This window comes from Heterocephalus glaber, unplaced genomic scaffold, assembly GCF_053883595.1.
Source record: "Heterocephalus glaber isolate CG9 unplaced genomic scaffold, H.glaber_assembly_v1.0 deba00000594, whole genome shotgun sequence".
NCBI lineage: Eukaryota > Metazoa > Chordata > Mammalia > Rodentia > Bathyergidae > Heterocephalus > Heterocephalus glaber.
The window spans coordinates 14,736,293-14,975,563 of record NW_028258151.1 but is presented as its reverse complement, the minus strand read 5'-3'; the positions used below and the strand labels follow the sequence as shown (position 1 = coordinate 14,975,563).

At 45.7% G+C, this 239,271-nt stretch overlaps 14 protein-coding genes, 1 long non-coding RNA gene and 3 pseudogenes across 32 annotated transcripts; 9 read left to right on the top strand and 9 right to left on the bottom strand.

The window, feature by feature from the left end:
* Window positions 1-6,125: 6,125 nt before the first annotated feature.
* Window positions 6,126-94,191, bottom strand: LOC101716161 (regulating synaptic membrane exocytosis protein 1-like; annotated as a pseudogene). The gene is made up of 19 exons (XR_015448880.1): window positions 94,145-94,191; window positions 86,353-86,376; window positions 85,500-85,622; window positions 82,131-82,177; window positions 79,956-80,068; window positions 78,224-78,354; window positions 77,637-77,808; window positions 77,346-77,499; window positions 76,187-76,277; window positions 71,916-72,186; window positions 69,446-71,231; window positions 46,430-48,370; window positions 44,897-44,994; window positions 42,414-44,592; window positions 24,020-24,130; window positions 15,639-15,745; window positions 14,407-14,463; window positions 13,320-13,438; window positions 6,126-11,659 (listed from the first exon to the last, which is right to left on the bottom strand). The product of XR_015448880.1 is annotated as a regulating synaptic membrane exocytosis protein 1-like (transcript).
* LOC110350676 (transmembrane protein 50B pseudogene) lies at window positions 16,995-53,004 on the top strand (annotated as a pseudogene). Its single transcript, XR_015448851.1, has 5 exons — window positions 16,995-25,968; window positions 40,398-40,467; window positions 44,478-48,846; window positions 50,881-51,026; window positions 51,191-53,004. The product of XR_015448851.1 is annotated as a transmembrane protein 50B pseudogene (transcript).
* Window positions 94,063-97,078, bottom strand: LOC110350674 (keratin, type I cytoskeletal 18 pseudogene; annotated as a pseudogene).
* A 195-nt stretch (window positions 97,079-97,273) lies between these two features.
* Syvn1 (synoviolin 1) lies at window positions 97,274-104,131 on the top strand. 2 transcript variants are annotated; one of them, XM_004852419.4, is made up of 16 exons: window positions 97,274-97,393; window positions 98,213-98,361; window positions 98,558-98,650; window positions 98,740-98,892; window positions 99,000-99,048; window positions 99,471-99,574; window positions 99,892-100,018; window positions 100,116-100,215; window positions 100,295-100,360; window positions 100,455-100,571; window positions 100,654-100,817; window positions 101,068-101,196; window positions 101,271-101,429; window positions 101,514-101,700; window positions 102,718-102,866; window positions 102,939-104,131. In XM_004852419.4, the coding sequence occupies exons 2-16, from the start codon at window positions 98,230-98,232 to the stop codon at window positions 103,043-103,045; spliced, it is 1,836 nt and encodes a 611-aa protein (XP_004852476.1). In that variant the 5' UTR covers window positions 97,274-97,393; window positions 98,213-98,229; the 3' UTR covers window positions 103,046-104,131. The 2 variants fall into 2 exon arrangements, with proteins under 2 accessions (XP_004852476.1, XP_004852477.1); XM_004852420.4 differs by having other exon boundaries at window positions 97,310-97,596.
* Mrpl49 (mitochondrial ribosomal protein L49) lies at window positions 104,039-107,672 on the bottom strand. The gene is made up of 4 exons (XM_004852418.3): window positions 107,528-107,672; window positions 106,831-106,981; window positions 105,466-105,590; window positions 104,039-105,364 (listed from the first exon to the last, which is right to left on the bottom strand). Exons 1-4 carry the CDS (start codon window positions 107,603-107,605, stop codon window positions 105,218-105,220), a joined length of 501 nt encoding a protein of 166 aa, XP_004852475.1. The 5' UTR covers window positions 107,606-107,672; the 3' UTR covers window positions 104,039-105,217.
* A 43-nt stretch (window positions 107,673-107,715) lies between these two features.
* Fau (FAU ubiquitin like and ribosomal protein S30 fusion) lies at window positions 107,716-109,890 on the top strand. The gene is made up of 5 exons (XM_004852421.4): window positions 107,716-107,872; window positions 108,125-108,207; window positions 108,291-108,435; window positions 109,495-109,550; window positions 109,716-109,890. The coding sequence occupies exons 2-5, from the start codon at window positions 108,133-108,135 to the stop codon at window positions 109,839-109,841; spliced, it is 402 nt and encodes a 133-aa protein (XP_004852478.1). The 5' UTR covers window positions 107,716-107,872; window positions 108,125-108,132; the 3' UTR covers window positions 109,842-109,890.
* Window positions 109,891-113,298: 3,408 nt separating this feature from the next.
* Window positions 113,299-114,640, top strand: Znhit2 (zinc finger HIT-type containing 2). Its single transcript, XM_004852423.4, has one exon. The coding sequence runs from the start codon at window positions 113,346-113,348 to the stop codon at window positions 114,615-114,617; it is 1,272 nt and encodes a 423-aa protein (XP_004852480.1). The 5' UTR covers window positions 113,299-113,345; the 3' UTR covers window positions 114,618-114,640.
* A 147-nt stretch (window positions 114,641-114,787) lies between these two features.
* Window positions 114,788-119,010, bottom strand: Tm7sf2 (transmembrane 7 superfamily member 2). Its single transcript, XM_004852424.4, has 10 exons — window positions 118,798-119,010; window positions 118,320-118,516; window positions 118,174-118,228; window positions 117,643-117,837; window positions 117,460-117,563; window positions 116,101-116,220; window positions 115,846-116,014; window positions 115,552-115,632; window positions 115,344-115,466; window positions 114,788-115,101 (listed from the first exon to the last, which is right to left on the bottom strand). Exons 1-10 carry the CDS (start codon window positions 118,844-118,846, stop codon window positions 114,941-114,943), a joined length of 1,254 nt encoding a protein of 417 aa, XP_004852481.1. The 5' UTR covers window positions 118,847-119,010; the 3' UTR covers window positions 114,788-114,940.
* Window positions 119,011-119,120: 110 nt separating this feature from the next.
* Vps51 (VPS51 subunit of GARP complex) lies at window positions 119,121-135,042 on the bottom strand. Of its 2 annotated transcripts, none has more exons than XM_004852426.4 (10): window positions 134,691-135,042; window positions 134,134-134,263; window positions 122,820-122,966; window positions 122,514-122,733; window positions 121,699-122,416; window positions 121,088-121,303; window positions 120,671-120,889; window positions 120,194-120,315; window positions 120,019-120,106; window positions 119,121-119,494 (listed from the first exon to the last, which is right to left on the bottom strand). In XM_004852426.4, the coding sequence occupies exons 1-10, from the start codon at window positions 134,913-134,915 to the stop codon at window positions 119,234-119,236; spliced, it is 2,346 nt and encodes a 781-aa protein (XP_004852483.1). In that variant the 5' UTR covers window positions 134,916-135,042; the 3' UTR covers window positions 119,121-119,233. The 2 variants fall into 2 exon arrangements, with proteins under 2 accessions (XP_004852483.1, XP_004852484.1); XM_004852427.1 differs by lacking the exon at window positions 134,691-135,042 and adding an exon at window positions 134,535-134,684.
* Window positions 135,043-144,011: 8,969 nt separating this feature from the next.
* Catsperh (catsper channel auxiliary subunit eta) lies at window positions 144,012-144,747 on the top strand. Its single transcript, XM_013074735.3, has 3 exons — window positions 144,012-144,290; window positions 144,388-144,487; window positions 144,594-144,747. Exons 1-3 carry the CDS (start codon window positions 144,162-144,164, stop codon window positions 144,668-144,670), a joined length of 306 nt encoding a protein of 101 aa, XP_012930189.1. The 5' UTR covers window positions 144,012-144,161; the 3' UTR covers window positions 144,671-144,747.
* Window positions 144,724-148,736, bottom strand: Zfpl1 (zinc finger protein like 1). The gene is made up of 8 exons (XM_004852429.4): window positions 148,588-148,736; window positions 148,084-148,192; window positions 147,668-147,779; window positions 146,310-146,503; window positions 146,137-146,209; window positions 145,917-146,063; window positions 145,598-145,715; window positions 144,724-145,157 (listed from the first exon to the last, which is right to left on the bottom strand). The coding sequence occupies exons 2-8, from the start codon at window positions 148,183-148,185 to the stop codon at window positions 144,971-144,973; spliced, it is 933 nt and encodes a 310-aa protein (XP_004852486.1). The 5' UTR covers window positions 148,186-148,192; window positions 148,588-148,736; the 3' UTR covers window positions 144,724-144,970.
* Window positions 148,735-155,220, top strand: Cdca5 (cell division cycle associated 5). Its single transcript, XM_004852430.3, has 6 exons — window positions 148,735-148,940; window positions 149,135-149,226; window positions 149,308-149,373; window positions 149,563-149,598; window positions 152,869-153,297; window positions 153,473-155,220. Exons 1-6 carry the CDS (start codon window positions 148,895-148,897, stop codon window positions 153,551-153,553), a joined length of 750 nt encoding a protein of 249 aa, XP_004852487.1. The 5' UTR covers window positions 148,735-148,894; the 3' UTR covers window positions 153,554-155,220.
* Window positions 155,221-164,680: 9,460 nt separating this feature from the next.
* LOC110350610 (uncharacterized) lies at window positions 164,681-166,262 on the top strand. Of its 2 annotated transcripts, XR_002397284.2 has the most exons (3): window positions 164,681-164,868; window positions 165,765-165,831; window positions 165,926-166,262. It is a non-coding gene; the product is annotated as an uncharacterized LOC110350610 (long non-coding RNA). The 2 variants fall into 2 exon arrangements; XR_015448852.1 differs by lacking the exon at window positions 164,681-164,868 and having other exon boundaries at window positions 165,201-165,831.
* Window positions 166,263-171,202: 4,940 nt separating this feature from the next.
* Naaladl1 (N-acetylated alpha-linked acidic dipeptidase like 1) lies at window positions 171,203-181,663 on the top strand. Of its 6 annotated transcripts, none has more exons than XM_087204982.1 (18): window positions 171,203-171,416; window positions 171,498-171,670; window positions 171,751-171,872; window positions 172,262-172,384; window positions 173,978-174,261; window positions 174,346-174,450; window positions 175,042-175,127; window positions 175,289-175,408; window positions 178,381-178,466; window positions 178,552-178,615; window positions 178,710-178,777; window positions 178,933-179,054; window positions 179,145-179,235; window positions 180,055-180,136; window positions 180,221-180,394; window positions 180,478-180,565; window positions 180,654-180,746; window positions 181,290-181,663. In XM_087204982.1, exons 1-18 carry the CDS (start codon window positions 171,232-171,234, stop codon window positions 181,324-181,326), a joined length of 2,103 nt encoding a protein of 700 aa, XP_087061108.1. In that variant the 5' UTR covers window positions 171,203-171,231; the 3' UTR covers window positions 181,327-181,663. The 6 variants fall into 6 exon arrangements, with proteins under 6 accessions (XP_087061108.1, XP_087061106.1, XP_087061105.1 ...); XM_087204980.1 differs by having other exon boundaries at window positions 171,204-171,416; window positions 178,963-179,054; window positions 181,044-181,663; XM_087204979.1 differs by having other exon boundaries at window positions 171,204-171,416; window positions 181,044-181,663.
* On the bottom strand, window positions 181,650-184,475 carry Sac3d1 (SAC3 domain containing 1). 2 transcript variants are annotated; one of them, XM_021264608.2, is made up of 2 exons: window positions 183,194-184,475; window positions 181,650-182,347 (listed from the first exon to the last, which is right to left on the bottom strand). In XM_021264608.2, the coding sequence occupies exons 1-2, from the start codon at window positions 183,765-183,767 to the stop codon at window positions 181,701-181,703; spliced, it is 1,221 nt and encodes a 406-aa protein (XP_021120267.1). In that variant the 5' UTR covers window positions 183,768-184,475; the 3' UTR covers window positions 181,650-181,700. The 2 variants fall into 2 exon arrangements, with proteins under 2 accessions (XP_021120267.1, XP_004852488.1); XM_004852431.4 differs by having other exon boundaries at window positions 181,650-182,245.
* Window positions 184,476-184,629: 154 nt separating this feature from the next.
* Snx15 (sorting nexin 15) lies at window positions 184,630-193,007 on the bottom strand. Of its 5 annotated transcripts, XM_013074980.3 has the most exons (9): window positions 192,763-192,994; window positions 190,576-190,611; window positions 190,282-190,402; window positions 189,001-189,116; window positions 188,761-188,908; window positions 188,302-188,445; window positions 188,075-188,125; window positions 185,446-185,703; window positions 184,630-185,157 (listed from the first exon to the last, which is right to left on the bottom strand). In XM_013074980.3, exons 1-9 carry the CDS (start codon window positions 192,859-192,861, stop codon window positions 185,051-185,053), a joined length of 1,080 nt encoding a protein of 359 aa, XP_012930434.1. In that variant the 5' UTR covers window positions 192,862-192,994; the 3' UTR covers window positions 184,630-185,050. The 5 variants fall into 5 exon arrangements, with proteins under 5 accessions (XP_012930434.1, XP_021120265.1, XP_004852491.1 ...); XM_021264606.2 differs by lacking the exon at window positions 190,576-190,611 and having other exon boundaries at window positions 192,763-193,007; XM_004852434.4 differs by lacking the exon at window positions 188,075-188,125 and having other exon boundaries at window positions 192,763-192,983.
* A 5,085-nt stretch (window positions 193,008-198,092) lies between these two features.
* Arl2 (ARF like GTPase 2) lies at window positions 198,093-204,591 on the bottom strand. 2 transcript variants are annotated; one of them, XM_021264607.2, is made up of 5 exons: window positions 204,407-204,591; window positions 201,102-201,212; window positions 200,848-201,010; window positions 199,244-199,380; window positions 198,093-198,476 (listed from the first exon to the last, which is right to left on the bottom strand). In XM_021264607.2, exons 1-5 carry the CDS (start codon window positions 204,469-204,471, stop codon window positions 198,119-198,121), a joined length of 834 nt encoding a protein of 277 aa, XP_021120266.2. In that variant the 5' UTR covers window positions 204,472-204,591; the 3' UTR covers window positions 198,093-198,118. The 2 variants fall into 2 exon arrangements, with proteins under 2 accessions (XP_021120266.2, XP_004852496.1); XM_004852439.4 differs by having other exon boundaries at window positions 199,244-199,324.
* Window positions 204,592-215,344: 10,753 nt separating this feature from the next.
* Batf2 (basic leucine zipper ATF-like transcription factor 2) lies at window positions 215,345-224,577 on the top strand. 2 transcript variants are annotated; one of them, XM_004852441.3, is made up of 3 exons: window positions 215,345-215,789; window positions 217,324-217,431; window positions 220,925-224,577. In XM_004852441.3, exons 1-3 carry the CDS (start codon window positions 215,751-215,753, stop codon window positions 221,582-221,584), a joined length of 807 nt encoding a protein of 268 aa, XP_004852498.2. In that variant the 5' UTR covers window positions 215,345-215,750; the 3' UTR covers window positions 221,585-224,577. The 2 variants fall into 2 exon arrangements, with proteins under 2 accessions (XP_004852498.2, XP_004852499.2); XM_004852442.3 differs by having other exon boundaries at window positions 215,582-215,789; window positions 217,327-217,431.
* Window positions 224,578-239,271: the final 14,694 nt, after the last annotated feature.

The following is a 239,271-nucleotide window of genomic DNA, read 5'->3' as shown; positions in this document are numbered from 1 at the left end:
AGCCCATGGTTGGCTCCGCCCGAGGTAGAAACCTCATTGCAGAAGACCATGATGGAGGAAAGTTGCTCACCTTATAGCAGCCAGGAAGCAAAGAGAGAAAGAAAGAATCAGAGAGGAAGGGGCTAGGGACCAGATACAGTTCCCAAGGTCACACATACCCTGTGACTCACTCCCTTCACCTAGGCCCTACCTCCTATTTCCATCACTTCCCAATAAAGTCCAATTATGTGATCTCTCTGTGGATAAAGTTAGAGACCTCACAATCCAGTTACTCCCCAAAAGCCCATCAGCTGGCCTTTGGGGAACATTCTAGATCCAAATTATAACACTAATGAAAAGAAGCCAGTTTGGAAAAGCAACACACTGAATGATTCCAACCCTTTGACATCACATTCTGGAAGAGGCAAAACTTTGACCAGGGGGTCAAAGGGGAAAGAGAAGGATGAATAGGTGGGACACAGGGCATTTGCATGTCTGTGAAACTACTCTGTGACACTGTAATGGGATATACCTGACATCCTCTTGTCCAAACTCATAGACTGGACAACACTAAGAATGAAACTTAATGTTAACTATGGACTTCATTTAATAATATTTTATCAGTATTGTTTCAGTTGTAGTGGATATGTCACACTAAAGCAAGATGTTCATGATAGGAAACATTGTGCCAGAGAGAAGGAATAGAAAGCAAGTCTGTTCTTTCTCAGCAATTTTTCTGCAAATCTAATAGCTGGGCATTCAGGAGGCCGAGGCAGGAGGATTGCCACAAATTCGAGGCCAGCCTAGGCTACATAGTGAGTTCAAGGCAAGCCTAAACTACATAGTGAGACACTATTTCAAAAAACAAACAAAAAATGGTTCTTTTGTTTGTTTGTTTATGGGGGGCAGATTTTCCCTGTGCAGCTCACGGTGGCCTTGAACTTGAGAAGATCCTGCTTCCAGTTCACCACACCCAGGTACAATCTTAAAAAACAAAACAAAACAAAAGAACACTCAAAAAAAACCCACTTAAACTTACACCTATGAGCAGAAAAAGCAAACTCAGACTCACTTTCTCCTCCTGTGCGTTCACAATCCAGATGGGTTCTGAACCCATGTGTGCCAAGATTTCCCCTGCAGCCAGCTGTGCGGTGGACACCAGCTGAGTGTCCCCTCGTCTTCATTCTGTCTGTTGGAGGTAGCATGAGCCCTCAGGTTGAAGACTGTCCCCAAGACTGCCCCTGCCCTCAGTTGCCAATCCTACACTCTGAGAGTGACGTGTGATTCTGACCCACTGGCTACAAATCGGGTTTCCCTAACCCCTACCTTGGGTTAATTTTTTAAAGAAGCTCATGGAACTCAGGGAGACATTTTACCAGGAATTACAAAAGGTACAGATGAAGAGATGCACAGGGCCGGGTGTGGGGCCTGGTGCCGAGAGCATCCACCCCTCTTCAGGACCCTCTATGCATTCAGCTACCCGGAAGCTCTCCAGACCCACTTTTCAAGTGTTTCTGGACACTGTTATGTCAGTATGATTGAAGCGCAGGCAAAAGTGTAAACCGTGATTGGACAAAAAGGGTCTGATCTATTGCTGTGGGGAGACCCAGCCCTGCCTGTCTCCGATACTTCGGTCTCTGTACCCTTCCTCCCTCCTGCATGGGGGGCCGGGCTCTTCTGAAGTGGGTCTTAGCATCTGTTAGATAAGACAGGCTGGGAAATTATGGCCAGCTCCCAGATAGAAAGGCAAGGGAAGATTAGAATATAGGACCTACTTTGGGGAGGAGGAATTCTAGATTCTATGGTCTGCTTTAGGGAGAGAGTTATGAGCCAGAACCACAGATGAAAACCAAACACTACATATCATAATACCACAACTTGGGTATGACCCAACCATTCTACTCCTAAGCTTTACCAAAGAGAAATGAAAGCATTTAAAGACTTGTACATAGCAGTTTACTTTAATTGCAATAGCCCAAAACTAGAAGCAACAAATATTTGATAGGTGAGAGATAAACCAAATATTTTTGGTGTATACCTCCAATGGAATACTATTCAGCAACAAACAGGAGCAACAGATAAATCTCAAAATACTACTGAGTGTAAGCAAGAGAAGACTATATACTCTCAGTTTATATGATGATTCTAGCAGATTCATACTAATCCATTAGCAGAAAGCAGATTAAGTGGTTGGCTGGGGACTGGAGGGTGGGAAAGGATGGGTGAGATGACCAAGGGGCTTGAAGAGACTTTTGGGGTGATGTATGTATTTTCTACCTTTTGATGATAGTAATGGTTTCATGAGTATATATGTATGTCAAAGTGAATATGCATCGTTTATTGTATGTCATTTATACCTCAACAAAGAAGTTAAAAGCAATAAAAGCAGGGGCCGGGAATTTAGCTCAGGGGCTCTGCACCTGCCTCAAAAGTGCAAGGTCCTGAGTTCGATCCCTGGCACCCCCCCCCCAAAAAAAACCCAATAAAAGCAACACTGATCAGATATGGCTCATAGGAGACAGAAAAGGATCAGAGACAACTCTAGACCTTGATCTGGTGTGAGCACATGGGTAGATTAGTGAGAAGGGTGGATCAGATTTTAGGAGGGGTGCACTATGGTTTAAATTTGTCCCCCAAATTTCATGTGTTAGAAACTTAATCACCAAATTCCTGTGTTAATGGTGTTTGGAGGTGGGGCTTTTGGGAGGTGATGGGGTTAGCTGAGGTCATAAGGATGTGCCCCCACAATGACATCAATGACTATGACAGGAAGAGACCTGAGTGCGCACCTGCCGTGTGGCGCCCTCCACCATCCTGTGATGCAAGAAGGGCCTCACTAGTGCCAGCACCGTGCTCTGAAGCCACAGAAATTCTGTACTTCATAAATTATCCAGTCTGGTATTCAGTTATAGTAACAGAAAACAGGTTCTGGTAGCAGTATTTTTGGGGCTCCTCCATCCACCTGGAGATTCCTGGGGGTGCACAACAGGCCTGGGGCTAAGCACAGAGCTCTACTGGGTCACTGGCCATTGCTGCTCTCCAGAAGAAGTAGAAGCCAGGGGACAAACCTTTTGGATACAAAGATGCTGTGAGCCAGGCATGAAGGCACATACCTGTAATCTCAGACCCTCAGGAGGCTGACGCACAACTGCAAGTTGCTTCTTGGCAATTTAGCAAGACTGTGTCTCAAAAGTTTTAAAAAGATTTTAAAGGGCTGGGAGTGTAGCTCAGTGGCAGAGCGCTTGCCTAGCATGTGTGAGCCCCTGAGTTCAGTCCCCAGTGTTGTGAAGACAAACACACAAACAAAAATAATGCTTTGGGCCAGGGATTTAGCTCAGTGGTTCTGCCGCCTGCCTCGCAAGCGCAAGGACTCGAGTTCGATCCCCAGTACCAAAAAACAAAAAAGTTAAAAATAATGCTTTTAAAGATGTCAGTTCTGGGGCCAGGGATTTAGCTCAGTGGTTCCGCTGCCTGCCTCGAAAGCACAAGGTCCCGAGTTCGATCCCTGGTACCAAAACAAAAACAAAATAAAGATGTCAGTTCTCCTTAAATCTATAAATTTATCACAATTAAAAATTATGTGGGGTTTTTTTTCCCCCCTTGCAGGAGAAGTAAGGCACTAGAAAAGCTGACTTAAAGCTCATCAGGAAAACTAAGGCAAAAATAGCCAAGAATAACAAGAAGTAATGAGTGGAGATTCATAAGGTATGAAACATAAACTGAGTGTGGTATCGCATACCTGTAATCCCAGTACTAGGCAGGCTGAGGCAGGAAGATTTGTGTTCAAGGCCAGATGGGACTACATAGCTTAGATCAATGAAAGAGAAACACAGAAATGGATTCAAATGCCTATGGGAATGTAGGAGATGATAAAACCATTTCAAATTTATTGAAAAAAGATGAGTCAATCAAAGAGATTAAATCTTGGCACAGTGGCCTGGGTCTGCTGCCGCAGACCAGCTGCAGTCAATGCAGGGTAGGAAGGGGAGAGGACCCGGGCCGGAGAGTGAGAAAAGAACCTTCACAAGCAATGTTCAGGTTCCCTCTGAGAAGTCTCAGGGTCTGATTTATTTTTATATCTTTAAGCAATAGCTTGGAGGCATTGGGCAGAACATGTTTACATTTTAGGTTGCCTTAGCAATTTCTATTGAAGTAAAGGTTATTTTTTGCTAAACAGGGTATATTTTTTCCAAGCTGATTCATTTCATTGAACATCATGAATACATTTTAAAAATTACAATTGTCCCCTTATTTACCCACACCTAAGCAGAACAGAAGGTAACTTAATCAAAATCTCTATATCAGCGGGGGTACAAGCAAGATTTAATTAATTAAATGTCAAACTTGTGGTCGTCAGCTGGCCCTTGAGAAACTGCACAATGGTTAATATAGTTTGCTATTAGCTCTCTATTTTTCTATACCTCTATTCATCTTACTTAAGTGTTATTTGGGTTCATGGTCCATGAGCAGGAGATGTTTACAGTACTTTGAGAAAAACTGAGTAACTTGCCTCCTTAGTGTATTTATCTGTCTTAACTTTCTTTCTATTTCCCATTTCCCACTGTTTCTTACATCTAAAATCTGTCCTTTCAGTCTCTTTATAAGACCCCTTTAGTAAAAAGAAAGTCATCAATAGAAGAAAGGAGTTATAGTAGCGGGAAAACAGAGGGCGTTTCAGGAGAGGTTTCTTTAGAAGTAGGTGTGGCAATAGAACTAAGAGAAACAGGAATTTGGGACTTTTGAGCCAGATCAGATTTCAATACATCATTGCCAATTTGCCTCATGGAGAATATGTTGTTAGTCACAAACACAATGATTCCTGTGACCAGAGTAACAATTTTAAACATTATGGCATGAAAAAAATAAAACATGAGGGTACGATGTGTTCCACCCTTCTTTTCCCTCAGCTGGAACTTTGTCAAGCAGCATTGGAGGTTGGATGGGCTTTGCCAGTCTGCAGTCCCCAGATACTCAGGAGGCTGAGGCAGGATTACCCCTTGAGCCTAGACATTCAAGGCCAGCCCCATTTCAAAACCACATCTCAAGACGTTAAGAAAAGGGGACAATCTAGGAAAAGTAAAATTGGATTCATAATTTGTATCGTAGAAGAAGAAATTCCAGATGAACTCAAGATTTAAATGTTTAAAAAGGGCTGAGGGGTGTATAGCTCAGTGGTAGAGCATTTGCCAAGTGTGTGCGAGGCCCTGGGTTTTCTCTCTAGCACCACCAAAGAAACAAAGCTTCCAAAATAAACGAATTAATGAACAAGATGTAATCATCTAAGTGAAGAAAGAATGGTTTTTAAACTATGATACAAAACTCAGAAGCCATAAAATTTTATTTTTATGGGCCAGGGATTTAGTTCAGTGGCACCATACCTGCCTCGCAAGTGCAAGGTCCTGAGTTTGATCCTCAGTACCGGAAAAAAAAATTTTTATTTTTATGACACTGTCAATCTATACAGCAAGGTCAGAATGATTAACTGAAGAAAACATTTACAATTTATGTCTTTTATTTTTTGGTGCTGGGGGTTGAATCCAGGACCTCGTGTATGCCACTACTCTACCACTGAGCTACATCCCCAGCCCTGTAATTTATATCTTCAGGGACTCTAATTGGTGTCAGAAGCCACAATCAGTGGAGAAAGGGGCCATTCACAGAAAAGAGAAATGGCTCTTAAATATGAAAAGGTGCTTGAGTTCACTCAAAAGAAAAATACAAATTAAAACTTCCCCAAGAGACCATTTCCCACTTCTCAGTCTGGCAGAGATTTTAAAAATGAAATACTTTTCTGGTTGGTGAGTGTTCTGGAAATTAGGCTTTTCTCGTGCACTGTTGGAGTGGTGGTGAGTAGGTAGAGGGATACTTATCCCAAAAATCATCAAAATGAATTTTGGCTTAGCCCTTGGCTGAGCAATTTTAAGAAACCATTCTACAGATAACTCCTTACATTTTAACATGTGTGTAAAGCCACTCACTGTAGGACTTTAGCCTGCTTTTACACTGAACAACTTAAATGTTCATCAATAAGGGACTATGTTATTGTATATCCATAAAGAGGAATACAATACAGCTGTAAAAAGGGATGTGTGACTAAGAAACCATCTTTAAAATATGTTGATAGGTACACAACAGAATGCATGGACTTCTATCATTTGAGTTTAATTTTAAAAAGGGTAAGAAATAGATGCACATTTGGTGTGGGGTCTTTTCTGATACTTCACATAATGCATTTTCCATTTCAGTTTTCCAGCGTCAAATGAGTATTCAACAAGTCCACTCTAGGCACAGTGGTAGCTCTAAGATAAGAGTTCTGCATGACACATGCACAGTGCTTGGTTCAGTCCACACCTCTGCAAAGAAAAATAAAGTAAAGATTCCATTCCATCATTTTTTTTTTTTTGAAACAGGGTGTTGCTACGTAGTTTATGCTGTCCTTGAACTTGATATGCAGCCCAGGCTGGCCTTGAACTCACGGTGATCCTCCTGCCTCAGCCTCCCAAGTGCTGAGATTACAGGTATATGCCACCATACCCAGCTATACTACTAACTCTTGAAGTTAGCACTGATCCCACAGGGTGACTCTATTCTACATAGCTGCCCCTGCTTCAGATGCCAGCCAAATGGGGCTCCCACCTCTCACCTCTTTAACAGTGCACTAGAAAGAGGGCCAGGGATGTAGCTCAGCAGTGCTGGGCCTGCCTAGCAAGTGCAAGGTCCTGAGATCAGTTCCTGGTACCGGGGGAAAAAAAAAAACTAATTTAAAAAAGCATCTGAAGGCTTGCAGAACCCAGGGCTTTATTTACTAGGGCTGGCACAGCCAGATTGAAGAATTTCAGAGCAAGGATTGGGGTTGGGGTGTACAGAGGTCCCTTCCCAGCAGATCTATGTGTTCAAGACTGTTCAGAGCCAATCTTGGGCCTCCCCCACCCTGACTTCCCACCCTCTAGACAGGTCTTTCTGATGACCGGCCCCTACCCATCACTGTATTAGCATAAACTCTCCATTTGAATAATTCAGAGGCTTCCATGACAAAAGATACTTCTGCCTGGTAGGGTGGCCCACATCTGTAATCCCAATACTCAGGAGTCTGAGGCAGGAGGATCCCAAGAATTTGAAGCCAGTCTGGGCTACATAGTGAGACTCTGTCTCAAAAAAAAAAATCTATCACTCAGAAAATTTCATCAGTTTTAGGAACTATGCATCAAGAACCAGGGACATGGGCCAGGGATTTAGCTCAGTGGTTCCCCCGACTGCCTGGAAAGCTCAAGGTCCCAAGTTTAATCCCTGGTACCAAAAAAAAAAAAAGAACCAGGGACAGGCCTGTGGTAGTGTTGCACTCCTGTAGTCCCAGCACTCAGGAGGCTGAGGCAAGAGGATCGCCATGAGTGCAAGGCCAGCCTGGGCTAGATATCAAGTTCAAGGACAGCCTGAACTGCCTAGTGAGACCCTGACTCATGAAACAAACAAAAAAAGAACCAGGGACAGAGGTCAGATAGCACTGTAACCATGGGACAGTTGCAATCGTGGACATCAATCATAGCAGGTCAGTGAGAGGGTGGGGTGGGCAACCTGTAGAGACTGCAGCCTCAGGACTTAGCAACTATCTTTCGTGTATCAATCAAATGGTGTACAATTCTATCACATTTGATCGTGTATTTAGATTCTTTTTCTGGAAGGACACAGGAAACCATTACTTTCATTGCTCCAGATCAGGGAAGCAGGTGGCTGGGAGCCGAGATAGGAGGGAGACTCTTGGCCCCAAATGTGCATGTGAATATATCTCCCGTTTGAAAATGAAATACTTTTTAGTCCTTGTCTGGCTTCTGTCCTGTCTCCAGGTGTTCTCACCTCTGGCCCTCGGGAGCCACTCAGGACCTGCAGGGCCATCACTGGGCCCCTCCAGCCTCCCCCACCTCCAGGGCCAGCCTTCCCTTCACCCCTCCTCCTCTCTCTCCAAGGCAGCACTTCCCTCTGTTGCACCTTGTGATCTCAGCCCATCCAAGGCAAATCCCACAATTTTGCAAATCCCACAACTCCCACTGTAGTTAATACAGAAGAAGCAACAGAGGCATGGGGAGATTAAACATGCTGGGACTTGGAATTTGAATTTAAACTCTTTGGCTGTAGGGAACAGGGAAAGCGGACATTACTAGAACCTCTGCGATAAGTCCTGGTCTCCTGCAAGCCACAGCAGCACAAGGCAAATTAACTTATTATACAGGAAAGGTAAAAAATGAGACTTTGAGAAGAAGCTGAGCTTTGGGTCTGATCAGTGGTGCTCTGGGCAGCAAAGACGAAAGCCCCCCCCCCCCCACCGCACCTTTTATTCAGTACATCAGGAGAAACAAATGTAACATGACTTGCAGAGAGTTCAGTACATCCTGCGTAAACAAGATGTACTGATCCAAGAACAATGAGGAACTGAGTAGATGAAGATTTTGTTCCTCCCAGGATGTCTTCAGCTGGTGTAATTTTGTCCTGGAGCATCACAGCATCACTGGATCATTGAGGTCTCAGTTGTGACCGGGGGCCAAGATGGAATTATGTCTCAAAATGCCGTAGCTGGCCTGCTGGCAGGAGAACTAGGCCTAATCATTGATTTTCCCCTAAAATTATGTAGCATTGCTCCCGACATATCTCCCTTTCTTTTTGTTTTATGTAAGGGTGTTTTTAGGAAAAGCAAGCACACCCAACAACGGCTTGTCCCTATGTATTGTGAGGATCTATAGTGTGTTTGACTGGCTTAGCTGTCTATAATAAGCATAATTTCTCTTAATTGGGGCTGTAAAAGGATTAAAAGTGTAATAAATTTTTTTTAATGTTGGCTAAAAAACTTAAAACTTTAGTTGAACTCAAATAAATATTATCTTGTTATACTTTTCTACTGGGTGTTTAAGACCAAGTTACGGTGAGACCTATATTAAATAAAATTAACCTCTTGCTATCTAACAAGGTCAATTAAGTCTCTGCAGGCACTGTCTGGGAACCATGCATAGAGCCTCTTAGCTCCTCTGTCAGTGTCAACCATCAGGATATGTCACGGCCTTGCTTGACCATGTTGCTTTCTGCGAAAGCACGGGAGATTTTTTCCTCCAGGTGACATTCCTTTGGCACACTTTTTGTTGGATCTTCACTGTTTTGGTGGTCAGCAACCTCCCTGCTCAGGAGGTTGGGTGACTCACCAAAAATGCAGGATCTTGGTGAAGGTTCCCTCATGTTCTGGATCTTTTTGTTGTAGTTGTTGACCTTGGAGGGCCAGGGCCAAAATATTGGCTGCCTTCTTAGCCCAGATACCTTTTTAGTTCCGGTCTCTAAACTTTGGTTGTTGAACACCGGAAAGAGAAGATCAATAGCATTAGCAACATTAGTGTTGTAAGAGGAGTAGTGAACTCAACTATTATAATTTTACCTGGATATTAAACATTTTGGAATAAAAATACAGTTAAAAGACTGTTATTATTGCCAATCATGGTTGTTCTTGTGGTTGAATCCCTAAGTAGCTATCTTTTTATAGGACGTCATCTAAGGAAAATAAATCAGCCTACAAATGTGCTTATTATCATAGGTGGCTGGAGCGTAAGAGAAAGGCAAATATCTGAATCAAAAGGTTATTACCATAAACAATATGTTGAAAGACCCATGCAATTAGAGGGCATGAATACATTTTGTACACCAGAAAAGGAGCAGTAATAAGTATCACAGTTATATAAAAGCTTATGTTCTTCAATGTAGTTTGGTACCAAAAGCATCTTTCTAATAGCACTCTTTTGTTTATGCCACAGAAATTAATCTTTTGAAAATGACCAATGTAGACATATCACAATAACATTTTTAGAACTTAACCAATATAAACATTTTATAATAACATATTTAGAATTTAAACTTCAACAATAACCAGTGTAATCAATTTATAATAACATATTGAGACAGTATTTATTGTAGTGTGTCTCCCATAAGATTATGAAAATTACTAGGGGGTCCTTTTAGTGAATTAAGACCAGAATAATTATTTTCTGGGCCTAATCAAATGATTTTCCCCTAAAATTATGTAGCATTGCTCCTGTCATTTGGCTCCAAAGACCAAGTCTTAAAAACACTCTAGACTGTCTTTCCATCGATATCCAGGCTATCTTCTCTGGGCTGCCTTCCCTTCTCCATTAATAAGAAATTTAAGTGTGTGTGTGTGTGTGTGTGTGTGTGTGTGCGCGCGTGTGTGCGTGTGTTTGTGTGCATATGTGTGGGCATGCACACGTACATGGTTCTGGGGATGAGATGCAGGGCCTCATTGCTAAGCACATGCTCTACCACTGAGCCACACACTACTCTTTTGAGTTCTATCTTTTTGCGAGAGAGAAAGGAGGAAGCTATATTATAATAATCACTACATTAGCCAGGCATGGTGGTGCATGCCTGTAATCCCAGCATTTGGGAGGCTGAGGTGGGAGGACTGCTGTGAGTTTGAGGCTAGCCTGGGCTACATAGTGAGACCCAGTCTCAAAAAAAAAATTATAATAATCACTACATTATTTTTGCTCCCAGCACAGGGAAGGGACCCAGGCTGATTCCTAAATCGTCCTGGCCTGAAGGCATTTCCAGACTGGCTATAGAGCTGTTTTTCATCTGAGTTTTTTCCAGTAGGTTCTGAGCCTCTTCTAAGGGCTGCATATCCCTCAGCTCTTTCTCTCCCTCCACTGTAGATCTCATCATCCACAAGAGACAGATGTTACAGTGGGGAAACTGAGGCTTAGGGTGACAGCCATTGACCACCAATGGGAAGGGACAGGCAGAGCTGGTACAGAGCTTGTGCCCACAGATCCTAACCCTGAGACCTCCCCCATCCCCATTCCCCCATGACCCTAGATCAAGAAGCCAAGCCAGGACCTAGGCAATGGGTGTCCTGTGGTCACATTTATTAGGGAGTCAAGACAAGAGTGGAAACATGTCACAGGTTGGGGGCAGTGCTGCCAGCCTGAAGCCTACCCAATACAGCCTTGGACCAGGCAAGCAGGCAGGCAGCTCTTCGGTCTGTGGACGTCAGTGCTGAGGACATGGTGGAGGCTTGAGGAAGACGGGGGAAATGGCCAGGCTCACCCATCTAGGAGGCGGCAGAGCTGGACCTCAGGCCCACCTGGCCCTCCTCTCATCCTGTCATCCCCGGCTCCCAACTCAGCCCCCAGCTCCGTCCCCTACTCACTGCAGAGGTTGTAGGTGCCTAGCTCCAGCTGCATCTGGGAGTGGTGGGGGCGACACCGAGGAAGTCTTCACCCCAGAGGTTTCTGACCACTGAGAAGCAATTTTGGCAGTGAGCCTAGCAACACTCAGAGGTCAGGTAAGGGCACTTGGATAACACAATCGTGGCATGACATTAAGTGTGGTGCTGGGACAAGCCAGGATAGACGTGAATAGGGCCAGATGCCAGCCTAGTCTCACCTCACAGCACTGGTGGCTCACGACAGCCCGGAAGCTCCTCTGTGAGCACAGCGCATCCCTCTGGTGCATGAACTGCCCTGCCTGGGAGCACCGATCTTGCCCCAGGGCCCATGGGAAAATTTCACACTTGCGTTCCTCCACATCCTCTGCCATGACCCAACCTCTACCCCACAGCTTCCTCCCCTTACCTTATCCAAAATCTGGAAGCAGGGGTCTTTGAAGAGAAATTCCTGGAGAAAACTGTCCTCTGGGAGAAGAGAAAGCCAGGACTCAGTCATTCCCCATGGATACAAGTGGCATCAAAAGCACCAGAGCCCAGGGCCAGGGATTTAGCTCAGTGGCACTGTGCCTGCCTCGCAAGCACAAGGTCCTGAATTCCATCCCTGATACCTACCCCCCCCCCAAAAAAAGCACTAGAGCTCATGTCACCACTCAACCCACATTCTGACACAAGCTCTCCCATCTGCCAAGCGTGGGTCACCTGAGAGGGGAGGGCAGAGGTCTCCAAGGCCAGGACAGACAGGGCAAGGTCCCACCTTTCACAACTTTTGTGCACTTGGCCCCACAGCCCCTTTGTGTGGCAGCCCCCAAGTAAACTCGCCCAGGAGGTTGAGCCAGGCCTGGAGCTCCTGGTCCTGGAGAGGATAGTGCCACTTGGGCCTCACACTTCACCTGGGTGATAGCCACAGGGACAGTGGCAGAGTCCTAAGCATCACTCATCTTGCAGGGGGCAAGACAGAGCTGAGTGACCTGAGGGGATAGCAGCCTCCCCCTTAGCAACTGTGGCTTGGCCCCACAAGTCAAAGGGGTGCTGAGTCTGTCTGGACCCAAGGTCAGGAAGGTTGAGGGCTGGGTGCAGAGACTGAGGCCCTCAGAACAGGGCTCCCCTGGGATGCCTGAGCAATGGAGAGGCCAGCAACAAAGTGAAGAGCTCCTGGGGCTGACACACCCCACCCCTCCACCAGGCACCCCAGGCCGGCCCAGAGAGTAACACCAGCTGCAGCAACATCACTGAGGATTCCAAGGGCCTAGAGCTGAGCCACAGGCCTGGAGTACAGGGCCTTGGCTCACCCTGTAGGTGTAACCCGGACCCATTCTGCACCAGAAGCAGTGAGGCCTCACAGCCAGGGAAGGTGGCTCCTATTGATGACAAAAGCCAGAGGGTTTAACTGTTCCATTGGCTGCAACTCTCAACACTCCCAGCACAAAACAGAGTTAGAAAGACCACTGAAAGCAAAAAAAGAAGGAAAAAATGGAAACAAGGTTTTTGTATATAGGGAGGAGAGGGGAAGAATGGGATAAAATAAAATTTATTTTAAAAAAAAAGGCCACTGATCCCTATACAGAGGGGAACTGAGGCTCAGAGAAAAGCATGACATCAAATCCAAAAAATTTAGATTTATCCAGGTGTGGTGGTGCACACCTATAATCCCAGCACTCAGGAGGATGAGGCAGGAGGATCACTGAGTTCGAAGCCAGCCTGTGCTACATAGGGAGACCTTGTCTGAAATTGTGGGTTCTTTTTGTTATTTTGGTACTAGGGATTGAACTCTGGACCTTGAGCTTGAGAGGCAGGTGGCAGAACCACTGAGGTAAATCCCTGGCCCATGGAGACCTTGTCTTCAAAACAAAACAAAACAAACAGGAAGTGGAGCCTCAAACATTTCAAGCTGCTTTCTTAAGCCCTCCCTCTTTCTCCTGGAGATGCCAACGCGGACTCAGTACAAGGTGCTCACAAGCGGCTAGGTGCCTACAAGCAGCCCAGCCTCTTCCCTCCAAAAACCTCAGCGTCACTCAGGAGTTACCTTACCTACTGCACACCTCCCAGGGCCAGCCAGCAGCTGTATCTAGCCTTGGGTGGCCCCACCCACAGCTTCTCCACCTCAGAGGCAGGGCTTAGCTCTCACCTCTCACTTCTACCTGGTAATCCAGTCACCACCTACACAGGAGGTTGGGCTCCCAGGGTAAAATCTCTGCCAGTTTCCTCTCCTGTAAGAGTAAACAGTGGATCCCAGGGCCTGGAACCCTGAAAGATAGGCAGGAGGCAAAAGCAGCCCCATGAGGTTAGCCCAGAAATAAAGTCTGGAGGTCTGGGTTTGATGAGTCAATTTCATTTTATTTATTTTTTTGTGGTACTAAGCTGTATCCCCAGCTTTTTTTTTCTTTTGGAGACAGGGTCTCACTTTGTAGCCCAGGCTGGCCTTGAACTCGAAATGATCCTGCCTTGGCCTCTAGAGTGCTGAGATTACAGATGAGCATCACCATGGCCAACTAGGTGAATATATTGGTTTTGGTTTTGATTTTTAGAGACAGGGTCTTGCTATTTAGTTCAGGCTGGCCTGAAACTCACTATGTTGCCCAGGCTGGTCTCGAACTCACAGCAGTGCTCCTGCCTCAGCCTCCTGAGTGCTGGGATTACAGACATGCATAACCACACCTGGCCTAGATGAATAAATTTTAATTCACGATGTGTCTTGCCAGAATGGAGTCTCTGGGTCTCTGTGAATATCTCTGAATTTCTTGGCCTCTCAGGGCCTCTCTGAATCTTTCCATTTTTCTGAGTCCCTCAGAGCTTTTTGGCCTTTCTGCTCTCTGAGTCTCTTTGGCTCTCAGTCGGTGGGTCTCCTCTTCTTTGAGTTCTCGGTGCCCTTGTGTCTTGGAACCCCTGGACCTGCCTGGTACCTCTAAGTTTCAAGGTGTCCCTCTGCCCACCTCCCATGCTCCCTGAGACCCCAGGCAGGGAGAGCCCCTCCCTACTGGATCTCGGCAGTTGCGTTCTTCCTGTCTGTGGCATGTGTGGTTTCCCTTGAGTGTTTGCTGTCTGCCCAGCAAGGAATCACTAAACCCAGCAGGCACCGCAGCCTAAAACCCTGGTGCTCACCAAAGAGGAGGGAATTGAGGCAGCCCGTGTGCTCCTCAGAGCAGCCCCGTGAAGTGGGAAACAACCTTATTTGCAGGGTGTGGTGGCACACACCTGTAATCTCAGCTACTTACAAGGCTGAGGCAGGAGGATATCAAGTTCAAGGCCAATTTTGGGAACTTAGTGAGACTCTGAAACAAAAACAAGTAAATAAATAAATAAATAAATTTTTTTAAAAGTAAAGGAAAAGGATATAGCTCCGTGGTAGAGTGCTTATTTGACATGTGTAAGGCTCTGGGATCAATCCCCAGTACCCTCCCCCCCAAAAGGCAATGCTAAAATAAAACTCAGAGAGGTTAAGCAACTTAGTAGTAGCCACACAGCCAGTAAATGGAGAGCCAGGTTTTCACCTGGCTCCTGGTCTGGGCCCCACAGGTGGCATAAGCTAAGGGAGTCTGGGGCCCAGCAGGCTGGTCCAAGGCAGTTTCTGGACGAAGCCTTGACATGGAGAACGCGTTGAGTAAAGCTGTGTGAACCACCACTCTAGCGTGCTCAGCCTCTCTCTCACCCACCATTAACACAGCTAGAGATGAGCACACAGTGAAGAAGCCTGTGAGTGGCAAGCTGCCTTCCCCCTGGGAGGGTGGGCTGATTGCAGGCCCACTGCTTGCAGAGCCAGTCAGGGAGATCTGTCCCTGTCTAAAAAGAACTTGGAACCAGGCATGGTGGCACATGACTCTAATCCTAGCACTTTGGGAGGCTGAGGCAGGAGGCTTGGAAGTTTGAACCCAGCCTGGGGAATTTAGCAAGAACTTGTCTCAAAATAAAAAAATAAGTGGCTGGGGATTTAGCTCAGTGGCGCAGACACACACACACACACACACACACACACGACTCACAGATGTTGCTTAGCAAGTGTAGAAAACATCTGTGCCCCTTCCTCCAGCGTCCTCCAAAGTTAGCATGTTACATAACCGTAGCACAATTACAACCAGGAAGTTGATGTTGGTACATCCAAACTACAGACCTTATGCTGATTTCGTCAGTTTTTGCATATGCCCTTCTTTGTTTTGCTCTGTTTTTTGGTATCCAGTTCCACAACTTTTGTTATCCCACAGATTCATGTTACCCCCATCTCAATCAGGACACAGAACACTTCATCAAAGAAACTCCCCCATGCTGTCCCTTCATAGCACCTTGTCCTGACCCTGCCCTGTCCCTCACTGATCTATTGTGTCTCTGTAATTTTGTCATTTCAAGAATAAGTGAACCTCAGTATATGACCTCTGAGACTGGCCTTTTCACTCAACACAACACCCTTAAAGTCCATCTAAGTTTTCCCATGTATCAGTGGAACAATACTAGCCTGGCATGGTGGTGCACATCTGCGATCCCAGGACTCCAGGAGACAGAGGCAGGGGGATTCCAAGTTTGAACTCAGCCTGGGCAACTTAGCTAAGACTTGGCAAGACTCTGTCTCAAAATAAAAATAAAAATAAAAAAGGGTTGAGAATGTAGGGCTCAGCCCCCAGTACCACCACCACCACCAAAAAGAAAAAGGTCATTGTTATAGCCATAGAGCCCCTTATATTTCTCTAGTGGCTTATGGTGCTGAACCTCTTTTCCTGTTCTTGTTTTCTGTTGTGGGTTAGTGTTCCCCAAAAGACACGCTGAGATCCTTATCCTGTTACATGTGAAAGTGATGCTATTTGGAAAAGAGTCTTTGCAGAAGTAATCAAGTGAAAATAAGATCCTATTCATCTTAATTAGGGTGGGTCCTGATTCAGTCTGACTGATGTCCTAAGAGGTGAGGAGACCCGGAAATAGACACAGAGAGCCAAGGCAAAGACACCAGAACACGGGCAGACACCCATGTGACAAAGGAGGTGGAAACTGGAGTTACACAACTCATGCCAAGCACAGAGAGAGCATGTGGCCCTGGGTTCTAGACTTCTATCCTCCAAAACTCTGAGAGATAAGTCTCTGTTGTTTTAAGCCACCCACTTTGGGGTCCTCTGCTACGGTGGCCCTAGGCCACTAACACACTCTCCATCCACATAGCTTCTTGGGTGAACCATCTGTTCAAAACTTTTGCTTCTTTGTTCACTGGATTTTTTTTTCTTCCTGTTTTGTTTCAGAGTTCTTTATGTATTCTGAACACAAGTCCTTTGTTGGATATATGATTTGCAAGTATTTCTCCCAAGCTGCAGCTTAGCTTTTTATTCTCTCAACATTATCTTTAAAGAGCAAGGTTTTTTGTGTTTTTGTACTACTATGATTGAACCCAGGGCTTTCTTTCTGAGCTACATCCCCAGCTCATTTATTGATTGATTGATTGATTGAGTTAGGATCTCACTAAGTCACTAAGTTGCCCAAGCTTGGCTTGACTTGAGATCCTCCTGCCTCAGCCTCCCAGAGTGCTGGGATTACAGCCATGATCTACCATGGCTGGTTCAGAGCAAGTTTTTAATCATGATGATGTGGAATTTATCAAATTAAAAAAAAAAAACTATTGTCAGAAATGTTTCAAAGAGGAATTCTCCTATCCCTGGACACATTTTGTTCCTGAGGTAAACAAAAACCAAAAACCTTAGAATAGATAAAAGCCAGAGTGGGGAAAGGGACGCAAAAGCAGGCCAGTGTAGGACAGGAGCCCAGAGGCTTGGGCCTCTCCAGCTGCCCTGGCCTGTGGCCTATGTGAGGCCGGGGCGGGGGGGGGGGGGCGGCAGAGCCCTAGGTGCGCGTGCGCAGAAGGCAGCCAACCGACCGTCCAGGCCTGTTCTGTGAGCTGCTCTCTGAACTATCTGTTCTACTGTTCTAGAGGAATAGAGGCTCTGCGTTCCTCCCAGCCCCAATGACTTCCCCAGCTTCTCACGTGCAGCCCCAGCCATCCCTTTGACATCTCTGCCTGGATTGTACAGGCAGTTCCAACTCATTATCTGCCCCCATGAACTTGCTCCTTGCTCAGTTTTCCCTATCTACTTACCAAAGTTCCTTTTGTTTTTTTCTTTTGGTACCGGGGAGCGAACTCCAGACCTTGTGCTTTTGAGGCAGGCGGTGGAACCACTGAGTTAAATCCCCGGCCCATAAATATTTTTTTGAGACGGGGTCTTGCTCTGTAGTTCAGGCTATCTATCCTTGAGCTCGCTGTGTAGCCCAGGCTGGCCTCAGCCTCCCAAGTGCTGGGATTACAGGCTTGTGCCACCACACCCAGCCAAAAAAAAAAAAAAAAAAAAAAATTCTAAAAAGGAAAAAAGAAACAAGGACTAGAAGTACAATTTACTGGTAGAGCACTTGCTTAGCATGCATAAGGACTTGGGTTCCACCCCCAGGGGAAGAAAAGAGCAACAAAAAACTTGAAGTCATTGTTTTTTAAGTCACCTTAAAAAACCAAAAAACATTAGGGCCTCATGCCTGCTAGGTAAGTGCTTCACCACTGAGCTACACAGACCCAACCCGGACATGGACTTACTTGTTTATTCTTTATTTTTATTTTTTATTTTTTTTTGTACCGGGGATCAAACTCGGGTCTTTGTGCTTGCATAGGAGGCGGTGAAACCACTGAGCTAAATCCCCGGCCCAACTTACTTGTTTATTGCAATGTGGGGATGGAATGCAGGGTCTGCATGCCTGCCCAGCAAGTGCTCACATCCTCAGCCCCTACACTTTCACTGCAGCACAGCAGCCAGACAGGGAAGGGAGAAGACCAGAGCCACATAGCTCAGCCTGATGAGCATGCTGTGCAGTACAGGTCCAGCCGCCTTGTTGTGCAGCCCTCCCCGGCTCTGCCCATCCCCACCGCAGCAAGGTTAATCACTATCCTAGCCTCTGTCATCACAGGTTAGTTTTCCTGTTTTTGAACTTCATGTAAATAGAGTCACATGGTCAGACAGCCTTGGGATGAGATTCGGTTACACTGCTTCATTCTCCCTGCTGGGGGATAATCCCTTCGATGAGTGTTAGGAAGCTCAAAGAGATCTATCTCCCTTGCCAGCAAGGTGGCTCACACTATAATCCCAGCTACTTGGGAGGGTGAGGCAGGAGGACTGCAAGTTCAAGGGCAGCCTGGGCAACAGCAAGACTCTGTCTCAAAATAAGGTAAAATAAAGGGCTGGGGATATAGTTCAGTGATTGAGTGCTTTGCTAGCATGTGTGAGGCCCTGTATTTTAAAAGTCTCCTTGGGCCGGGGGTTTAGCTCAGTGGTTCCACCGCCTGCCTCGAAAGTGCAAGGTCCTGAGTTTGATCCCCGGTACCAAAAAAAAAAGTCTCCTTAATCCGTGCCTTCCTCTCCTCCTCACTGCTTCCTTCCTGAGCCAAGGCCACATCCACTGCCTGGACTATCGTAAGTGACCCCTAAAGAGTCTGCTAGCTTCCTTGCACAATTGGGTCTCTCTAGAGCTGGAGGAATTTGTTTTGCTTTATTTTGAGACAGGTCCTTGCTATGCAGTTCAGGCTGGCCTGGAACTCACTCATAGTGGGCACCACTGTGACCAGCGTGGAGGGCTCTTTTAAAGATAGGTGGTAGTGCATACCTATGATACCAGCACTCAGGAGGCTGAGGCAGAAAGATTTCTGAGAGTTCGAGGCTAGCCTGAACTACAGAGTAAGACCTTGTCTCAAAAAACCAAAAACATTGCTAAATGTATGCACATTGAGGCAATACTCTTAAGTGAAATAAATAGGGCAGACATGTGTAAATACCGAATAGTTTCTGTAGTGTGAGAAACTGAAAGTGTAAATAAGGACTAAAAGGTATAATAGATAATGCGAAATAGGAAGAAAAGGGGCGAAGGGGAAGGGGAAGTGGGAGGGGAAAAAAACCAGAAACAAAACCAAATGAAAATAGCGTTGCATCCAGGAGGGTGTCTCTGGGAAGCGGGCTAGGAGTCCCCCATATTGACCCTCCACCTCTCTTCAGGTCCTTGTCTCCACTCTGGTGAAAAATGAAGTGGGGCTCTTAGCAAGAAATGGGGTAGTCAAGACTAATACAGTGTGAAGCAAAAGTTTATATAAAGTGTGGTGAATGTAGAGGAAGCAGAAGAAAAGCTATTTTAACAGCAGCATGGTACTGCAAGATAGGGGTATCCCACTCGGGATGCCGGGTGAGGATGAGATGTGCCCATACTTACAGAGGCAAACTGTTTTGTTGATTGGTGTGGGGTAAGCCAATCAGGGTTTTAGCCTTTCTTTCTGGGAAGGGGACAAGGTTAGCATACAGTAAATGTAACACTTTCATAAAGGATACAGTAGGGTACATTTTATTCAAGCACATGGTACACGATAAACATGTGATGATCTCTTACAATCATCAGCCACAGAGAAGCATTACAGTTGTCAGCCACAGATGAGCATGTGATGATTTTACAATGTTAGTCATCTGTGCTTTGTTCATGTTCCTCTAATCTGCCCCTACAATAGGTGGCACACACCTGTAGTCCCAGCCTTTTCGATCAAGGCAACAGGATCACAAGTTCAAGTCCTGCTTGCACAATTTAATGAGACCTTGTCTCAGAAATAAAAAGGGCTGGGGTGTAGCTTAGTGGTAGAGCCCCCTGGATTTGATACTAGTACTGAGGGGGAAAGGACTATTAAGCCAGGCACAGTGGTGCAGGTAGCCCCAGTCAATCAGGAAACTGAAGCAGGAGGATCATTTGAGCCTAAGAGTTCTGGGCCAGCCTGAGCAATATAGCAAGATCCCCATCTCTAAAAGAAAAATATATAAAAATTTGTGAATAAAGTACAAACTCTCTACCTGTAGTGTGTACCAGTTTTCAGTCATCTTCATTGTTCACATACATCTTGTGTGATCTTTCCCACTAGGTCAGCCTTGTCCATCCTCAAGCCCCCAGCCCTAATATGTAAGTAAAGCAGGACTTAAAGAAAAACAAGTCCTTCTCAGCCTTTGGGCAATTCCCACTTCATCACCCCTGCCCCCATATCTGTAACTCCTTGTTCTGGTACAGATAAAATTGACAAGTATGTCCTGTAAACAAAGTTTATGACACTCTTCTCATATGATTCATAAGACACTGTCTTCTTTCAAGGCAAAGTTACAAAACTGTCTGCCCTTGTCCTGTTCCAGTACTCACTGGCTACGTCACTAGAAAAACCAGCCCCTTCGACAAAAGGTATAAAAGCAGAAACTTTTCTTTGTTCAGTGCTCTTCCTTTGGACAGGCATCTGTTGAGCTGGTATATACCTTAAACGTGAAAGCCTCCCTAATTCCCATTGGTCTCTCCTGTCTCTTGGAATTCTGCAACATAAGCACATTCCTCGTATTTATTGAGTGAATAAGTACCCGGCACATCTGCTCTTCATCTCTCCAACCACATCTCAGACACTGGCTCCACCCCACCCCCACCCTCACCCCTGCCCCTGCTAGAACAGCTGCTTTCTGGAATTCGGGTGAATGTGGTGAATCTGAGCAGGCGCATTAAGAGCCTAGGGTGTGGCTCTCCCCTTGTTCCTTTCCATCTGCCCCAGCCCCATGTCCTCCTGCAAGAGCAGCCTCTCTAGCCTGGGAGGTGGAATGAAGACAGAGCAGAGGATATGAGCAAGAAGTCAACTCTGGTTCTTGAAAGCCACTGAGACTTGGGGGCTGTTTATTATTGTATCAGAGCTCTACTTACTGCCTTGATAAACTTAGTGGCTTAAAACAACATATATTTAATATCTTGCAGCTCTGCAAGTCAGAAGTCCAAAATGGGTCTCGCTGGCCGTAAAGTATCAGTTGGTCTCCTTTCTTTTAGAGATGCCAGAAGCCATTTCCTATCCTTTTTCTTGTGGAGGCGACCTGACCTTCACTTTGACCTCCCTCCTTCATCCTTACAGAGAACAGCTAAATAGAAGCTTCTGATCGCTGTCTTTGTCCCCTCTGTTCTGCCTCATTTACTTTTAAGAACCTGTGATTACACTGGGCTCACTAATCTCCCAGGATAAGCTCCCCCTTTGAAGATCCTTAATGTAATCACACCTGCAAATTTTCCTGCCAGGTGAGAGCTTATGTTCTCAGGATCCAGGAAGTGGGACATCTTTGGGAAGCCATTATTCTGTCTACAATGTTCACAGCCTAGTTTATACTATGTTAACTAATACACTACTTGTGAAATTTATATTTATGCAAATATACAGAAGCATATTTATGGATATACTATATAAATAATGTGCTATTTATAAAATAGTACATTAGCACTGCATGCCATTTATAAAACAAACAAGAATAAACAGTCCTCGGGGGCCTGAGGTAGGGCTGGAGGATGCCAGCCAGGTTATAGTGTAGCCTCCTCCTGCCTGCCACGCCAGGGGTTGGCATGGGCATCAGAGGAAACCGGGATACAGTATTTAATGAAAAATCCATGTTTAAGGAATAAGAGTGGCAGGCTTCCTAGATAATTTCTGATGGTCAGAATGTGAATGTATTGACTGGAGTGAGAGAAGAAATGCTGTGGCTCCCATGGTAGCAGGCATATTGTTTTTTACAGGTTGGTGGATAATGATTGACACAGCAGTGGGCTATCCTAAGCTGGAACAGTTGAACCATAATTTTCACACCTGTGGTATGTTCTCCACATTGGCTTTCTTCATGATAAATGCTGTGTCCAACATGCAGGTGAGAGGTATCAGCTATGAAAGCGGCTGTCTAGGAAGAACAGGTGGTCCAGTTTGGCTCTTCATTGGTTTCATGCTGATGTTCAGGTCACTTATTGCTTCCATGCGGATTCTTTTGGGGGCATATGTTACCCAGAATACTGATGTTTATCCAGGATTAGCTGTGTTTTTTCAAAATGCTCTTATTTTTTTAGCACTCTGATCTACAAATTTGGAAGAACCGAAGAGCTCTGGACCTGAGATCACTTCTTAAATCACATTTTCCTTTTGTTATTGTGAGACCAGAATGACTCCATTTTGTCCAAAATGGAGCAGTCTCCTTTGTTCTTTCAAATTAATGATTAAATGTGCTTAATCTGGGACAAAAGACATGCTCTGTAACTCAAGATTCCTAAGCTCATTACTCAGCCATCTGTTTGCCCTAGAAACAAGTGTCCTGGGCCCACTATCTATAGGACAATCTGTTAACGTGCTGACTATCCACACAAGGTGGTCATGACCATTAGTCAAGATGTCTGCTGACCATCAGTACGTGACAGTAGACCACTAACCTTTGTCCCCATTTTTCTTGTAAAAACCTATACGTAATCCCCTTCAACCCCCAATGAGCCTAGCCAATCAAAATTCTACACTTCATACTTGCTAAATGTTAACCAATCATATGGCTGCTAATGACTGAAGCTTGCTGTAATCTCAATAAAAACCCTGCTAATTTGGAACTCGGGGCTCTCAATCTAGATCCGCTGTGTCGGTGACAATTGAGAGTCCCTGCTTAAGCTTGAATAAACGACCCTCGTGTGTTTACATCGGAAACGGCCTCCTGGTGGTCTTTGGGACTTCGCAATCTGGGCACAACAGTTATACTCTATGTTTTTTTTTGTACTGGGGATTGAACTCGGGACCTTGAGCTTGTGAGGCAGGCACTGGAACCACTGAGCTAAATCCCCGGCTCTTGTTATACTCTATTTGTAGATAAGCTGTTATCTCTCAATATAATTTATACATTGTCAAATAGAATAGAGTGTACATTTAATGTTTTTGTTTCTTTACATTTTAAAAAATTTGTTAATGATTTTAAGAAAAATGAAAAGAGAGTAATTACCAAAATAGATTTTATAAAAGTGCTGTGCTGAAATTATGGTACATTGAGATATATATGATGTCAGGTTAGGGTTACAGAGCAACACACATTTCCAAATACTAAAAAAGTGGTACTTCTGTATTAAACATGGAGTGTCAATTTTCCCAATGCAGGAGCTCAAATATTTGTAATTAAAAGCAGAGGAGATATTAGCAAAGGTTAAGCTTGATCCACAGTTATTAGGAACATAACCAGTCATGGAAATGATCAGAATTATTTTATGGCAAGAGAAATTAATTGTATTAATCAATAAGATACTATTGAGTACATGAATTGAAAGGAGGAATTTGCTGGGGATTGAACCCAGGACATTGTGCATGATAGGCAAGTACTCTACAACTAAGTTAAATGGCCAGTTTGAACATTTTTTTATTTGGATTAAGGGCTAATGGTTTTGAAAAGGCCATATTATCACAGAACTGTAATACAATCTCTTGGTAAATAACAGATCTAAAGCAACGTTTTTGAATATTTTTAAGTAACTCAGATCAAAACCATGTGGGTTAAATGCACCTATTCTTTTCGTATTACTATGAATATTTTTGTAATAGAAAAAAAATCTCTATGTTTTATGTTGTTGCTTAAAATGTAATAGAGGTCTACATTATCTAACTTTACTACATTCCATTAAAATGCCTTTAATGTAAACATCATCCTTAAATTTTATATCAGAGAAGCATGCTTTAGTTTTCCTATACTTTTGATTTTTCAAATACATCTGTATGCTATATCAATAAAACATTTAAAATATTCAGATAAAAATAGTACATATATAACAAGCTACATTCACTACAGGAATTTTATTTTGGAGGAAAGAGGAAGATATGTAAAAATCACTGTCTGAAACTTTATTGAATGATGCAGGTACTATAAGAGAAGAATACTTTAGGGCTGGAGATATAAGCTGAGAGGCAGAGTGCTTGTTTCTCATTTACAAGACCCTGGGTTCAACACTCAGTACTAAAGAAAAAAGAGACTTTTTTAAAAGTGTACTTACTTTTAGACCCAACAATGCACCAGATTCTTTGGGCATGGTTGTTCTTTTGTTAAGAATAACACGTCCAATTAATCTGTCCCCCTCTTTAGATGGCTGCCACGTTACAGGATGCTATTAAAACATAAAGTTTAAAAAGTAAACAAATTGAAAGGAGAAATGCTCTGGGACCAAGATGTCCATGAATACTGGCACTAAGTCTCTTCTGCCTAGAACTCAGGGTGGGGACAGGAAATGTGTTCCCTCTTTGATTCTTTGGTTGCCTCATTAGCTGACCAGACAATGACAAGAACACCTGAAATTATGTGGCTCAAGAAGATCGGTATAACTTTTTAATATGTTATAGCAACCAAGTAGACATTAGACTGGAATTTCTTAAACTAATAATAAGCAAATTTTCACCAATCATGAAAAATAATTACTTTTAACTATGTTATAGGCATGTATGAAAATATCACATTGAAACTTAACATTTTATAAAATTAATAAGTAGTAAAATATACATTTTTAAAAATAGGCCCCTTTCCTCAAAAATATTAAGGCATAGCTAGGATACATATGCATTTCCTACTGGGTGTGGTGGTCCACACCTGAAATCCCAGTACTGTAGAAGGCAGAGGCAGGAGGATCAGAAGTTCCAGCCCAACCTGAGCAATTTAGCAATTTTGTGAGACCTATCTTAGAAAGAAAAGGAAAGGAAAGGAAAAACGAAAAGGAAAGAGAAAAGAGAGGAAGCATGCTGGGGATGTTGCTCAACAAAAAGACTCAAGTTCAAACCCAAAATGCTATTTATTTAAAGAGCAAGCACACCTTGTAGAGAATGGACCATGCAGGATTATATCCTGATTAAATGACCTGGGATGTATGTATTCCAAACCAATCTAAATGAAAAAGTTTTGTGCAGTAATTTATCTTAACAGCTCACAGATGCAAAGCAATCAAATACAAATGCAAATGAAAGTTTGTTGTGATATGACATGGCTACTAAAACTTCATGCCATACATCAGAAAAAATGAAGAACGATTGAACATTTTATTCTGACCTTTTGCTCTGACAGCACTTTAAAGTATGTCTCCCTCCACTTAATGAATCATGAATGAATACAAGAGACCATTTTCTAAAACCCACAAGAATTTTTGTTACCTAGTGGAATACTATATATTTACACTTCTTACTATATATTTACAGCAAATTCCATAGAAAAAACTATGAGTTTGGTAGGAAAAAAACTATTCAGATAGAAGAAATACTTTACTTGCTTTTATGTGAAATGTTTAGAGATGAAGATACACAGAGCAAAAGAAATATGCCTTAGATTACTCTCTGTTTGCATGTACACACAATGCTAGGGATTGAACCCAGGGCCTTGTGCCTGCTGAGAAAGCACTGTGCCACTCAACTCCACCCACAGCCGTTAGGTTCCCTCCTGATGGCACTACTAGGATGATTCATCACAAGGAGTCCAGAATTCTTATATTAACACAAACATCTTGCTTATAAGAACCTACTTGAGTTATTTAGTGTTACAACTTAAAAATAAAAGCATGTAAGTTTGAAAAAAGACAAAAATGATTAAATTTTCATAGTTTTAAGATAAATTTTCATGTTGAATTTAATATTGTACTAAAAAAAAACCACCTCACGGGCCCAGGGATTTAGCTCAGTGGTGCCGCACCTGCCAGGCAAATCCTGAGTTTGAGTCCTGGTACCAGAAAAGAAAAAAACCCCCCAAAAACCCACCTCACTATCATTTTAGAAACATGTAAAAGAAAACTAGAGATAGAAAACTTTACTGGTGGTGCATTTTCTGAATATTTTTATTCATTTTCCTTACTTTCTCTACTCAGTGAAACACTCACTTCAGCAGAAACTGCAGACCAAATTATGAAAATAATATTTCACATTGCTGTGGATGTGACGGTATGAAATAGATGACAGCAGATGAAAATGAGTGAGTACTCCGGTTTTTGTTGCAGTGTTTGTGTGTGTGTATCCTCTAAACTGGTTGTTCTTATTGCTATTTCAGAAGTTTATCTTTCCCCTTGGAAGTTTATAAAATATATTATGTAGATTTATTAAACATAATATGATACAGAATTTTTCTTTATGAATAAAGCATTTCCAGTCCCACTGTCCCACTATTACTATTTTGTTTTAAATTGTATGCAAATTTAGTGGAACTAATGTGAGACCTAACTAACTCCATTTTAAAGTTTGACTTCATCTTGGAATAAGACAGTAAAGTGGCCTTGTCATAAATTCCACTTCACTGAAGTCAACTATTCCCCTAGTCTCCTTTGTGCCCATAAAATAATGATAAAATGTCCTTGCTGTGGGACAACAGATAAAAAAAAAGACACAGCTCCTAACTCAATCCTCTGTCTGCCCAGAAAACAGACGCTCCCGGGCCCATTATCTATAGAACATTCTGTCAATGTGCTGATTGTTCCTTTTTCCCATAAAATCTACATGTAGCCACCCCTCAATCCCCCCGATGTACACCCCATGCTTGCTAAATATCAACCAATCATGTAACTGCTAAATGGAAAATCCCCAAACCTTGCTGTAGCCACAATAAAAACCCTGCTGATTTGAAATTCAGGGCTCTCAATCCTGATCCGCTGTGTCGGTGACGGTTGAGTGCCCCTGCTCGAGCTTGAATAAACGACCCTCGTGTGTTTACATCGGAATCGGCTCCTTGGTGGTCTTTGGGGACTTCGCGATCTGGGCACAACACTAAGATTCCACTATATCTTTCTAAAAGAATCTAACACATTTTATCATATATAACATATGCTATAGAGATGGCGTATCATTGGCCTTACTCTTGAACTGCTTATATTTTCTCACATTAGCAAAGAAATCTGGAGTGAAAAACTATTGATCATACTGTTTCATATTTAAGTTTGTGTGTGGGGAATATTGGGTAAAATTTTAATAAACAGTTAAGGCTATTCTGCTGTCATCACTATGTGGTAATAGGCATTTTTGCATATTTTGTAAATTTGCTTTCCAAGTGTTGTGCTGAATTGTAACCAAGACTATTGGTTATGCATATTAAAATCTGATGATTTAATAATGCTCCCAAACCCTATATTCTCACAAATGTTTCCAATTTAAAATGATGTACGATCCCATTTAAATAACAGTAAATAAATTTACAAAGCCATAAGCCCCACAACAAAAAAAGAACTGAATAAAGAGAGATACTAACAGATTTCTAGAAGTTACTACATGTATGAAAATGAGTGGAAGCAAAATGGAGAAATCTGTAGCTTAAACCACAGATTCAGAGTGCTTGAATTAAGAAGGGAGCTAATCTCAGCAGAAACCAGAGAGCTCTAGATTGAAAATGGCAGCTACTATGGCAGTATGGGAGAGAGAAGTGGAATTAAGGAGACTGTTTAATGTCTGATCTAGTATTCTCTTCATTTGCAATTCTTCTGTTTTACTTTGGCTCAGAAAGTGCTTTGATAAATATTCACTTTTATTTTCATCAACTACTTACATGGTTAAACACTGTGTATTTTTTCTTTGATCCCTCAGAATTTGTCATGATGTATGATAAGAAGGATTTACATTCATGTTTTTCCTAGCTAACTGTTTCAACATGATTGAGCATACAATTCTTCACAACATGCTTATCGTGCAAGGAAGTTTCATCTCTAGGGTTAAATTGGCTACATCCCCATCTGAGATCCATTGATCTGAACTTTACTCGGGCTTAGCTTGCCTTTCTAAGGCTCAGGGATATCATCTACAGAGTGGAATAGTAATAATTACTATTCCATTGAATTGTTTTGAAGTTAAATGAGATAATCCATCTAAATTGCTTACTATAGTATCTGAAATTTAGTAACTGCTTAATTGGGCACTCATAGTAATTGCTAATTATGCTAATAATTATTTTAATAATCATACGTATGTATTAATAATCATCATACATACATAGTCTTTGAGGGTCTTTCAGCATCTTAGAACGCCAGTAAGGAAATTATATTTTGTTCCATAGAGGTACAAATATATATGTGCACTTACTGAATTACATTTCATTACTCAAAATCTGTATCATTCTAACTTGATTTTACAGATCGTCCAGGGATGTGCCTGCCATAGGCCATGTTTCTGTAAATATCTAACGTTTTTACTATCTGGAATCACTGTACTTCCGGGCACAGAATAGGCATGATTAGTACTGGGTGACCCTGAAGGGAGCGGGCCCTGGAGAACGAATATCTGAGCCGGGACTCTTTCGCTCCTACCCAGCACAGACTCGCACATTCACTTGTGCTGCACTTTCCTCATTTGTAAAACGGAAAATAATAGATGATACCATAGAATCAATGTAAGGATTACATGAGATAATATATGTAACTGTGTTTGATGCAGAGCAAACAATACCAATATTATTAACAATATATAAAATATGATTGCATTCATCTCTTTCCCTTCACTGGGACAAAATTGCAAAACACCCAATTTAAAGGAGAGGCTTACCTTGGCTCACGGCTTCAGAAATGTCAGAGCATGGTTGGCTGGCTCCGAAGCAGAAATGGCATGGCATAAAGGCATAGTGGAGGAGCCAGGACAGGAATGTGCCCCTCCAGGTTACACCCATCATGGCCCACCTCCTCTCACCAGCCTTTACCTCCTAACAGCATGTCCAGCTATGAACTCATCAATGGACAAATCTACTAAAGAGTAGAGTCCTCACGACCCCAAATCCCCGCCTCTGAACACAGATACTTGGGGGGAATATTTTAAATCTAACCCATAATGTTGATGATGTGTCTCCAGACTAAAGGTAAACAAAAGTTGGGGTCTGGGGCAATATAAAGTGCTTTTTTCTGTACATGTTTCTGAACTCAACAAATAATCCTGAGCTCCTGGTATGTGCCAGGTATTTTTCTTAGCAGTGAGGATACAGCTGTGAAAAAAATACACACAAATCCTGCCATGAGTATGTGCCTGTGAAAAAAGACAAGCAAACCCCAAAACAAAATGGTAAAGTTTTGTGGCATGCTTGGTGGAGATAAAGGGCATTCTGTGTGGTGGTGGTGGGGTTCAGTTTAACACCAATTGGTCACAAGAAAACAGTATTTGAGTAAGAATGAGTTATGCAGATATCTGGGGAAAGCACTTCAGGTTACAAAACCAGCCATGAAAATGAACTGGAGGAAGTTCCTGCCAGGTGATTTTAACAAACAACTAGGGCAAGGTGAGTGAAGGGTCAAGCCAGTCATATAGGACAGGGAAAAGGGCAGGAACAAAATGGAGATTTCGTAGGTCTTCATGGGCCACAGCAAAGAACTTTGGCTTTTTTGAAGAGAGAAATGGGAGCCTGTGGAAGGCTTTGAGCAGAGAACTGATCTGGTGAATATTAGGTTTTAATAGGATCCTTCTGGTTGCTGTGGTGAGAATTAAATGGAGGGAATCAATTGTGGGCTCTTTGGGAATTTAATTCTAACATTAGTTTTACTCTCTTTTAGCTCCTTTTGGCCAGACATTCTCCCATCTCTTAGGTTATATTTTGGTGTCATTCTGTTGGTAATGCACCTCTTCATATATGTAACACAGGAATGAACTGCTTTCTATCTAACCGAGCAGCTTTTTTGTTTTAATAGCCCCTGTACATGAGGCAACCCTTAGCCTCTATGTCTTGTCTCCCATTGCCGGGCTATCTTCCATTCATCAAAAATGAGCGTATACCTGAGTCGCGCGGAAGACGCCTAGTCACCCCGCTACAGACAGGCTGGTCCGCCCATGCCCTACCGAGGTCCTGAGTCGCACAGAACACGCCGAATCAGCCCGCCGCAGACAGGCAGGTCTGTGCACGCCCTACCGAGGTACTGAGTCGCGCGGAAAACGAGGAATCACCTCGCTGCAGACAGGCAGGTCGGCCGACACCCTACAGAGGTCCCCATTTGCGCGGAACACACGCCGAATCAGCCCGCGGCAGACAGGCAGGTCTGTGCACGCCTTACCGAGGTCTTGAGTCGTGCGGAAGACGCCGAATCACCCCGCTGCAGACAGGCAGGTCTGCCCACACCCTACCGAGGTCCCCAGTTGCGCGGAACACACACCGAATCAGCCCGCTGCAGACAGGCAGGTTTGTGCACGCCCTACCGAGGTCCTGAGTCGCGCGGAAGACACTGAATCACCCCGCTGCAGACAGGCAGCCACCTGATTCCACACTGCAAAGACGCAGAGAACACCAGACCACCAGACCAGGGTACTGAGTCCCACTGTTACCGGCCCAGAGGTAGGGGCTTCTGAGCCGTCGTCCCACTGCTCCTGGTCCAGAGGAAGGGGCTTCCTGGTCACCATCCTTCCCGCTGCTCCCAGCCCAGAGGAAAGGGCTTTTGGGCCACCTTCTGTCCCACTGCTCCTGGTCCAGAGTAAGGGGTTTCCCGGCCAACATTCCTCCGGCGGCTCTCAGCCCACAGGAAAGGGCTTTTGGGTCACCTTCCCTACCGCTGCTCCTGGGCCCTGTCCCACCTCTCCCAGCTCAGAGGAGGTAATCCGTGCAGGCGCTAACAGCCCCCCCCCCCCGCCCCAGTCGAAATGAGAAAACACGTAAATAAGTCTCAAAACCAGACTTCCAGATCACTTACAGCAATCCCAAAGGGAAATGAGATGGAACACTCTGATACTCAACCACCTGGACCCACTGAACTGGCAACAAAAGGAGATCTGGAAAAAATGAAATCAGAAATAATTTCTCAGATAACAGGAGAAATTGTGCCCCTAGTGCAAGACATGATTAATAAATCTAGAGAGGAGCTCAGGAACATGATGGAATCCCAACATAAGAAACAAATGGAATCCATAAAACAAATGCAAATAGATTTCCAGGACATGAAAATCTCCATTGAAAGTCTACACAGCAGAATGAGCCAATGTGAGGACAGAATTTCAGATAGAGAAGATAAGATTGCAATTAGTGACCAGGAAAAGAAAAATTGCTTCAAAATTATAAGGGAACATGAGAAATCAATCCAGCAGCTGCTAGATGATGCAAAAAAGAATAACATAAGACTGATTGGGCTCAATGAAGAAACAGGAGAGAGTGCAGATGACATAAAAAAATCTCTTCACAGAAATAATGGCAGAAAACTTCCCAAGCAGGGGAAAAGAGCTTGACATACAGATAAGTGAGGCATATAGGACTCCAAATAGCCTTGATAAAAAAAAATCTACACATAGGCATATAATTGTTAAGATTCCAGAAACACAACAGAAGAACAAAGTTCTTCAAGCAGTCACAGGAAAGAAACAAATCACATACAAAGGAAAGCCCATCAGAATCACAGAAGACTTCTCAACACAAACCATCAAGGCAAGAAGAGCTTGGCGTGACATATTCCAAGCCCTAAAAGAAAACAGCCTCCAACCCAGATTGATGTACCCTGCAAAACTATCTTTCAAAATGGATGGAGAAATAAGAGACTTTCATGACAAAGAGCACCTTAGGAACTTCGTGAATACCAAACCAGCACTCCAAAGAATTTTACACAATATCCTAGGAACAGACATTGAGGATCACAACCCCAGGAAGCAAAGCAGAATGAACCCATCTGGCATGACAAGAAATTAAATGTAAAGGGGGAGAACCCAACAAAAAGAAAAAGTCATGGCAATGACAAGTCAATACGTTTCAGTTATAACCATCAACGTGAATGGTCTCAATTCACCAATCAAAAGAAATAGACTGGCAGAATGGGTCAAGAAGCAAAATCCAACAATATGCTGCATACAAGAAACACACTTCATTCAAAAGGAAACTCATAGACTGAAAGTTAAAGGGTGGAAAACAATACTGCATGCGACAGGAACCTGAAAAAAAGCAGGAGTAGCTATCCTCTTGGTAGATTTCAAACCAACACTGATTAAGAGAGACGAAGAAGGACACAACATCCTTGTAAAGGGAAGAATCCAAGAGGAAGAGATGACAATCATAAATATCTATGCACCAAACACTAGTGCACCCAACTATATAAAACAAATACTAACGGACATGAAAAGTCATATATGCACTAATACAATTGTAGTGGGGGACGTCAACACCCCACTGTCACAAATAGATAGATCAACTAGACTAAAAATAAGTAATGAAATACAAGAACTCAATCGAACTCTTGAACAAATGAACTTAACAGATGTTTACAGAGTCTTCCACCCCACAAAATCAGAATACACATTCTTCTCAGCTGCACATGGGTCATTCTCCAAAATAGACCACATACTCACACATAGCACATGTTTAAGTAAGTGCAAAGGAATTGAAGTTATCCCCTGTATATTATCAGACCACAGTGCAATGAAATTGGAGATCCATAGCAAAAGAAACTCAAAAAATTTCATAAGCACATGGAAATTGAACAACACACTTCTGAATAACCAATGAGTCACAGAGGAAATTAAAGAAGAAATCAGACAGTTCCTTCAATTAAATGACAATGACAATACAACATATCGGAATCTATGGGATGCAATGAAAGCAGTCTTACGAGGGAAATTCATAGCAGTGAAAACACATATTAGGAAAACAGAACGAGCCCAATTAAACAACCTGATGCTGAACCTCAAGCTTCTAGAAAAAGAAGAGCAGGACAACCCCAAAGCTCATACAAGGGAGGAAATTATAAAGATCAGAGGAGAAATCAATGCAATGGAGACTAAGAGAACGATACAAAAAATCAATGAAGCCAAGAGTTGGTTCTTCGAAAGAATCAACAAAATTGACAAACCTTTAGCCAACCTTGTCAGAAAAAGGAAAGAAAAGGCCCAAATCCATGCAATTAGGAATGAAAAAGGTGAAATTACAACAGACCCAGCAGAATCCAGATGATCATTAAATCCTACTTCCAGAACCTATATGCCAATAAGATGGACAACACAGAAGAAATGGACAGATTCCTAGATACATATGAATTACCAAAGTTGAACGAAGAAGACCTAAAAATTCTGAACAACCCAATATCAACCAATGAAATTGAAAATGTAATTAAAAAATTATCAACTAAGAAAAGCCCGGGCCCTGATGGCTTCACTGCTGAATTCTACAAGACATTTAGAGAGGAACTGCTGCCACTACTGCTTAAACTCTTCAATGAAATTGAAAGGGAAGCAATACTCCCAAATTCATTCCTGGAAGCAAGCATCACCTTGATCCCCAAAGCAGAGAAAGACTCAACTGAAAAAGAGAACTATAGGCCAATCTCACTAATGAACATAGATGCAAACATCCTTAATAAGATACTGGCAAACAGAATGCAGAAGATCATCAAGAAGATCATACACCCTGATCAAGTGGGATTCATCCCAGGGATGCAGGGATGGTTCAATATACGAAAATCAATTAATGTAAAACACTATATCAATAGAGCCAAGGACAAAAACCATATGATTATCTCCATAGATGCAGAAAAAGCATTTGACAAAATCCAACATGCATTTATGATAAAAACCTTACAAAAAATTGGAATAGATGGTCTCTACCTCAAACTGATAGAAGCCATCTATGAAAAACCAACAGCCAATATCATACTAAATGGTCAAAAACTGAAATCAGGAACAAGACAAGGATGTCTACTATCACCACTCTTGTTCAATATAGTTCTGGAAACATTAGCCATGGCAATTAGACAAGAGAAAGAAATAAAAGGAATAAAGATAGGTAATGAAGAAGTCAAATTGTCATTATTTGCAGATGACATGATACTCTATATAGAAGACCCCAAGAACTCCACCAAAAGTCTTCTAGACTTAATAACGAAATTCAGTCAAGTAGCTGGTTACAAGGTCAACACACAAAAATCAATAGCTTTCCTCTACACGAATGACAGACTCACTGAGAGAGAAATAGGGCAAATAATTCCTTTCACAATAGCATCCAAAAAATTGAAATACCTAGGAATCATCCTAACAAAAGAAATCAAAGACCTCTTCTCTGAAAACTATGGCATTCTGAAAAGAGAGATTGAAGATGATATCAGAATATGGACAGACATCCCCTGCGCCTGGGTAGGAAGGATTAATATAGTGAAAATGGCCATACTTCCAAAACTGCTATATAGATTTAATGCAATTCCGATTGAGATCCCAGAAGCATACTTCATAGACCTCAAGAAAACAATCCAAAAATTCATTTGGAGCAAGAAGAGACCCAGAATAGCAAAAGCAATTCTAGGTAACAGAGACATGGCAGGAGTATCACAATCCCCAACCTGCAACTATACTACAAAGCTACTGTGATAAAAACAGCATGTTACTGGCAAAGAAACAGACTTGAGGACCAGTGGAACAGATTAGAAGATGCAGAAACAATGCCAGACACATTCAGCCATCTCATCTTCGACAAAGGAGCCAAACACCCTCACTGGAGGAAAGATAGCCTCTTTAATAAATGGTGCTGGAAAAATTGGGCTTCAACTTGCCAAAGATTAAAACTAGACCTATATCTCTCACCATGCACTAATCTAAAATCAAAATGGATTAAAGATCTAAATATTAAATTAGAAACTCTGAACCAGTTGGAACAGAGGTTAGGTGGAACCCTTGAAGACATCAGTGTAGGAAAAGATTTTATGAACAAAACCTCAGTTGCCTGTGAACTAGCACAAACAATCAACAAATGGGATCTCTTCTTATTAAAAAGCTTCTGCACAGCAAGAGAAACCACCAGCAGTGTGAAGAGACAACCCACAATGTGGGAAAAAATTTTCACCTGCTCTTCCTCAGACAAAGGTCTACTATCTAGAATATACAAAGAACTTAAAAAGATCAGACCTCCCAAATTTAAAGATCCAATCCAAAAATGGACATCTGAAATGAACAGACATTTCTCAGACAAAGAAGTAGAAATAGCAAATAAATACATGAAAAAATGTTCAACATCACTGGTCATTTGAGAGATGCAAATGAAAACAACGCTGAGATTCCACTTCACTCCAGAAAGAATGGCTGCTATCATGAAATCAACCAATAACAAATGCTGGCGGGGCTGTGGGGAAAGAGGAACCCTGCTCCACTGCTGGTGGAGTGTAGACTGGTGCAAGCACTGTGGAAATCAGTATGGAGATACCTCAAAGAACTAGGACTGGAAGTCCCATTTGACCCCACCATTCCCCTGCTGGGGATCTTCCCCAAAGAATTAAAAGAATCATACCACAGTGATATATGTGCACCCATGTTCATAGCAGCGCAGTTTGTAATAGCTAAAACTTGGAAACAGCCCAAATGCCCATCAACTGGAGACTGGATAAAGAAAATGTGGTTTTGTTTATAAAATAGAGTACTACTCAGCCATAAAAAATGAGAAATTAGAGACATTTATAGCTAAGTGGATGCACATTGAGGCGATACTCTTAAGTGAAATAAATAGGACACACATGTGTAAATACTGAATAGTTTCTCTGGTGTGAGAAACTGAAAGTGTAAATAAGGACTAAATGTATAATAGGTAACGTGAAATAGGAAGAAAAGGGGCAAAGGGGAAGGAAGTGGGAGGGCTAGGGGAAAGGATAGAAGGGAATGGGATTAATATGAGAAAATGGAAAAATAGGAACAAAATCTTTGTAAATAGGGAGGACTGGAGGGGCTGAAGGGAGGGCTGGGCAAGGGTGAAAAATAAGAACCAAGAGAGACTATGTAAAGGTGCAAATTTCCAATGATGAATGTCATATTGTATACCTAAAATGTACCAATTATTAGAATGAATAATCGATAATGTAAAATAGGAAGAAAGGTCCAAAGGGGTAGGGGTAGTGGGAGGGGCAGGGGAAAGGAAAGAAGGGAAAGGAAAAAATGCTGAGAAATGGAAAAAATGGAAATAAAGTCTTTGTAAGTAGGGAAGGGTGGAGGGCATGAAGGGAGGGCTAGGAATGGGGAAAAAATAAGAACCAAGATGCATTATATAAAGGTACAATTCCCAATGAGAAATGTAATTGTGTTGTATACCTACAGTGTACCAATAAAAGAATTTAATACAAAAAAAAAAGAATTGAGGTTGGAAGGGGAAAATATTTTTATAGAAAATCTAGTCAATTTCATTAGACTAATAAAAAAAAGTAAACAAAATTCAAATGGAAAGAAAGCAGACAGTGAACAAGACAGCCTAAAAAAGGAAAGACTAAAAAGGGAGGCAAGAGAGAAAACATGATGGAGCAGCAGTCAGCTGGAAAATACAGCATCTCTGGGACCTGGAATGGAGCTATCTGGAAAACAAAACTTGGTGAAGAGAAAAGCTGAAGTAGATCTCCAGGAATTGGAAGAGAGGTGACAGGCAAAGTAGAAACCACTGAGAAGCTGGAAAAATGGAGCACAATGCAGAGGAAAGGACAAAGCAGTCTGGAAATCTCACTCTAGCTCCTGAAGATGGCGATCTGTCTCCACAGATGCAAGGCAAGCCCCAAGGGTGGACAGCTCCAGGGAGAAGAAACAGACCAAGCCAGCAGTCTGTCCCCAAGAAAAGCCCACAATTATTGTAAACTGCAAAAATAGCATGGCGTTTTACTCCAAAAGTGACTCCTTCTACACAGCACCTTAGAGTTGGAGAATGTTATGGCTTGTATCTAGATGTCCCCTCAAAGCCCCCTGCACTCAGAGGCAGGGTGTTTTGGGGTTAGCTGGAACTAGGGTGTGTGATGCTGAGATTAAGGATGCAATGCTGGGATTAAGGGTTCCCCACCCTGGGTGGTATCACACAAAGGGCAGGTAGCCTCCATGGCTTATTGAATTCTATGATCTCCATAACAGCAACAAAGTCTTTCCACTATGATTCTCCTAAAAACTCAATACAGAAAGAAAGAGAGAGAGAGAGAGAGAGAGAGAGAGAGAGAGAGAGAGAGAGAGAAAGAAAGAGAGGAAGAGTGTGAAGACAATAAAATATTTCCAAAACTCCCACCTACCCCAGAGCTAATCCACAAGCAGGCAGTGTCAGTAGCATGCCTCACCAAGATTCTAAGGAGGTGTGGTTCACAGATGGAAGTAGCTTTGTCCAAAAGGACATCAAATATGGTTCAACATCCATAAATCAATAAATGTAATACACTATATTAACAGAGTCAAGGACAAAAAGCATATGGTCATCTCAATAGATGCAGAAAAGGCATTTGACAAAATCCAACACCCATTCATGATAAAAACGCTACAGAAAATTGGAATAGAAAGTCTTTATCTCAACCTGATTAAGGCTGTCTATGGAAAACCAACAGCCAACATCAGACTAAATGGTCAAAAACTGAAAACTTTCATGCTAAAATCAGGAACAAGACAAGGATGCCCACTATCACCACTCCTGTTCAATATTGTTCTGCAAACATTACCCATAGCAATTAGACAAGAGAAAGAAATAAAAGAAATAAAGATAGGAAAGGAAGAAGTGAAACTGTCATTATTTGCTCATGATATGATACTTTACATAGAAGACCAAAAAAACTCATTCAAAAGCCTTCTAGACCTAATTGACAGATTCAGTAGAGTAGCTGGATACAAGGTCAACACTCAAAAGACAATAGCCTTCTTATATGCAAATAGCAGACCCATTGAGAGAGAAATTCAGGAAATAATTTCTTTTACAATAGCATCTAAAAAAATGAAATATCTAGGAATCAACCTAACAAAGGAAGCAAAAGACCTCTACACTGAAAACTACAGCACTCTGAAGAAGATCATCAAAGAGGATATAAGAAAATGGAAAGATATCCCTTGTTCCTGGTTAGGAAGAATCAATATAGTGAAACTGGCCATAATTCCAAAACTACTATACAGATTTAATGCAATGCCAATTGAAATTCCAACAATATACTTCACAGAACTAGAGAAAACAATCCAAAAATTCATTTGGAAGCAGAAGAAACCTAGAATAGCAAAAGCAATTCTGGGCAACAGAGACATGGCTGAGGGTATCACAATCCCCAACTTGAAACTATACTACAAAGCTACTGTGATAAAAACAGCATGGTACTGGCAAAGAAACAGACCCGAGGATCAGTAGAATAGATTAGAAGATGCAGAAACAACTCCAGACATACTCAGCCACCTCATCTTTGACAAAGGAGCCAACCACCCTCATTGGAGGAAAGATAGCCTGTTCAATAAATGGTGTTGGAAAAACTGGATTTCAACCTGCCAAAGATTAAAACTAGACCCATACCTTTCACTATGCACTGAACTAAGATTGAAGTGGATTAAAGAGCTAAATATCAAGACAGAAACAGTAAACTTGCTGGAAGATAAGTTAGGTAAAACTCTCAATGGCATTAGCATAGGAAAAGAAGGAAAAGACTTTATGAACAAAACTTCAGTAGCATGGGAACTAGCACAAAGAATCAACACCTGGAACTTCATCTTATTAAAAAGCTTCTGCACTGCAAGAGAAACTACCAACAGAGCTAAGAGACAACCTACAATATGGGAAGAAATTTTTAGCAGCTGTACCTCAGACAAAGGTCTACTATCTAGAATATATAAAGAATTGAAAAAAATCAGACCCCCCAAATTCAAAGACCCAATTCAAAAATGAGAGTCTGAAATGAACAGACATTTCTCAAAGAAGTTAAAAACAACAAATAAATATATGAAAAAATGTTCAACATTATTGGTCATTCGAGAGATGCAGTTGAAAACCACACTGAGATTCCACCTCACCCTACAAAGAATGGCTGCTATCAAGAAATCAACAAATAACAAATGCTGGCGGGGGTGTGGAGAGAAAGGAACACTTCTTCATTGTTGGTGGGAGTGCAGACTGGTGCAACCACTGTGGAAATCCGTATGGAGATACCTCAAAGAACTAGGGCTAGAGGTCCCATTTGACCCAACTATTCCCCTACTGGGTATCTTCCCAAAAGAATTAAAAGAATCATACCACAGCAATATATGTGCACCTATGTTTATAGTGGCACAATTTGTAATAGCTAAGGATTGGAAACAGCCCAAGTGCCCATCAACTGGAAACTGGATAAAGAAGATGTATTTTTTTAATAAAATGGAGTACTACTCAGCCATAAAGAACAAGAAACTAGAGTCATTTATAGCTAAATGGATGCACATTGAGGCCATACTTTTAAGTGAAATAAATAGGACACACATGTTTAAATACCAAATAGTTTCTCTAGTGTGAGAAACTGAAAGTGTAAATAAGGATGAAAATGATTAAAACGAATAATTGATAATTTGAAATAGGAAAAGGTCCAAAGGTGTAGGGGTGGCAGGAGGGGAAGGGGAAAGGGAAGAAAGGAAAGGAAAAATTATGAGAAAGAAAAAACAAAACGGAAACAAAATCTATGTAAATAGGGAAGGGTGGTGGGGGTGAAGGGCGCATAGGTAATGGGGAAAAAAATAAGAACTAAGATAACATCATGTTCAGGTACAAACACCTAATGATAAATGTAAACAAATTGTATACCTAAAATGTACCAATTAATATATAAATTTTTTTTTAAAGGGACATCAAATAGCACATTACACAGTTTTTAGTTCACAACAGGTCATTACGGCCAAGTTCCCCCAAAGACTATTCAAAAAGGACATTGATAGGGCTGAGGATTTAGCTCAGTGGCACCACACCTGCCTTGTAAGTGCAAGGTCCTAAATTCAATCTCCAGTACCAAAGGGGTGGGGCATTCTTATTTTAAAAAAGACAAGAAGATATAGATAGATAGATAGACAGATAGACAGACAGACAGACAGGCAAACATTCCAAATATGTCTTTCTGGTGCTACATCTCATGCAGCAATCTGGAAAGATTGAGCTTACTAACTAATAAGCAATCATTTATAAAGCACAAGCAGGAAATTCCATAACTCTTACAGGTGGTCCATCTTCCCAAGCAGATTGCTGTCATTCATTGCAAGAAATCCCAAAGAGACATGTCAAGAGAGGCACCCCTACAACCCCCCAAGACCCTAGCCTTATTCCCATTTCCTGAGGAACGATTCTGTTCCTTCCTCAAGGGATCAATGACAAGCTATAACAATTCTACATGATCACTAGAATTTTCACAGGACTAAGAAGACAACTCTTCCTGAGAACTTCAGAGGACCTGAGGCTCTTCTTTAGAAAGTAAGACTCCAGTGTTGCTCTGGGTGCAGATAAGTAGAGTCACTAATGACCCTAATTCACCACAGCTTAAATGGATGCCTGTACTGAGGCCCTAATTTTTTATTAGATCCATTATCTGGGTAATTATGCTAAGGCTATGGCTCTCAGGCTGCCAACAATTGATCTAACCTGACCTCTTCGCCGTACTTTGTCCACAAGAGGCGTGGAAATCTGATCTGCTCCTCATATTTGGGCATAATAGTAAAGTTATTTTCTTTCTCCCATCAGAGAACTGAATAGTCACTAACTCTTTCCTCATTGTCTTCTGACAGGTTTTTTCCTTCATCCAGCCAATGAGCCACAATACCCCAAGCTGCTCAGAGAGCACATAGTCCCCAGTAGGTAAGGTCTACAGCCCCTTCCAGGTGGAAGAAGCTATAGAAGACAGAGCTCTCCATGCCCTCAGCACCCCGTAAAGAACTTCAAGGACATGTGTCTGTCAGAGGGAAATGAGACAGGAGATTAGAGCACAGCGAATCAGGCTGGGGAAGTAGGGTGGCTGTTAATTACAAAATCCCTAGACGCACCCACAGAAAAGTTCCCAAAGGCCTGCACGGGAACTTCTCCCAAGATCTCCAGCAGGCTTTCCATAGGATAGCCTACATCTGACGTCGGCCTGAGGACTGGGTGATACGAAAAGGACAGACCACACTGAGTTTTTGCCACGGTGTTCTCCTTGCATGTTGGCCACCTTCATGCTGCAAGGTGTTCTTCTTTTCCAGAGGCCAAGTCCTAGAGAGCTGGTGAGGTACTGCGAGCCAGTGACCTCAGCAAGTGGCCTGGGAAGAGTTCACCAGCCCTCCCATCCCATCCCAGCCAGTCAGATCCATCCACACCCAAGGGTGAGACAGGCACGTCCCAGGGGAAGGGGCTTCAGAGCTGGGTTTCAGAAAAAGGCTTAGAGGTCTCAGACTGTGGTCTCTGTCCCTGAAAGAATTAGAGAGGGTCTGGGACAGAAGAGGGAGGGGCCCTAGCAGGCCCAGGTTCTAACAGCACCCAGGACATCGAACACTGTGTTCCTCTCCTGTCCCAGAGACCCTTCCTTCCCCGGGGCAGGCCAGGGACACCTGCTCTCCAGTCACCACTGACAAGTGCTCAGGCACGCAGTTCACTGAGTACCATTTCACTCTGAAGGTTTTGTTTTTTTCAGTAATGGGAAATGAATCCAAGGCCTTCGAATTGAACTACATCCCAAATCCTAGGTTTTTTGTTTGTTTTGTTGTTCTGTTGTTTTTGAGACAAGATCTCTCTTAGCTGCCCAGCTTGGGCTTGAATTTGCAATCCTCCTGCCTCAGCCTCCCAGGGTGCTGGGGTTACAGCCAGACACTACCATGACAGGCTCACTCTGAACATTTTTACTTTATCCCTTTGATGCTTTAGTATATAATACGGTGGGGATGGAAGCTCAATAGCACCAGAAACAATACACAGTGTCACAGAGCCCTATGGACAAGCCCTGCCCGGAGCCGAGCCTGCCCAAGGCACAGCTGAGGTCTAAAAGGCCACTGGGTTGGGGCACTAGCACTGGGGCAGCTCCAGGAATCTGGCAGACTAAGGGGAGGCAGAGAACACATTAGAACTTCTATTATAAAACCTTTAATTCTGTTTCTTTTAAATGTTATTTGTTTGTACAAATGCTCAGGCATTTTTATTAGCTGCACGTTCAAAACATATTGCTGAAAGGAGGGCGCGTTCTACAGTTCGGGAATCCCGAAGGTCTAAAGCCGCAGGTCTGGGAAGGGAAAGCAAGGCCTGAGTAATTCTGGAGCCACAGAAAGGTCTAACCTGGTTTCCTCAGCCTCTGCTGCCCCCTTGCGGCCAGCACGTGGTAGACAGGGCGGGCACTTCCAGAAAGATGGGAGATATAGACAAGAAATCACAGAAACCTGAAGAGCAGCAAAAGAAGTCAGACCCTGAATGCCACACGGTGTGGGATTGCAAGTTTATGAAGTTAAGGAATAGGCCGATGAGCTGTGGTGACCGAAGCCTAGTGTTATAGCTGTTAGTGTTGCATCTCCGGGTCACACATTACCTCCTTGGCAGCTTTCTAGAATTCGTTTTTGTTTTGTTTTGTTTTGTTTTTGAGTCAGGATCTCATTCTATAGCTCAGGCTGGCCTTGAAATCACTGTGAAGCCCAGCCTGGCCTCAAATTAGCAGCAATCTTCCTGCCTCAGCCTCCCAAGTGCTGGAATTATAGGCGTGCACCACCATGCCTGGCTTGGCTTTGTAGAACTCTTTCAGCAGCTTCTGCTCTTCACAGATGTGCCAGGGTCCCCTTGGGTATTACCTGGTCTTGGTTCTCACTGCTGTGCTGCTCTTGGTTCCCTCCTCTGTACTCTGCACAGCTCCCCTCCTGGTGCCTGGGAATGTGAGGGAGACTCCCTATGTAAAAGAGAGGGCCCTGCACATGGGCAGACTCCAGGATTCAGCACACCTTTAGAGGACTGTCACAGTAGTAACAGGGGACAGGGTCAGAGCAGAGCCATTGGCAGTGGCTGCAGAGTGGAGTCCTCTGGGATAGGGCCATCTTTCAAACCTGCTGCAGTCAAGGCTAGCGTCTGCAGAGCGGCTGTAGGGCTCTAGCACAGCCCGTGTCATGGCAAGAGCAAAGGGAACTGGAGGGAAGCAGCTGCTTGATAGACAGCCCCTGCATTTCCACAGAAATGGCCTAGCTGTAGTCACACCCGCTGCTGCTGCTGTCAGAAAGAGTCCAGGAGGGATGATGGCACTGATATGGCTCATTGGTGCTTGAGACTTCAAGGATAACATGGGGGCCACTCCCTCCTGGATCTCTGCCATCTGGTGCCGCTCCTCAAAGGCAGCAGCAGGCCTGGGTTTGGGAATCGATCGTTGTCAGACCTGAGGTGGCCCCACAGGGATGCAGCCTGGAGGGCAGCTGCCAAGGCCACCACAGAGGAGGTGGGAGGACACAGGGGCCACTCCAGGTGGCTAGAAGAGGGCACAATGGCCAGCAGTCAGATCATGTCCCTCTGGCTGTCAGAGGGGAAAGAGAAGGCTCAGGCCTCACTCTCCTTCTTGGATGGAGTCACTGTGGCCACAGCACAGAGCTTGGGGTGGAACTGCCAGGCAGAATCCTGCTTCTCATAGGCTGGGCAGCTTCCTTCCTGCTCTGGGCCACTGGTCCAAGCTGTGAAATACAGGTCATCCAAGTACCAACCTCTTACAGGTCCCACATAGAATGCACAGAAATACTCACTGTCTGCAGTGTTAGCTCACGTTCTGATTCATTTCACAAGAAAACACTCTCCACAGAGGGCAGCGGGACCCAGTCAGCATCTCTGCCCAAACCAGTGTCTTCTCAGATTACTCTACCCACACTGCACCCCAATCCAGCTGCTCCCTGAGAATAGTAAGGGTGAAAATCTCCCCTCCTCTTGGACCACCCTCCCAACACACAACTGCATCCCTGTCTTTGCAAAAGGCCCAAGCCAGACTGGCTCTACTGTTGTCCCCAGTACAAAAGCTATTTCTGCCTCCTATCTTTGTCCACTTGCCTTACTAATAGGTTATAGGATTTAATTCCTATGCACACTAGCTCAGTAAGCACTTATTGACAGCCAGCTGTGTGCATGTGGGACAAAGAAAAGTCACTTGCCATGAGCAACCTCTTGATCCAGTTGGCTGACAAAATACTTGACACCCACAAATTAAGGAAGGAAAGGTTCATTTTGGCTCACGGTTTGCAGAACTTGCAGTCCATAGTTGACTCTCTCCAAGGCAGAACGGCATGGCAGAGAGGCCTGGCAGAGGACAAGAGCTCAAGGCATGACTGACAGGAAACAGAGAAAGGAATCAAGGGAGGAGGAGGGAGGGAGACCCTTCCAGGCCACACCTCCAGGGACCACCTCCTCCAACCGGGCTTCACCTCCCAACATCACATTTGGCTATAAACTCACAGTGGACTCATCCAGTGGTGAGCATCATGACCCATGATCCAATCACCTCCCCAAAGCCCCAGCTATGAGCACATGAGGCTTTGGAGGGATATCTAGATACAAACCATAACAAGGGCCCATGGTGAGTTGGAGAAAATCACACTGCAACATGGACCAGAAATGCAGATTCCCAGATCCCCCAAAGAAGATACATGTAAGGGAGGGCCCAGGTGGAGGAGCTGGAGCAGTGCCTTTGCCCTCGAGGCTCTGCCCCTGGGGAACTGAACTCCCTGAGAACAAAACTGAAAGTGGCTGCTGAGCACCTGCCCTCTGGGAGAGGCCCTCTCCCTCCCCAGCAGGCTCTGACTCTGAGAAGGTGGGGATGGAAGCTCAAAGGCTGAATCCCCGGAAGGGAGGAGAGGAAAATGATGCTGACTGAGGTTTCTGCCTTGCAGTTTCTGGTGGAAAGAGCTGGACACGGTGGTGCACGCCTGTGATCTCAGCACCCAGGAGGCTGAGGCAGGAGGATTGCCACGAGTTTGAGGCCAGCCAGGGCTACATGGAAAAACCCTGTCCAAAAAAAAAAAAAAAAAATTCTGCTGAAAAAGACATGGTCCTGAGAGAAGACACAGTGCTCCCCACTTATGGAAAAATTCTGCTTTTGCTAAGGCCGTTGTGCAGCCACACACACACACAAAACAGGCATGCAGCACGAGGAGAGGACGAGCCACAGACAGAGCTGTAGTGAAAGAGGAAGCTGAGCACTGCCAGGGAGGGAGTGTGGGAGACCATGCATTTCCTCTCCTTCTGACAGTCAGAGACCAAACAGGGACAGGGGACGAACAAAGCCCTTGGCCCTTGCTATGTTACTCACCAGAAGCAAGATCTGTGTTTTCTTCTGAGGCAGTAAGAGACTTATAAACTCCTTTTGCTAAGACACAATGACTTCATCTGCAGACGCCCAATAGATAACTAAAAATGAAACGAAGCCTTACCCTCATGTTTCACCTTTTCTTTTGTCACCTTGGAACTCTGAGTCAGATTCCTTCCTGTTCAGCACACAGAGAGGCTGTTAGTTACCTAGGGAGAGGCTGGCGACTACTGGCAGTCTGAAGTTGGTTAGCCCTAAATTTACCTAACCTATCTCAGCCCCTCTGAGACTGAGGATGCGAAGCTAGGAGATGACAGGGACATCCAGCTACCCAGGAGCGCCCTGAGCCTCCAGTCATTCCCTATGATCCATAGTCCCCTTGACTTCAAGCAGAGCTTCCACAAAACTGAGATTGCGCCGAGCAGAAGCAGGCGCCTCACGGAGACCGTCTGAAACAGAACTTCTCCCGGGGGCCGATTGCAAAACGGAGCTGAGGTCATGATGACCCAGACCTAGCCCGGCTCAGCTGATCAGTAAAAGCGGGCTTTGTCCTTCTGTAACCTGCCGGTCTGATCTTCTCAGTCAGCGTATATCCCCTTCAGCTCCCAGAAGTGAAATCCTAACGCTGGTCTCTTACTTCCCAGCTGTCCCCAATAAATCTCCCTCTATCTCTCAATTATGCTGACATTGCTTTCCTGCAACGAGTCAAGAACCTATCTGGAGCTGCATGGTGGCACACACCTGTAATCCCAGCATTTGGGGGGACCGGGACAGGAGCATCGCAAGTTTGAGGGCAGCCTGGGCAAATGAGTGAATTAGCAATACCCTGACTCAAAGGAAGAAAAAACCAACCACACCACTTGAGATGTATCACAGTGCAAAGGACCTGGGTGCAGTCCTTAGCACTGCAAATCAAACACACAAATGCTTCTGGGCAACGTGAGGTCCCCACCCCCTCTCCGGGGACCGCCCCCCGTGACACTTCCACCACAAATCTCCCCACAGTGCCTCCCATTAGACAAACAAGCGAGAAGCCACCATCGGGGGGCGCCAGTGTGACCCATGCGTGAGGGCCGGTGTCTCGGATAACAAAGCAGAAAAGGAATGGTGGGGAGCGGACAGCCGTAGAAGAAATAGACACTAACCAACACCAAGAAAGGGGGCCGAAGACCAAGTCACTCCGGGGAAGCTAATAGGAGAACCCCATCCTTGCTCCTGTCCACCTCGGACTTCGCCCTGCCCCCGCCCCGGTGAAAACACCAGCGCCAACCCAGTGAGCGTCAGTGAGCTGGTCCGGTGCACACCAGTGAGCGCGGGAGAGCGGCAGCGCGGGCCAGGACCGGAGGAAGGCTGGGCTCTGTCCCCAGAGCAGAGCCCGGGTGTCTGCCGGCCACAAGCCGCAGCCCAGCCTTCCTGCCCCCGCCCCCTAGCCCTGCCCACCTCCGTTCCACCCCTGCCCCTCCCTGGCTGAGCCTCCAGGGAGAGGGGCAGAGCCGCGGGAGCAGGGTAGGAGCCAAGGGACCCACACATGCTTACCTAGGGACCTCGCCCAGGGCAGCCCCCCAAGACCACGGGAGGAACGGCCGCCGGGTCCAAATAGAGGGCTTTGGGTGCTAGTGAGTCAGTAGTTAGTCTAAACCACTTTGTTGAGGCATGATTGGCCGGCTACAGAGACGCCCCGTATTTACTGCACACAACTTGGTCACCTAGGAGATCAGTACACAGCCATGAAACTGTCACCACAGTCTGTGTCGCACATGTCACCGCCTCCAAAACTTTCCTATAATAAAAGTCCTGAGACAGCCTAAGCTTATTATGAAGGCTGGAGGTAGAGGAAAGAGGAAATAGGGAAATTAATCAGTTAAAAGTAAAGCCAACCAGGTGCGGTGGTGCCAAGCTATAATCCCAGCACTTGGGAGGCTGAAGCAGGAGGATCACCACAAGTTCAAGCCCAGCCTGGACTGCATAGTGAGATTGTCTCAAAAAAACAAATAGAAAGAAAGAGAGAGAGAAGGAAGGAAATAAGGAAGGAAGGAAGAAGGAAGGAAGGAGGGAAGGAGGGAAGGAAGGAAGAAGGAAAGAGAGAAAGAAAGAAAAGCTAAGGCCAAAACCAACAAAAGACTATTCCACAGCCTTTCAACACGCACTCCTGAATGTGTGTTGAAACCCTGACTTAAAATCGCTGTAGGTTTAGCCTGAGGCTCCACCCTTCCTGCTTCGGTATGAACTTTGCTATCGCCCCAACTGCTGCAGAGCCATGAGCACTTCTCCTGTCCTGTCCTCTCATCCCGAGACGCCCCACTTCACACTACCCTGCCATCTCCTGATAGCCAGTGCAGCTTCCATGTGAACAATCCTCGCTGCCCTTCCCTAAATTCTCACTGTAACAACGCCCTGGCCCAAAGGCTGTTTTCTAACCGCTGTCCAGCCTTGCTGCTGGTAGTTGCAAAATTTGTCCCAGCACCTGTGCCTTTTCTTGCCAGCACTGAACCCTTTTCTTCAGAGAACCCTGGGCCCCTCAGGAGTTTTAGATGAATGCTTCTCACTCCTTTGGGTGTGTGTGTGTGTGTGTGTGTGTGTGTAGCCTTCACTATGAGATCTACACTGTGGGCCCTTTTTAAGTACACAATGCAGTGTTATTATCTATAGATACTATGCTGTACAGTAGAGGTAAGTATTTTAAAAGAACTTTTCATTTAAAAAATGTGAAAAGGAATAAATACAAGAAGACAGAAATGAAGAACTTTCAAGGTTCACAGCTCTGAGCTCTTGGGACCGCGTCACCCTGAAGGCCAGGGACAGCTGGCCTGGCTCCCCAGCATGAGGCTGCCTGAAATCTAGGACCCTGGGACACTCCCTTCTTTCCCTAGTCTCTGCCTGCAGCAAACTCGTGGACTGGGCTACAATGAGATCCCGGCTTCACCAATAGCAGAAATGTAAACCGGGGCAACAGCACAAACTCACAGGCAGAAGCTTTAATTGGGAAGAAAGAAAATATGGGGATGAACTTCAACTAGAAGGCAGCACTGGAGGGAACACTGAGGCCGGCTTGTGGGCTGCTCTGACAGATCTCGATCTCTGTTCCAGTTCTGCAGCTCCGGAGAGATCCCTATGGCTTCAGGAGCAGACTGCTCTCCTCAGTGTGGCTCCTGCGTAGGTGCAGCAGTGTCAGCCTTGCCAGGCTCTGCCGGAGCCCAGGTGGCACAGGAGATGGGGGTGAAGGCCTCTGAAACCTCCCATGCTGCTGTCTTCAGATGTGAAGGGGATGAAATAGTCTAGGCAGGTTTAGGGCTCACAAACCATAGGGTCTGAGTTTCACACAGACCTGACTGAATGCAGAGCTCAGGCGGGAACTGAACCGAGAGCACAATTGTGATCCCAGCAGTCAGAAGGCTGAGGCAGGACAATCACCGTGAGCTCCGGCCCAGCCTGGGCTAACAGTGAAGAAGAGGCCAGCCTGAAATACATAGTGAGACCCTGTCTCAAAAGAAAAGACAAATATAAAACGAAGGCAGAGATGGCAGCAAGCTTTGACCTGTTTCTAGTTACCCATTAGGCATCTGTAGGGCCAAGGGAACAGTCACTGTGCTTTTTGATGTTTTATTTTGTTCTGATTTTTTACCAAAAGCAGTTTTAAATCCCTGGCTGCCTTTTGAGAAGAAAACAAAAGTCATGTTTTTAATAAGCAATAGGCTAAGGGCTCAGGCATTTGTTTATCCCCTGTCCCTCTGTGGTGATCCTAACAATTTTATTTTCTTGTCTAGTTTGTTCTTTTTTTTTTTTCCATACCAGGGATCAACCTCAGGACCTTGTGCTTTCCAGACAGGTGCGGCACCACTGAGCTACATCCCCAGCCCCATCTAGTTTATTCTTGGAGAGGCCATGGCCAAGGCATCCTGGCTTTAATGATGACCTGGAGGTCCACAGGACTGCTTGGGAGAGGAGGTGGCTAGGTAAGAACATGCTCCGTGCCGTTACTGAGGCTGAGGAGAGCACCACCCTTTGGTCTCTGCCACTCCTGGGTGCTTCCTGTGGCCCTGCTCAGCCCTGCTTCCAGCTCTGCCCAGGCTCCTCCTAGCTGTTCCCACAGCACATTCTCACACCCAGCTCCTGCTCCACCGCCATCCACAGAAATGTGCTCTTGTGGGCAGGAAAGAGCCTGTTTCCCTTTGCACAGCTCTCCCTCCCAGACTTCCCGGCCACTCAGTCCTGCTCGGTACCCCCTGCCCTGCTCACTGCCATCAAGTGTTAGATAAGGAAACCAAGAGGTGCTAGAAACGTCTGCAGCTGGAGTCACCCACAAAACCTGCTGAATGTTTCTCTTGTGTGCCCTTCACCTCTAAAAGACACCTTTACCCCTCACTAAATGCAGGTCGATAGAGGGAGTGGCTCCCAAACTGTGATGGTAGCGTCTTCCCAGAGTGGCCCCCCTGGCCTCAGGCCTCCTCCCATTTGCCTGGCCTTTTGCAAAAGTCCTGTCCTACCTTGGAGCTCCACCCAGTGTATTACCACATGAGCTGTGATCAAAATGTGCAGTGAATATTTCCTTTTTTTTTTTTTTTCCAAAAAGAAATTGCAGGGGATTTAACCCAGTGGTTTTGTCACCTGCTGTGCAGGCTCAAGGACCCGAGTTTGATCCCCGGTACCCCCAAAATAAAAATACTCCCTGGATTCAAACACACTAATTGTGTGAATTTGCTTTGGTGAAGAAATTTGGCTGTGCCCATGCTCATCCTGGCCCGAGGAGTCAGAGAAGGTCTGATGGTTTCCCCATTGCCCACTTCATTCACTCAAGGTGAGAGGCAGGATTTCTGGCATTTCTGGGGTCAGAAGTCTGCCTTGGAGTTGTGCCAATTCACTGCCAAGCAGCGAGCTCCTGGGCTTCCAGTGGGAGTGTACCCATGAACCTTCTATCAGCCACATACCTGTCTTGACAAAACAATGTTGCAGGTTTCCGCATCGCCATCACTTCACCCAAGTGACAGTAGCAGCCAAGGATACAAGCGAGAGGTGGCCCAGAAGGGAGGAGAAATTCGGGGGTCTGGGTTTACATATCCGAAAGGACATCACCCAGAGTAACAGATTCCACCCATACAAAACCCACAGCTGAAGAGGCGGCAGCTCCACTGGGTGTGGGAAGGAGCTACCCCCATGCACAGCACACACTCGCGTCCAGTTTGTAACTGGCAGCAAATGTGACTCTGTTTGACCCAAGACTGAGGAACTGGGCTCCTGAAACCGGGAATCATCTTCACCTCGACGGTGAAGCTTCCAGCCTGCACCTGCTCCTCAGCCTGTGTGTCCTCCCAAGCCTAAGCATCCTGCAGTGGGACGCTCACTGTGCCCCGCAACAATTCCCCTCTATGGTGCCGCTGCAGGTGTGGCGGAGACCCAGATAACAGGTGGTGACTGTGGAGCCTGGAGAAGGGACTCTGCACACAGGCTCCATTGTGCTGCCTCAGTGCTGCTCCAGATGCCCAGCAAGCCCAGCGGGACACCTGGCAAGCTCTCCAAGCTACAAATCCAACCCTTAACAATCCAAAGCTAGAGTGAAATATACCCAGGCTGCTGAAGGCTTGCAAGACCCTTTGCCTGGTACAGGTTCTCTACAGGAGGAACCAACAGATCCCTAAATGCTGAAACAGAAATGAACCTAAAACACATGCCAAGTGGGTCAGGGCTTTAGCTTGGTAGCAACGCACCTGCCTCACAAGTGCAAGGTCCTGAGTTCGATCCCTGGTACTGGGAAAAAAAAAAACATGCCAAGTGAAATAACATTTTGTTTACCAATTCATTAACTGATATGTATTTGGATTGTCTCTACAGCTATTGTGACTGATACTGCTGTGAATGTTCTTATACAAGTATTTATGTAGAGATATGCTTTAATATTTCTTGGATAGATACCTAGAAATGAAATTGCTGAGTCATATGGTAAATCTATGTTGAGCGTTTTAAAGATTTGACAAATTGGTTTCCATTTCCAGGACTAGATGGAGTAGATGCAGTTCTGATTCCTCCTGCTAAATACAGCAACAACCCTGGGTGTTACACTTGAAACAAACATAAAAGACTGAAAGATGGAGAAAAGAAGGCAGACTAAGAATCTCAAGACGTGAAGAACAATATGGTGGTGAGTTTTGGTTTTGCCTCACATATATGAAACTGGGTACTAGAAGAGCCAACAACCAGGAAAATCCAACAGCACAGACAATTTTTTTAATCTCTAGTTAAAGGATCAAAAAAGGGACATCCTGAGAAGATAGAAAACTTTAATACAATCACTGTCTATTACAGGCAAACACCACAAAAAAAATCCCCTCACTTCCGGACAGGAGTGGGAGATCTGCACGTGACAGCTCAAATGATCCCTCACAGCCGAGGTCCCCTCTGCACTGCTGCCATGGCCTCAGGGAAGACCAAGCCGGAAGCCAGGACTTCATCCCTGCCTGGTGGCACCAAGCCCCTCCATCACAGGCTACTAGAGACTAAGAGAGGAGCAACAGCGCTTTATGTCCTTAGAGGCAATGCAAGTCATCAGAGGCCCAGTGGGGAACCTGGACATCCCTCAGTGGGCAGCAGCATCCTCTTTTGTCCAGTGAAGCAATGTCAGAGAATGGTTACTAACATGGATACTACCATATCCAAAATGTCCAGGATACAAGTGAAAATCGCTTGTCATAACAAGAATTACGGAAATCTCAAACTGAATAAGATAAGACAATTAAAAAACCAATACCCTAGATGACCTAGATGATGGAATTATCTGACACATATTTAAGGAGACAAGTATTTTAAGGCAAGTATTAAAAATACTTCAACAAGCAATGAAAAGCTCTCTTGAAACAAAAAAATTAAATTTTAGCAAAGAAAGAAGATATGAAGAATAACTAAATGGAAGCTGGGTGTGGTGGCACACATCTGTAATCCCAATGCCCTGAAGGCTAAGGCAGGAGGACTGCAGGAAGTTTGAGGCCAGCCTTGACTACATAGTGAGTTCAAGGACAGCCTGAACTACATAGTGAGAAAACAAAAGAAACCATTGTCTAACACAAGATCGTGATTATTTACTCTTGGATTTTCTTCTAATAGTTTTATAATTTTAGCTGTTACATTTAGGTCCATGACAAATTTTGAGTTGATTTCTGTGTATGGTGTGAGGTAAGGGTCCAAATGTCTTCTTTAGCAGGTGGAGAGCCAATTGGCCCAGTGCCACTTGTTAGAAAGACTCCTCTGCCTTGAGTTGCTTAGACACCTCTTTGAACATTAATTGACAATAGCAGGCTATGAGCATGGCTAAGAGGTAGAGTGGTTACCTTGAATACCAGCTCCATGGAATAGGAAAAAGAAAAGAGTACATGAAAATTAATTCTTTGGTGTTGACCTTTGTGCCTAACTCATAACTTATGGTTAACTTATGTCAGCTCTATGCTGTCTGACTCCTGTAGCTTTGTAGCAACTTTGAAATCTGGAAGTGTAAGTCCTTCATTGTTCTTCAGGACTGTGCTGGGTATTCTAGGTCCTTAGCATTTACAGATGAATTTTAGGGTCACTTGACAATTTCTGAATAAAAATAAAGGCAGCTGGGATCTTGATAAGAAATTCACTGAATCTCTACATAATTTGGCAAGCATTGCCATCTTGACAAAATTTTTTTTTTGACATTTCTGACTTAAGAAAATAGTATGCAAAAAAAAGAAAGAAAATAGTATGCCTATTTGTTTAAATATTTTAAATTTTCAGCAATGATTTATAGTTATGAGTAAATAAAACTTGCCATCTTTTATTAAATTTATTACAAAGAAATGTATTCTTTTTTGGCATTAACTTTTTTTACTTAGGGAAAATTATCCAACAAACCAGCATCAGGCTAAAACTTATACAACATTGCCTAAGTGCCCATGCATTTAACCTTAATCCTCTAAGTAGGTTTTGCTGCTACTTCACTTAACTGATTGAGAAACTGGCCATGCAGAGGTTAAAAACTTTGCTCAAGCTCTCTTAAGAAATAGTGGAAGAAGGGCTGGGGATTTAGCTCAGTGGTTCTGCTGCCTGCCTCAAAAGCACAAGGACTGGAGTTCGATATCCAGTACCAAAAAAAAAGAAAGAAATAGTGGAAGAATTAAGAGCTTAGATTTAAGCAGAGGCAATTTTCTTAATCCCTATGGTATGAATATGATTCAGTTGGGAAAAGTAGACCAATCAGCTTCTTGGCTGGAATGTTTATTATTTCTTTTCTTTTTTTTTTTTTTTTTGTACCAGGGATCGAACTCCGGACCTTCTGCTTGCGAGGCAGGCAGTGGAACCACTGAGCTAAATCCCTGTCCCTGTTTATTATTTCATAAGTAAGCATCCTGTGTACTTTGAGATAGTTAAAATGGTTGTTTCTGGATTACTGTGATAAACATTTGTCAAAACTATCAATCATCTCAATGGGCATATAGACTTCTTTCCTTTCACCGAAGACTTCCAAAACTAACTGTTCTGTATCAAAAATCTTACAAATGTCACAAGAAAGCTAAGGAATGGTCTACGCAAGAAAAAAGAAAATTTTGCTGGAGAAACTAATGATGTGCTTTCCCCATCACACTTTTGATTCATATTTTTCATAAAGATAACTACTGTCATTTTGCTTTTTAGTGCTCAGTTTGAGGGGGAACGTAAGAGATCAACGGTTTTAGGGAAAAAAACTGCTTTCATAAATATCTCCAGCATAAAACACAGACAACTTTTTCTGATAATAGCGTCAAAGCATGAAGAGAAGAGAAAAGCTAGCATGTGCTCAATTAGACATCAATAATTATGCAACAAATGCTCAGCAGCTACAAACGTTGTTTATGTGCTAGAAAAGGCAACAAATTTCATCCTTAGGACATTTTATCTTGGAACTATCTTGAAGATTCAAAAGGAAAACTCACATACAGAGTCCACAAAAAAATGTATACACAGGGCCGGGGATTTAGCTCAGTGGTTTCGCCGCCTGCTGCGCAAGCGCAAAGACCCGAGTTCGATCCCTGGTACCAAAAAAAAAAAAAAAATTGTACCTGTGCTCGCTTCGGCAGCACATACACTAAAAAATGTATACACACTTCAGCAGTTTGCCATACTAATGAACATCTGGAAGCTAATGGCCACCACTTTGACCATCTCTTGTAATTATAGAGGCCAAAGGTAACTTGTATTAACCTCATGATGTCTCAATAAATTTAGTATTCAAATGTTTATGCAACTTTTTCTTTTTCTTTGTACACATTTATGGTGGACTCTGTATATTCATAATTCCATCAGGGATTCCCCTGTGATTAACATTCTGGACTGGCCTGTCTCGACCTAACCATGACCACATCCCTACTATGAAGACAGCACTGAGAAGCACAGCAGGAGGATGAATCACCTGTGTCTTTGTTTCACAGGCAAATGGAAAAACAGCAATTGCTGTGATTTCCAAATACTCAGATGTCTGTCACTGGCTCATCACAATCAGAAAATTCTAAGTCCTAAGGGTTAAAAAATAAATAAATACTGCAGCTGACCTACTATTTCTCTCTGGTTTCTACACCAAAACTTTTGCATCAGTTATGACATTACTTACCATAGGCTGTGTCCCAAAGAAATATGCAGGCAAACACGTTTGTTAATTTCAACTTAATCTAATAAACTCAAAAATAGATAAAATACTTAAATTCTCCTGACATAAACCTTAGTTTTCACATTCATTAAAGTGTTTTAAAATTACTCAAACATGAGAGTTGTGTTGCATCAGGGGTACACACCGCTGCTTGGCCAGAACAAGTAGCTAACCAGTTTCACAAACTCAGCACCAGTAACAAATTAAAGGAATAAAGTTTAAAATAAAGGAAGATGATTTGTTTGAAAAAGAGGGGGAGGAAAAGATAGACAGCTACCCTGAGGAATAGGGAACACTGGAAAAGTGGGTACCCCTGAGCCCTTGTGCCTGTCTCCTTATTAAGGTTAGAGACTCTTCCCCCCCATGCAGGCACCTGGAATTTGTCACAGTCTGATTGGCTCTCTGGCTGTCTTCGATCCTAACCTGGGCACCTTTGACTACATTCCTTCTGGTCATTTGATTCCTTCCTGCCCTTTCACAGTGGATAAGGTGGGTGGGGCCTTATGAAAGGCAGTGTAGAGTTAGTGATTAAGTAAAGGGGATATGTGTGCATCTAGTGCAGTAATATAGTGACCTAGGGAGAGAATCTGCTTATCTGTATAAATGTACAGGTCTGTGGGCTGGGGCTTTTTTTTTTTGGTGTACATAGTAAGGGTACAAAAATTATTTATTGAGTGAATGACCAGCAATGTAAAGCTTCAAAGTTTATTTAACAATTATGTTATATACTTATTGAAACTTATTTTACACTTATTATAATTTTTGGATATGAAACTTTACTAATTCTTCTAGTCCCATGAATTCTAACCTAAAAATTAGTAGCAGAGGGAATTAATTTTAAATTTGAAATATAGAAATATAAATCTATTAAGAAGTAAATGTTTTAGAAATTAAAGCACAGTAAAATACGTTAAAACTTTTACATACTATAAATTATGTAAAATGTACATTTATTATTTTATAAATATAAAAGGCCATAGCTCATCTTCTTTCCCAACATTTGTAAAATCACATTAAATTTTTCTTAGTGACAGTGTTTAGTTTTTCTATAAATTTGAAATCTTGATCGTGTACAAGTACAGAAAATAAATTATGTAATCTTCACCAAGATCATAATTATTCTGGTATATACACACCTACTTAACAAAGAACCTGCATACTCATGTAACTAGCTTTCACATAACTAGCTATTCTATTATAGAGGAACCACTTCTACTTACTTAATGAATACTACTAATGTTTTTATTGAATTTCTGTTGAGAAAAAGCATTTTAGATAACCAAAACCCTTTTGTGACCAGTCAAGAATAAATATAAAGATAAAAACAATATATAACACAGCATATACCAGGATAATTGAATTTAAATACAAAATGAAAAGAATAATAAGCAATGGAGAGTATATATTGTGGCACTTTTTACAGATCATCATGAAGTGGTTTCAAAGCACTGATGCTGTTTTTAAAAACCTACCTTGTAGACTGACCCCAACACTTGACAATGTTTAGTTTCAAGTCTCAATACACATAAAGCATACCCAAAGAAGAACCATATATCCTACTTTATACCCCTCGTTTTTCATACTGCAATGCCTAAACTGCATCACTGATAAGCTTACATAGTAACAAAACACAACAACTGAGATTAAACCATCAAAAAATACAGTATAACCAAGAGTAGGCACTGTGATAGATGTTAATATACTCTAAAGCACCTGAGAATTTTTATGTATCCACCTGTAAACAAAACCAATACATGAATATGTTTCTAGAAATTCAAAGCACTGAAATAAGTGTGTACTGAACAGGACTCTTTGACAGAATCCCAACTCTAGAATTTCCTATACTGCTTCCCTCTCAGTGAATATTCTGAGGTGCTTTGGAGAGTTGGGTGTGATTGGTGACGGAGTCACGGCGCATCTGGCTCGGGCTCCTGACAGGAAGCATGTCATAACCAACCTTTGTCTTGATTATCCTTCACCAGGTGGCCTCCCGGTTTCTAGAAGCCACTTGTCTGAGAGGAAGTGACTAGTACCTGACATTCTCTGGAGATGCATGCTGGATTTGAATCCTTGGGGCTAGGAGGTCATCTCCTATCTAGGGAGGGGGACCATCTACCCCTGTTTGCCCAGTGAACAAGACAGGAAAAAACAGGACATTTAGTAACTTCTAAAATAAAAGACTATATGGAACAATAGGCCTGGAATAATGCCCCCAGAAGCCAAAGTGTTAATTCTTTGCTCTAAAATTTAATCTTTATCTCACAAGTGTAGAAAGATAAGTCATACTGTAAGGAAATAAAGTTTGTAAACCCACAAGTAGACAGAAAAAAATTATGTGGGAGGATGTTTTTAATCTATTAGGTATTAATCAGTTTGTCTTTTAAAAAGTGCCTGAGGGTATACATATCTATATGAAGACATAAATATTAATATATCTAAATAATGAAGATGCATCCTATAAATCTCACTTACCCTTGAATAAAATAAGTTTAAGAAGCCACCAGAGTTTATCTGCTATCAGGCTTTAAAACTCCTGGGGGTGAGGTGAGGGTGAGAATTGAATGCAAAGCAGGAACACTGTCACATGGGAGAAATAAAAATGCTCCTTGGAGTGGAAATAATAACATGAAGAATCATTTTGGGGAGGGCTACCAGTGAAGTATTAACAAGTTTTCTTATAGGAAATTGCGGGGCCAATTTCTTGTCAGTGAATTAAATTAGAGAATAGAGACACAAGAAATGGCAAGTTAGCATTCTGCTTAAAAAGTTCTGCCAATCTTCATAGGCAAAAGTGTCTCTCAATTGGTTAAATGGGTCAAGTTCTGTTTCAGTACTTGCAACAATACTTTTTTGCAACTAACAGCTGAACAAAGTTTGAAACTTGGTTCATTCTTTCATTAAACTATCTTGAGAAGTTACAAACATCTGGCTGAAAACTGGGGACTGAGCAGGCCAGGCTTAGAAATTTTTATATTTTAGATGTGAACATCTTAGCAAGATAAGCTCAATAAATACTGTCTTTCTTTTTTTTTTTTTTTGTACCAGGGATTGAACTCGGGTCCTTGCACTTGCGCAGCAGGCAGCGAAACCACTGAGCTAAATCCCCGGCAATACTGTCTTTCTTATATGCAACAAGGAGCTTATTTAGGTTAAAAAAATTATAAGTACACAAAGGGTCTAGTCCTAATATTTCAAATTGTAAGTCGTCTTTTTTGCCATGATACCTTGGCTCACTGGATTTATTCAGTCATCTGGACAAAGCAGAATGAGGCTGTCAGTATGGGACAGGCTGTCTCTGCTCAGCAAGTATTAACTTGCGACATCCTTGGAAGCTTTCATCCATCAGGGTTAAAACTTACGATAATTCAGACTGGGCTTTCAGGAAGGCATGAAGCAGGAGAAGGTATTCAATAACAGAACTGGAGCAAAAGACAAGATTATATGGCACGGACTCTTAAATGTATGTTTGTTAAATTACAAACGAGCCATTAATTTTAAATTAATTATTTTAAGTATTTAAATAATTAGTTGATCTAATGTGAAAATTTGAATATGTTTCTTTTCAACTTAATGGCTTTGGTCCATGGATGCAATAAAATATTTCTAAGATAACTGAAATACAGTAACAACTACAGTATTTTCTCCAAAAGTTATACTCAGATAAGTTAAAACTTCTGAAATTATTTGAAAACATAAAAGTAGATTTAATTCTTTTCATGAAGTAATTTTGACAGGATTATTAGTAACCTTGCTTCCTGAGGCTAAATTCCAGTCCTTGTATTTATTCAAACATAGAAATAAAGAAAAAAAATTAAAGAAAAAAGCTATAATTATGAAACATGCAGTGAAAGCTATGAAGGAGAAAGGTGTACATTTAGAAACAAGCAATTGTGAATGCAAACTATTAAAAGGTAACGTTTGAACAAATATTTAGCATTATACATGTACATTTTTACACTCAAGTCCTTCTGAATATGCTGATATGAAGTATCAAATAAGAAATACATTTTTCCTTCATAAAATTAATGAGAGCAGGATCAATTTATACACTATTTTTGACCTAAAATTGATATCACTTAAGCTTTTACATAACATACTAGTGAATATAAAATATACCAGTGTTATTTTTATACTCTTAAAATGTGTGCAACTCTTTCTCCTATTATACAGAAGGAGGATCTTTCTCTCCCTCTTCCCTCTCCCCTCCAGTTACTAAGAAATAGAAAATGTTTCCACCTCAACTTCTATTTTCATATTACAAGGTAACATGTCAGTTTATCAGTTAATCATGAAATTGAACTAAAGTAGTCCTTTCTTGATTTCTTTTTCAAACCAGACTACCTATAAATTACATTAGTTACATTCTTAGTAAACTTTTAGGACTTTAATATCAGGTATTCTAAATGCATTAATATTAGGAACATCTACTTGTTGAATAAATATTTGAAAATACTTAAGTAAATAGTAGAGAATTCTTTAGGCTTTGTGGAAATCTAGTTAAGAAATAATGAGAATCTAAAATATGAAAGTAACAGTGAGGGAACTCACTGATGAGATATAAAAGAAATAGAATTCACAGGTCTCTGTAATCAATTAAGTGACTTATATTGTGGCTTTCCTCTTTAACACTGATAAACCTTAAAGAAAACATTGGTGTTAGATATATAATCAGTATTTGCATATGCACACATCTTTTACTGGTGAATATCTCTCGGCAGTACATGCCTAATAGTTTAATTATCTAAAAGAGAAATTATATGAAAGTCATTCATTCCATAAATATCATGACTCAAAATATTTATGAGGTATTATAAGAAAGCCAAACTAAATGATATAACTGATTATGCATGTATATATTTCGGTGTATTCTCTTTACTCACATTAATCCTTCATAAACATTTCTCTCAATATTGTTTTTAACTGAGTTTCACTTATTTTAACTAATAGTGATGTATATACTTTGAAACAAAATTTATATCATTTATTTCAGGTCAATTTATATTTGACTTTTAGGTAGGAACTTCCTTTCCTGTGGGTCAATGTTTCCATTTGGAAGGGAACTCATTCAAGTAACACTTGCCTTCACTGCACCACAAGCGAGGAGGAGTGGCTCATGTAATAACAGATGAATTTGTGATAAAAAATCAGGCAGAGATGGCTTGGCCCATTCTGGATTTTTCTTTCAAATCGAGCTGTCTAGTAAAAGCAAATACCACAGCACACAAACCTGAAAAGCATCCTTGAGAGGTGAGGCCTGACCTTGTGTTGGAAGAATCTTGTGCTTCAGTGAACTGGTTAATCTGGGGGTTGGTTATTAGCAAGGTTGCAGACCCAAAGCCACAGATTCGAAACTTGTTCACTGTATTTATGGTGACAATTATCTCCCACCTTTCTGGTGACTGGCTCTAGCTCACCATTAGATCCAAATACAGTAGTAGAAAAGAAAGGGTGTTTTTAAGTTTCTCATATCCCAAATTAAACATTTACTAAGTGGTACTGCTGTCATCAGAGATAAAAACACAGATATGATAAAATGTCTACCTTTGGAAGGTTTACAATATACTGCAAGAAACAAACACACTAACTAAAATAAAATCTGTATTAACAGAAGAATATAAAATTACGTGCAACCTAGAAAAGAAAAATAGGATTCTCACTGGCAAAAGACAAAAGGAATGGAGGTGGTAGGGAGAAAGATCTTATAAATAAGTGATAGGGTATTTGACCAGAATTTTTAAAGAATAAGTAGAATTTTTAAGAAGTTTGATTTTTAACAGTGAGGGAACCCACTGATGAGATATAAAAGAATTAGAATTCGTAAGTCTCATAGGCTACAAAGGAATAAAGATATTTTAATTTTAATGGAAAAAAATTTGAGATAGATATAAAGTAATAAAGGCTACTTCTTGAGTTTATAAAAATATTCAACTGGACAGGAGTGACACTGGAACTGAAGAAGGGCAATAATCAAATTGAGGGATCTGTTTTGGAGAAACTGATAGGATTCATTAACTCACTGAATTTGAAGCAGGAGGAGAAGTGTTTTCAGATTATGTGGCTAGTTATGTGTCAAAGCCATCAAACGAGAAAAATGTAGGAAGAGAAAGCCTTTTGCTATAAAGGGATTGAAGAAGAGATCGTGAAATTTAGTTGGACATTTTCACATATTCAACATCTGGCAACAATTTAGAAACTTGGGCCATTTATTTGGGAAAGAAAGTTTGATCTGGCCAATCACAGTGGAGATTTAGCTTCATATGAATTAAAGTGGAACCTATGATAGAAATATAATTTAAAGGTAAATGAACATTCAGGGAACCAATGCAATTCAAGAGGAATTTTATGATACCAATAATATAACAAGAAGTAGAAGTCGGACTGCAGGATTTACTGAAGGTTGGGAAAAAAATAGAGGCAGTAAGTACAGACTGTCCTTTCAATAGCTTTCATTAAGGCTGTGATTGCTATGAAAGGTCATGGGAGAATACAAAACATAGAAGGAAAGTATTCTCCTGTGGCTCTAAAAAATCAGTCAATTATTTGAGCAACAATTTGTTTTAAAATCTGGAAAAAGCCAGCCACGATGGTGCACATCTGTAATCCTAGAAATTAAGGAAGCTCAAGCAGGAGAATCAGCAAGAGTGTGGCAGGAGGCCAGCCTGGGCAATTTAGTGAGACTCTGTTTCAAAATAAAATTTTTAAATAGGACTGGGGATGTAGTTCCACAGTAGAGCACTTGCCTAACCTGTGTGAGGCCCTGGGCCCAAATCCCAGCACCACAAAAGTAAAAAACAGCCTAGAAAAGGGAAAGTTAATACCAGGTCTGTAGATTCCTCCTAATCAGAGAAATAAGGGAATGAGTATTATCGAGAAATTATCATTTATGATAAACTCCTAAATTCTTGAGTTATGAGGCATGACTGAATTGGGTAGGTCACTGCATTATGGTAATCTGTGAATACTTTTTTTTTCTACTTAGGTAGTCAACAGAATATAAAATGAAGCAGGTCTTCACCTGAACCAACTTCTTTCCAAGTAGTGCTGAATCCATGTGATCTAAAACTACTCTGCTAACCTGTGCAGAAATATCTCATAAGGGAGAAGAGGTGGATCTGATGGTTTCCAACTCCTCTGGGAAAAGAATTTCACCCCCTTACCTTCTGAATAGTCAGTAAAGTATGGTGTGGGGTATGGAGTCTTTTTTGACAATGCTACACTCTGGATTAACATAAAACTTAATTTGTCCCAGTAAAAAATTAATGAGCATACTTCAAAAAATGGCACTAAATTGGTATAACAACATAGAAATGTTAATCAAAATAAGTCAGAATCATTAAATCGTATGACTTAATATTTCACAAACCTGTTAAAATAATGTTACTATCCTCAGAATATGAAATTAAATTTTTCTTCAACATTGTATGTCCTATGTACTATATTAGGCATGAATATAATAAACCTTATGGTCAACCAGAGAGAACAAGTGCTGGAAAAGTCTCTACCTTTTCCTTTTCCTACTCTGCATATCTTGCCTGGGGCCTCAGACATATTCTCCAAGGAGAGACAATCACCATTTTTAATACTGCTTCAGAGCTGCCCATAGGTGCACGCATAAAGGGGTATTCGAAGTCTGTCTTCAAAACCAGTTAACATGTACAACTTGCATAATTTACTTGATGAAAATTTATCTTACACTGTTTTCTTCTTGACAACAAAGTGACCTCAATAAATTACAGGTCATCAATAATACCAATCCTCGTTGCCTTGATATTTTTAAGGGAAGTTTTCTTTTAATTCAATATATAGAGTAATCACGTTTTTAATCCAATTTTTATAATTACATTAAAGGTAAGCCCACTCACTTGGACTTTGTGATAACCTGTACAGTAATTATGAGTAGCTTACTTCATAGGTTGGCCTATTTTAAGGTGATTATTTGAGAGATTAAATTCACCAACACAGAGATTTGTAAGTTCCACAGCTTTAATGCCAGGTAAGTTTCACCACAAGGACAGACCTGTGCTGTCCAATGCAGTAGTCTTAAGAATGTGGCTACTCCAAAGTAAAACTTTCTGTGATCATAAAATATACTCAGTACGGTTCACTATGAAAAACCGACATTTAAAAATGATAATATTTTGATATTCTAGATTCAAGTATTAAAACTAATTTCAACTTTTTAACATGGTTACTAGAAAACTTAAAAGTATACATGTGGCTTCATTTTACTTCTGTCACACAGCACTGATCTAGATGATGTTAAAAATGTTAGGGTGGGGCCAGGGATTTAGCTCAGTGGTTCCACTGCGTGCTGTGGGAGCACAAGGTCCCAAGTTCAATACCCGGTACCAAAAAAAAAAAAAAAAAAAATTGTTAGGGTGGCCAGGAATTTAGCTCAGTGGTTCTTCCACCTGCCTTGCAAGCACAAGGACCTGAGTACAATCCCCAGTACCAAAAAAAAAAAAAAATGTTAGGGTGATATTAGAGTAAGAAGATTCACAGATTGAGCAATTCTATACTTGTTTTAGTACTAATGAGAAACATAAATAATAATAATAAATGATAAAAATTGTTCTTGATACTATTCTTGTAATGATTGGGAATTAATAAATATATGATAAAACAGAACAGTAAAACTATTTCAACTATGATTTTAGAAGAGTCCATAATTATTTCAACTAAAATTTCTATGACAAATATAAGAATTCAAATTTAATTTCATTTTTTCTGTTATAAATTTTACAAATACAGAAATACAAAACTAAAGTGTGAATTTTTAGTAGAATCTTATGAAGGCCTTAAAAATAGGTATGGTGCTTGTATCTATTGTACAAGTCCAGAAATAAACATCTCATCTCTAGAAAGATTGCTAAAAAGCAAAAGCTTCATGTAGCCTTTGAAGTGACTTACAGTACTGTAACTATATATTTTTTCTTTGGGATTTGTAAAGAAGTAGTAGGCAAATTCTCCTCTCAATGACTTCAAACCAAAAAAAGATATCAATTATAACCAAGGCTATCAATTAGAATTAAGTTTGCTCAAACAAAAGTACCCTCACCACAGAAAAATTAGGTGCTTAAGATTAGAAGACATAATTAATGAATGCATCTGAATAAAATCAGAATTACTTATTCAAAATCTAACTTAATGCAAACTATAATATATATCAAGGAGTATGTTGAGTAAAAAGTGAATATAGGTGCATAAGAAAAATATTTCATCTAAACAGAATTCCTCTTTTGAGTTTATGGAAGCTTCCCACATTTCTAATAGGAAGATTATCCTTCTCTTTCAGTACCTTCCTAGCCTTGTAACATCATCAGCATACTGAAGGTTCACTGAGTAGTATGAAAATAAAAGGGCTGAATAGCAACACAAGGGAAAAAGCATCAGCCTGAAGCAAATACAAAGTACTTCACACCATTTGCAACAACATTCATAGAAATATGTGTGTGGGGGCGCTTGGACGCATCCACATCCACATATCTCTACAGAGGCATGTGTAATAGGGGTGTATGTAGACAATCAGCCAAGTGAACATGAATGAATAAACCTGGGAGACTCACATGAAACAAAACAAAATGAAAAAAAATTACTAGTACAAATGATAGGAAATTAAGAAAGTCGTTATTTTATACCTTTCTCATTCTGGTGAATACAAACTAGTATCTGGTCTCAAGCAGTTGGTACTAGCACTCCGAGCCCTGTCAAGGGAGGGCTATAGTTCACTAGTGCCAGTGCATTGCATCCATGGTAGAAGAGAAAGAGGAAACAGAAAGGAAGACCATGTTAGAGAGTAAAGCATAAAATAATGTCCTCTTTACACAAAATGCAGAGTCACTGTAATTCAGTTCATAAGGGTGTGAGAGAGCTGAGAGATGGTAGTGCAAAATTTTGTTTAGAAAATGAAACTAAACAAAGATTATGCTTAGATTGCTTTGCATAATTTTTAGAAAAAGGATCTCGGACTGAAATGTGACACTAAATCACACCTACTTATGAAAAAACTGGATACAGGAAGCACTAAAACAAAATGCCTAAAACTTCATTATCAAGAACAGATGCCACACCAAAACAAAATGAAGGACATCAGAGGAGAAATAATTTCACAGCTCGACTCTTTTGGTTCATGACACTAGACAAGGGTGGTGGAAGATGTCACTTCCAGATGGTCTTACCTAACCAACATTTGATCAGTAAATCTTAGTGCTCTTGTGTGAAAGCATTCATGACGAAGGGTAATGTCCTGTCTAGTCACTGATCTGTTCTCTGTATGTGCAGGCAGAAGTGAGCTTTGCAAATGAAAAGTATACACAAATTAAAAAAAATTATCATAATATCAACAAGACAAGAAATAAATGACAAAGAAAACAACTAGAATTCTAACATTTGAGTTAGTAGGTTTCATTTAAGAATTACTGTACAATTAAGTTTTATAATTTAAACAATTTTTAAATATCAGTAATTTAGTGTTTCCCACTGTATAATTTTGAAGGATACTAATGCGTTATAAGAATGTAAGTGTTCTATTTTTATTAGGGGAAGGGATTAGAGATTAGTCTCTAACTAAATTTTACTACCACGGCTCTTAACTGTAAATATTCCAGTGAGAGCCATTCTGCAATAAAGGCATCTTGGGTGGTAATGATTTATAGTACTGAAAAAGATGTCTTGAATGTGGCAACACAAACATACAGGAAACAGAAAAATATATAGGAGGCAAATTTTATTCAGATATTAAGAAAGTAGGAGTTCTATAAAGCTAGGTTGATGGACCCTTGGATTTTTATTTTTTCAGAAAACTATAATTATCTGAATGCAACATTAGAATAAAATATTGAATCATATATATCTGACGTCATAATAAATGCTCAAAATTATAATACAATTGCATTAAATAGAAAAATATCTGCTGACTGAATTCTATGATTTATTATTAACCAATATTTAAATTTACTATTTAACACCTTATTTAATATTATGCTTCTTTTATGGAGGTAAACAACTCATTGCTAAAAGTACAAACCAAATGCTTTACATAATTTGAGAATTAAATATGACTAAAGGAAGCTAATGCTCTAAAAAAAAGCAAAGAGCTAATCAGCATTACAAGAAAACAAGTGGTCATGAACCTGGAGTGCTGTAAAGAAAGAAAAGAGCAAAAGGTTCCAAGAGCCAATTGGCAAGGAGCAAGTTCTTTCTGTTTGTCAGCTTCTGGATTCACATCCAACCACGGGTAAAACTTACCACTGTAAACTGGATGAGACGGGCATTACATGGAAACCAGAATGTGAATTCTGAATTGTCATAAGATGGCAGAAACAAGGCAACTTTGTCTGAATTGCTTTAAAATCTATCAGGGCTTCTGGACTGCCCACGTCATCAGGGGCAAACTGGATGTAGACAATCAGTTAATTCTTTTATAATTGCATAATGTCTACAAAGGTAATTGCTGATTATAAAAGCCCATCTCCATTTTAGTTTACATTACAGTACAATGAAGGAAAGGAATAGATATTTCTCAAGAATATACTGAATATCAACCTGCCTGCTTAATCATAGGTATGATAATGGTCAAATCAAGGGAAATCTTTTAAAGCTTTAGATGTAAAGTATTCTAGAGTAGCTATTTCAAGCACTAATTGAGGAAAAATTTTATTGAAACTAAGGATTCAAACTGCTTTACAGTCTTAAACCTCTAGTCTTGGGCAACTGTCATGAGTGAAGGCTTGCTATAAGACATTTCTAAGCAATTGCTGCAAAAGTGATTTTTCCAGAACATTCCAACATAGGTTAATAAGTACATAAGTACAAACATCTTGGGTTTGCCACTGAAAAATTCAAGTCAAGACCCTCATCTTAGTTCTGCATCTATAAAATGAGGAAATAACTTTTACTTAACAGGGGTACTATGGGGATTAAATGAAATAATACACAGAAAAATGTATCCAGGGCATTTTCTATACACCACTTCCTGAGATATGTTTTAGACAGTATTCTATGGTAAATAATTCAAGGGTAATGCATTAACAATGAGTGGGATATCTTTGGTACATGACTTTAATATGCTACACACCATAAATACCCAGAGAGGGACTGAATTTACAGAGTTTCAAAAATTTACTTGAGTCACAAACTCTTTTATTGGTGGACTATTACAAAGAGGACCAATTGTTATAGTCTTTAAAAAACTAGTTAACTGGAAAATTTAAGTAAATATGATTTGGAACCCTTGCTATTATTTATCAAATTAAACTCTTTAAAAAAACCTTTCTTACCATTTTCTCATCTGTAAAATGAGATAATATTCCCATCATACAATTACTGTCAGGAACTTGAGATAAAGGATATTAAATCCTTTACACTGTGTTTGGTACTTAATAAATGAAATTTTCCTCATGTTTATTGGAGGGTGGTAAATCCTCAGATTTTATGTTTAAAAGAATATGATATGATACTTTTTTTGAAAGCTCTAAGATTTCATTCATAAAAGGTTATATTAATAATAAATTACTATACTATACACTGGTACCTCAGTTCATGAACTGAATTTGTTCCATGATTTTTGAAAAGATGGCCACATTTGTATTTGTGAAGAAAGATGGCTGTGGTCATGTTTTTCATCCGATGTAGTTTGCAAACAAAAACAAAATTTGGTCAAACGCTTTTGTTTGCAAAACAAGTTGTCACAAGCAAAGGCATTTGTAAACTGAGGTACCACTGTATATGAAATCAAACTACATTACTGATATTCTAAAACTCCGTGGGTTATTTATGTGCACATATTTTAGTATATATTTTATTAAAACACAGGTTAAATCCTTTTATTAAAACATGGGTACAAACACAGCAGAGGTTACATATATACAGAGAGAAACACAATACAGTTAAACTCATGTTTTCTGTATCTTCTTAGTTTTAGCATTATGCACTTCAGAATGAAAGGGGAGTTTTTGAAAATTCAAAAATTAAATGATAGTTGATACAATTATAGTTGTAATAAAAATACAATTAGCAGTTGTTTAGGAATCAATTAAGTGAAACACTTATTGCTACTATAAAAATGTCAGGAAAGAAGGGGAATGAGAAGACATAAGTGACACATGTTTTTGGACCTACACAATTTGTTTAGTTCTAGTTCTACATCCTTCTTTGCAACAGTGTCAGTTACAGGGCTTGATCTGTTCAGCTGAAGATTCACCTGTTTTTATATTGTATGTATATAAATATGACTGTTATCTTAAATTAGGACATATAAATTCAACAAACCATTTCTACTAAACAGATAAAATATATGGAGTTCAGAATTATTAGCAAAGCATCAATCTTAAGAATCAGACTGTAGGAAATGATGCAATTATTAGTATATCATCCTGATAGTTCACCTATATAAGTTCAGGATAAGGATAAGAAAGAAAATATCTTGAGTTAAGTGTATTTAGACCACTGCTGTGAGTATTATGGACACACACTGGGTGTCAGACATAGACCAGGTACCTTAATAAATAGACAGAATTTGTGAATGTCTGGGTTTTTTTCTTTTCACAGACCAAGTATGTTGATAAATATTAAGAGTGAATTTTTCTGTTTTTTTTTCTCCCCCCAGGTGTAGCCACATCAAGAAAAATAAGAGAAAATGCCTAGAATTAGCAACTCTTCAGATTTTAAAACTATTTGTGTAGAAGAACAGCTAGTCATAGCCTGGATCGCTTAATATTATCATGAATTTGAGGTGATTTTTATATGTATGGTTTTATATTTCTTCCTCAGTTGTCAAGCGGAATTAGATTTTCCTCACTTTTTCCTGTGGCACTCCAAATAAAGGCAGTAGTTATCAGTAGGATAATCACAGACATATAAATAGTTGAAACAATTCTTACTAGTCCTGTCATGTTTTCATTCCTTTTTTTTTTTTTTTGGTACCGGAGATCGAACTCGGATCCTTGTACTTGTGAGGCAGGCAGCAAAACCACTGAGCTAAATCCCCGGCCCTAGTCCTGTCATGTTTTAATGATTGAACAGAAGCACATATTCCACGGAGAAAACTTTCCTTCTCTTTCCTCTTATTTTTTACCAGCAAAAATATTTTAAAGATTTTGTTTGTGTGTTGGTTTGCTTCACTGACTACTTCCTTGTCACCTATTAGCTTCATTCAAAATGACAATAAATATTAACATACTGTAATTTACTAGTAATCTGTAAGAAGTTTTTCTTTGGATATGAAATTCAAGACATAATGAGACTAATACAAAGCAGTAAGGTTTATGCTCCAATATAAAGGCAGCTGTTATATATGATTTCTCCTAAGCCCTCAGGAGGTGTCTTATTGCTATGTGCCTTTATAGGAAAGCTGGCAGTGTAACATTTCTGGGCTGGAAGGAGTCAAGGAGTTAACAGGTCAAACATCCACACTCTATCAAAAACAAAGCTAAAGTTCAATCATTAAAAATGAGCTAATAAAGATTTTAATAAAAGCAAACAGAAGATAAACAAAGATTCCAAAAGGAAATAAAAAAGGCTAACACAGAAAAGTGCCGTGAAAACAGTAACACTGCCATGCACAGAAGGGCAGAACTCTCGTGACTAGACAGGTATGCATGTGCACAGGGCGGGCAAGGTGCCCACAGTGAACACCTAGAATTTTGTTTGCAAAAACTGGTTCTTCAGTTTTATGAAAACAGTTCCAGACAGGCTCAACAGTCTGGATTTCTGAATATCCAGGTGGCAAAGCAGCCTGCTTGGATTAGGATTTAAACATATTTGGGAACTTTATCATAGCGTTCATGTAAAACAAAGTAATTTTCAAGTGCTTGGGAAATTTATTTTACCTTTTTGCACTAATACCACTAAAGGAGAGACAGAGAATAGTAGGATGGAAAAAGAGTCATCACACACAGTCACCATCACCAAATCCCTGTATTTACCTGGTAGTATGCAGGCATTCTGCACTTTGTCCTTGTTTTGCTCTGGGCAGCATAAGAAGCTCACTGCACAGACAGGATGGGTGGTGAGTGAGACAGATAAATCATGAGGCATCAAATGACATGGGTTATGCCAATGGCGTGCCAATGAGAACATGAAAGGGAAGAAACCAGATTGTCTGCACTAGCATCTTTGCTTGAGAGGTTAAACAAAAATAAACATGACAGTATTTTAAAAATTTAAATAATAAAGTACAAACATTATGGTTGAAGACCTAGTTGTTGCTAACTTGCTACTGTACTTCAAAATGATTTCATAGAATATAAAAACAAAAATAGACCTTTCCCAAAACAAGATACAGAAATACATTTCCAAGTATAGACATCTGAGTATTTAAAACGTAAATCTGGCCTTTCTGATACTAATGGGAACCCTAGAAGTGTTATTTTTTTAGCAATGGAAAACATGTCAGTTTTCTTGGCTTTTACAGACACTGAAAATGCAATATCACATTGTGTTTTTTCTCAACCAATAAGAAACACATTTGATCAGAATTTTTATTTTAAATCTGATATTTTTTTCTGTATCCAAATTATTTTCACTGTATTGACTCCCTTGGTCAAGTAGTCCTTTGTTCTCCCTCCTCACTTGAATTGATGGAGGCCCAGATGAATGCTAATAAACTGTCCCTGGGTCAGCTTAGCTCAAGCTGAATGGTCCAGAATCCTACTCTTCCAAACAGTGCCCTGGCCCGGCACCCACTGGGACTCCCTTCTCGAAGGTCATGGCACCATTTCCCATAACAGGGTGGCATGCAGGGAAGTCAGAAGCTCACTTAGGCCTTGCGCCCTTGACGCCCTGCCAAAAATCATTCAGCACCATCATCGGTGCCAGACTGCTCGCTGAAAGGTCTCCATTCCAAAAAGCCAGAAGAGAATCTTAAAGAAGGTGGGTATTATAAAACTTTGAATCAGACCCTGATTAGATGAGTAACACAGACAGTGTACATGAATACTTGAAAAAGAAAATCTGTAGGCATGTAGTATATTAGACTAATAATAGAGATTTATAGTAACTGTTTCCATGAAATATAAACTAGCAAATAAGTGCAGAACTAAGCTTAAGTACATATCCATATAAACAAAATCCATGTTAGTATACTGTGCTTTACAAACATTTATAAAAAGTATATATAAAAAAGATATTAACAAAAACATTATTGAAGTTCTCACTGGAAATTTGCAATATTAACTACCTTTCAGATGACCTACAGCCAAATTTTTTAAGTTACATATAACATAATTTTTATAATTACAAAAGTAGCATACCAAACAATGTGGGCTATAAAAGATGAATGTTTGAAAATTGCACATATAGGCTTACTTTTACTATTGAAGTCAGCATCTAAGTCAACAACATGCTGTACCTTTACAACTGACTACACAAAGTGTGACTTAGCAAAAAAAAATATGCGTATAATAACGTTGGCCAAATATTTCCTAGAGTTGCATTTCTGCGGAATATTTAATAATTGTTTCTGAGAGAAGTTCGATTTTGAGTGATAAATTAGTTTTATTTATGTACTATGCCACAATATTTGTATATATTAAAAAAGAATAAAGAAAAATGTCCTAATGTTGGTATCATAATTTGGACAAGTACCTGTCTTGTTCTGCTAGATACTGACTATCCACGTCTCTGGGTCTGTGCTCAGCTGGACTTTGGGAGGCATCATGGTGTCTGGTTGGAGAGCGTGATCTTCTTGTTGGATGAATTTCATCTAAGCTCCTAAAATGATTGCAAAAATTCCTGTGTCAAAATGTTTCATCCTCCCTAAAGAGGTAGACAGACCAAGGAGAAGGAATTGAAAGTAGTTGGGAAACACATGATGTGGCTTAAAAAGTGCTGTGATCACACCAAAACTATTTTAATCAGCGAGGAAAGAGTGTTTATTCCCTGTGTGTTGCCTGTTCTGCCTTTCTCCAAGCTTCTCTTGCATCCCTGATGCAAGGACCATGATTTTCATCTGCATGGACCCGAAGAAGCTTATTTCAGGGTGAGATGCAAAAGAGCAATATCATACATGTTTTATTTAAAATGCTTCTAGAAGACAAAAATAAAGCCCTTAAATTTATATCCTGCCCCTTTATCTCACCCTTTTTGCCACTTTACTCCATAATTTTGATTCATTACTCTTCAATTTATCCTATTTGAGAAAGAAAACTTGCACATACAATGCAGTTACTCAAAAGCTATGCTGGGGACACAGATTTATACCACTCTCTGGGGAACTTATTAAGATTAAAAGATAGGGATTATAGGGTAAAGAATAAAACGTTTTGCCTACAAATAATTCTGCAAAAAACACTTGATGGAGCAAAGATTATTTCATTTCAGGAAGGCCTGTAGCAGTTTCCATTGCATTACACTAGAAAGCAGTGTAGAGGAAGCAGAGCCCATCTCGAAGCCCACCTCTGCAATGGCACATTTGGTAAACGTGAACGCGGCCGGCCCTGATCGCCACCGCGATGAGGAGAGACTGAGCGATGAGGAGAGACCGTGATGAGGAGAGCGGTGATGTGTTGTTCTTTGCTATTCCGGCACAGTTAATGTGGTGGATTTACTTTCTCTAGCGCTAGACGTATAATTCACTGGCCAGAGAATACACACAAAAGTGTCAGTCTTCTTCTACAGTCCAAACATTAATGTGGAGAAATGACAGTACAGGAAATGCTGCCATCACCTAGTAAAATCAAATGCCATGCTGTCAGCATTACTGGACTTATCTTTAAAAATAGTAAACATAAATACACAGGATGTAACATGCACATGCATAAGAACACGTTACAGTTTAGCTCAAAGCTACCATGGAGAGACTGAGCGTACACAGGACAAGTGATGCCCCACACATCATGCCGAACTGAAATACCATTTTAATGTAAAGAATTAAATGACTTTGGGAATGTAAATCAAGCACTCCATGGGGATCAATAGTTAATACAGAAGTCTATGCTTAGAAACTCAATGCCTCTTTGGAATTAAATATGTTCTTTATATGAATTTTTCCATCTAAAGGATAAACTATTTTAGTTTAATTAACAATGGTTAGCTAATTAGAAAATAAAAATATCACATCAATTTTAAGCAAATAAAAATACTATATCAATTTTAATCAACAAAAAAGAAATGCAGATATTGACGGTTACCAAGACTAGTGGTGAATTTTGGAAATCACAGATAATACTGTAATTATCAAATGTAACCATTATATGAGTGGAGAAAATTATGACAATAATGCAGAGAAAATCAACCACACAAAAACATCAAATCTACTCTGGACATCTAAAACTATTTTATAATTTAGTTAGTTATTACCACAATTAAACTCACACACTTAATATAATTGCAATATATAAATAAATTCTAAAGGCCATTTTTCCCTTAAAGAAAAAAAATTGTATCATCTCTGATTTGGTTAAAATAATAATCTCAAATCCACAATAATAGTTGAGTTTGACCTTTTTTCACAAGGGTCATTGCTCTCGATTAGAACAAGGAAAAGTTAGAAAAATGTGTGAAAGGAAACAAAATTTTATACTTACAACTATATAAAATATAAACAAACCATGAAATATTAATCTAACCAAGCAACTCAAAATATGTTTTTCATTTTATATATCATAATTGCCAAATTATCTTTAAAATATGTCATGAAATATCATTTCTAAAGGCAGACTAATTCCCCAACAGTTTATTGGTTATAATTGTATTATCTTCTAAGTGTAAAGTATGAAGCCTTTAAACATTTCATAAAGTGCAATCTGACTGTATTAACATTGAAGTAGCTCAACTATTTTATCACTATAAAAAGATCAGTACTATGTCAAAAACTGTTAACTATAAATGAAAAAATTCATAACTGTATATACATTAAATTTAGTCTCTTTTCAAACAATATTAAGCTTTTAGTTTGAGTTTTGCATAGAAAAAGGTTTTGTTCAGATATATAAATTGTAATATTAAGGTGAGAAAAAGTCAAATTAAGTATATTTCATAACTCATTATTTTAAATTGACTATTTTTATAGATAATTAATCCAATGTTTGGATTAAACATTTTAAGCTACTATTTGATATCAATTAGACAATAATTATGAAATGCTAATATTGTATTTGGAGCATTATACATTTTATGATTTCAATGAACTTGAAGAAATATAGATTGTATAATTTATTATTATGAAGTTTTAAAGAATTTTAGCATCCTCCTGGTGTTAACAGTACATGATTATTTTTTCTTGGATTTTTGGTCTTTATATGGAAATTAATGCCTCTTCTATCCCATTATCAAGAAAGGACTTTAGGGAAATAAATATTATCCTAAAACATTTTATCTACTAAAAACCTTTTCTTTGAATTCACTAGGAATTTCTGAATTTACACAGTATACTCAAGGCAACATACACTATTTTGGTAACTGAAAATTATTTATGAATGTCACTTATATGCTATAATTTTCAAATATTTAACATCTGACTTTATACTAATGAATTTGATTTCTTATTATGTCTAATTTATTACTGACAAGATATAGTCTACCTTCAGAAATGTGAGTGGGAGGAAACTGGTATTTAACATTTATCTTCATGTTTTAACTAGGTTAGAATTACAAGCTAGAAGTGTTTCCCATTTTCTGAATTTGTAGTAATGCTTCAAAATGCTGAGGTTGTCAGATGCCTCACGTTAAATGAGAACATTTTGTGTATGGTTTTTATTATTCTTTAGCAGCTAAAATTATTTATTTTAAATACAAATACAGCCAAAATTATAAAAATTAGTAACATGTCTCTGCAGAGGTCTCCACTGTGTTCTGTTATGTGGTAAAAGGCAGTAGTCACACGGAGCAGGTGCTGAGAAAGCCAGGTTATTACAAAGCTTAAGGTCTGGCTGAAGTATGAAATTCTGAACTAAGCTTCGAAGCGTCCTCAAGTCATACACACCAGGACCTTCACTGAGTGATTTCACACACATGGAATCAGCATCCCCATCTAGATCAATTTGCTTTCTGTACTGGATGCTAGAAACATAGGGGGCAAATCTGTAACCAATCTCTAAACGTATAGGCAGATCCATTGTGTTTATGAACTTACTTCATTTTAACCTCCTCCCACTTTACAAATGCCTCTTTCTTTCCTCTTTAAGATATATTATATGTTACTGTGTAACTTGCTATATTGTATCTGCCACCTATATCTTTAGAAGCTACCATATATTCAAACAGTGGATCAACGAAGAGCATCTGAAAATATAAATTAATTGCATAATTGCCCCTATTAATTCATAAACATCTGATTAATTGCCAAGAGTTTGTTATGTTTGATGACTTTCCTACCAGAAATAATCCGACTCCTGCTTGACTATGACAATAGATTTAAATGTACAATCATTTTTACCCTTTCAGTTTCATAAAGCAACAATTATTATATTTTGTGTGACAGTTTCTGTCAAGAATATGCATGATTATGGCGGTCCTTTAAGAAATAAGAAGCAAATAGAAAATGTTATCCACTATTACTCAAAACATTAATTAGTACTCTGATATCAGAGTAGTATCCAGGGATGGAGACAGGCATGGCACTAGGTCTACTGTGTAAAAATATTTGCTACTTACAGACATGATCACAAACCAAATTTTCTCTGAATTAGAGAGAAAATGAAGCCTGAGTTTTGAGAATTCTTTGGTTTTATGCTACGTTTAATGAAGTTGTAGTAAACTCAGACACTAGTGGGGAATCTATCAATTTTACCAACCTCATGCTCTCCACTGAAGGCCCTCAATCCTCATTTGAGAAATGACAGAATTAAGGGATATAAGTCAATACTGTTTGATTGAACTGCCTGTAATAATTTGTATGTTCCAGAATGTCTCTTTACTTTATCCTTACTTGAATATTTACTTTTATTAGTATGTCAAGAAAATGGTGTAGGGTCAGTGTCAGGAAAGTAAGCCATTACTGCATGATTCTGCACATGTTGCTGACAAAAGTCAGATAAGGAGGGCCGGGGATTTAGCTCAGTGGTTCCACTGCCTGCCTCGCAAGTGCGAGGACCCGAGTTTAATCCCCAGTACCAAAAAAACCCCACAAAAGTCAGATAGGGAATATAAATTTGAAACTACAGAGTCACAAAATATTACTAATTTATACAATAACAACTGAGATTTTGACTCCAAATGAATATTAAAACTTTCTAAAGCATTTTTTTTTTACTTTAAAACACACAGTCTAAGAATGATCACTGGTGAAAACATCACAAAAGCATTGAAAGTTATAGCCATGCCACATGTAATTTTAAACCCTTGCAGGCACCTTTCTAAATATACTTTGTGGAACGCTACATTATTTTCAGAAATTAAAGTAGGAAAAATCATAGAAGTACAACATGAAACACAAGAAAATAGAATTTATGTAATAAAATTAACCATATCCTTTCAATTATGCTGAGAGCACTGTGAAATATATGACTTGTTCTGCCTAACTAGTCGTGCTTCTAAGAAAGAAACTGACTAAATTAAATAAATTGAGATGCTAATTAACAGAAATGAGTCCCTTTTAAAGTGTCTTAACAAGCTAAAGTCCAAGTCATCATAAGATAGTATAATAATGGTTTTTCCATCCTACAGATCTCCAGCTCAGCCTGGAGAAGCAGCCAGAAGGTGGACAGAGGACAAGCAAAGCAGCAGACCTGCTCTTCGCCAACACACCTGGGGGGACTACTCCAATGCCATCATCGACCTGGTAATCCGAGATGTCACTATCACTGATCCGCTGAGACCCTGCACAAGAGTAAAGCAATCAGATACCGCTGGTCTGATCGGTTTATGACACGTAAAGGACATGGTCGATTTGTTCTTAAGAAGCTAATTATACTGCTACTTTTGAATAAGAATAATAACACCAAGCCAATCTTTAAAAAAAAGTGTTTCTTCTCTAAGGATAATATTTTCTTATAATTTCCTCCTTATACCATTACACTGAGAATGTATGAGAGCAAAGGGGCTTTTAAGAATAATGTTTTGACATTTCCAATTATTTTTAAATGAAAATTCTGCTCTAAAAGTCTATAGCACAGTGAACCCACTGTCTTCCACACACCAGAGTGCCTGCCTCTGCAGGTCAGGAAGGGTGGGCTGAGGCCTCTGCTGGCTACAGCTCTTGAGCTCCAACTACTGAAAGGGCAATGGGGCCCTTTAGAAAATATTTGTGGTTAGCTCCCAAAATGAGCCCATACATTGCATTCAACATTCATCGTGAGGAAATGATCAACCAGGGAAATACTAACATGAAATCTTCAATTATATGGAAAAAACCTGGCCCCAGATCACCAAAATTAGGCTTTTACATTCCATTTGTTCATCACAGATTTACCCATAACTCACAGATCAATGAATGTCTACAGAAAAAAGTTGTTCTGGATCATCCGGTGATTAACAAGAATTTTACTTTGTTTTCAAAAATGTATTTCTTATAAAAAAATGATATAAAAATAACCATGAACTCTAAAATTATTTAGAACTTACATGCAACAACCCAGCAGTAATGACAAAAATTATTCCAACAAACTCATCAACAACTCAATGAGCCTTGAATAAGAACTGTAATTCAGAGCCTTTTTAGTTTTCAGCTCTGAAATTAGTCTTCTATGCTACATATATTATTTTATTGTGAAATACAGAAAAGTTTTGCTGTGTTTCTTAACATAAACACTTTTTCAATAATTTTTTTCTCTAATAAAATATCTCAAAAAACATTTTGAATGCTAATGCCTAATGATCCTAAGGCTAATGATCTAATGATCATTACAGCATAATGACTTTCTGGTAACTGAAAAGGTTTCAACCTACTTTGGAGCTTTTTGCTAGAGCTTTCTCCATGAATGTGTCACCGTGGCATGAAAGGTGATGGATGAGGCAGAGGTAGTGAAGATTAATCATGTGTCTGAAGTTTATACCAATGGGGCTCATCATCCAAAAGTGCTGTCTCCAACTCTATGAGGATCTGAAAGAGTGGTTTTCAAATTAAATCAAGCACCTTTAATAAAACACAGTGCAAAAGTAATCACTATTAATGTGTATCTCAAAAGAAAAAAAAAACCTCATGAAACGTTTGGCTTGAATTGTTACAAGATACATCACCTCTCCAAGAAATTCACTCTCTTCTTCTTGCACTCTTGGTTGATCCCATACAGTTATTTCTAACATTCGATCTCTAAAATCTCTATGATGTACATGCAAATAGACAAAAGTTTGATTCCATTTTGGTTCTAGTACTTTCTTTACTGTCTTGGTTCTCCTTTTACTCTTATCACTGAAAAATAAAAATGTTTTATAAATGAATAAGCAAAAACAAGAATATACTGCCATCTACTGTATTCACATGTAATACTACCACTGGAATTTTTACCATTTTTAATTTATAAATTAAAAATCCAAAAAGATGGAGGAGTTTAATCCTATTCCAATTTCTATTACCAAGTGAGCAGTAATTATGAAGGATGGACAGACAAAGCTACATTCTAAATGCTGTGCTGCTATGAGAACTAATGTATGTATAAAAAAATGGACATACTTAAAATTGGAAGATTATTTTCAAATAAACAAAAGGCTTGACAGATTTTTTTTCCCTCAGAGAATTATTACATTTAGAAAGTATACCTTGAGAGAGGAAATTCTACTCTGTCCATTAGTACAGATTTTAGCAAAATTTTTAAAAAACTGACTACCTTCTGTCTGGGAGAAAATACATTTTTACATAGGGATTCCTGGGGCATCCATCTACTCTACAGGGTAGATCTGTTGCTTGCAGGACATTTACAATCAGCTGGTGTCCCACTTTATCATACCACAGCTTCACCTAAGAGTGATGCAGAAAGGAATCATTATTTACAAAGTCCTGGTATTATAATCATTAGATAAAATAGTATGAAAATTATATTTCAAATTACAATATTATGGAATTGCAGATATTACTTCTAAAAAGAATACAAACTTGAAAGAATAATCACTTAAAATTAACCTTTCTCTTTAATCATTTTAATTTTGACAAACAATTGGCCTTATGCTATAAAAATGAAACTAATAAATAAAACACTCAGGGAAGAAGGGAACATTGAAATCATTGTCCTTTTTAAATAGTAAACACAAAAGTTTGGTGATTGCAAGTGTCTTGATTATAGGGTGGCTAAATACATTTTCTAGTGCCAAGGTAGTTGAAGTAAGTTTCTATAATAAGATACAATAAGTAGGAAGAGATCAGGAAACATATTTACTGCAGGTTTACTGTATACCAGCCTGGTAAGTGCCTGGAATTTTTCTCATCTAAGTTTTATGATTAACCTATTACAGGTTAATTTTCATAAGAAGAAGAAACAAAGGAGGGCTCAATACATATGATACCTTCAAACTACATATAGGCCAAATACTATTCCCACTAACAAATATGTCATTATAAACTAAAGAAAAATGAGGAAATAGCACACTGACATACTGTTGTCAAAGTCCTCAGAATTACATTAGCAGTCAGAGCAGTAGTTGTTCAATTAAACTAAAAATGACAAGTTAACAAAGTTAACTTGAATTTTTTCTCTTTTAATCTAGAAATTACTTTTGATTTTATAGCTGAATAAGAAATATAACTATACATGATTAATTGGTATAGGTTAGAACATTTTTAAGAGTCACAATGACAAAATAAATTACTTTATATGAGATGTTTTTACAGTAAGGCAAAAATTAAGCATCTGAGTATATGAATCCACTTCTTTGGTTCTCTTTAACACCAGAGACATGTTTTTTATAGAACAAAAATGGGTATGCATCTTCTCTAAAATACCAGTGAAGAGTATGAGAGAATGACACTGATCAGACGAGATGCCAGAGCAGATAAAGTAAACACTAGGGGCCACGTCAATGTTTTTCTATATTGAAAGTCAAACAGCAACAGAGAAACTTTATTCTTTGTAGAGTAATTTAAAGCAAGGTTTTCTTTGAGTCATTAATATCAATGATGTATTTTCTGCCTTAATCTTCACAGATGTGCCACTTCCTAAGAGTTAACCAGATTCTTTATCCCACCTGTCCTCAAATCTCAGGGGAAACAGTCGCTTCTGAATAGTGCTTCCAGCATTCTCACTTCCCCAAATATTTTAGGAAGTCAAAAAGATTATTTCAAGTATCTCAGGCTCCAGGCTCATTAAGCAGCTAAGTACATTGAATATGGATTTTTAAGACAAATATGTATAAACAATTATTCACCTTAGAAACATTTATGCAGCATATCAAAAATAATACCAAAAATAACAGATTTTTTTACTTATGTTACCATTTATCAATTCAAGGCACACTGTGGACATTCAGTAAATAATTCCATGGGGAGGCTTCCAGGAAAGCCAAACATTTTTCAAAGACATGCCAAAAACCGTGCAAAATGACCGGCATGTACAAGTAACTACATACAGCAAGTTGCCCTGGTAAGACTTGTGGGGCATCTTTCAGAGCTCCGGGACTTGTTGGGGAAATAACAGAAATGGAAGGCCTTTCCATCTTCTGAGATTCAAAGGAACTGGAACCTAAAATGAGAAGAAATAACTTAAAGTAATACTTGTATATGTGATAAATAAATATTTTAATAAATCTTTCAATGCACTTGTTATCTGTATCCCACTATAATTAACCCATCTGATAATGGAACCTATTTTAACAGAGCAGCTGTAAAAAGTTCTTGTGTCTTCTTTGGTTAACCCAGTATTTTAAATGATGTAACAAGATGTCACATTTATTTGTTTCAACTTGGAAGCATTGGTCTTCAATATTTGGGAGGATGGGGCCATCTCCTGCATAGGCCCTTGCATATATTCACCTACAGGCAAAGCCTTCATGCCTTAGGATAAGGAACGTAGTGCCTGTTATGTTAAATGTAGGGGCAAATGGGTCATTTACTAACCTTCCTGAGATATTAAAATAAATACATATTAATTATAATTTATGAGCTACATCTAACTTTTTATTTCATCATTGCTTTAAAATTAGATTTATCATCTCTTACTTTATCTTTAAATGACTCTCTTAAAACCCCTGAGAATGCTATTTCTTAATTCACTACAAGCAACTTGCATCACCTTCCCATGGAACAGGCTGTCTCTCCTCTTAGTCACTTAGGTTCTTCACATTACATGGTCCCCAACACACACGGAAGTTAGACCTTGAACACACAGGCACTCCAAACTGAGCAAGAACTCCACTGAGAACTGTTACTTATAAACTCTGCCTGGGGATGTGCCACCCGCAAACTTTTTCCTATCCTGATAAGCTAAGTCACATGCCATCATTCGGTGCCCTCCAAAGGAGACTTTTAACTAAAAGAAACAGTCTTAGGGCTGGGGATTTAGCTCAGTGGTTTTGCCACCTGCTATGCAAGCACAAGGACCCAAGTTCAATCCCCGGTACCAAAAAAATAAATAAATAAAAGAAACAGTCTTGTGAAATTCCTTGTTACTGGGACGCTTTTTATCAGATAGGTTTACAATAATCCTCAGATCAAGGACACACTGCTTCTAATGAAGTTTATTTCTAATGTTATAATAATCAGCTGACCTGAAAAATCTTAACAATACTATAAATTATACAGCTAACTTCATTTCTCTCTTTGTATTGTTCACCAAAAAGCTCAAAGTCCAACCTGGGCCCAGCCTCAGCAGGGATGAGAACACGGTGGTATCTATGCCTTTCACATGATGACTCAGCCTCTGGTGCCTCGCTTATCCCATCATAAATTGTCTCCCTTCTAATAATTTTCACTTGTGTTCTCCTAAATCATCATGTGTTTTATTTTAATAAAAGGGGGATTCTGTAATAATACCTGAGAATCAAACCCAAGTATTAATAATAACCCATCACAAAGGAAGCATTTGGCTCACTTCTATATTACCAAAATAAATTTCATGGTTTGTCTATATTTTATTGCACACAAAATCATCTTATCTCATCCTGAGTTACTTAATTCCCATGTAGTTAATTCTTTGACTCCTCTAGCTTCACAGTCTCTTGCCCTTGTGTTCAGTGAACTTTATCTCTACCATACCCAGGGCTTCTGTTATCATACCCAACACTATTATTAGGTAGTTTTGGAATTATTTGTTAAAGCATCTATTTGCTGCACAGCTCATTAAGACTGAGCTGCTTACTAACCAGACTGAAAAAAAAAAAAACAGTTGCACAATAAATTATTCTATACAGCTCTTGCAGACATAGTGCCCGAGCTCAGAGAGGGTCCTGAGTAGGAGGCACAATTGTACTGCGGGAAAGATTTTTGTACAGTCACAAATAAATAAATAAACAAACAGTAAAAAGAAGAAAAATCTCAGGGTAAAGTAGAAGTTCTCTGGGTTTCCAGTGATTGCCATGGCTGGCATCTTTTGGTATGAGTAAAGATATCCTTAGTATAGAAATGCCAATTTATCTATATTGCATAAATAATTACTCTTCAATTTAGTTCAATATGTTTTGTAACAATAAAGAAATCTTTTTTTGGGGGGGTACCAGGGATCAAACTCAGGACTTTGTGATTTTGAGGCAGGCGCAACACCACTAAGCTAAATCCTCGGCCTTACAATAAAGAAATCTTATACTCACTGGACTCCAATGGAGGATGAGAACTCTCAGGAATCCGGGGAATGTCACTAAAAGAAACAGGGTATGGTGAAAATCCCATTAGGGTAAACTACCCCACTTGGAAGAAGCCCTGCTCATTTTATTTCAGTGATGTAAAAAATCCTTTTGAATCTTTACAGATGTAGAAATGGACAAGAGTTGCTATTTAGGTAACTGCTAATGTCCATGAATGTCAAACACCACACAAGAAAATACATTTTTATATATTTGAGAGCAAAACATTTTAACATGACAACAATCAGACTAATATTGTGGATAAAATCACCACAATATTTCTACTACCAAAACAGCACGTTTTGGAAATAAAAAATGTTAAAGGTAATATTTTACTTCAATTTTAGAAAATCAAAATCACACAAATTTTACAAATCAGTAGTATGTTTTACAAACACATCTGAAAGAGTTTACTGAATGAAAGGAATGAAAACAACTTGATAATAAAATGAGTATCATGGGCAAAGTTAATAAAATGAAAAGGATGGATTGCTTTAGAAATTAAATATGGTTCAAGCTTGCAACAAAAAAGCAAAATAAATTTATATATGTGGATATATAATACATATGCACATATATACTCTTTATAGAGATTCATGTCTCTACACTGAAGTTAGCTAAATATATGGCTATTCACTATACGGTTAGAAAGTGACTTGGGAGAACACCCATCCCTGTCAAACTCACAAATTACCCCAAAGAAATGTTTATGATAACCTTGGCTTAACCCATTTTCCGCTGTGACCTTAAGAATCTGGACGACCTTGTTTGGGTATTATACTACATAAAACTACTTTAACTCGCCTTTTCCAAACATATTTTAATATCAATTTAAAGAGCTTATCGATACCCAGGTATTAACATGACATATTAAAGCAGACTGGATTTACTTAGTAGTTACAGAATTATCAGTATATATTTAAGAATGTTTAATCACTTACCTTATTACCTAACTTCAATTTGATTTTCTTTACATTTTGGGGAAAATGAAAAGAAAAAAATTTTCTCTGATTGTTTTCCTGATGTCTCATTTTCACTCTTTTGTGCAAACTAACTTTTATGACAATCTAAAACTCATAGCTTTTTACAAAATGCAATAATCTTGATCCCTATTTTATAAAATATATTTTACTATATATTTTCATATATGAAAACATATAAACAATTTATATGTCATTTATCTAAACTGATAGCTAAGAGATAGCTAATTTATAATAGCTAAGGCACAAGAAACCACCTGTTTATCCCATGCTCATTACTTCTAAATTCACCTAGGCAAATAAAAGTTAATTGTAAAAAAATAATGAAATATCAATTTTTAGATGAGTTTTTTGAAAATCTGCCTCACAGTCAATTAGGAAAATTATAATATGAAAAAGCAAGGTACGGTATAGGCTTTGTATTGCATGAGTCACTGAAAGAAGGATGGTAAGTTTAAAAATGTGAAATGATTTTTGAATCAAAATTTATTTAATGTTAATTGCTTCAGTAATAATTTCATGCAAATGAATTTTCATGCAAATTTCGTGAAATTATTACTGAAGCAATTAACATTAAATAAATTTTCCCTTGATGTTTAAACAAACTGTCTCAGTTCTACTCTCAGTTATATGGCAATTTTAATAACAATTGTAAACATAAAGGTCAAGGATATTATCATTTGTTGGGCTGACAAAAATGATCAATACCTCCAAAAGCAAGATGTCTTATACACTGTGATGTCTCATAGACAATGTACATGTGAATTATATTAGGAATGATTCTTGAAATCGTTTTGCCAATGTTACAAAGAAATATTTTCTCTCTGCTTTAAATTAATTGCACTTGAAGAACAAAAACTACATAAATATAAGTATTTTTTAAATCACTGAAATTAATCTAGTAATATATTAACTGGTAAGTTGATGCCAGCTTTCATTTTCATTCAAATATAGCCTTTGTATTTCACATTCCTTTAATTGCATAATCCTATGATAATTTGGGGTGTGGCACTGTAGATGACTGAATTACTTTTGAAGTAATTTTCATACAAAGTTAAACAATGTTATTCCAGTCTCCTTTCATTGTCTGTTGGTTTCCTAAGTCAACATAAATTGAATCAATGAAATATTAGCTGATTACTTTGAAACCCCTATATGTATCTGAAAATATTTGGCAATGTGCACAGTACTTGATTATAAATTTTATTTTTTGTATTTTTGATTCATTTTCCAATTTACTTGCCTCTTTTCCAGTCTCATATGTACCTCAGCACTAGAACATATGTCATGTAAAATTAACATAAATTATAATGTTATTTTTTAAATCTAGAGAGAAATGTACAGGATTTGCACATGTCCTTCATGTTTACTTGTAATAATCACCACTTAAGAATGTTTATAATCTTGCCCTTATTTTTAGAGTTTATATATTAATATTATTCTTTGGTAATTGTTATACATTTTCATTCTTTTGAAATTGGGATAATTGTATTTTCTTTTATGTTTTTCACTGACATTCATTTGGACAAAAAATATTAAGGTTAGCAATTTTTTGACATAAAAAAATCTTAAATAATGGCTCTATGATATCTTGGAGAATAGGAAAAAGAAGAGTTATTTCCAAGAATACATTCAAACATTAAGCCAACTATAAAGAAGTGCTTCAAAATGCCATCTAAAGATTGTAAAATGGCAAAGTATTTATTTTGGAATTTGTGGGTTTGCTAGAAAAAGCTAACTACAAGGGAAAATTCTATACACAGATACAGACAATATTCCATTGGCTATAAATAAATTATGCCAAAAATCGAGGTTTTAAAAACGTATCCGTTATTACGACCAATTTAAATATCAAAATATTTAATACTTCTTACTTGATTTTAAATAAAAGCTGGAGCTATTCATTAAGACATAAAAATTATCCTTTGTAGAATAATTAAAAGTCTATATAGACATGAAATCATTAACATTTTAAATAATATGAAATGACAAGTTTTCTAGAGATTCCCTTAAAGGAAACACTACTCATTAAATTAGAAATATGAAAAATAAATATTTCTGCCACTAAAAGAAAAGTTTGTATTTCACTTGTGAAAAATAGATATACTTTTCTTTTATAGATATACTTTTTGATATTACAACTGTTAAGTTGTGGAGCTTCTAAAATGTAGTAAAGAAAATTCAGAATTCAATTTTTAAAAAAAATAAATCTAAAAAATTTAAAATGTATGCCCATCATTGATTTTTAAAAACTATCCATGTTAACATGTATTATATGAATGTATAAACTTCTTTTTAAAACTCTGCTGATACATGTAATTTACTAAACTTAAGAAGTAAGTTTTTTTAGCCTTACCCAATAGGCCTTGAAACAATAATTTCAACTTGAGGTTCTGATTTTGGTTCTAAAATAATGTTGTAAACTTCTTCATTTGTAGCTCCTGGCAGGGGTTTACCATTCCATTCCAGAACTTCATCCCTTTGAATTTTTAAAAAAAGGGTATTTTTTACCTTAAATAATTTGTTTATTTTTCTTATTTTTTCTCTTTTTTAACAAAGAAATGCGAAACATATACAAATGGTTTAATCTTCTCGGCTCTGCTCTCAAAAGATTGGTAGTCATATAATGTCAGCTAAATGGTTATTCTACACACTTCTATTCTTTTAGTATTTTTTCTCCAAAAATACTACTGGTCACTGGAAACAGTACAATATAAAACTGCCTTTATCCTTTGAGGTATACCAGAAAAAGATATAAAAATAATCTCATGCCACGGGATGGAATTAGCACAGCCTAGTTGGAAACACTGAAAAATAATAATTAGCAGCATGCCTTCCATATCATAAATGTAGGCAGCTCTATATGCAAAAGATTCTTTATTAAACTGTGCAAAGTCCTGTTTTATTTTTGGTAAAATCAGCAATTAATGTTTGCTAGCATGAACTTTCAATTACAAATCATGCTTCACTGTGTTCACCTGACACATAACGGAATAAAAATGCATGAAAGGATCTGAATTCACACCCATAGGGTGACACAGGTAGCTATGGCAAAGTTACAAAGCAAGCAGATGTAAAACTGTTGCATGGCAGTTAATCCAGTTCCAGATGTTCAAAACATTTACAGTCTACACAGAATATATAGTGAGTATTAAAATATAAGTAGAAAACACGTAAAATAATGCAAACCACAACATAATACCACTTACTTTGTTAAATAGTCCAAGATTAATCTAGGAGCGTAGTATGATGATGCTGCATTTAAAAATATAAGCTAACAAGAAATAGTTATTTTAACTAGAACTTTAACTATAGATCATTTGGAAAGTAAGATTTATTTTCATAAATACTTGGAGCAGTTCTCAATTCTTTTTTGTTTTTTCCTTTGGTACCGGGGATCAAACTCGGGTCCTTGTGCTTTCGCAGCAGGTGGCGAAACCGCTGAGCTAAATCCCCAGCCCAGCAGTTCTCAATTCTGAATGTTAGGCTCAGCTGAAATATTCCAGACTCAGTACACATTGAGATGTCTTAATTTTTGATGCTCATGTTTATTTTCTTGTTCTTAGTATCTGAAACAGTTTTGGAGCTAAGTAAACATGTATTGAAATAATGGTCCAATATCATTATAGATTTCAAAGTTAGCATTTTAACATAAAAACACAAAACTAAGACTTTTAAACATATAATCTTTTAGTTTTGGCGAAGTCTTCATAAAATATTTTTTAAAATGCTGTACTAGAAATGTTTTAAAGTAATTATCATTTTTATCTAAGTGGTTCTTTACTCAAAAGTAAAAAGTAAATATCATAAAGTACATGTGCTGCTTCGGTTTGGTAAACAGTATGGTTATCAGTAATATACAAATGACTTTAATTTGCCCTAAGCGGTTAATTAGAACAGCTTTTCAAATAGGCAATGAATATACTTCACTGGTTTAAAAAAAAAGGAAAAGAAAAAAATACAAATTTACAATATATTAGGAGTGTGTTTAATTTTTTTATCAAGAAAAATAAAATTTACATCATCTCAGTCCACATATATAACATTAATATGTATATATTTATGTATGTGTAAGTACATATATATATATATATACCAGAAAATGTTTTATGAAATAGTACTTACCCTGATATTTCTACTCTATTATGCTCTATTTAAATTTTTAAAATAATCAATACCAGCAATTAAATTGATTTTACTACCCATCAAGAAGTTGTAACCAACACTTTGCAAAAGTAGTGCAGTGTAAAATTCTCTTTACAGACAGCAACCTGAAAGTATAACTTTTAAGTCAAATCAAATTAATGCATGTGTTATCTATTTGGAGCTCAACTACGCCTAAATCACAGGTGGTTTCTTTAGCACTATTTATTTATTTGTTTGTAGATAACGTCTCCAGGCAGAGATGTAGACCAAGGTGGTACACAGACCAAAAGGCATGCTCTCTGTATTTATATTAATGGTGTAGAAATAATATGGAACAACTTTAATAAAAAATCTTATATGGAATGACAGGGGTTCATTTGAGGAACAGAAATAGAGCCAGGTCATGCAAGGGAATCAGTAATTATTGTTCCAGGTGGGACAGCCAGAAACATTTTTTTTAATCCTGACAATTTTAGATGAGATTTTAAGGACGGAAAAGGCTTCCATAGGCAGAGCACAAGAAAAATCAGATAAACAAGAGGCACTGACCATGTCTCATATGTGGGAAACACCTTACCTACAGGTAGTAGCCTACAGAGGTAGAGAGCTGAGGTGTTACGGAACAAAGCCGCAGAGCTTTGTCTTGAACAAAAGCTGACCAGGAGATCCAGAATTATCTTAATGAGTGTGGGGGTAATAACTGTGTATTTTAGATAGTTCAATCAAGCAGTAATAGAGTGCATGGAGTTGGAAGGGAGAGGGATTACAGAAAGATAGGACAAGATACAGGGAAGAGTGCAAATGCTGAATAAAGGTCACACTGACAAAAAAATAGGTCTGTGGTTTTTTAATAGGCCAATGGTCTTTATATGCAAATAAAAAGAAAACTAGTTTCTCCATGTAACATTTCAAAGAGACTACACGATCATTTGTATAAAAAACACAAAGATAAAATGAAAAGCCATTATATTTATAACTTGATCTGCAAATTCAAGTTTCTGTAGCTAAAGTTATCTGACATCTGCAAATTAAGGATCCTCAGACTTTTCTGAGGTTTATTATTGAGTCATTAGATGAAGAATCAATTTAATGACATAGTCACCCCTGATTGAGTACTTTGTTACCAAATTAGCTAGTTTCTGGCAAGAAACAACAGAGTACCATGCCTTTGCACATCTTTAAAGCTATGTAGTAAATGGAGAAATACCATGGTTATGGTACATTTTCTATAAAATAGCTGTATAGAAGGTGTCTATCAAAGAAAAAACCTGAAATGATTTTGAACTATATCCTAATAATCAGTAAATACCTTTATAGAAAATCTCTATCAAAGAAAAGAAGTTGAAATTTTGAACTATATCCTAGTAATCAGTAAGATCAAAGTATGATACATGCAAACATAAATATGCAGCAAGAAAACCCACTATTCTGTATAATTAATATTAAAGAGTGGTAGAATATCTTTCTAAAGTTGGAGAATTATAATCTTAAGGTTCATAAATTTAAAATATAGGCTGGAAATGTTTTCTATGTGTTATAGATTCTTAATATTCAATTCTACAGTTCAGCCAACTCTGCTTTCTTTGTAAGTGCATAGCAAAAGCATAAGTAAACACTTTAACCAGGAATTAATAATAAGCTCTGAAGTGAAGTCAAATGCGAGAAGTATATTAATATGATTTTAAGACAAATGAAAAGAGAACAATTTACCAAAAATAGATTTTACAAAGTGCTGGTGCTGAAATTATGGTACATTTGGATAAATAAGTAATTGTATGATTACATAAATTTTCAAACACTAAAATGATACATCTGTATGAGTACAATATATATTACACTTAAATCAACAAATATTTTATTATGTAATCTATATAGAAAATGTAATTATAATTATGCTTTATGAAAATACCTGCTCCTAAATAAGAATTACTGGGATGAATGTAAAAAGGTTTACTATAGCTTAAAATTAAAGATTTAAATAGTTTCATGGAACATATTTTTCACACGGCTAAATTGTTTTAGATTTGAAGTCTTGTAGCATTATGAAACCACCTACACAAATAATAATCCTTCAGTATTGTGCATCTATGTGTACAAATAAAAAATATTCCTACTCTTACTCTATTCAAATTGCCACTTATGTATAGCTGTCTATTGCTGTAATCAGTAATTATTTGTACTTGGAAGAAAACTTTATTCCCACATTAAAATTAATTAGCAACTTAATTGACATAAAAAACTAACTCCAAGTTGAAACCCACCTGCTCATGCCTAGAGAACACATTGTTTAAATGTTTAAAAAAAAGAAACTGTACCTGCTCTGAGGTGTCCAACCACATCTGCCAGGCTGCCCTTCTTTACTTTGGTGATGAAAGCACCAAGGCATCCTAGATCAGTCATTTTTCCTCCAACGACCTAGACAATTGCAAATTTATAAGTTCCCAAGACTTATAAACAAATATCAATGTATTAGTTTTAGCAGGTAACCCTACATTCTCTCATGGTGTATTTACAATCAAGGGTGGCGGCATTAATGAAGTACATTTTTCATTACACACTGGCAGAACAGTATTGGGAGGAAAACATTTTGTTGTACTGAGATGACCGTGCATCCTAAGGAAATTGTGCTCTGATGGTTACATTGGCCTAATGAAAAAGGTCACTGCAAAAATGTACACACTTACAAGACACGCGCCATGTCTCTTCCACTTACTGTCAAACATCAAGTGTTTGACACTGTTTCCATTAGAGTTCATTTTTTTGAATCTTCTAAATTCATGCCTCCCGTTTGAATTGTTACTTCAACATGCAGATAATGCCCCACTGCCATATCAGATTTTGATCTCTTTGATATAGTTATGGTATAATGCACTGGGTCTATGACCATAAAGACTAGAAACTTAAAGCACGAAAAGACTACTTTAGGGAAGCAATTGAACACAGTGCAAAGTATAACACCTTCTCTGCAAATGACCACCTAAATATACATCTGTATCCATCTGAGTCTCAGAAGTCTGAGTTGTACTACTAAATAGTTAACACTTTCACCTCACTTTTCCACTATATCTATGTGTTATGGGTTATTAATACTCCATTCCACAGCTTAACCAACTCTGTTTTCTTTATAATTGCATGGCAAATGCTTAAGTAAACACTCTACCCATACAGTAATACTAAGTTCTGAAGTAAGTTCTGAAATAGGCTTATGAAATTTCTGTCCTTTTTTCATTGACTAGATTGTTAATATGTACATAATATAAGACTGTATGGATTGGATGATGAGTAAAAGGTTTTTATTCCTAAGATGTAAAGCTCGATCTGTCCCCTGAGCCAGGGTTGTGCCACCATGTCATTTTAGAGCTAAATGTCGTCTGTGTCTCCGATTTCTAAAGGTGTACAAAAAAATGTATCTCTGTATACCTGGAATAAGTGATAAGCCATTTAAAAAGGCATTTCTGCAAGTTGTAATTTATTTTGGCTTAAAATGAGATTTTTTTAAAGGAAAAAGTTTGTTCTTCTGTATTAAAGAAGTGAACTTTCGTATGAAGATTTCATTTGCAGATTTTAAAAATATCCACAAGACTAGTTTGAAACCTTCTTTTAAATAGATTTCTTCTGCTATGACTTTATTTGAGAAGGGATAATACATGATCAAATAATCTCAGTTTTTATGGTTAATCTAAAAAGACTGTAGGGCCAGGGATTTAGCTCAGTGGTTCCAGCAACTGTCTCACAAGCACAAGGTCCCGAGTTCAGTCCCCGGTACCAAAAAAACCACACACACACACACACACACACACACACACACACACACACACACACACACACAAAGACTGTAAAGCTGCTCTTCTTTTTTCTAGAAGCTTGAGATTCAACATTAGGTTGTTTATTTGAACCCATTCCATTTTTCTGATATGGGAATTCAACACTATAAATTTCCCTCATAGGACTGCTTTCATTGTGTCCCATAAGTTCTGGTATATTGTATTGGCATTATTATTTAATTGTAGAATCTGTCTAATTTCTTCTTTAATTTCATCTGCAACCCATTGGTGTTCAGGAGGATATTATTTAATTTTGATGTGTTTATGAAGTCCTTGTGGTTTCTTTTGCCATTGATTTCCAATTTCATTGCACTATGGTCTGATAATATGCATGAGATAATTCAGTTCATTTCCATTTACTATAAGCATGTTCTATGAGCTAGTGTGTGGTCTATTCTGGAGAATGTCCCATGTGTGGCTGGGAAGAATTGTGTATTCTGATGTTGTGGGGTGGGAACACTCTGTAGACATCTACTAAGTCCATTTGTTCAAAAGTTTGGTTCAGTTCTAATATTTCACCGTTTTTTGTCTAGTTGATCTATTTGTGACAGTGGAATATTGAAATCCCCCATTACAACTGTGTTAGTTGCTTATTTGATTTTTCATGTCCATTAATATTTGCTTTATAAGGGATTTAACTCAGTGGTTCTGCCACCTGCCTCACAAGCCCAAGGTCCCAAGTTCCATCCCTGGTACCAAAAAAAATGCTTTATATAGTTGCACATTCTGCTATTTGGTGCATATATATTTATGATTGTTATCTCTTCTTCTTGGATTGTTCCCTTTACAAGGACGTAGTGACCTTCTTTATCTCTCTTAATCAGTCTTGGCTTGAAATCCACTTTATCTGCAAATAGAAGAGTTACTCCTGCTTTTTTCTGGTTTCCTGTTGCATGGAATATTGACTTTCAGTCTATGAATTTCTTTTTGAATTAAATGTGTTTCTTGTATGCAGCATATTATTAGATCTAGGTTTTTTGTTTTTTTGTTCTTTGGCACCAAGTGATTGGCTGGTAGCCATTATGGAGAGGGGCCAATTGAGGTCAAAACTCAGAACACCTAAGGCAGACTTCTAGTGGTTTCTGGTATCTCAGTGTGGGTGCCAAGTTCAAGTCATCAAGAGGTGAGGGAGCAGAGTTCCAGCCAGCAGGAGGCACATGGACTGTTACAGACTCAAAAAACTGTTTCAGCCTCATAGCCAGAAACCAGCCTGAACTTCAATGGAACTAAAGGGACAGGCTGGCTGGGACTATCCACTACCCCACCATAAAGCTACAGCTGGCTTGATGGGATTAATCAATTTGGCTCTGGACTCTGTCTACCCATGTTGTCTACCAGTGACAGCAGAGACACTCCTTGAATTGGATTTTTTTTCTCTTTTTCCTTTTTCTTCTTCTTTTCTGGTTCTTTTTTCTTGATTGTTTGAACATGGTTTCTGGGGGGGGGGTTTGTTCTCATTGTTGTTCTGTTTTGTTCTTGATTTTGTTTTTTCCTTTCTCTTTCCCTCCTGTCTTCCTTATTTTTCTTTACATGGCTGACATCAGGCTTGATACATTGTTCTGGAACTGACTTTTTTAGCTTAAAAAGACATCTTCTACATACATCAGGATATATAGATATATCTCATTCTTTTTACTTAAAGTCATATTTCTGACCAGAAAAATACAAACTTACATACCCACTACTCATCTTAGGAAATAAAACATAAATCCAGCTTAATCCCTCAAGGTAGCTCTCTGACCACCTCCTCAGGCCACTGCTCAGATCCTGTATTGGTGCCTGTTGATGCTTTTACTGAAGTATCTGTTCCTGTACACAAAACAGAGCAATGCCATCATCGTGTTCTACATATTCTTCTGCAACTTATTTTGGACAGCATTATGTTGTTTTTGGTTTTGGGGGGGGTTTTGTTTGGTACCGGGGATTGAACTCGGGTCCTTGCACTTGTGCAGCAGGAGGCGAAACCACTGAGCTAAATCCCCGGCCCCAGCATTATGTTTTTGAGATTTCTCCACATTGAATCTCTTTGTTCAGGATTCCATTGCACGATCAGATTACAACCTATTGGTGCCTTCTAAGAATGCACATGTAGGGGCTTCCGGTTTCCCTTCACTTCCAAACAGTGCTGCAGTAAATAATTCTGTGTGTGTCTCTTCTCTACACCTGGGAGGTGTCTCTGAGAGTGTCATTGTTAAATTGAAGTGCGTGCACACATTCGGCTTTGAATAAAATTCTAATGTTAGCACATTCTATTTCTTGTATTCATACTTTTTAACTACTTAAAATTGTTTATTAAGGATTTTGTAATTGGACATATACCTTGAGTTGTATTAAGTATTGGATTCTGAATTACCATACATTTGACAGCTTGGCCAGGGGAAAATTGTCAGTCTTGAGATGCAGGAGGAGCCCAGTTTTTCTGTCTCCAGAGCCTCTTGTGTCTCCAGCTAACATAAATTTCTGCTAGTGTAGCTACAGATCTGTCTGACTTAAATGATAACACTATATGCATGTAAGTGCACGTTTGATCTATGAGAACCAAGGCTATGTTATTTCAGATGCAAGAGAAAAGTAATTTAAAAATTTGAAGATCAAGATTAATGCCCTAATCGCATTTCAGGACTAATATTTGAAATTACATAGACATAAGCAAGTTCCTGAGTTTTTAAGGAAAGTGGTAGAGTACTAATTTAGGCCCTAGAGGATGGGACAATTTTAACTGGGCCTTTCAGCGATAACCAGAGCTGGATCTCAGGATGAGGAAAGTGTGCTCCAGGTGGACCACAGAGCATGTGACAAGCAAAGCCTTGTGCAAAGATCAAGCATGTTCAGGAAAGAGAGAGGAATCCATCCACTCAGGGACAAGCTGTGTGATATGACAGAGATGGAAAATGATACTATGAAGAGAGGCGATCACAAATGACAAAACTGGAAAATGACAAAACTGGAAAAGTTTTACTCAATGTTTATTCAATGTTGTCAAATCACTTTATTTCACCCTGCCTTTTTTTCGAGCCTTGCGCCTGAGCACCTGGTGGAATCCCGGCCCAGGTCGAGGGTGCCATTCCCCAGCTCCATGGCCACCGGCCCCCGGACTCCTCATTGTCCAGCACGACCTGGAGCCTATCCATGAGCTCGGCCTTTGAGCTCCTTTTTCAGCTCTGACACCTTCATCCCTCTTACATTAATAGGCAAGGAACTCATGGTGAGGGCCCCGATTCACTGCTGGATGCTGGCTCAACCTCTGCTCCCCTCCATCGGGCCTAGGGGCAGCTGCAGCTCAAAATGGGTGCATGCTACTGAGTGGACCCGCTTGATGTCAAAGGACACCATTTTCTTTCACGGAGTTCTAGAGGGAGACTCGGAGACTCACCTGGAGCGAGCTCGCTCGCAACGTCCTCTCCTTGTTTTGTTTAGGGCATCATCCAGACTGAAGTCCGTCCCCCCCCAATCTTTCAGCAGGCGATGGTAGATGGCAATCTCCAGCTTGACCTTGCTGTTCAGCAGGGTCTCCTACTCAAGTGCCTGACTATCTTCTCTCCATCCTGGTCTGCCAGCTCCAATTTCAGATGCAGCGCACCTGGTGGAGCTGTCCCATCTGGATGTCATAATAGGTTGCCACTTCCCTCAGGCTGTTCTCCAAGCTGACTTTCAGATTTCTCATGGAACCCAGCTCAGCCTCCAGGGGCTGGACCATCATCTCAGCTCTGTGCCCATCTTCTTTCTGTGGTTTTTCTTTTTGGTACCGGGGATCAAACTCTGGACCTCGTGCTTTCAAGGCAGGCGACGGAACCACTGAGCTAAATCTCTGGCCCTTATGCCCATCTTCTTTGCAGCTCCAACTTCAGAAGACTTTGAGCTGACAGCCATGCTGCTCTCCTCAATCTTCTGAGGCCAGCACTTGTCCAGCTCCCTTAGGTTCTTCTGAGCCAGCTCGTCATAGTGGTCACAGATGTCCACCATGACCTTGCTGAGGTCCTGACATGTGGGCATCAATTGCCACGGTCAACCATAGCTGGCCATCTGGGCTGGGAGGCCTCTGACTTCCTCCTTGTGGTTCTTTGTTAAGGAGCAGCTCCTCCTTAAATGCCTCACTTTCTATTTCTAGCTGCAGTCAAATGATATTGGTGTCACCTTGCAGACCTCCTCATTCTCCATAGATGGTGCATGGCCAACTCCATCTCATACTTGACTATAAAGTTGTCAACAGCAAGACAAGTATTGTCAGGCTGTAGAGTGATGCAGGCATCTGTCCACAGAATTTGTAAAGATCTGAGCCCTCATCTCCTCAACAGTCTTTGCTGTGGGGCCCCTTCTCCAGATGTTCCCAGATTCTGCCCTTTGGTCTCTAGTTAGCAGTCTCCAGGCTCCTCATTCTGTCCACGAGGGAGGCCAGGTGGTTGCTCAGGTCTTGCATGGTCTCCTTCTCACTTTGAATGTCACCCATTCATGGCAACTCCCAGACCACAGCCACCGTGGAAGCTGGTGGAGTGGGATATGGAGATCCAGGAGTCCCGGACCCTGGTGCCTGCACAGACACCAGGCATGCTTCTGGCCAGCTCGATTGGATTGCTGGGCAGTCTGACCAAGCCAGTGGCAAAGCTCATGCTGTCCAGGACTCAGGTTCAGGCTACCAGTAGTTACTTTTGATACTGATGGAACCAGGCTCACATATGCTAGGCAAGCACTCCACCACGAAGCTACATCCCCAACCCTTTTTAAAAATTATTATCATTTTGTTATTATTATATAATACTTATAATTATTATTTTTCCCTTTATTTAGTCAGGTTCTTGCTGAATTGTCCAGGCCACCACCAGATTTTCAGTCCTCCTACCTCAGCCTCGTTACAGTTGTGCACCACCACAGCCGGCTGATAGTCATCATCGTAAAGTGTACACTAAAATGGTGGCACACGCGTGTAATCCCAGCATTCTGGAAGGCTGAGGCAAGAGGGTCTCAAATTTGAGCCCTGCCTGGGCAGCTTAGTTGAGATAGCCTTATAGCAGAGCCAACTCAGTAACTGGTTATAACCCGAACCTGTAAGGTCAATAAGTGGAGAGAATGATGGCTGAGACCAACAGAATGGGGGTTGAGCAGGTCTTGATTAGCCTCTGAACCAGTTCTCCCACGTTTAAAATGGGATAGCACCACCTAGCTGATAAATTTTGATGTTGATGGTTAAATAAGACGAGGAAGGAAATCGCAAGGCACAAACGGAAGTGAATTAGCTCCACTCTGTTAATGAGAAGGCTGCAACACAGGAAGCCTAGGACCAGTGGGGCCGTGGCTGCGGTGCAGGACAGAACAGGGCAAGACCAGCAAAACCGTAGAACAGAGAGAGGGGTGCGGGTATGCGGCGTTGAATCAGTCTCTGCACAAAACGCGAGACTGGCAGGAATCAAAAGCTATTCTTTCCCCGCAGCCACTGGCACACCTGACTCCTCCTTCCTTTATTAGCACGGCAAACATTCCCCCAGGCTGGTTAGAGATCACCTGCCCAAGAACTGTGCTTTCCTTACTCAGCCAGCTAGAGCAGTACAAGTTCTAGGCAACGCTGCCCGCCGCCTCTAGCTACCACTCACCTGCTTTCCTCTTTCTATAGGCCACTAAATTTCCTTTCTTTCTTTAATTGGTCCGCGTAATTTTATCACAACCAATCAGTGGCAGCCACGGGATTCAATTCGCTCCCACATTACTTAGGGACTAGTGATGGGGGAGACAAATTTCTGTTTTCTGCCTCTGGTTTTCCCAGAGGGCCCCTTATGTGTCACATTGTTGTGAATGTTCCTGAAAAGATGCATTAGGCCATTTTATATTCCTCTGTCCTACCGTAAAGCCTGTCCTTTGCACAGTACCCCCTCCAAATGGCACGGCCCACAGAACGTTCCACCTTCCAGCGGCTTTGAGAGCCGGAGTCCGGGTTGGGTAGAGTCCAGGCAGGGGTAGAGACCATACCATCTGTACTAATAAGTAGAGGTTTCCAACCCTCGTCTGTCACCCTATTTCGTTCCGACCGCCATTTGTATCTCTTGCTCTGTCCTTCTCCGAGGACAAGAATCCAAAGCCCGCAGTAAAACTACTGTTGGTGGCACGAGATAGGGCAAGGGGCACGAAAGAAGACAGGACTCATTTGGTACAGTCCACGCCGCGCCCCGCGCCGCCGGAAGTGAGGTGTCTTAGCCTCGAACTTCCGGTTTGCAGGGGGTGGGGAGTGTTGTTAACCAGAGCGGCTGCGGCAGTCTCGGGGATTGAGTGGGTTTGCGGTGCTGGGCTCCTGGTGAGTGAGAGCAGGCCAGGCTAGGGTTGAGGTCGGGGTCCTGCCTGGGACCTTCCCCTTGCGGTCACCGGGATCTGCGCGCCCCTTCGGTCCTGCCGCCTGCTTTCGGCCTGTCAGCTGGCGGTAGATCTCAGGCTCCGGCCCGGCCACTCTCCCAGAAGCTGGGCCCCACCTGCGACGATCCCAGCTCCTGGCGCTCACAGGTGCGCGGCCGCGAGGGCGACCTGGGTGCCTTTCCACCCCGCCGCGACTGCGCCCTGCTGGCCGGCCGTTTCTCCGGAGCCCCAAGTTGACACTTCCCGTGGTGTGGGGGCGCGGGGGTTCCAAGCTGACGTTCTGCGCCTGCCCGCCGAGCGCGCGTCCACGCTGACAGTCCTGGCACAGCTGTCACCCAGCGCTGCGCCCCTCCGCCCTTTGGCTGCTGTCAGCCCTGGCCGTTCGTTCCCGCTCTGGAGCTGATTTTGTTTTGCTTCCCACCCTAGCACCTTCACTCTGGAGTCAGCAGTGGCAGTCACTCCCCATCTCCTCCAGCACTGCTGCTTTCCTTCATGGTCTCCTTAGAGGAGACCACTTGGCAGGCAGTGTGGAAAGAGCCCTAGATTCGAAACAGAACTGTTCCAGGCCTTGCATCAGTTTGACCCCTTAACCTCTTTGGGGCTGTTTCTTACTTGTGAAAGGGGGAAACATATGCTATTCTTGATCTGATGATTGTGAACTGAGCTTCTTTCTCTTCTCTCGCACTGATACTGTGCCAGGCACCGTGCTAGCTTTGCACAGGATAAGCATCCCATATGATGTCTTCTTCCCCTCCCCACCTAGGTCTCCAGGCCAGGGCAATGTTCCGCACCGCAGTGATGATGGCGGCCAGCCTGGCATTGACTGGGGCTGTGGTGGCACACGCCTACTACCTCAAACACCAGTTCTACCCCACGGTGGTGTACCTGACCAAGTCCAGCCCTAGCATGGCAGTGAGTTCAGGGCTCAGGGAGGGAGCTCCTTGGGACAGGGGTGGGGCTACAAGTCAGGTAAGTGGGTGAGAAGTAGCTACTAGCTGCCCAACTTTGAATAAATTGTGATGAGGACTTGGGGAGGTTCCTGAATGATAAGGGCCAGGCAGAACAAAGAAGAAGGTGACCTCAAACTAGAGCTTTTCCTCACTGCTAGGTCCTGTACATCCAGGCCTTCGTCCTTGTCTTCCTCTTGGGCAAGGTGATGGGCAAGGTGTTCTTTGGGCAGCTGAGGGCAGCGGAGATGGAGGTAAGATTCTGGTGATCCCCAAGGTGAGGGACAGGGCACTGGGCAAGCAGAATGTCTTGGTTCTACATCCTGCCTTGCTCAACCTCCAGCACCTTCTGGAGCGTTCCTGGTATGCCGTCACTGAGACGTGTCTGGCCTTCACCGTTTTTCGGGATGACTTCAGTCCCCGCTTTGTTGCGCTCTTCACTCTCCTCCTCTTCCTCAAGTGTTTCCACTGGCTGGCTGAGGACCGTGTGGACTTTGTGAGTCGGGAGTGGCTGGTGGGCAGGCTTGTGGAGCAGTGAGGGCTGGGTTGGGGATGTGGGGTGACCCAGCTTTCCTGATGGGGCCCCTCTCTACTCTGCCTCAGATGGAACGAAGCCCTAATATCTCCTGGCTCTTTCACTGCCGCATTGTCTGTGAGTGAGACCCAGGGCGGGTAGGGGAGTTGCTGGAGGGAGGAGAGGCGCCATGAAGGAGTGGAACGTGAAAAGTCACTAACCATGGACCCATACCCGAGAGCACAAGCTGCCCCTGAGCCCACAGCTGTACAGGAAACATAATTTAGGAAGTTAATTTGCATTGTCTCTGCCCTGTTCCACTCCAGAGCTTCTCAACTGTCTAGGCCCTCAGTTTTCTGGCTCCTCACCTGGAGCCTGGGCCACCCCACCCCCACCCCAAACTAGGGTTCCCAGAGGGCCAAGTCAGTGGAGTGTGCCCACTGGAGTAGATGGCTGGGGCCATGGTCATCGTGGGCTTGAGGAGGGGCTGTTTTCAAGCAGAAAGTCACTGTCAGTCTGTGGGCTAACCCCATCCTCCCCCTATTCGGGGGTCCCCACAGCCCTCATGTTCCTCCTGGGTATCCTGGACTTCCTCTTCGTCAGCCACGCCTATCACAGCATCCTGACCCGTGGGGCCTCTGTGCAGCTGGTGTTTGGCTTTGAGGTAAAACTGGCTTGGGAGGTTGAGAGGACAAGCCTGAGGTGGCACTGCATGTGCCTTGAATAACCAGCAAACCCTTACTAGCACCTGCGGTGTGGCCACCCCTAAACTAGCCACCAGGGAGCAGCAGTTAGTCAGACCTGACCCCTTCACACACTTGGAGGGGATTGCTAGAGGTCTCAAAGAGCCTGGGGTGGAGCAGCCCCCACCTGGGGCTTAGGGAAAGCTTCTTGGAGGCTGATGCCAGAGCTGGCCTGGGCACAGCAGTGTGGCTGGAAGGGGAGCTGATGTTCATATCTCCTGGTGCCCTCTCCCCCTAGTACGCCATTCTGATGACTATGGTGCTTACCATCTTCATCAAGTATGTGCTGCACTCTGTGGACCTCCAGAACGAGAATCCCTGGGACAATAAGGCCGTGTACATGCTCTACACGGAGCTGTTCACAGGTGAGAGGAGCCTGGGACTCTCCTGACCGGACCAGTCTCCCCTACTCTGCCTGCCAGACCCTGTAACCAGATACTCTCTGCCATCTCTTATCCCAAGGCTTCATCAAGGTTCTGCTTTACATGGCCTTTATGACCATCATGATCAAGGTTCACACTTTCCCGCTCTTTGCCATCCGGCCCATGTACCTGGCCATGAGGTGAGCCCAGCCCTGTCCTTTCCCTCTCCTGACCTGATCCCTCCCCTCTTCTTCCTGCATTCACTAACTGTCTTTTCAGGCAGTTCAAGAAAGCTGTGACAGATGCCATCATGTCACGACGAGCCATCCGCAACATGAACACACTGTAAGTGGCCTTGTTGTGGCTGCTGTCCCAAACTCTGTCCTAGGTCCCCTTGTTTCCAGCTCTGCTCTGGACACGTGCTCTGCCACTCTAACAGGTATCCAGATGCCACCCCTGAGGAACTCCAGGCAATGGACAATGTCTGCATCATCTGCCGAGAAGAGATGGTGACTGGTGCCAAGAGACTGCCCTGCAACCACATCTTTCATACCAGGTAGCTGGGGCCCTGGGAGCCTGCACATCCAGACCCAAGCCCCCCGCAGAGGTGCTGACCACTGCCTGGTCTTGTCCCCCAGCTGCTTGCGCTCCTGGTTCCAGAGGCAGCAGACCTGCCCTACTTGCCGCATGGATGTCCTGCGGGCATCACTGCCAGCCCAGTCACCACCACCCCCTGAGCCTGCGGATCAGGGGCCACCCCCTGCCCCTCATCCCCCACCACTCTTGCCTCAGCCCCCTAACTGTGAGTGTCCCTCCTCTTGGCCATCCACCACAGTTGGGTACTCCCTGGGCTAGGTGTGGGAGATAGTGGGGGATCCGAGTCACGGCTGGGTCTGGGCCAAGGAGGGGTGAAAAGATGAGAAATTGCTGGGACTGGTGCTAAGCTCAGGGGCTGTGAGAGCAGAGGACAAGTGCCCAGCAGCCGAGCCCCTGGCTAGGTGTGGACTCTGTTTCAGTTTAGCCCTCTACTCACCACCCTGTTCTCTCTCCAGTCCCCCAGGGCCTCCTGCCTCCTTTTCCTCCAGGCATGTTCCCCCTGTGGCCCCCCATGGGCCCATTCCCTCCTGTCCCACCTCCTCCAAGCTCAGGAGAGGCCTCGGCCCCTCCGTCCACCAGTGCAGGTGAGCTTTTGGGTAATGAGGCAGGGGGCTGCGGTGGGCCCTGCGCCACTCTGACCTCTTGTTCTGCTCTTCAGCGGCCCTTTCTCGGCCTAGTGGAACAGCCACAACTATAGCTGCCGGCAGCAGTGCCTCTGGCCCAGTGCCTGGCTCTGCCCCTGCCCCAGAGGCTGGCCCTGCCCCAGGCTTCCCCTTCCCTCCTCCCTGGATGGGCATGCCCCTGCCTCCACCCTTTGGTAAGTTGGGCCACTCTGGAGGATGGCTAGGGGCGTGTGGCCAGCTCAGGCAGCCCAGACTAAGCCTCCACCACCACCCCTCAGCCTTCCCCCCTATGCCTGTGCCCCCTGCGGGCTTTGCTGGGCTGACCCCAGAGGAGCTTCGGGCTCTGGAAGGCCATGAGCGACAGCACCTGGAGGCCCGGCTGCAGAGCCTGCGCAACATCCACACGCTGCTGGACGCCGCCATGCTGCAGATCAACCAGTACCTCACTGTGCTAGCCTCCTTGGGGTGCGTCTGCATGGAGGAATGTGGGTGGGTGGAGCTGCTGAGGGCCCCACAGTTGTTCTTGGCATTCATCTCCCCTGCCACTCTGTGACTTCTGCTGACACTCGGGCCACCTACCTGTAGGCATATCTAGAGTTTCAGGGAGCTCTCACTTCCAGTACCTTTATCCTTCCTCTCCAGAAAGCCTACCTGAGGCTAGCAGGAGTGTTTATGAACAAGCTTATCTTCAATCTTATTTTTTTGTTTTTCTGAACTCAAATTATAAGGTGTGTGGCTCAGAGTTAGAGGGCATGCATGAAAGCCCTGGTTTTAGCCAGTCATGGTGGCACAAGCCTATAATCCCAGCACTTGAGAGTTGAGAGGCTGAGGCAGGAGGATTCCTGCAAGTTCAGGCCAGCCTGAACTACATAATGAGATGCTGTCTCAAAAAAAAAAAAAAAAAAAAAAAAGCAAGCCCTGGTTTCAATCTCCAACATCACCAGAGTAAACTCAAGTTCTTTCTAGTTTTCACTGCCTCAGCTCATCACCAAACACCCTTGTGACACTGAAAATTGCTCCTGAGCCAAGGAGCAGATAGAGGAGTTCAAGTGCTAGCCCCACTGCTACCTGCTTTGTGACTTCCTTTACCTTGTGGGAATATAGTCATTCTAAATCCTACTCTCAAGTGACATGTACAAAGTGCCTGGCCCCTATCTGGTGTGGACAGAGACTGGTGTCCAAGGCTTGAGCCTTCTGTGCCTTTCTCTGGATACCCTGTAAGGCCTGATATCCACAGTGGAGACTGCTGGATGATAGCAGAAGGGTCAGCAGTTCCTGCGCCTACAAGTGACTTAACAGTTCATGGGACAGAATCACTTGGCCCTTGAGGTGTCACCCTATCTACATGTTTTTGCCTACTGGTGACTGCAGCCACATGGGGCATACTCTCCTAGACTGTCCCACAAGGGTCACCAAGGGCAGGAGAATATGCTCAACCCAAGATGCCAAGGACAGGCCAGACTTTGTCCCTTCTCTTCCCAGGCCCCCCCGGCCTGCCACTTCAGTCAGCCCCACAGAAGAGACTGCTTCCACAGCAGTTGCTGCTGCCTCCATCAGCACCCCCAGCTCTGAGGCCACCACACCATCCCCAGAAGCCTCCTCACCAGCCCAGGAAACTGAAAAGCCTCCAGGTGGATGTGATCAGCCTTGGGGGGTGGGGCAGGGGCTTCCCAGGGTTCCACTTCTGACCTCTCCGTCCCCAGCTCCTGAGTCTGTGGGCACCGAGGAGCTACCTGAAGATGGAGAGCCAGATGCTGCAGAGCTCCGCCGGCGCCGGCTGCAAAAGCTCGAGTCCCCTGTTGCCCACTGACACTGCCCCAGCCCTGCCCTGCTCTCCTGAGCAGCCCTTGCTGGAACACATCCTGCCACCAAGTGCCAGCTCCCTCTGTCTGACCAGGGAGTCGTAACCACAGCTCTGAGGAAGAGGAAGTGGCATTCCTGAGGCCAGGTGGAAAAAAGGGCGTTTCCAGTTGGCCCCACTCCCATGGGGATGCTGGTCAGTTCCAGCTGTCCTCTCCACCTCTGTAGCACTCTGCTGTGCTAGGGCCCGGCCAGGACTATGAAGGCAGAAGGTTCAGCCTCTAAGACCCTCTTCTTCCCCACCCTTTCTGGGGGAAGGGCAGCTCCTCTGAGCCCTACTGTGTGTGAGGGGGTCATGCTGCAGTGCCGAACAGTATTAGCTCCCATTCCCAAGTGTGGATCCCGGAAGGGCTGGAGGCAGGCCAAGAACTTGCTGCTGGCTTTCCTGCCAAGACTGGTACCAATTTCCTCTTCATACCTCCATCTTCCCAGAAGCCCCTTGTGGTGGTAGCTGTGTCCCCATGCCCTCTGGCATTTCCACATCTTACTGGCAACCACACAACTCAGGGAAAGGAGTGCCTGGGGGTGGGGGCAGGCAGGCAGCACTGAGGGACCCTGCCCCACCCCTCCCCCAGGCCCTTCCCCCTGCAGCTTCTCAGGTGAGGCTGAGCCACCTCACCCAGCAGCCACTGCCCAGCCACAACAGGGCTGAGGGCTGATGTGCTGCTCCTCAACCACTGCAACCCAGAATCCAAGAAGGCCACTGTTGAGCCTGCAGGACTTTTCTTGAGTCAGGATTGGAGCTACTTCCTCACCGAGTGGCTTTTGGCTTAAATCAGTCTTTTGAATCTGAATGCTTGACCCCAGAAAGGAGAAGCAGGGGTGCTGGCTCCTAGTTTTTCTAGTTTAGAACAGGCTCTGAGACAGAAAGGGAACATGGGAGCTGAGGCCTGCCTGCCCCTGTCTTTCTTCCCCTCAGTTTTGTGTTACAAGAGTTGCTGGAGACAGTTTCAGATGATTATTTAATTTGTAAATATTGTACAAATTTTAATAGCTTAAATTGTATATACAGCCAAATAAAAACTTGCATTAACAATTGGTGGGCTTGTGTCATAGGGTCAGGGTCCAGCTCCTCTTCCTGGTAGAGGCGGTAGATTTGAGGATGGCCTGGAACCTCCAGGAATGAGGACACTGTTGATTATTAAACAACTAGGAAGACATACCCATTTGACACTCCAAGAAACACACTGAGAAACAGCCTCAGAGAGGCTTAATACCCGTCTTGGGTCAGATCAACTAGGGCTACCAGGATCTAAACACTGCCTTAGCCAGTCTGACAGTCACGTGAGGCCTTTGGCCCATGTGACTCCAGGGGTGGACAAGTGTGAGGGCTACTTGGCTGAGGTTGGTATGGGATGGCAGGGCTAAGAGGCCTGCATCTTCCTGCCAGCAGACCCCTGTCCAGCCTGGACTCCAGGCCAGGACATTGGGAAGGCCCAGCCCAAGGGCTTCGAGGAGTGCTTGGGCACTTCCTTGTGGCCAGGCCACCCACAGCTAACTGCTTAACTCCTTGAACTAGAAACGCATCCAATCAGCCCCAGTCTGGAATGGCACAGAGATCTGAGAGAGGCCTCCCTGTCCATGAGGCTGCCACCACAGCACTCTGCCCCAGTGCCCAGCAATGCACTTGGCGCTTAGCCCCATGCCTGAGTCATCTGTGTTTTACAGTCTCCATCAAGCCAGGTCTGGCCTAGAGCAAGGTCTCACGAGTGTTCCCAGCAGTGAGCAGGAATGGGCCTGCCCTGTGAACCCTCCCCTCAGCCAGACTGGGCTATCCTTCTACCAGATGATATCCCCTAGATTTGAATAGTTAAACCCAAGGAGCCCATCAAACCAGGCCACAGTGACGGGAAGAACAGCAGTTAATGCCCCTTACTATCTTGGCCGTTCCTGGTGAGTCTCCCATACTGGACAGCTCTGCCAGTAGACACATGCATAGGGACCCATTTCCCTTTTACACAAGCAAGATTTGACCCCCAAACCTGTTAGCTCTTACTTTCTGCCCTGCCCAAATCTTCAACTCCATCCAGTCTTTGTATCCTTCCCAGGGGCTCCAGAGCCCACTTCCTTCTCCCAAAGTTCCCTGGGCTCCAGTCTGTCCATGCAGGCTGCTCAGCAGGCCTCAGAAGCCCTTCTCAAGGAGCCAGGCTTTGAGTTCCTCATCAAAGTAGCCCTTGATCCGCAAGGTACCTGTCACCTCATTAACCTGGGTGACAGGTGTCTTCCCCAGCAGTGGGCTCAAAAACTCTTCCACGTCCTTCTGCAGGGCCTGAGGAAGGATGACAGATCAGGCCAGTCAGTGTTTTTGGAGGACTATGATCTCCCCCAACATATACACACACACATACACACACACACACACACACTTACCCAGATGTCTCCCTCCACTTTCCGGATCACAGTCATCTGGCGGTTGCCATGTGTTATGTCTTTGTAGACAGGGATGTTGTGCATTCGGGAGCGCCGCACATAGTAGGGCAGATCGGGTAGGGGGTCTGTAATGGAGAGACAGTGACAAGTCAACTCCTAAGTCTCATCCTACCTCAGCCAAGGCCCTTTCACAAAACCTGAAGAGGATTACTGCATCCAGTTGTACCAAGACACCTCCAGAACTCAGGTTGGGGCATCTCCTCTTCCCTTCAGTCTAGTCGGACCAAATTGTTCAGCCTGGTATCCTACATAGCGCTTGGTACCTACTTCCAAATTCATTCCTGGAAGCAAGTGTTACTTTGATTCCAAAACCAGAAAAAGACCCAACCAAAAGAGAGAACTACAGGCCAATCTCCCTAATGAACACAGATGCAAAAATCCTCAACAAGATACTGGCAAACAGAATACAGAGGGTCATCAAGAAGATTACACACCCTGACCAAGTCAGATTTATCCCAGGGAAGCAAGGATGGTTCAACATCCGTAAATCAATAAATGTAATACACCATATAAACAGAGTCAAGGACAAAAACCATATGATCATCTCAATAGATGCAGAAAAACCATGTGACAAAATCCAACACCCATTCGTGATAAAAAAAAAACCCTACAGAAAATTGAAATAGGTCTTTATCTCAATCTGGTTAAGGCTATCTATGAAAAACCGACAGCCAACATCATACTAAATGGTCAAAAACTGAAAACTTTCACACTAAAATCAGGGCTTGGTACCAATTATCAGGTACTCAAGACGTCAGAGCTGTGCCTTCCTGGATCTCTGGGTCCTCCTCTGTAGCCAATTATTGCCCTTTTCCACTGGCCTAGGGAGGATGAGATCAATATCTGGAACAAAGGGATAGGACTTTACAAACACTGAACACCTACCATATGTTGGGCTCTGTACTGTTTTAATTTTTTTTTTTTTGGTACCAGGGATGGAACTTGGGACCTTGCGCTTTCGAGGCAGGCGGCAGAACCACTGAGCTAAATCCCCGGGCTGTACTGTTTTATTTCCACTTTACTGAAACTGAGGCTGGAAGAAGGTAAGTGACTAACTCAAAATCACAACAACAGCGAACAGCACAGCCAATTTCAAACTCTGAATTACCTGACTCCCAAACTGTGTTCTCAATTATGGCGCAGTCTGGTGAGGGGCGGTCCATGCACTTGGGTCTTCTCTTTATTCTTTATTTTTTGGGATATGGGAAGCCCCATGCCAACACTGAACCCACTGGGTAAGCTGACCGACCACTGGAGAGGGGAATGCTCCCTGCAGCTTTTCAACCATCCCCATTCCCAGCTCACCTCTGGGAGGCTGCCAGCCACTTGGAGTGGGATAATGTTCATGCTTTGGTGGCTTTGGGATCGTGGTGGGGGGTAACAGACGCTCCACAAACTGGAACTCATCTGTGGACTCCACAAAACTGCGGTAATCAGGAGGCCCCTGCGTCTGGCTCTGAGACAAAACAAATCAACCATCTCTCCACTGACTCACACAACACAGAATAAACTTAGCAGAGAAAGGAAACACTTCAGGCAGAGAAAATGGCATAAATAAAAGACTACGGGTGGAAGAGCAGTAGACTTCTTTTTCAGTAAGCAGAGTGCAGGTGGCACTGGAAAGACGTTCAAGCACTCTGAACAGTATGCGTGTCTCAGAATTTCTATAGGACTCAAATCACCAATTTTAACCAGTCATAATTCCCCACTCTGACTCATACTTTGGGATCCAGGCAGTGAAAGTCGATGTGCAGCTCCTGTCATTCCTGACTAACCTAGGCTTTCCTGCAGCCACATTCCACCCTTCACATCCCTAACACCGCCAAGTACACTCCAGAGTCTGCCACCTTTCTTCCCATTCAACCTATCTACCCTCCAAACAAGTGCCACCGATTAGAAACACTAAAGCCCCATGTAGAAATGCAGGTTTCAGGGTTACAATGACTAACACGAGCCTCCACACACCCTCCTCTGCCCTCAGCGACAAGCTCAGCACGCTCACCAGCTGTCGTAGCCCGCAGCCCCACCGGATGCCAGTTCTCCAGCACCGGAGACAAGCACGTAACACTGACACAGCCATCTTGGACTGCCCCCACACGGGAATTCTGCGCGCGCAGCCGGCTCGATCCCGCCCACTCCTGCGCGCACCGCCCCAAACCAAAGGACGCCTGCGCAAAGCGTGCAAAGGCGGGGTTAGGGCGGAGGTGGGCGGTAGAAATAAAAGAAACCAGCATGGTCGCTCAGTAGTGACGTGACACGCAGTAGGCGGTGACGACGTGCGCGCCCTGGCTCCTTCCTCTTTCTCGACTCCATCTTCGCGGTAGTGGTGGCTGGGTCAGCGGTTCAGGTAAGACTTGTAAGACGGCTGGATTTAGCGTTCTGACCGCCTGGTCAGAGGCTACGGAAGTAGCACAGCTGCTCTATGGCCCTCGCTGCTGTTCCTAGCCGAATCGTCTAGCAGGCTCTGCCTTTCCCACGTGAGACACCGCGTCTGGCTCCGTCCCTGCGAGATCGTCTGTGGGCCGCTTCTCCCATTCCCAGACGCCCTTTCTCAGAGAGCGTTTTTGTCCTTTTCTTAAAGCCGGTCTCCTTTTCCTAGTTGTCATCATGCAGCTCTTTGTTCGCGCCCAGGACCTACACACCATCGAAGTGACCGGCCATGAGACGGTCGCCCAGATCAAGGTAAGGCTGTATTGGCCTCTCCGTGTTCTGTCCTCTTAACATTCTCCACTGAGACGCTTACAAGACTCCCCCACCCCCCATAGGCTCAAGTGGCCTCACTGGAAGGCATCGCACCGGAAGATCAAGTCGTGCTCCTGGCAGGCAAGCCGCTGGAAGATGATGCCACCCTTGGCCAGTGTGGTGTGGAAGCCTTGGGCACTCTGGAAGTAGCTGGCCGAATGCTTGGAGGTGAGTGGAGAAGTGTTTTTTTTAAATGCTCTTACCTAATGGGTGTGTGGTACAAGCTGTGGCAGCTCGGTCCTTTTTTTTTTTTTTTTTTTTTTTTTTTTTTTATACTTTTGGTTTTGCTTATTCAAGATGGGATCTCACTCTGTGGTCAGGGCTGGCCTCAAATTGGAAGTGATCCTCCTGCCTGAGCCTCCTGAGAGCTGGGATTACTGGCGTGTATCGACACACCCAACCCAGTTCAGTTATTTCTGAGATAATACACTTAACTGCCTTCTGGGGATCCTCAATGCAGGATGATTCTTTTTACCTCCCTCAGAACGAACTCTGGAGAGTTTGTGTGAACTGAGCAGAAGTGATTTTGTTTTTTCTTTTGGTCTTACCAGGTGGTTCTAGTTTTGCCACTAAAATCAGCTCAGACCAGATCCCCAAGGCACTTTTCAGTTTTGTTAAAAGTGAGAGTGTAGGGGCACCTACTTGTAATCCCATCAGCCTGGGAGGCTGAATCAGAAAGATCACACGATTTGAGCCCAACCCAGGCAATTTAATGATTTAGACCCTGCCTCAAAATTCTAAAAAGGGCCAGGAATCTAGCTCAGTAAAAGGCCCTGGGTTCAGTCCCCAGGATACAGCCCATCTTCCCCCAAAGTCGGGATTTGGAAAATTCTGAGGTAAAATGTAGTTAGAGGTCGAATTTCTGTATCTTTGTTGTTTCATTCGTTGTTGGGCTCCACATATCTTAGAAATTCAGTTGAAACTGGATATGGTGGCAAACACCTGGTGATCGAAGCTACCAGGGAGGCTGGAGCAGGAGAATGTATATTTGAGCCCAGCCTGGCAACTTAGTGAAACTTTGTTTTAAAATAAAAAGAGCTAGGGGTGTGCCTGCCTGGTAGAGTGCTTGTCTTACACGTTCATTTTCCACACTGGAAAATTTTTTTTTATTTTTGGGGGGAGGCTTTATTTTCTTTTGTATTGAAAAAAAATTTAGGTTGAGAGGGAGGTTGTTCTGGAAGATGCCTCTTGTTTCTTACCTGCTGCTATTCTATTTTCCCACTATAGGTAAAGTCCATGGTTCCCTAGCTCGAGCTGGAAAAGTGAGAGGTCAGACGCCCAAGGTGAGTGAGAAAGTTGGTGTTTGGACCTTGTTCTCTCCTATCGTAGTTAAGCCAAGACCTTTGATTTTGGTCTGCCCTTTTGCTTCATGGAGAGGAGGTCAAGGGAAGGATGCCAGGCATGGGAGAGGTCAGCCAAAGTGATCAGCCCTCCCTTTTTTTTCCTAGGTGGCCAAACAGGAGAAGAAGAAGAAGAAGACAGGCCGGGCCAAACGCCGAATGCAGTACAACCGGCGCTTTGTCAACGTCGTGCCCACCTTTGGCAAGAAGAAGGGACCCAATGCCAACTCTTAAATCCTATGTAATCCTGGCTTTCTCTAATAAAGCCACTTTGCCCAGGCGGCTTATTGTTTCCTCTTCATTTGCAGGGCCTTGGGGAGAGGTGTGGGTTCCAGGGCTGGTGGTGTGTTCCCTAAATCAGGGAAGCCTGGGGAGAGTGTTAAAATTTAGGGGAAGCTCTCCTCTGAGAATCATTGTGGATACCAGTGCTTAAGAGGTGGAGTTTGGGATATTCCCCATCCTGTACAGCTTGGTAATTACTCCCAAGTCCTTCCTCAGCTTCTAAGAGTGAACAGCAGGAATTATTGGCTGGGGAGTTTGTTACGGAGTCAGTGTGGAAGGGAAGGAAGTGGTTTGGATAGATGCACCAAGGAACACTAGTCTGACCCTTCGCTGGACAGTGAACCAGCTATGGCCTGAAGTCCAGCACACAAGGAACCTGGTATGCCTCAGTCTGGACATCTGTTGCTTGACTACTGAGTGTCTGACCATGTACCTCTGACTGCTTGGCCAGCCTTGATAACCTAATCACACTTAGGATAAATTTTTCTAGGATAGGATAAGTTTTTCAATATTCCAAAAGAGAGGCTACTCCAAGGCTGGTTCAAGGTTTACTCCTAACAACTGAATCTTCCTTCATGTATGGACCTGTTTTTAAACCTCGTGGTTCTTCAAAGTCAGTGTACCATGGAGCTCTGGACTTGGACTGCTGAGTTTGAATCTTTTTCTCTTCTTCTTTCTCCATTTCCTGGCTGGCTAGGAGTTGTAGTGAGGATAAATGAAAAGATCTGGTTTTGTTTTTTTGAGACAGAATCTTGCCATGCACTTCAAGCAGGTCTTGAACTCAAAGCATTCAGTCCTACCTCAGCTTCCCAAGTGCTGGGATTACAGGCATGTGCCACCACGCCTAGCTAGAGATGTAAAATGAAGTATAAGTGTTGGCTATTTTTGTGTCTGTAGTCTTTGAACATGTGTCTTTGAGACAGAGTCTTGCTGTGTAATACAGGCTGGCCCTGAACTCATGATCCACCTGCCTCAGCCTCCCAAATGCTGGGCCTACAGGTGTGTGCCACCACATCTGGCTAATCTCTGTAGCCTTAGAAATGGTTCTAGCAGTTTGAATTTTCTTTAAATTTTAAACTGAGGCAGGAGGATCAAGAGTTCAAGGCCAGCCTAGGCTACACAATGAAACCCAGTCTCAAAACCAGAAATAGTCGTTGTGGTGCTGGGAAAAATTCTAGGCAAGAGAATTGAGCAAAGACAGGAGCAAAAGTGATGTGACTTAGAAGAGCTCATGTTGCATAGGCAAAAGGATTACCTTGAGTTAAAGGCTAAACTGAATTACAGAGCAAGACTGTCTCAACTAAAAAGGAAATTTCTTTTATGCACCTTTTTTTTCTTTTGGTATAGGGATCAAACTCATGGCCTTGTGCTTGCAAGGCAGGGCCAGTGCCACTGATGTACATCCCTGGCCCTCTTACACTTTTTTTTTTTTGGAGGTAAGTGTATAGCTTTATTATGCTGGTGGGCCGATCAGGGATTTCACAAAGCGATCAACCTTTTATACACCTTTTGATTCTAGTCCTATCATTTTGGCAGGGGGTTGGGGGGATACGGGGGTGTGAAACAGGGTCTTGCCATATAGTTCATGAGTTCATGCTGGCCTTAAACTGACTATATCACCCAAGTAGGCTTCAACTCAAGGCGACCCTCCTGCCTCAGCCTCTCCAGTGTTGGGATCATAGTCATTCACCACCATACCAGGCAACAAACTTTTATAACACCCATCCTCCAAATAACTCACTAATCCTAACCACCACCCTTTAACAGGTCCCACCTTTTTTTTTTTTTTTTTTGACGGTCTCACTAAGTGACCCACGCTGGGCTCAAACTTGGTTCATCCTCATTCCTCCAGCTTCCCAGAGTACTGGAATTACATGGGGGGCATTGTGCCCTGCTTAAAGGTCCTCCCTTAATATTTCAGTAGGGATTAAATTTTAACATTGGTGAAACATTAAAATTATTGCAGGTATTGAGTCTAAGTGCAATAGAGTCATCAGAAGGATTTAAGCCTGATATGATGTGATCTGACCTGTAATCTAAATTGTCTCGTGTGGGGTTTTTTTTGGCAGGGGGCAGGTTTGCAGTCCTGTTATCAAACCCAGGGGCGCTCTACCACTGAGTTGTATTCCCAGCCCCTTTTTAATTTTGAGACTAGGTCTTGCTCATTTTCCAGCCCCTACCTCAGTTCTGGGGATGAAGTCAGGGCCTCCGGGAGTCTAGGTAAGTTCTGTCCCACTGAGCTACATACACCCTGCCATCTCAATTCTCTGGTTGATTTTTATGGTCCACTGGCAAATGTGTTAGGAAACCAGTTAAGGGATTGTCACCCAGATGAGGGGGCAGGTAGCTTACCATTAGCTGGGATACAAAGGGCTTCAAGTCCATCCAAATCTTGGTGGTGAAATAAATGACCTATGTCAAGATTAATGCAAAGTATTTCAGAGTCAGAATTGACAGAATATGGGATTGAATATGAGATGAGGACCAAAGAACTAGGGCTAGCTGGGCGCAGTGGCACACACTTGTAATCCCAACATTGAGGAGGCTGAGGCAGGAGAAACAAGTTTCAGGACAGCCTGGACAACTTACTGAGATTCCATCTCAAAATGTTAAAAAGAGGGGCTGGGGATTTGGTTAAGTGGCACCAAACCTTTTTGCAAGTACAAGGTCCTAATTTTGATCCCTGGTACCGGAAAAAAAAAATTTTTTAAGGGGTGGAAGGGATGAGGATTGGGATATAACTCTGGTAGCCCATGGGTTCAATCCCCAGTACTCCAAAACAGACGCTGGGTCTTACCGGGGCAATGTCACGTGGTGTGTGGCACAGTTGTTTGTGGTTCATCTCCACACAATACTAAGCCAGGATAGATCCCCTCCCTCTCATTCTCATTGTATTTTTGGTCCTTAATATGGAGTGTACATTTGACAGAGGTAAATAAGCGATGGTGATATTTAATGAGAAGCTACTTTGAAAGAAGAGGCCTGTGTGGAGGAGAAAACTAAGCGAGAGCTCAGTCATTTGTTAAACATGGCTTCTGTTGAAGGGGCAATGACCCCAACACCCTAGATGAGATAGTCTGGGTGTCCTCATCTTCACCGTCCTTCTGCCCCTCTAACCCCCTCCCCCCGTTATGTCCTCTAATTAGAATTGCTGCTCCTCCAGTGCAGGGACGAGTTTCATCTCCTATAGGCCTGGCACAATTAGTGGCCCAGAGTAGGTGTTTAGCAAAGGTTGATGTCTGTTGCAGCTCTTTACAGTGCTAGAAAGGCTTTATTTTTAGGTAATCTGGGGCCAAAGTTGGGGCAGCCGCTAGGGGCCGAGCTGGGACCGACAAAGCGCGACTTTGTGCGTTTTCCCCATCTGGCTGTGTCACCCAGGTGGGCGGGGTTTGTGCGGGCTCCTCGCTGGCGTGATGGGCGTCCGAGTCGGGGCGGAAATGGCCGAGAAGCCTCGGCATGTTCGTACCCCTAACGCTCGGTCCGCCCGGCAAAGAGGCGGAAGGAAGCGAAGCCGCACCGGAAGTGGCTACGCTACGGCCCCTGTGGATTCGCCGCTGCCGCGCGGCGCCAATAACCATGGAACCAGCTGGGCCTTGCGGTTTCTGCCCGGCTGGAGAGGCCCAGCCGGCGCGGTACACCTGCCCTCGCTGCAATGTGCCCTACTGCTCGCTGCGCTGCTACCGGACGCATGGCACCTGCGCCGAAGCCTTCTACCGGGACCAGGTGCTGGGAGAGCTCCGCGGCCGCAGTGCCTCTCCCAGCCGCCTGGCGGGCGCCCTGCGCCGGCTGCGCCAGCAACGCGAAACAGAGAACGTGCCTGGGGAGACGAGCCTCAGTCCTGGCCCCGGGCCTGGCGCCCTTTCAGGACTCTGGGAACGGCTGACGCCTGTCGAGAAAGCGGCCTTCGAACGACTACTGAGACAAGGCGAGGCGGGGCGGCTGCTGCCCCCGTGGCGGCCATGGTGGTGGGGCCGCAGAACCCGACCATGGCTTCTGGAGGAGCTGGATGGCAGCTCGGGCGGGGATCCCGCGGAGCCGATTCCCGGAGACCTGAACTGCGCGCCGGCCGTGCCCACCCGCATCCCCACGCTGGCCAGCCTGAGTCGCAGCCCAACCTCGCCCCTCGTGCGCTTCCAGCTTCCCAACGTGCTGTTCGCCTACGCGCACACTCTGGCCCTCTATCACGGGGGAGACGACGCGCTGCTCTCCGACTTCTGTGCCACGCTGCTCGGCGTCTCCGGAGCCCTGGGCACCCAGCAAATCTTCGCCTCTGCGGAGGAAGCCCTGCAGGCTGCAGCCCACGTACTGGAAGCAGGCGAGCATCCTCCCGGGCCTCTGGGTACACGGGGTGCGATGCAGGAGTCCGCCCGAATTTTATGGGGTGAGGGTCCGGCCAACCGGAAAGGGTACACGCTGGCAGCACTGGGGCACCTCGCACAGAGCCTAGGCCGGGCCCGGAAACAGGCCTTGGTTAGGAATGAGCGAGATCGCCTCTACCGGGCCCGGAAGAAGTGCCAGTTCCTACTGGCCTGGACCAACGAAAATGAGGACGCTCTCATGCCCCTGGGCCTAGACTGCACCTTGGCCTACCGAGCCCATGCTATGGCAGCCGAGGAGGTGGCAGCCCTCACTGAGGAGCTGGAGCGGCTTTGGGGAGGCCCCATGCCACCTGCCCCAAAGACTCTCATTGAGGAGCTTCCTGGCCGAACTGGGGACCCTTCTCATTAATAAAGCTGTGACTGGTCTGCCCACTTGTTGGCAGTGCCTGTATCTGAGTGACAACTGTCGTCCACCACAACCCAGACTCTTGGGACCCACATACTTCCTCTCAACTTCTCCCTTCTCAGAGCTGACCCAGCTGGTCATAAACACAGTGGCCCCAGAATGGGAGAGAAGTGTACTGTGGGTTCTGGACATTTATGCAAAGGGGGACAGTGCTCCCAACACCTCTTCTGTGAGCTTGGTCCAGCTCTGGGCTGGTTGGGGTGCAGGCTCATAAGTCCCTGTGTATCCTGGCTTCTTGGCTTCTGGTGCGTAGGCCACAGGACTGTTCAGTAGATGTAGGGTATGATACGGTAAGGCACACGCTGGCAGTACTCCTGCCAGGCCCGGCCGTACTTCTGTAGGCACTGCCGCTCATCTCGAGCCTCCCGGTGCACCAGCAACGCGAGGAAGTAGAGAAAGTAGAAGTAGGGGAGCAAGTGGGACAACCCTGAAAAAAATGGGGCTCTGAGACCACCCAGCCAGGTCACAGGTTCCCACCCCTAGCGGCTCACAAGGTGTCAGATCAGCCGTGAAGTGAAAGGATCAGGTCCCTAGTGAGGCATCCAGTACGCACTGGCTCTGAGCCTGGCCAGCCACATGCCAAGTCCCTCCCTAGGCACTGCCAGGCCCACCCAGGCTGGGCATCCTGTGATCATGGGACCCCTGCCCATCCCTATCCATGCCACTCACCACAGGGCAAGGACCAGGCCAGAGCCATGACAAGGTCCCCAAGGTAGTTGGGATGGCGGACCATACCCCACCACCCAGACACCAGCAGCCTCTTTCCCGTGGCTGTAGGGATGGTCTCGAGGCCTAGGGGAAAAAAGTAGTAGGGTAGGAAACTCCCGAAAGCCCTGCTCCCCTACCTCACCGGTGGTCCCCAAGAGAGACAGCTCACCAGCCACGCTGGGGTCAGAAGGATTCTTCCGGAAAGTGTTTTTCTGGGAATTGGCCCCACGAAAAATGTAGTAACCAACGGCTGGGGGAAAGCATGAGCGGGGGTCAGGGTTGAGGGTCATAGCCATCTGCCTGACCCTCACCATCCACCACCCTGTCTGCAGCCCAGCAGCCCCGGCCCCCAGCTTTAAAGAAGCATATGAGCTTAGCACCTGCCCACTGGATGCTGACTAGGACGTGAGTGAATGAAAGGGGAAGAAATGACAGGCCCAGCTTGCTGCCCTTCCTGACTGACCATTGATGAGGCAAATGACCAAGGCGGTGGGCGGCCCCAGGGGCTGTGGGTGGTGGAGCAGGAATTGAGCCTGCAGGCTGTAGGTGAAGGGTACCCAGACTAGGTCGCCAAATGCCAGCATGAAGCCAAACCCATCATGGGTGATGTCCATGGTGGTGAGGACAGCCTCCTGCAGGGACAGGACCCAGACCCTGGCTTAGTCCTGACGAGGTCCTCAGAGTCCCTCCCTGCCTCCCTTGCCCAGTCCAGCCTCACCTCATGCCAGAGGGCATCGCCCACATACAGCAGCTGGAAGCCATTTACCAGCCACATGGCCAGGGAGGGGCTCCCCCGCAGCTCCGCCTCCTGCATAAGAAGGGCCAGGTTGATGAGGACCTGGGGGTGAGGAGGGAAACAGGGCCATTATCTCCACAGAAGTGGCAAGACCTGGGTGGGGCAGTGCCTGCCTCTCATCTACAGCTGTTGCTGTCAGTCACTCTCCAGCCCCTTGTTGAAAGGACCCAGGCCCTGTACCCAGGGATGCAGACTGCAGTTCCAGCTCTTGATTAAAACTGGTTTTGAATCTGAGCTTTGCCACTTTCAAAAAGGCTGCTCACTTTCTTTACCACTCTGGGGAAAATGGACATACTAATCATGGACCTGCCTCATGATGGTTGGCTTTTATGTTTGTTTTCATTTTTTGAGACAGGGTGTCCAGGCTGGGTTTGAACTCACTGTGTAGTCCAGGCTGGCCTGGAACTTGTAATCCTGCCTCAGCCTCCTGAGTGCTGGGATTACAGGGGTGTGTCACCACCCCTGGCTTCATGGTGGTGTTTCTGAAGACTCCAACATAACGTGTGTGAAAGTAGGACCCAGCCTAAACTAAGAACATTTAGCACTGGGCTAGGTGCTGTTATTAAGGTTCTAATTCTCATGATAATCTTGGAAGAAAGCTTTAATTCTACCCCATTTCATGAATGAGGAAATAGCTGAGAGACTGACATGGCTGTGAGCAGGTCAGAATCCAGATCCATGATGAAGCCAGGTGACCAACATACCTGTAATCCCAACTATTTTGGAGGCTGAGGCAGGAGGATCACAAGTTTGAGCCCAACCTGGGCAACTTAGTGACGTAATGAAACTGTCTCAAAAAAAATTTTTTTTAAAGGGCAGAAGATGGCCGGGGATTTAGCTCAGTGGTTTTGCTGCCTGCTGTACAAGCGCAAGGATCCAAGTTCGATCCCTGGTACCAAAAAAAAAAAAGGGCAGAGGATATAGGTAGCTCAGTGTGAAGACCCTAAATTCAATTCCCAGTACCCCCCACTCCCAAGAAAAGATTAATGGTGGGCACTTGGCAGCCCTACTTCAAAGAGATTATTTCCAAAGTTACACGAGGAACTTGGCCCAAGTGCCTTTGGTAACCCTGCTCACCACCCAGCATGGGTGATAATAACCAAAGAACACAGCTGGAGTGTTGTCAACCAGAATGAAGGCTTTATGGGGCAGAGACTTTTCCCCCTTTGGTCTCCCAGTACTACAGCAATGTCAGGGGCATGGGGTGGATGAACACACTTGACGAACAAAGGCATCCTGCCCCTCTCTGGCCCCAGGTCAGCCCACTCAAGCCCAGCATACCCAGCCAATGAGGCCAGGCCTCAGCTCGCAGAAATATTTGAAGTCAAAGGAACAAATTCGAGGGTTCAGCTCCCGTCCCATGAAGAAGTCGTAAATGGTGTTGCCTGGAGAGTAGGGAAGAATGAAGTTGCAGGGGGCCAGCCCCATCTACCTCCATCTCCACCCCACTGAGACCCTTCTCACCTGAGTTTCCCCCAGGTGCCAGGCCCGAGGGAGGGGCCATCTGGGCCTTCATATAGAGAAGGAAGCTGAAGATGAAGGTGGTGAGGGTGGTCGTGAACGCCAAGGGCAGCAGCATGTCCGAGAGCATCCCCAGGGGAAGTCCCACAGACAGCCCCAGCCCCACCAATAGGGCTGTCAGCACCAGGGCCTGGAAGCCTGAACAGCAGCAGCACAGTGAGTCCTGGGGCTGTAGGTCTCCCTCCCAACCCCTCAAGAACACAAGACACACAAGCACCAACACACAGAGCTCAAAGCTCAAGGACGTCCCAAACCTCGCCCTAGGCCACTAGGCAGCCACCTAGGCCTTCAGAGGGCCACTCCTGCCACTCCATTGGTGTTCAGAGCAGCAGTAAATGAGGTAAGGGGGTGGGGACAAAGAAGAGACCCCGGAGCTTGGGACTGGGGCTAACCTCTACGACCTCGCCCCTCGCGCTAGATGTGAACCCCACTGCCACCCGCACAATTCCAGCCAAGGGCTGGTTCCCCAAGCACCGTTAATAGGATAGCGCAGGCGACTCTTGTCCTTCAACTCCAGCCCCTCCGTCACCTACAAGTGCAAAGGGGGATCTGAGAAGGGTCGGGCGCCTCCTCTCCCGCAGGGCGCCCTCCTCCCTCTCGCCTTGGAGCGGAGCCCACACCTTGCGCGCCGGCAGCAGATAGAGCGCTGCCTGTAGGCCGAGCCAGGTGAGCAACAGCAGCAGCGCTGGAGGGCTCCACAGCGCTGAGAGCCCGGGCAGGTGCGGGGGTGGACCCAGGAGGCGAGCTGGGCCGGAGCGGGCCACCAGGAGCAGGTGGATCGTGGTGGCGGGCAACAGCAGCATGAGCGCCGCGGCGCCTGTGGAGGGATCGAGGCATTTACTGCGCCCCCAGCCGTCCCCGATTCCGGCGTCCCACTGTCGTCCGCCTCGGTTTCCCTTGGGAACCCCCGCGCTGCCCTCGGTCTCGCACCGCCCAGCGAACCCCTCCCAGCTGCCCCCTGCGGACACTGTCCCCAGCACACCCCAAGCCCACAGCCTTCCGTCCTCAGATCCTGCGCCGTCCGCGAATCCAGCTCATCCCCTCCAGCTCGCCTTAGCTCGGCCTCCGCCCCCAAGTACACCCTCTCTGCTCCATTACCCAGGGGCCCCCCGAATTCCAGTGGGGCCTGGGGACCCTGAGAGGCCATGGTCTCCGCTCCGCCGGGGGACGGGGGCTCACAAAGTCGGTCGAGGAAACATGACCCCACACATGCCCAAGAAAGTGGGCTGGTGAATCAAGATCTGGCCATACGACACCGACACCTGTTCTGACACAGGGCTGGACAGTGTCGCTCTTGTTCCCGTGGCCACACCCCCTACCCACCCTGGGCCCAGCGCGCCAGCCAATCAGCAGCCGAGGCGGGCCCTGCGCAGCCGCCAATGTGACCCCAATCTCGAGGCCCCACCCCCCCGAGCGAAAGGTTGAAAGAGGCCACACACATTTTATTAGGTGGGTTCTAACACCGACCTGCGGGGAGGGGCCGCCAGGGGATTCCGGGCTGGGGGAACAGGGCACTGCGGGACATCCACTGGACCTAGCCGCGCTCGCAGATGACCTCGACGACACTGGGCTCCATGGGCACTGGGTCTGGACAGCGCAGGGCTGCCGAGGCCACCACTTCGTCCAGCAGCAGGTGCACAAGCTCCTCGTCGGCCACAAAGCGCCACAAGTAGAGCTGCAGGAAGTGGCAGTCCACCTGCACCTGCTGTAGCCCGAAACGCCCAAAAGTGCGCAGCCGAACGCACTCCAGCAAGGTCTTCAGGCTGATCTTAATGATGCCAGTCAGCACCGATACCTGCAGGCGGGAACACAGGGATGTGGCTGGTAACTGCTGTGGGGAGGGGGAACGCCCAGCTTCTGAATAAAGGCAAGGAGCCATAAGAAGGGGGCAGATGGGATAAGGCTGAAAGACCTGGGGCTCAGGCAAGGGGAAGGGATACAATGTTAGCACCACCGTCTGGAATGGGGTGGGGGGCGGGTACAACCCAACAATCACAGGGTGAGACAGGGGCCAGCATTAGCATGGGGTAGCGGGGTATGTTACTGAGAAACCCAATCCCTGAGGGTGGGCTAGGGTGGAGCAGAAGCCAAGGTGTCAAGAGCAATCTCTCCGGAAACCCCAGGACTACTGTGGGGACAAGGACGACAGAGAGCATCTAGGTCAGCTCCCAGGCTGGGGCCATGAAGACTACCTAGACACATCCCTAGAGACCCCGGGGAAGGTATCAGGTGCGTCCTAGGGCTTCCTCGGCTGGTGGGGCACTGCTCCAGGCAACCTTCCCTGGCCCCCTGAAGCCTGGGTCACGTGGAACTTCAGACCTTGTTGAACTCCACGGGGCTGAACACATCAATGCGTTCAGAGAACAGCTTCTGGATATTGCTCAAAAGGTTGGTGTCCATGGGGGCACTGGAGGGAGGAGACAAAGAATCAGAGACCACCCTGCGCACTTGTTCTCTCTTGTCTGTTTCCCTGGGGCTGCCCTACCAGCCAGACCTGGGTGTGTAGCTGGGTGCATAGCGGCCCTGCTGCCGAGAACTACTGTACACCGAGAAGGTCCTCTTGCTGGAGTCGCTGCTTTGGGCCTTGCGAACACCCTCTTCGTACAGGAGCCCCACCTGGTGGTGAAAGGACACACTGCATGGAGGCCAAGCATGGGACTCCAGTTAGGTCCAGGAGAGGATTCAGTTAACTACAGTATTTGTTGTAAGAATCACAGGGTAATTGGTCACCATTTATAGAATCAGTGGAGTGGGACAAAGGCCGGCCACAAAAGTCTGGGACCCAATCTTCAGCACCAGACCTGCCCTGACTTCATGACTCTATAGGTGAAAGAGGGGATACCATAATCCAGGATGAAGAGGAACAAGGCCATGGATACAGGCACTGCCTGGCCCCTTTGTCTCGTCCTCAGAAGGCTGACCCTCAGAACTCCCGCCCATGTCAGTGCTCTGCCAGCAGCCCAGGCAGCACCTGCACATCGATTGCTGTGGTGTCCTCCACCACCCGCTTCATGACAGCGCGCACATTGCGGGGCTCAAGGGTACTGAGCCAGTCCCGTGTCTCCACGCTCTTTCGCAGCATCTGCGATATGACCAGGCCCTGCACTTTCACGTAGTGGGTCAGCAGCCGCCGTGCAGTCTCCCTGGCCTCTGCACACAGTGTACTCACAGGTGTCACCGGAGACTGGTCCTAAGCCAAGAAGGCAAAGGACAGAGACAGTGGATATGGGGCAGGTCATTGGCAGCTGTCACCCAAGCTGGACAGACTGGGCAACGTGGAGGTTGGGTGGGCACAGATAGCCAGTCTGGGGTTGGCCACAAGGGACCATCCAGCCTCCTGTGTTCCCAGCACCATCCCCTGCTACCCTGCTACAAGCCAGCTGTTCACCTGCACCAGAAACTGCTCATCAGTGAGGGTGAGGATATAGGAGATGGTGGCGGTCTCATAATCCAGGCAGAGGCGAGAGAGGAGCAGAAGGAGGGCAGGTGGTGTGGCACCCCCCTTCTCCCCTGCGCTGTCACAGAAGCTCTGGGCTGTCTGGCACATTGAACGGATGAAGCCCACAATGAGGCCCTCGCGGACTCCTTGGCTGCAGAACTCACCCTGTGAGGAGGGAGGGCCCAGATATACAGGTGGCCCTCTCTTCTAGGCAGGGGCCCCTCCTTACCCTCTGCCCCGGCCCTGTTCCATGGGAAAGCTTCATCCTACATTCCAAGTACCAAGGGCAACTTCCCTGATTGGCCCAGGCATAGGCTTGGGGGGTTGGCAGCCCTGGGGACCCTGCCACTTGCCTACTTTCAGCCAGTTGCAGGTGGCTGTAGCCCTCCCCCCAACCCTCCCAATTGTGCCTCTTGAGAACCTGAATCCATATCCAGAGTCCCTGGGGCCAGGACTCTGAATGCTATTAGCTCCTGCCCAGTTTCCCAACCACCAGTAAGGGTACTGGTACTGGGCTAACTAGCAGGATCAATAACCCTGAGCCCAAGGGCAGACTGTACCCGGAAGTAGGGTTTGTTGGAGAAGGACACCTCCTTGGCAGTGAAGAGATGAACAGCAGCCAGAGAGGCCTTGATGTGGCTCTGGATGGAGCTGGCCACACTGGCCAGCAACTCGGCCAGGCTGGGCCCCTCCTTCCCAGCCAGGCGAGGGGCAGCAAGCGCCTGGCGCACATCAGTCAGACAGCCCAGGAAAGCCGTCTGCAGGCCCTGCAGGTGGTAACCCAGGCGCTCCCGGGCCACTCGCTCCACAATCTCCGTAGCTGACTCGGTGAGCCCAGCAGCAGCCAGCAGGGGCCCAGGTGCTCGCAAGCGCCGGTGGAAACGATCCAGTGCCCGTACGAGTAGCGAGTTGTCACCACCACCCTGTTCCTGTGCCAGCCGCCGTTCCACCAGCTCAAAGTAGCAGCCGCCCAGCTCCTGGGCAAAGGCTGCCAGCTTCTCTCCACCCCTGGGGCCCTGGGCTTCGAACAGCTCTTGGTAGGCTGCTGCCACCTGGCAGAGACCACCCACAAAGCCACTGCCACCTCGGTCAGTAAACTCCAACACATCAGGAGCGGGGGGAGAGGGCCCCAGCTCCTTCTCCAGGGCGCTGAGCTCCTCCTCCAGCCGACCCCTGGCGTGCACCAGGAACTCCTCGCACAGCTCCTCCGCAGGTTCGCCCAGTGCCAGCAGCAGCTCTACACATTCAGCCTGCTCGGGGGCTCCAGAGCCACCCTCCCTGTGGGATCAGAGGAAAGGAAAGGAAGGGAAAGTGTGTGGTAGGGCAACAGCTCCTGATGGCCTGGGAGCCTGGAGTGGGCGCTAAAGAGCCATACCTGAAGCGCTGCCGCAGCTGCTGGGCAAGGCGGGCTGTGATGACCTGGCAGTCATCCTGGATGGCGCGGAAGGAGGGCAGGTGCTGGTACTGCTGTAGCACAGCCCGCGCTCGGCCCTGGTAGCGCACCGCTTGCCCGTAGGCACCCAGCTCCACACACTTGGTGAGGCGCGAGGGCAGCTCGAAGAGGAACTGCAGCTTCCGCAACAGAGCGTGCACCCCTGCCGGACCAGGATGGGACCAGAGGGGTGTCAGCCTACAGCCCGGGCCACTGCCTCTTGAAGGACCCGCCTGGGAAGGTGCCCACCTGCCAACTTTGTGATGCGCTCATGGTGGTCTTGCAGCGTGGCACTAATGCGTGCACTGAAGTCGGTAATCACAGCCATGTTGGTCGCCAGCCGGTCCATCTCGTCCTCCATCTTCCGGAAATCATTCTTCATCTTCCGGATGGTGTCTGGGAGAGAAAGGGCCTGGAAGTGATGGGGGGGCAGTGCCGCCAAGCGTGAGCTGTGGCACCAACACCCACGACTCCCGTGAAAAGGCTGTGAGGGGGTTGGTTGCAGCACACTGGGGGAGGGGTCACTCCGTCAGTGCAGAAGGCTTTTGCACACACATCTCCTGCCGTGTCCCTGCGCTGGGGTTCAAGGGAGGGGTCAGGGAAGGGAATCCAAGGGCTCTCTGCCCTCAGAGGACATCTAGATCTCAAGGAGGACCCAACACGGCACTGACTGCAATGGGTTTGCTTTTCTTTAATTGTGCCATTAGAAGAAGCTCTGCAAAAGCTGGGGCCTGTCTGCCCATTCTCAGGGGCACCCTCCTCACCAGCACAGGACAGGTAATACATATTGACCTTGGTTGTTTTTTGTTTTGTTTTTTTGGTACTGGGGATCGAACTCGGGCCCTTGGGCTTGCGAGGCAGGCGCCGGAACCACTGAGCTAAATCCCCGGCCTGTTTTGTCTTTTGAGATGGTCTAGCTAGTTCAGGCTGGCCTCGAAGTCATGGTGATCCTCCTGCCTAAACCTCCACAGTGCTGGGATTATACTATGTGCCACACCTGGCTCATATTCACCTTTATCTTCTAGACTCCCCCCAACTCTTTCACTAACCTCTGCAATATCATCTGTCTGCTCTGAAGGGGCCTTACCATTTTGTCCTGACAGAAACCTCCCTAAAGAGGCCTTTTGTTCTTTTAGACCCAAGGTGGCATAGGGCCTGGCTCCTTAAAGCTTCCAGTGATGGCAAACCTTTTACAGAGGAGTGTCCAAACTGCAGCCCAAAACCCACTTATTTATTGCAAAGTGCCAACACTGAAATTAAACCTGAATGTTGGGAGCAATGCTACATAATTCTAGGGAAAAATCATTTGAGTAGGCCTAGTTCTCCTGCCTACAGCCCAGCTAGGACATTCCAGACATAACTGCATTTTGGCCTCTGGTCACAACTGAGACCTCAGTGATCCCCTGATGCTGCAATCTCCAGGACAAGACCACACCTGTGGGAGAAGCCAGGGAGGAACCAAATCTTCATCTGCATAGTTCCTTGTTGTTCTTAGATTTCCACTGCCCCCCAGCCTTTTGTTACACCTTGTTTATCCCAATGTGAAGTACTGAACTCTATATTTCACTTGTTACATTTGTTTCCCTATGTACTGAATAAAAGGTGCTACAAACTAGAAGGTTTTTGTCTTTGCTGCCCAGAGCAAGCACTGATCAGACCCAAAGCTCAGCTTCTTCTCAGTCTCATTTTTCTACCTTTCCTGTAATTCGCCGTGTGCTGCCGTGGCTCGCAGGAGACCACGACTCACTGCACAGGTTCTGGTAACGTCCCCTTTCCCTGTTCCCTATACCTGAATACTGGGGTTTTAGTTTAGAAAAAAACAACTCATACATTAACATCTTTTGTCTTAAAAGAAAAATAAGTAACACCATAGGTTCACCACTACTGTTCTAGATCCTTTTTATCTCAGCTCTCTAAATTTTTTTTTTTTTTTTTTGCACTGGGCATCAAACTCAGGACCTTGTTCTTGCCAGGCAGGCACAGCACCTTGAGCTACACCCCTGATCTCTTTAAAACCCTACTTCTTAGCTGGGCATGGTGGTGCATGCCTGTAATCCTGTCACTCTGGGAGACTGAGGCAGGTGGATCTCAGGTTCAGGCTCAGTGTGGACAACTTAGTGATTTAGCAAGACTCTGTCTCATAATAAAAAATAAAAAAGGCCTGGGAATTAGCTGAGTGTGAAGGCCCCAGATTCAATCCCCAGTACCACCAAAATACAACAAAAAAGCCACTTCTTTGAAGACCTCTCATCACACTACTCCTTCTTACTGCCACTTCTACCATCCCCTTGTTACCAGTTCCTGATCACTGTCTCCCCTTTTCCCCCCCTTCTGTCACCTCCTTATGAACATCAACAATATGGAAGAGTCTTTAGACACTCCTGATTGTTCGGTGACCTCTTCAGTTCCGCTGTTCTTGCCTCTACTTTATCTGGTCCACCTCTCTCACCATCACCAGAAACTCCCCTTCCAACATCTCAGCTTACAGCCCCCCAACCTTCTGTGATCCTGTCACTCACCTGTCTACCTACCTTAAACCTTTTGGTTTCTCTAGGAACCCTGGACACAGTGACCCAGAACCTGGTCGCTACTGAGTGCTCCGTCAGCGCTATCCTGCTCGAGCCTCTCCTGTAAACCCTTACACCAGAACAACGGAAGATGAATCACCCCAACTACTCTCCCCTTAAATGTCACAACACCAAGTCCCAAGTGGCACTTGGCACTGTCAAGCCATCCTCCCAAGCCCTCTGGTGGGTCTGTTTTCCCATTTCCCAAAGTAACTTCTTCTGAGCATGGAGATGCCTGCCAGTAATGCCAGTGCTCTGGGAGGCTGAGACGGGAGAATTACAAGTTTGAGCCCAATCTGGGCAATTTAGAGAGATTTTGTCTCAAAATTTAATAATAATAATAATAAAACTTAAATAAGAACTGGGGATATAGCTCAGTGCAAAGGCCTTGGGTTCAATCCCCAGAACTACATTAATTTTTTTTTACTTTGTCTTCGCCTGTGGAAGGAACAGCAAAGGGATTCTCCTGGTACAACCTTTTAGGTCTTTCCAGTTCAGACACAGGTAAATGTACTATTACATAACTGAACTCAGTGTCTATGTCAGAGGTTGGCAGACTACAGCCTGCAGGCCAAACCTTGCTCAAAATGTTTTGTTATTGTTTCTTACTTGCAGTCAATCCCTATTCCCTCTCTCCCAGTACTTGGCAACCATTAATCCATTTTCTGTCTCCATAGAGTTGCCTATTCTACACATTTAATATAAGTGCAATCATATAATGTGGCTTTTGTGTCTGGCTTCTTTCATGTAACAAGTATTCAAAGTTCCACTCTGTTGTAGCATGTATCGGTATGCCATACCTTTTTGTGGCTGAATAATATCCCATTGTGTAGATATATAATACCATATTTGGTTAACCTTCATTTAGTCCAGGGATGGCAAACCTTTTAGAACTTTCAGTGATACAAACAGCCCACTGTAGCACACATGCCATAGATTCGCCACCACTGATCTAGTCAATAGTCATTTGGATTGCTGCCACTTTTTGCCCATTTTGAAAAATGCTGCTAAAAATATTGTGTATGTTTTTGTTTGAGAATGTTTTCAATTTTCTTTGGTATACTCCTAGGAGTAGACCTGCTTGGACCCATGATAACTGTTTAGTTTTCTGAGGAATGGCTCAGAATGGGTGCACCATTTTGCATTCCCACTGGTAATTTAGGAGGATCTCATATCCTCCACATCCTCACCAACTGTTATGGTTTGTATTTAGATGCTCCCTTGAACCCTCAGGCACTCACAGATGGGGATTTTGAGAGATGACTAGATCAGGGGGGTGTGATACTAATCCACTGATGAGCTTGTAGCTAAATGTGATTTGGGAGGTGAAGCCTCATTGGAGGGAGGTGGGTCACTGGGGGTGTGGCCTGGAAGACTCTCCCTCCTTTTTCCCTTGATCTCTCTCTCCTTCCTGCTGCCATGCCCCTCTGCCATGCTTCCCTGCCTTGAAACCCCTACAAACTGAGCCAAAATGAACTTTTCCTCCTTTAATTTGTGGGTGTCAGATATTGTGTCTCAGGAACAAGAAAATATCTAAGATACTTTCACTTGTTATATTACATTTTTTGGAATACAGCAGAATACAGCAGCCCTAATGTGTGTGCAGTGGCATCTCATTTTCATTTAGATTTACATTTGCCTAATCAATAATGAGGATGCATATCTTTACATGATTTTGTCATTTGCATATTTTCTTTGTGGAAATATTAATAAGATCTTTTGCCTTTTTTTTTTTTTTGGTAGTACTGAGTATTGAACCCAAGGCCTTCACACTGAACTACATCCCTAGGCTGTTTCTTACTTTGAGATGGGGGTCTCACTCAGTCATTAAATTGCCCAGGTTCGGCTCAAGCTTGTCATCCTCCTGCTGTAGTCTCCCAGCATGCTGGGCTCACAGGCATGTGCCACCACACATGGCTTTTTGCCCACTTTTTTTTGGTACCAGGGATGGAACTCTGAACCTTGTGCTTTCGAGGCAGGCGCCGGAACCACTGAGCTAAATCCCTGGCCACTGCCCACTTTTAATAGGTTGTCTTTTTAGCCCTGAGTTACAAAAGTTCTTTGCAGATTCTGGACACTAGACCCTTATTAGGTACATCATTTGCAAATATTTTTATGTTTCTGTGAGCTGTCCTCTTATTTTCTCAATAGTCCTCTGAAGCACAAGATTTTAATTTTCACAAGTCCAGTTTAGCCATTTTTTCTCCTTTGGTTAATTGTGCTTTTGTCATATCTAAGAAACTGCTGCATAATCCAAGCTCATAGATTTATAACTACTTTTTCCCCTAAGAGCCTTATAGTTTGAGTTCTTATGTTTGTTGAGGTATATGGTCCACTTTGAGTTAATTTTTATATATGATGTTAGGTAGGGATCCAACCTCATTCTTTTGTACATGGACATCCAGTTGTCTCAACAGCACTTGTTGAAATAACTATTCTGCCCATTTAATGATCTTGGTCTCCTTTTAAAAGTCATTTGACCACAGACATATGGGTTTGTTTCAAGACTCTCAATTCTATTTAGTTGATCCATATGTCTATACTGTACCAGTATTACACCATCTTAATTATTTGAGATTTGTAGTAAGTTTTGAAACTGGGACATAGGAGTCTTTCAACATTGTTCTTTTGCAAGATTGGACTATTCTGGGCCTCTTGCATTTCCTTATAAATTTTTATGATCAGCTTATCAATTTCTACCCAAAAAGCTATTGGAATTTTAATAGGGATTACATTGAATCTGTAGATCACATAGTGACTTCAAGGCCAGTCTGAACTGCATAGCAAGACCCTGTCTCAAAAAAAACCCCATGGTTTTCAACAATGTTTTATAGTTTTCAGTATACAAGTTTCTTACTTCTTTTTTTTTTTTTTTTTTTCTTTGGTACCGGGGATCGAACTGGGGTCCTTGTGCTTGAGAGGCAGGCAGCAGAACCACTGAGCTAAATCCCTGGCCCACTCAAGTCTTTTACTTCTTATCTCCCACTTATCGAAGAGAAATATGTTTCATGAACCCTAGTGACCACCTGAAACTGCAAAAACAAATAAACTGTCTGTGTATACTTTTTTATTTTCTTGGTTTTCGTTTTGTTTTGGTTTTTGGTGGTGGTGCTGGGAATTGAACCCACAGCCTTAGGCTCGGCAAGCACCTTACCACTAAGCTAAACCCCATATATATATATACATATATGTGTATATATATATATATATATGTGTGTGTGTGTGTGTGTATATATATATACACATATATATATGTGTGTGTGTGTATATATATATATATACACACACATACACATATATACTTTTTCATATTCACCTACTAGTTAGCTTTTTTGGGGGGTGGGGGGAACAGTCTCACTATGTAGTTCAGGCTGGGCTTGAACCTGTAGCAATCCTCCTGCCTTAGCCTCCCATGTGCTGACATTATAGGAGTGCACTACCATGCCTGGCTACCTATTAGTTACCTTTACGCGTACATTTCTTCATATAGATTTGAGTTTCTGTCTCATAGCTTTACCTTTCAGCTAAAGGACTCTTCAGTATTACTTTGAACAGATCTGATAGAGGTTTTTTTCCTTAGGAATGTCTTAATTTCTCCTTTTTGGGGTGGGGGTGTTGTTTGAGACAAGGTCTGGTTATGTAGCACAAGATGGCCCTGAACTCAGTGATCCCCCGACTCAGCCTCTCAACTGCTGAGATTAAGGTGTGCACCACCATGCCCTGCCAATCATTTTCAATTGGTTTTTTAAAAAATGTATCCTCTTTGATATTCCCTCCTTTTTTGGCAAAGCATCATTTTCATACCTCTATTTTTTGTTTTGTTTTTGGTACTGGGGATTGAACCCAGTAGCTCACAGTGAGCTACTTCCCCAGCCCTTTTTTATATTCTTTTGGGACAGGGTCTCACTAAGGCATTAAATTGGGCTTGACCTTGTGATCTTCCTGCCTCAGCCTCCCAAAATGCTGGGATTACAGGCACGAGCCACCATGCTTGGTTAACACATTTTGAAAATATAATATGGCAGCTCTGGAAATTGGATCTTCCCCCCTCCTCAGGTTTATCATTATTGCTGCCTATTGTAGTTGCTATTGTCTGTTTAGTGGTTTTTCTGAATTACTAAAACAGAACTAATTAATTTCTGAACAAATTCTATAAAGTTTGTGCTTTTTGTTGTGTGTCACTACTGATGTCTTTACTTGATTAACTTAGTGATCAGATAATGATTGGAGAGATTTCCTTAATAGCTTGGAACAAATAAAGCTAATAGTCTTTGCTGAGGGGCTGTGTATGTGTGTCCTCAGGCACCATAAATACTCAGTCAGGCAGTTTACAACTGCAGCCTTGGCCTTCACTTTTGCTTGTGCAGAGCCTCAGGATGACCCAGAGGGCATCCTCAGGTCTTGCCTCAGCACACACAGCCCTACAAATGTGTGTGGTCTTCCAGATTCCCAGGATTATGTCAGAGCTTTTCTTGTTCTTTCTTTCTTTTTTTTTTTTGGTACTGGGGATCGAACTTGGGACCTTGCGCTTGCAAGGCAGGCGCCGGAACCACTGAGCTAAATCCCCGGCCCCATATCAGAGCTTTTCAAAGTCCCTATGGACACCTCATTTGTTAGTTTGTCCTCTTGGGGTTTTTGTTAGTCCATCCTCTGCCGCAGCTATTATCCATCAACCCAGACAGGAGGACACTTGCCTGGTACTATTTTGACCAGAACCCTGGGGTGAGAGGTTTTTAGCAACAGGCAACCTCCAAGTAAGATCAAATAAAGACAAGCCTGTGGAGTAAGTCTTTCAGGAAACCACTAGACACACCAAACAGTGGTGATTCCTTGGGCATGAGGTTTTGAAAGAGCTCCATCTCTTTTCAGTTCCATCCAATACCAGAAATATGGGATGTTATTTTCAAGGCTAGAGCTGAAAGAGCTGGAGAGCAAGAAGCAGGGCTAAATCAAGTTTTTTGTTTTTGTTTTTGAGACAGGGTCTCACTATGTAGTTCAGGCTGGCCTTGAACTCACTATGGAACTCATTATGGAGCCTGGCTGGCCTCGAACTCACGATGATCCTCCTGCCTCAGCCTCCCAAGAGTCCTGGGACTACAGGCATGCACACCTCACCTGGCTAAAGCCAGTTAAAATACCACAGCATTCGCTATTCTTACTAGGGTTCAGTCATTTTTCTTGCTGGCTAGATTACAGTGAACCCTGGTTAATTTCCACAGTTCTGAAGATGTTATTTCTGACTATTTGGGCCACTTTTCTCATGCTTTTTTTTTTTCCTTTTTCTTTTGGTACCAGGGGTCGAACTTAGGACCTTGCGCTTACAAAGCAGGCAAAGTCCACCGAGCTAAATCCCTGGCCCCTCTCATGCTTTTATGGAAGAAAGAGACAGCAAATGTGTTTCACCCATTATTTTTGCTGAGGTTGCTCCAGAATCTCACCACCTATTTATGCCAAGGAGGTCTTCCTGAGATACAGCCAAGCTCATTCATTTGCACAGTGTCTGTGGATGCTTTCAGGCTACAATGGCAGAGCTGAGTAGCTGCAACAGACACCAGATGGCCCAGAAAGGTATTTATTATGGTCCTTTTCAGGAAAAGTTTACCAACCAACCCCTGGTCTGTGATCAGGTTCCACTCCCTTCCTGGCCAACATTCCTGCTCTCTTCACACTAGAGAGCTTTCCCGGGGCCTGTGCACATGCTGTTTCCTCAGTTTGGGTCATTCTGCTGGGTCATTGTGCCACCATGACCAGCCAGAAAAAACCTTTCCTACCACCCTTTCTAAAATAATCCCTACTAGCTATTCTGCAAGATATCATTTTATTTTCTCAGGAGTGCTTCTCAAGGGAAATAACCTTAGCTTTCTTATGATCCATCTCTTTCTCTAGAACATATGTACAATATGAGACAGCTCAAAATTACCTTGTCTGCTGCTATATCCTCCAAGTAGTCCTTAACATGGAACCTAGGGCTCGTTCTCTTCATGCAAAGCTCCTCTGGTGGTCACTACTGCCCCCAAATGTTTTCCGGTTTGCCCATCACAACCATGCTGATGCCCACTCCCAGAATCTCCGGCCTGGACTACTGCAACAGCCTCGTTCCTGCCACCTCCCCCAGTGTGGCTTCAGGGATCTATTCAGAACACAAATCTCCTCACATGTCTCATTTCTCTAAAACATTTGGCTCAGCACTCTAGGGATAATAGAAAACCCCTAACATGTCCCGGGAGGTCTCTGGTTAAACTCCACTGCACCTGCACACGTGCTCCTCCTCCTGCCATAGTAGAGGAGCTCCTGACCCTTTGCAAAGGCCATGCCCTGCATGTGCACACTGCTCCAACTCCCCTCACTTTTGTCTCACCAAAGGCCACACTCCCTCCTCAGTATCTTGCCCACGTTCATCAACTCTGTTTCTTGGAAAGTTTTCTTCATTTAGCTTTGAAGAAACCTATGCTCCTGGATGTGCCCAAACCTCCCCGAATGTCTGCTGCCCTTGTGTGATCTTGTTTTCATGACTTCCAACACTCATTTCAAAATGTATTTGCTCTCCACAGCCCCTCCCTAGGTCATCTCTCATCTTGTTCCACATACCCTGAACTCCAGCCTCTCTTCTGAACTCCAGATTCTTTGTCTAACAGGTGTCTCAACCTGACAAGCCCCAACATGGAACTCCTGAATTTTGCTGCCCATCCCAACTTGCTCCTTCCCAGTGTTTTCCTTCAAAATAAGCAATATTGGGCCAGGGATGTAGCTCAGCAGCGCAGCACCTGCCTGGCAAGCGCAGGCCCTTGAGTTCCATTGTCGGTAGCTCCCACCACCAAAGAAGCAGCCTTACTGGGCATGATGGTGCACACCTATAATCCAAGAACTCGGGAGGCTGAGACAGGAGGGTCACTTTGAGTTTGGGGCAAGGCTGGACTACCTAGTGAGTTCCAAACTAGCCAAAACTATATAGTGAGACCCTGTCTTAAAAAAACAAAATATAAATATTTAAAAAATAAAGAGAGGGACGGGGATTTAGCTCAGTGGTTTTGCCACCTGCTGTGCAAGCGCAAGGACCCGAGTTCAATCCCCAGTACCAAAAATAAAATAAAATTTAAAAAATAGATAAGTAATAAGTCATGAATAAGTGGCTCATGCTACTCAGGAGGCTGAGGCAGGAAGATCATAAGTCCAAGCCTGCCGGACAACTTAGTAAAACCCTGTCTCAAAATAGAAAGGGCTAGCTGGGCATGGTGGCACATGCCTGTAATCCCGGCACACGGGAGGCTGAGACAGGAGGGTTGCTGGGAGTTTGAGGCCAGCCTGGGCTACGTACTAAGTTCAAGGCCAGCCTGAACGGGGGGCATAGTGAGACCCTGTCTAAAAACAAAACAAAACAAAAATAGATAAAAGGGATAGGGTGTGAAGTTTTTGCCTAGCATGAAGTCTGGGCTCAGTCCCCAGTACAGATGAGGGGAGGATTCAGCTCACCCCATCCCTCTAGTTTTTTTGTTTGTTTACTTTTTGTTATTTTGAGACAGAGTTTCACTATGTACATAGTTCAGGTTGACCTTGAACTCACTATGCAGTCAGGCTGGCCTCAAACTCACTGCAATCCTCCTGTATCAGCCTCCCAAATGCTGGGGTTACAGGTGTGTACCACTGTGCCCTGCCACCCCATTCTTCTGTTCATTCATTCTTCTGTTCAGTAAAAAGCAGATTCTCACCACCACTTACAGGACTTTCCTTACCCAATCCCCACTAACCCTCTGCCCTGTACCATCCTGCATGCCCTGGATTCCATGCTGCACTGGAACACATCAGGCTTGCTCTTCCAGCCTCTGCCTCTCCTGCCTCAGCCCTTCCTCTCCACACTGGCTCTGTCTCCCAAGGCCTTGCTCAAATGTCACACCTCAGAGAACTTTCCCATACTACCCTCACTAAAGCTGGACCACACATGCCATCAGTCTCTTCCTCTGTCTTTCTTGCAGCACTACTACCTTTATTGATATATTTATTTATTGTCTCTCCAACTAGAATGTGGCCTCTAAAAGGCAGGAACTTTTATTTTTGTTCTCAGTTTTTTGAGACAAGGTCTCACTATGTAGCTCAGGCTGGCCTTGAATTCACTATGTAATCCAAGCTGGCCTGAACTTGTGGTGATGTTCCTGCCTTGGTCTCCTGATGCTGTAATTACAGGCATGTGCCACCACCACACCCAGCCCTGTGTGACTTTTAGTAACCTTCCTTCTCTGAACCTCAGTGGCCTCAACTATAAAACTAGAACAGGAACTTTGGTGGGTCCACTGCTATATCCCCAATGTACAAAACAACAATTCATAAAACAAAACAAAAACAAAACCACAATTCATAGTCTTTAATATTCCTAACACTCATTTTGTAATTTTCTCCCTTCATAGGAAAAAATTCTAAAAACCAAACCATCCCTATTAAGCAAGAGCTAAGGGTCAAAACATGCATATTCCAACAAATGTGAAAATGTAGTATTTGTGAAACTTCTATGAGAAATTTTTCAGCCCATTAAATTATTATGTCCTGTCATTTGCTGGCATTAGCAAGCAGACCAGTGCCTACTCACTTGCTTCAAACCTGATAAAAGAACGGTGAGTGTGCTATATCCAGCACTGTGACACTAAGAGAGGGCCACACATGAGGACGTAATCCCAGTCCGTGCTCACGGAACATTCTATGGACCGAAGTCAGGCCCTTGGAGCCTGCTTCCTGGGCTGAGTACATACTGGTCAAATTCTTACACAAACTCATCTCATTTTATCCTTACTCCCCCTTGGTTCCCAAACCAAGCCCTAGGAGCAGATATTATCTCCATACTGGTCTGACCACAAAAGCCAGAGGGAGAGAGGTGACAGTGCATTGATGTCAGGGCAGGACTGGAATCTGGCTCACCTCCCTCTAAATCCCTGCTGGCTTTCCCAAAACTGGCAGGGAGAAATTAAGACTGTGGCGGGGGCGGGGGGGGGGGGGACAGCGCGGATCACCTGTGGCTGAAATGAACTTGTTGTAGTTTTCATAGACCAGGGTCTGCATGTCGCTGTCTAGAGCCCGGATCTGCCGCACCATGTCCGTCTCGCTGTCCATGAGCTGGGGCAGGGGGCACTCCCTTCGCAGCTAGAGAAGTAGGGCGGTTAGTGCTCAGAGTTAGTGCTCGCTTAGGATCGCTGTTCCCTAGCCTGGTCCCCGACTGGCAGGATTTCGGGTGCAAGAAAACCCTGATCCTACTGCTTTCACGAACCTCAGATATGGACCGTACAAGTGCCATACTTCAGTGGTTACTACCCAGCCCCGCCCCGTCAGAGCTTGGGCCTCACCCCTACCCAGGACAGTAGGAAACTTCAGCAGCCAGACCTCAGACCCCACGCCAACTTGGGTCAGTCCAAACCTGCCCACGCGCCCTTAGGCTGAAGCTCTGCCCCTGCAGCCTGGCCAAGAGCCCTTATCCTATGAAGCCCCGCTCCCTTGCCCCCTTCAACGAAGTCGGAGGCACGATCTGCGGGTCCAATACGTTGGGGCCCTGGACGTTCCCCTCCACACACACCTTGTCCAGATACACTTCCGGGTCGAAGTGCGCCCCATTGAGATCAGTCGGGTCCAGAGGGTCCGGCCCGGAGGGGCGCCCCCCAGCCTCCCCCTCCGAGAGACCGTAGTAAAGCTTCAGCATCCCGTGCGCCTTCCGCCGACGTTCCGGGGCATCAGCCTCGGGCCCTTCGGGGGAGTCGCCAGGTCCAAATGCTGGACCAGGCCGGGCGGCTTCCGCCGCCATCGCTCCTACTGCAGCCCGTGGACTGGAGGCTGGGAAGGGGATGGGGAGGAGGCACTTCCGCGATCCATAAAGTTGTTGTTGAAACGAGGCAGTCCTTCGGGTGAAGCGTCCCTTTACAGCTCTGGGTCCTTCGAGACTAGAGTTCCCCCGCAACTGTCTTTCCCGAGTAAAGAGGTTCCGAGAGAGTCCTGGGTTCCACCTGTGCCCTAATGGCAACCTTTTTTATTTTTTTGGAAACGGTTGCGCGTCGTGATTCCTCAACCTTGCATTCCCGCAAGCAAGAGGTCCCCGGCATAAGTGGTGGCGAACCTGTATCATTGAAAGCTCAAAAGGTTCGCCATTGCCGAGTGGGGAACATACTAAATAGGCTATGAGCATTAAATGCAGTACCATAGACCACACAATGCCTTTAGTGCAGTGTTTCTCAAGGCCTGGTTTTTTGGTATCCCTCAGAATTGCCTCCAGAAGTACCTGTGGCTGGTGATGCATGTCTGAAATCCCAGGACTTCGAGAGGCTGAGGCTGGAGGATTGAAAGTTCAAAGCAAACCTTAGCAATTTAACAAGGCCCTGTCTTAAAATATGGGCTGGAGAAGAAGGAGAGGGAGGAGCTAGGGGTGCAGCTCAGTGCCCTGGGTTCAATCCTCAATTGGGGGGAGTGCTCTGGGGTCCCATAGACCTAGTTTGTTTTTTATTTTGGTTTGTTTTGTTTTTCACAGTGTCTCACTGTAGTTCGGACTGGCCTTGAACTCAGTGTGTAGCTCAGGCTGGCCTCGAACTGGCAGTGATCCTCCTGCCTCAGCCTCACAACCTGTAATCTGCTAGGATTACAGGTTTGTGCCACTACACCTGGCTACCTAGCTTCTTTTTAAAGTCCCAAGAATTTCTAGTGCACACTTCCATTTAAGAACTCCTCTTGGGGTTAGAAGACAAACCCGGCAGATACCAAGTGACTGATGGGTTGTGGTGAGTGAGGAGTTGAATGAGGGATTGAGGATAATTCCCAGATTTCTGCCTTGGACAAAGGTGCAGCCATTCATGTGGGAATCATGTTTATTTTACCATTGTTAAGATCACATGACCCTTTTTTTTTTTGGTATCAAACTTGGGTCCTTGCGCTTGCTAGACAGGCAGTGTAACCACTGAACTAAATCCCCAGGCCCTATTTTACCATTGTTTATTTAAATCAGAGTCGTGACCCTGTAGTATATTAGCTTTCCACCCTGTAAACTATGCACAGAAACTATGTATTCACCCCTAGATGCTCTAACCGTTTGACTTGTCAGAGTGTCATTTCTTTCCCTCTGCCAATGTAACATCAAAAGTCTCTTTCAAGTACAAACATGTATATTTTTATTCTGACCTGCTGAGCATTAACATTAATCTTTACATATTTAACTAATTTCACCTGAAGGACAGGCATTGGACCCTGTCAGAAACATTACACCAGTCTTCAGACAATACCTGGCTGTCCTTAATGATATGGAAACAAAATAAAACAAAGACAAAGCAGAGACTACCAGTCTCAAAGCTTGACAGAGACTGATGGTCTCAAGTCTTGCCCCTCCTGCTAAACCCATGAAAGTCACTGTGCCAGAAAGATAAACTACTGAAACAACACCTGCCTACACCTCCCTATGTCTGAGAGATAAACTGTTAAAGCATCATCTGCCTGTACCTCCCTAGCTCTGTGCTAAATTCTGCTTCTGTAAAATTCTGCTTGCTTCCCCACCCTGCCTGAAGAGCAATATAAAAATGAAAAAAAGGGCCAGGGATTTAGCTCAGTGGTGCTGCCGCCTGCCTTGCAAGTGCAAGGTCCTGAGTTCGATCCCTGCCCGGTAACAAAAAAATTAAAACAAAAACAAAAAATAAAAATAAACACAAACTTAGAATCGGGGCTCAGACTCTGGAAGGTGACTTCCACTGGGCTTGATAGCGAATAAACCTGCTTTTCCTTTCAGTACTCTGAGTGCAGCTCTCTTCCTTGGTCTGCCTGCCCTCCAAGTGCCATAGCATTAGCACTGAGCTGGATTACAATAGAATCACCATGACCTATGAGAGCACTTCTAGGATGATGGTTCCAGACCCCGCCTCCCCAGAACAGAACATTTCACCCTGACAGTTTGGTCCTCCTTTGGATTCACCTTGCTGCTCTCTTGCAGTCTATCAATAAACTCAAATTTTTCTATATTCCTTGGCTATTGGTAAATTCCTTTTTGACTGTCACCATTGGCCTTTCATGTATCATGCCTCACATGACAATTCACAAAGGCATTCCCTCAAGAAAGGGAATACCTGGCATTCAGATTGGGACACACTGAGTTAGAATGGAGGAAAAGGAAAAAAAGAGACCTTGTTTATCATGTGGTCCACCATGCCCAACTTCCTGTTTATTTGTTCATCTGTTTTGGTATATCTCAGGCTGAGCTCACACTTGTGATCCTCCTGCCTCAGCCTCCCAGTGTTGGGACTACAGGCATATGCCACCATGCCAAGCTTACAGTTCTTCATATTTTTTAAATTTTTAGGTCATTAGTACATGTGAATAGTATATAATTTTTACTGCCCTTGTGTGAAATTGGTACATGAACATAACACATCTTAATTCCTTTTGTCATCCGTTTTCCCTTCCCTGTCTCTCCCCTCCACCATCTTTTGACCCCTTTCCCTTTATTTTGTACGTTTGCAGTACATAATGTTCACATTGTTTGTGTGGAGTTGCTATGTGCACATACCACGTTCTAATTCCTTTTCATCCCTTATACCTTCCCTGCCTACCCCATCTCTCCATCTCTCAATTCCTTTCTCCTCTGAGAAAGATCTATCTCCCTACTTCCTATTATCTATCTTTTATTTTGTTCTTTGTTTATACTTTGGCCTTCTCATATAAGAGGAACCATGCAATATTTAAGCTTGTGTGTCTGATTTCACTTAACACGATGGTCTCAAGGTGCTTCCATTTTCCTACACATGACTCCTTTATCTTTATGGCATAGTAGTGCTCATTGTGCATAAATACATTTTCTTTATCCATTCATGTTTGCCTTGTCACCAGTTCAGACTGAGGAGGTTCATTTGAGATTCAGACACCCCAAAGGAATGATGCAGAGCTGTGGACTGGATTGGGCATCTTTATTCTTCAGCCACACACACTCATGTTGTGTCGGGAGCAATTCTCTGTAGATCACTATGGACAGGGGTAACTCAACTCTTCCCGAGGATGAGGCAGGGCCCTGGGGGAGGAGAACAGGCTACAAGAGGGCGTGGTGGAGCAAGGTCTGGCCCAGAAGAGGACTATCTTCCTCCCCGCCCATTCGCCAGAAAACCAAGCATGATGTCCTGCAGATCTTAGCTACTCTCCTGGCTCTGGTTACAGACAAGCCCCTTTGACCTCTAACACTATAAATAAACGTGTGGCCATTTGCTTGGTGGTCTTTTCTTCCCATCAGGAGTTAAGAGCCCCACCTGGCCCCACCCATACTTTATTAAATCTCTTTCTGTCTTTCTTAATCTCTCACCCTTGTTTCTCACTCGGTGAACCCTTCAGCCACACAGGTCACAGGTCGTGGCAATGTGGCAGGCAGGCCAGCTATGTATGGGGGTCTGCAGAATAGGGGCTATCCACCAGTAAGGACATTGATTAAATTATTTACACCAGCCAGTAATGTTCTTGGTTGTTCTGTATCAACTATTTCCACTGACACTGGGAAGTGTACCTGCACTGGAATCTGGCTGTCTCAAACTTTTCTCCCCCAGAAACCACAACCCCCAGCCTGAACCATAGTGCAGTCATCTTGGGCTTCATTTTTCCTACACTGTTGATGAACATATGGGCTTCTTGCAAGATTCAAGTATTGGCTGGGTGTGGTAGCACACGCTTGTAATCCTAGCATTTAAGAGGCTGAGGCAGGAGGATTGATGTGAATTGGAGGCCAGCCTGGGCTACATAATGAGTTCAAGGCTAGCCTGAACCACAAAGCCAGACCTTGTCTCAAAAAAAACCCCCAAGGGGCCGGGGATTTAGCTCAGTGGTTTCGCCACCTGCTGCTCAGGCACAAGGACCCAAGTTCAATCCCCAGTACCAAAAAAACCCCCCAAAACCCCCCAAGATTCAGCTATTAGGAATTGTGTTACTATAAACATGGGTTTGCATGTATCATGTGATATGGTGTCTTCAACTCTTCTAGGAAGATACCTAGAAGGGGAATACCTGGGTCAAATGGAATTTCTAGTTTTAGTTTTTTGAGGAATCTCTATTATATATTTAAATGATTGAAAAAATAACATTCTATGATTCTTGAAAAGTATGTAAAATTTATATTTCAATGTCCGTAAGTAAAACTTATCAGAACACAGCCATAACTATTTGTTTACATAATTTCATTTGAACTACAACAGCAGACTCCAGTAGTTGCCATGGAGACATCATGGCAAACAAAAACCTAAAGCTCTCTAGCTGGCATTTGACAGAAAAAGTTTGCTGACCTATGACTCAATGGGATGTTCAGAGACTTTATTTATTATTTATTAGTTTTTGGTACCGGGGATCGAACTCGGGAACTTGTGCTTTCAAGGCAGGTGGTAGAACCACTGAGCTAAATCCCTGGCTATTTATCATTTTTTTTTTATTTATTATTTTTTAAACAGGGTCTCATTATATAGTTCAGGCTGGCCTTGAACTCACAGTGATCCTCCTGCCTCAGCCTCCTAAGTGCTGGGATTACAGGCATATGCCACTGTGCCTGGCCAGACACTGTTTTTTAAAAATATAAGGCTAGGGTTATAGCTCAGTGTCAGAGAGCTTGACTAGTATGCACAAGGCCATGGGTTCAATCCCCAGCACCACACACACACACACACACACACACACACACACACACACACACAAAATACACATGGTTTGTAATCTCAGTACTTGGGAGCTGAGGCAAGAGGATGGAAAGTTCAAGGTCTCCCTGGGAAATATAGCAAGATCCCGGCTCAGTAAGGAAAAGAAAGAGAGAGAGAAAGAAAAGATTTAGGTATATCCTAGCACTGCCAAAAAAAGTTTTAGATGAGATCTACTCCAGGTGCACCTCCCCAGTATTGGTGTAAACTTTTGTAAAAAGCTGCAGAGTATTAAGAAAAATTATCCAAGCCAGTAGTGGTGACATGTACCTGTATCCCAGAACTTGGGAGGCTGAGGCAAGAGGACTGCCATGAGTTCAAGAACAGCCTAAGCTATATAGTGAGTTCAAAACCAATCTGAACTACATAGCAAGACCCTGTCTCCAAAAAAAAAAAAAAGTTATGCAAAAACTGAAAGACCAAGAATACAGCTCATGCTTGCTTGCCTTCAAATTTCTTTCTTTCTTTTTTTTTTTTGGTACCGGGGATCGAACTTGGGTCTTTGTGCTTGCAAGGCAGGCAGCAGAACCACTGAGCTAAATCCCTGGCTCTTTCTTTCTTTTTTTTTAGGTAGTGCTTTCAATGTCATACTGGGATGCTATCTCACAAGTCCAAGGATTACTTACCCAAGGGATACATAGTTCTTTGATATTGGTATTTTCTATTAATGGTTCAAATTCTGAAATTACAAATAGATATTTCTTAGTAGAAATTAAAAAACCATTTATATCCAGTAGAAAAAGTAATATTAAAGGCTATAATTTTTATTGTACTGCAGGAAATTAACTAGTTCTTTTTTTTTTTTTTCCAGTACTAGGTATTGAACTCAGGACCTTGTGCTTGCAAGGCAGGCACTGTGCCACTGAGCTGAATCCCCGTCTGGTTTTTGGTTTTGTTTTTTTTTTTTTGAAACAAGGTTTTACTATATAGCCCAGGCTGGCCTCAAATTCTTAGCAATCCTCCTACCTCAGCCTTCCCAGCGCTAAGATTACAGGTGTATGCCATCACTGGGCAAATCAACTACATAGTTTTGTATCTAATCCAGTAATCAAGTGCTAATATTCCTCTTTGAATGTCTATCCATATCCATGTTCTCAAGGTGCTTTATTACCTTATTGAGGGGGCAACTCTTCCTGGTGAGTTAATAAATCTTAGTTAATGTTTGTTCTATGTTTAGACAATTTTTTTTTATTTTTGTAGCACTGGGGGATCCAACATCCCCAGTCCTTCATTTTTTTATTTTGAAACAAGTTTTTACTAAATTGCAAAGTTGCCCAAGCTGGGTTTGAATTTGTGATCTCCTTGCCTTGGCCTCTAAATGCTGGGATTATAGGCATGTGCTGCCATGTCTGGCTACAAATCTTTTACTTATAAGAACATATCTATGTATTGCTTGGATTTTTTGTAATGGCATTGAGCTATAACATATGTGTGTGTGTGTGTGTGTGTGTGTGTGTGTGTGTGTGGCAATGGGGCTTGAATCCAGGACCTTCACATAGAACTATATCCTTAGCCTTTTTAAAAATTTTAACACAGGGACTTGCTAAATCCCAAAATTTCCCAGGTTGGACTGAAACTTGCAATCCTCTTGCCTCAGCTTCCCAGTGTGCTGGGATTACAGGCACATGACCCAACGCCTGGCTAAGAATTTCAATGTACAGGACCAGGTGTGGTGGCAGGTGCTTGTAATCCCAGCATTTGGAAGGCTAAGGCAGGAGGATCGCTATGAGTTTGTGGGTAGCCTGGGCTACATAGTGTGGGAAACTGCGGCCCTGTCTTTTCCAACAAAAGATATAAACAGGAGTGCCTCTATCTTAAACTTTATTTAACCCGGAGCTGCCTTCCTCCACTCCTTGCACTAGGGTTGCAGGTGTTACAAGACACTTCTGCTGTTTGGACTCCAGGAATACCTTGTGCCAATCAATGACTTTCAGTTTCCTATTCCCCCAAAGCCCCTTAACATGCTGCCCAGCAACCCTTCAGGCCCCACCCCCTCAGACACCTGAACTAGACAATGGGGATAGATTGTGAACCTTCAAACCACCCAATAGGGAGGTCAGCTACCCCCCAACCCGGGGCGGGGGGGAGGGTTAGGATATATAAGGAGCCTGCTGCTGCAGCTGGTGTGCCTGCTACCTCATTGCTGGGGTGTGCTCACACCCTTCTGCAGAAGTAAACTTGCCTTGTCAAGATTTTTAGGTGTCATGTGTAAATACCAAATAGTTTCTCTAGTGTGAGAAACTGAAAGTGTAAATAAGGATTAAAATGATTAAAATGAATAATTGATAATATGAAATAGGAAAAGGTCCAAAGGTGTAGTGGTGGTGGGAGCGGAAGGGGAAAAGGAAGAAGGGAAAGGAAAAAATTATGAGAAAAGAAAAAGAAAAGGAAATGAAATCTATGTAAATAGTGAAGGGTGGAGGGGGTGAAGGGCTCACAGGTAATGGGGGAAAAAATAAGAACCAAGATACATCATGTACAGGTACAAGCACCCAATGATAAATGTAAACGTATTGTATACCTAAAATGTACCAATAAAAGAATTAAAAAAAAAAAAAAGATTTCTAGGTGTCTATTATTTCTGCACCAACAAACTGACTCTAGGGCTTATTGCCCACAATAGTTGAGTAGTTAGACCCTTTCTCAAAGAACTTCAATCTGTAACAGCTTACTTGGATTCAAATGAAAATTCAGATAGAATTATTTGAATGATAGGACCATGGCTGGTTTCTGGGGCACCACCTTTTTCATAGTAGCTTTTCCTTACTATAATGAAATACCTGAAGCAAGCTATTTTATAAAGAAAGGAGGTTTTTTGCTGTTGTTTTTGATGGTGGAAGTCTCAGGTTCTAGCAAGGGCCTTCCATGACTGCCTCATGTCACATGTGTAGCTTGCCCTGTGTGGTCTCATTTTCACAAAGCCACCAGGACTCAGTCAAGGGACCTCTACCCCAATGACCTAATTACTTCTCAAGCCTCACCTCTAAATTCCACAGCCAGATTAAATTCCACTCCCTTAATAACATTAACATAGAGTTGGGGATTTAACTACTGCCTGAGTTTAGGGGGACAAATCATGTATTCACACTACAGTGTACCTCAGCAGTAAAGGACTGAGCATGCTTCAGCCCCTGGGGACTATTCCTAGCACCACAAAAAACCAAAACAACACAGCAATGTGGCAAGTACGGAGTCTAAGACACTATGCAGACTGATGGTGGACTGGGGCAGCAAGTAAAGATGGCGGGCACAGGATCGAATCCACTACTTGGAGGAGTGAGTCTAGAGCCTAATTCCAGGGCCAGGCAGCAATGGGGGTGGCAGGCTTGGGCATTGAGTCCTTCCCTCCCTCCTACTTCAATCCTTGGGAGCTTGCCTGTCCCTCCACACCATTACTGACTGTTTTTCTGGCTAATTTGGTTGACAGCATTTGCAATCTCATTTCTTATGAGTATGAACAGTATGAGAGTTTAGTTTCAGAATAGACTCAGTATGAGAGGCCAGGGATTTAGCTCTGGTTTCGCCACCTGCTACGCAAGTGCAAGGTCCCGAGTTCCATCTCTGGTACCAAAACAAAACAAAAGAATAGACTCAGTATGGCTCACTGACCATGAAAGATTGAATAAAAAAATTCCCTTCTTAGACTCAAAACAGGACTGACACCACCAGCCCTAGCCTTCTCAGGGGTCTCCTGGAGGGAGGGAGGTGATTCGTGTAAAGTATCTGCGCATCTGAAGATGGAGGGGGGAAAGCTCGTGAGCACTGGTCCTCAGTTGCTCTCTGAGCTGCAACTGGGGAGGGCACCGGGAAGGTCCCAGGGCGACTACAGAAAATGTATCATCCTTTACTTTAGTTCTACCCCAGTGGCAGTGGAGCCAACTTGGAACCTGGGGTCCAGCCCAGGCCTCCCCTCACCAGGGAAGCCTCCCAGCTGCACATGTGAGTGCTCATCTCTTGTCAACCCAAGACCTGCTTCAGGCCTAGGATATGCCCCTTAACTCTTCTGAGCCCCAGATCTCCATCAGTGAATGTGCCCACACTATCTCTGTGGGACTGTGGGATGCAGAATGACACTGTCCCTTCACCAACACCCACAGCCCCACTGCTCTGCACCTTCCGTCTAGCCCCCATCAAAACACTTGTCTTTGCTGGAATTACCCTGGGTTCTAGAACCTCACCCCTCCTGTCCTCTTAGCTTTGGAATCCCACTGTTGTGCCAGACAGGGCACTGTGGAACCAGGGGGTTCTGCTGCTGCTCTGGCCAGTGTCCCACTTGCTCCAGCTCTCGGGTCTGAAGAGGCCTCTCTGCGCTCAGGATTCGGTGGCAGGACCGTGTGGCTGTGCTCTTCTTCCCGCAAGGCATGATGCTCACCGTGGCTGCACTCCTGCTCTTCTTCATACACCTGGGCATCTTTGCCAGCGACCTGTACCACTTCTACATCACCCACTACTATGACAGAATGAGCTTCTACTACACACCTATCCTGATGGTAGGGGCTGAGATGGCTGGGAGGCTGCCTGAGGGGCTGGGGAAAGCCTGGCTGGTGGGTGGGGGTGGGGCTGCTCTCCCACTGCATGGGCCTACAGTTCTCCCAGGTGATGAGCATCTGCTGGGCTGCCATGGGGTCCGTCTACGCTGAGATGGCAGATAACAAATATTTCCAGTGTTTTGCCCTAATCATCTTGAGTGAGTAGGGAGAGGCATGCTCAGAGGGTGGGGAGGGGGGAGCTTAGGGCTCTGAGATGTGCAGGAGGGGCAAGGTGTTGGGCTAATGGCTCTCTCCTCTGCACAGTACTCAATGGAGTCATGTTCTTCAACCGCTTGTCTCTGGAGTTCCTGACCATTGAGCACCGGCAGGAAAGCCACTGAGGCCTGGGGATGGGGCCAAGGCTGAGAAGGGATAAGGAAAAGGCTGCTTTGGGTGTTTTAATAAAGTCTGTCATTTATTTGCCTCTGTCAGCTCCTTCAAGGGGTTGGGGTGGGAGGAAGGAGATTCAAGGAGAAGCAAATTAAGACAAATGCTTGACCTACAGGTCTCCAGGGCCAGCTTGCAGCTGCCCTGGTGGCCTTGCCTTTGGGCCCAGGATCTTAGTGTCTTAGGCTTGAGCCTCCAGGCCTCCTCCCCTTCTCTCCTTGGGGTCCTGGGGTGGCCCAGCCACAAACCAAGGCTCATGAGGGGCCCACACGGATGTGAGGGTTCATGAGTGGGTCTAGATTGGGATCACTGTCAGCTGCGGCCCGGCCCAGGCGAGACATGAGGGCAAGGAGGGCCAGGAAACCCAGTAGCCCCAAGAGCAGCAGCAGCCCTGCCCGCTGCAGTAGGGTCAGTGGCCTCTTCCGAGACCCAGCTCGACTCCTGGGGGGATGAAGAGAAAGTCAGGTCAGGCCCTGAGCCCATGGCTCAAAGAGGAGCCCTAGTCACCATCCTTGAGCCTCAGTTTCCTCATCTGTGCCACAGAGATGACCACTCCACCACAGAGATGACCACTCCACCACAGAGGGTTACTGTGCAGCTTAAAGCAGCTGAGGTGTGTGACTATGTTCTGAAAACTGCAACGTGTCAGGCCTGGGGGACAAAAAATAGGAAGAGGCCTTAAAGAGCCCAAGGCCAAAGCTCCTACGGGATACAAGGACACAGCCCCAGAAGCGGGGACATGGCAAGGCTTCTACTGCCCAGCAGAGGCTGTTCTGCATAGCCCTTGCACTAGATACTGCCAGGGCCTGGTATAAGTCCCTTTGGCTGAGGATCCTCTCCTCCCCTTCCTGGCACCCTGCCTCCCACCTGACCCCACGTACCTGAGCAACTGGGCCAGCCAGCCCAGGGCGGGCCGGCGGCGATACTTGTCATCGTCATAATCTCCATGGAGGCCTGGTGCCCGGTCTTCGTCCCGTGTATCATACACCTTCCTCGGGGCTGCAGGGGTGGAGCCAAGAGCATCAATAGGCTCAGGGAACCTGCTCGGTGTGTGTCAGAGGCAAGGGTCTCTCCTGTCTTCCCCAGACTGTCAGAGCATTTTGGAATTGTGGGGAGTGAGGAAAGGTCACTCCAGGTGGGGCTCTAAATCCCAGCTACCCTTTTTTATCCTTCTAGAGTCCAGATAATTCCCTGGCTCACCGTGAGTTGAGGCCTCAGAACTGCCCATGTGGATGACTGTGTGCTGGTCAGGTGGGCTGGGAGATGAAGAAGGCCGGGGGGCCTGGCTGTAGAAAACCGTGGGAGCAGAAGCACTTTCTGCCTTCTCCTGTTCAGGGGGGCCGGTGGCTGTGGACAGAGAAGTGCTGTCAGCAGGGCAGGGAGAGAAGGGGCCAGATAACAGGTAGAGGCCAACGCTTACCATTAAAGCTGGACCAGTCAGAGAAACTGGAGGAATTGAGGGGCTCAGGCTCTGGGCTCATTGCCTCATCGATCTGGAGGAAGGAGTCTGGGTTACCAGCCTGCCCAGCCACTCACCTGACTCAGGTGAGGCCCAGGGCAAACAGACAGACAGACAGACAGAGGGACTCTCACCAGAGGGAGGCCCAGTCCTGCCCGGGCCCAGTTGACGGTGGCCAGCTTCTCTCTCAGTGCAGAGGCCACAGGGCCAGCCAGGTTGGTTGGGGGGAAGATGGGACCGTTGCAGCTGGGACACTGATAGCCAGCAGGCGCAGTGTTTCGGGGGAGCTGGGCAGCACGTTCATTGAGGCAGGCCCAATGGAAGAGATCTTAGGGCCCATGAAATAGGGAAGGAAAGACATGAGGAAGAAGTCTCTTTGAGCTCCTAGCCCAGCAATGGGCCCCAGGGTACTGCAGGGACGAAAGGGCATATTCATAGATGACCAGGGCCTCTCTTTCTCCACCTCACCTCAGGTGTATTTCATCAACATTCCCTGCTATTTCAGGCTTCTTGGATACCACCATCTGACTAACTCAAAGCAGATATTACCAAGTTGTCAGCCCACAAGGGGGTGGATGGGAAAAAAAATGCCACCTACCCTTTCAGGGAGTCCTCTTTGGGACTGCACTCATCATAATCCTTGAGCAAATGGCTAATCAAGAATAGCTTCAGCAAAGGTTTCTAGATATACACATAGGCACATGTTTGCATACATCCATAGCCACAAATGTGTATGTGCTTATAATGGCACACAAACATGAGTGCCATTCCCTGTATCTACTTTACCTTTCATACATACACATCTAAAACTCACATTTGCTAGTGCTCAAGCACCCTCACCCATCCATGTGTTTTCCTTGTATGTCTAAAACATACCTGTGTTCACTTCATCCATATTTCTGCACCCACAATGATCATGTAAAGACACAATGTGCATTGAATTCATGCAAATATATACACACTCTCACATGGATGAATGAATACATGGAGCTGCCTATTTTCACCAGCTCCTTCAAAAACTGAAGCTGAGACTTTTACAGTGGATTCAGGTCACAGTCATGACACATGTGACTGCTGACTCTCCGTAGCTAATTTCAATGTGGGAAACACTTCCTCTCTGTTTCATCTTGCAGTCAATAATGTATCCCAAATATCTGACAGCATCATGCTGGTGCAGCTATCTACTGCCCACAGCCACAACCACAGCTACAACCATCCTCAGAAGCTTGACTGGCTCTTGCTCAACTCTGCAAGACTGGGAGGGCAGGAAGTAAGATCTTTACCTTTTAGGAAAGACAGTGAGGCCTAGAAAAGGAAAATGACTTGCTTGAGTTTATGTAATGGGGAAGCAACCTGACAGAACTAGAACCTGCAGCACTGGCCTCCCTGGCTTGGGGAACTCACTGTCCTGCTGTTTGAGGAGGGCCTGGAAATCAATCACCAAGCTGGGCCCTGGGGCTGCCATGATCATTCCAGGGTGCCCATCCCTCACCATAGCAGACGAGGCGGGTTGTCTCCCGGCTGGCCAGGGGTGTGTTGCACAGGCGGCAGTTGGGGTTGTAGTCACTATCTTGTAGCCACTGCAGGTAGGACTGTACGATGCACTGAAGTGGGAGAGAGAAGTCACAACCAGGGCTAGGACTCCACCACCTACCCCTTCAAGGTCCAATTGTCTCTTTTCTCTCATCACAGAGGAAACTCATCCTTTCGTGTAATCAATAAATATTTATTGAACACTTACTGTGGATTAGACTATTTTAGGGGCTGGAAATGCAGCAGTGAACAAAATGTCCAAGCCCTTGCCCTTGTGGAGCTAACATTCTAGCGTGGGGTCCCTCAGGGATTTGGCAGTGACAATATTGTCTGTCTATGAAGTACCCTGCTCAGCTGCCGCCCCGAATGTCCCACCTTGGCGTGATTGGCTACCAGGCAGTGCTCACAGACGTTGACTCGGTGTTCGAAGCAAAACAGGTTGGTCACCTTCCTCTTGGGGCACTTGCAAAGTCCCATGACAAACCTTGGCGAAAGGAACGGAGTTGACAAGAAGCCAGGTTCTGGTGGACATCACTTCTCCTCAGCCCGGTTAGTCTCCATTCCTAACTCCTCCAGAGACTATTCATGCGCGCCCCAATCCCAAATTCTTGCCCACTTCCCGAGTTGCGGTCGGGCCACGCCCCCTGAATAAATCCCGCCTCTGAAGACCCCTTATTCCTCCTGAATCCCACCCCCTCTCTACCAACAACTAGGAGAATACCACTGACCCCGCCCCCAGGACCAGTCCTCAGCCCCACCCCCTCCTGGCCCCGCCTCCTCCCGTACAGATTCCTACTATCAGTGTTACTGTTCGGCCGGGGCACCGGTCCCGAACAGCTCAAGCAGTGGTTCGGGGAGCAGGACAGGTATTACGCTCACCAGCTGCTGCTCTGTCTGCTTCAACCCAAGCCGCCCCGATTATCCTCCGCTGCCACGTCTCTTCCGGGTGCGGCGCGCGCTGATGACGCCACCACGCCCCGGGCCACGCCCCTACTTCAAATCTGTAGATTTGAAGGCGGGTGAAAAGCCGAGGATTCCGGGCGTAGCAGCTCTCCCGCTTTGCGTCACTTCCGCTTCCTCTCTGCCAGGGCGGGTAATTCGAACGTTTTCAGAGTGGCCGGCGGTCCTCGCGGTTGGCGCGGACCCGCTGCTGTGGCGGTGGAGGAGGTCGAGACCGAAACTGGATATGTCTAGGAGGCGAACGCGGTCCGGAGGGGCCGCTCGGCGGTCGGGTAAGCGGAGGATGCGTGGGACAGATGGGCCCGAGCCGTTTGGGGAAGTCGAGCCCATCCCCTACCGAAGGAGGCTTATCCTCCCCAACGCATCCCTAAAGGGCTTGTTTGAGAATCTTCTCTGGCTCTCTCTAGGGCCTGTCTCTAGTAGGACCTAGAGTCTTTCTACACCTTGGAACTTTTTCTCCTTCCAGAGCCCAGGGCCCCATCTCCTGAGTCCCTGCGGAGGTCCCAGCGAAAATCAGGCTCTGTTCTCCCGAGCGTTCTTCCTGAAATCTGCCAGAAGGTGAGCCCAGAGTTTCTTAGTTATTGCCCGAGAGGCCCCTGAACTAATGTAGAGGTCATCCTCGTTACTCCTGCCTTTCAGACACCTCCTGCGGCTCCAGTCAGAAAGCCCATCGTCTTGAAGAAGATTGTGGCTCAGGCGGTAGAGGTGAGGGCTAAGAGGGGATTATGGGGCCGGGGATTTAGCTCAGTGGTGCCGCCTCCTGCCTTGCAAGCGCAAGGTCCCGAGTTCGATCCCCGGTACCGGAAAAAAAAAAAAAAAAAAAAAAGAGGAGATAATGGGTGGAAGGTCAAGAGTAGGGGCTGGCTATTTGATCAGTTGGTGTTGTCCCCACAGGTCCCAGCTGTCCACTCTCCTCGCAGGAGCCCTAGGGTGAGTTCATTTCCATTTGCTTAGTTGGGTGGAATGCAGGTCACTCTAGACTTGGGAGAGGACATACTGGTTGCTCACATCTATGCAAGGAACTCTTTTAAAAACAATATGCCTTTGAAAACTCCCACATGATTGGCAGTCTTTTGGGAGAGAGGTTGAGACAGAATCTCACTTTGTAGTTCAGGCTGGCTTTGAACTTACTATATATCCCAGGCTGGCCTCAAACTCTCTGTGATCCTCCTGCCTCAGCCTGCCAAGTTCTGGGATTACAGGTGTGGGCCACCACGCCCAGCAATGCTATCTTGATCACTCCTTGCAAACTTAATTCATTTTCAGCTTTTATTTTAATTTTTCTTAAATTTTTCGTTTTTAGCTCCTCATACTCTGTACCTTATATGTTTCTACTATTTTCCTTAAAAAGCTGAGCTGTATCCTAATCACTGTCCTTTTTCCAAGCTATTTTGTCTTCGGTTTTTTGCTTGTTTGTTTTTTTAAGGTACTGAAAATTGTACCAGGACCTTCTCATTGAGCTGCATCTTCATCCTTTATTTTGAGGCAGGGCCTTGCTAAGTGGCCCAAGCTGATTTTGAATTTGTGATCTTCCTGCCTCAGCCTCCAGAGTGCTGGGATTACAGGCATATTCCACCACACCCAGCTGTCCTCAGTTGTTACTTATGGTTGTTATGATTTATATGTGTGGTGGTATTTTTATAGTTTTAGCAGAACTTCTTATCAAGGATAGTTCATTCATAGAAAATCTGAAGGCTTAAAGAATGAGAAGTGCTGCCTTTTAAAAGCTCCTTAGCTGGGGATTTAGCTCAGTGGTTTCACCCCCTGCTGCGCAAGCACAAGGACCCGAGTTCGCTCCCCGGTACCAAAAAAATAAATAAATAAAAGCTCCATAACAAATGTGGAGAAAGACAAATGACCTAGGATTGCTAAGGGCTACAGAGAGGAAATGCTAGGTGCCATGATAGTACCTAACCCAGACTATGTGGCTTGGGATATTTCACAAGAGACATTTAAACCAAGTCTTTTAAAACAAGAAGGGGTTCTGGGCAAAGGAAGCTATGCTCCATTTCACATTTGTCTGTGTAATTCTCTTAGGCCTTATCAACATCTGATGGGTTATGTGCTCACATGTTTGATGTCTTTCCTGGAGTGAATGTAACTATCTTTCAAGCAGAGACTTCTGTTGACTGATAGATTATTTGTTTATTTTGGAACAAGATTTCACTGTGTAGTTCAAGCTGCCCTTGAATTCACTATGTAGCCCAGGCTGACCCTGCAGCCTTAGCCTCCTGACTGCTAGGATCATAGGTGTGTGCTACCACGTCCAGCTTGACTGATAGATTTTTGAGACCTGGATAAAGTTGCCAGACCCTATGTGACTGCTTGGCCTTAAAGGATGAGGAAGAAGGAGTCAAGGATGTTCCTTTCTGTTGAGCATCCCTTTTATTGAACTTATGAGGCAGATTCCCCAGAGCTTGTGGCCAGGGAATGCCTCTTGATAAATTTACTTCCTGGTATTAGGCTACAGTTGATTTGTTCTGTTTTCATTCTTGCCTTGGCCTCCAGAAAGCTCAATGCCAAGTTTCACGTACATCAATTTAGTACTTATTGAGCACTCCCAATGTCAAGCCAGCCACATGATGTCAGGAAGCTCCTGTTCTATCTGGGATGACTGAGTCAACCAGTGCACAAGCCAACATTGACAGTGATGTTGCTCTACAGGAAATAAAAGATCATTGTGACAGAATAACTACCAGACATGAGAGAGGCTGTCCTGGAGCCCATGGTAGGGGGCAGCCTCCCTGAGGAAGCCTGTGAGCTGAGAGTTTTACAGGAAGCTCTGCATGCGTGTGTCAGGTTAAGTCTTTCCTGTCCCCAGCCTTGCTGTGGCTCGCTGGTCTCAGAGCAAAATCTTGAGCCTGGCCTCCAGAGCCACCTATTCCTCCCATCCCACCCCCATTACCTTTCAAACCTTGTCTTCATTTCCTTTATGACCTCCTTGTTCCTTGACCCTGACTGGTACACTTTAGCCTCAAGGGTTTTGCACCTTCTGTTTCTGCTACTTAGAACACTTCCTTCTGGTGTCCACACAACCCACTCCCTCACCAGCTTCTAGTTTTAGCTCACTTGTCAGTTTCTAAGTAAGGCCTACAGTTCCAGCCACCTCAGTACTTGATCCTCTTCTGTTTGTTTCTGTAGCACTTAATACCTGTGTCTTCCTGGGCCAGGGATTTAGCTCAGTGGCACTGCACTTGCCTGGCAAGCAGAAGGTCCTGAGTTTGATCCCCATTACCAAAAAACCCCGAAAGAAACAGACAAAAAACCAAAAAACAATCCATGGTCTTCCTTATTATCTGTTTTCCTCTCATTTCTTTCTGTACTCCCACTGCCTAGGGCCAGGGATTTAGATCAGTGGTTCCGCCTCCTGCCTTGCAGGCGCAAGGTCCTAAGTTCTATCTCCGGTACCCAAAAAACCCACTGCTTGGTACAGTGTTGGCACAGGATAAATGGCCAGTGATCTTACTGACTGAATGGACTTTTTTGGGAAAAGTCTTAAGCAGCTATGTGGCAAATGGACCATAGAATGTGAGGCTAGAAGCAGGCAGAACATTTAGATTTCTGAGCTGGTCTAGATGGGACATGGGGGCTTGTGTTTGGAGAGGTGGCTGGATTACAGGCACACTTGGAAACAGGGACAGCACTAGCAGATATGGCTAGTCTTCTGGTGTCACAAGAGTGGACTCCTCAGAAGCAGTGATGAGCAGTTTTCTTTTAAAAGTGTTTCTCCAGCTGGGCTTAGTAGTACCCACCTGTAGTGCCAGCTACTTAGGCTGAAGCAGGAGGATCACAAGTTCAAGGCTAGCCTGGTCAACTTAGCAAGACCCTGTCTCAAAATAAAAAGGGCCGCGGGTGGGGAGGTGGATTTACTACAGTGGTGCCGCGCCTGCCTTACAAGTGCAAGGTCCTGAGTTCGATCCCCAGTACCAAAAAAAAAAAAGGCTGGGGATTTTGCTCAATACAAGCCCTGGGTTCAATCCCTAGTACCACAAAAAAGGTATGTGGGGGTGCAGCTCATTGGTAGAGTGCTTGCCTAGCATGTATGAGTCCCTGTGTTTGATCCCCAGTACTGCAATAAATACGTAAATAAAAATTGTTCTGTGGAGCATTTTTTTCCACCCTGAGTCTCCTGAGGCCTTTTTGGAAGTAAGGAGTCCAGCTATGTAACAGGAAGGTGTTCGCTCCACTGTCTTTATGCAGATTGCTTTTTTCTTGGGGAAAGAAAACAACCCTCCTCTCCAGGAGCCAAGGAAAGAGGACCTCTTCAAGACATGTAGTGTCCCTGCCACCCCCGCTACTACTCCTGTGCTGAACCCCCTGAATGTCCAGTCCAACTCCAAGGAAGGGGAGTTGGATGCCAGATACGTGGAAATGTCTAAGAAAGTCAGGCGCTCCTATAGCCGGCTGGATACCCTTGGATGTGCCTCCACCTCCACCCCTGGCCTCCGGTCCTGCTTTGGCTTTGAGGACCCCGAAGATTTGTCTGGTGTCTCACCTGTGGTGCATTCAAAGTTAACCGAGGTCTCCAAGGTCCCTGCAAAGCCCTGGTCCCCAGACACGAATCTCCCAGGAATCTCTCCCCTAGTTATGAAAGAGAAGCGAAAGAAGAAAAAGGTGCCAGAGATACTGGTGAGTGAGAGAGAGGGCAGAGTCTTTCCTGCTGTCATGCTGTGTGCTTGGGAGATGTGCAGGCCCAGGGCTTAGCTCTGGCTCTCGGGGGAAGGCAGCACCTGCAGGGTGTGGGTGACAGGTCCAGCCAGCGTGGGCCCCTTTCCACTCATCTGGCCCCATTTCTCTTCCCCAGAAGTCGGAGCTGGATGAGTGGGCCGCAGCCATGAATGCTGAGTTTGAAGCTGCTGAGCAGTTTGATCTCCTGGTTGAATGAGATGAAGTGAGGCTGCACCTGGCCAGACCTTCCCCTCTCCTTGTACATAGTACTCTCAATGAAGACATTTGGGGTCCCCCTGCTGGTCTCTATCCCTGCAGGTGTTGTTGCTGCAAATGAGGCCTGTCTACCCTTCAGGGCTTAGGCAGCCCCGGTGGCAGTGTGGGTTCCAGAAAATGGGGCCCTCCTGGCCCCTCACTCATCCCCTTCTTCCTATCTTCCCAAAGTATCAGGTTGAAAGGCCACTGCTGCTCTGGTTGGGAACCATGGCTGCTCTGAAGCAGCCCCAAGAGAAATAGGCCCTGTGAAATCTACCTGGCCTCGGGCTGTCCCTCTGGATTTGCCTTCCATTAGTGTCTTGTTTCCCAGTCACAAACCCATCAGTGTAAAGTGGCGCTGGGTTCCATGGGTTTCCCCTTCGGTTCTGTGGAGAGTCTAGGAGAGGGCTCATGGGCTAGGGGACTGTGCTGCCCTCAAGGAAGAAGCTGGACAGTCAGCCTTTAGAGCCCAAGTTTTTGTTTTTGTTTGGTTTTGCAATACTGGGGATTGAACCTGAAGCCTTCATACTGCCATGAGTATGAAGCCCTCTTTTATTTTTATTAAATTTTGAGACAGCATCTGACTAAGTTGCTCAGACTGGGCTCGAACTTAACAGTCCTGCCTCAGTCTCCCAGAGTGCTGGGTGCGCCACCATGCCCAGCTGGAGTCCAAGTGTTCAATGAGGGAGGGAGCCTTAACTGGGTCCTGACCGTAAATGTTTCCTAGTTTGGAGCTGTGTGTTACATGTCTGTGTTCTGCTGTTGAGGTGTTGGTAAATTTGAGGTTGCTGGGACATTGTTTGGGACAATGAGGATGCATTCCACGGTGCCCAGTTGGTTGCTTTGCTGGCCACCTGCCCAGGGGCAAAGAGTGAGCCTTCTTGTCACCCATACCCATTTCTTTAAAAATGAGCCACACATTCTTTGGCCCTGGAAGAATAAAGGTCCCAGTCCCAGGAACATTTTACACCTGTACTTGTAATGTTCTAGGCAGCTTTCCTCCCCCGATGAGAAAGCTGCAGGGGTTGGTAGCTTTCCCTTTTAGCTTCTTTACAATGGTCTCCCTTGGGAACCTGCCCAAGAGGGTGCTGGGAGTTGGAGTGGGGTGGGGGGTCGCCTCATCATCTCGAGGGCATTTCCCCTCCTTTCCCTTTCCTTGGTATTGGTGGAAGGTGTGGTTTAAACACTGCCCTACCCACCACAACTGCCACCCAACCCAGGCCATTCCATTTTTGGTATTTACAAGTTCATGGATGTAGGGGCTGAGAGGGGTGGAGAGGTGGGTGGATGGCAGAAGGCAGGGGAAGATGAGCCCTTGCTGAGATACTGGATGGAACCATGCAGGCCTCATGGGGTGTAGGAGCCCTGTTCAAGGCCTTGAACTCACTGCAAGTGGACGCCTTCACCAGGCAAGCCCACTTGACCTTGACTAGATCACAACTGGTGAACTCTGGTCCCTACTGGCTGATGGGGTGGAACTCTTGGGCAGTGTCTTAGTCCTGCAGAATCAGGAGGAACCAGATGACACTGAGTTGATCTCATCACTAAACCTTTTTCTGTCTCCAAGGAACTAACTGCAGTGTAGGGAAATTGGGTTTCACTTTCAAATAAACAGATCTGATCAAAGGGTTTCTGCCTGTTCATACACTGCTTTTATTGGGTCAAAGTTGAGGCTGAGTGTGTGAGGCCGAGGAAGGCAAGACTTTGGGCCATATCGCCAGGGATGTCCCTCTACAGCTACCAGCCTGGCCGTCCTCCAGTGGTGCTGTGCTAAATCCTTGTCCTCCACTCTTGGTCTGTTTCTTGTCTAGTTACCCGTCCTGTCATCAGGAATGGAGGCTTCCTGTGCTGGGAGGGAAGCAATGGGTGTGGGTGGGGCTGCTAAGAGCTCCAGGTACCCGGGAGCTGCTGGGACCACCCCCTCCTGAGTCCAGCCCTGCACCCCCTTCCCTTTCAGGCTCCTTTGAAGGAGCCAGCAGCCCTCGCACAATGGCCCAGGCTGGACACTAAACAGCAGTGGGTGCTGCAGGAGCCCCTGGGGAGCTGGCCAGAAATGCAGATTCCTGGAAACTCCCCAACATGGTCTGGGGTAAGGTGCAGGGGTGTTCATGCAGGTAGCACTGATCAGCCTCCTGTCCATCTCATCGTCTCCACTCATCTGTGCCTCCCAGTCCTCCAAAGAAAGCAAGGCCCTTATGTTCTCCTCAGAGCCATCCCTCTGTTTCCTTCCCCCAACCAGAGGAGATAGGTCACCTCTCTAAGGCCAGCCTTTCTGCTGTGGCATTGATCCAGTCCTCTAGCTTTTGTTTTCGTGTTCGTTTTATGGTGAGATGGTATCCAACAGTCTTGAAGCTGGGCATGATGGCACACCCCTGTGATCCCAGCACCCTGGGAGGTTGAGGCAGGAGAATCACAAATTCAAGCTCAGCCTGGGCAACTTGGTGACGTAGCAAGACTGTCTCAAAATTGAAAAAAAGGGTAACCCACTTTCTGGGTCCACTCCTGCCTCTCAGGAGCTGTTTCTCCCTCAATAAATTTTCTACTCGAAAAAAAAAAAAATTGAAAAAAAGTGGGATGTAGCTCAATGGAGCCCTCGGTTCAATTCTCATTGCCACTACATGTGCATACACACAAAATAAAAGTTAATTAACTGGGCCAGGGATTTTAGCTCAGTGATTCTGCCGCCTGCCTCAACAGCGCAAGGTCCTGAGTTCCATCCCTGGTAACCCCTCTAAAAAAGTTAATTAGCATCTATTGTTGGCTGCTACTGTTTCTTCTCTCAAGGCTGAGCTTCTCAAAAGTGGTACCTTAGTTCATGAACTTAATTCATTGCATGATTCTGGCCATGAACCATCAAATTCAATGATTAGGTTCATTGTTGACCTTATGGGGAAATTGAGTTTTTGTCCTATTTGGTTTGTGACCAGAATTGTGGAAATAAGTTTGCAAAACAAGGCACCGCTATACTCTTGAATTGCTCCTTACTTCATTCCAACTTATTCCCAGTCCCAGTGACAAAGATAAGGGCCACCCGGGCTGTTCTGCACACAGCCTTCTGCCTTCCCACCCTGAGTCCTAAGCCTGGGGCCGTCAGTCCTCACAGGAGACCTGGGCCCACGGCCAGTGTCCTCCTAGCATCAGGGCCTAGACTTGGCTCCCTTGCCCTTTGTGACAAGTTACCAAGTGCTCTGATAGCCATCTCTTTGGAGATATGCCTGGCCCCAACTTTGACTCTTCAGAGGTTGTAGGCAAGTGACCTATCCTCTTTAAGGATTGGTTTTCAATTTTGGGGGTATAATTTGATGTCCAAAATCAAATGAATAACAACTTTATAATAGAAGTATGTCTCACTCAATGATTGGGACATGTTTGTACTAAAAAATTTATCTGAGCTTTAAATTTTGCCAGGTGCCGGGTGTGGTGGCGCAATCCTGTAATCCCAGCTCTTGGAGGCTAAGGCAGGAGGTTCACTGGAAGTTCAAGGCCAGCCTGGGCTACATAGTGAACTGAAGACCAGTCTGAGCTACATAGTGAGACCCTGTGTCCCCCCCCACCCCCCAAATTGCCAGGTGTCCTGTATTAGGCAACTGTGTGTTGGGCACACTGGCACCCAGCACATGCTGACCATCATGAGGCCTGCCTCTGTGCTCTCTTTGTGGTTTGCTGCTCTCCATTCCCAGAGCTTTTGGTTTTCTGGCCCTCAAGTCTACTCCAAATTATGGTCCAAACAACACCACAGACAGATCCGAAGTTCTCCATCAACGTGGTGACCTGTGGGCCACAGCCTAGGCCCTCTTGGGGGCCCTTGGCCCAATCATCCTGTGTCCCAGGAAGAACTCCCCATACCCTCCTGCACCATCCTGCCTCTGCTTACACTCTCCCTTCTGGATGGTCCTTTGTCCTCTGGCCAGGACTTCCTACTCGTGAGATCAAGTAGCACCTGCTTGGTGCTGTCTTCTGGAACTCTGTGGTGGAGTTTGTGGCAACTTCTTGGAACTGGGCGTTTTTTTGTTTTTTGTTGGTTTTTTTCCCTCAGTTCTGGGTTGAACTGATTGAATTCAGGTTCTCACACATGCCAGGCAGATGTTCTACAACTGAGCTATATTCTCAGCTTGTGTGTTTGTGTGTTTTGAAACACTAGTCCAGGCTGGCTTTGAACTCATGGCAATCCTCTGGCCTCAGCCTCCCAAGTGCTGGGACTACAGGTGTGTACTACTGCACCCAACATTCTCAGTTCTTTTAAAGCATTTTTGAGACAGGGTCTTGCTGAACTGCCCAGGCTAACCTCAAACTTGCAGTCCTCCTGCCTCATCCTCCTGAGTAGTCAAGATTACAGGCCTGTGCTACCAGCAGCTGGGCTTTCTGTACACTCCTCTGTGAACACACCCTGCACTATGGTCATCTGAACCTGGGACATCCCCTGGAGCTTACTAAAGTGGGTCCTGCAAAAACTGAAAGCTTTTACTCTAAAATCAGGAACAAGATGAGGATGTCCACTGTCACCACTCTTGTTCAATATAGTTCTGGAAACTAGCCAGAGTAATTAGACAAAAGAAAGAAATGGGGCCGGGGATTTAGCTTAGTGGTTCCAGCGCCTGCCACGGAAGCGCAAGGTCCCAAGTTCAATCCCTGGTACCAAAACAAAACAAGAAAGAAATGAATAAGGATAGCAAAAGAAGAAGTTAAAATTATTATTTGTGGATGACATGATACTCTACATAGAGGACCCCAAAAACTGCACCAAAAGACTTCTAGATTTGATAACTAAATTCAGTGGCATAGCTGGATCCAAGGTCAACACTCAAAAATCAATAGCCTTCCTGTACACGAATAACAGATTCATTGAGAGAGAAATTAGAGAAACAGTCTCTCACAATAGCATCCCCAAAACCCCCCTGAAATACCTAAGAATCAATCTAATGAAGTAAAAGACCTCTATGTTGAAAACTACAGTACTCTGAAAAAGGAGATTGAAGAGGATATCAGAAAGTGGAAGGATATCCCTTATTTTTGGATTGGAAGAACCAATCTATATTATCATACTTCCAAAATTGATATATAGATTCAATGCAATCCCAATCAAAATTCCAACAGCATATCTCACAGAATTAGAAAAAACAATCCTAGGGGCCAGGGGTTTAGCTCAGTGGTTCCGATGCCTGGTCCAGGCAAAACAACAAAAAACACCCTAAAATTCATTTGGAAACAAGACCTAGAATAGCAAAGGCAATTCTTGGCAGCAAAGGCAAGGTGGGGTTATCACAATCCATGACTAAATTATACTACAAAGCTACTGTGATAAAAACATGATACTGGCAAAAGAACAGATCTGAAGATCAATGGAACAGATTAAAAGATGCAGAAACAACTCCAGACATACTCAGCCACCTTATCTTTTTTTTGGTACCGGGATTGAACTCAGCACCTTGCACTTGCAAGGCAGGTGGCGGCACCACTGAGCTAAATCCCCATCCCATCAGCCACCTTGTCTTTGACAAAGGAGCCAAACAGCTTCACTGAAAGATAGCCTCTTTAATAAATGGTACTGGAAAAACTGGCTTTCCACATGCCGAAGATTGAAACTAGACCCATATCTTTCACCAAACACCTAAAATTAAAGTGAATCAAAAATATAAATATTAAAACAAACCCTAAATCCACTGGAAGAGAGAATAAGCAGAATGCTTGAGGACATAGGAGTAGGCAAAGACTTCATGAACAAAACCCAGACCACATGGGAAATACTACAAAGAATCAACAACTGGGACCGCACCTTATTAAAAAGCTTTTGTTCAGCAAGAAAAACCAACAGAGTGAAGAGATAGCCCCCCCAAAAATTTTTCACCAGCTATTCATCAGATAAAGCACTATTATCTAGAATATATAAAGAACTAAAAAAAAAAAAGACCCCCCTCCCAGATTTAAAGACCTAATCCAAAAATGGGGATCTGAAATGAAAAGACACTTCTCAGATGAATAAGAAATGGCAAAAAAATAAAAAATGAAAAAATGTTCAACATCACTGGTCATTTGTGAAATGGAAATGAAAACAACGCTGAGATTCCATCTCACTCCAGAAAGAATGGCTGCTATCAAGAAAGCAATAGCAAATGCTGGAGGGGCTATGAGGAAAAAGGAAACCTCCACTGTTGGTGGGAGTGCAGACTGGTACAACCATTGTGGAAATCAGTGTGGAGATTCTCAAAACACTAAAACTAGAGGTTCCATTTGACCCAGCTATACCTCTTCTTGATATCTTTTTAAAAGAATTAAAAGCGTAATACCCGGTTTGATGTAAGGTTTAATAAATCTTAGCTATTGTTAAAAAAAAAATTAAAAGCATCATACCACAGTACCACAGGGCTGGGGATTTAGCTCAGTGGTTTCGCCGCCTGCTGCGCAAAGTGCAAGGACCCAAGTTCAATCCCTGGTACCAAAAAAAAAGCATCATACCGCAGCAATATATGCACACCCATGTTTATAGCAGTGCAGTTTGTGATAGCTAAATCTTGGAAACACCCCAAATGCCCATCAATTGATGAGTGGATAAAGATGTATTTTTATACAATGGAGTATTACTCTGTCATAAAGAAGGATGAGCTTGGGACGGGAATTTAGCTCAGTGGCACCACACCTGCCTTGCAAGCACAAAGTCCTGAGTTTGATCCCTGGTACCAAAAAAAAAAAAAAGAGGAGGAGAAGGAAGATGAGCTTCAGACATTTATAACTAAATGAATGGACCTTGAGACTATACTCCTAAGTGAAGTAAATTGAACACACATGTAAATACCACATTATTTCTCTGGTGTGAGAAACTGAAAGTGGAAATAAGGACTAAGGTGTATAATGGATATTGGGAAATAGGAAGAAAATGTTCAAATGGGGAGGGGAACAAGGGAGGAGGGAGAAAAGAAAGGGACAAGAAGAAAGGTGAAAATGGAGAAAATACTTTCATACATAGGGAGGGCAGGAGGATTGAGGAGGGGAATGGGATAAAGTAAAATTTATTTTAGAAAAATAAACTGGGTCCTGTTCATCTGTTCTGGGTCCGGCTCAAGGCTCATGCCACAGACAGTGACTGGTCAGCGGCGTTTACTGGGGATCAGTGAGTGCAGGAGTGAACTGCGTCCTGTCCTGCTGTCCTGTTACTATATCATCTTTTATTTACCTTTTCTTGTAGTTAGCCCTTTAGACCACTTCAGTTTTCCCTCACGGTGTAAGTCAGCTGCTGTGGATATCTCTCTGTGTGAATGATATTTATTTCTTTTTCCACAGTACTGAGGATTGAACCCAGAGCCTTGCATATGCTAGGCAAGCACTTGGCCCCTGAGCTCCATCCCCAGCCCACACAATTTTTATTATCTTTGGAGATGTTTCTTTAGACCTAGTTTGCAAACGGCAATTCTCAGTGGCTGGTTTACTTGCCTGCTTCTTTTTTTTTATTTGGTACCAGGGATCAAACTCAGGTCCTTACTCTTGCAAGGCAGGTGGCGGAACCGTTGAGCTAAATCCCCAGCCCTCCTAGCCTGCTTCTGAGCAGCCATCCCTCCCTGGAGCAAGTCCCCGGGGTGATGGGTGATGGATGGGGGCCTCTATGGAGGCGTCTCCACCGTGTACACAGGCACTGTTTGACCTTAGGGCACCCAGAAAGGCTCTGCACAACACAGAGCACATTAATTATATAGAAGCCACCCACACATGAGTCTCAGAGGCTTAGGTGGAGCTCATTGAAGGACTACATCTGAGATCACCAACTGCCCTCAAATTAGGCTGTCCCTAATCACTTGATCAGCAGATGGAGAATTCTGAAACATCTGAGGGGAAAGAGTGACAATCTTGTCTTTTTTGGGGGTGAGGGGGACACTGGGGATTGAATCTAGAGTTTACATAAGTGCTCCACCACTGAGCTACATCCCCAGCCCCTCCTGTCAGTTGGCTAAGGACTATTTTTTCCATTAATGTATTTATATAAACTATAATTTATAATATTTTGCCAGGTGTGGTGGCACATGCCTGTAATCCTGGCACTCTGGGGGGGGGGTGGCAGAAAGATCACAAGTCCAAGTACAGGCTGAGCAATTTAGCAATTTAGCAGATCCTGTCTCAAAAATAAAGAAAAATAAGCTGGCCATGGTAGCACATGCCTGTAATCTCAGCACTTGGGAGGCTGAGGCAGGAGGATCACTGTGAGTTCAAGGCCAGCCTGGGTACCCTAGTGAGTTCAAGGCCAGCCTGAAGTACATAGTGAGACCCTGTCTAAAAAACAAAAATAAAAAGGCCTGAAAATGTAGCTCAATGCAAAGGCCCTAGGTTCAATCCTCAGTACTACAATCAATCAATCATACATATGTATTTATATTTATAATGTAAATGTACAAGAATAGGAAAAGAATTGCAGGAGTTTCCCTCCAGTGTGTTTTTGTCTTGCCTCTTTGGGGTTCATGATGCCAGGTGAGGTCATCAGCACCGTGAAACCAAACTGACAGGAATAGATGACTCTGCTGTTCTCCTAGATCTTTTGAGTTACACATCCAACCTGGGATTAATCACTCCAACTTGTTTAGCCTGACTGTGAGTTTCACAGTTTTCCCAGCTCTGTGAGCATCAAGAATTTAATATTTGGGGCCGGGGATTTAGCTCAGTGGTGCTGCCACCTGCCTCAAAAGCACAAGGTCCTGAGTTCCATACCTGGTACCCCCTCAAAAAAAAAAAGAATTTAACAGTTGGGCCAGGGATTTAGCTCAGTGGTGCTGCTGCCTGCTTCACAAGTGCAAGGTCCCAAGTTTGATCCCTGGTACCAAAAAAAAAAAAAAAAATTCACACTTGCCAGGTTACCTATGCTTTATCACCATTAGGAACTGGAAGATGACTTTGGAGCAAAATGTAGTAAGAACCTGGTATTTGCCTGTCTCTCTCTCGCCTTGTAGTACTGGGGATTAAACCTACAATCCCAGCCCTTTTCTCATTTTTTAAATTTTGAGACAGTCTCACTAAGTCACTAAATTGCCCAGGCTGAGTTCACACTTGTGATCTCCCTATTTCAGCCTCCCAAAGTGCTGGGATCACAGGTGTGCACCATCACTGCCAGCTTCATTGATTCTTTTGAGAGCATCAGCCAGTACATTCATGGGCACCATCACAGTGGCACAGAAAGAAGCAGGAGGAGGACAGGAGGGGCAAGCAGGGAGCCACAGGCCACTTCACACTTGTGGGGGAGCCTTGGGGAGAAGCTGCTGTTTCTCCCCCTGTCTGTGGAATGTCACACACCGCCTCTAGGGATGGGAATGTCTGCAAGCTGAGCCCAGCTCCACTGCCTCACAGTGTCCCAGGGGAGGGGCAGGAGGAAGGATGGCAGGAAGCAAGGCTCCCAGCTGATGTGGGTAGAGACTTGTAGGAAGGTGGTGGAAAGTTAAGTGGTTTAGAAAATAAGAGCCTTCATATCAGAGGGTCTTGAATGCCACACTAGTTACTTTGTCTTTTGATGAACTTCTCAGGGTCCATCTGACAGATGATTCCTACAACCAAAGTGGAAGGGATTCTCCAACTTTTTACAAAACTTCTATGGGGGACCAGACTGGTGGTGCACAGCTGTAAGCCCAGGACTCAGGAGGCTGAGGCAGGAGGATCGCCGTGAATTCAAGGTCAGCCTAGGCTACATAGTGAGTTTGAGGTCAGCCTGAACTACATAGCCAGACCCTGTTTTTAAACAAACAAACTATGGAATTCGTTTAAATATTGTCCTCCCCATCATCCCCTCATAGACATACACCTTAAATTTGTAGAGACATGGATTATAAAACATAATTCACATGTAGCTTTGGTAGAATTGCCAGATAAAATACAGGACAGCTGGTTAAATTCACATTTCAGATAATGAATAATTACCTTGCAGAGGCTATGCTAAAAAAGTACTCTATTTTTCTTTTTTTTCTATGTGGTACTGGGAATTGAACCCAGGGCCTTTGCACCTAGCCACATCCCAGGCACACACACTCCCTCCCTTTTTTTGTTGAGACAAGGTTTCACTATGTAGTTCAGGCTGGCCTTGAACTCACTGTGGAGTTCAGCCTGGCCTCACATTCACAGCAATTCTCCTGCCTCAGCCTCCCAAGTGCTAGGATTACAGGTGTGTGCCACCATGCCCAGCCTGGCAACTAGCTTTGAGAGATCTGGTTCCCCAGCCAAATGCTGCCCTAGTGAAATCAGACCAGGCTGGAAAGGGCAGGCAGATAAGATGGTGGATGTAGTTGCCAACCAGCCTGGGTCTTCCTCAGCCTTCCAGGGGCCGAGAAGGAACGCACAGTGGGCGGGCCTTGAAGCCAGTGGTGCAGCCTGTTGAGGTACAGCAGCCTGAAGAACCTCAGGTCTCCAGGGAATCGAACATGGAGGTGACAGCACACCCTTGGGCCTCCCAAGGTGGGGGGCAAGGGCAGGGGCTGGAGAAGCTCTGCCTCAGCTCCCATCATTGCGGCCCCTCTTGCTGCATCTCTAGCTGCTGGGGAGTCTTGGCCCAGTTCCTGGGCCAAGGCAAAGGGTGGTTTCTCGGCTGGAGGGTCTCTTGAAACACTCTCATTTGTAACTTCTGCCTCCACCTCCCTCCACAGACTAGGGGGACACTGAGGACCATCCCTAAAAAGCAAAAAGATGTAGCCAGTGTGGGTGTGCACACTTGTAATCCTAGCCCCCTGGGAGGCTGAGCTAGGAGGATTGCATGTTGGAGCCCAGCCTGGGCCACTTAGTCATTTGGCTAGGGATGTGGCTCAGTGAACGGCCTGGGGTCCAATCCCAAGTACCACCACCACCAAAAACAAAGTGGGGTTAGAGGGACAGCATGAACAGGAGGGCGGGGGACCTGGGCTCTTGGGAAAGCAGCCATGTGCCACTTCATTTACCACGGCACCTTCTCTGCAAAGTCACTTTGTTCAGAGCAAAAGCCAGACCTGCAGCCAGAAAGCTTCATGTTCCTGTTTACATCCCTGAGCACACCGGAGCCCAGCGACCCTGAATCGAAAGGCTGTGTGTGAGTATGAGTGTGTGTTCATGCGAGTGTGGATGGGCATCTGTGTATGACATGCAGGAGGCTTCTTCCCCTCAGGAACATTCACACCTGCGCCAGGACTGAGAAGCCAGGGCCTCTGGCTGGGGGTGATCCAGCCCTCGTTGCCCACCTGTCTGGGGACTCCTGCAGATCCAGGAGAGCCAGTTCCTCAGTCAGCAAGACTGGGGCCCACAGCGGACCTCAGAGGAGATGAAGTGTTTGCAGAATGTTTGCATGAGGTGAGCGAGGCGGGGCAGTTTGAGGCCTGTAGAGCAATGAGATGTTCCCCACAAGCCAGGCCTGGTTCTTAGGTCCTGACCTCTTCTCCTTTGCCTTCCTATTCTGTCCTCCCTAGGTGACCTCCTTGCTAGCAGGTCCCTCACCTGACAAGCAGCAGTGTCCTGCCCTGTAGATGTGAGGGTCACAGCCAAGGCCATGGCTCTTCCCTTTCAATCTACTATGTAGATGGCCTGACTGGCCTGGCTCATTGCCTGCATGGTTGGCAGTCCAGCAGCTGTCCATCAGGGCCCCTTGCCTTTAGTTGTCCAAGAAGTGGAGAGGTGTGGGGAGGGGCCTATCCTCTGCCTTAGGCTCTGGGGCTTGGGTCTGCACAACCCCATGGCTGTTTGCCCTTCTGTGGCAACAGAAGTCCTGGGAGAGGGTCTCCTCCTGGGTCTCCTCCAGTACTGCTGCAGGCACCCTTGCCCATGGGCCTGAGTGTTGGGAGCTTCCATTCATGCAGCTCACCTGGTGAAGCATCTGGGCAGAGCAGATTATGGGGTTCACCTTCTCACCAGCCTGGAACCACACAATCCTGTCACAAGCCTGCTACAGCTGAAGGGTGGCCAGCCCTCTGCCACCATCCTTTTCTGAGGGGACCTCCACGGGTTTGTAGCCTTGCCCATGTGATGAAGCAGCCTGCCCTCCTACTAAAGAGGAAAAGCAGAATTAGTGGGTCTGGGCCCCTGCTTCCAGTCACAAGAGCAGACAGTTTCCTCTCCAACAGTGGTGTCGAAAAACTAGGCTCTTAGTGCAACACAGTCCCAGGTGGCTGTGCCAGGTCACAAAGCTGATGGAAGAGTAGACAGGGCAGGGCTGGGACAAGCACCCAACCTTCAACCTCCTTCAACCATAGGCTTCGAGAGGCACTGAGCACCACCCAAGCAGACAATCTGGCCCTGGGAGAGAAGCTGCAAAACCTGGTAAGCCCCTAGCCCTGGGCTGCCTGTCCCCCAACCCCCACCCCAGCCTTCTTCTCCCTATCTCCCAGCCCAGCTTCCTGCCCCTTTGTTCCAGCCCAGCTGCCTGTATGAGAAGCTGAAGGAGGAAATGCAGGCCTGGCAGGAAGAAGTGAAGGACACTCAGGAGGAAGCCCTGGCTGGGCAGGTAGTGGGCAGCTACAGTGGGAAAGGATAAGATGTGGGGCCTCCTGCCCAGCACCTCAAGATCAAGTTCCTGCACCTTTGCCTGCAGCCCCCCAGCTGCCAGAGGGCAGTGCCACTCCTTCTGCCACCTGACCTTCCCCAAGTACATGGAAACCAGTCAGCCCTGCCCAGGCCTCAGTCCAGGGACCTGACACCTCCTCTGGAAACCACCCTATCAGCCTAACAATAAACTTCCCAGCTAAGCTGCAGTTCCACCTGCTGCCCCGAGTGTCTGTGGGCCTGGGATGCCTGTGGGGGGCAGGCAGCCACCAGCTCTGAGGCAAGCTCAGTCTCTGGGCCACCCCCTAGTTCCCCTACCTCCCTCATTCCCACTACCCTGATCTGCTCCCTGTACCCTTGGCCTTGGCATCAGACTCACTCCGAGCTATGTTCCTGTGATAAGCCCCAGGTGGGACAGGAAGGGGGGCCACAACCCTCCCCGGGAGGACCAAGATGGCTGCTCAGACTCCAAAGTGCACAGAGATATCAGGGAGGAATGGGAAGAGCCACTACCCATCTTGTGACCCTGGCTAAGTCCACTCTTCTTCTTTGTAGGTCATAGGGTGCAGACAAAAGAGGTAATGGGAACTCCCCAAGGGCCTGAGAGCCACACCCTCCAGCCTGGAGAAGCTTGGAGGTTCAGGCACTCAGGGAGGGAAGGTACAAGGGCTGTGCCCATTGCTTAGCCACCAAGAGGATGTGTTCAGCCCTGGGGAGCCTCACTATGTACCCCAAGATCCAAAGGTAAAGGGGAAGAGAGAGAGAAAGAGAGATCATATGTGGAGAGGTGAGGCATAATTTTCAGAAACCTGAAAAACAATTCTTATGCAACTAGACAACGAGGCTACTTCAGGTTTTTGGTGTGTTGTTTTTCCTTTTAACTACTTAGTGAGGGAAACATCAAGATGTGGATTTTCAGTCTATATTTGGTAATTTGTATTAGTTAGCTATTGGTGTGTAACAAATTAATCCAAAACCTGAAGGATTAAAGTCATAAGCATTTATTATCTCAGTTTCCATGGGTTAGGAATTGGAAAGTGGATTGGTTGGGTGCTCTAGGTTCAGGGTCTTTTGCAAAGTTGCAATAGAGATGTCAGCAGGGATGCAATATTGTTCTTTTTGGGGGGAGGGGAGGTGCTGGATATTGAACCCAGGGCTTCCACACTGAGCTACATCCCCAACCCTTTTTATTTTAAATTTGGAGGCAGGGTCTCACTAAGTCACTAATTGCCCAGGCTGGGGGTCAAATTTGGAATCCTCCTGCCTCAGCCTCCCAGAGTGCTGGGATTATGGCCATGTACCACCACGCCCAGCTAGGGGCTTCAGTCTTCTGAAGGCTGCTTGCGTATCCTCAAAATATGACATCTGGAAAATGATCCAAGAAAGAGCCATGCAGAAGCAACAATTTTAAGACCTAACCTTGAAAGTCACACTCTAATTTCTATGGTATTCTTTGGATCTGTCTTGGGTGCCAACACAGTATTAAAACCCATTAGTCTGGTATCAATAGAGAAAATAGCCAGGCCCTGACCCCTGGGTCACTGTGACACTAAGAAGCCAGGCAATAGAGGATTCCCAACCAAAACAGAGTAGCCACAAAGGGGGAGGGACCAATGGATGGTTTTGAGGCCCTGGAAACCAAGAGACCAGAGGCTTAAGGAGGTCCAGGTGACCAGCTGTAACACATGTTTCTGCCAGCTCATCCAAGAAGACAGAAGGACCACTGGATTTAGCAACATGGAGAAAGTTGACCTTTTCAAGGGCAGTAGAGTGGTGGGTAGAGCCTGAACAAGAGAGGTTTGCAGAGAATGAGAAAGGAGAAACTGGGTCAGCCTAGACTTTGAAGGACAAAAAGGAAACAGAAGGGTGGGAGTTACTGGAGGAGCAAGTGGGATTAAGAGAGTCCCCCCCCCCCAATATTGAGGTTTGGCCAGGGCCTGCCACATGGTAGGAAAGTGCCTTACCATTAAACCAGAGCCACATTCCTAATCTTTCTTTCAAATTTTGTGAAAAGTTCTCACTAAATTGCTAAATTTCCCAGGCTGGGATCAAAATTGCAATCCTACTCCCTCAGCCTCTCAGAGTGCTGACACAACCTTTTTTTTTTTTTTGAGACAGGGTCTCACTATGTAGTTCAGACTGGCCTTGAACTCACTATGTTGCCCAGGCTGGCTGGTCTTGAGCTTGCAGCAACCCTCCTGCCTCAGCCTTCTGAGTGCTGGGATTGCAGGCATGTGTCACCACAGCCAGCCAGCCATTTTAAAATTTATTTTGAGACAGAGTTTCACTAAGTTGCTTAGGAGGGTCTTGAACTTGTGATCCTCCTGCCTCAGTCTCATGGGTAATTGGGGTTAGAGGCATGCTCCACCACACCAAGCTTTTAAGATACTTTTTAAAAAGTGGCGGTAAACACTATACATGGGTGTTCTGGGTGCATGGGAATGATCTACTAAAGAAAAAAGCAGAGGAGTAGGAGGAAGTGGGGAGACTTGCCAGAGCCAGGTTTGGGGTCACAAAGGGGCTGGGCTAGAGTGTCAGGGTAGAGCTGGCTTTAAACGGTGAAGACCATTCGACCACCACACTAGGAGAGAAGGCCAAGGACATGGCCGTGGCTGGGAGCTGCCTCCAACTGCCCGTTTTTCTTAGCATCATAGGAAGCTTGGGTGGGCTGAGTGGGCTGGAGAGGGGGAAGGTGTCAGGGTTTGAGAAGAGAGGAGAGGGTGTAAAATTGTCCTCTAGGGGTGTGGGAGAGTGAGGTCCACCTAAGCCCAATCTGCAAGGTCATGGGGTGCTAAGGGCGCATTCAGGGGCTAGGGCACAGGTGCAGAGCAGGCCAGTGTGACCACTGTGGCTTTCCCCAAGGGCTGATGGGGGCCAGGGAAGGAGGGGCGAGGGGGAAGACAGCAGTGAGGGCAGTGGTCCTGGGGCACTGGAAAGCTCTGGGCCCAGAGTGGAGGCAGGAGGGAGGGGAGGAGGAAAAGTGTTCACGTGCCTTGGCTCCCTGAAGTGCTCTGCAGCAGCACCCAGTCCAGACCGCCCAGGAAGGGGTGGTGCCACCTTGAGATGAGAGGAGGAAAATGACCAAGTCTGTGTCTGACAGCAGTGTGGACACCAGCTGACTCCATCAGCCCAAGCTGGTTTATCACGTTGCTCACACCGACAACCACACACTCTCAGACAAATGACGCATACAATGCAGTTGCACCCCCTCAGATGTCACACACTTGTTCAGGTGTGCTGTGACTTCTTGATGTGTTCAAAGGTCCCAGTGTATCCCGGAGGAGGCGCAGCTTCTGCCTTGTGCCGCTGCCACATCGTTTCTCAGCTTGTTGGCCGACCTTGGCCACCTGCTGCCCACCTGGTGGGGACTTGATAAGGAGGGTGTGTGCTCCCCATGCTGATGGGCTGCTGATAAGATCCAGGGTCATTTTGTGCGTGCTGATAATCATCAAACCTGCCTGTCTCTCCTGCTGGACTTTGCTTCCCCAGGGGTGGGCATGGACCTAGCATAGGGCAAATGATGAACAAGACTGGCATGTGTAAGTGAAGGAGTGCGTAAATGAACAGAGGGAAGAATGGGAGGGTGAGTGGATGGGCGGATGGCTGATGGATGAATGGATGGATAGATAGATGGAGAGAGGGAGGGATGGATGAGTGGAAGGGAGGGCCAGGAAGGGAGCCAGGGAGAAAGGGTGAATGGAGGGGTGAATGGATGGATTCCACTAGGGCCAGAGGTTGGAAGAAGAAGTTATCTTGCCAAGGAGGTCTGGACTTCCTGCTACGTCTCCTGAAACCACCTCCTTTTCCAAGAGCCTCACCTCCACGTAAGCTGGGACCCTTCAGGATAAACAGAGAAGTCTTCTGGGTCACTTTCTTTCTTTGGCTCTGGCATTTATGTTTTAGAGAAAGGAGAAGTGACTAAAAGTTACTGAGCTCCCACTGCACACCAGATACTACTGAACTAGATATTTCTACAGATTCCACCTTGTTTCATGAAGATAGTACCACAGTTTTGTGAGCTAGGTATAGTATACCCATTAAATTTTTTTTTGAGACAGGGTCTCAATTTGTTGTTCAGGCTGGCCTTGAACTCACTATGTAGTCTTGGGTGGCCTTGAACTCACACCACTCCTCCTGCCTCAGCCTCCTGAGTGCTGGGATTACAGGCATGTATCACCACGCCTGGCTCTTGTTTTTAAAAAAATTTTCAGACAGCATCTTGCTATATAGTTCAGGCTGGCCTTGAACACACCGCATCACTCAGGCTGGCTTCAAACTCATGACGATCCTCCTGTCTCAGTCTTCCGAGTGCTGGGATTACAGGTGTGCACCATCACACCTGACCCCAGTATCCCCATTTTACAGCTAAGAAAACAGACTCAGAGAAGCTTGATGAATTGCCCAACGTCACACAGCTTATGTTGAGCAAGATGAGATTCAAACTGAAAACCAGCTCAACCAGATAGGACTGGCTGTGCTGGAAATGAAATGACACTGGGGCTGGGCATGGTGTGCATGGCTGTAATCCCAGCACTCAGGAGGCTGAGGCAGGAGGATCACCACAAGTTCAAGACCAACCTGGGCTACATAGTGAGTTCAAGGCCAGTTTGAACCACATAGTGAGACCCTGTCTCAAAAAAAGAAAGAAGGAAAGGAAGGAAGGAAAGAAGGAAGGAAGAAAGGAAGAAAGGAAGAAAGGAAGAAAGAAAGAAAGAAAGAAAGAGAGAAAGAGAGAAAGAAAGAAAGAGGACCAGGAATTTAACTCAGTGGTTCCGCCACCTGCCTCGCAAGCACAAGGACCCGAGTTCGATCCCCGGTACCCCCCCCCCCAAAAGGAAAGAATGAATGAATGAGCGGCCCCGGGGGAGACACAGGTGATGGTGGTGGTCAACAGGCATATGGTTTGGTGTATGTTTTATGGGGAGAATCTGGATGATACCATTCCTTTTCTGGGCCTTGATGTCCCCACATTGTCTCGGTGTCCTCTAGGGTCCCTTCTAGGGGAAAGATGTAAATGTGTTCCATGTGACAGCTCTGGGCTCTGTCTCGGGGTGTTCCCGTCCTACCATCTGGGGACCAAAGGGCAGCATTACCTGAGGGATAATGGTTAACTTACCCATGACGCCCCATCTATAAGGAGTCTCCAACCAAGCCCCTCGCTGGCCCAGGCTCCCCAGGATGCAGTGGGTGAAGGTGGTAGGGCTAGGGGTAGGGGCAGCTGCCCTCTTGGGGCTGGGGATCATCCTGGGCCACTTTGCCATACCCAAAGGGGCTGAGCAGCCAGCCCCCCAGGACCTGGACCTGGAGACCCTTGAGACTCTCATGAAACAGCTGGATGCCAGCAAGATCCGGGAGAACCTTCGGTGAGTGATGGGTCTGCCCACTCCTCCTGTTGCCCAGCAGCCCTTTGCTGATGTGGCTGCCCTCCCTCTGCCACCCCGAAGAGAGCTCTCCCAGCAGCCCCACTTGGCCTCCAGCCCAAGAGATGAGGCCCTGGTGCAGCTGCTGCTTCAGCGCTGGGGTGACCAAGTGTCGGGCCTGGATGAGGCCAGGACTGTGGAGTACGAGGTGCTGCTGTCCTTCCCCAGCCCGGAGCACCCCAACCTCATTGAAGTTGGTGAGGCCCTGCCTGGTGTGTGAAGTCTGGGGTCGGTGAGGGGAGCTGTTGGGGTGGCCCTGACTCTGCCCCCTCCACAGTGGGTCCCGATGGAGCTGTTCTCCACTCCTACCTACCGAAAGAGGAGAATGTGACCGGGGAGCAGGGCGGGCCTGATGTGGTGCAACCCTATGCGGCCTATGCACCCCCTGGAACCCCACAGGTGAGCCTGGAGTCCCCCCTTGCCATGGCCTGGATCCCCCTAGTTCCCACACAGGCTTCTCCCTACTGAACCCCAGGGCATCTGAGGAAAAGTGCTTTAAGTGGGGCTCAGCATCCCCTCCACTGAAATTACTCACCTTTACACTCTGTCCCTCCTCCGTTCCCCCATGTTCAGTGAGTGTTAGTCACTCAAACACTAGTGGTCCCTGCTCAAGGATAGGGCTGATACAGGGCACCGGAAAGAAAGGAAACCATAGTGACTGTCCTTACATCTCTGGTTGAGATGGAGAGACAGAACCTAAATCCTTCCTCCTGCTACCAGCCTCCCAGCCCCTTTTCCCACCTGCCCTCGCTGGGCTGAGTTCTAAGGATCCCTCCTCTTGGGCATAGGGCCTCCTCATCTATGCCAACCATGGCACGGAAGACGACTTCCAGTACCTATTCAACCAGGGCATCAACCTCCAAGGCACCATTGCCCTGACTCGCTATGGCATGGCAGGGCGGGGGGCCAAGGTGAGCAGGGGCCACTCTGTGGGAGGGCGGGGAGGCAGAGGCAGCAGTGTCGTGTGGTCACAGAGCCCTGGCTGGGGCAGGAAGGAGAGGCGAGCTACACGCGCTGCACATTGATGAGCTGTGTGCCCTGGAGCCTCCCCCAACCTCTGAGGCTTAGGCAGTAAAGCCATGGGGCAGAAATTCAGCTTGGATATTCTGGGAGTCCAAGTCCTCCTGTGAAGTAATTCTTCTGAAAATTTTTCTTAATCCCCTTTGGTTGTCTCCTTGTCCACCGTTTCCTCCTTCCTTTTTTTTTTTTTTTGGTACTGGGGATCAAACTCAGGACCTTGCTCTTGTGAGGCAGGCGCCAGAATCACTGAGCTAAATCCCCAGTCCTTCCTTTTTTTTTTTTTTTTTTAAGACAGAGTCTCAGTATGTAGTTCAGACTGGCTTTGAGCTCACTATTAGCTCACCCAGGCTGGGTGGTGATCCTTCTGCCTCAGCCTTCCAAGTGTTGGGATCACAGGCATGTGCCACCATGCCTAGCACTTTTTCGTATTTTTAGTTCTGAGGATGGAATCCAGGCCCTTACACATGCTAAGCAAGAGCTCTATCACTGAGCTATATACCCCAACCCCAATTTAAGCAATCTTTTGGACTAGGTATTATATAAATATGGATTAGAAAACTTTGAAAATCCTTTAAATATAAGAAAGTATAGAAACTGGGTGCAATAGTACAGGACTGTAACCCCAGCATCTGGAAGGCCAAGGCAGGATCACAAGTTCGAGCCTGGCTTAGGCAACTTAATGACTTAGAATAAAAAAAAAAAGGGCTGGGGATGTAACTCAGTGTGAAGGCCATGGATTCCATCTCCAGTACTGGAAAAAACCAAAAAGGTGTAGAATGAGACGTAAGATTTAATAGGTCCAAGCATTCAGGTTTGTAAGATTAAAGGGGTTCTGGAGCTTGAGGCTTTGATAGCTGCACAGCCGTGAGAACGTTTTATGTATTTTTACCACAAGTTTTTTGAGAAGGTCCCGGGATAAGAGCTAGGGAAGGAAAGGAAAAGAAGGAAGAAAGGGAAGGGAAAAAGGAAAGAAGGCTTTGCATTTTGGGGGTAATGTTTTGCATTTTTGTTGTTAGTGCCAGGGATCAAACCCCACCTGAGGCCTTGCCACAAGCTAGACACATGCTCTATCACTGAGTTATAGCCTCAGCCCCAAATTTTATTGTTTTAAAATGTGGAATAATGTTTTTTTAACATGGGAAATGTGGTATATAGTATACTACATTTTGTTTATCCAATGGTTCCTTGATGGAAACTTGGTGCGTTTCTGCCTTTGGTTATTGGAATAGCACTGCTATGAACTTGGGTGCACAGAGTGCCTTGTTCTTTTATACAGCTGCATAACACTCCGTCCCAGAATGTCCCTGTTTATCTAACCAGATTGGCAGGCATTCACTTGGCTGTGTCCAATAGTCCTTTGCTGTTGCAATAGTACTGTCATCAGTGCCAAGATCCATTCCAGTCCATACTGGAGGAGGGTGGAAAAAAGCAGGGCATGCCTGACCCTGTCCCTCCTGACACACAGCCTCCTCTGCCTCCTGCAGGCTGTGAACGCTGCCAAGTATGGGGTGGCTGGGGTGCTGGTGTACACGGACCCTGGTGACATCAACGATGGTCGCAGCTTCCCCAACGAGACCTTCCCCTACTCTTGGGGCCTGCCTCCCTCTGGTGTGGAGCGGGGCTCCTACTATGAATATTTCGGGGACCCTGTGACTCCCTACCTTCCAGCACACCCCTCTTCCTTCCGCCTGGACAGCAACAATGCCTCCGGATTTCCCCCCATCCCGGCACAGCCCATCGGCTTCCGGGACGCTGAGGACCTGCTCTGGTGAGCCTGTCCAGGCCCCTACCCACACACAGCCTGCATGCATCAGGCCATACTCGCATTTACCCAGGGCCTCTTTCCCCCCAGCAACCTCCGGGGGCTCCCAGCCCCAGTGTCCTGGAAGGGTGCGCTGCACTGTGAGTACCACCTGGGCCCTGGTTTCAAGTCTGGTGAAAATTTCACTGCAGACAGGTGAGGTGGCCTGGCTCTCCCTAGCTCTCCTCTTCCCTGTTACTTTTCCTCCTTCCTACGTTTGCCTCTTCCCACCTCAAGGTCTGGCCTCTCCCTTTCTTCTTCCCTAACTCCCCTAACCCTCAAATCTGTCTTGCCTTCGGGGGAAGCTGCGGAAACAGCTACATGGCCCAGGTGGTCCCAAGAGTTTCCCCTACCCGGCCCACTCAGCTCCATATTCCTACCTCTCCCTCTTGACTCCCCATCAGCCTCTGCCACTCCTACCTGGGGTCAGCCCCCCACCTGCAGTGTCCCTGGCCTCCCAGGCCCTTTACTCCCTGTGGTCTGCCTGGTTCAGAAGAGGGAGGACCATGGGGCTGGGTCCCCATCTGTCTCAGTCACTGCAGAGTTTAGTAGGTGGCCGGGGGTTTGTGAGGTGCCTGTTGTGAGAGGGTGAATGCAAAGCAGGGTTCCAACTGGAAGAGCTGGGCTCCAGCCTGCTACCTCGCCTGCTCTAGGAAAGTGACTATGTCTCCTTCACTTCCTGGGCCTCGGTTTCTCCTGCACTGAGTAGGGGGACAGAGGATAGGGTGAAGGCTCTTGTTTCCCCAGCCAGGTGAAAGTGAGTGTCCACAACCGCCTGGAGCTAAGGAACTCCTCCAATGTCCTGGGCATCATCCGAGGGGCTGTGGAGCCTGGTGAGCTCTCTGCACACACACTGTGCCCCAGGACCCTGCCAGCCTGAGTGCCTGGACACTCCCTCTCCTGCCTCACTGGGTCCTACTCTGGCCACAGCCCTGCCTGGCAACCCTGCCACCCCTCTCCTTCTCTGCCTCCCTGACTGTGTCCCTTCTGCCAGATCGCTATGTGGTGTATGGAAACCACCGCGACAGCTGGGTACATGGGGCTGTGGACCCTAGCAGTGGCACTGCTGTCCTCCTGGAGCTATCCCGAGTCCTGGGGACCCTGCTGAAGAAGGGTGAGACAGCCCTCTCCCCATCCAGTGGCTCCGTGCCCTGGGTCCCCACTGACCCACTGCTTCCTGAGCTGGTGACATCTCAGCCCACCTCCAGCACCCATCTGTGACAGGTCTGAGGGTCCTGGGGGCAGAGATGCACAGGCCACCAGCCCTGGCCTCCGGGAGTCCAGAGCAGCTTGAGGGAAGGACTATTCACTGATATGCATGGCAATGTGCCCAGATGGAGCTAGGCCCCATGCCACTGTGACAGGGCAGTGCCTAGGCTCTTCCTGCCGTGTACCAGGCTATCTAGGGGAAGGTCTTCCTTTAGCCCTTGAGCCCCACAGGGAAGGACAGGCAGGGAGGCAGCAGCTGGGAAGGAGGCTGCAGGGGATGGAGCGGGCAGGGCCAGTCCCAGAGATGGAAGAACCCAGCTGGGGAGTGTGGAGTTTGGTCCTGGTGGGAAGCTGGGGGATGATTAGAATCAGGATGCAGCAAAGGGAAGGCAAGCTTTAAATGCCGTCTGTGCCCCACTGGGGAAAGGTCTTTGTGTAGGGACAAGCCTGAGGCGTTGTCCTCCTCAGGGGTCCAGGCACTGGGGGCTTGGACCAGGCTTGGGGACAGTGTACTGGCCAGGGGTCTGCAGGCTGAGGGGAAAACAAACAGGGCTCGAGCGCAGGTCTAGAGAGAAGATGAGAATTCCACTCTTCACCAGTTTATTCCTTTTTGTAGTTTTAAAAATTGTGTCAAAATATACATAACAAAATTTACCACATTTACAACTTTCCATTTTTAAGTGTTCAGTTCAGCAGCATTAAGGACATGCACAGTTTGGCCAACCATTGCACCACCCTCCATCTCCAGATCCATTTCATCCCCTGACACACACATCCTGAAGGGCTGACCTTGGATGTGAACCAACACGGACTTAACTTCAGCTGCACATAGAACCGCATGCCTAGCAAGCTCCATCCCCTCCATTTTGTTATTGATGTCAGAAATTCCTTTCTTTCTTTCTTTCTTTCTTTCTTTCTTTCTTTCTTTCTTTCTTTCTTTCTTTTTTGAGACAGGGCCTCATTTTTTAGTTCAGGCTGACCTTGAACTCACTATATAGCTCAGGTTGGCCTCGAACTCATGGCAATCATTCTGCCTCAGCCTTCAGAATGTTGGGATTACAGGTGTGTGCCACCATGTCTGGCCCTATTTTTTTTTTTTTGGTACCAGGGATCAAACTCAGGTCCTTGTGCTTGCACAGCAGGTGGCGAAACCACTGAGCTAAATCCCCGGCCCCCTCTATTTTTATTTTGTAATATTGGAGATTGAACCCAGAGCCTCATGCTGGTTAGGCAAGTGGTCTGCCACTGAGCTACATCCCAACTCCTTTTAAAAACGTTTTATTTTAGGGCCAGGGATTTAGCTCAGTGGTTTTGCCACCTGCTGCGCAAGCACAAGGACCCAAGTTCGATCCCCGCTACCAAAAAAAGTTTTATTTTGGGCCAGGGATGTAGCTCAGTGGTGCTGTGCCTGCCTTGCAAGCGCAAGGTCCTGAGTTCGAGCCCCTGTACTGCAAAAAAAAAAAAAGTTTTATTTTGAGACAGAGTGTTGTTAAATTGCCCAGACTGGCCTCTAACTTGTGGTCTTCCTGTCTCAGCTTCCCAGTAGCTGGGATTACAGGTGTGCACCACCACATCTGGCTATCTTTCTTTTGTTTGTTCAAGGGTTTTATTTTGAAATATTTTGGACTTAACTGCAAAAATAGTACAAAGGAGCCTTGTATGCCCTTCACCCCAAAACTCCCAACTACTGATGCTTCACTATGTTTGCTATCTATTTATATTTTTCTGAAGTATTTAAAAGATGTAGAAGTGTTGAACTTTTATCCATAATCACATCAGTGCATATTTCCTAACAAGGACATTCTTTCTGGGCATGATGGTGCAGGCCTGTAATTCCAGTACTCTGGGAGGATGAGGCAGGAGGATCAAAAGTTCAAGCCCAGCCTGAGTAACTTGGTGAGACCATGCCTCAGAATAAAAAATACAAAAAAACAGCTCAGTGTGAAGGCCTTGGGTTCAATCCCTAGTACCACACACACACACACACACACACACACACAAAGATATTTTTTCTTTTTATATAACTATAGTAAGATGATCAGAATCAGAAAATTAATGATTTTGTCAATTGTCCCAATAATGACTTTTATAGCAAAAGAATCTTCTGGTCCAAGATCCAGTGGGGGAATCACATAGTGATCGCTTGCCTTCTTTCATCTGCAGTAGTTCCTTAGCTATTCTTTGTCTTTCACAATCCAGATGTTTTGACTCATGTTCCTCCATTTTTCTGATTAGATTTGGGTTATGAATATTTGGCCAAAAAAAGTGGGGATTTGTAATTGCAAGCACGTAACCATGTTATACTTCAGACTTTTTCATTTAAAACAAAAAGGTGAGTTGAAAGCAAGGCCCCCACGGTCTTGGGGAGGGGGATGGGGGCCGTGGCAAGAGCAGTGTCGGCACTGCAGGTGGCACAGGGTGCAGGATGCTGTGGGGGCCAGTATGGCACCGGCTCTGCTGCCTACCAGCTGTGACCCTGTGGCTCAGTTTCTTCAACGGTGAAATAGAAAGATATTATTGTGAGCATTGAACCGGGGCATATAGGCTTTAGGGGAACATTGTGTATCAGTAGCCAATGTCGTATGGGTTGTGTGGAGGGTCGGGAAGGCTCCCCAGTCATGCCTGGTGCACACCTGTGTGCAGGGGTGGGGGATGACTTCGTTGACCCAGGAAGTCAGGTGTTGGGGTGTCACAGAGAGGAGGCTGGAAAAATGACAGTCTCCAGGAAGGACTAGCTGAGGGGTGCCAGGCCCTCCTGTCACCGCTACTCCACTCTTCCCAGCTTTCCCCACCTCCCCACGTCTCCAACCTTTCCCCTAAACCACCTCAGAATGGAGGGAGGACGCTGCCCTCCAAGCTCTTATGCCCTTGCGCCAGGCACCTGGCGTCCCCGCAGATCGATCGTGTTAGCCAGTTGGGGAGCAGAGGAGTTTGGGCTCATTGGCTCCACTGAATTCACAGAGGTGAGTGAGCCCCACAGGGTAGGGGGTGGAAAGGGGGTTTCGGGAAGGGCAGCGTCGAACTGAGGCATCCCCACCCCGGCCGCAGGAGTTCTTCAGCAAGCTGCAGGAACGCACGGTGGCCTACATCAACGTGGACATCTCGGTGTTCGGTATGGGGTGGACGCTGGGTGGCGCTAGCCTTTGAGGGGATCGGCAAAGGAAGGGGCTGGGGATCCATAGTCTTTCTCTTTGTTTCTCTCACAGCCAATGCTACCCTTAGGGGGCAGGGGACGCCCCCTGTCCAGAGTGTCATTTTCTCTGCAGCCAAAGAGGTACGAGGAGGCTGGGGGGAGCTGATGTTGAGAGGCGGGGCTATATGGGATGGCCGGGGCCAGGGCAGCCTTGTAAGACCGGCAGATCGAAGAGGGTCTGGAGCCTGGCGTCCCTGGTGAAACCTGGAGGTTTTGCCTTACTGTTTGGGTTGGAGAGGGTCCAGCACCATTCCTTTCTGAGCCAGATCAGCTCACCGGGCTCCAGCGGTCTCAGTATCTATGACAACTGGATCCGGTACACCAACCGCAGCAGCCCAGTGTACGGCCTGATCCCCAGGTAAGACCAGGGCCCAGACAGGCCCCAGCCCCAGCCAGATGGGCCCACCCTGTGCCCTCCAACACTGTTCCCTTCCTTTCCTTTCTGCAGTATGGGCACACTGGGTGCCGGCAGTGACTATGCGCCCTTCATTCACTTCCTGGGCATCTCTTCCATGGACATCGCCTACACCTATGACCGGGTGAGCAGGCACCCGAGTACCCCGCCCAGTCCCCTCCAATCCCACAGGCTGCTCTAGTACTGACTGGGACCTACTTCTTTCGACTCAGTTGGTGTGATACCTAGGCCATGTTTCTGAACCTCTCTGATCATGCATTTACACTCTTCTGTTACCTTATCACATACTGATTGTAAGATGTATTATTGTGTTACGCATTATTTAAGGAGAAAAGCACCTGCTGCCAATCAGTTGTAGGATGATATTGGCTATAAGAAACACTAAGATCTTTTTTTTGGTTCCGGGGATCAAACTCGGGACCTTGTGCTTCCCAGGCAGGCAGCAGAACCACTGAGCTAAATCCCTGGCCCTAAGAAACACTAAAATCTTAAAACATGGTATATGGGGAAGGTGGATTTTATCTCAGCCTTTATTAAACAATGGTGTGAAATTAGGCAGATTTAGGAACTGGCGTGGGGGTGCGATGAGATGAGGGATTCAGTGTGCCCAGCTGGTGTCCCTATTTGATGCTCCCCTAAACCCTTTCTCTTATGGTCATACTACTTCTTGGTCATGGAGCTGGGATTAAAGTCCCCCTGACTCCAAAGTTTCAGCTTCTTCCTGTGAAAAGGAACTCAAACCAGCTCTACCTCTTATTTAGCTGTGTGACACCAGGCAGGCTAATCTGAGCCTGTTTTCTCCTCTTTAAGATGGGAATTCTAGAAACCTCCTGGTGGATGAGCCAAGGACTCAGTGAGTCGATGTCTACACACTATGGCTCACTGTGGGCACATCTTCCACTTCCCACCCCAAGTTCATCACCTCTGTGCTTTGTTCCCTCAGAGCAAGACCTCGGCCCGGATCTACCCCACCTACCACACAGCCTTCGACACCTTAGAATACGTGGAAAAGTTTGTAGATCCTGGTGAGGAGGAGGCAGGGGTATCCTGAGACTGCCCAAGGAGGATGGGCTGCAGACCTAGTCCTGGCCTTTTCGTCCTCCCGGCAGACTTCAGCAGCCACCAAGCCGTGGCCCGGATGGCAGGAAGTGTGCTTCTTCGGCTCAGTGACAGCTTCTTCCTGCCCCTCAAAGTCAGTGACTACAGTGAAACCCTCCGCAGCTTCCTGCAGGCTGCCCAGCAAGACCTTGGGGCCCTCTTGGAGCAGCACAGCATCAGCCTGGGTATGACCCCCCCAGACACACAGAGGCCTAGGGAGCCCTGCCTGATCCCCAGGGCTAAGCCAGTGCGTGGGTGTTCCTCTCAGGGCCTCTGGTGACTGCAGTGGAGAAGTTTGAGGCAGCAGCCACAGCCTTGGGCCAGCGCATATCAGACCTGCAGAAGGGCAGCCCTGAGTAAGCAAAAGGAGTGGGCAGGTGTCAGGGAGGGCACAGCCAGGTGCTGCAGACTGCTGGGTGACCAGTAGGTCCTGCCTCCCCCCAGCCCCCTGCAGGTCCGGATGGTCAATGACCAGCTGATGCTCTTGGAACGGACATTCCTGAACCCACGAGCCTTCCCCAAGGAACGCTACTATAGGTGAGCCTGTCCCAAAGCTCCTGAAGTGGGGCTGGACGATGGCCACCTGCCTGAGGGAGGAGGATGTCAGATATGCTGCTTTAGAGGACAATCCAGCTGCTGAGACAGTTAACGAAAGCGAAGCTCAGGGAGGGGAGGCACACTGGTCACAGCTGAAACGACAGTCTACCTGTCCTCCCAGAACCACAGCTGTAAGCCCCACTGTCAGAGATAGGCGGAAGGGACTTTTGTGCCTGGCTAGGCATGGCAGCAGAGTGACCCCCACCCGGACCCTCATCCTGACCCTTTTCTCATCAGCCACGTGCTCTGGGCACCCCGGACAGGCTCTGTTGCCACATTCCCTGGCCTGGCCAATGCCTGCTCCAGGGCCAACACCCCCCATGGATCTGAAGAATGGGCTGAGGTGCACAGGCAGCTCAGCATTGTGGTGGCAGCCCTGGAGGGTGCAGCAGCCACCCTGAGGCCTGTGGATGACCTCTGACCCCAACCTTCTGTCCTAACCTTCTCCCACTTGTTTTCATGGGGTGTTTTCCCTGAGGCCAGGAGTGGACATAACCATGGTATCCTCTCAAGCTTCTAAGGTAACAGCTGGGGCTTCCACCACCTGCAGACACCCAAGAGGAGAACCCAGCTCCCAATGAGTTTTGCTCTTTGTGGGCAGAGTAAACAGACAGGTGGAGAATGGAAAGACAAGGAACTGTTCACGATGCTGGGTGGGTAAGATAAGATGCATAATGCCAGTCCTAGATGCCAACTCAGAGACCACCAAGTCTACCCCTCAGGCTCCAGCAGGGAAATTGAGCCCTAGCGTGGACAGGACCTTGCCAAGTCTGCTTTCCCCTCTCCTCATGTTTAGTGTCTCATCACCCCTCTATGCATCCCAAGTAAATAAAGTCTGATTAGTCCCTATAAAACAAGCTTGTTTTATTGTCTGGGAACCATGAAAACAGAAACCTAATTGCTCTGACCCAGTCCTCTGGGCGAGGTACATCCTCCACATGCAGGGGACACTGGTCTGTGCACCACCTCATCTTCCTCCTCGGTCATGACCACCTCCTCCAAAGTGCGCCCTTGGAGCTTGCTCCCCACTAGCGCATGGCAGGTCCCAGCAGGCGGCAGCCCTTCCTCAGCATAGTGGCCCCTCAGGAACACAACCCTCTCCTCTCCGTCCAAGGGCAGCCTGTGGGCCTGGCACAGGTCTCGCGCTTCGTGGAGCCCATCCAGGGCCAGTAGATGGACCATGAAGCCCAAAGGCAATATCTGCCCCTTAGGGGTGCTCAGGGCACGAGTGAGGCGGGCTAGGGCAAGGCGGCGGGCATGGCCCACATGGCCCTGCACAGCACAGCTCTGAAGGTAGGGCAGGGTCCGGAGCAGGCGGAACAGGCGGGCAGTGTTGCCCTCTCGGAAGGCAGAATCCACAGCGAGGGCCATACGCAGGGCTGGGGAGGCACGCAGGGTGGCAGGAAGCTGCAGGACCTCACACAGGGCTTCTGTGGAGCCTGAGAGGATGGGAAGCTGGCTTGAGGACGCCAGGGCCTTCTTGACTTTCCTACTGCCTCGGCTGCCAGTTTGGGAGCTGGCTCTCTCACATCTTCCCCTGTCTGCTAGGGAAGGCCACTTCTTGGAAAAGACTCTTTTTGGGCTTCTTTTCCAGGAAATCACTGTAACCTTGGGACACTTTTGTAAACTGAGGCTTTTGACCCAATAGTGAGTTGTGAAATCAACATTTCATGACAATTAAACAGAATTTACTAGCTGGATGTGGTGGCAATTTCAAGGCCAGATTGGGCTACATAGCAAGTTCAAGGCCAGCATGACCTATGTGAGACCCTGTCTCAAAAAACAAATGAACAAAGTTTGAAAATCGCGATTTAGGCCAATTTTCCTACCTTCCCCCTCCACTTTCATTAAGAAAACCAAGCCTAAGGGGCAGGGATTTAGCTCAGTGGTTTCGCTGCTTGCTGTGCAAGCGCAAGGACTGGAGTTCGATCCCCAGTACCAACAAAAAAGAAAACCATGCCTAGAATTGGGAAAGGGGAGGCCCGAGGTCTCACGTGGGAGCTGGTGGCTCTTGGGCACTAACTTTCCTGGGAGGGAGCAAATGGTATTTTTCTTTTCTTTCCTTCCAATTCTGCTGTGTTGCTGAGCAACATCACTAGCCCCTAAACGGTGAGGTGTTTTGTTTTGGTACTGGGGATAGAACCCACGGCCTTCACATTGTGCTACATTCCCAGTCCTTTATTTGAGGCAGAGTCCCGCCAAGTCACTAAATTGCCTGTGCTGGGCTTGAACCTGAGATCCTCCGGCCTCAGCCTCCCGGAGTGGCGGAATTACAGAGGTGTACCACATGCCCGGGGAATGGTGAGATTTTAAAGCTTTTTCCTTCCTCTGGCTCCACTGTCCTCATGGTGGGCTCCCCATCCCCACACTGCAAGGACCCGACTCACCCAAGTTATAGAGCAGAAAGAGGCCCTGGAAGGTGGCCTGGCGGGGGTGCGGCCCTCCACTCTTTGCGTAGCAGCGCCGTAGAGATCCGAAGCTCTCCTGCACCTGGGTCTGCAGCAGCACTGCGTCAACCGGCCCGCGCGCCCCGTCCGGCCCGAGACGCGCCACCACGGCCAGCAGCGTGGCCAGCGCGGCCTCCAGCACCACTGCCACCTCGGCGTGGCCGGCGCCTTGTAGGGCCAGGTCCAGCCGCACCGCGCGCAGGCGGTCCGCCACGAAGCTGGCCACCTCCGCGCGGCACGCGCCGGCGCTGTCGGCTACCTGGCTGGCGAGGTAACGGACGGTAGCCAGAAGCACGGAGGGCGGGCGCAGTTGGGTGGGCGGGGGCGGGGGCTTGCCGGCGGCCGGCCGGCGGTACTCCTTCACGGTGCGCTGCGGGTCTGCGCGCGGCGGGCCCCCATGGCACCCTGGCGCCACCTCCAGGTGGTGCAGGCGGCGCTCCCTTTCGCGCTCAGCGCGCTCGGCGGCCGGGCACATATCCGGGCAGATGCCCAGGGGAAGCTCACAGCCGGGCATGGGTGGGCTGTGGGAAGAGGGTGGGTGGTCAGCATTCCGGGGCGGAACACCCAGTTCTTCCGAAGGCCCACCGCGTCCTGGGGCCCGCGAGAGATGTGGGACCGGGGAGAGCTTGGCTAAGCGCGTTTTCTCGCCCGGCCTCCAGCGCCCGGTCGCCGTCTTAACCAGACACTGGGGAGCCGGTATCCCGAGATGCAAAGCGGCGTAGTCTACGCCCGTACAGTTCCGCAAGGTCAGTTGACGCTACGTTCCCCACAATGCACCGCAATTTAAAATTGTAGGCCTACGCCTTCCCAGATGCGCCGATTTGTAGTGCTTTCAGCAACCAATCGCTTAAGCGAAGGGAGGGGCAACGACAGGCCACGCCTCCCCGGCCATGCTCCGGTTTAGCCCATTAACTGGATAGCTAGCTCTAGCACCTCCAAAATTTGTACACCTGGTTTCAGTTTCTCTTCTTCGTATTCCTCCTTTTTGTTTTTGGTGTTTTGGAGATTGAATCCAAGGCCTTTGCACTGAGTTATATCCCCCAACTCTTTTATTTTTTGGGATAGGGTCTAACCAAATTATCCAGGTTGGGCTTGAATTTGTGATCTTCCTATCCCAGCCTCCCAGAGTGCTAGGATTACAGGCATGCACCACCGCGCCTGGTTTAGGTTTCTCTTCATCCCTGTCACCCAAAAAAATTGGCTCATTGGCCTACCGTCCTGTACTGTCTCCCTCAAGATATTCTTTCTAGATCAGAGGCCAATAAATTTTTTTGCAGAGCTGGGTTTAAAATGTTTTGGGATTTGCAGGTCTCAATTACTCAACTTTGGTTGTAGTGAGAATGCAGCCACAGACAATATTAAGCGAATGAACCTGGTTGCATTCTGACAAATTTTTATTCATAGATACTTTCACCTGTCACAGAATTTTCTTTCCCAACCATTAAAAAATGTAAAAACCATTCTAGCTCATGGGTCTTACAAAAAAAGGCAGTGGGCCATATCTGACTGTAAGATGCAGCTTGGAGACTGCAGTTCTGGGCTGGTAACTGATAGGTTAGTGGCTGGAGATGCTGCTGACACATCAAGATAGGGACAGGATCAGAAGTGTGGATCCCTGATTCCAAGAAGCCAGGCAGGCAGGGAGATGAGAGGTCATTACTTTCCTCATTCTTGGTCCAGTTACACACAGAAATGGTCCCTGGGGTTACAAGACCATGAGGTGGGGTCAGACCCTGGGGACAGGGGGAGGGAGGCTGGCAGTGCTAGAGCTGCAGTCCCTGGGAGGGCTACTCTCTCTCAGGGTGGCAGCTGGGACACATGCAGGTGCAAGATCTCCTCTGCTCGCTTCAGGTACTCAGCCGCCTTCTTCTTCACCCCTTCCCGGCGGGCAGGGGATGGATCACCTGTGAAGAGAGCATGGGCTAGTTGAGGAACCTGGCCCAGCTGCTTCAGAATCCCTGCTGAGCCCTTGCAGTTCACAGAGTATTACCAGGTGCCCCTTTCCTGGATCCCAGTGTCTTTTCTCCCACTGAGACCAGAAGAAGTTAAAAAAGATCTCCGCAAGATTATCTGGCTGGTCAGTCAGAAGCAGGGGCTTCTGGTTCGGTAACCCCTTTGTACCCCACTATAACCTTCTCCCCACTCCATCTGGGGCTCCAGGCCTGCCCCTCCACCCTCAACTTCCCACTTACTGGACACTCCCCGAAGCAGGATGTGCACACCATCTCGGTAAGCCTGGAGGGCAGCAGGGTAGGCACCTGCCTTCTCGTCCCGAAGCGCCTGGGTGATGAGCTCCGTGGCCTGACTCAGATAGGCAGGGGTGGGCCCTCTTTCCTCATCCTCTTCCTCTTCCTGTCCTCCTGGCTCCCAGGGTTCCTGGTCCAGCCTTTTGGATTCTACCTCTGTGGCTGCCAGCTCACCTACATGGGTGGGACTGGGGCCCAAACCTTCTGCAATAAGACAGGGAGGACTCAGACTGGACTGGCCTTTCCTTTCCCTGGGCCCACTGCCAATCCCCAGACATCTCTCGCTGATCATGGTTCCAGTCTGTCCCTAGTAGAAGGGAGCAAAGATTGGACAATCCAGAAGTCAGTTTTTGTACAGAAACTATGACCTCTTTGGTTGGTGGGGTTCAAGTACTTTTGGAAATTCAGTCTTACCTTCCTAATTCTTTCTTTAGGGAAGAAACTTTCTTTAGTTTCTGAGCTCTTGGTCACTGCTCCTGTTTACTTCCTAACTCCAGTTGGCCTAGACATCCAAGAATTCCCACTGCAAAGTTCAACTTAAGGATGGTAAACCACACACAATGGCCAAAGATAGAAATGCGCCAAGTCTTGGAATAATCTCAGAACAATGAATTCAGACAATCTCAGCGCTTTTATTTTTTTGAGACAGGGTCTCGCCATGTAGTCCAAGCTGGCCTTGAACTCACAATGTAGCCCAGGCTGGCCTCAAATTTGTGGTGATGCTCCTGCCTCAGCCTCCTGAGTGCTGGGATTACAGGCTTGCACCACCACGCCCAGTTCAGCACTTTTTTTGTAGTACTGGGGATGCAGCTTAGTGCCTCACGAAGTAAGAGCTCCACCACCAAGTTACATCACAGCTCCTCAGGGTTTTTTTTTGAGATCTTGTACTGTCACCCCAGGATCCCAAATGAGGGACTCAATATATTCCCAGGTCTGGCTCAGAGGTGGCCAGACATCTTCCAGCAGCTCTCCTGAGTGCCATTAGATTGGGTGAGTTTTTGGTGAAGAGGCCTTTGGCAGAAGGTACAGGAGCAGAGAGCATGATGGCAGCCCATCCTGGAGAGGGAAAGGGTGGGCAGCTCTCCAGCTCCATCAAGTGGGGAGTCCTACAAAGAGACCAGGGGCCTCCTGCAGGCAGACAAGAGGATGCCTCCCTCCCAGCTGGGTCTAAGACCTTCCTGTGTTAGGGGCCAGGGATTTAACTCAGTGGTTCCACCGCCTGCCTCACAAGCACAAGGTCCCGAGTTCGATCCCCAGTACCAAAAAAACCCCAAAAACCAAAAAACTACACACACACATAAGACCTCCCTGTATTGCTCAGGGGCAGTGAGCACAAAAGTTGAGGGGCCCTGACTGAGTGTAGGAGCTTCCAGCAGAAGGGACAAGGACCTGGGAGCATTTCCATGGGCAGAGAGAATGATTCATGGCGCTACCTGTCAGGGTCTCACAAAACTTCTTACAAGTAGCTCCCCACTGGTTTCCCCAGGGGGCTCAGCTGGGCAAGGACCAAGTGTCTGGATACCTGTCACTCAGCGATCAGGTACAATAGCCCCAGTGATAGCACCTTCAAACCCTTCTTCCCCCTCCTCAACCCTGGAGTGGGAAGCAGGGAAAGAAGCAGAGCAAGAAAAGTAGCAGGGTCTGGGGAATGTAGCTCAGGAGCAGAGTTCTTCCCTAGATGTGTCCCTGGATGCCATCCCCAGCACAGAAGATGAAGAAGACGAAGAAGATAGAAAAGGAGGAGGGGGAAGGGGGATTGGGGGGGGGAGAAAGAGCAGGAAGAAGAGGAAGAAGAAAGAAGGAGGAGGAAGAGGAGGAAGATGACAATGATGACAAAGATCAAGAAAGGAAAAGTGGCTCGGGGGGGGGGGGTGCTGTACCTTGTAGTCCCAGCTATTCAGGAGGCTGAGGCAGAAGGATCACTTGACCCCATGAGTTTGAAGCCAGCATGGGCAACTTACTGTCTCAAAAAGAAAAAAAAAAAAAGAGGCCTAGGGTTGTAACTCAGTGACAGAATGCTTCCCAGGCATGTACAAGCCCCTGGGTAAAAGGCTGCTCTTCACACCCTGGTCCCTAGGGCTAGGAGCTGGGCCACTGGTCAGGCCTGATTCAGTGAGGCTGCAGGCGGGATGGGAAACTAACATCCCGATTTGGACTGGCCAGGCTTTTCCATCCCCATGTGAGACTTCAGATTCCTGAAACTGATCAGAAAGCCCAGGGTGGTGGGGCTTAAAAACACTCTTGAAGAATCAAAAAAGTAACTGTTTCATGATTTTCCTGAAGTGATGTCAGTTGCTTTAATATCTGGGTTGGAGGTAGAGCATAAATCTGGTGAATTTCAGACTGAAAAATCCCAGTGTCTCTGTTCTGGGGACTGTCAGGTACAGGGTCCCAGAGAAGGAAGGTGCTCAGGACCCTTATCTGCACAGGTAGCCCAAAGCGGCTCCAGGTCTCCAGAGGGGGTTCCCATGGCTGCAGTTCAAACCTCCCAGAGAAACGAGGGCCCGCTCCACCAGGGCATTCTTAGAGGAGGACCCACCATGGGAAACAGTGCAGTTCCCTCCACCACACTCACCATACAGGGGCACCTGGCTCACTGAACAGCCCTGGGATGGGATGGTGGCACCTGGAAATAAGCTTCTACTGTTCACCAAGGCGGCCCACTGCCTGTGGGCAGTGTTGCCAAGAGGTCCCTTTCCAGGATTTACATAGGTGCCATTCAGGCTGGCTGGGGACCCAGCCTCCCTCCCTGGCCCCAGGGAGCACCTACCCCAGCCCCTGCTGTGTACATCCACTGGTTACCTTCCTTGGAGAAGGGGTCAAAAAGGGCAAGCTCGGCCTCGGAGAGGGGACCCCTGGCAGGGGAGCCTGATGCCTCCTCCACGCTGCCACAGCTAAAGAGGAGATCCAGAGCCTCCTGTGCAGGGCTGGATGGTGTGGGATCCACTGAGGAGAGACCAGCAGGAACATGAGTGCTGCGCTCACCACTTCCCAGCTTTCAAACTGGAACCACCTTCTCACTAATTCCATCAGCAACCATGGGCGTAGAAAAGCCTATTACTAGTATTTGTGCCCATTTTACAGATCAAGAAACTAAAGCCCAGAGAAGGAAAATAACCCATCCAAAATTCTTCAGTGGGTAAATGGCAGAGCTGAGCCTGAGTTTTTCACGGAGATCACTGAGGAGGGAGTGTGAGCCCAACACTCCACCCTGGGACACCTTCCTGGGCCACCCTGGGTCCCTCCACAGCTTGAATGTACCTGGTACCTCCAACTCCTCTAAGCCCCTCCTTTCTGCAGGGAGTGGCTGCGGGAGCCGGGGATCATCGGGAGGTGGAGTGGGAATCAAAGGGGGTGGCAGAATGTGCAGGTCCTTGGATACCTCAGGAGGCCGTATCACCTCCCCACCCTGCAGGAGAGAAAGGTTGGGGGAGGGCATCAGGGGTGCAGTGTGGCAGGCTGACTTCCCAGGCTAGAGGGATGGGAGAGTGGCACTCGTACCCGGAAGAATTCCTTGAGTTGGGGGCTGTTGTTGAGCGCAGGGATGTGCACGGTGAAGCGAAGCAAGTCCTCAGCTGCCTTTCGCCGCTCCTCGATCACCGAGGCCTCGAATCGGCCTGCAGTCGTCCAGGACAAGTGAGCAGGCAGAGCAACAGTGACCTGCCTGTCCTGCTTCTGTCTGGGAGGCTCTAAGTGACTTCTGCTCTCCACCCCACTTTCCGTTCAGCCTTCCCTGGCTCCTTCTGGAGGGATCCTCTCCTTATTCATTCTTTCCACAGAGGTTTACTGAGCACCTCTGTGCTGGGTTCAGGGATGTGTGAGAGAGAAGCACGGCCTCTGCCCTCAAGGATTTCAAGTCACAGACAAGGGGAGGCAGGGAATCAACAAGAAACAAAAATCACTTCATTTGGCTTTGATATAATGATGAGGACAAGACAGGAAGACTCCAATGTGGGGAAGTGACTTGCCTGAGGCCACATACCAAGCAGCAGTTTCACTGCTCAGTTCTAGGTGCTGTGTAGAGATATCTAACCCTACCTTAGTCACTGGTGCTGCCAGGGCAAGGAGCCTACTGTTCTTCCCCCTGGCCTGGCATCAACTACCAGCTGCAACCATTCACCTTGCTTCAAGACCATCTCATGCGAGTCTGGGACTCATGTAATTATGGGATGAATGGTTAATGGGTTATCTTGAGAGTGGGTGCACTATAAAGGTCAGTTTGAAGAAGTTTCTCATGTGCGCCCTGCTTCTGGTGGCCATGTGATGCTCTGCACCTCTTGGGTCTGCCAAGGAGAAGGCCATCACTAGGTGCTGCTCCTAGACCTTGGACCAGAACCACATGCCAAAATAAACCTCTTTTCTTTACAGATTCCCCAATCTGTGCTATTGTGTTATTATCAACAGAAAATGGACTAAGACACAGGCCGAGGCCCTTTACCTCGATGAGCCTCAGTTTCCTCATTTTAAAAATGAGGCCAATAGGGCCAGAGATTTAGCTCAGTGGTTCTGGTGCCTGCCTCGAAAGCACAAGGTCCCGAGTTCCATCCCCAGTACCAAAAAAAAAAAAAGACTAATAAAGCTAGGAATGTTCAAGGTCCTGACACACAATAAGAGCTACGCTGCTCTGAGCCTCAGTGCCCCATCTGTCAAATATGTCCATCTTTGAGGGCCCGTCCAGCTCTCCAGTGTGGCTTTGCCCAGAGTTCTGGGCCCCTTTTCTCCAGCCCCCACTGGCCTACATCTCCCTCACCTTGGGCCTAAGGGCTCAGCTCTGACACTCACCAAACACCTGGCCACGGGGGAAGGCTGGGAACTCCTCAAGGCGTCGGAAGAGGTTGCGGTGGGTGTAGGCCAGGTCCCCATGTAGCTTGCGGAAGTCACTGTACCGCTTCCAGACCACCACCTACGGGGGGATGTGAGGCTGGAGGGTGGGAAGCACCTTCCCGAGGCCAGTTGTGCCAGTCTGTGAGAAGAAGGTGTGGGGTGGGGGGGTACTCCTCCCAGATACCAGCTGCTCTCTTCCTGTTTCCAGACCTGAAATTGGGGGACAGTCCCCCTGCCTCACAGGAGTCTCACCTCTTTGATATCCTCAGGGTCTTTCTTTGAGATGAACTGAGAAAGAAAAAAGCAAGAACCGGGTGAGACCTGAGGCTGACATCTGACCCCTCTTTTGCTCTGTGAAAGCTGACAAAAGCCCCAGAGGCCTCCCAGTCCCCCTCAAAGGGACAGTGCCCTTTGGCATCAAGGTGTCCCGGCTTTAAGGCTTTGAGTGTAACTTTGAGCAACTCTTCTACTATGCACCTCAGTTTCTCAATCTGTTACATGGGAGGAGTCATAAAGGCCTGGCTAGACTGCTCTATCCTCAACTTTTACCCCACTTCCTTCAGTTCTCTCTCTCTCTTTTTTTTTTTTTTTGGTGCCAGGGATCGAACTTGAGACCTTGCACTTGTGAGACAGGCGGCAGAACCACTGAGCTAAATCACTGGCCCCAACCCCACTTCCTTCAAAAAGCTAAGTGCTTGCATCTCCAAAAACCAAAGAACCCCAGGTTGCCAAGGAAATGAAGCTGTGTGCCAGGAGCCAGTCCTTCCCTTCTGGAGGAAGCCCTGGGCTCAAACACCTTTGAATTAAAAAGCCACCACTGAGGATGGCCAGCCTAGAAGAGGAGACTTGGGTTTCAGCCGGAAAGAAGACTTGGTTTTCCTTATGTTATTTTCATAATAATTTTAAAATCATGTCCTACAGTATGGAGTACTTGGAGGTTTGCAAAACAGTGTTCCTTCTCCTAGATCCCAGCAAGGCAGAAATGAAGAACATGGCTATCTAAAAGATAAGAACATGGCAACTCAGAGTGGGGATGTGGCCAGACAAGATCATACCCCAAGGCAGAGAGACTGCTAGGACTAAAACCCTAGCCTTGGCTTTTGACAATAGGCTTGCTTAAAATATTCAGGTAAAAAAAACCCCAAAACTGGCTAGTCATGATAGCACACAGCTGTAATCCCAGCACTTTGGGAGGCTGAAGCAAGAGGACTGCAAGTTCAAGCCCAGTCTGGGCAATTTAGTGACTTAGCAAGGCACTATGTCAAAAAAAAAAAAAAAAAAAAAAGGGCTGAGGACGTAGTTCAGTGTGAAAGCCCCAGTTCTAATCCCCAGAACTACAAAAAAACAAAAACAAATTACATTTAAGAACCATTGAGAGCCAGGCATGATGGTGCACACCTGTAATCCCAGCATTTGAGAGGCTGAGACAGGAGGATTACCTTGAGTTTGAGGCCAGCCTGGGATACATAGTGAGTTCAAGGCCAACCTGAACTACATAGTGAGACCCTGTCTCAAAAAACAAAACAAGGGCCCAGGATTTAGCTCAGGGGTTCCTGCACCTGCCTCTCAAGCGCAAGGTCCCCAGTTCGATCCCAGTACCAAAAAAAAACAAGGGCTGGGGATTTAGCTCAGTGGTTCCACCACCTGCCTTGCAAGTGCAAGGTCCCAAGTTTGATCCCCTGTACCAAAACAAGACAAAAATCTTCTGCTAACCATCCCCAGAGACCTTTTCCTCTCCTTGGAGGCCTCCATTGTAACCAGCTCCTGAATATCATTCTACAGATACAACTTTACACTACTTTATTTTAAATTTTTTCCATGGTCTCCTCCATGTCTCTATATACAGTGAGCTTACAATACTTTTGTTTTTGAGACAGGGTCGCCAATCGAACTTATAATATTATTCCAAACATCAATTCTGACTTTTACCTATTGACTTCCTGAGATGATCACGAAGTTTTAGACTTACGTAAGTCCATTCGGAAGTGTGAATTTTTAAAGCTACAGATCGGTGTTATTTTTAATTAAAAGTAATTAAACTGTTTAAAGTGCTTTTACTTTACCATTAAACAAACCAAAAACCCAAACTTATTCCAAGAGACTGCAGAACTAATATGTGAGTTAAGCGAGAGTTTTCATGTTAGCGTAGAGAAATTCATAGACGGATGCCCAGACACCACACACCTACGTAGTGGGGGGCGCCCACTCCTAGCGGGTCCCACGCCTGCGGGCCACGCGCGTTTAAAAGGAGCAAAGATCACTGTGGCCCCGCCCCCTATGGCGACCGAGGTTAAAGGAACGCTCCTCCCTCAGGATCCCCTTAAAGGGGAAATGCATTTCTATCGTCCAGAAAGGGAGCTTTCTGCGGAGCCCAGTCTTAAGGTAAAACACTGGCCCGTTTATTTAAAAGGGTAAGGTCCCCTCTGGACCCCACCTCACCTGCGCGGTGACTTTGTACTCGGTGTAGCCCTTGGGGTGGGTCCTGGGGTCGCAGACTGTGTAATGTCGTAGAAAGTCATCCTTCGCCTGGCGAGACATGACGGCCTAGGGGAGCAGCGCTGACCGCTGGAGCACCGCCCCCGCCCCTCGGTTCGGCCTACGGCAGCCGCCGCCCAGCCCGGGCCTGCGCCCTGCTTCTCCTGGCTCAGGGAGCTAGTCTCAAAGGACAATTCCGTTTTCTGTTCACTCGGGGCCAAGGGAGCGTCTGAAAAGTTCACTGTTATTGATAAAACGTAAACCTAGGTAATTTGCGAGTATTGGTGGGGGAGGTTCTGGTCACACTTTGCGGGCCAAGGGACCCATCATATACCAGTGTAAACCCTCCTCACACACCTCCAGTGACTTGTCCCCTACTTTGCTTCTTCCCTCCGTCCACCCAATTTTTATTTATTTATTTATTTTAAATTTTATTTTTATTATTTTTGAACTGAGATCTCTCGATGATGTTGCCCAGGTTGACCTTGAACTCCTGGGCTCAGGCGATCCTCCTGCCTCAGCCTCCTTAGTAGCTGGGATTACAAGCACGTGTCAACAGACCCAACTTTTGTTGTGTCCAGTATGTGCCAGACAGCCAAATTGTTAACACACATGCCTCCACAGGGTTCTCTAATTCATGTTTTGGGTTTTTTTGGTACCGGGGATTGAACTCAGGACCTTGCGCTTGCGAGGCAGGAGCGTGTTGCCACTGAGCTAAATCCTCGACCCTCTAATTCATGTTTTCTGGAAGCACGGGGAAAGCAAAAAGGATGTTAGAGAAGTGAGATGGTGTCAGAACTCTGAAGTCACAACTCTTACTAGATCTTGGAGTTTGCTTTTAACTGCTTGAGGCTCCACTTCTCCTCGGTAGAATGGGATGTTTGTAATACTGGGAAAGAGCAGAAGCACCTGTCTCTCCCCTCTTCCTGGCAGCAGGAAGGGGGTGGTTTGGCCTACAGTTGCCATGCCCCACCCACTTACCTTAGCCTCCTCTTGCTCCTAAAATGGACTGCGACAATTTGCCTCAGTGTCTTCTCCAGCAGCCAGTCTCCTTCCAGACACTCGGACAGGAGGTGCAGTTTAGCTGTCAGCCACAGTACCCCTTCCCCACTCTGGCCACTCCAAAGGCTGACATCCTTTTTTGGGGGGAAGGGCACCCTGACACGGCCAAGATCAGGGAGAAAGGGATCCGGGTTCACTATTAATATACTCAATCTCCCCAAGCCCCAGTAAACTGTGATGAACACAGCTAGCCCTCCTGAAAATTCCCATTTTGATCTGCCATTTTTTGTGGAGATGTGACAGGTGTCAATCAAACAGTTCTTGTAACCCCTGCATTTCTTTGAACTGCTCCCATGTCAGCTGCAGCTGTGCCGGCCATTCTGCATTCCCTTGGACCAATCACAGGCCTGCACTTGGACCAATCACAGGCCTGCAGCTGCTATATAAGCATCACTCCCCCTCAGTCTCCTTAGAGGGCCTCCTCTGGTTTACTGACCCCCTGTGCTACTGCACAGGTCCTTCAAAATAAACCCTCATTTGGGTGGTCTTACAATCTGCTTGGGATTTATTTCTCAGGTAGTGTGGGCTCTGAAGAGCCTGTAGATCTATCCTGAGTAGTATGACAGAATGGTTGCTTTATTTTGTTTTTTGGGTTTTTTTTAAAGAATAAGTTTATTTTATTTAATTTTTTTTCTAGTACCGGGAGAATGGTTATTTTAAAAAGGAAGAGGAATATGAAGTAGAGGCTTTGAGCCCTGGAGAGTTTTAGAGACCAATAACCAACAAAGATCAGCAACAAACAGCAGCCACCAGCAATGTTGACTGATAGCATCTAGCACAAGCTGGCGTCAAACAGTGCCGGCTGACAGTGGCAGAGACCAGCAGCTGGTAGTATTGACTGTTGGCATCCAGCATTGACTGACGTTGACATGTAGCATCAAACAGAGCTGCACTTCATTCATGATTTTTATCTTCTGAATCAAGCAAAAGAACCTTCAAGGAATTGAACTATACAGCCAGACCTTGTCTCAAAAACCAAAAATCAACAAAACCAAAACCAGCCATGACTCTTTATGGGCTTACAGGTAGGGTACCATAGGTAACTAGAAGTAGAATGAAGCTTGACCTTCATTTTGTATCCTTTCTTACCTTGAAACTCTGGATATAGGTATATTAATCATGCAAAACAATGTTTATTGGCCCTAAATTTACCTAACCTATCTCATCTTACTTCAATGGGTGAGGACACCAAGAGACTTACAGGGTCATTTAGCTGTGCCCTGAAGCTCCACTGCCCCAAACCTAGAGTCACCTTGGGTTCCAGCAGAGCCTCACAGGGCTGAGACCACCCCAGGCAGAAATAATCTATGGGAACCAAGAAGCCCACAAGCCATGGGATTCCTCCAGAGCTGTGCAAAGCAGGGCTGAGATAGTGACCCACAGTCCTGGCCCACCTCAGCTAACCCTAAGGAGCTGGCCCCCTGCTTTTGTGAGTGACCAGGCTGAACTCCTGCGTCAGAGTGGGGTTCACTCTGGAGGGTTCACCCCCTCCGGCTTGTCTAGCGGGAGTCTTTCCTAGTCTCCTGCATTGCCTGACTCTGCATGATAAACCTGTCTATGCCTCACTCTGATGAGACTTGAAGTTCTTCCTTTTTCCATGATGTGAATCAAGAACCTGCTCGGGGGTCGGAGATTTAGCTCAGTGGCACCGCACCTGCCTTGCAAACATAAGGTTCTGAGTTTGATTCCCAGTACCAAAAAAAAAAGAACCTGCTCAGCAGGCTGAGTTGAGATCCCCATCTCCTCTTTGTGGGGCTCCCTCAGACCTGTATGGTGACAGAACCACATTGCTTGACCCTCTGTAAATGGATAAGGCCTTCATGGGTCCCTCCAGAGATCTACAAGTTGGTGATATTGGCACTGTCCCTCTGGGCCCAGTGAAGAACAGTTGTCAAACCCAGCTCAGTGGTCACTGGTGCTGTAGTCAGTGTGTTACAACTGGAGTAAAAATCTGTTGAAAGGCACCACAAAGTCACAGGCTCTAACATCATTGTGTGAGTGAAGTGTTCCTGGTAACTTGTTCTTAGATCCCAGAGGGATGAGTGCTGGGCCCCAGTCTCTGAGGAAAAACAAAGATGACTCCAGAATGAGATGCTGGAGGGTCTGAAAGGGGATGGTTTTTAGCCAGGTGTGGTGGTACATACCTGTAATCCCAGTACTCTGGAGGCTGAGGCAGGAAGATTGCAAGTTCAATGCCAGTTTCCGACACACAGTAAGTTCAAGGTGAGCCTGGTCTATATAGCAAGACTGTATCTTATAGACAGAAAGGAGAAAAGAGAGAAGACAGAGTGGAGAAGAAAAGAAAATGAAAGGGGGTGGTTCATGCAGGAGGCAACTGGGGAGGGGGCTATCCTCCTGCATACTACACACCAGGCAGGACTCCACTGAAGAACCCCCCTCCCCGCCCTTTTATTTTTTGAGACAGGGTCTTGCTACTTCAAGGTCAAGATGGCCTTGAACTATATAGCCCAGGCTGACCTCAAACTTGTGACCACCCTCCTGCCTCAGCCTCCTGAATGCTGAGATTATAGGCATGCAACACCATGCCCAGCTGTAGACCTGTTTTACATGGTTCCCGCTCTCTGGAGTTTACCTGGCAAGCCCTGGCTCCAAGTCTTCTTGCTCACATCCTTCCCTCTGGCTGGTGTATCCCATGCTCCCCAATCTTCCTCTTCCTTCTCCTGTTGTCCAAGCTCTTCCCATCTATAGCAGTGTAGCCCCTGGCCTTCTCCAGCTGCACCTGCCTGGTCACCAGGAGGTGCAAACCCAGCTGGCAGGAAGAGGAGAGAGGAAAGACTCTGCCTGACCATGCTATGGAGACTTCCCGCCCCAGCCCAGACTCCACCACAGACCTCTGATGAGCAAAATCTTGCCCTTGGCAGATCCCTGACTGCAGAACTCCCCTTGCCCATGAAGAGTGTTTTTCCAGGAGCTCGGATATTGGGCATGGAAGGGCGGTTTGCTCGTGTGCATCCTGCATCCTTTTTCCTTCTGCCCTGATGAGAGCCAGCTTTTGTGCAGTCTGGGAGGGGGTCTGTGCTGTGGGCCTCTGGAGGCCCTGCAGTGGGTCCTTCCTCTGGGGGAAGCGAGGAGGGAACTGGGGGAGAGATCCTTGTGTCACTTCCTCACCTTTCCTTTCCCTTCGGCCCTTGGGCAGAGTGCACTGGGCATGTTGGGTGGCAGGTGTCCACCATGGGGCGGGCCTGTGCACCAACCCTGCCATTTGGATTTCAAGCAGAGATGGTCAGGCCTGGGCTCTCACTCGAGGCAGCAATGTGGAAGGGCCGAGTGTGCTGGGGTCTGGGCTCAGCTCCCATTCTAGCCAGGTAGCTTGGAGTGAGCTGCTCGCCTCTGTGAAAGGGAAGGGGATGCTGGTGACCACACTGCATAGGGCTCAGCTCCCCCCACCCTCACCCCACCTCATCCCTCTGGAGCTGGGGATGGAACCCAGGGCTTCACGAATGCTAGGAAAGTTCTCAACCCCTAGTCCTTTGCTCTAGAACTGTGATTCTCTCTCGGACTCCTGAGTAGCTGGGTGGCATGTGCCATTGTACTTGGCCTGTGGGGGCTGCTTAGCAAAGAGCTCTGGCCCCTGCAGAGATGCAGATGATGGCCCTCTGCAGGTGAAGACAGATGCCCATCACTCTTGCTGCTTGGATTGAGACCTGAGGGTGTCCCTGCTTCAGAGGGCTCTGTAGCCTTCAGGAAAGGCCCTAGCTACCCCTGCCTGATGTAGCCATCTGCCCTCACTCTTCCTACACACCTCTTGTACCCAAGGCCGTACCACATTTCCCAGGAGCCCTTGCTCTTCATGCTTCTGCTTGAACTGTGATGCCTCATACAGGTATGCAGGTTGTCCACTGTACAAGGGGGCCTGGCTGCAATGGCAAGTTGGGAGCTGAATTTCAGTGTAGTTGTTCAACAATCTCCAAGCCCTGGTCTGGGGCTGCGTCCCTTTCTCTAATTCCCACCAGTGGGGGAGGGTTGTAGTCACCTTGGTGATCTGCCCTCTAATCTTCTACCCAGACATCTTCCTGCCTCCTTCACTAGGGACTTAGCATTACCTCCCCCAGGGAGGCCCCAGGCTTTTTCACGTGTTAATAGCTACAGCCCTGTCCTGAGCTTCTGCAACCTCTGCACATCCCTCTGACCCCACAGCAGTCAGCTCTGTCCTTCCTGTCCCCTGTTGCACTCTGGGTTCCCAGGTAGTCTCTGAATGGTAGAGTCACAAATGAGCCAGGCAAGGAGTGCTTTATTCTCACCACAGTGCAGGATGAGGAGAGGCCTCAGTAGCAGCAGCAGTGCCCCCTCCCAGCCCCAGTGCTTTCCTCCTTGGCCCTGGGAGGGCACTGGGCAGCAGCAGCAGCAGGTTCTGGTGGACAGGGGGTGGCGTGTTAGTCCACTGGCTGGCACCCATGCCCTTTGGGTGGTGTGGGTGAGGGCTGGAGCCTGGGCCACGAGACGGGGACATCTGGAGTGACTCAGTCAGCTGTGAAGATGCGACTGGAGATGTCGTCCAGCAGCCAGTCGATGCCCAGCAGCAGGTTCTCCCCAGTGACAGCGCTGCAGCCCTGAATGCACCAGTGGTGGCTGCGGATAGAGTCCAGCTCCAGGGCCTGGGGACGCAGATGTGGTGGTGTCAGGTACCATGGCTCCCGCCTGGCATGCCCATCCCCTTCCCTGGCCCTGGCAAGTGCCACTTCTCTAAGGCCACCTCATCCAGGCAGCCTCTGCTGGACCCTTGTGAGGGTTGCCACCCACCAGGGTACTTGGGCTTTCCATGGCACCATGCCAGTGACACCCTGGGTGACATAAAAGTAACATGGGCTCCTGAGTTACTGTAGGACCCAGGCATTGTGCCACATGTGCCAGTTCATCCATTCTATTTTACCATCTAGGGATTGTGTTGGCCATTGTACCAAGGAGGACACCAAAGTTCAGAGAGGTTAAGCGACCTGCGTCAGGTCACACAGCCAGAAAGTGACAGAACCACCATTCTAAACTGCTCTTTCTCATTCTGGTGTTTGCCCATTGGAATAATGGTTAAACTGCAGGCTGCAGGGTTAGAGTGGATGGGTTTAAATCTTGACATGTCTACCTACTGGCTAGATGACCCTGGGCAAGTCACCTAACCTCTCTCGAGACTGCTGTGCCATCTGTAAAATGATAGTTGTTCCTACACATCCTGAGGCTGTGGTGAGAAGGAAATGAGTGATCCAGCATCACTAGCCCACACACTGTGGGCTCTTGGCACCCTGTGGAACAATCTGTTTGTAGGCCCAGGCTATGGTCACCCCTACACCTTAGCAATCACTGAACACAGCATGAATAAAGAATTCTGTGCCCTGTTCCTCAGTGAGCCTACCCCAGGGCCTGGCCTCACCTCTTGAATGGCATTAGAGGACAGTGCTCCGGGCAGGTCCTGCTTGTTGGCGAAGATGAGGAGGGTAGCTCCAGCCAGGCGCTGGGGAAAGAAGATGCGGGTGGCTGGGGCTCTGAGGGCAGCCTGGACCCTGTTGACTGGCCCAGGGAATTGCAGTCAAAGACCAGGCTAGAAGATCAGAGGAAGGCTGGAGGGGTGGGACAGGCCTGGGGGGTGGACAGAGGGGATAGCCATTGAGGCCAGCCCCACCCAGTGGGCACTGCCCTCCTCTGTGCCTGTTTCCCCTTCCGTGAGCAGGGGAGGTTGCTGGGCAAGGTGGTCTGAGGCTTCCACAGTTCTAGACAGCTCAAGTCTGACAGCCTGGCATGCAGGGGCACCAAGTTTCTGGCCCCCTTTCCCTGTTCTGCCTCTGATCCTATGACATCCACATCTGTGTCTGTAGCCGGGGGTCCTTGGGGTGGGTGAGGTGATGCAGCCCTCTGGGCCTCCACCCACCAGGCCTGGCTTAGCCTCTGACACCCGGGGAGGGGTACTGTGACCACATGTCCCTGTGAGCCCAGGACAGTCCATGGATGCTCCCCGGAGAGTTACTACCAGCTCCCTCCTTCGTTCTCAATGAAAAGCACTACAGTAAACAGAATCAAATCCTAGAACAAATACATTAGTGAAAAAATTGGTGAAATCCAAATAAGATCTGTATTTAAAATAATAGTAATGAGCAAATGTTGCTTTCTTGGTTTTTTTGACAGGTACCCCGATGCTATGTGACATGTTAATATCAGGCAAGTGGGGTAAAGGGCATCTGGGGTATCACTGTACCTTTTCTGTAAATGTGAAATTTTACTTAAAGAGAAGTGTTTTGGCCCAGACAATAAATTACAGTCAGCTTACCTGTAATTCCCATGGTAGGGATGTGGAAGTGGAAGCTCAGAGTGGTTAAGTGCCTTCCTGAGATCACACAGCAGAGTCACAGCTTTACACACTGGCCATAAGTTAGCTCCCTGAAGGCCCCTAGTGTAACCCCCCCCCTTTCTTTTTGTTTTGTTTTGTGGTACTGGGGATTGAACCCAGGAGCACTGAGCTACATTCCTAATCCTTCATATCTTTCATTTTGAGATAGGGTTTTTGCTAAATTGCCTGGCCTGGATAGAAACTTGCAATCCTCCTGCCTCAGCCTCCCAGTGGCTGGCATTACAGGTCTGTATCACCCAATCAGGCTTGTCATCTCCAAGATAAACAAACTCAGGGTGGTGAAGCAGTGAAACCGAAGGAAGTAAAGGATATGAACCAGGGCTCACTTCACAGCATGAGTCCTGCCTGTGGCACTGTGGGCCTAGTGAAGAAATGGATCCTGGATCCTGTCTTTTTCTTTTCTTTCAAAATAGGGTCTCACTACGTAGTTCAGGCTGGCCTTGAACTCGGTGCTTCTCCTGCCTCAGGCTTATGATTACAGGTATGTGCCACTTTGCCCGGGTAAGAAACAAGAGCCTGTCTTCCCAGTTCCTCTGAGGTCTTGGGCCCTCTGGGGAGATTGGCTGATGAGCCAATTTTGGGGCTGAAGCAGCAGAAGCTGCCCCCACCCCCAGGCTCCACCCACTGCGCACCTCTTCCACCAGCAGGCCCTGCAGCTCCCTTGCGCAATCCTGCAAGCGTTGCCGGTCAGCACTGTCCACCACCCATATGAGGCCGTCGGTGCTCTCGAAGTAGTTCCGCCAGTAGGAGCGCAGAGACTTCTGGCCACCCACATCCCAAATGTTCAGTTTGAACCTGGGTAGGGTGGGAGGCAGGGTCAGCAGGCCCCTCTCCCAGCCTGCCCCGCCTGCCCGCCCACCCTGGCAGTATGAGGACTCCAGCTCACCCCCGGTGCTCCAGGGTCTTGATGTTGAACCCCAGTGTCGGGGAGATGGTGTCCACGTCTTCCCCATTGAACTTCTTGAGGATGGTGGTTTTGCCAGCATTGTCCAAGCCGCTAGGGCCCGTGGGTTAAGGACAAGGACCCGAGCTCTGGTGACCTCACTTAGGGGACTAATCATTTCCCACCGTGTATCAGAGTTGAGCACATGCACGCTGACCCATCACTGGCCCCTTATAAATGTACAAGTGTCAAGATGTAATTTTATCATCTGTTGACCCAAAACAACAATTTATGCAACAAATATTGGCCGAACACGTACTATATGCTGGGTTCCCTGGGTGTTGGAGGACAAAGTTCCTGCCCTATGAAGCTGCACACTAGTGGGGAGACTGCACTGAGAACCAAGCAATGTTAACTTGGCCAGTACAACAGATGTGGGGTGTGTATGGGGTGTGTCTCAGGCTTTAGGCAAGCTTCTGGGGTGACCTGAGCCGAGGCCTGAAACAAGGGGCCAGCTTTTTTTTTTTTTGGCATGGTACAAGATATCAAATCCAGAGCAGCTCTACCACTCAGCTACATTCCCCAGCCATTTTTCTTTTAAATTGTGAGACAGTCCTTGAATTTGCAATCCTCCTGCCTCAGCATCCAGAGTAGCTAGGATTATAGGTATGCAACAATATAGTTGACTGGGGCCAGCTCTTTGAAGTACCAAGGGAAGAGCAAATATTTGGAGGCAGCCACCTTCATCTCTCCTTCTAGAATGTTCCACACCCTCTGCTGCAGTGAGCAAAAAATAGGTGAGCTTATCGGGAGAGACCCACCCCTCCTACCCCTCTTCTCTTTCTGACACTGAGGGCATCTGTGGCTTGGTATGATGTGGGGGACAGGCCCTGGACTCAGGACCATTTCCTGTTCACCTGACCAGGGCCAGTGACTCCAACCTGTGAAATAGGTGAACAGAGTTATCTTCCCTGGGGCCTAAACTTAGCCCCTGAAAATTGGCTGCAGATGGTTTCCAACCACTTTATCCCATCAATCACGTTCCCCTCTCCCTTGGACCATCCCCACTGGCTGACAAACCAAACCCACTGTCATCTCTTCCTCCTCACATGCAGCAACAGAATCCTCTCTTGATCGTCTCCCGTCTAGTGATTCATCCTTCCCTTTTTTTTTGGTACGGGGATCAAACTCGGGTCCTTGTGCTTGAGAGGCAGGCAGCGGAATGGCTGAGCTAAATCCCCACCTCATCCCTCCCTTTTAAAGCACATTTTATCTCCTCCAGACAGCTACTCATACTCATGGCACCCTCCAGCTTCCTTTCTTTTTCTTTTTTTTTTTTTGGGTACCGGGGATCGAACTAGGGTCCTTGCGCTTGTGCATCAGCTTCCTTTCTTAAATTTGCTCGCATCGCATCAGACTGTGGCTCTCACTGCTCCCCAAACTGGTCCCCAAAGGCCTCCTGCTGCTCTACCCTGACCAGGGAGCCCCTGCCCACAGCACCTGACCTGATGAGCCAGAGTGGCTCACCCTCCTTATGTTCTCCTCCTCCTGGCTCTCTTGTCTGTCCCCACACACTCCCTGGAGGAGTTCCCCCAGGTTCATGGCTCATTTTCCAGCTCTATGCTGATGCCTCCCACTGGCTCCCCTGGACATCAGTCACCATACATACCTGATATTTCTAGGATGTCCTAGAGCAGTGGTGGCAAACCTACAGCACCCATGTTGCTTTTCAAGACAAAGGATAATGTATGAATTTTTTTTTTCTAAACTAAAACCTTAGAATTCAGGTTTAATTGCAATGTTGGCACTTTGTGATAAATAAATGGGTTTTGGGTTGCAGTTTCGGCATTCATCTCTAAAAGGTTCACCATCATTGACCTAGAAGCACTCCTGTGGCCAAAACAGAGCTCAGAACTGTCACCTCCCCCTGTTCTTCCCCTAGCCTTTCCTTCTCCATCACAGCAAGTGGCTGTTTGTCCTGCTAAGAGCTGAGACCAGAAACCCAGGTGTCATCTTGGCCTCACTCCGTCTCCATACTCGTCTCCACACTCACCTCCAATCTGGCAGCAACTCCCACTAGCCCTACTGTCACAATGTCTCCCTACTCCCATCCTAGTCCAAACCACCACCCTATCTCAGCTGCATTAGTGCAACTGCCTAACTGTTCGAAATCATGGCTTCCCCTCTGGTCATCTCACTGAAGAGGAACCCCAAGGACCCAAACTCCTAGTGAGGTGGCTCCCTGTCACCTCTCCTATCTCCTCCAGCCACACTCTACATTGCCTTGAAGGTGGCCAAACTTGTCCTCTCCCTTAAGGCCTTTGCACTGTGTCTTTGCTCTCAACAGTTTGTCCCTAGGTTAGTACATGATCATCTCTCATATCTTTACCCAATGGTCACTTTCTTGCTTTGTTTGGTACCGGGGATCGAACTTGGGACCTTGTGCTTTCGAGACAGGTAGCAACACCAGAGCTAAATCCCCAGCCCTCAATGGTCACTTTCTTACTGTGGCCTTCTTTGACCACCCTGAATTACATTCTTCTCACCCATACTACCTATTTCACTTATTTGCTTTATTATCTCGTTTCCTCCTTCCCTGAATTACAGTATTTCCACAAAGGTAGGGTGTCGTTGTTTATACTCCAGTAGCCAGCACAGTGACTACCTAGCACACAGTAGGCGCTCAATAAATATTTATTGAATGAGTGGCTTTCTGGGCTATTCTCAGAGCTCTTTAAAATCAGACATGAAGTGCACAGAACTTCTCTCCCCGGCCCAGTTGGGGCGGCCGGACCCAGCTGTTAAAGAGTGCAGCGATGGCAACGGGGCTCGACCGGCGGGGTCTTCCTGCCGCGGCAGCACCAAATGGCAGCGGGGCAGCAGGGACCGGAGACCAGACCCAGGTCTGTGGCGTCCACACCCCGGGAGGGACCCCAGGCCGCGGGCGGTTCCGACCCGAGGGCGGGGCCGGGCTGGCACCCCGGGACGGGCAGAGGGGCAGGCCGTGAGGCCAGGGGCCCATGCTTGGGCCGCAGCGAGGATAGTGATGTCCGAGTCCCCTGAGCCCGCCGCGTCCCCCTTACATGAGGGACATCAGTCCTGCGCGGTGCCCTGAGGCCCTTGCCTTTGGCCTTGGGAACCGAGACCCACCCGCCCCGAGCCGGTGGTACGGCCTCCCCCTGCCCCGGACCGATTGGTAGGTCCCACGTGCTTGACGCACTGTGGGCAGCCGGTACCGGCAGGGGGCGCCTGGCACCGCCTGCTCGGCGGGGCCCCTACCCTCGCGGCCCCGGCGCCCGGGAGGATACAGCATGAGCAGTCGCAGCTCCCGTTCTTTCTGCTTCATCTTCTTCAGGATGGTCAAAAGACCCATGGTCCCGTAGCCCCGTCCGGATCGTCGTTTCCTCTAGTCCCGGGACCCCACTCCCTGTTCTTATTGGCCACCATGCCCACTGACAGCACAGCCGATTGGCCGGCTACTCCTTTGGTCCCGCCCCACCGCCACGTGACCGTGAGCGCCCGGCGGAACCACAGCCAGACGTCCTCTAGCGGTTGCTGGGCTCCGGCGCGTAGCGCACGTTAACCCTTCGCCTCCGAGGGCCGGGCGTTGGGGGCACAAGGGCAAAGTCCCTGTCCCTTCCTCCCAGGACCTGAAGACTAGGCCGGGAATGTGAACCTGAAGTTCCTGAGTTGCATCTCGGCAGGGTGGGGACTGCCTGCAGAGGGGTTCCGATCCAGCGGTGTTGACGAGCTCATCCCGGACCAGTGTTTGACCCTGTTTCCTAGAAACTGGGGTCAAATGTTGCTCATCTTGGGCTTTGGCATCAACCTAAATGTACCAGTGAAGGAGCAGAAAATGGGCCTCCTTTCCCGGCTCGCATAGATTCTCAAGGGCAGCAATGCCCTCTAGAGTCCGTTTCGAAGTGTGCGTGGGCGACTTTGTGTTGTTCCGGTGACGGAATAGTCCTTGTCATTTAGAGGACTCAGCGCGCTGCAATGCAGGGAACAGACCCTGCACGAGGGATTGACCTGCCTAAGATGCCAAAGCTTCAGGTTGAGAAATGCAAGTCCTTCTCTTGCTGATGAGGCAGCAAGGCCCAGGTGGGGCTTATCACATGGCTGGCGTGTAATAGGTGCTCAATAAATATTTCTTGTTCAATGATTTTTCCTAAGAGTTTTGTCCTATATCAAGTAAAGAGAAAGTGAGGAAACTGAGCCAAGAGCCGAAGCAGATTGTAAACTTAGAGGAGTGAGAGCCTTGTCCTATTTTTATGCCTTCCTCCAGCCAGCTACAGAGTAATTATGAACAGGCAGCTCTGATGGCCTCTGTCAGCCGGGAGAGGGACAACAGAAGATAGTGGCCAATTTCTGTGTTACCATTTACAACCCACTCTGTACGTTCTCCTTCATCCCCCTGCAACCCTGAAAGATTTCATTGCTGTTTGTAGATATGACTGTGAAGCCCAGAGAGTTGAAGGAGCTTGGGTGAGACTCGGGCTCAGGTTTGGCTGACAGCAAAGTGCACTGTCTTTCTAGGTGCTTCGAGGGAGTCTGCCTAGAGAGGGGTCGCTCAGGAAGGGACCAGAGTTTCCAACGGTACAAAGGGAGGTGCTGGACAGATGAGGCTGGACAGAGAGGGTGGCAAAGTGGGTCCCTTGGCAGACACCACTTAGCCACCGTTAAACACACAGTAGGGGAGAAAGTGAGCATAACTCCTTCTCAAAGATTTCAGAACACAGCTAAGATCAAAACGGGGAATGCCCAGACCCTAGGGGCTTGTCATCCTGTCATCCTGCCTCTAGGAATCTAGGCTATGGAGTTCCAGCCTGGCATTGAACACTGGTGACAAGGAAGTTCGTTCTGTCATGGTTTGGAACTGGGAAAAGTCCTTCAGTGAGGGCTGGTTAACTGGACCAGGGTTCCTGCAGGTGGTGGATTCCATGAATCCTTTAAGAAAGGGTAGGTGGCTGGGTGTGGTGGCACACACCTGTAATCCTAACACTCGGGAGGCTGAGGCAGGAAGATCTCTGTGGGTTCGAGGCCAGTCTGGTCTACATAGTGAGTTCAAGGTCAGCCTGGACTACAAAATGAGACCCTGTCTCAACCAAAACCAAATAAAAAACCAAGAAGGGGAAGTGGAGCTGTGACAACCATGTGGACAGGTGTCCATGACATATTAAGTGAAAAAAAAATTTTAATCTGTTTTCTTTTTAAAATAGCAATCACTGTAAGTATACCCACTAAGCAGTGTTTTTCAAAGTATAGGATGCAGTTCCAAAGTAGATTGTGAAATCAGTGTCACAGAAAGGAGGAACCCTGTGAATTGCTAGTACTTGATTTTGCCTACAAAGACACTGGTTTCATGTGGTTCAACTCAGTAGCATTAAAAAATTTAAGTAGAATGAACAGAACAGAACAGAAAATATTGCTACCTTATCCAGGTAGTGTTCGGCGACACATTTGTCTCACTATGGATCACAGTCACAGATGTCTGAAAATCACTGCAATTTAACTGTTAACTCCAGGAAGTAAGTTGGGGGGGAATTTAAAAATTACTACATTAAGCACTTCAGGATTGTTTCACTGCCACTAGCCTTGAAATAGTTGTTTAAATGTCAGGCTCCAAGTCCTGCCATTCCAAGCTGTTGTAGCTTCCCAGGAACCAAACAGTAGCATTTCAATGAATGTTGACTAAACAAACCACCTTCCAGCTCTGTGAAAGGGAGGAGCTGGGGAAATATCTGGGATAACTTTTTTTTCCTTTTTGGTTTTTTGAGACAGGGTCTTGCCATGTAGTTCGGGGTTGAACTCGCTATGTAGCTGGCCTTGAATTCATGGTGATCTTCCTGCCTCAGCCTCCCAAGTGCTGAGATTACAGACCTGTGCCACCATGGCAGACTGGGTTTATCTTTTTAGTAATTGCCCTTAGCTAAGAAATCAGTGGGTGAAGGGGCTTTTTTAAATGAGGGTAATGCTGGGTGTGATGGCACAAGCCTGTAATTCCAGCACTCTGGAAGGCTGAGGCAAGAGGATCGCAAGCTCAAGACCAGCTTGGGCAACTCAGTGACTTGGCAAGACCCTGTCTCAAAAGAGGGGGGAGGCTGGGAATGTAGCTCAGTGCAGAGGCCCTGGGATCAATCCCCAGCACCATAATCAACCAATCAATAAGTGGATAGGGTAGGGGCCCATGCCAGGCTTTTTTATTTGCCTCCTGGAAAGGAGGAAAGAAAGCTCTCAAAACCCCTGAGAAATACCTTTAAGGAAAAACTGGGAAGATATATAGAGCTATAATTACATATAACAGCTTTATATATATCTTGTTCCCTTCCCCCAAGAAGGATCATGAAATTAAAATATCCAAATCCTGACAGCTGTGAAACTTGCTTTTGAAAGGAGGACTTCTTAGAGCTAAGTGGATTGTAACTTGAGGATAGAGTTCTAGATCATCGTGAAAGGATGTGTTTGTCCAGTGTAAAAAATTTGGTATTATAGCTAGGAGTGGTGGTGCACACCTTGCAATCCTTGCTCTCAGGAGGCTGAGGCAAGAGGTTTGCCACAAGTTCAAGGCCAGCCTGCACTACATAGTGGACCCTGTCTCAAAAAACAACAACAACAGCAAAACCCTCAAAATTTGACATTACAGTTTTAATTTTGCTGAACATGATGGTCCATGCCCGTAGTCTTAGTTACCTGGAAGGCTGAAGCAGGAGGACTGCTTGAACCCAGGAGTTCAAGGCCAGCCTGGGTAGCATTGTGACACTGTCTCAAACATATAAATAAAAAAGAGCCAGCCAGGGATTTAGCTCAGTGGCACCGTGCCTGCCTTGCAAGCATAAGGTCCTGAGTTCAATCCCTGGTATCAGAAAAAAAAAAAAAAAAATGAGCCAAGCATGGTGGTGCACACCTGTAATCCAAGCACTTGGGAGGCTGAGGCAAGAGGATCACCATAAATTCAAGGCCAGTCTGTGTTACTTAGTGAATTCAACCCCTGGGATGTTCAAGTACATAGCGAGATCCTCTCTCAAATAAAAGATATAAATAAAAATGGTATAGCATTTTAATCAGCTATTCTTCACAGATACCTTTATAATCATAAGGAAAACTAATAAAACTTGTCCTGGAACCAAAGGGGAAAACCCCAAGAGAGAAGACCACACTTGGTGGCAGTGCACCTAAGTGTAAGTTTAGTTCTGTTCATCAGTAAACAGAGAACTGAATGGTTGAATGTACAGCCTGAATGCAGAGATGGCAAGCTGCACACAAACCACAGCTCTACCCATCCTGCCCTCACACTCCCAGCCTTGTCTCCCTGGGGGTCTTCAGTACCCAGGGGAGCCCTGTGCCCTGTGCTAGGGACAGACTGTTGAGGGGGGTGTACAACATGAAGGCCACATCCGGAAGCCTCAAATGATGAGTCAGGCTCCCCGAGCAGTTCTATTACAGGTCTAAGCCCAGCTGCCTAGTGTGGGCGGCAGAGGAGGTGTCCTCTCCACCTTCCAGATGACACTAGGTGCCCTTACTCACCCCTGTGCCAGCCCCAGGAGCACATGACATCCCAGAATTTGCCAGAATCCTGGGATTGGGATGGACTTGAAACTTTCCATGCCACGGCTGTGTCCACCTCTCCAGCTGCTTGGGGCATCCTCAAGAGAAGGCTGTGTTGCTGCTTCTGGTCCCACAGGCCAGGGCTCAGGAGTGACAGCGCAGTGGCTGCAGATCTGCCAGGTCCCCAGGCTCTGCTGGGCCTCACTCAGCAAGCTGTCTCCACTCCACCTGGATGGCTGCAGCATCCCTCAACCAGTTCTCTGCTTCCCTTCCCTTCCCAAGGCACGGGGATTGGTTTTTGGTCCTCGGGATGGAACCCAGGACTTGGCTTGTGCTAGGCAAATGCTAGACAATGAGCTGTACTCCCAGCCCTGTGTCAGATTCTCTCTCCTTGGCCCAGAAGCCCAAGGTCTTCTGTGCCTGCTGAAGGGCCCCATTGTTCTCTTGCTGCTCGGCCTCCTGCTCCCCACCTTACCATGCCTATCTGGGCCTGGGGTCTCAGCCCTACCCTCCTCCACCCCAATCAATACCTGTCTCCTCTCTTTACGTCTTTGCTTAAATGTCCAATGTGTCCCCCACCAAAAAAAACCCAACATTTTTTTTGGTGTGTGTGTGCCAGTATCTCAGGGAGGCCTAGCTTGATCTTGATATTTAAACATGAAACTCATCCACCTCACATTCCCCAAATCCTTTTCTGGGCTCTGTTTCCTCCATGGTGCTTATGACCTTCTCCCAGGCTACAAAATTCACTTTATTATCTTCCCACATCCCCTAGAAGGGAGACCAAAGGACAGGGATTTGGATACCTATTTATTTATTTTTGCAGTGCTAGGGATGGAACCCAGCACTACTCACATGCTAAACACGACCTTACCACCGAGCTACTTCTCCTGGACCTCAAATCTTTTTAAAACAGATGTCTCCCAGAATGTAGGACAGGGCTTGCCACATAGTAGATGCTCAAGAAATCTGTTGAGCAATAGGGACATGGGGAGAGGGTAGTTAAGTCTTTGTGGTTGCTTATGCAGCTTGATCAGCTTTGTCCTTCACCACCAGGTTTCTCTGACCCCCAAGCCAGGGCAGACCCAGGCCTTGGGCTCAGAGACCCCTCCACATCCAGCTCCTGCAGTATCCCCTTCCAGAGAAGTTGTCAGCTGGGAGCCTGTTCCCACAGGTGTCAGAGGCAAGACTGAGACCTGGGAGAGAGGGCAGGTAGTGGCAGTTCCAGGAGAGGAGCCTGGGTTTCCCGCCTGAAGTTTCTTTCCTGGCCTTGTTCGGTAAAGTGCCATTTTCATGCTGAAAGGAAACTGAGGCCTAGAGAAGGGCCGTGAGAGGCCTGGGAGCTGGGTGCACAGAAAATGCAGATGAGCCCCAATCTCCTGAGACCCTTCCCAGCCTTTCTTTGGTTGGGAATCCCATCTGGCTTTGGGGACCCTGCTCTGGGACCTCTGAGAGGCCCCATCCTCACCAGGACACCCTCAGTTCTTTCCCTGCTGACCCTCAGCAGGTACAAATACTCTCTGCTCTTCTGAGGGTGCCCTGTGACCCCCATTGTTGGCACTCCAGCCTCTCCAGTGCCCGGAGATGTTTGCTGGCTTCCAAGGACTAAGGTGGGAAGAGCAGCCTGAGTGGTGGTGGGACTTGGTCTGCCTGCATCTGCTACCTCTTAAACTTGGCCAAGATCCCTCCTCCTGTCACCAGTTGCAAAAGCAGGAAGCTAAACAGACAATCTCTAGAGTCCCCTAGCTCTGACTAACTGCCCACCTGCCTGGCCCGAGCCCTCTGCACCCACGCCACCAGTATTGGTGCTGGGTACACCCAGGGGAGCACTGTCATACCTGTGGCCTTGTGAGTCTCTGGCTGGCTGGGTTGTGCTTTCTTCCCTGCCCTGCTGCAGCCGGGCCTGGCCTCTAGGCCTTGCTTCATTACCCCAGTTGGCCATTTCTCCATGTTTGCCTCCCTGGGAGGCCTTCCTGACTCTCGATGTCCCTGGGACAACAGTGAGGGGGGGTCTCACTTTTCTGAGCTCACGGTGATAACTTTCCATGTGTGGCTTCACTCACCATGACAGTCCTGGCAAAGCAGGGACATTATTATACAGACCGAATCCCAGAGAACCAAGGTCACACACCAAGGTTACACAGCTGGTAGTGGCAGTGCAAGCACTTGAGCCCAGGTATCTCTGGGGTCTGGACCACCTGGCCACATCCAGGAGCTGTGGTCACAGCTGCCATATCCCACAGTGCCCTGGATGCTGGTGACTCAAAGCTGCTTATTATTTATACTCCCCACCCACTTCCAAAAGTTCCAGTTGGCTTCCTGGAAAGATATGAGTGTTGCAGGAACAGTGGAGAACCAGAAGCACAGAGCTTTGGGGGCAGCAAAAGGCCAGTGGGACAGGGGTCAGGGTGAGAATGTATGTCACTTCCCAATTCCTCTTGGCTGCCACTGCCCACCCCTGAAGAACGACAGTGGTGACTTTGTAGAAACCAAGGGAAGCCATCCTGTTTGCAGCCTGACTCCATCAAGTGCTCACAGGGTGCTGCTGCTGAAAGTGAAAGTTGGTCCGTACCCGATTATGCCCTGGGAGTCATTGTCCCCCTTTCCTGCCCAGCCCACAATTCATCTCAATCACCCTCACAGTGAGACTTTGCTTTCCTGACAAGGTCCCTGACCCTTGGGACCTTCCTCTCAACTCAGGCAGCTGCAAAGGAATAGAAAGAGGGCACCTGGCTTTGTGTCAGAGATGTACAGGGTGCAAGTCCATCCCAAGGGGGAGGTGACCTGAGGTGGGGGGGATCAGCCCAGCCCCTTCTCACTCATCTTTCACAGCAGCACCCTAATGCCCTGGGGAGCTGTTCCTTCCTCATCCCGAGTGCCTGTGGTCTAGGTGAGGCTGACCCTGTCCTGGCTTCAGGATGAGCCCGGAGCCCCACCTTGCCAGTCTCACTTCAGCCCCTGGGTAGAGACTGAGGTCAGGAACATGCACAAGAGGAAGTCAGGCCGGGGAAACCTGGCCCGGCACCTCTGGAACTATTAGGAAAGTGACGGGTGGGGCTGGGGGGTGGCCCCCTCCTGAGGAAACTAAGCTAGTGCTTCTCATAGTCATCTTACTACCAGGAGCGGGTCCTGCCTGAGAATGTAGCCAGCCCCAGGGAACTTTTAAGGTTTTGTTTTTTCCACCATTAAAGAGATATTTCATTAGGGGAGAAAAAAATCTCATTTCTTTTTTTGCACCCCTTGTTTTTTTCTTAGATAATAATAATGAAACAAAATACGAGCTTGTTGTTATGTGAACAACAAACTCGTCAGCTGTCTATTGAGTGTCTTTCTTAAAAACTCAACAGATGGGGCCGGGGATTTAGCTCAGTGGTTTTGCTGCCTGCTACGCAAGTCCAAGGACCTGAGTTCGATCCCCAGTACCAAAAAAAAAAAAAAAAAAGCTCAACAGATGTTTATGTGTCAGGTACTGTTCTTATTTCATCAAATCTTTATGTATTATCTTCATTTTACAGAGTGGGTATGAAGAGGTTACATAAGATCCTGCTGCTCAGGTGTTCATTTTGTTGTTTGTTTATTTGCTTGAGACAGGGTCTCATTTTGTATTTCAGGCTGGCCTTGAACTCACTATGTAGCCCAGACTGGCCTTGAAGTTGTGGCGATCCTCCTGCCTCAGCCAACCAAGTGCTGGGATTACATATATGCAGCACCATGCCTGGCTCAGTTGATCTCTTTGTAACTCTGATGTTTCAAAGGCCTCTGAGCCTCTACTCACCAGGGGTGCTGGACTAACCAACAAGTCTTGATAAGCTAAGTATAAGGTATTAGGTTCTTCTGTAACAGACTCAATGTTTGTGTCCCCTGAAAGCTCACATGTTCAAGCACCAATCCTCAGTGTTCAGTATGATGACATTTGGCAGTGGGGCCTTTAGAAGATAACTAGGTTTAGATGAGGTTACAAGTATGGGATCCTGATGAAGAGTGGGATCCTGATGAGATTCATGTCCTTCAAAGACAAAGTACAGGCTAGGTGTGGTGGTGCACACATGTAATCTCAGCACATAGGAGGCTGAGGCAGGAGGATCTCCTTGAGTTCAGGGTCAGCATAGGCTACATAGTGAGACCTTGTCTCAAAAAGACAAAAAAGAAGAGGAGGAGAAGGAAGAGGAGGAAGAAAAAGACAACAAGCACAGCTTTCTCTGCCTCTTGAGGACACAGCAAGAGGGCAGGCATATGCAAGCCAGAGGCGCTCATCAGGAACCAAATCTGCTGGTACCTTGCTTGTGGACCCCTAGCCCCCTAGAACTGTGGGAAATAAATGGCTGTTGTTAAAAACCACACAGCCTGAGCTGACCAGGACATCAGGGGTCAAACTGAGTGCCCTTGCCAGCCTGAACAGTGTCTGCCTCTAGGGGAAGCTTTGTGGTTAAACATTACCCACCCATGCACCCCTTCCTCCCTGCCACTCCCTGTCCTGGCCACCTCCTGAGGAAGATCAAGCCATAAACGCTATCTCCTTTGCTTTCCTTCAGGGCTGTGACCTCTGGGAGGAGCCATACCTGCTGACTGTGTACCTTCTACCAGAAGCCAGGGGCTGGGGCTGAAAGTCCAGGTTGGGGCTGGGGGCTGGATGGAACATGGACCTTAGCCTCCTGCCCACAGGTGTTTTGGGGGGTTACATCATGCACATGCTTCTGCCAGATTGCTCCCTGTGGGGCTCAGGGACTGGCTTAATGAGCCCCTCAGGTGCCTGGCATAGGCGAGATGCCCCAGTCCTCCTGATGTGCAGGAAACAAAAATAATTCCCAGAAACAGAGCAAACTCCCTTTACGGGTGTCCCACCTCAGCCTCTGTCCCCAGACTCCTCTGTAGGAAGAGGCAAGGCCCGGCTGGCACTCCCAATTCTGCCCACTCAGGCATTTCTAATGAGCCTGCAGCGTGACCCTAGCATCTAGACTATGTCACCCCTGATTTCGGGAGGGGGACTGCATCTGTGCAGATAATACTTTATAACATCCAAAGACCTTTCCGCTCATCTCAGCCTTTCCCTCTTCAAAACAGTTCTGTAAAATAGGCCTGATTTCATCATCATCTCCAGTGTACATATGTGAACACTGAGGTTGTGGGGGATAAGTGCAGTGAGCAGAATGCCAGGACTCAGAGTCCAGATTTCTGACTCTGACTTTATTTTTTTTTGCAATCCCTGGAACCAAAAAAATAAATAAATAAAATAAAATAAAATAATAAATCCCCCTGGCCCTTAGACTTCTGACTCTGAAGCCCAGGCTGGTTTTAAACCTTGGGTCAGGGAGGACAGAAGATCACAACATTCCCACCTGTGCTCATGGCAGACATCAGTAATCAATCCCGGCATGGCAGACATTGCTAATCACTTGCAGCCCTCTTTTCTGATAAGCTCAGAGGCATCTTTGAATTCCTCAAGATAACATCCAGGCACTATGTTCTGTCAGAAGACCATATCTGCAATGTTAGCCAACCTCATGACCCCACATCTTTAGCTTTGAGCCCTCAAAACTCAGGCACAACCTCAGCATGCTCTCCCTGCCAGACCATAGGCTTCTAAATACCACATGCTGATTCTGATAGGGGTTACTGGCTCTTCTGTTCCCCTAACAGATGCCCCATCTGAGCCAATTCTCCCTCACAGAGAACAACCCTGTGGTTTGCCAGGAGCTTCTGTGTTTTTGAGGTCTTCAAAAGAAGCTTTTATTATGAACCATTTCAAGTGCCCCTCAAAGTGTGGGCAACAATGCCACAGAGCAATTAAACACCGCAGATCACCAAAGTCCCCATGTCTGTCCCTCTCAGGGCATCCCTCCTCTCTCCTGCCATCATTCTCTGAATTTTGTTTCTCATTCCCAGGTGTATTTTTATACCTTCGTTACCTGTGTACACATCCATATTATTAAACTTTATAGAAACCTTATCATAATGTTTAGGACTTGTCTCAGCTTGCTATGTATGTACAATGAGATGCTTTGGACAGTTTGTTTTTTGGTACTGAGGATTCAATCTAGAACCTTTGCGTTGAACTACATCCTTTTTCTATTTCTTATTTTGAGACAGGATTTTGGTAAATTGCTAAATTCCCCAAGTTGGACTCGAATTTGCAATCTTCCTGCCTCAGCCTCTCAGAGTGCTGGGATTATAGGCCTGAACTACCATGCCCAGCTTGTTTTGGACTTTTAGGCCTGATGATAAACTTGGTTTCCAATCTCCCACCACCTCATAATTGCAGACGTTTATTAAGGTCTTACTCCGTCCGCATGAGGCATAATCTCAGGTGTCTCACTTGCCTTAATGCATGTAATCTTCATAACAAAATGATTTTATCCTCATTTCACAAATTAGGAAGCAGCCCAGGAAGGTGAAATTACCTACCAAGGTCACACAGCTTGGAAGTTGGGCTATTCACCCTAGATTGTCCTCTCCACTACTTCGTGGTCTGTTGTGTGGAGCAGTAATTTTTCCATCTCTTCTGTTTAAGGGACATTGCTTGTTTTTGAAGACATGCCTTGACATTGCTCTCAAGGGGTTTGGGGTGGTTTTATTATCTCCTTTAGTTCCTACTCCAAGACTGAGAATTTGTACCAGCCCACCCATACCCTTGACAGATGAGAAAACTAAGGCTCAGAAAGGGTAAGTCACTTTCTTAAAGTAGTTCAGCTCCAATATGAGTTGTGAATCTGGGGTCCCCCACAGAGCACAGGGGCTCTCCCAAGGCCCACATGAACTCTGGGACTCCACTGGCTTCTTCTTTTGGTTTCCTCCCTCCCCAGAATACCCTTCCCATACCTGGCCCTTGTCTTCCCTCCTCTCCCCCACCCACAGTCCTGCTTCCAGAGAAGGGGCCCAACCGGAAGGCCAGTTCCAGTTAGGAAGTTCCAGCCACGTGAGCCACCCTGAACCAGGGATTCTGAGCAGCTAGTGGCTTTAGGAGAAACTGAAACTGGCTTGCTGGGGGCGGAGTGGTCACTGGAGTTTAAAGAGCCACCACTTCCTTGGGCCCTTGGAGGGCAGTGGGAGGTCACAGCTGCCGAGGGACATTTGGGATCAGTGTGACTCTCTGCTCCTCCTGCTTGAGCCATGCACCTGTGCCAGGGAGACGCACTGATGACTAGGACAGTGAGTACAGGGACCCGGGGTGGGGGTGAGAAAGGGAATATGGCCAGGCATGGTGACACGTGCCTTACTACCAGCAATCCAGGGCGGAAGGATTACAAGTTCAAGTTCAAGGCCAGTGTAGGCATCTTAGTGAGACCCTGTCTCAAAATTTTAAGATAAAGGGGGGCGGGCCTGGAGATGTAGTTCAGTGCAAATCCCTGGGTCCAATCCTTAGTACAGTAAAGAAAAAAACATGGGGGAAAAAATGGGGAAATGTTCCCAAGGGTCCCAGGGCTCAGGAAGTGAAAAATGCAGTCTAGAGCTCCGGTCCCAGCTCTGTGCCTGTGGATGTGTGACTTTAGGCAGACTCCACACACTCCCTCTGTGCCTCTCAGTTCCTCCCCTGGGATATTAGGGGATTGGAATGAAGCTTTCTGGCTCTCGTACTGCAGATCCAGCCTTGGTTTAGAACTTGGACTCCATCTACCTGCTCTCCCCTGCCCACTTGTTCTCCCCTCCTCCACCCTACTCCCGCAGTTTCCCTTTGTGGCCTCCTCCTTAGCTCACTGGGTCCTTCCCAACCTCTAGTCTCCTAGCCCTCCAGAGTTGCAATGCTCCTGCTTTGGCCATGAACCCCTCAAAGCTCTACCCAGGGTGGAGCTGTACCCATGAGCCTAGGAGCATCCAGAGTCCTTGCCAGGGGGGCCAGCATCCTCCCTGGGACCCTGATACTCAGCTATGAGGTCTTCACCAGTTCCCTTTGCCTTGACTTTCCAGAGCTCTGGACATTTGGATTAAATAATTCATCTAAGTTCTGTGGTGGGGGATCTCACAGCTGCCAACCTTGGGGTCCACTCCCCTGTTTGGAAGGACTTCCCATTCATTCCTTCTGGGCTACTACCCATTGCTATGTGAATGGTGTGAGGGCTGAGACTGTTGCCTGTTTGTTTGGTGCTATGTCCTCCTAGCTAAGTGCCCAATACACAGCAGGTGTTTAATAAATATTTAAGTAACTGAATGTCAGCTTTGGGCCTGAGCTGGACATGGACATATGGTACTGAATCAGCCCCTTTGCTGCCCTCATGGAGCTCTCAGTCAGGAAAATCAGCAACACCGTGGCGGTGAGGTGACAGCAGTGAGAAGCACAGTGCTGCCTTTCACTGACCCTGGCTCTGGGCTGCCTGCTGCATGGGCTTCCCTCTTCCATGCCTCTCAGAGGCCTGTGAGGGGGAGACTGTGGTGCTTCCACGGTTGCTCAAATGAAGCAACTGGGCCCAGAGAAGTGTGTAGCCCCGAGAGACATGGCTTGGGCAAATGTGCAGTTTGAAGTTAGTTCTGCCTAGGTCTGAACCCCCATTGGCTCTTGCACCCCCAGGACTGTAAGCAGGACACTGGGTGACACTGGCATCACAAGGTGTGCAGTGCTTGCGGGGGCAGGAGTATGGGTGCCAAGGGAGCCAGAGGGGCTTCTGGAAGGACAGGGGACTTGGCTCTACAAATGGCTATGTAGGGCACATGGCCCTGGGGGAACCTCTGAGCCTCTGTCCATGTTCAGCAGGACCCCAAGAAGTGTCAGAAGCAGCTGAAAAAGAAACAGAAGAACCGGGTGGCCGCCCAGCGCAGCCGGCAGAAGCACACGGATAGGGCGGATGCCCTGCACCAGGTGGGGAGGCCCCCTTAGTCCATTTTCTGCTGCTATACCTGAATACCACACACTGGGTAATTCATAAAGAATAGTGGTTTATTTAGCGTAGAAGTCCAAGAGCATAATGCTGGCATCTGGCCAGAACCTGACCAGTGTCCTTCTGCTGGGTCAGGGCAGGATGTGAGCATCACATGACAGATAGCAAATGAGCCAGAGAAAGAGCATCTCATGCCACCCCAAAGCCCACAAACCCACGAATACACGGGTGGATCATTTCATCCTTAGCAGTGACTTCTCTTCCATAATCCACCCTTCCTCACCAGATTGAGCACCACGAGGTCAGGGAGCTATTCCATTCCCTGCTATTTCCCCAACACCTAGAAGATCGCCTGGCAGGGAGCCACTGACAGGATAAAGCACCCTGAGCACATGTCCATAGAAGCGACACATTCATCTGCTCAGGCTGCTGTACAGAAGATGGTAGACTGGCAGGCTTAAAGGATATTTATTCCTCAAGTTCTGGAGACTGGGATGTTCAGGGTCAAGGTGTTCCTGGGTTTGACCTTGAGGGCTGTCTTCCTGGCTTATATAGTAGGTGGCTACCTTCTTGCTGGGTGCTCAGGACCTTCCTTCTCAGGTGTGAGAGGAGAGAAATCTTACTCCCTTCCTGCCTCAGCCCCCTGAGTGCTAGGATTACAGGCATGTACCACCAAGCCCAGCTCTCCTTTCATTTTTTGATAAAAGCCACCAGTCCTGTCAGATTAGAGCCCTGCCCTTTCAACTTCATTTAAAATTGCCTCCTGGGCTGGAGGTTTTGATCAGTGGTTCCACCGACTGCCTCACAAGCGCAAGGCCCTGAGTTCGATCCCCAGTACCAAAAAAAAAAGTAAAATTGCCTCCTAAAAGTTGTGTCTAAATACAGTCACACTAGGGGTTACCACTTCAGCATATGAATCTTGGAGTGACATAATTCAGTCCTTAGTACATAGGTAGTGTGATATCAGGTGATGTAAAGAGGAAATGAAATCCGAGCTGGTCTTGAGGAGTGAATAGGAGTTTTCCAAGTGGATGAAGGTAAGAAAATGCACTGAGGCCGCATGGTGGTGAGACTCTGTCTCAAAAGAGAAAAGAAGGAAAAGAAAAGAAAAGAAAATGCATTGTGGGCACATGAAATTGTGCTGGCACAGGTACAGTTGGGGCAGCATCCTGCAGACAGGGCATGAAGGAGATGGTGCCTGGGAAGAGCTTTCACTTACTCATTGCTTTTAGAAGTACCCTTGAGGGTCTCTCATGTACAGGCTCAGGTCTCAGCACTGAAGGACAGCTGTGAATACAGCAGGCAAAGTCTCGCCCTTACCCCACAGAGCTCATACTCACACAGAAGCCAGATGAATAAATGACCCATCAAGTATTTAGGGTTTTCTGGGGATGTGGCTCAGTGGCACAGTGCCCGCCTGGCAAGCGAAAGGCCCTGAGTTAGATTGCCCATACCAAAAAAAAAGTATTTAGGACGTCAGAGTGTGATGAGCCTGGGGCAGGGTGGGGGGTAAAGCCGGGAAGAGGAGAAGGAGAGTGTGTGCTGGCATGTGATGGGTGGACCTGGAGAGCCCTCCCTGAGCCGTAACATCTGAACATGAACTGAAAATGGCAAATGAATGAATGAATGATTGAGTGACTCAATTCCTGGGGGTGAGTTGAAGGCTTGGAGAATTTAGAAGAGAGACACAATGATATGCTTTGGAAATTCTCATTTCAAAGCCCTTTGTGATGGTGCAAGGCTATAATCCCAGCCCTCAGGAGGCTGAGGCAGGAGGATCATGAGTTTAGTGCCAATCTGAACTTAAACAAAATAGAAAGGAAGGATGGAAGAAAGAAAGAGGAAGAGGAAAGGTGGAAGGAAGGAAAGGAGAAAGAAAGAAAGAAAGAAAGAAAGAAAGAAAGAAAGAAAGAAAGAAAGAAAGAGAGAGAGAAAGAAAGAAAGCCAGCCAGCCAGGGATTTAGCTCAGTGTTTCTGGCATCTGCCACGAAAGCACAAGGTCCCGAATTCGAACCCCAGTACCAAAAAAAAAAAAAGAAAGAAAGAAAGAAAGAAAGAAAAAGAAAGGAAGGAAGGAAAGAAAGAAAAAGAAAGAAAGAAAGAAGGAAGGGGGAAAGAAGGAAAGAGAGAGGCAGTGGCCAGGGATGGGGATGTAGCTTAGTGGTACAGAGCTAGCCTAGCATGTGCAGAATGCTAGGTTTAATCCTTAGCACCAAAAAACTCCATTTCCTATCCAGAAGGCAGCCTGTAAGTGGGTCCACTGATGGCATTTATGCAAAATGCCCTTGCATCTTCTTTTTTTAAAAAAGTGTCTCAGAGGGCCCGGGATTTAGCTCAGTGGTTCCAGCACCTGCCTCGCAAGCACAAGGTCCCGAGTTCAATCCCTGGTACCAAAAAAAAAAAAAAAAAGTGTCCAGGAAAGGGGACAGAAGAAAGCTGTTCAAGTTATTCAGCCTTATGAGATGTGGAAATAAGATTTTTTTCTGTTTTCACCACTGTTGCCATCACAAATGGTGACTTAGAAGCATACCTTGATGACTCTCCTGTGTTCTCAGAAGCAGGTGGTGAGCAGGCAGGACTCATTGCTGGCTGACTTAGGCATATCCAGGAGAACATCATATCCCAACTCTCCCTAACAGTGCCTTAGTTGACGGGTTCTGAGCACCGGGAAGCCCTGGCACTGGCATTAAGCACACTCAAGGAGCCCAAGACAGAATGACATTGAAGCTGCCATGGGAAAGCTTCATCAGGACTAGCTCAGCGGGGGGGGGGGAAGGTGCAGAAGAGTGTCCAGGAAAAGGACACTGGAAGTGTGTTGAGGAAGCAGATCCCAGGGACAGGGAGACAGGGCAAGAAGACAGAAAGCAGGGCAGATGGAGCTGAGGGTCTGAGCATAGCTGGATGTGGTGGTACACACCTGTAATCCCAGCTGTTCAAGGAGTCTGAGGCAGGACAGTCTCAAGTTCCAGCCACAGCCTAGGAAACTTAGGGAGACCCTGTTTCAAAATAAAATTAAAAAAGAAAACAAGGCTGAGGCTGAGGCTGGGGCTCAGTGGTAGAGTACTTGCCTCATATGTACAAGGCCCAAGGTTCAATCCACAGAACAACAGCAACAAAACAGTTCACCCTACAATAATGACGCATTTGCTGAATGGTTTTTCTGGGAAGGAAAATGGGGTGGTTTGGGGTACACACCATTTAGGAGTTGGAGGAGGTCCTGGGTGACCAGTGGTGCTGGCTCAGGGGATTAGCAGCAGGCACAAAACAGGGCAGGTCTGGGCCTTGCCAGGGTGTTGGATGGGGAACTTGTGGGTGACAGCAGGGGGCTGGCCAGAGGGTAGCCAAGGGGCTGTGTCCTGGACACTCAGATGGTAGCAGCATCTTTCCCTTCCAGTGAGGACCCTGGAGGGGACAGTGGTCACGTGGGGCCCAATGCTGTCTGACACCCCTCCCTGCCCCTTGTTTCTCCTCCAGCAGCACGAGTCCTTGGAGAAACACAACCAGGCCCTTCGGAAGGAGATCCAGGGCCTGCAGGCCAAGCTGGCTTGGTGGAGTCAGACTCTGCATCTGCATGAGCGCCTGTGCCCCAGGGACTGTACCCTCGGCCAGGCTCCCGAGCCCCCTGACTGCTGGGGCCAGGCCAGTTGGCTCCCGGGACAGCTTGCTCCCCAGGGACAGCATGGCTGCCAGGAGCAGCCAGGCATCTTCCAGACTCCTGTCTCCTGTCTGCCAGCTCGGCAGCTGCACCCAGATCCACAGCCTCAGGATCCCTGTGGCCTCCTCCCGGGCCCTCTGTCCTTGCTGTCCCTCAGCCCTGCTGTGGTGACCCTACCTCCTGCTCAGATGTCCCCCAGCCATGTGCTGTCTGCCTCGCCCACTGGCCCCAGCCTGCTGGGCTCTCCCTCCAAGTTCAGTGTCCTCTTGTCCCCACCCCACCCTGCCCTTCCACAGCCCCTTGGGCAGGTGGCCCCCAGCAGGGGGAAGCTGGGGTCCTCTCTAGGGCCTGAATATCTGCAGAGCAGGGAGAACAAGCCTGGTCCCTCAGCAGCAGATTGGCCAGGATCAGCCTCCGATCCCAGCCACCAGCCTTTCCTGGCCTTCCCACTGCTGTCCTCGACTCAGGTCCACTTCTGACCTGGGCCAGGAGCGTGGCTGCCCCACCTCAGGCTCAGGAAGCAGTCACCACACACCGGCCTCTCCTGCCCCACTGCTGGAGTGGCCCTTCCCAAAGACCAGCTGGCCCAGGGTTTCACTGGAGAAAGGAAGCTGTTGTTGAGTGCCTGCCACCATGGCAGCCACTGTCACTGCTACTATCTTATTTCGACCTCATGGTCACCCTGCAAAATTGCGATTATGACTGCTTTTTCAGAGAAGCCATGTGGTATGCCCACAGTCACACAGCCTTTCTTTTCGTTATTATTATTTTTCACATAGCCTTCGTGGGGCCTGAAACATGACCCCCTTGCTCCTCTGTCCTCTGGTGGGAGCCTGGCCAGGGTGTCTGAGGGGCTGAAGTCCTGGAACCGAAGTGTGGTGTGAGGAGTATTGCCAGGTGCAGGGAGGCTCTGCTCTGCTTTGGGATCCCTGCCCTTGCTGGGGACAATCGAAAATCCAAACCTGGGTGGGGAGAGGCCAAGCCAAAGCCCAGAAGTGTCTCCTACTTCTTCCAGAAGTTTCCAGGGCCAAGACCCAGCCTGCGCAGCAGGCAACTGTCACAGGCCCCTCTGGCTGGGGACCAAGGCCTGGGGATGACTGGACAGGGTCCTCCCCGACAACCTTGCAGTGGACGCTGAAAGCAAAGGCAAGAGGCAGGAATGAGGGACGGGCCAGGTGCAAGTGGGGGACTTGAATCTGCAGCAGAGGTTGGCTGAGCCTTCTCCGGTAGCACCCTGGCCTAGTTTGGCCCCCAACGTCCTCAGGCCCCCAAGAGAGGCTCCAGGGGTCTGGGACCAGGGCTGATGGCAGCTAGAGAAGCAGGGCCTATGTCTGTGCTAAGAGGGCCCCATTGACAGACACTCTGAGAAGCTGCGCTGGGGTGGCTAGGGTTGAACCCAGATCCACATCCACACAACCGAAACACTGTCCATGTTTGACACACTCCTGGGTGTGAGCACAAGACTCAGTGCAGGTGATGTTAAATAAAGTGTTTTTCAGTCCTTCTTGCTTTGGCTAGTTGTTTAAAGCTCCAGTTATACTAGAGAAGTCTTTGAAGAAGAAAAAGAAAAAGAAAGTGGTCATGCACACCTGTGATCCCAGCACTGGAGGCTGAGACAGGAGGATGACTGCAAGTTGAAGTTCGAGGCCAGCCTGGGCTACATAATAAGATCTCTCCACACCCCCTCCTCTCTCTCTCTTTTGAAACAAGGTCTTCCTATGCAGTTCAGGCTAGCCTTGAACTTACTATGTAGCTGAGGCTGGCTTTGAACTTGCAGTCATCCTCCTGCCTTAGCCTCCTGAAAGAGACCCTGTCTCAAAAAAAAAAAAAAAGGAAGAGTCTAATTGTGTCTAAACTTTGGCTTGCCTGGGTCTCACTGAGTGAAGAGGAATTGTCTTGGATCACATATAAAATATATAATATGGTTACTGTACATAAGTAACAACACTTTATTTTTAAAATATTTTTGTCAGGGGCCAGGGATTTAGCTCTGTGGTGCCGCCACCTGTCTTGGAAGTGCAAGGTCCTGAGTTTGATCCCCAGTACCAAAAACAAAACAAAAATATTTTGTCAGGTGTGGTGGTGCATGCCTGTAATTCGAGCACTCAGGAGGCTGAGGCAGGAGGATCACCACTGAGTTTGAGGCCAGCCTGGGTTACACACTCAGTTCAAAGCCAGCCTAAAGTACATAGTGAGACTCTGTCTCAAAAAACAAAACAAAAATAAAAATAAGTAAATAAAAAATAACAAGGGATAACAAGGGCTAGGGATGTAGCTCAGTGGCAGAGTGTCCTTGGGAAAGGGAGGAAGGAAGGAAGGAAGAAAGAAAGAAGGAGAAAGAGAGAGAAAGAGAAAGAGAAAGAAAGAGAAAAAAAGAAAGAGAGAGAAAGAGACAGAGACAGAGAAAGAAAGAAAGAAAGAAAGAAAGAAAGAAAGAAAGAAAGAAAGAAAGAAAAGGAAAGAAAGAGAAAAAGAAAGAAAGAAAAAGAAATTGTCTTGGTTCACTTGCCCCTAGAGTTCAGCGAGTCCAAATTCTGTGGGGTGGGGTGGCACACAGCGGATACAGGAGAAAGCTGATGGTGGAGTTCAAGTCCCAAAGGCACCTGCTGCAGAATTCATTCCTGTCTGGGCAGGGTTAGTCTTTTTGTTCTATCCAAACTGTTACCTGATTGGAGGAGGCCCACTCACATGGTGGAGTAAATGTGCTCCACTCAAAGTCCATGACCTGCAATGTCGATCTTACCCAAAACTACACTCACAGAAACATTTAGAATAATGTTTGAGCACATGTCTAGGGACCATGGCTCAGCCAAGATGACACAAAATTAACTGCCATGCTAGGATCACAGGGTAAAGGTAGGTGGCAGGCTGTGAGCAGGTTGTTGATGGGATGTGGCCCGGTGTCCGGGACAAGAGCTGGCATTAGACACCATGGAGCAGGACTCAGTGGGGCTTGGGCACCATGGTCCAGCTGGTGTCTAGACAGCTGTGAGCCACTAGCATTCACTCAGTGACACCTTTAAGAACCCAGTGAAGTAAATGTGGTTATCCCTGCTGTTCAGAAGGGGAAAGAGGTTCCTCATTTAAATAATAAGCCCAAAGTCACACAGCTGGAAAACAGAATAGATATGTTTCAACAATCCACAGTGCTTTGGGCTGGGGATGTAGCTCAGTGGTTCCGGCACCTGCCTCGCAAGCACAAGGTCCCGAGTTCAATCATCAGTACCAAAAAACCGAAAACAATCCACAGTGCTTAGCTTGCATTTGACTTTCCCTGTACCTTTTTTTCTTTCTAGTTTCTTTCTTTCTTTCTTTCTTTCTTTCTTTCTTTCTTTCTTTCTTTCTTTCTTTCTTTCTTTCTTTCTTTTTTTATCCTGTTTTTTGATACAGGGTCTTACAAGGTAGTCCAGGCTGGCTTCGAAATCAAGGCGATCCTCGTGCCTCAGCCTCCTGAGGGCTGGGATTACAGGCATGCGCCATCATGCCCGGTTTAAAATTTTATTTTTAAGAGAGAGTCACAGTAAGTTGCCAAGTTGGCCCTGGAACCTGCTATCTTCCTGCCTCAACCTCCCTAAATTCTGAGATTACAGGTGTGCACTATCCCACCTGGATTTTTTTTGTATTTTTGATGATAGTCATTCTGACAAGGGTGAGATGGAATCTTTTTTTTCTTCTTCTTTTTTGGTCATTGTTACTTTTGTTTTTTTGAGACAGGGTCTAGCTATGTAGTTCAGACTGCCCTTGAACTCACTATGTTGCCCAGGCTGGCCTTGAACTTGAAGTGATCCTGCTGTCTCAGCCTCCGTACTGCTGGGATTATAGGGATGAGCCTCAGTGTGGTTTTTATTTGCATTTCCCAAATAGCTAAAGATGTTGATCATTTTCTTTCATATACTTACTGGTCCTTTGTACTTCTTTTGAGAATAATCTGTTGTATTCATTTGCCCACTAATTGACTGGGCTGTTTTGTTAGTGTTCAGTATTTATTTATTTATTTATTTATTTATTTATTTGTTTATGCAGTACCAGGGATTGAACCAAGGGGTCCTCTATCACTGAGCAACACCCTCAGACCTTTATTTTTATTTTTATTTTGAGACAGGACCTCACTGAGTTACCCAGGCTGGACTTGAAATCGTGATCCTTCTGCCTCAGTCTCCTGAGTAGGGGGAATTACAGGTGTATGCTGCCAAACCTGGCTCCGAGTTCTTGATATGTTCTAGATATTTATCCTCTGTCACAAGAATAGCTGGCAGGGATTTTCTCTCATTGTGTGCACTAGGCTCTCTCTTCACTTTGTTGATCATATCCTTCACTGTACATATGCTTTTTCATTTGATGTAGTCTGATTTGTTGATTTTTGCTAATATTTCCTGTGCTCTGAAAGTCCTATTCAGAAAGTCTTTGCCTGGGCTTATGACTTCAAGTGTTTTCCCAGTGTTAAAAAAATTTTTCTTTTTTTGAGATAGGTCCTGATGGTCTTGAAGAGCAGCGATCCTCCTGTCTCAGCCTCTCAAGTGCTGGGATTACAGGTGTGCACCACCACACCCTACTCCCTGCTCCTCTGAGTTTTTTTCCTGGAAGTTTTGAGGTTTAAGGTCTTATACTTAGGTCTTTGATTCTTTTCTTTTTTCTTCAGTTCTGAGGGTTGAACCTAAGGCCTTTACACTGAGCTACATTTCTAGTCCTTTAAATTTTTAGATTTTTTTGGGGGGGGTACCAGGGATCGAACTCAGGACCATGTCCTTGCAAGGCAGGCAGTGGAACCACTGAGCTAAATACCTGGCCCTAACATTTTTAGATTTTGAGACAAGATGCTACTAAGCCACTAAACTGCACAGATTGGGCTAGAACTTTCCATTCTCCTGCCTCAGACTCCCAGAGTGCTGGGATTACAGGTGTGTGCCACCACACCCAGTTAATCAGAATTGATTTTTTTACAGGATGAGAGACAGTGATCTAGTTTTAGTCTTCTACATGTGGGTAGCCAATTTTCCCAGAGGTATTTGTTAATGAGGCCATCATTTCTCCTGTATATTTTTGTCCAGAACCAGCTGGCTGTGGTTGCATGGGTGCATTTCTGTGTCCTCTATGCTATCCCATTGGTCTACATGTCTATTTTTGTGCCTGTACATGCTGTTTTTGTCACAAGGGCTTTGTAGTATATTTTGAAATTGGGAATTGCAATACTTCCAACATTCTCTTTTTGCTCACTTGTTTTGGCTATTCTGGGACTTTTGTGTTTCTGTATGAATTTAAGGATTTCTTTCCCCTAGTTCTGTAAGGAATGTCCTTGGAATTTTGATTGAGATTGTGTTGAATCTGTAGATCACTTTTGATGATGTGGCCATTCTAACAATATTAATCCTGCTGATCCATGAACATGAGAAGTCTTTGTATCTTCTGGTACCTTCTTCAATTTTTTCTTTGAGATTATATAACTTTCTTTGTAGACATCTTTTACCCCCTTGGTTAGGTTGACTGGTAGGACTTTTATAGGCTATTGTGAATGGAAGTTTTCCTGATTTCTTTCTCAGCTAGCTCATTACTGGTGTCCAGGAAAGCCCCTATATTCTTATTGCAAACCCAGCACGGAGGGCCAGCATATCCTGGTAGACCTGACAAAAGACAGCAAAACTCAGCCATAATCTCAAAACAAGTAAGAGAAAGGATTGATTGAATTAATGTTGGCATGCTCATCTGATGGTCTACTGAGGACCTGCTGAGAATAAAGCATGCTTTGAAAATGATTTAATGAGATGAGAAAATGCTTCCTACATGCTATTCAGAAAAAGATAGAATACAGAAATAGAGCTGTCACTATAGTTTGCTATTATGTTTGCCTCAAAACATAAACAGAAGAAAATGAGTGGGAGGAAATGTAGATTTTTGAGAGCAATAAGTGCTATATCTGTGAATGCCCAAATTTGTAAACACAGCACCACAGCATAAACCTTCCACAAGACTGAATATATCCCAACCCTCCCTCAAACTCCCTTCCCCCCCGCCCCCAGTACCAGGGATTGAACTCAGGACCTTGTGCCTTTGAGGCAGGTGCGGTGCCACTGAAATAAATCCCTGGCCCCCAACTCCCCCTGTTTTTGTAACTGGGAATCGAACTCAGGACCTTGTGCTTGTGAGGCAGGTGTGGTGCCCCTGAGCTGAATCCCCAGCTCAGCCCCCCCTTTTTTTTCTTAAATTCTTTTATTGGTACATTTTAGGTATACAATAGATTTATATTTATCATTGGGTGCTTGTACCTGTACATGATGTATCTTAGTTCTTATTTTTCCCCCATTACCTGTCCACCCCTCACCCCTTTCACCCTTCCCTATTTACATAGACTTGGTTTCCATTTTTTTCTTTTCTCATAATTCTTCCTTTCTGTTCTTTCCTTTCCCCTTCCCCTCCCACCACCCCTACCCTTTGGACCTTTTCTTTCTATTTCAAATTATCAATTATTCATTTTAATCCTTTTAATCCTTCACTTTCAGTTTCTCACACTAGAGAAATGATTTGGTATTTACACATGTGTGTCCTATTTATTTCACTTAAGAGTATGGCCTCAATATGCACCCATTTAGCTATAAATTTCTCTAGTTTCTCATTCTTTATGGCTGAGTAGTACTCCATTTTATTAAAAAACCACATCTTCTTTATACAGGCACCAGTTGATGGGCACTTGGGCTGTTTCCAAGCTTTAGCCATTACGAACTGTGCTGTTATGAACATGGGTGCACATATATCACGGTGGTATGATTCTTTTAATTCTTTTGGGAAGATACCCAGTAGGGGAATAGCTGGGTCAAATGGGACCTCTAGCCCTAGTTCTTTGAGGTATCTCCATACTGATTTCCACAGTGTCAACCCCCCCTTTTTTAAAACAGGACTCCCCCTTTTTAATTTTTTGAGACAAGGTCTCTCTGAGTCACTAAGTTGTCCAAGCTGGGCTCAAACTTATGATCCTCCTGCCTCAGCCTCCTTAAGGGTTGGAATTACAGCTGTGTACAACCATGTCTGGCTTTTATTTAATTTTTTTGAGGTGCTAGGATGAAACTCAGGACCTCATGCCCGCTAGGCAGGTGTTCTATCAGTGAGCTACATCTCCAGCCCAAGGGTGGTCTTTTTGTAATTTAATTTCAGAAATGGCATCTTGTCACTCTTGCCACAATCTGTTCATTAGAGGTAAGTTATGAGGTTCAGTCCACACTCAAGGGGAGGGGAATCTACGGGACAGGGGGTAGAAGCCAGGAGGGGTTGCATGGGGCTGTCCTGGAGCTACCTCCCACACTAGGTAAGAGGCGGCACTCACTGTCTTGGATTCCTTCTCACCACCTCTAGTAATTGGCTTTCTTTGGAGAGATCATTTCTCAGAAAGAAACAGTTTGGATTGTTTGCAACCAAGGCAAGGCTCCAAGCAACGAGCAGGGGAGAGCTGGTGGGTTTGGGGCTATAGCAAGACCCCCAGCTAGAGAGACAGAGTCTCAAATTAGGCTGGCAGGAAGCACAATTCCAATGTCCCCTTCTCAGAATGTCCCTAGAAGTGATATGTAGACAGTCAGCTCTAAAATTACAAATATTTTCAGACTAAGGACTTTCATTGGGGAATAATTGATATATAAAGAAACACACATAATGCAAACGACCACCACACTGTCACCACCATCAAGGTAACAGACATATCCAGCATCTACCGTGTTTTCTGTGTCCTTTTGCGTGTGGTAAAAACGCTTTGTGTCTTAAATTTTGAAACATACAATGCTGTATTGTTAACTACAGGATTATGTCATACAGCAGATCTCTAGAATTACTCATCTTGCATAACTGAAACTTTATATTCATTGAACAACTCCCTGTTTCTTCTTGCTCAAGCCTGTGGAAACCACTTCTGTGTTCTATGCTTCCAGGAGTTTCACTATTTTGGTTACTGCATGTAGCCTTGAACTCACTATGTAGTCCAGGCTGGCTTCAAAATTGTGTCAATCTTCCTGCCTCAGCCCCCCAAGTGCTGAGAATACAGGTGTGTACCACCTCACCTGTCTTTTTTTCTGTTTTTTGATATTGGGGATTGAACTCAGGGCCTTCACACTGAGCTACATCTCCTCTCCCTTACCTTTCTTTCTTTCTTTCTTTCTTTCTTTCTTTCTTTCTTTCTTTCTTTCTTTCTTTCTTTCTTTCTTTCTTTCTTTCTTTCTTGGTACTGGAGATCGAACTCAGGACCCTGTGCTTGCAAGGCAGGTGCCATGGCACTGAGGTAAATCCCTGGCCCACACTCTCCTTTTTCTTTGAGCCCAAACTGGGCTCAAAATTTTTGTCCTTCTGGCTCAGCCTCCCATGGTTCTGGGATCATAGGCATGTGCCATCGTCCTCAGCTAGTATCTGCTCATCTGTGACTAGTTCATTTCGTGAAGCACAATGCCTGCCAAGCTCAACCATGTTGTTGCAGATGGCAGGATCTTCTTTTTTTTTTCATTAAGTTTATTGGTACATTTTAGGTAAACAATATGATGACATTCATCATTGGGGATTTGAACTTTTACATGATATATTTTGGTTCTTACTTTTTTCCTCATTCCCTTGCCCACCCTTCAATCCCTCCACCCCTCCCTATTTTCAAAGACTTTGTTTCCCTTTTTTTCTCTATCTCATATTTATTCCTTTCCCTTTTTTCCTTTTTCCCACCCCTCCCACTTCCCCTTCCCCTTTGGACCTTTTTTTCCTATTTCACATTATATATTATACATTTTGAACCTTATTTACACTTTCAGTTTCTCACACCAGAGAAAGTACTCAGTATTTACACGGGTGTCCTATTTATTTCAGCTAAGAGTATGGCCTCAATGTGCATCCATTTAGCTATAACTGTCTCTAGTTTCTCATACTTTGTGGCTGAGTAGTACTCCACCTTATTAAAAAACCACATCTTCTTTATACAGGCACCAGCTGATGGGCACTTGGGCTGTTTCCAAGCTTTAGCTATTACAAACTGTGCCACTATAAACATGGGTGCACATATATCGCTGTGGTATGATTCTTTTAATTCTTTTGGGAAGATACCCAGCAGGGGAATAGCTGGGTCAAATGGGATCTCTAATCCTAGTTCTGGGCCAGGGATTTAGCTCAATGGTTCCGGCGCCTGCCTTGCAAGCACAAGGTCCCGAGTTCGATCCCCCATACCAAAAAAAACCCAAACAATACCCTGTCTCTAATCCTAGTTCTCTGAGGTATCTCCATACTGATTCCCACAGTGGTTGCACCAGTCTACACTCCCACCAACAGTGGAGAAGAGCTCCTTTTTCGCCACAGCCCCTCTAGCATTTGTTATTAGTGGATTTCTTGATAGCAGCCATTCCTTCTGGGGTGAGGTAGAATCTCAGCGTTGTTTTCATTCGCATCTCTCCAATGACCAGTGATGTTGAACATTTTTTCATATGTTTATTTGCTGTTTCTACTTCTTTGTCTGAGAAATGTCTGTTCATTTCAGATGCCCATTTTTGGATTGGATCTTTAAATTTGGGAGGTCTGATTTTTTGAAGTTCTTTATATATTCTAGATAGTAGACCTTTGTCTGAAGAACAGCTGGTAGAAATTTTTTCTCACTCTGTGAGTTGTCTCTTCACTCTGTTGGTGGTTTCTCTTGCTGTGCAGAAGCTTTTTAATAAGATGAGATCCTAGTTGTTGATTGTTTGTGCTAGTTGACGTGTGACTGAGGTTTTGTTCATGAAATCTTTTCCTACACCAATGTTTTCAAGAGTTCTACCTAACCTCTCTTCCAGCCAGTTTAGTGTTTCTGTTTTAATATTTAATTTTATTTATTTATTTATTTTTTCCCATTAAATTTATTGGTACATTTTAGGTATAAAATACAGTTACATACATCATCGGGAACTTGTACCATTACATGAGTATCTTGGTTCTTCTGTTTTAATATTTAAATCTTTGATCCATTTCAATTTTAGTTCAGGATCTTTTTAGGGTAGAATGATATTGCATTGACTGTATATACCACATTTTCTTTATCCATTCATCTGACAATGGGGGCTTGGGTTGTTCCATGTCTTGGCTGTTGTGATGAATGCTGCAATGAACATGGAAGTGCAGGTATCTCTTTGAGACACTGATTTAAGTTCTTTTGGATATGCCATGTGCTTCGTAATGGCAGTTCAGTCAACAACTGATCACATACCTGACAGTGGCCACATAAGACTTTAATCACCTAGTGACATCATAATCATCTTAGTCTGTTAAGTGCATTCTATGACGTTCACACAATGATCAAGTGGTCTAACTATGTATTTCTCAAAATATGTCCCTGTCTTTAAGTTCCACACAACTATATGGATAGAAGAGACCTTTCTATCCTTTGAGAGGCCATCACACATTGGAGGACTGAAGTTTAAACTCAATTTAAATTCTTAGCTATTTCTTTTTCTGGTATTGACCTCTGTAGTGGTCAAATGGTGGCTCCTTAAAAGATATGTTTCGGGGCTGGGGATTTAGCTCAGTGGCACCGTGCCTGCCTTGCAAGCACAGGTCCTGAGTTTGATCCTCAGCACCAGGAAAAAAAAAAAGATATGTCGCTGGGTATGGTGGTGCATGTCTGTAATCCCAGCAGTTGGGAGGCTGAGGCAGGAGGATCACCAAGAGTTCAAGGCCAGCATGAACTACATAATAAGACCCTCCCTCAAAACAAACAAAACAAAACAGAACAGAACAAGATATGTCCATCTAGAACCTGTGAAGGGGACTTGTTTGGAAATGGCCTTTGCAGATGTCCATTAAGGATTTTGAGTTAAGATCAGCCTGGATTTTCTGGTGAACCCTAAACCCATCAGAGGAGGTGGGCATGGAAAAGAAGGAGCCACAGAGGGGAGGCTGTGTGAAGGCGGAGGCAGAGACCAGGATGATGCAGACCCAGGGAACACTTTGAGCCACAAGAAGCTACAAGAGGCAAGGAAAGTCTCCCTTAAGGCCTTTGGAAGTGGCCCGGTCCTGCCAACCCCTTGATTTAAGACTTCTGGCCTCCAGAGCCAAGGACAGTTATTAAGCACCCAGTATGCACTAAACACTGTTACAGGTGCTGGGAAGACAGTGGTGAAAAGATTGCTAATATCCCTATTCTTTTTTTTTTTTTTTGAGACAGGATCTCACTGTGTAGTTCAGGCTGGCCTCAAACTCATGGCGATCCTCCTGCCTCGGCCTCCTCAGGGCTGGGATTACAAACACACATCACCACACTGGCTATCCCTGTCCTTTTTTTTTTTTTAAGCAAAACTTTTATTGGTACATTTTAGATATACATAATGATAACATTCATCATAGGGAATTTGTACCTATACTTCATATATCTTGCTTCTTTTATTTTCTCATTTCCTTCTCCTCCCTCCACCTCTGTTCCCCTCCTTATTAACAAAAGCTTTGTTTCCATTTTTTATTTTTATTCTTTTTTTTTCTTGCCCCTTCTTTCCTTTCCCCCTCCCCTCTCCCTTGTTCCCTTCTCATTTGAACATTTTCTTCCCTTTTCTCAATATCTATTACACATTTTTGGTCCTTATTTCCACTTTTGGTTTCTTACACCAGAGAGAAAAATGTGGTATTGAAACATGTGTGTTCGATTTATCTCACTTAAGAATGTGGTCTCAAGGTGCATCCATTTAGCTAGACATGTCTCAAGCTTATCCTTCTTTATGGGAGAGTGGTATTCCATTGTATAAAAACCCCACATTGGGCTGGAGATTTAGCTCAGTGGTGCTGATGCCTGCCTTGAAAGCGCAAGGTACTGAGTTTAATCCCCGGTACCAAAAAAACCCTCAAAATAAAAAAAACCCACATAGGCCGGGCATGGTGGTGCTCACCTGTAATCTCAGCACTGGGGAAACTGAGGCAGGAGGATTGCTGTGAATTTGAGGTCAGCCTAGGTTACATAGTGAGTCCAGGGCCAGCCTGAACTACAAAGGAGATCCTGCCTCAAAAACAAAACAAAACAAAAAAACCCCAAAAGTAAACAAACAAAAAAACCCCCACATCTTCTTTATCTATTCATCAGTTGATGGGCTGTTTCCAAGATTTAGCTATTGCAAACTGTGCCACTATTTAAATGTGGGTGTGCATATATCACTGTGGTATGATGCTTTAAATTCTTTTTTTTTGGTACTGGGGATCGAACTCATGACCTTGCACTTGCATGGCAAGCACTGGAACCACTAAACTAAATCCCTGGCCCCTATGCTTTAAATTCTTTTGGGAAGATACCAAGAAGGGAATAGTTAGGTCAAATGAAACCTCTAGTTTTAGTTTTTTGAGGAATCTTCACACTGATTTCCACAATGATTGCACCAACCTACACACCCACCAACAGTGGAGAAGGGTTCCTTTTTCTCCACAGCCCCTCCAGCATTTGCTATTGGTGGATTTCTTGAGAGCAGCCATTCTTTTGGAGAGAGATGGAATCTCAGTGTTGTTTTCATTTGCATCTCTCGAATGACCATTGATGTTGAACATTTTTTAAATATATTTTTTAACCATTTCTAGTTCTTCATCTGAGAAGTGTCTATTCATTTCAGATGCCCACTTTTGGATTAGGACCTTAAATTTGAGGATTCCAATTTTTTTGGTCATAGATGGCTTTTATCAGATTGAGATTAAGACCATTTATTCTAATTTTCTGTAGGTTTTTTTAAAATCATGAATGGGTGTTGGACTTTGTCAAATGCTTTTTCTGCATCTATTGAGATGATCATATAGTTTTTGTCCTTGGGTCTGATAATATGGTGTATTGCAATTATTGATTTGCATATGTTGAACTCTCCCTGCATTCCTGGGATAAATCCTACTTGGTCATGGTGTATAACCTTGATGATTTATGGCATTCTGTTTGTCAGTATCTTATTGAGGATTTTTGCATCTATGTTCATTAGAGAGATTGGCCTGTAGTTCTCTTTTTTGGTTAGATCCTTCTCTGGTTTTGGTATCAGAGTAATGTTTGCTACCACAAATGAATTTGGGAGTATTGCTTCCATTTCAAGTTCATTAAAAAGTTTGAGAAGTAGTGGCATTAGGTCTTCTTTAAATTTCTTGTAGAATTCAGCAGTGAATTCATCAGAGGCTGGGCTTTTCTTTGTTGGTAGGGTTTTTTTTTGTTGTTGGGTTTTTTTGGTACAGGGGATCGAATTTGGGAAGTTGCACTTGCGAGGCAGGCAGCAGAAACACTGAGCTAAATCCCTGGCCCTGTTGGTAGGTTTTTAATTATGTCTTTAATTTCATTGACTGATATTGATTTATTTAGAATTTTTATATCTTTTTTATTTAGCTTTGGTAATTCTTATGTATCTAGGAATCTGTCCATTTCTTCTGTGTTTTCCATCTTATTAGAATATAGATTCTTTTTTTTTTTCTTGAGACAAGGTCTTGCTTTGTGTTTAGCCTGGCCCTGAACTCACTTTATAGCCCAGGCTGCCCTTGAACTTGTGGCAATCCTCCTGCCTCTGGCTCCCGAGTGCTGGGATTACAGCCATGTGCCACTATGCCTGGCTAGAATACAGATTCTTTTTTTTTTTTTGTACCGGGGATCGAACTCAGGACCTTGCACTTGCAAGGCAGGGGCCGGAACCACTGAGCTAAATCCCCGGCCCTAGAATACAGATTCTTGAAGTAGGTATTGATGGTCTTCTGGATTTCTGCAGGATCTGTTGTGATTTCACCTTTTTCATTCCTATTTGCATGGATTTGAATCTTTCCTTTTTTTGATAAGGTTGGCTAATGGTTTGTCAATTTTATTTAATCTTTCAAAGAACCAACTCTTTGATTCATTGATTCTTTGTTTTGTTTTCTTAGTCTCCATTGCACTAATTTCTGCTCTGATTTTTATAATTTCCTTCCTTGTGTGAGCTTTGGGGTTGACTTGCTCTTCTTTTTCTAGAAGGTTGAGATTCAACATTAGGTTGTATATTTAAGCCCACTCTGTTTTCCTGATATGGGTATTCACCACTACGAATTTCCCTCATAGAACTGCTTTCATTGTGTCCCATAAGTTCCAGTATGTTGTATTGGCATTATCATTTAATTGTAGAAACTATTTGATTTCTTGTTTAATTTCATCTGTGACCCACTGGTTGTTCAGGAGAGTGTTAATTTCCATGTGTTTATGAAGTTCTTGTGCTTTTTTAATTTCTAATTTCATTGCACTATGGTCTGATAATATGTATGGAAGAATTTCAATTTTTTTGTATTTACTTAAGCATGTTCTATGGGCTAGTATGTAATCTATTTTGGAGAATGTTCCAGGTGCTGCTGAGATGTGTATTCTGATGTTGTGGTGTGGAACACTCTGTAGACATCTACTAGGTCCATTTGTTCAAAAGTTTGGTTCCGTTCAAAGTACTGAAAGTGTTGGTTCCATTCAGAGTGTTGGGGTTTTTTGTCTAGTTGATCTATTTGTGACAGTGGGGTATTGAGGTCCCTCATTACAACTGTTTTAATACTTACATGATTTTGCATGTCTGTTAATATTTGTTTTATGTAGCTGGGTGCACTGCTATTTGATGCATATATATTTATGATTGTTATCTCTTCCTCTTGGATTGTTCCCTTTACAAGAATGAACTGACCCTCCTTGTCTCTCTTAATCAGTCTTGGTTTGAAATCTACTCTGTTTGCAAATAGAATAGCTACCCCTGCTTTTTTCTGTTTTCCCATCACATGGAGTATTGTTTTCCATCTTTTGACTTGCAGTCTATGAGTTTGTCTTTGAATCAAATTTGTTTCTTGTATGTAGCATATTATTGGATCCTGCTTATTTTTTGTTTTGTTTTGTTTTTTGGTTTTTTGAGACAAGGTCTTACCATGCAGTTAAGGCTGGCCTTGAACCTACTATGCAACTGAGGCTGGCCTCAAACTTGCAGTGATCCTCTTGCCTCAGCCTCCCGTGTGCTGCGATTACAGGCCTGTGCCACCACACCTGGCCAGATCTTGCTTCTTGATCCATTCTGTCAGTCTGTTTCTTTTGATTAGTGAATTGAGACCATTTAAAATTGATGGTTATAACTAGTATACATTGACTTATGCTTATCATGTTATTTTCCTGTTGTTTGTTCCCTCTTTTTCCCCTCTGTTTAACTGCTTGACTTGGCTGGTGGATTCATTCTGTTGGGGTTCATGGAGTTTTATTCCTAGTTATCTCTTTCTACAAATGTCCTTCAGAACATTTTGGAGTGCTAGTTTGGTGGTCATGAATTCCTTCAGATGTTTTTTGTCATGGAAGTATCTTATTTCTCCATCAATTTTGAAAGATAGTTTTGTGGGGTACATAAATCTGGGTTGGAGGTTGTTTTCTTTCAGAGCTTGAAATACTTCACTCCAAGTTTTCCTTGACTTGAGGGTTTATGTTGAGAAGTTTGATGTGATTCTGATGGGCTTTCCTTTACAGGTGATTTGTTTCTTTTCTCTAATAGCTTTTAATATTCTGTTCTTGTGTTGATATATATATATATACACACACACACACAGAACAGGGCTGGGGATTTAGCTCAGTGGTTCTGCCACCTGTCTTGCAAGCAAAAGAACCCAAGTTTGATCCCTGGTACCAAAAAACTAAAATATATATACAGAACAATAACAATAGCATCAAACACAACCTAGAAAATGATGAACTGTGGTAACTATTAATTTGCAACCTAACTAGATCAGTGGTTATATAACAAAATCTAAACTAAGCCAGAAACTTGTATACAGTAAATATCCTCTTGATATGGTGATTTTACCCTCAGGGGAGAAAAAAATTTTTTAAATTTAATTTCATCCCACCCCACCCCAAGCCTCAGGGGAGAAAATTTGAAGAAGTTAGGGGGCGGAAATAGAGAAATAGAAGAAGAGGAAGAGTTTAGAACCAAGACTGGAGGACAAAGGAAGATTATGCAATTTGAAAAACCGGTGAAGAAGACAGGAGGGAAGGAGAGAAGGAAGAAATAAAAACAAGAACAGAATAACAACAACAAAAAATTAAAAACAATGTTCACACTTACATAAAAACAAGAACAAGCAATCAAGAAAAAAGAAAAGAAAAACAAAAAAAAGAAAAGAAAAAAATGTCCACTTCAAGATGTGTCTCTGCTGTCACTGGTAGACAAGAGTGGGTAGACAGAGTCCATGACCATGTTGATCAATCACAACAAGCCAGCTGTAGATTTATAGTGGAGTAGTGGGTAATCTCAACAAGGTTGCCCTTTAGTTCTGCAGCTCAGGCTAGTTTCTGGCTGTGAGGCTGGAACTCAATTTTTTCAGCCTGCAACACTGTGTGTCTCCTGCTGGCTTGAACTTGGCTCCTTGACCTCATGCAGGCTAGAACTCGGTTCTGCTGCACTCTGATGCAGCCAACCTACAGCTGCTCTGAGTTCTGAGCTCAGCTGGACCCTCTTCAAGATGGCTACTGGCCAAACACCCTCTGTCCTGGAGACATCTGAACCTCAATAATTCACCAGCCATTATAGTGCATTGTGACCACTACTCCATTAGGTGCATTTCTCCATGGAGGCCTCTGGGGTTGCCAGTAGTTACTGTGCACCAGCAGGTTCAAGCTGCCCTTCCCTTGCAGTGAGTCAGGGCTCAGGGAGAAAGTGCTGCTTGCTACCTTCTTCTTCTTCATTGAAGTCTCTCTCCTTGGTCTTCCCATGGGTTTCAATTTTTGCTTCAGATCCTTGCTGGGTCATGGGGACCCACTTCTCTCCTTCATCTCTTCCTCTTGTTGTTATATTCTAGTGTCTGGACACCAAATCTCAGAAAGGCTGTTTCTCTGCTGTCCACCACTGCCTATCCCTGTTTTTAAGGGACTAATAATAATCAAAACAGGAGAGTGGATGATAACCCACAAATAAAAAATGTATCTCAGTGGCAGAGTACCTGCTTAGCATGTGCAAGTCCTCTGGCTCCATGTCACTAATGCACACACAAACACACACGAGATTCAGAGAATGGCATGTCCTATGAAGAAAATAAAAAGTCAGGTGTAGTGGTGTATGCCCCCAGCACTCTGGGAGGCTGAGGCAAGAGGAATGCAAGTTTGTGCCCAGCGTGGGCAACTTAGTGAGACCCTGGCTCAAAATATAAAATAAATAAATAAAAAGGACTGGGATGACAGTCAGGCTTGGTGGCACACACCTATAATCCCAGCACTCAGGAGGGTGAGGCAGGTGGATCACCTCAATTTCAAGACCAGCCTGTGATACACAGTGTGAATACAAGACCACCCTAAACTACATAATGAGACCCTGTCTCAAAAAGGGAGAAAGAGAAAGAGAGAGAAAAGAAAAATGAAAAAGGACTAGTATGTAGCTCAATATGAAGGCCTGGGTTCAATCCCTAGTACCACTGAAAATAATGATTATTATTAAAATATTAAATAGGTAAATAGATAAAAGAGGAAGGGTGGTTGAAGGTGTTGCTCAGTGGTAGAATGCTTGCCTAGCATGTACAAGGCCCTAGGTTCTATCCTCAGTACTGGGGGGAAAGAAAGAAGGGCACAGGGTCCAGGGATTTAGCTCAGTGGTGCTGCCACCTGCCTCGCAAATGAAAGGTCCTGAGTTTGATCCCTGGTACCGCAAAAAAAAAATAAAAAATAAGGAAGAATTCACCTATTATTCATCCTATGTCAATACACACAATAATAAAAATATACATATATACAATTGTATATGTAACAGATACATATAATAGAAAAGCATCTGTTCTGCAAAAGACACAAACAAGAATGTTTGTGTCAGTAATATTCATAATGGTAGAAAACTGAAACAAGTGGGCATGGTGGCACACACCTGTGATCCCAGCACTTGGAAGTCTGAGGCAGGAGGATTGCTGCAAGTTCCAGGTCAACCTGGAGTACATAGTGAGACTCTGTCTCAACCCTCTCCCCCCACAAAACAAACAAACAAAACAAAAATGAAAACTGTAAACAACACGAATGCCCATCCACCATTGGAATAAATTAACTGTGGAATATTTTACACAAAGCAATGATACATAACAATCAGAATGAACAAATTCTAACTATCTGGAATAATGTGAATAAATCTCACAAACATAATGGGCTATAGAGGCCAAACATAAAGAGAGAGGAGACAACTCTTATGATCCATTTATATAGAGCTTAAAACAGAAACAAAACAAACAAAAAACT

Excerpts from the sequence above, each read along its gene's own strand:
- Arl2 (XM_021264607.2), bottom strand. The coding sequence starts at position 204,471 with ATGGGTCTTTTGACCATCCTGAAGAAGATGAAGCAGAAAGAACGGGAG. Across the intron at positions 199,381-200,847 it reads AGGGCCTGCTGGTGGAAGAG|TCAACAGGGTCCAGGCTGCC; the intron begins GTGCGCAGTGGG and ends TCCCTGGGCCAG. Across the intron at positions 198,477-199,243 it reads CCTCTAATGCCATTCAAGAG|GCCCTGGAGCTGGACTCTAT; the intron begins GTGAGGCCAGGC and ends CTGCGTCCCCAG.
- Catsperh (XM_013074735.3), top strand. The coding sequence starts at position 144,162 with ATGATGCTCACCGTGGCTGCACTCCTGCTCTTCTTCATACACCTGGGC. Across the intron at positions 144,291-144,387 it reads ACTACACACCTATCCTGATG|TTCTCCCAGGTGATGAGCAT; the intron begins GTAGGGGCTGAG and ends ATGGGCCTACAG. Across the intron at positions 144,488-144,593 it reads TTTTGCCCTAATCATCTTGA|TACTCAATGGAGTCATGTTC; the intron begins GTGAGTAGGGAG and ends TCCTCTGCACAG.
- Cdca5 (XM_004852430.3), top strand. The coding sequence starts at position 148,895 with ATGTCTAGGAGGCGAACGCGGTCCGGAGGGGCCGCTCGGCGGTCGG. Across the intron at positions 149,227-149,307 it reads TTCCTGAAATCTGCCAGAAG|ACACCTCCTGCGGCTCCAGT; the intron begins GTGAGCCCAGAG and ends CCTGCCTTTCAG. Across the intron at positions 149,599-152,868 it reads CTCCTCGCAGGAGCCCTAGG|ATTGCTTTTTTCTTGGGGAA; the intron begins GTGAGTTCATTT and ends GTCTTTATGCAG.
- Znhit2 (XM_004852423.4), top strand. The coding sequence starts at position 113,346 with ATGTTCGTACCCCTAACGCTCGGTCCGCCCGGCAAAGAGGCGGAAGGA.
- Vps51 (XM_004852426.4), bottom strand. The coding sequence starts at position 134,915 with ATGGCGGCGGAAGCCGCCCGGCCTGGTCCAGCATTTGGACCTGGCGAC. Across the intron at positions 120,107-120,193 it reads GCACCCAGCTACACACCCAG|TGCCCCCATGGACACCAACC; the intron begins GTCTGGCTGGTA and ends TCCTCCCTCCAG. Across the intron at positions 119,495-120,018 it reads GCCCCGTGGAGTTCAACAAG|GTATCGGTGCTGACTGGCAT; the intron begins GTCTGAAGTTCC and ends TCCCGCCTGCAG.
- Syvn1 (XM_004852419.4), top strand. The coding sequence starts at position 98,230 with ATGTTCCGCACCGCAGTGATGATGGCGGCCAGCCTGGCATTGACTGGG. Across the intron at positions 98,651-98,739 it reads TGAGGGCAGCGGAGATGGAG|CACCTTCTGGAGCGTTCCTG; the intron begins GTAAGATTCTGG and ends CTCAACCTCCAG. Across the intron at positions 101,197-101,270 it reads CCCTCCGTCCACCAGTGCAG|CGGCCCTTTCTCGGCCTAGT; the intron begins GTGAGCTTTTGG and ends TCTGCTCTTCAG.
- Tm7sf2 (XM_004852424.4), bottom strand. The coding sequence starts at position 118,846 with ATGGCCTCTCAGGGTCCCCAGGCCCCACTGGAATTCGGGGGGCCCCTG. Across the intron at positions 117,564-117,642 it reads GGCACCTGGGGGAAACTCAG|GCAACACCATTTACGACTTC; the intron begins GTGAGAAGGGTC and ends CCTACTCTCCAG. Across the intron at positions 115,467-115,551 it reads TTCTGACCCCAGCGTGGCTG|GCCTCGAGACCATCCCTACA; the intron begins GTGAGCTGTCTC and ends TTTTTCCCCTAG.
- Snx15 (XM_013074980.3), bottom strand. The coding sequence starts at position 192,861 with ATGTCTCGCCAGGCGAAGGATGACTTTCTACGACATTACACAGTCTGC. Across the intron at positions 190,403-190,575 it reads ACCCTGAGGATATCAAAGAG|GTGGTGGTCTGGAAGCGGTA; the intron begins GTGAGACTCCTG and ends ATCCCCCCGTAG. Across the intron at positions 188,126-188,301 it reads TGACCCCTTCTCCAAGGAAG|GTGCCACCATCCCATCCCAG; the intron begins GTAACCAGTGGA and ends GCTTATTTCCAG.
- Sac3d1 (XM_021264608.2), bottom strand. The coding sequence starts at position 183,767 with ATGCCCGGCTGTGAGCTTCCCCTGGGCATCTGCCCGGATATGTGCCCG. Across the intron at positions 182,348-183,193 it reads CTTTCTGCTCTATAACTTGG|ACAGGGGAAGATGTGAGAGA; the intron begins GTGAGTCGGGTC and ends CTTCCCTAGCAG.
- Mrpl49 (XM_004852418.3), bottom strand. The coding sequence starts at position 107,605 with ATGGCTGTGTCAGTGTTACGTGCTTGTCTCCGGTGCTGGAGAACTGGC. Across the intron at positions 106,982-107,527 it reads GCTGCGGGCTACGACAGCTG|AGCCAGACGCAGGGGCCTCC; the intron begins GTGAGCGTGCTG and ends GTTTTGTCTCAG. Across the intron at positions 105,591-106,830 it reads TGGCTGGCAGCCTCCCAGAG|ACCCCCTACCCGATCTGCCC; the intron begins GTGAGCTGGGAA and ends TCTCCATTACAG.
- Zfpl1 (XM_004852429.4), bottom strand. The coding sequence starts at position 148,185 with ATGGGACTTTGCAAGTGCCCCAAGAGGAAGGTGACCAACCTGTTTTGC. Across the intron at positions 147,780-148,083 it reads TGGTAGCCAATCACGCCAAG|TGCATCGTACAGTCCTACCT; the intron begins GTGGGACATTCG and ends CTCCCACTTCAG. Across the intron at positions 145,158-145,597 it reads TGGCTGGCCCAGTTGCTCAG|GAGTCGAGCTGGGTCTCGGA; the intron begins GTACGTGGGGTC and ends TCATCCCCCCAG.
- Fau (XM_004852421.4), top strand. The coding sequence starts at position 108,133 with ATGCAGCTCTTTGTTCGCGCCCAGGACCTACACACCATCGAAGTGACC. Across the intron at positions 108,208-108,290 it reads AGACGGTCGCCCAGATCAAG|GCTCAAGTGGCCTCACTGGA; the intron begins GTAAGGCTGTAT and ends CACCCCCCATAG. Across the intron at positions 109,551-109,715 it reads TGAGAGGTCAGACGCCCAAG|GTGGCCAAACAGGAGAAGAA; the intron begins GTGAGTGAGAAA and ends TTTTTTTCCTAG.
- Batf2 (XM_004852441.3), top strand. The coding sequence starts at position 215,751 with ATGCACCTGTGCCAGGGAGACGCACTGATGACTAGGACA. Across the intron at positions 215,790-217,323 it reads ACGCACTGATGACTAGGACA|CAGGACCCCAAGAAGTGTCA; the intron begins GTGAGTACAGGG and ends GTCCATGTTCAG. Across the intron at positions 217,432-220,924 it reads GGGCGGATGCCCTGCACCAG|CAGCACGAGTCCTTGGAGAA; the intron begins GTGGGGAGGCCC and ends TTTCTCCTCCAG.
- Naaladl1 (XM_087204979.1), top strand. The coding sequence starts at position 171,232 with ATGCAGTGGGTGAAGGTGGTAGGGCTAGGGGTAGGGGCAGCTGCCCTC. Across the intron at positions 174,262-174,345 it reads GACGCTGAGGACCTGCTCTG|CAACCTCCGGGGGCTCCCAG; the intron begins GTGAGCCTGTCC and ends CTTTCCCCCCAG. Across the intron at positions 175,409-178,380 it reads GGGGACCCTGCTGAAGAAGG|GCACCTGGCGTCCCCGCAGA; the intron begins GTGAGACAGCCC and ends CCCTTGCGCCAG.